We start from the raw sequence: 288,358 nt of genomic DNA, 5'->3' as shown, positions 1-288,358 counted from the left end.
ACATTGGGAAGTAAGAGAATTAAATTACTTACATAAAGTTTGGTTGCTAATTCTTTTGCGCTTAGAATTGAATAATCGAGTTGGGACCCATTAGCTTTTCCTATTTATGACATAATCAATGCTCGTGCCAAATTTCAAGTTTCTATGACATTGGGAAGTGAAGTGAGAGAATTAGATTACGTACGTAAAATTTGGATGCTAATTCTTTGGCGCTTAGAATTGAACAATCGAGTTAGGACCCATTAGCTTTTCCTATTTATGACATAATCAATGTTTGTTCCAAATTTCAAGTTTCTATGACATTGGGAAGTGAGAGAATTAAATTACTTACATAAAATTTGGTTGCTAATTCTTTTGCGCTTAGAATTGAATAATCGAGTTGGCACCCATTATCTTTTCCTATTTATGACATAATCAATGCTTGTGGCAAATTTCATGTTTCCACGACATTGGGAAGTGAGAGAATTATATTACATACGTAAAATTTGGACGCTAATTCTTTTGTGCCTCGAATTAAAAAAATCGAGTTGGGACCCATTAGCTTTTCCTATTTATGACATAATCAATGCTCGTGCCAAATTTCAAGTTTCTACGACATTGGGAATTGAGAGAATTAGATTACGTACGTAAAATTTGGACGCTAATTCTTTTGCGCTTAGAACTGAACAATCGAGTTAGGACCCATTAGCTTTTCCTATTTATGACATAATCAATGCTTGTTCCAAATGTCAAATTTCTGTGACATTGGGAAGTGAGAGAATTAGATTACGTACATAAAATTTGGACGCTAATTCTTTTGCGCTTAGAATTGAATAATTGAGTTGGGACCCATTAACTTTTCCTATTTATGACATAATGAATGCTTGTGCCAAATTTCATGTTTCTACGACATCGGGAAGTGAGAGAATTAGTGGCAATGATGGAAATCGAACGATCTACGTGGGGGGGGGGGGCATAACTGTCGACGACGCTCGCACGCACACCATTTATCATAGGATAGATGTACTATGCCAGTAATCTTCCCAGGAGTGTACTCAACAACTTCGCAAAGTTTCATGGCGATCGGATGAATGGTGTAGTAGCGCATAAAGGACAAACAGGCAGACAGACAGACACACACACAGACAGACACACATACATTCAATTTTATATATATAGATATTAAAAATCTATATAATATAATAAAAACACAAAATACATGCACAGACACGCAAGACAAAACAAGGCAGATAATCTCTCATCCAATATAATAAAGCCTACAGGCTTTTTCTTGCAGCACACTTTGACCCCTATGCGTGACCTTTGGTGGATGACTTTGGTGTCATTAGATTTGTGACATTCTCACCACTGCCGTAAAATTATAACATTTGAGTTTGATACATTGAGTGATAATAAAAACACAAAATACATGCACAGACACGCAAGACAAAACAAGGCAGATAATCTCTCATCCAATATAATAAAGCCTACAGGCTTTTTCTTGCAGCACACTTTGACCCCTATGCGTGACCTTTGGTGGATGACTTTGGTGTCATTAGATTTGTGACATTCTCACCACTGCCGTAAAATTATAACATTTGAGTTTGATACATTGAGTGACCTGTCAGGTTAAAGGTCCTATGTTAAGTCTAGCGGCACGGTTGCGCTTCAGCCAACAGTGCCGCTAGGGGGAGTCAAGCGTTGCTGAGCGACGTTCATATCAAGTGCTTACCAGTTTGACTGTCGCCATGTCCCCACAACGTGGAAGACCGAGCCGTGGACGGTGAACGGTTCAAGCCGAATCCTCGGCTTGACTGTTCTTAAAACATTTACAACCATCCTTCCAAACATTTTATGTCCGCGTAGCAAACATCGGGTCAATCTAGTATATATATATATATATATATATATATATATATATATATATATATATATATAGTACAATCTAATAAATACAATCTGATAGATACCAGAATTTAAACCACCCAAAAGTGCTTCAATCTCAAATATTCATATATCATCATACATACTAAAGTGCCAGTGCTCAAACAATAATCATTATTTTTTCATATAATCATTATTCCCTATCAATACATAAATCTCATAAGCTGCAGGTGCATGTAACATAGTAGACAAAAAGAGGGAAACCCACCGCACCTGACGCACGTAAATTCTTTTCCAAGAATTTCCAACAGCAGGATTCTGAGAGGTTTGTGGTTTAGTCATTGTCAGGACAGCGGGGGTGGACCCACCATGCCAAGAACCAATTTTGCTTGTAGCTGTTTCTGGTATTTACCCTTTAAGACCACCAAGTTCTTCTCTTTGCTGTAGGGATTCCATGCCAGTACCCCAGAAGTTATCTCTGTTTTGTCACAGTTGGCACAAACTGGTCAGGGTAAATGTAGTGCAGTACGGTTGCAGGCAGAGACATGGTCATGAAACAGAGCTGAAGTCAGAACAGGCAGAATTCTTGTATAGCAATACAACAAGCCAAGGGTCGGGACAGGCAGAAGACAGATATAACACGGTGCAGAAATAGGTCAAGGTGAGGAATGGAGTGGAGAAATGGAATGGAGAAGATGGGAAAGCTGAGTAGCACAATTAGAGGTCAGGTGAGACTAGTTACTCAGTTACCCACTAGTGGGGGAGGGCGCTTTAAATAAACAGAAGTTTGTACAGATTGGTCCGGAATGGAAAAGCTGGGTGCTTAGGAAACTAACAATTAGAACATCATCTGCCACAGATGACATGGAGGACACAGTACTGGCTGTGACCAATGGAAGGCAGAGGTAAGGGATGCCATCGACCATGACCAGCCACAATAACAGTAAAAAACCAACAGAAGGAGCAATTATTTAAAATATTTTTGATGTCACTACAATATTTCATGTTCTTTTCATCTGAAACAGATTGATGTAGCTGAATGTTTTATATACTTCTACACTGCTCTTTGTACATAGGTAACCTTATTTTAAATGTATTTTATGCACCATAGTAGAGATTCTACCATTGGGTACATCATTAGTCAGTCCGATCATTGGTGCCAAATTAAATTTTAAAAAAAATGTGGTTTTAGCTTTTAAATATATCTTTACTCTCCTCTGCTCTTCAAGGAAGGGGCCATGGAGGCCAGAAACACGTTGTATATAAAGAGTCAATGAAGTCACCATTGTTCTTTACCAACCAAACTGCACGAATACAAAATGCCCCTAATATTGTGCGCCTCTGACAGTGCTATTTATTCCCCATCTTGTTTGGCATCAGATATGCCACAGATATGATCCAGTGCTGACATGTGGGCACATAGGAGCCACAATCTGTTATTGGTTAATGCCCTCCATAAGTGGTGATGTCCTAACAGACCTGAGGGATAACAGAGATGAGGGGTGTGGTTGGTTCCACATTGGGGTTGTGTCTAATGATACTATATACTAAGTGGACAATCACCTTGGGTTTTTGCTCTTTTAGTTTTATTCTGTTAATAGTTTAATATCATCAATAAAAGTTATGTTTTAATTAAATGGATGCAGCATAATTGGGTTGTTTGAAATAAATTAATAAAATCCTAATGAATACAACATCAAAATACTAACAACAAACTGTCCGTCTGTAAGTGAGTTACATGTTCCGCCCCTGGTCACATGACGGTGACATCATCACAGGTCCTTCATTCCTGTGCCGATTACGGGCTGACTACATCCCCTATAAACCACCACAGCCTAAGTTGCTATGGAAAACTAACAACCACCTAGCCGGACAGCAGCCGCAGTCCTGCTTACAGGACCTGTTATGATGTCACCGTCATGTGATTAGTCACCTGTGTAGGAAGAGTCTGGGGTCGCATGACCAGGGGGTGATCAGTGTGTGCAGGACTCTGCTGTGCTGCTTGTAATCCCTGTTGTATGGAATGAAGAATGTATGTAGCAGAGCAGTATGTGATGTACATGTAGCAGAGTTGTGTGTGTGTGTGTGTGAGTGACGTGCATATAGCAGAACTGTATCTGATGTACATGTATTAGAGCTGTCTGTGTGTGTGTGTGATGTGTACCAGAGCTGTGTATGTGTGACATGCATGTAGCAGAGCTGTGCAGTGCATTGCACCACCAGAAACACTGGTACTATAACTTCCTAATAATTACTAGTCTTTTACCTGGGGGTCTCCAAGGATTGCGATTCCAAGACTCAGCTTCCTCTTCTGTCCTCCGCTCAGTTTGGATGCCTCAACATTCTCAACATCTGTCAACTGCAGATCAGAAATTACCTTCTGGACCTGGAATATGAACCAGATAATGACTGGTTGCCTTAGAAGGTGCGAACACAAAACAATTCTTCATCTACATCATCTAATATTCATATAAAAAACTGGAAGCCTATTGACATGTGACAGGGTTTTCCAAAGCGCATTTCTTACCTCCTGATCCACCGAGCCAGAAGGGGTCCCTTTAATTATAGCAAACACCTTCAAGTTTTCTTTCACAGTCAAAGGATCAAATTTGACATCAAACTGTGGACAGAATCCGATCTTCTTGTGTATCTTCTCCAGGTGACTCATGTTCGAGAGGTCGTAGTTATAGATAAAGGCTGACCCTAGGAAAATTAATGGGTAGCAAATGTGAATGAAGCAAGAAAAAAAATCATACAAGCCCTACCTCAAGATTTTATGCCCCACAAGCCACCATTTTACCAGTTATTATCTCACCAGTCAATATCTCAGTCAATATTTCCCTAGTCATTATCCCACAATATTTCACCACTCACTATCTCACAGTCATCATATTGTAAGATCGGGGCTAAGTGGTAATTTCTCATCTCTATTCAGTGTATATAGCAGCCGTTCAGTATTGAACGGCTACTATGTTAGGTAAATGCAGAGGGGCGGGGGAGTGAGAGGAGAGAAATCTCTTGCAGCCTCCCCGCCCCCTGCTAGCTGCTCTGTGAGCGAGCCAGCGATACTAGCTCCTGTGCAGCAGCACACGAGCGAGGACACACAGGGATGAGTCAATCATCATTAACCAGTCTGCGACATTTTATTATGTTCAGCTTATTTCTACACATCATTTTTTGTCATTGAATTCCTTTCTATCTATTGAATCCTGTGTGAATGTCTGTATCATCACCATCACTGTGATTCTCTATTGTTATCATCTAGCTTGTTCAGACACTTTTTGAGAGGGGGAAGTAGTTACATTGTTTTGCCTTGCAGAGGGCTTTACTAACTCACCCATTCTTACCCAAAGACATCCTGGGTGGGAAGGAGTGCTTATGAAATACGTAAATTTACTTCATATGGATAGTGTGGGCTCAGGAGCTGAGCCCACGCCATCTGCAGCAGGAGCTGGCTGTGACATCAATCTCTGCTTTTAACCTCTTACTTGCCGCTATAAAATCAGAGAGCCCATGGTTTCCATTGCAAAGGGAGGCCTAATAGTGGTCTTCCAGTTTTCCATGACTTGCAGTGTAAATCAATAGCGATAATACACTGCAGTACATACATTGAACTACTGGACTACTTTTCCCAGCAGCCCTTCGTTCAGTGAGATAATCCAACCTGGAAAGAGTGATAGGAGTATGAACTGATTGGCTGAACAGGAATCTGGGGGTGTAAGCTAAGCAAAAAAGGGAAGGGAGAGCGTCAGCTAGCTGTTGGTGCAGAACTGAGAGATCACACGTGCGTCCTGCGCGGAGTGCAACATTTTCTGCAGAAACACCTGCAGCGTCCCAGAGGAAGACCCGGACACCTGACATACGTGGGGAGCTGAGAGGGTAGAGTGCTGACTCACAATGGTGGCACTTATCATGCTCCTTCCCAGAGGGACACACGCAGCTAAGGCCGGAGTAGCACTGCAGTCCACCTCGGACACCCCAAGGATAGGGAATGCCCAACAAACTGGATAACAGGGGGGTATTTGTCACGCATGACGCCACCGTCCCCACCGGTATGATCCCCGGCAAATAAACATAGCCACATACAGTCTTTGCAGTACCACAGGTCTCTGGGAATGGTCAGAACCCAGTAAATAACTTTACTTAGAGAGTAATCACAACAGTCCAAGACAGTTTAATGACAGACTTCTCAGTGCAAGTAAATGAATAAACTTTAGAGATTCTTGACTCATAGTACCTCCACCCGGCGTTAGTGATGCGTGGGTGTGAGAGACAAACAGGGTGTACCTCTACGAGAAGGCTAGGAGAAAAAAAATCTGAGGGGACTCTTTTTAGTCTGTGCCAGAGAGCCTGGAAGCAATGAAAGCTGTGCTAACTCTGGGGAAAAGGTTAAGGATGAATGGTAAGCTGCGTTGAATAGTTTGTTTATGTCATTCCACAGGCGCCTTATTAGGGAACAAGACCACCAAATATGTATAAAGGAGCCTGTACCTGAGGTGCACCTCCAACAGGAGTTTGGTCTGAGGAGACATTTTGGCTAGTCTCATTGGTGTCCTACAACATTGAGTTAACAGCTTATAATTGAGTTCCTAGACCTAGAACCTTTGTGTGTCAGAGTGAAAATTTTGATTGTTCCCAGCAAGAGAAACCACATACTCTTCTAGATATGATACTTTTTAATGGCTGACTAATTTACATGATGTTATAGTGAGCTTGCAAACCTCTCGGGTTCTTCTTCAGGCTGAAATGGAATAGATTCCAAGAGGCATGAATATTTATACAGATTTATGACATACATACTTATGACAAGGCACAGAAACGGATTTGATTGGTTTGCACTTTAAAGGAATACTGCAACAGAGCCATAAACATTTTTAACTAGGCACTGTTAAGGAAGTGAAAGTTTTATGGTCCCTAAATTACTGTTGGGAGGTCGACAGGCCAGGAATACTGCAACTGGTGCACAAACATTCATAATTAGACACTGATGAAAGAGTGAAAGTTTATGGTCCCTTAATTACTGTTGGAGGGGAGGGGGTTTCATGAGGTCCGCAGTCTTGTCTGTGCTATAGATGTCTTATACCTCTCATTCACCCATAAATCCTCGTGAATAATTTAGCCCTCTATTTTGGCTCATTGTTCTTCTGTAAAAGTTTTGCCTAGTGCTTTTTCCCAACCTCACTTAAATGCCAATGAGTCTTTCTGTGTCTCCTCTGCCAACATGATATGGTATACCTGAGAGATCTCTTTTGCAGGTGGTATGGGTGACATACAAAGTTATTCGATCTGGGATAGAGGGGCCACAAGTTGTGCTACAAGACTCAAATATTGTAAATATGTACATAACAGCAGGAACTGAAACCACGCCCCCAGGCGGACCCCCGTCACCCATCAGTTCTCGCAAGGACCTCACATCCACCCATGAGACCATATCACGCACTCGGGGAAAGTATGTTTCCAGATAGATGATGTTACCTCTATATGAGACTGTAATCAATTCCCAGTATGCCCTCTTAATAAATTGTTTGCTATTAATAATAATTTTTTTTACCTTTAAGAGACTTTGCAATTGCCAACTTTGTACCTGCTGTGCTTGTAAATATTAAGCCTTGCACCTCCTGTGGAGTATTTTTTATTTATTTCCTGCCTTATTGTCTCTTCCCTGAACTATCCTTGAATGGGGCTCCCCAATAAGAGTCAAGCGCCACAAGCAGAACTGACCCTCTTACAAGTTGACTGTAATCTCTATCTGATGACATCTTATATCCCCAAGGGGTCATCCTTATAGCTAATGTCTTACCAGATGTCGCACTGCACATTCCACTTAAGATATTCATCAATGTCGTCTTTCCTGCCCCGCTGTGCCCCAGCAAAGCAGTGATCTGTCCCTCGTAGATGTCGAAATCAAGGCCTAGGAGAAAGTAAGAAAAGACCCAGATGTAAGACTCCAGTATGAAGAACTGGAGGCCTCTTGTTGCCCTCTCCCTTATGATGTGTCTAACATGGCCAGCTAAAGTAATCCTAAACCCCACAGCATAATTGTGATGGTTTCCATTTGGTTTCCCCAATGGGATTAAAATTTTTTTGTACAGGTGCAGACAACCTAAATCACGTCTCAATTTTCAAGGAGGACGTATATATGTATCTGTCAGTCAATAGTAAAAAACTGGGAAAAGGCGCAACCGTCTTAGAAAAGCACAAGACATCAGGGGATTAGCTGAAATTCTATGTTTAATTGAAACGAGCATAAGTAGACTTTGCATTGGGGCTATGGCACCCCTTCATTGAAACCACCATAATTGGACAAGTTTCGGGGCTATAGAACCCCTTCAGCCTCCACTCGACTTGTGTTTTTTTTTCTGTGTCTAGTCCTTCAAGAAAAAGGACAGCATACGGACCCATATTATTTTAAGGTGCAACATACACTACCAAATTTTTTGCACAGACACGGAATGCGTGAAACACCTCATCGCAGGCTTTATTTTGATTTATTTTCTGGACGTGACTCACCCATTTAAATCAATGGGAAGAGTAAAAAATGGAAAGCACATGGATGCCATCCACGTACAGTCCGTATGCTGTCCATTTTTTTTAAAAATGCCGAAAAAGGAAGTGGGCTTGTATCAGTTTTTTTTGTGAAAAATGCATAGCATACACAGGAATTAAAACGGACACACAGACCAAATGTGGACTGAATACGGAGGCCACACGAGCCTCACACATGTGAAAAAACTGCCATTTTTTGTGGACATAACACAGACATTTTTTTTACGCAAGTGTGCAGCTAGCCTTAGTCTCAGCGCTGGGCTTCTCCCTCTGTCTCTCCTCCAGCTGCACTCTCAGGCTTTCACTTACTCTCCAGAGTTTGCTACCATGCAAATCAACTTCTCAGGGGTTCTTACCCCGGATTCTCATAAGGCCCTGGCTTTTCCATTATATCAGAGGAGGTGGGTACTTGGCTCCTTTACATCTCGGAGCTGTGTGGTCATTGTACACTATATGAGTGATGGCTCACAGTGCATTCTGGGCATAGCTCACCTCTCAGCGCCTCAACCGCCTGGTCTTCGCCTTTATACGTTTTCCTGACATTATGGATTCTGGAAGAAAAGGGAAGAACTTGAATTACTGAGAAATTATAATTTCCTCTCATTATATACCCTGAAGACTGGCAGGCAACTTTGGATTTTTCTCTATGTTGACTGGTGAAGTTCTGACTGAGTATGATACAAGGATGAAGTTAGCAGCATTGACTGCGGGGTCTTACACTCTCACAGTTTGGACAATCTTGGGTCGATGTCCAGTTTCTGTGTTTCAGTTTATTTTCTTTCCCGTCCAGACATTCAACATATCCAGGCTGCTGGATGTGAATCTTCATCATGAAAAATATGAGCTGATACCAGGAGAGGTTGTATCTGCGATAGAACATTTTACATCTGCTATTGCATTGGTGATGGAGCTGCTGGTGGCACCATCCAAGTCTTTTCCCTTATGGGTGAATGTATGATCCCCATTGAGGTGTAAGGAGGTCACCTGATTTATTGCCCCCCACCCCATGGTAGGGTGGTCCTAGGCATCATGGTTCTCTGCAGACTACATAATATTGGGGTCTGGATGGGCTCCGGACACAGAGAAGAGGTTGGGAATGTGACTCCTTATTAATTTTGTGTCAGGATTAAGTTGCTAATCTCAGAGTTGACAATTTGTAGCTGCCATTTGACTGAAGGATCTCTGCTGCACTTCTACACTTAATTGCTGGAGACTACTGTTTTGCCGTTTACCAAGATGGCCAATGTTGTTGTTCCTGTTCGGGTCGACATAACATCACGTGAAAACCCAAAGACTCCTTAAATATTATGACTTATTTTAGTCTTCTGCCCCCTGAGAACTGTATTTTCTTTTACTTTGCACCCATCCTTCATACTGTTCTTCTGTAGACATTACCAAAGTCTCTGCAGTACTCTGCTCAATTTTTACAGGCCATTGGGGTTCATCAGTGTTTTATTAGTACTGTAACATCCTGATGTGCGTGTTCCTCTTCTTCTGTGGGCTACATATAGCAACCAGGATACTCACAACAGGGCTGTGAACACTTCAGTACTCAAAAGATAGCAATCACATATGCCGGCTCCAATGGATAAGGAGTAAGGATGAGCGAGTATACTCGCTAAGGCACTACTCGTCCGAGTAATGTGCCTTAGACGAGTATCTCCCTGCTCATCCATAAAGATTCGGGGACCGCTGCGGCTGACAGGTGAGTTGCGGCGGGGAGCAGGGGAGAGAGGGAGAGAGAGATCTCCCCTCCGTTCCTCCCCGCTCTCCCCCGCAGCTCCCCGCTCCGTGGCGGCCCCCGAATCTTTAAGGACGAGCAGGGCGATACTCGTCTAAGGCACATTACTCGGACGAGTAGTGCCTTAGCGAGTATACTCGCTCATCCTTATTAAGGAGCAAGGGGCAGTGTATGAGTGAAAGAAGTTGGAAAGGATTTTTAAAACTTTACATGTGATGTCATAAGAACTCTTCCCATGACAAGCCAACTACTTTGTATGTTACTTTGTAAAATGAAAGACAGACAAGTTTACCAATCTGGAGGATTGACTCCTCTTCCCTGGAATATACCTGATGACCTCCCTTCCCTGGAATGTTCTAGGAACTTTCTCAATGTTTTCCCCATAGTCAGATTCTGCTCTTCCACTTGTCTGTGGCCTCGGGGGTGAGATTTTCTCCTTGGACCAGTAGGACGACCTCAGAAAGAACAGAGGCTCGTACCTCATGCTGTTTTTATCTGGGGAAACATAAGAGAAGCGATGGGAAGATGACCAAGTGTTTACCATGAACTTTAAGATGTGAGAAAAAATAGGATCACATACAAAGACTAAGCGTGAATAAAGGTTACTTAAAAGCAAGACAATACATCTGCATCGGGGGTTCCTATTTTCTATTCTGTTTGGGGAGAAGGAAAGGAGAATCCCCTGGCCGAATGGATGTGTCTTATAACGGAACTGAATAGTGCCAAATGGACCAAATTGACTACAATGGGGTCTATCCGATTTCCGCTCAGGTACCCGTTTTTTTTCTATGCCCAAGGTGAACTGAGTGAGGGTTGATGTAATTGAGGATGCAATCCTTGACCAGTTGATTGAAGGTGCATGCTGCTGTACAAATGTCTGCCCGTAGGACGTTTGGAACCACAAATCCTAGGTGTAAATGAGCAACTTGCACCACTGAGATCCATTGATAAGATGGAAAGGAGTCTGCTGTTCATTCTGGGGCAGATGTGAGAGAATGACGAGATGGAGGTGAAGGAAAATGAAGCAGTTAGCTGGGTGATAGAAGGTGGGGATGCAAGGAATAGTTTCGGGGAGGCTAATCCTGATTTACTATACCCCAATAGGTAACAAGTTTGCCAAGATGGAAGATGAGAAAAATATCCGTTCAGGTGTGGGACCACTGCAGCATGACATGCTCTTTGACAGTTGGGGTTTTGTTAAACAGTGTGTTGGCTTCCTAACATTCAAGTTCGAGGTATTGTGGATTGCATTGGTAGATTACTGGAAGCAGCTGATGAGGACCTGGTGGTCATGGTGCACATTGGCACATTGGCAACAATGACAAAGTTCTAGAGGTACGTGTATGGTCCTTAAATATGTTTTTTGAGATTTAAGTCATAAGCTTAGGGCAGGATCTTCAAATATACAGATGGGACAGGTACCAAACAAATGTTTGGTGCACCACCTCTGTTTTTTTTTTAAACTGTATTTTTTTTATTATGTTTTATCTTAATGAAGTACAGAGTGAGCACATTCTATTTGATAAAACAGATGAAGCACATTTGCAAAATAAGAACATGTTGCGTTCTTCAAAAGTACTTGAAAGAGAGCGGAAAAAACCCAGGAGAGTCATAAAATACACATAAGGCCAGGCAGGTTATGCAGGTGTTGCAGATTCAAGCTGTCTATATCTAAAGCTCATGCAGTACAAGAAGGAAGTCACTAGCAGTATCCAACCAATACATAACAAGAAGAAACCGTTTCAAAAGGGAGGAGAACAGGGCTAAGATTGCACAGTCACATGTATAGAGCAGCGCTAAGGAGGGTAGAAAGGTAGCAGCAGAGGTGTAACTAGGCACTTTTGGGTCCTGATGCAAAATTTGTAACAGGGCCCTGTCACGTTACAGCCACCACACCTTGGCTACTGTGGGTTCTATCCTGACTAGCTAGGGTTAATATCTCCTGTGCTTATTAGTTCATGTTAATTATTCCTGCAGCTGCTAGCTAAGCTAGTGGCTTGTGGTTGACAGTTCTGTCAGCCAATCAGTTCCTCCCCTTTCCCCAAAAAAGCAGCTCTTCCTGGTTGGGAGTGCTGGTTATATTTCAGTGTTGCTGATCAAGTAAGCTTGCTCAGTTCTCTTGTCTGTCTCCTGTGTTCTGCTTTGTCCCCTGTGTTTCCCTTTGCCTTGCATTCTGTGTTCTTGTCTTTTATTAATTGTCAGTTTCTGTTTGTCCATGGTTTTCTGTACTGAGGTTCCACTCTGGCCTGGACATGTCCTCGTGGAAGTAGTGGGGTCATCCCTTTTGGGACAGGTGCTCCGCTGCGAGCTGGGTTCTGTTGGAGGGGTTCACAGTACCCCGCTCTGATCGCTACCTCTCATTTTATTCTGCTCCTGCGTCTAGCTACCTGTGTAGCAAACTAAGACGTCAATCCTGACTGCCCCAGTGCTAATTCAATGCCAGCCTAAGACGAGCATAACAGGCCCCTTACCTACCATGTGCTATTTATAATACTGTTGTTTTCTTATGTGATGGAGGGGCCTTTGGGCCCCCTAAGGCTTCAGGGCCTGGTAGTGACTGCTACCTCTCCACCCCCTATAGCTAAAAACATTTTGCCAAGCCTCCTATGCTTTTTCTAAGCCCTACCACTTAGACCGGCTTCACACGGCCGTGACGGGCTCCGGCGCGGAATTCCGCGGCGGAGCCCGTCACGGCACCCCCCAGAGACCCCCAAACTTACCTGCGGTTCCGGCATCCTCGCTCCCGCATGATGCTTCGGCGTGACACGCCGCAGCGTCATGTGACACGCCGGCCACGTCACATGACGCGGCCGGCCGCGTCATATGACGTGGCGGCAGTAGGCGGAGAGGCAATTTCACGCTATCTTCCGCTGTGCTACAGCGGAAGATAGCGTGAACGGACGACTTCCATTGACTGCAATGGAAGCCGTCCGCGCGTACACCCGTGGCAAATAGAGCATGCTGCGAGTGAGGACGGGAGATTTCACGGTGCGTAATTCCGCGGTGGAATTCCGCACCGTGAGCATTGTGCTATTAAGTTCAATAGAACCTAATAGCTGCGGGCAACGCAGCGGATTTCTGCCGCGAATTACTCAGTGGAAATCTGTCCATGGGAAGGAGGCCTTAAGATTCCTAGAACATATTTGTCCTGTATTTGTAAACTAGCCTCGGTCTTTATAAGGGGAGCTCCCAGGCCCCACTTAAAACAAAGTCATCTAATTTGATCTAAAAGAGAAGGAGGCACATCTCTCCCTTATATTTCCTTATACCATAAAGCCATGATATGCAAGTGGGTCTTGGACCCTCTCTGTCAATGCTGTAAAAAACTCTGGGTGGAGACTAAACAGGACCCAGGTTGATTTAGAGCTCAGAGTCTTTTCTGGCTTGCTCTGGGTACCTATCAGTTGATCCCAGGCTTGTCCCCTTTTCTTACAACCAGATAGTGGGCAACACCTATCTGTTTGTATTGTTTGAGGGATCTTCCAATACCTACAAATTTGCAGCTATGTAAATCCCTTCAACCTATTACTGAGCTTGGATCTTCGCTTACTACCTTTGAATAGCTGTGTGCTTCTTCCCACGAGATTACCTTGTTTTACAATATGTTGCTCACAGAGGAGATGAGAGACACTTGCCTGGGTATCCAAAGGAGTTGGGAGAGGGAACTGGATAGAGTTCTAGCCGCAGAGAAGTGGGCAAAATCTTTTGCACTTACTCATGGGTTATCAGTTTCATGTAGGTTCAGGAAGCTACCTACAAATTACTCACTACAAGATTCCCACGCGACTAGTAAAAATGTATCCCTGTCGCTCAGATTTCTGCTGGTGGTGTCAATGGCACCGGGTATGTTCCTTCATATTCAGTGGGTATGCCTCCTAATTGCCTTATTATGGAAAGACATTTCCTCCCTATATAACAGCTTGTTTGATTGATGATTAAGCTCACACCTGATCCCTGGACCAATGACCAAGGTTAAGAGAGGTCTACTTTGTTTCTTTATCTTGACCATGCACCAGATCATTCCAAGACTGTGAAAGTCATCCTCCCCCCCCCCCCCCAAGACTGACATGGATCAATTCCTTAATGCATTTCATATGGCAATTTTTATTCCACATGGAGTCCATGTCTCTTATTTCGCTCTTCCACAAATGTTATCCCCTGGCTAAGCAGTGGAGCTGTACCTCACTGATTTCCCCCTCAGTATGTGAACATACATAAACAATTTATACATGTATGTGCACGTGGGATGCTCGTGGTCAGGTGATGCTACATCTCTTTCTTTCTTCCTCTTTTTCCTCTTCTTCTCTTCTCCCCTTCTTTCTCTCTTCTTTTCCACCCTTATTCTTACTGCTCTTTCCCCTTTTCCTATCTAGATTTTTTCTTTTTTCACTACTGCGGGGGCAGACGCTAGTACGGAAGAGCAGGGGGAGCAGGCAGCCAGTTGAGTGACAGATAGAAAGAGGTGTAGAGGGAAGAGAACCAGGAAGGCTAGTCCTGAACTGGCACAACCCAACAAGGCTACAACGTTGGCAGATGAAGGGGATGCCATTACAGAGCCAGCACGGCTGCAGCACGACATGCCCTCTGAGCGCCAGGGAGATGACTGCTCCAGTGAGACGGGGATGGGAAGCGCAGGGCAGGCTAGACAGGTCCTAGTGGTGGGGGACTCAATTATAAGGGGGACAGATAGGGCAATCTGCCATAAAGACCGGGATCGTCAAACGGTATATTGTCTTCCTGGCGCTCGAGTTCGACACATCGCGGATCGGATTGACAGATTACTGGGAGGGGCTGGTGAGGTTCCGCAGTCATGGTGCACGTTTGCACCAATGAACAAATTAGAGGTCAATGGAGGGCCCTCAAAAATGATTTCAGGCACTTAGGGTCCAAGCTTAGGGCGAGGAGCTCTAGGGTAGTTTTCTCGGAAATACTACCTGCACCTAAGGCCACACTAGAAAGGCAGCAGGAACAATTGGCTCTGGAGTTGGTGTAAGAAGGAGGGATTTGGGTTCCTGGAGAACTGGGCTGACTTTGCTGTCGGCTACAGGCTCTACCGTAGGGACGGGCTGCATCTTAATGGGTAGGGTGCAGCTGTGCTGGGGGAGAAGATGGCTAGAAGGCTGGAGGAGTGTTTAAACTAGGGACTGGGGGGGAGGGCAAAAACAGAAATAGTGGGGTAGTCAGTGTAGCTAGCGACCTGGGTCTAAGCAATAGGAATGGGGGTCGAGCAGGGGGTGGTGTTAGTACAGTTAGAACTGACAGATCAGCCAATAGTATGAATAGCAACAAAACGAATTTAAAGAACAAAAAAAAAACTGTATAAATTGTATGACCACGAATGCAAGAAGTCTGATCGGTAAAGTGGGTGAGCTTGAAGCGAGAATGACTGATGAAAACTATGATATAGTCAGAATAACGGAAACATGGTTTGATGATAAGTGCAGTTGGGCGGTAAATTTACAGGGTTACAATCTCTTCAGAAGAGACCGTGGGAATCAGAAAGGAGGAGGGGTATGTCTGTATGATAAATCGTACTTAAAGCCGAGACTACGGGAGGATATAGGAGAAGGAGATGAACAGGTGGAATCTCTGGGGGTAGAAATACAGGGAGAAAAAAATAACAAAATCCTGATAGGGGTTTTCTATAGACCACCAAAAGCAACAGAAGAAACTGAAGCCTTACTATTAAGGCAGATAGAAGAAGTGTCAAACCGCAACGAAGTAATTATCATGGGGGACTTTAACTATCCAGATATAATATGAGAAAACGAAACCTGCAAATCTCACAAGGGTGATAAGTTCCTGAGAACAATTAAAGATAATTATCTGAACCAACTGGTACAGGAACCAACAAGAGGGAGGGCCATTCTGGACTTAGTACTAACAAACCAGACCGAATAAAGGGGGTACAGGTTGAGGGGCGCTTAGGGAATAGTGACCACAATATAATCAACTTCCAGCTGTCATTCAATAAGAAGCCTTATCAGGGAGCGACAAATAAACTAAACTTTAGTAAAGCAAAATTTGATCAGCTTAGAACTACTATCGGTAACATTAAATGGGACAACATCCTCAAAAAAATCAGTACAGAGGAGAAATGGGAAAAGTTTAAAAGGATCCTAATCACCTCATGTGAGCAGTTCTTTCCCTTTAAAAATAAAAGAACTTCAAGTAAAAGGAAACCAATGTGGCTCGACAAGATGGTAAAGGGGGCAATAAACGAAAAAAAGAAAGCGTTCACACTATGAAAGCAAGAAGGCAACGAAGAAGCGCTAAAATCGTACAGGGAAAAAAACAAAATATGCAAAGATAAGATCAAAATTGCCAAGGAGGAGACGGAAAGACTGATCGCCAAAGAGAGCAAAAACTACCCAAAACTATTTTTCAACTATATTAACAGCAAAAGGATTTGCACCAAGAGCACTGGCCCTTTAACAAATAATGCAGGGGAAATCATTGAAGATGATGGAGGGAAGGCAAATCTATTAAATAGTTTCTTTTCAAGCGTATTCACAAACGAAAAGGAAATGCCACACAAGATGCAGGGGAATAAAATGAACCCCTCACAAAATATCTCATACCTAACGCAGGAGGAAGTGCGGAACCGGTTAAAGATTAAAATCGATAAATCACCAGGCCCAGATGGAATACACCCAAGGGTACTAAGGGAACTAAGTGATGAGATAGCTAGGCCGCTATACCTAATATTTGTGGATACTTTCAAGACCGGGGTTGTACCATTGGATTGGCGCATTGCCAACGTGGTTCCAATTTACAAAAAGGGGACCAAAAGTGAGCCTGGTAACTACAGGCCGGTAAGTCTCACTTCAGTAAAGGGAAAAATATTCAAGGGGTTTCTGAGAGACGCCATCGAAGAGCACCTCAAGGAGAACAACGGAATACCTCCTCACCAGCAAGGGTTCATGGAGAGTCAATTATGTCAAACCAATCTGATCAGCTTCTATGATGAAGTAAGCTCTAGGCTGGATCTGGGAGAATCTATTGATCTTGTATATCTGGAATTCTCTAAAGCATTTGACACCGTGCCGCATAATAGGTTAATATATAAAATGAGACAGCTCGGATTGGGTGAGAACGTGTGTATCTGGGTAAAGAATTGGCTCAATAATAGAACGCAGAGGGTGGTAATAAATGGTTCATACTCTGATTGGGCCACCGTCGCTAGTGGGGGCCACAGGGTTCAGTTTAAGCCCCCATTCTGTTCAATATATTTATTAACGACCTGATAGAGGGGCTGCACAGTAAAATATCAATATTTGCAGATGACACAAAATTATACAATATAATCAATGCAACGGAGGACAATATACGGCTACAAACAGACCGAGATAAGCTGGGGGCTTGGGCAGAAAAATGGCAAATGAAAATTTAATGTTGAAAAATGTAAGGTTCTGCACATAGGCAGGAGAAACGGATGTCACCAATATACACTAAATGGGGTACTGCTAGGGAAAAGTGATATGGAAAGAGACCTGGGGGTACTAGTGGATTGTAGACTAAACTGGAGTAACCAATGCCAGTCAGCTGCTGCAAAAGCAAATAAAGTCTTGGTGGGCATTAAAAGAGGTATAGGGGCGAGGGTTGAGAACATTATCTTCCCAGTATATAAGGCACTTGTCAGGCCGCACATGGAATACTGCGCGCAGTTCTGGTCACTGGTCCTCAGGAAAGATGTTACAGTGCTTGAGGGGGTTCAAAGAAGGGCAACTAAACTAATAAACGTAATGAAGGGACTGGAATACCCAGAGAGGCTATCCAAATTGGGGTTATTTAGTCTAGAAAAAAAACAGCTAAGGGGTGATCAAATAACTATGTACTGTATAAATACACGAGGGGACAATACAAGGATCTCTCCCATGATCTGTTTATACCCAGGACTGCGATGGTAATGAGAGGGTATCCGCTACGTCTAGAGGAAAGCAGGTTTCATCACCAACACAGAAAGGGGTTCTTTACTGTAAGAGCAGTGAGACTGTGGAACTCTCTGCCTGAGGATGTGGTGATGGCAAAATCCATAGAGGAGTGTAAAAGGGGACTTGATGTCTTTCTGTAGAGGAAGTATATTATAGGTTATACATCTTAGGTTAATTGTTAATCCGGGTATACAGGCAGGTAGGAACTATTAGGGGTTGATCCAGGGAACAGTCTGATTGCCATTAGGGAGTCGGGAAGGAATTTTTTACCCAAAAGGGCTAATTGGCTTCTGTTCTTGGGGTTTTTTGCCTTCCTCTGGATCAACAACACAGGAGGATAAGCAGGCTGAACTAGAGGGACATTGTCTTCATTCGGCCTTACAAACTATGTTACTATGTTACTTCTCCGTTTCTCCGTTACTTTCCCTCTCTCTTTTTCTCTCTCTCGATATTTTTCCTTCTTTCCCTATCTCCTACTTCTTTCCTTCCTCCTCCCTCTTTTTCCTTTCCATATGTTCCCCTCTTCTATACCACACTCTAATCTATTTTGTAGTTGGGTCATTACAAGTGCAGAGATACCAATTATATATAGTTTTTTGGCTTTTTTTTCTTTTACTCGGACAGACAACCTATTAGACAATGTATAGGTCAGACCTGGAGGCCATTCATTGGTCTCGGCTGATATAGCAACCCACTGGTTTCCCATGATCAGAAAAGGTTTGGAGGCTGTCACAGTTGCCAAAGATTGTGCAACCAAGTATTAGAGAAGGTGCCCTTAATCCTCGCCATGTTATATATTATTAGGTTTATTCCTTTTTTTAAGAAGTGACTGCACATGTGATGGCAGGTCAATTTTGTTGTTGGGTGTATCTGGATATGCTATTAAAATATTGTAATGATATAAAGGGATTACATATCCAATTATTTCTGAAGATTTCGGTTTTGTTTATATTGAACAATCAAGGCTGCCAATAATGTTGACCACAACTGTATACATATCAGATCATCCTGGAGGTTAATAACAGAAGTGGAGTTCAGATCCCCTTCACTAGAGGGTGATGAGGAAAGAAGCATTCAGCATGTTGGAAACTGAGAGGGACAGCATTCAGCAAAATGAGATCTCAGAAGGGGAGTATGCAGCGGAGGAAGACCTGGGAAGGGGAGCATGCAGTGGAAGAAGAAGACCTGGGAAGAAGAATATGCAGCGGAGGAAGACCTAGGAAGAGGAGTATGCAGCAGAGAAAGACCGGGGAAGGGGAGTATACAGCAGAGAAAGACCTGGGAAGGGGAGTATGCAGCGGAGGAAGACCTGGGAAGGGGAGTGTGCAGCGCAGGAAGACCTGGGAAGAGGAGTATGCAGCAGAGAAAGACCGGGGAAGGGGAGTATGCAGCATAGGAAGACCTAGGAAGAGGAGTATGCAGCAGAGAAAGACCTGGGAAGGGGAGTATGCAGCGGAGGAAGACCTGGGAAGGGGAGTATGCAGCGGAGGAAGATCTGGGAAGGGGAGTATGCAGCGGAGGAAGACCTGGGAAGGGGAGTATGCAGCGGAGGAAGACCTGGGAATGGGAGTATGCAGCACAGGAAGACCTGGGAAGAGGAATATGCAGCAGAGAAAGACCAGGGAAGGGGAGTATACAGCAGAGAAAGACCTGGGAAGGGGAGTATGCAGCAGAGAAAGACCGGGGAAGGGGAGTATACAGCAGAGAAAGACCTGGGAAGGGGAGTATGCAGCATAGAAAGACCTGGGAAGGGGAGTATGCAGCGGAGGAAGACCTGGGAAGGGGAGTATGCAGCGTAGGAAGACCTGGAAAGGGGAGTATGCAGCATTGGGACACATAGGAGGGCAGCATGCAGCAACGGGCAGTGATGAGTATTTCTCAGGGTACAGTACTCACTGCTCCCATCTTCCATCAGTCACTTACCTGGAAGAATCTTACTGAAGTAGAGGGTGAGGAGCGCATAGAGGACAGAGTCCAGGAGAAGGCCGACACAGGAGGTTAAGATGTGTGAGGAGCTGCCTGTCATGTCTGAGAAAAAGACGCCTTCAAGATAGTTTTCCAGATGGATACTCTAAAAATCACACATAAGATACTTTCACTTGCACCTTCACTGTCTCCAGGGAGCACCGTCTTTATCAGAGGGGCAATATGAAGCTCCTGGACCCCAGTGCTAGATTGCTAACAGTCCCACTAACTATAGAGGACTGCACCCTCAAGTTATAGCCTTGGTCTACATGTAGGACATGAGATAAAGGAAGGAATTGTATAACTTTCACCATATGTGCCCTGACACTGTCCCCAGGATGCCCGGATGAAGCATGTACCAGCAACGGCACCCGCACTCACCTCCATCAATCCAACAGAGAAGGCAAAAGGAGGAAAGATGCACAGTATAACTTCCACGGCTTTGGGAAGGTTCTTAAGAAGCAGTAAGAGGCTTAATGCAGACAAGAAGACGGTGATGAAGAATCCTACTATGGCTGTCACCCGGGGGTTCCTGAAGAGGGCGCTCAACATGAAGGTGACACAGATCTGAAGCAAAAAACAGTCACTGTGACCCACAGAAGAAAACTTGTACATCTGAACAGCACGGGCCTCCTATTGCTGGCAGCCAAGGAGTTAAGCACAATGAGGCTATACCACACAGGGCGAAGAGCAGCACTATGGCGTTATGTACCTACCGATGCTATACCATACAGGATGAAAAGCAGGAGAATGACCCCATAGGAGCTCTCAATGAACACATGGAATTTCGTAACCAGGGTCATCAGATTGGCGATGATGAGAATGTAGAAGAGGTAGAGCAATCCCCAGGACAACCTGAGATGTAAAATCAAACAGGAAAAATGGTTACAGGCTGCCCAAAAGATGGAATACTGGTTGTAAAGTGGTGGCACTGGGCAGACCCTACTGGCAGATTCCTGGTGGGCTATTCTTTAGAACGGATGGTCCATCAGTGTTAAATTCTATCACTTGTTTGCAAAGGGGTTCCAACTTCCTCTAAATGTTTTCTGCTCACCCAGACCTTGCATACAAGATCCAGCATCCAGACCTTCTATGCTGAGCTCAATGTTTGGCCCCCTAATAGAGCACTAGCCCTTACTCCCTCTCTTGCTCCCGCTGAGCTATCAGTGACAGCGCCCCCTCCTCCTGCTGGTAGCTCAAGGCAGCCGCTGCCTGCCACTGACACTAGTGGTGACTAGTTTTCACTCCACTCACTGCTCATCTAAAGATTAAGGGATTTGCATAAAATACCCATCACAGAATGAGGGGGTGGGGATTTGTAGTGCGACAAAATGCAGCTTAGCCAGAGTCATATTTGCCGCTAGGTATTGAAGGCCCAGTGCCTAAGGCATCTAGTCACAGAGGCGGGCTGAGCAGCAGAAGAACCTTTATTATTTTACTCTTACCATTTACTTCCTTCCCTGACCCTGCTAATTGTTGGATGGGGAAAGGGGGGTGCCCAACCAGAGTGGGAGGGAAACTAGGCCAACGCTCCTTACACTGGTGGGGCAATTGTTAGTCTGCTGTTCCACCAATCACAGCTATACGGCTTTTGTGTGGTTTTTGACCCAGATTTTTGATGTGCATCTGTAGAAAATTTTACTCCTTCAATTAAGTTTTGCTACTATGTATTTTATCTGGATTTTGCAGCGCATCTGCCCTGTCTAGAGTCGGGTCAAGCTTAACACTTATATCAGATTTTCTTTTTAGATACCTTTTGTCTGGTAGGTATTAGAGATGAGCGAACACCAAAATGTTCGGGTGTTCGTTATTCGTAACGAACTTCCTGTGATGCTCGAGGGTTCGTTTCGAACAACGAACCCCATTGAAGTCAATGGGCGACCAGAACATTTTTGTATTTCGCCGATGCTCGCTAAGGTTTTCATGTGTGAAAATCTGGGCAATTCAGGAAAGTGATGGGAATGACACAGTGACGGATAGGGCAGGCGAGGGGCTACATGTTGGGCTGCATCTCAAGTTCACAGGTCCCACTATTAAGCCACAATAGCGGCAAGAGTGGGCCCCCCCCCCCCCAACAACTTTTACTTCTGAAAAGCCCTCATTAGCATGGCATACCTTTGCTAAGCACCACACTACCTCCAACAAAGCACAATCACTGCCTGCATGACACTCCACTGCCACTTCTCCTGTGTTACATGCTGCCCAACCGCACCCCCTCCCCCCCACAGCGCACACCAAACTGTCCCTGCGCAGCCTTCAGCTGCCCTCATGCCACACCACCCTCATGTCTATTTAGAAGTGCGTCTGCCACGACGAGGGACCGCAGGCACACACTGCACAGGGTTGGCACGGCTAGGTAGCGACCCTCTTTAATAGGGGCGGGGCGATAGCCCACAATGCTGTACAGAAGCAATGAGAAATATAATCCTGTGCCACCGCCATCAGGAGCTGCACACGTGGGCATAGCAATGGGGAACCTATGTGCCACACACTATTCATTCTGTCAAGGTGTCTGCATGCCCCAGTCAGACTGGTTATATGCACCTTAACAGTAACCGCGTTGGTGGTAATGTGGTGGTGACTGCGGACCTAGTACCACGGTTGTATTTTGTTGGTTTTCGGAATGTGGCCAGGATTAAGTGGGCCGTGGCGGGGGGATGGTGGGGGGGCTCTCTTGTAGTGTCGGTAAAGGTGAAATTCTTGGACTGCCACCAGACGAACCAATGCAAAGGCATTTGCCAACAATGTTTTCCCTGTTGGAGGAGGAGGGGGATGTTTTTGAGGCACTACGTGTCCTCTCCACGTGTCCGTGGTTATATGCACCTTAACAGTAACCGCGTTGGTGGTAATGTGGTGGTGACTGCGGACCTAGTACCACGGTTGTATTTTGTTGGTTTTCGGAATGTGGCCAGGATTAAGTGGGCCGTGGCGGGGGGATGGTGGGGGGGCTCTCTTGTAGTGTCGGTAAAGGTGAAATTCTTGGACTGCCACCAGACGAACCAATGCAAAGGCATTTGCCAACAATGTTTTCCCTGTTGGAGGAGGAGGGGGATGTTTTTGAGGCACTACGTGTCCTCTCCACGTGTCCGTTCCATGTCAGCAATAGTAGCACTCAAGACAGGCCCCAGTAACAATTCTGAAGCAGCAGTATAGCGGGAGCGCAGTCTTCGTTCCATGTAAGCAATAGTAGCACTCAAGACAGGCCCCAGTAACAATTCTGAAGCAGCAGTATAGCGGGAGCGCAGTCTTCGTTCCATGTAAGCAATAGTAGCACTCAAGACAGGCCCCAGTAACAATTCTGAAGCAGCAGTATAGCGGGAGCGCAGTCTTCGTTCCATGTAAGCAATAGTAGCACTCAAGACAGGCCCCAGTAACAATTCTGAAGCAGCAGTATAGCGGGAGCGCAGTCTTCGTTCCATGTAAGCAAAAGTAGCACTCAAGACAGGCCCCAGTAACAATTCTGAAGCAGCAGTATAGCGGGAGCGCAGTCTTCGTTCCATGTAAGCAATAGTAGCACTCAAGACAGGCCCCAGTAACAATTCTGAAGCAGCAGTATAGCGGGAGCGCAGTCTTCGTTCCATGTAAGCAATGGTTAATGTGGCTTAAGTGGTAACTAGGCCTGTAGGCAGCCCAGTGTAACGAAAAATTGGTTCAAGTTAAAGTTCCAACGCTTTTAAGCGCATTGAAACTTATAAAAATTGTTAAGAAAAATTATTTGAGTGAGCCTTGTGGCCCTAAGAAAAATTGCCCGTTCAGCGTGATTACGTGAGGTTTCAGGAGGAGGAGCAGGAGGAGGAGGAGGAATATTAGACACAGATTGATGAAGCAGAAATGTCCCCGTTTTGGATGGTGAGAGAGAACGTAGCTTCCATCCGCGGGTGCAGCCTACGTATTGCTTACGTATCGCTGCTGTCCGCTGGTGGAGAACAGAAGTCTGGGGAAATCCAGCATTTGTTCATCTTGATGAGTGTTAGCCTGTCGGCACTGTCGGTTGACAAGCGGCTACGCTTATCTGTGATGATTCCCCCAGCCGCACTAAACACCCTTTCCGACAAGACGCTAGCCGCAGGACAAGCAAGCACCTCCAGGGCATACAGCGCGAGTTCAGGCCACGTGTCCAGCTTCGACACCCAGTAGTTGTAGGGGGCAGAGGCGTCACCAAGGATGGTCGTGCGATCCGCTACGTACTCCCTCACCATCCTTTTACAGTGCTCCCGCCGACTCAGCCGTGACTGGGGAGCGGTGACACAGTCTTGCTGGGGAGCCATAAAGCTGTCAAGGGCCTTAAAGAGTCTTGGCCTGCCTGTGCTGTACATGCTGCCTGATCTCCGCGCCTCCCCTGCTACCTGGCCCTCGGAACTGCGCCTTCGGCCACTAGCACTGTCGGATGGGAATTTTACCATCAGTTTGTCCGCCAGGGTCCTGTGGTATAGCAACACTCTCGAACCCCTTTCCTCTTCGGGTATGAGAGTGGAAAGGTCCTCCTTATACCGTGGGTCGAGCAGTGTGTACACCCAGTAATCCGTAGTGGCCAGAATGCGTGTAACGCGAGGGTCACGAGCAAGGAATCCTGACATGAAGTCCGCCATGTGTGCCAGGGTACCTGTACGCAACACATGGCTGTCCGCACTAGGAAGATCACTTTCAGGATCCTCCTCCTCCTCCTCCTCAGGCCATACACGCTGAAAGGATGACAGGCCAGCAGCATGTCTACCCTCACCAGTGGGCCAAGCAGTGTCTTCCCCCTCCTCCTCATCTTCCTCCTCCTCCTCCTCCTCACCGCGCTGAGATATAGACAGGAGGGTGCTCTGACTATCCAGCGACATACTGTCTTCCCCCGGCTCTGTTTCCGAGTGCAAAGCGTCTGCCTTTATGCTTTGCAGGGAACTTCTCAAGAGGCATAGCAGGAATGGTGACGCTAATGATTGCAGCATCGCCGCTCACCACCTGGGTAGACTCCTCAAAGTTTCGAAGGACCCGGTAGATGTCTGCCAACCAGGCCCACTCTTCTGAAAATAATTGAGGAGGCTGACTCCCACTGCGCCGCCCATGTTGGAGTTGGTATTCCACTATAGCTCTACGCTGCTCATAGAGCCTGGCCAACATGTGGAGCGTAGAGTTCCACCGTGTGGGCACGTCGCACAGCAGTCGGTGCACTGGCAGATTAAACCGATGTTGCAGGGTGCGCAGGGTGGCAGCGTCCGTGTGGGACTTGCGGAAATGTGCGCAGAGCCGGCGCACCTTTCCGAGCAGGTCTGACAAGCGAGGGTAGCTTTTCAGAAAGCGCTGAACCACCAAATTAAAGACGTGGGCCAGGCATGGCACGTGCGTGAGGCTGCCGAGCTGCAGAGCCGCCACTAGGTTACGGCCGTTGTCACACACGACCATGCCCGGTTGGAGGCTCAGCGGCGCAAGCCAGCGGTCGGTCTGCTCTGTCAGACCCTGCAGCAGTTCGTGGGCCGTGTGCCTCTTATCTCCTAAGCTGAGTAGTTTCAGCACGGCCTGCTGACGCTTGCCCACCGCTGTGCTGCCACGCCGCGTGACACCGACTGCTGGCGACGTGCTGCTGCTGCTGACACATCTTGATTGCGAGACAGAGGTTGCGGAGGAGGAGGAGGAGGAGGGTGGTTTAGTGGAGGAAGCATACACCACCGCAGATACCACCACCGAGCTGTGGCCCGCAATTCTGGGGGTGGGTAGGACGTGAGCGGTCCCAGGCTCTTACTCTGTCCCAGCCTCCACTAAATTCACCCAATGTGCCATCAGGGAGATATAGTGGCCCTGCCCGCCTGTGCTTGTCCACGTGTCCGTTGTTAAGTGGACCTTGGCAGTAACCGCGTTGGTGAGGGCGCGTACAATGTTGCGGGAGACGTGGTCGTGCAGGGCTGGGACGGCACATCGGGAAAAGTAGTGGCGACTGGGAACTGAGTAGCGCGGGGCCGCCGCCGCCATCATACTTTTGAAGGACTCCGTTTCCACAACCCTATACGGCAGCATCTCCAGGCTGATAAATTTGGCTACGTGCACGTTTAACGCTTGAGCGTGCGGGTGCGTGGCGGCGTACTTGCGCTTGCGCTCAAACACTTGCGCTAGCGACGGCTGGACGCTGCGCTGACAGACATTGCTGGATGGGGCCAAGGACAGCGGAGGTGAGGGTGTGGGTGCAGGCCAGGAGACGGTCGTGCCTGTGTCCTCAGAGCGGGGTTGGATCTCAGTGGCAGGTTGGGGCACAGGGGGAGAGGCAGCGGTGCAAACCGGAGGCAGTGAACGGCCTTCGTCCCACCTTGTGGGGTGCTTGGCCATCATATGTCTGCGCATGCTGGTGGTGGTGAGGCTGGTAGTGGTGGCTCCCCGGCTGATCTTGGCGCGACAAAGGTTGCACACCACTATTCGTCGGTCGTCTGCACTCTCAGTGAAAAACTGCCAGACCTTTGAGCACCTCGGCCTCTGCAGGGTGGCATGGCGCGAGGGGGCGCTTTGGGAAACAGTTGGTGGATTATGCGGTCTGGCCCTGCCTCTACCCCTGGACACCGCACTGCCTCTTGCAACCTGCCCTGCTGCCCTTGCCTCCCCCTCTAAAGACCTGTCCTCAGTAGGCGTAGCAAACCAGGTGGGGTCAGTCACCTCATCGTCCTCCTGCTGCTCTTCCTCAGAATCCTCGGTGCGCTCCTCCCTCGGACTTTATGCCCTTACTACTACCTCACTGATAGACAACTGTGTCTCATCGTCATCGGCCTCCTCACCCACTGAAAGGTCTTGAGACAGTTGCCGGAAGTCCCCAGCCTCATCCCCCGGACCCTGGGAACTTTGCAATGGTTGGGCATCAGTGACGATAAACTCCTCTGGTGGGAGAGGAACCACTGCTGCCCAATCTGAGCAGGGGCCCGAGAACAGTTCCTGGGAGTCTGCCCGCTCCTCAGAATGTCTCATTTTCATGGAGTAAGGAGGCTGGGAGGAAGGAGGAGCAGCAGCCAGAGGATTCTGAGTTGCAGCAGTGGATGGCGCAGAACTCTGGGTGGACGATAGGTTGCTGGAAGCACTTTCTGCCATCCACGACAGGACCTGCTCACACTGCTCATTTTCTAATAAGGGTCTACCGCGTGGACCCATTAAATGTGCTATCAATGTGGGGACGCCAGAAACGTGCCTCTCTCCTAATCCCGCAGCAGTCGGCTGCGATACACCAGGATCAGGAGCTCGGCCTGTGCCCACACCCGGACTAGGGCCTCCGCGTCCTCGGTCGCGCCCACATCCTCTAGGCCTACCCCTACCCCTCAGCATGCTGTATTACCAGGAATGCAGAAACACAACACTGTAATTAAATGTGCCGCTTATTGGCCTGTGGTTTGAGGCTGAGTTCGCTTACGGAACGCCAGGAAATAATTTGGCGCAAGCCTGCTGTAATACTTAGCTGGCTGCGTATTTATTTGGAGAAATTTTTCCACCAGCACACGGACCAACAACACTGAGCAGAGTGACAGGCAGGCCAAATATTTGTTTTTCTTCAAATATTTTTTTCAAAAGGACCACTGCGTATATTCAATCTATATATGTCTTCTGGCCCTGCCTACGCAATTCTGTCCCTGATGTGTGTGTCACGGAACTGCAGTGTTGCACTGTCTGTTATTAAGTGCAACAGAGCGGTGATTTCAGAGGCAGGAAATCATTTTGCGCAAGCCTGCTGTAACACTTAGCTGGCTGCGTATTTATTTGGAGAACTACAACCCGCAGCAGACACAGACCCAGAACACTGAGCAGAGTGACAGGCAGGCCAAATATTTGTTTTTCAAAGATTTTTTTGCAAAAGGACCACTGCGTATATTCAATCTATAAGATGTCTTCTGGCCCTGCCTACACAATTCTGTCCCTGTAGTATTACTGCAGGGCGCAATGCTCTGCACGGCCGATATAGCAAAAAAAAAAAATGTGCAACACTGCTAAAAGCAGCCTCCACACTACTGCACACTGTTAGATGTGGCCCTAAGAAGGACCGTTGGGGTTCTTGAAGCCTACACTAACTCCTAACGCTCTCCCTACAGCAGCTCCAACACTATAGCACTGTCCCTCAGCTATCTCACAACGCATCTGAGGCGAGCCGCGGGAGGGGCCGATTTTTATACTCGGGTGACACCTGATCTCCCCAGCCACTCACAGCAGGGGGGTGGTATAGGGCTTGAACGACGCAGGGGGAAGTTGTAATGCCTTCCCTGTCTTTCAATTGGCCAGAAAAGCGCGCTAACGTCTCAGAGGGGAAACTGAAAGTAACTCGAACATCGCGTGGTACTCGTTACGAGTAACGAGCATCTCGAACACGCTAATACTCGAACGAGTATCAAGCTCGGACGAGTACGTTCGCTCATCTCTAATCAGCACCCCCTCGTATATGTGTATATATAATTACTCCATGCTCTTCCAATATATTTCACCCTCAAAGATGAAAAAAGAATAAATAGTTTGATACGTAAATTTATCTAAAAGGTCGAAATCGGGTACCCTTTAATGTTTTAGGACAACCGAAACCCAACGGTGGGATAAATCTTCCCAATCTGCGGATATACAACACAACAGAGCTAATGGGAATAAGAACCGGTTGGACGCTACAAACATCTGTATTTGTAGATATGCATATTTAACAAAAGCTAATTCCATGGATCAGTCTCACCAATTTCTTACATCCTTCATACCCAATGATCCCGGAGGAATGCAGGGACAATTCTTACTAATATCAACGTGGAAGGCATGGCAAAAACTGCGGAAAGCAACTACCTTAAACCCCAATTTCTCAATGTAACTAACATTGCTGAAAAACCCAAACTTTCAACGCAACACGCCCCTCAGGGAATTCCATCAATAGCAGACGGGAGGAATAATTAATATTAAATGTCTGCTAAATGGAAACACCCATGAGATGCTATCTCTCCCAGATCTGCAAAACAAATACCCCAAGCCCTCATAACGTTTTTTCCCTATCCACAAGCAAAAAGTTACATAGACAGAATCCTGGCCAACATGCCCCCACATGAATGGTCGAAACGAAACCACATATGCATGACACACTCCTCTAAAATGCGAGGTCATACAACCAGAGCCTACCAACATCTACATACTCCAATAGACTATGCCATGTCCCAAACAGCACTCGTGAAATGGACTACGGATATTCCCGAATTAACTATCCCATGCCTATTGTAGGCCTTGAAGTACAGTTGGTGCTGCCTCATCCCAAGTCGCTACATTGAAATGACTCTACAACTCTATCATAGGGCGTATATAACTCCTCAAAGAGGATTCAAAATGGGAATATACCCAGATGATAGCTTTCCCCGATGTCGGGAGCTGGGGTCAGGTCTTCTCCATTGTCTGTTGGGCTGCCCTGTGATTCAGAATTTCAGGAACAGGATACACAGGTTGATCACCACGCATCTGACCTCGACTAGCCCCCTCAACCCTGTCTGGGCAATCTTTGGTTACATAGACCAAGATGAACAAAGATGTACACCAGCATTAAGTGAGTCTGCAATGCTGGTAGAGAGAGCTGCCAAAGGAGTGAGGAGACAGCTTGGGGAGCCATGGAGGACATGTCCTGCAGAATCTATGCCTATTAGAGAGGGACAGAGGCACAAGAAAGGAGGCAGCTGGTGTTTGAGAAGTGCAGATCCATAACGTGCCAAAACCGATTTCACTGAGAGAACAAAGCTGCAGGGACTACAGCTAGAGAGACTGCTACAAAGGATTCACATTGTCTTGCAGCAGTGCGAATTAGAATACCCCCAACAGACATCCAAAAACGTATCCCCCTACATCACGGTATACAACACGCAGGAGATACGTAAGTGAGGTAGGCCCTCAGGAAAAGGTCCGACGTGCGCACACAGGTAGTGACTTAAAAGCAGGCCTGGCAATTAAAATAGGCGAGCTTGAGCCGACACCAAAGCAACACATATTCATCCGCCAGTTGCAGACAAGTTATTGAACAACACTTACGTTACTTTCGGACTGTGTCTGTTTATTTGTTAAAATAAAAAATATATATTTTTGTAAGCCTGTTGTCCACATCTTACCCCGATTCTTGTGTCGCCTGCCAATACTGCAACACTTTAATCACTGGGTAGAAGGAATTCACTCCGGCCTGTGGTCACTCAGCACATATGGGAGAAGGATGTATGGCAGGAATGAACACTCCAGTTCTATGATCACCATGCACATATAGAAGAAGGGTGGGCAGCAAGAATAAACACTCCTACCACAATGTCAGTAGGCACATGTAGAAGAATGGGCAGCAGGGACGAGTAGATTGATACCTCTTGAGGACAGGAATGATTGAAGTACTGTATAATATACATAGAATCATAGAATGGTAGAGTTGGAAGTGACCTCCAGGGTCATCTGGTCCAATCCCCTGCTCAGTGCAGGATCACTAAATCATCAACAAACATACAGCCTTTGTTTGAACACTTCCATTGAAGGAGAACTCGGCACCTCCTGTGGTAACCTGTTCCACTCATTGATCACCCTAGCTGTCAGAAAGTTTTTTCTAATATCTTATTTGTGTCTCCTCCCTTTCAGTTTCATCCCATTGCTTCTAGTATTTCCTTGTGCAGATGAGAATAGGACTGATCCCTCTGCACTATGACAACCCTTCAGATATTTGTAGACAGCTATAAAGTCTCCTCTTAGCCTTCTTTTTTGCAAGCTAAACATTCCCAGATCCTTTAATTGTTCCTCATAGGACATGATTTGCAGACCGCTCACCCTCTTGGTAACTCCTCTCTGAACTTGCTCCAGGTTGTCTATGTCTTCTTTAAAGTGGAGTGCCTAGAACTGGACACAGTATTCCAGATGAGGTCTGACTAAGGAAGAGTAGAGGGGGATAATTACCTCACGTGATCTAGACTCTATGCTTCTCTTAATACATCCTAGAATTGTGTTTGCCTTTTTGGCTGCTGCATCACTTTGTTGACTTATGTTCAGTCTATGATCTATTAGTATACCCGTCTTTTTCACATGTGCTGCTGCTTAGCCCAATTTCTCCCATTTTGTATGTGCTTTTTTCATTTTTCTTGCCCAGATGTAGGACTTTACATTTCTCCTTTTTAAATACCTTTCTGTTAGTCGCCCACTGTTCAAGCTTCTCTAGATCTTTTTGAATACTCTCTCTCCTCCCTAGTTTTAGCTATCCCTCCTAGCTTTGTGTCATCAGCAAATTTGATCAGTTTCCCATCAATTCCCTCCTCAAGATCATTTATAAAAATTTTGAACAACACTGGGCCTAGGACAGAGCCTTGTGGTACCCCACTTGATAAGTTCTTCCACTTTAGCGTGCAGCCATTTATGACCACTCTTTGAGTACAATCACTCAGCCAGTTGCGAGTCCACCTAACAGTTGCCTTGTCAATTTCATATTTGGTCATTTTTTCAATAAGTATAGTATGAGATGCTTTGTCAAATGCTTTACTGAGGTCAAGATAAACTAAATCCACTGCATTTCCCTGATCAACCCAGTCAGTGATACTATCATAGAAGGAAATTAGATTAGTTTGGCATGACTTGTTTGTTACAAACCCATGCTGGCTCTGGTTAATTACTCCATTTTTATCCAAGTACTTGCACACATGCTGTTTAATAATTTGTTCAAAGATCTTTTTCCGGTATAGAAGTCAGGCTCACAGGCCTGTAGTTTCCTGGATCCACCTTCTTTCCTTTTTTGAAGATAATGACAACATTAGCCCTTTCCCAATCTTCTGGGACTTCTCCGGTTCTCGAGGATTTTTCAAAGATTATGGCGACTGGTTCAGCAATTACCTCCGCTGCTTCCTTTAGTATCCTAGGATGTAATTCTGGACCTTGAGACTTGAATTCATTTAAGTTAGCTACGTATTCTCTCACCATCTCTCTGCTTATAGATAGCCTGCATTCTATTATTTCCCAATAGCACAGTGAAGATCAGTTGATGTTCCATCTATTTTCTGAGAGAAACTCAACTTCATTCTTAACCAATTCACCATTTTCATCCTGTAAGCATCCAATAGCATCTTTGACTTTTCTTTTGCATTTGACATACCACCCAAATCCTTTTTTATTACTTTTGGCCTCTGTTGCAAGCCTCAATTCATTATTAGCTTTAGCTTTTCTGACACTTGCCCTACAGTTTCTGCAGCCCGCATTATATTCTTGTTTAGATATTTCCCCCTCTTTCCATTTGATAAACACATTTTTCTTCCTTTCTAACATGTGTGTAAGTTCTGTGTTCATCCATCCTGGTCCCTTTAAATGCTTCCCATTCTTCCTTCTTTTAGGGATTGTTAACGATTGTGCTTTGAGAATCTCATTTCGCAATATTTCCCAACCTTCTTTGACATTTCTGTCCTTAAGAGCATCCAGCCATTGGATTCTTCCGATCCTCTTTCTGAGTTCATTGTAATCTGCCTTCTGAAATCCAACCTTGATGTCTGAGTTTTCTCAGGTTTTCCTCCCTTTTTATCCAAAATTCAAGTATGATCACTGCCTCCTAAGGTCCCAGCCACCCTTACTTCCTCAACCATTTCCTCCCTGTTGGTAAGAATTAGGTCCAAGATAGCAGATCCCCTTGTTTTCTCTTTGACCTTTTGGAAGATAAAGTTGTCAGCAAGAGCGGATAAGAATTTGTTGAGTCCATTCAGGATTACAGCTATATATAAACCATGGAAGAAAATAGACAACCAGTATTTATTGCTGTCAGTGAATGAAAACATTTTAAGCTGACCTGATCCTGTCACATCTGCGGATTTGTTACAATGTATGACTATAGACAATCATATTCCAGGTAGAATCAGCAGCAGAATAAGTCTTGGACTGTTATCTGCAGTGATACTGTGTATTGTAGCAAATCTCACGGGGGCAGTAGGGTAACTGAATGCAGAGTGTGCAGGTCTACCCCATTTATTATGACTTACCTCGCAGGTCTCCGCTCTCCGCCACTCTCCGCATGATCTCCCCGGCAGTAGGCATGGTGCTGACATATCCCACTGTGAAGTTTGTTGACTTAAATTCATTAACTCGCCCAAGAGCCTTGTAGGGGGAGAGCTGACTGTGCGGTGACATCATAACAGAGAGTGCCACTAAGAACATCAGCAGCACATAGGCCAAGTTCTGGAGGCATTCCTGAAGGATAAACGCAGAGTTTAACAAAGTCTATGATCCACTGGTACCAGTAAATGACCGCTCATGTGAAGAAAGGTGAACTCCAAGGACTGACATAAGCTGCACTATTGTGAGATTCTGATGATATCATGTCCCTTCCTGTGATGAGGACACAATCCTCACCTGTATAGACGTGAGTTGGGAAGGGCATCCTTTCTCCTTAGGGAGAGCACTTAGAAGATATGAGGATTCTTACAAGGCCATGCATGCTCCTCTGGGAAATATGGAAATGGCAAGATGAAACAATACCTTCACAGTGCCACCTTCTAATAGGTGGCAGTGTGGAGGCATTGTTCCATTGTAGGATAGTTATTAGAGATGAGCGAACGTACTCGTTTAGGGCGATTTCGCAATCGAGTAGGTTTTTTTTTGAGTAACTGACTACTCGGGCGAAAAGATTTGGGGGGCGCCAGGGGGCGGCATGGTGGAGCGGGGGGTAGCAGTGGGGAACAGGGGGGAGCTCTCTCTCTCTCCCCCCCCCCACTCCCCTCTGCAACCCCACGCTCACCCCCGGCGCCCTCCGAATCTTTTCGCCCGAGTAGTCAATTACTCGGAAAAAAGCGGTGCTCGAGTGCGAAATCGCCCTAAACGAGTACGTTCGCTCATCTCTAAGGGCTCCCACCCAGTAGCGTTTTTTTCTCCACTGCGCTGCGAGAGTGAGTGAAAACTCTCGCAGAGCAGTGTGAGAAAATCGCTGCGATATCGCTGCGACAGTATTTTCAATGGGGCCAGCGGCAGCAGCGCTAGCCCCATTGAAGAGATATGGAGAATGCCGCGGACTTCTGCCACAGCTGTGACAGCTGTTACAGCTGTGGCAGGAGTTTCCTTCATCCCCGCGGGGACCGCGGGGAAGAAGGAACCCTCTGTCACAGCTGTGACAGCTGTCACAGCTGTGACAGCTGTCACAGCTGTGGCAGAAGTCAGCGGCATGCTATCCCATTGCATTGAAAGCAGTGGTTTCTGACAAGCCCTGCAGAATGATTATCGGAGAAGGGATTGAAATATAAGCCCTTGCCCGATAATCATAAAAAAGTGGTTAAAAAAATAATAAAAAAGTTACTCACCTCTCCTGCTGTCAGCCGCGTCCTCCGGCTGGCTCCCCGGCACTGCTACTGAGCTCTTTCAGCAGACGGGGATTTAAAAATCCCCGCCTCCTGAAAGGGCTGTGCGGATTGGCTGAGGGCTCAGCCAATAGCAGCTAGTGCTTAGCTATTGGCTGAGCGCTCAGCCAATGGCAGATAGCTCTTAGCTATTCATTCATGAATAGCAATATCTTAGCTATTCATGAAAGCAATGGGATAGCATGCCGCTGACTTCTGCCACAGCTGTGACAGAGGATTCCTTCATCCCCACGGTCCCCGCAGGCAGATATCCCAAAATCGCAGGGATATCGCTGCGACATCGCCAGTCTTTTCAATGGGGCCAGTGGCAGCAGTGCTAGCCCCATTGAAAAGATATGGAGAGTGCCGCGGACTTCTGCCACAGCTGTCACAGCTGTGGCAGGAGTTTCCTTCATCCCCGCGGGGACCGCGGGGATAAAGGAATCCTCTGTCACAGCTGTGACAGCTATCACAGCTGTGGCAGAAGTCAGCGGCATGCTATCCCATTGCTTTCATGAATAGCTAAGATATTGCTATTCATGAATGAATAGCTAAGAGCTATCTGCCAACCAAAACCGTCGCCTTATGTGCCCTGTAATCCGAACCCATACATATCATATATCAAAATGTCCGAAACAAAGTGATAAACCCGTTTCCATACTTTATTGTAGCATAAATATACTAATAAAAAAAAGAACTATAAATGTTAAATGAAAAAGTTATTAAACAGAAAAAAACACAGCAAAAATAATTTTGGGAGCTGAACGAAAAAAATAGGACCGTAAAACCACCACATGGGTAAAATCCCTAAAAAGGGATCCTTTAGATACAAAACAGCCTGGTCCTTAAGGGGTTAAGAGGTGACAGAAGCAGTGACTGCGGCTACTCACCAGGACACTGTGCCATTTTCTTCTCCACTTAAGTAGAAGGTTCTTCCACAGGAGAGCGATAGTTTGCTGCCACAGACTGGTCTTCCTCACTGACCCTCCCACCATCTATAACAGAAGACGAGACATTGAAGATAAAGAATGAAGGAATGCAAGATGGAGTAAACAGCGGCAGCCAATGATTCCAGTAGAGCAAAAAACAACTAAAAGAGCATAGAGCCCCACTAGTGAACCAGCCTTCCACTATCAGAATATTAACTCTTTAAATGGGTTTTCCAGTTAAATACTATTGATGACCTATCCTCAGGTCAATAGTTGATCGGCTGGGGTCTGTCGCTCGGGACCCCGATCGATCAACTGAATATTTGGAGCGGAAGTCTCCGTCCGACCTCTGTGTAATGGCCAACGCTTGTTACTGCAAGCATAGCTCACGTTGATTTCAATGAGAGCCATGCCTGCAATTACAAGTACCGGCCACTACATGGGCGGTCAGCGTGAAGGCTTCTGCGTCGACCTCTGTGTTATTGTGGTGCTGATAGCTTGCGATAGCTCAGCTGATTGGCCAGGGCCCTGAGCGGGTGACCCCAGCCGATCAACTATTGATGACCTATCCTGAGGGTAGGTTATCAGTAGTATTTACCTAGAAAACCCCTTTAAGGACCAGGGTGTTTCGATCCAAAGTGACCAGACACTTTTTACAGATCTTACCCATGTCGTGGTTTTATGGCCCTATTTTTTTTCTTTAGCTACCAAAATTAGTTTTGCTGCGTTTTTTTCAGTGATATTTTTTAATATATATTTTTGGCAACTTTTCCCCCCCCATTTTTTAGTTTTATTAGGGGTAGAAAGCTAAAATATATATTTTTTAACTTATTGTTTATTTTTTTTGAAAATTAGTATATTTACTCTAAAATAAAGTACAGGAATGAATTTCTCATTCTGTTTCAGACAGTCTGATACATAACTTGTATAAATTATAGTAGCAGTGTTTCTGGTGGTGCAATGTGCCACACAGCTCTGCTACATGGTACATCGCACACACACACAGCTCTGCTACATGGTACAAGAATTATGATCCCCACACATCACACACACAGCAGCTTGATTACCAAACAAGACAAACACAGCTTGCCTCCTCCCACAGCAGTGACATCACCACAGGTCCTTCAGCCCACCGAATCTCTGTGACGGAGGAAGGTCAGTGTGTTCTGTCAGAACCGCTGAGTTGTGTCTGACATAATAGCAGTTTAGTTGTATATCATTTTTTTTTGTCCTCCCCTTTTCAAGAGCTCTAACTGTGTTGTTCTTCTGTCAGTCAGACTCTGTGTTTTATATATGTTGCAGGACCTTTAATGATGTCATCAGGGGGCGGAGCGATGACATCACCAGGGATGGAGCATAAGAATCACACACGCACATACACACATACATACATACTCACAGACAAGTGGTCATTAGGAGTTTGACTAAGACCTTAACACCACAGCTAGTTTTGGCCTGACCAGGCTCCATTTTTCCCATCTGACATGTCAGTTTATATAGTAATAACCTTGGAATGCTTGTACTTATCCAAGTGATTCTGAGATTGTTTATCTGAGACACATTGTACTTTATGCTAGTGGGGAATTTCCATTGATATGTTTTGCCTTTCTTTGTAAAACAGAATCGAAAATTTAAATAAAATTTTGACAATGTTTCCTAATTTGAAACTTTCTGCTTCACACAAAATAGTTACTAAATTACATTCCTCATTTGTCTACTTTATTGTTGACATCATTTTGCAAGCCTTCTTTTATTTTTTTCAGAATGTGTACAAAGCTTGTGTTCAAATTTTCAAAAACATTTCCATAATCTGTTTTAGGGGCCATTTCGGTACTTCATAGAATAGTAGAGTTGGAAGGGACCTCTGGTCTTTAATTTCAAACCACACATTTCTTCACTCTCGTACCCTTGGGTAGGCATGTGTCTGCAGAAATGCGGAAAAAAACTATAAATCGGGAATATTTGGATATCTGGGCCCTCATCATTCCTGACCACTTAACAGTCTACTGTAAAGAAAGGATATTTGACAAATGTGATGAGAGGAAGGTGAAAGTGGGCAAGACTTTCTGCAATCACACATCACACAGAGAAGGCAGCTGATTTGTATATGTATTTGGATACAATTCACATGACTCAGAAACAGAATGGGGGTACAGCATAGTGGTGATAGGATGAGCAGTTTCGTCACCGCCTTGCTGCATGCCCAGAGATTGGTTGGGCTTCAAAAGCCACAGATGTCTGGATACAGTTCATAATTAGAGATGAGTGAACCTACTCGGCCACGCCCCTTTTTCGCCCGAGCACTGCGATTTTCGAGTACTTCCGTACTTGGGCGAAAAGATTCGGGGTGAGTGGGCGGTTGCAGCTGGGAGTGGGGGGGAGAGGGAGAGAGAGAGGGCTCCCCCCTGTTCCCCGCTGCTACCCCCCGCTCCGCCACGCCTCCCCCCGCCGCCCGGCGCCCCCCGAATCTTTTCACCCGAGTACGGAAATACTCGAAAATCGCGGTGCTCGATCGAGTAATTACTCGAAACGAGTAGGTTCGCTCATCTCTATTCATAATGAATCAGTGGGTGTCATCTTTTCTGCCAGCCGTAGCTGCAGGGTGCTTTTATTGACAGCCTGCTGCAGCAGGCCATAGAACTAGTTGGGCATGCTGGCTCTTCAATAAAGGGTATTGTAGATTTCACACCTCATGCACATTTAAACATGAGTGGTGCTTACTCAGCCTTATGATGGTATAGGAGTTTAGGCCCACAGGCTGTACAGCTACCACAGGGAAACCAGAGGACCACTGTGAGCTTTCAAAAGATGCTTCTGTGGCTCGACAGGTACCGAAGGAATCAGGAAGTCACTCTAATCCATGAAGGTTTTTCAGTTGGTTTCTTTATCCCTCATGCGAGTTCATCAGATATAACTTTCACAAATAATTTATTCACTGATTGGACTATTAAAAATTAACTTTTGATAAATACTCGTTATAAAACTTTGCAAATACCGACTAAACATACAAACATCTAATCCAATCCAATAATTCCTTGCGGAAGTGGAATAATGAATAATAGTGAGGATGAATTGAGGCACATAGAGGATGCCTGACACTTATAGCTACTCCCTGTTAGGTAAATTAGGGGGATGATGCGACATGTGTTAAGGGATCACTTATTTACAATTGTCTGCCTAGAATGATAATAACTATCCCCAGCATCAACAAGGGAAACTGATATAGCTAAATCCGGCTATTCAATCCCTTCAAGATGCTAAGGTGGTATTTGGGAGATTTTATTATAAACCCACTTCGTATGTAGCCCTGTATAGGGTTGATTATAAACCCAGTTTATAAGGAAGGAGATAAAGAGTTTCAATCTTATACAATATATAGGCAATCAGAATATGTCCCATCGGGAAATGCTAGCCTTAAAAAATCTTGAGAAGGATGATAGTATAGTAGTGAAACCCTCCGACAAAGTAGAGAATGTGGTAATAATGGACCGTAACAAGTACATTGAGGTCTGCACGACCTTATTAAAAGACGGTGATACATGCTGCAATATACCTTCGGATCCAACCTAGGCTTTCGTGAAAGAGCTATCTGCAATTGTGAATAAGGCATTTATATCTAGACTGATCAGTAAGGCTGAACATGATTTCTTGACACCACATTGTCCTAAAATTGCAACCTTCTACACATTGCCAAAGGTCCACAAAGGCATTAATCCCTTGTGTGGACGACCCATAGTCTCTGGCATTGAAAATCTTAACCAAAATACAGGTTTATACGTAGACCAAATGTTGAGACCTTTTGTCACAGCTCTTCTGTCACATGTGGAGGATTCCATGGATATGTTGCTGCAGCTTGAGGGTATCCATGTAAACTCTAATACACTGGTGGCAACAATGGATGTGGAGTCTTTATATAGCCCCATACCCCACCAGAGGGGTTTGGAGGCTGTGGATTATTTCCTCAAACAGAGGGGGTCTCAATTTACGGAACATAACTGCTTTATAAGGGAGTTACTATTAGAGATGAGCGAGCACCAAAATGCTCGGGTGCTCGTTACTTGAGTCGAACTTTCCGCGATGCTCGAGGGTTCGTTTCGAGTAACGAACCCCATTGAAGTCAATGGGCGACTCGAGCATTTTTGTATATCACCGATGCTCGCTAAGGTTTTCAATCTGGGAAATTCAAGAAAGTGATGGGAACGACACAGAAACGGATAGGGCAGGCGAGGGGCTACATGTTGGGCTGCATCTCAAGTTCCCAGGTCCCACTATTAAGCCACAATAGCGGCAAGAGTGCCCCCCCCTCCCAACAATTTTTACTTCTGAAAAGCCCTCATTAGCAATGCATACCTTAGCTAAGCACCACACTACCTCCAACAAAGCACAATCACTGCCTGCATGACACTCCGCTGCCACTTCTCCTGGGTTACATGCTGCCCAACCCCCCCGCACGACCCAGTGTCCACAGTGCACACCAAAGTGTCCCTGCGCAGCCTTCAGCTGCCCTGTACAGAAGCAATGAGAAATCCAATCCTGTGCCACCTCCATCAGGAGCTGCACACGTGGGCATAGCAATGGGGAATCCATGTGCCACACAGTATTCATTCTGTCAAGGTGTCGCATAGCTCAATCCACACTGCAAGGGGAAAGCCGTCTGCGCTCTGCCCCCTACCCAAGTCAGTCAGTGTCTTTGTGCCAGACAGGTCAAACACCGTGATGGGAGCTAAGTTTGCACCAACAGCATAGGTGGGTCCTAGGAAACCCAAGACATGAACCAAAAATTGATCTGACTGGCCAAACATGGCAGACTTGCACCACGCCCACGACATCGGCTTCGGCCCACAGCTTCAGCAATCCTAGGCAGGAAGTGGACTTTCACTGCACCCAGGACATAGGCCTCTGCACAAACCCTCAGCAATCGCGGGCCTACAGCGGACTCCAATGCTAGCGTAGCTGTGCACGTCTCATTAGCGCTGTATTGCTTCTGTAGTTTGTCCCAATGCAGTGCCCCGGATAGTAGAGCTAATGTCAGATTTAAAACAGGTGGGCTTCGGCCCACACTGCATGCCCCAGTCAGACCGGGGTTTTTTATAAATAGTCACAGGCAGGTACAACTCCGCAATGGGAATTCAGTGTGCACCCACAGCATGGGTGGCTCCCTGGAACCCACCGGCGGTACATAAACAAATCCCATTGCAGTGCCCAGCACAGCTGAGGTAACGTCAGATTAAATGCAGGTGGGCTTCGGCCCACACTGCATGCCCCAGTCAGACTGGGGTTCTTTATAAGTAGACACATGCAGTTACAACTCCGTGTGGACCGACAGCATAGGTGGGTCCCAGGAAGCCACCGGCGGTACATAAATAAATCCCATTGCATTGCCCAGCACAGCTGAGGTAACATCAGATTAAATGCAGGTGGGCTTCGGCCCACACTGCATGCCCCAGTCAGACTGGGTTTTTTAATAAGTTGACACAGGCAGTTACAACTCTCTAATGTGAAGTCCGTGTGGACCCAAAGCATGAGTGGCTCCCTGGAACCCACCGGCGGTACATAAACAAATCCTATTGCAGTGCCCAGCACAGCTGAGGTAACGTCAGATTAAATGCAGGTGGGCTTAGGCCCACACTGCATGCCCCAGTCAGACTGGGGTTCTTTATAAGTAGACACATGCAGTTACAACTCTGTGTGGACCGACAGCATAGGTGGGTCCCAGGAAGCCACCGGCGGTACATAAATAAATCCCATTGCATTGCCCAGCACAGCTGAGGTAACGTCAGATTAAATGCAGGTGGGCTTCGGCCCACACTGCATGCCCCAGTCAGACTGGGGTTCTTTATAAGTAGACACATGCAGTTACAACTCCGTGTGGACCGACAGCATAGGTGGGTCCCAGGAAGCCACCGGCGGTACATAAATAAATCCCATTGCATTGCCCAGCACAGCTGAGGTAACGTCAGATTAAATGCAGGTGGGCTTCGGCCCACACTGCATGCCCCAGTCAGACTGGGGTTCTTTATAAGTAGACACATGCAGTTACAACTCCGTGTGGACCGACAGCATAGGTGGGTCCCAGGAAGCCACCGGCGGTACATAAATAAATCCCATTGCATTGCTCAGCACAGCTGAGGTAACGTCAGATTAAATGCAGGTGGGTTTCGGCCCACACTGCATGCCCCAGTCTGACCGGGGTTTTTAATACATAGTTACTGGCAGGTACAAATCCCTAATGTGAAGTCCCTGTGGACCCACAGCATGGGTGGCTCCCTGGAGCCCATTGGCGGTACATAAATGTATCCCATTGCAGAGCCTTGCTCAGCAGAGCTAACGTCACATACAATACAGGTGGGCTTCGGCCCGCAGTGCATGCCCCAGTCAGACTGGTAATATGTACCTTAACAGTAACCGCGTTGGTGAGAAATGGCCTCGCCACCATCATGTCTTTGGGAAGCCTCCGTTTCCACACCACAGTGACATAGCATTAGCAGCGGTATAGTCAGAGCCCAGAATTAGTAACATTTCAGCAGTAGCATTAGGGACAGGCCCCAGTAACATATCACTAGCAGCAGTATAGGGGGAGCACAGTCTTAGTTCCATTTCAGTAGTAGTAGCAGTCAAGACAGGCCACAGTAACATTCCCGTTGCAGCAGTTTAGGGAGATAACAGTCTCTTTCGCATTTCAGTAGTTGCAGTATCGACAAGGCCCCAGTAGCAAAAGTGTATGCCAACCCCACACACCTTGCTGTAGCATGAGTGCAGGCGAAGCCCATAAAAATTACTAGGATTACACTGTAGGCGAGGGCCCCACAAAATTGGTGTACCAACAATACTAATGTACCTCAGAAAAATTGCCCATGTCCAACCAAGAGGGCAGGTGAAACCCATTAATCACTTTGGTTAATGTGGCTTAATTTGTAACTAGGCCTGGAGGCAGCCCAGTTAAAACAAAAATTGGTTCAGGTGCAAATTTCAACGCTTTAATGAGAATTGAAATGTATAAACATTGTTTACAAAAGTAATATGACTGAGCCTTGTGGGCCTAAGGGTGCATTCACACGAACGTATATCGGCTCGGTTTTCACGCCGAGCCGATATACGTTGTCCTCGGGTGCAGAGGGGGGAGAATGGAAGAGCCAGGGCCAGGAACTGAGGCTCCCGCCCCCTCTCTGCCTCCTCTCCGCCCCTCTGCACTATTTGCAATGGGGAGAGGCGGGACGGGGGTGGGGCCAATTCCCGGACTTTAGCCCCACCCCCATCCCGCCTCCTCTCATTGCAAATAGTGCAGAGGGGCGGAGAGGAGGCAGAGAGGGGGCGGGAGCCTCAGTTCCTGGCCCTGGCTCTTCCATCCTCCCCCCTCTGCACCCGAGGACAACGTATATCGGCTCGGCGTGAAAACCGAGCCGATAATCGTTCGTGTGAATGCACCCTAAGGAAAATTGCCCATTCGGCGTGATTACGTGAGGTTTCAGGAGGAGGAGCAGGAGGAGGAGGAGGAATATAATACACAGATTGATGAAGCTAAAAGGTCCCCGTTTTTTTATGGTAATAGAGAATGATGCTTCCATCCGCGGGTGCAGCCTACGTATTGTTTAGGTACCGCTGCTGTCCGCTGGTGGAGAAGAGAAGTCAGGGGAAATCGAGGCTTTGTTCATCTTTATGAGTGTAAGCCTGTCGGCACTGTCGGTTGACAGGCGGGTACGCTTATCCGTGATGATTCCCCCAGCCGCACTAAACACCCTCTCTGACAAGACACTAGCCGCAGGACAAGCAAGCACCTCCAGGGCATACAGCGCGAGTTCGGGCCACGTGTCCAGCTTCGACACCCAGTAGTTGTAGGGAGCAGAGGCGTCACGGAAGATGGTCGTGCGATCGGCTACGTACTCCCTCACCATCCTTTTACAGTGCTCCTGCCGACTCAGCCTTGACTGGGGAGCGGTGACACAGTCTTGCTGGGGAGCCATAAAGCTGTCAAAGGCCTTGGAGTGTTCCCCTGCCTGTGCTGTACATGCTGCCTGATCTCCGCGCCTCCCCTGCTACCTGGCCCTCGGAACTGCACCTTCTGCCACTAGTGCTGTTGGATGGGAATTTTACCATCAGTTTGTCCACCAGGGTCCTGTGGTATAGCATCACTCTCGAAACCCTTTCCTCTTCGGGTATGAGAGTGGAAAGGTTCTCCTTATACCATGGGTCGAGCAGTGTGTACACCCAGTAATCTGTAGTGGCCAGAATGCGTGTAACGCGAGGGTCACGAGCAAGGAATCCTGACATGAAGTCCGCCATGTGTGCCAGGGTACCTGTACGCAACACATGGCTGTCATCACTAGGAAGATCACTTTCAGGATCCTCCTCCTCTTCAGGCCATACACGCTGAAAGGATGACAGGCAAGCAGCATGGGTACCCTCAGCAGTGGGCCAAGCTGTCTCTTCCCCCTCCTCCTCATGCTCCTCCCCCTCCTCCTCCTCCTCCAAAACGCGCTGAGATATAGACATGAGGGTGCTCTGACTATCCAGCGACATACTGTCTTCCCACGCCTCCGTTTCCGAGCGCAAAGCGTCTGCCTTTATGCTTTGCAGGGAACTTCTCAAGAGGCATAGCAGAGGAATGGTGACGCTAATAATTGCAGCATCGCCGCTCACCATCAGGGTGGACTCCTCAAAGTTTCCAAGGACCTGGCAGATGTCTGCCAACCAGGCCCACTCTTCTGTAAAGAATTGAGGAGGCTGACTCCCACTACGCCGCCCATGTTGGAGTTGGTATTCCACTATAGCTCTACGCTGCTCATAGAGCCTGGCCAACATGTGGAGCGTAGAGTTCCACCGTGTGGGCACGTCGCACAGCAGTCGGTGCACTGGCAGATTAAACCGATGTTGCAGGGTCCGCAGGGTGGCAGCGTCCGTGTGGGACTTGCGGAAATGTTTGCTGACCCGGCGCACCTTTCCGAGCAAGTCTGACAAGCGTGGGTAGCTTTTCAGAAACCGCTGAACCACCAAATTAAAGACGTGGGCCAGGCATGGCACGTGCGTGAGGCTGCCGAGCTGCAGAGCCGCCACCAGGTTACGGCCGTTGTCACACACGACCATGCCCGGTTGGAGGCTCAGCGGCGAAAGCCAGCGATCGGTCTGCTCTGTCAGACCCTGCAGCAGTTCGTGGGCCATGTGCCTCTTCTCTCCTAAGCTTAGTAGTTTCAGCACGGCCTGCTGACGCTTGCCCACCGCTGTGCTGCCACGCCGCGCGACACCGACTGCTGGCGACGTGCTGCTGCTGACACATCTTGATTGCGAGACAGAGGTTGCGTAGGAGGAGGAGGAGGAGGAGGGTGGTTTAGTGGAGGAAGCATACACCGCCGCAGATACCAGCACCGAGCTGGGGCCCGCAATTCTGGGGGTGGGTAGGACGTGAGCGATCCCAGGCTCTGACTCGGTCCCAGCCTCCACTAAATTCACCCAATGTGCCGTCAGGGAGATATAGTGGCCCTGCCCGCCTGTGCTTGTCCACGTGTCCATTGTTAAGTTGACCTTGGCAGTAACCGCGTTGGTGAGGGCGCATACAATGTTGCGGGAGACGTGGTCGTGCAGGGCTGGGACGGCGCCATCATGTTTTTAAAAGCCTCCGTTTCCACAAGCCTATACGGCAGCATCTCCAGGCTGATCAATTTGGCTATGTGCACGTTTAACGCTTGAGCGTGCGGATGCGTGGAGGCATACTTGTGCTTGTGCTCAAACAGTTGCGCTAGCGACGGCTGGACGCTGCGCTGAGAGACATTGCTGGATGGGGCCGAGGACAGCGGAGGTGAGCGTCTGGGTGCAGGCCGGGAGACGGTCGTGCCTGTGTCCTGAGAGGGGGGTTGGATCTCAGTGGCAAGTTGGGGCACAGGGGGAGAGGCAGTGGTGCAAACCGGAGGCGGTGAACGGCCTTCGTCCCACCTTGTTGGGTGCTTGGCCATCATATGCCTGCGCATGCTGGTGGTGGTGAGGCTGGTGGTGGTGGCTCCCTGGCTGATCTTGGCGCAACAAACCTTGCACACCACAGTTCGTCGGTCGTCTGCACTCTCAGTGAAAAACTGCCACACCTTTGAGCACCTCGGCCTCTGCAGGGTGGCATGGCGCAAGGGGGCGCTTTGGGAAACAGTTGGTGGATTATTCGGTCTGGCCCTGCCTCTACCCCTGGCCACCGCACTGCCTCTTCCAACCTGCCCTGCTGCTGCACTTGCCTCCCCCACTGAAGACCTGTTCTCAGTAGGCTTAGCAAACCAGGTGGGGTCAGTCACCTCATCGTCCACCTGCTCTTCCTCCGAATCCTCTGTGCGCTCCTCCCTCGGACTTACTGCCCTTACTGCTACCTCACTGATAGACAACTGTGTCTCATCGTCATCGTCCTCCTCACCCACTGAAAGCTCTTGAGACAGTTGCCGGAAGTCCCCAGCCTCATCCCCCGGGAACTTTCCAAAGGTTGGGCATCCGTCACAACAACCTCCTCCGGTGGGAGAGGAACCATTGCTGCCCATTCTGGGCAGGGGCCTGAGAACAGTTCCTGGGAGTCTGCCTGCTCCTCAGAATGTGTCATTGTAATGGAGTGAGGAGGCTGGGAGGAAGGAGGAGCAGCAGCCAGAGGATTCAGAGTTGCAGCAGTGGACGGCGTAGAAGACTGGGTGGTCGATAGATTGTTGGATGCACTTTCTGCCATCCACGACAGGACCTGCTCACACTGCTCAGTTTCTAATAAAGGTCTACCGCGTGGACCCATTAATTGTGAGATGAATCTGGGGACACCAGAAACTTGCCTCTCTCCTAATCCCGCAGCAGTCGGCTGCGATACACCTGGACCAGGAGCTCGGTCTGTGCCCACACCCTGACTTGGGCCTCCGCGTCCTCGCCCGCGTCCACGTCCTCTAGGCCTACCGCTACCCCTCAGCATGGTGTATTACGAGTAGAGCAGAAACAGAACACTGTAATTAAATGTGCCGCTTATTGGCCTGTGGTTGGAGGCTGACTTCGCTTACGGAGCGCATAGCAGAGCCAGGAAACAATTATGCGCAAGCCTGTAGTGAGACCTAGGTGCGTATGACTGAGCTACTGTAATTCACAGCGCAGAACCAGTCAAGTGGCCAAAGGGCAGTGGTAGGCCTTAAGTATTTTGCTACAATTTTTCAAAATGGTGAGGTGAAAAAGCAGACAGACACTGTATGCAGCGTATATATGTATACTGTTTCCCTGTGGCGGGATGACAGCGATCATGTAATGGACACAGCAGAGCCAGGAAACAATTATGCGCAAGCCTGTAGTGAGACCTAGGTGCGTATGACTGAGCTACTGGAATTAACAGCGCAGAATCAGTCAAGTGGCCAAAGGCCAGTGGTAGGCCTTAAGTATTTTGCTTCTATTTTTTAAAATGGTGAGGTGAAAAAGCAGATAGACACCGTATGCAGCGTATATTATGTATACTGTTTCCCTGTGGCGGGATGACGGCGATCATGTAACGGACACAGCAGAGCCAGGAAACAATTATGCGCAAGCCTGTAGAGAGACCTAGGTGCGTATGACTGAGCTACTGGAATTCACAGCGAAGAACCAGTCAAGTGGCCAAAGGGCAGTGGTAGGCCTTAAGTATTTTGCTACAATTTTTTAAAATGGTGAGGTGAAAAAGCAGACAGACACCGTATGCAGCGTATATATGTATACTGTTTCCCTGTGGCGGGATGACGGCGATCATGTAACGGACACAGCAGAGCCAGGAAACAATTTTGCACACGCCTGTAGTGAGACCTAGGTGCGTATGACTGAGCTACTGGAATTCACAGCGCAGAACCAGTCAAGTGGCCAAAGGGCAGTGGTAGGCCTTAAGTATTTTGCTACAATTTTTTAAAATGGTGAGGTGAAAAAGCAGACAGACACCGTATGCAGCGTATGTATGTATACTGTTTCCCTGTGGCGGGATGACAGTGATCATGTAACGGACACAGCAGAGCCAGGAAACAATTATGCGCAAGCCTGCTGTAACGCTTAGCTGGGTATTAATTAGCGACTACTACCCCCAGCAGACACGCAGGAAATTTAAGACGGTCACAGGCAGCCCAAATATAGTATTTTCCCCAATTTTTTTGAAAAAGCCCACTGCCTATATAGACAGTATATCTCTTTCACCTTTCCCACTGTCCCTGCCTCACCAGTACTGCCCCTATACTGAGTAAAATGACTGCAGACTGAGGACGCAATGGTCTGCACACCCGATATACAAAAAAAAATAAAATTGTGCAACACTGCTAAAAGCAGCCTCAACAGTACTGCACACTGTCAGATGTGGCCCTAAGAAGGACCGTTGGGGTTCTTGAAGACGAATATAACACCTAACGCTCTCCCTATAGCAGCTACAGCAAGACAGCACTTTCCCTGATCTCTGTCAGCATGCATCTGTGGCGAGCCGCGGGCGGGGCAGATTTAAATACTCAGGTGTCATCTGATCTCCCCAGCCACTCACTGCAGGGGGGTGGGATAGGGCTGGAACTTCACAGGAGGAAGTTGTAATGCCTTCCCTGTGTTTCTATTGGCCAGAAAAGCGCGCAAATTTCTCAGGGAAGGAAATGTAATGGAGTCGAGCACCGCATGGTGCTCGTCTCGAGTAACGAGCATCTTGAACACCCTAATACTCGAACGAGTATCAAGCTCAGACGAGTACGCTCGCTCATCTCTAGTTACTATCCTTCATATTAACTCATAACTATTTTTTGTTCCAAGGTCAATATTTCCACCTGCTCAGGGGCACGGTGATGGGGACGCTATGTGCCCCATCCTACGCCAATGTGTTCCTAGGCTGGTGGGAGGGACGATACGTTTTTGCTGAGGAGAATGCACCTTTGTCTAAAAACATAACATTATGTGCATGCTTTATTGATGACATCTTTATTTTATGGGCAGATGACAAGGAGTCCCTCACACCTTTTGTGAAACAACTTAATGTCAATGATTCGGCGTAATTGCTCCCCAATGGACGATTTTCTTAAAGAAGGGATTCAATAGAGATGAGCGAGCACCAAAATGCTCGGGTGCTCGTTGCTCGAGTCGAACTTTTCGCGATGCTCGAGAGCTCGTTTCGAGTAACGAACCCCATTGAAGTCAATGGGCAACTCGAGCATTTTTGTATATGACTGATGCTCCGCATAGGTCTTCACTTGTGAAACTCTGGAAAACCTCAGAAAGTCATGGAAACACCACAGAAACGGATAGGGAAGGGCAGGGGCAGCATGCAGGGCTGCATCTTAGGCTCTTAGGTCCCACTATAAAGCCACAATAGGGGCTAGAGTCTGCCCTCCCCCTAACAATTTTTACTTCGGACAAACCCTCATTAGCAAGGCACACCTTAGCTAAGCACCACACTACCTGCAACCAAGGACAATCACTGCCTGCAGGACACACCGCTGCCTCTTCTCCTGGGTTACATGCTGCCCAACCCCCTGCACGACCCTGCGTCCACAGCGCACACAAAAGTGTCCCTGCGCAGCCTTCAGCTGCCCTCATGCCACACGCTGGCCTCATAGCCACACCACCCTCATGTCTATTTATAAGTGCGTCTGCGATGAGGAGGAACCAGAGGCACACACTGCAGAGGGTTGGCAGGGCCAGACAATGACCCTCTTTGAAAGGGGGTGCGATAGCCCACAATGCTGTTGAGAATCGATGATAAATTGACGTACAATCATCATTCCAATCCCATGGCACCTCGTTCAAAAATTGTCAGAAGCCACAAATGTGGGCATAAAGGGAACTCAGGTGCCAGCCCAGAACTTCTACACATCTCCACAATGCAGCAATACTCTGTGTGGGAAGCACGTGAGCGGGCCCAGGGTCAGGCTTGGTCCCAGCAAACACCTTTTGTGGCCCAATGTGCTGCGAGTCACATAGCAATGGGGAATCCATGTGTCCACACACTACTCATTCTGTTTGTGTGCCGGATACCTCATCGACAGCGCAAGGGAAAAGACTTCTGCACTCTGCACCCTACCCAAGTCAGTCAGTGACTTTGTGCCAGGCAGGTCAAACTCCGCGATGGGAACTAAGTGTGCACCAACAGCATAGGTGGGTCCTAGGCAACCCAAGACATGAACAATAAATAAATCAGAGCGGCCAAACATGGCAGACTTGCACTGCGCTGACAACATAGGCCTCGGCCCACAGCTTCAGCAATCGTAGGCATGTAGCGGACTTCGATGCTAGTTCATCTGCGAGGGGCTCATTAAATCAGTTACCTTTCCCACCGCTATGGGAAATCTGTGTGCACCTACAGCATAGGTGGGTCATAGGCAACCCAAGACATGAACCATGAAGAAATCAGAATGCCCAAACATGACAGACTTTACTGCGCCGAGGACATAGGCCTCTGCACAAACCCTCAGCAATCGCGGGCCTACAGCGGACTCCAATGCTAGCGTAGCTGTGCACGTCTCATTTCTGCAGTATCGCTCCTCTTGTTTGACCCAGACCAGTGCCCCAGATAACTGTGGTAACGCGAGAGAAAATACGTGTTGGCCTCGGCCCACAATTCATGCCCTAGTCAGTCAGTGTTTATGGCCCAGATAGGTAAAACACCGTGATGGGAAGTCTGTGCGCACCCATAGTATAAACAGACCCCTGTAACATTCCAGTAGCAAAGGTATAAACAGACCCCAGTAACATTTCTGTAGCAGCAATATAGGCAGACTCCAGTACCATTTCTGTAGCAGAAGTATAGGCAGACCCCTGTAACATTCCTGTAGCAGAAGTATAGGCAGACCCCTGTAACATTTCTGTAGCAGAAGTATAGGCAGACACCAGTACCATTTCTGTAGTAGAAGTATAGGCAGACCCCTGTAACATTTCTGTAGCAGAAGTATAGGCAGACCCCTGTATCATTTCTGTAGCAGAAGTATAGGCAGACCCCAGTACCATTTCTGTAGCAGAAGTATAGGCAGACCCCTGTAACATTTCTGTAGCAGCAGTATAGGCAGACCCCTGTAACATTTCTGTAGCAGAAGTATAGGAAGACCCCTGTAACATTTCTGTAGCAGAAGTATAGGCAGACCCCTGTAACATTTCTGTAGCAGCAGTATAGGCAGACCCCAGTACCATTTCTGTAGCAGAAGTATAGGCAGGCCCCTGTAACATTTCTGTAGCAGCAGTATAGGCAGACCCCTGTAACATTTCTGTAGCAGAAGTATAGGCAGACACCAGTAACATTTCTGTAGTAGAAGTACAGGCAGACCCCTGTAACATTTCTGTAGCAGAAGTATAGGCAGACCCCTGTAACATTTCTGTAGCAGAAGTATAGGCAGACCCCAGTAACATTTCTGTAGCTGAAGTATAGGCAGACCCCAGTAACATTTCTGTAGCAGAAGTATGGGCAGACCCCAGCACCATCTCTGTAGTAGAAGTATAGGCAGACCCCTGTAACATTTCTGTAGCAGAAGTATAGGCAGACACCAGTACTATTTTTGTAGTAGAAGTATAGGCAGACCCCTGTAACATTCCTGTAGCAGAAGTATAGGCAGACCCCAGTAACATTTCTGTAGCAGAAGTATAGGCAGAAACCAGTAACATTTCTGTAGCAAAGTATGGGCAGACCCCAGCACCATCTCTGTAGCAGAAGTATAGGCAGACCCCTGTAACATTTCTGTAGCAGAAGTATAGGCAGACCCCAGTACCATTTCTGTAGTAGAAGTATAGGCAGACCCCTGTAACATTTCTGTAGCAAGAGTATAGGTGAGCCCCTGAAACATTGGTGTACCATTAGTGTAGGCGAAGTCCGGAAAAATTTGTTAGATAACAGTATAGGCGAGGGCCAGAAAAATTAGTCTACCAAGAGTACAAGTGTACCTCTGAAAAATTGCTCAACCGAGAGGGCAGGTGAAACCCAGAAATATTTTTTAAAGATACAGCTCGCTGTTGCTTAATTTGCAACAGCGAGCTGGAGGCAGCTCAGTGAAAAAAATTGGTTTCTGGTAAAGTATCAATACTTTTGAAATTTTGAAAAATTGTAAAAAAATTGTAAGCAGAGCCTTTTGGGCCGCAGAAAAATTGGCAGTTCAGCATGATGACATGTTGCTTCAGGAGGAGGAGTAAGACTAATATCCGAGAGTGATTCACAAAGGTAATTCCCCCTTTTTTACCGGTGATAGAGAATGTTTATTTATCCGGTTGCAGCAAAAAGAATCTTTAGGTACTGCTGCTTTCCGCCGGTGGAGAAGAGAAGTCTGGGGAAATCCAGGCTTTGTTTATCTTTATGTGTGTAAGCATGTCGGCACTGGCAGTTGACAGGCGGGTACGCTTATCCTTGATGATTCCCCCAGCTGCACTAAACACCCCCTCTGACAAGACGCTAGTGGCAGGGCAAGCCAGCACCTCCAGGGTGTACAGCGCAAGTTCGTGCCACGTGTCCAGCTTTGACACCCAATAGTTGTATGGAGCAGAAGCATCACAGAGGACGGTGGTACGATCGGCTACGTACTCCTTCACTATCTTTTTACAGTGCTCCCTCTAACTCAGCCTTGACTGGGGAGTGGTGACACAGTCTTGCTGGGAAGCCAAAAAGCTGGCAAAGGCCTTGGAGAGTGTTCCCCTGCCTGCGTTGTACATGCTGCCTGATCTCCGTGCCTTTCCTCCTACTTGGCCCTCAGAACTGCACCTTCTGCCGCTAGCGCTGTCAGATGGGAAATTTAGCATCACTTTTTCCACCAGGACCCTGTGGTATTGCTTCACTCTCGTACCCCTTTCATCTTTGGGAATGAGAGTGGAAAGGTTCTCCTTGTACCGTGGGTCGAGAAGGGTGTACACCCAGTAATCCGTGTTGGCTAGAGTGCGTCTAACGCGAGAGTCACGAGAAAGGCAGCCTAACATGAATTCAGCCATGTGTGCCAGGGTGCCAGTATGCAAGACATGGCTGTCCTCACCAAGAAGATGACTTTCAGGATCCTCCTCCTCCTCCACAGCCTATACACGCTGAACAGATGAGAGGCAAGCAGCATAGGTACCCTCTGCAGTGTGCCCAGCTGTCTCTTCCCCCTCCTCCTCCTCCAAAACGCGCTGAGATATAGACATGAGGGTGGTCTGGCTATCAAGTGACATACTGTCTTCCCACGCCTCCTGTTCCAACCGCAAAGCGTCGGCCTTTATGCTTTGCAGCGAACTTCTCAACAGGCATAGCAGTGGGATGGTAACGCTAATGATTGCAGCATCTCCGCTCACCATCTGGGTAGACTCCTCAAAGTTTCCGAGGACCTGGCAGATGTCTGCCATCCATGCCCATGCCCTCGGTAAAGAAGTGGGGAGCTACCACTACACCGCCCATGTTGGAGTTGGTATTCCACTATTGCTCTACGCTGCTCATAGAGCCTGGCCAACATGTGCAGCGTAGAATTCCACTGTGTGGGCACGGCGCACAGCAGTCGGTGCTCTGGCAGATTAAACCAAGGGTCCTTAGGGTGGCAGCGTCCGTGGTGGACTTGCGGAAATGTGCGCAGACGCGGCGCACCTTGCCGAGCAGGCCAGACAAGTGCGGGTAGTTTTTCAGAAACCGCTGAACCACCAGATTGAAGATGTAGGCCAGACATGGCACGTATGTGAGGCTACCGAGCTGCAGGGCCGCCACCAGGTTACGGCCATTGTCACACACGGCCATGCCCGGTTGGAGGCTCAGCGGCGAAAGCCAGAGGTCAGTCTGCTCTGTCAGACCCTGCAACAGTTCGGGGGCCATGTGTTAACTAAGCTGAGTAGTTTCAGCACGGCCTGCTGACGCTTGCCCACCGCTGTGCTGCCGCGCCACACGACTGCTGGTGACGTACTGCTTACACTTTTTAGTTGAGAGGTAGAGGTTGCGTAGGAGGATGAGGGGGAGGGTTTAGAGGAGGTGGCATAGACCGCCGCAGATACCAGCACCGACGTAGGACCAGCTATTCTGGGTGTGGGTAGGACGTGAGCGGTCCCAGGCTCTGACTTGGTCCCAGCCTCCACCAAATTCACCCAATGTGCCATCAGGGAGCTATAGTACTTGTCCACGTATCCGTGGTTAAGTGGACCTTCCCAGTAACCGCGTTGGTGAGGGCACAATTTATGTTGCGGGTGCTGGTGCAGGGCTGGGACGGCACACCGGGAAAAATAGTGGCGACTAGGGACCGATTAGCGCGGGACCACTGCCGCCATCATGTTTTTGAAAACCTCTGTTTCCACAAGCCTGTACGGCAGCATCTCCAGGCTGATTAATTTGGCAATGTGCACGTTTAACACTTGTGTGTGGCGGCGTATTTGCGCTTTCGCTCCAACGCTTGTGCTAGCAACAGCTGAATGCTGCGCTGAGAGACATGGTGGATGGGGTCGAGGACAGTGGAGGTGAGGGTGTGGGTGCAGGCCGGAAGGTGCTCGTGCCTGTGTCCTGAGTGGGGGTTTGGATCTGAGTGGCAGGTTGGGGCACAGGGGAAGAGGCAATGGTGTGACTCGGAGGGGTGAACTGCCTTCGTCCCACCTTGTGGGGTGCTTGGCCATCATATGCCTACGCATGCTGGTGGTGGTGAGGCAGGTAGTGGTGGCTCCCCGTCTGATCTTGGTGCAACACAGGTTGCACACCACTGTTCGTCGGTCGTCCGCGCTCTCACTGAAAAACATCCACACCGTTGAACACCTAGCCCTCTGCACGGAGGCTTGTTGCGAGCGGGTGATTTGGGAAACAGTTGGGGGATTCTTGGCTCTGGCCCTGCCTCTACCCCTGGCCACCCCACTGCCTCTTCCAACCTGTCCTGCTGCTGAAATTGCCTCCCCCACTGAAGACCTGTCCTCAGTAGGCTTAGCAAACCAGGTGGGGTCAGTCACCTCATCGTCCAGCTGCTCTTCCTCCGAATCCTCTGTGCGCTCCTCCCTCGGACTTACTGCCCTTACTACTACCTCACTGATAGACAACTGTGTCTCATCATCATCAGCCTCCTCACCCACTGAAAGCTCTTAAGACAGTTGCTGGAAGTCCCCAGCCTCATCACCCGGAACTTTCCAAAGGTTGGGCATCGGTCACGACAAACTCCTCAGATGAGAGAGGAATAGAGATGAGCGAACGCGTTCGTCCGAGCTTGATATTCGTGCGAATATTAGGGTGTTCGGGATGTTCGTTATTCGTAACGAACACCATGCGGTGTTCTGGTTACTTTCACTTACTTCCCTGAGACGTTTGCGCGCTTTTCTGGCCAATTGAAAGACAGGGAAGGCATTACAACTTCCCCCTGTGACGTTCAAGCCCTATACCACCCCCCTGCTGTGAGTGGCTGGGAAGATCAGGTGTTCGCCTAATATAAAAGTCGGCCCCTCCCGCGGCTCGCCTCAGATGCGGTGTGAGTTAGATGAGGGACAGTGCTGTTTGTACCGGAGCTGCTGTAGGGAAAGAATTGGTAGTTAGTGTAGGCTTCAAGACCCCCCAAAGGTCCTTATTAGGGCCACTGATAGCTGTGTGTTGGCTGCTGTTAGCAGTGGGATTTTTTTTTTCTCAAAATCGCCTCTGCAGACCGTTGCACCTGGCATTAGGGACAGAAGTGCTGCATAGGCAGGGAGAGTGTTAGGAGTGAGTGTAGCCTTCAAGAACCTCAACGGTCCTTTCTAGGGCCATATTTATCCGTGTGCAGTACTGTCCAGGCTGCTGTTGGCTGTGCTGCATTTTTTTTGGGCTTCTCAAAATCGCCTCTGCAGAGCATTCCACCCTCCATTGATACTGCAGGGAAAGAATTGTATAGGCAGGGCCACAACACAGTTATTATTCATAGAATATACGCAGTGCTGCCTGTTGGTGGGAAAAAACTGAAAAGAAATCTATTTGTCCAGCCTGTGTCCGTCCTTACGGGCGGTGGAGACGTGTGAGCTGCGTGAAATACATTGCTAAATCATACGCACCCAGCTACGCTTTACTGCTGGCTTCGCCATTTGCTTTCCTTAATTGGGAAAAAAAATACCTGCTCTCCAAGAGTTATAATAACTCTGCTACCCTCACGTTCTGTGACACATAAGCAGGGACACAGCACAGTTATTAAACTTCGCAGGTTCATTGAATATACGCAGTGCTGCCTGTTGGTGGGAAAAAACTGAAAAGAAATCTATTTGTCCAGCCTCTGTCCGTCCTAACGCCTGTGGAGACGTGTGAGCTGCGTGAAATACATTGCTAAATCATACGCACCCAGCTACGCTTTACTGCTGGCTTCGCCATTTGCTTTCCTTAATTGTGAAAAAAAATACCTGCTCTCCAAGAGTTATAATAACTCTGCTACCCTCACGTTCTGTGACACATAAGCAGGGACACAGCACAGTTATTAAACTTCGCAGGTTCATTGAATATACGCAGTGCTGCCTGTTGGTGGGAAAAAACTGAAAAGAAATCTATTTGTCCAGCCTGTGTCCGTCCTTACGGGCGGTGGAGACGTGTGAGCTGCGTGAAATACATTGCTAAATCATACGCACCCAGCTACGCTTTACTGCTGGCTTCGCCATTTGCTTTCCTTAATTGGGAAAAAAAATACCTGCTCTCCAAGAGTTATAATAACTCTGCTACCCTCACGTTCTGTGACACATAAGCAGGGACACAGCACAGTTATTAAACTTCGCAGGTTCATTGAATATACGCAGTGCTGCCTGTTGGTGGGAAAAAACTGAAAAGAAATCTATTTGTCCAGCCTGTGTCCGTCCTTACGGGCGGTGGAGACGTGTGAGCTGCGTGAAATACATTGCTAAATCATACGCACCCAGCTACGCTTTACTGCTGGCTTCGCCATTTGCTTTCCTTAATTGGGAAAAAAAATACCTGCTCTCCAAGAGTTATAATAACTCTGCTACCCTCACGTTCTGTGACACATAAGCAGGGACACAGCACAGTTATTAAACTTCGCAGGTTCATTGAATATACGCAGTGCTGCCTGTTGGTGGGAAAAAACTGAAAAGAAATCTATTTGTCCAGCCTCTGTCCGTCCTAACGCCTGTGGAGACGTGTGAGCTGCGTGAAATACATTGCTAAATCATACGCACCCAGCTACGCTTTACTGCTGGCTTCGCCATTTGCTTTCCTTAATTGGGAAAAAAAATACCTGCTCTCCAAGAGTTATAATAACTCTGCTACCCTCACGTTCTGTGACACATAAGCAGGGACACAGCACAGTTATTAAACTTCGCAGGTTCATTGAATATACGCAGTGCTGCCTGTTGGTGGGAAAAAACTGAAAAGAAATCTATTTGTCCAGCCTCTGTCCGTCCTAACGCCTGTGGAGACGTGTGAGCTGCGTGAAATACATTGCTAAATCATACGCACCCAGCTACGCTTTACTGCTGGCTTCGCCATTTGCTTTCCTTAATTGGGAAAAAAAATACCTGCTCTCCAAGAGTTATAATAACTCTGCTACCCTCACGTTCTGTGACACATAAGCAGGGACACAGCACAGTTATTAAACTTCGCAGGTTCATTGAATATACGCAGTGCTGCCTGTTGGTGGGAAAAAACTGAAAAGAAATCTATTTGTCCAGCCTCTGTCCGTCCTAACGCCTGTGGAGACGTGTGAGCTGCGTGAAATACATTGCTAAATCATACGCACCCAGCTACGCTTTACTGCTGGCTTCGCCATTTGCTTTCCTTAATTGGGAAAAAAAATACCTGCTCTCCAAGAGTTATAATAACTCTGCTACCCTCACGTTCTGTGACACATAAGCAGGGACACAGCACAGTTATTAAACTTAGATAATTCATTCACTAGAGGCAGTGGGGCCTTTCGTTTTCCAAAAAGGGCAAAAATTATATTTGGCCTGCAGTCTTGCGCCAATTTATTTCCTGCCTGGGAAATCTAATCACTGGTAATACAGCATGCTGAGGGGTAGGGGTAAGCCTAGAGGACGTGGACGTGGACGTGGCCGAGGACGCGGAGGGCCAAGTGAGGGTGTGGGCACAGGCCAAGCTCCTGATCCAGGTGTGTCGCAGCTGTCTGCTGCGCGATTAGGAGAGAGGCACGTTTCTGGCGTCCCCACATTCATCGCCCAATTAATGGGTCCACGCGGGAGACGGTTATTAGAAAATGAGCAGTGTGAGCAGGTCCTGTCCTGGATGGCAGAAAGTGCTTCGAGCAACCTATCGTCTACCCGCAGTTCTGCGCCGTCCACTGCTGCCAATCCGAATCCTCTGTCTGCTGCTCCTCCTTCCTCCCAGCCTCCTCACTCCACTACAATGACACCTGCTCAGGAGCGGGAACACTCCCAGGAACTGTTCTCGGGCCCCTGCTCAGATTGGGCAGCAGCGGTTCCTCTCCCACCAGAGGAGTTTATAGTCACTGATGCCCAACCATTCGAAAGTTCCCGGGGTCCGGGGGATGAGGCTGGGGACTTCCGCCAACTGTCTCAACAACTTTCTGTGGGTGAGGAGGACGATGACGATCATACACAGTTGTCTTGCAGTGAGGTAGTAGTAAGGGCAGTAAGTCCGAGGGAGCAGCGCACAGAGGATTCGGAGGAAGAGCAGCAGGACGATGAGGTGACTGACCCCACCTGGTGTGCAACGCTTACTCAGGAGGACAGGTCTTCAGAGGGGGAGTCAAGGGCATCAGCAGGGCAGGTTGCAAGAGGCAGTGCGGTGGCCAGGGCCAGGGGTAGAGGCAGGGCCAGACCGAATAATCCACCAAGTGTTTCCCAAAGCGCCCCCTCGCGCCATGCCACCCTGCGGAGGCCGAGGTGCTCTAAGGTCTGGCAGTTTTTCACAGAGACGCCTGACGACCGACGAACAGTGGTGTGCAACCTTTGTCGCGCAAAGCTCAGCCGGGGAGCCAACACCAACAGCCTCACCACCACCACCATGCGCAGACATATGATGGCCAAGCACCCCGCAAGGTGGGACAAAGGCCGTTCACCGCCTCCGGTTTGCACCCCTGCCTCTCCCCCTGTGCCCCAACCTGCCACTGAGATGCAACCCCCCTCTCAGGACACAGGCACTACCGCCTCATGGCCTGCACCCACACCCTCATCTCCGCTGTCCTCGGCCCCATCCAGCAGTGTAGTTCAGCGCACCGTTCAGCCGTCGCTTGCGCAAGTGTTCGAGCGCAAGCGCAAGTACGCCGCCACGCACCCGCACGCTCAAACGTTAACCGTCCGCATAGCAAAATTCATCAGCCTTGAGATGCTGCCGTATAGGGTTGTGGAAACGGAGTCCTTCAAAAGTATCATGGAGGCGGCGGCCCCGCGCTACTCAGTTCCCAGTCGCCACTACTTTTCCCGATGTGCCGTCCCAGCCCTGCACGACCACGTCTCCCGCAACATTGTGCGCGCCCTCACCAACGCGGTTACTGCCACGGTCCACTTAACTACGGACACGTGGACAAGCACAGGCGGGCAGGGCCACTACATCTCCCTGACGGCACATTGGGTGAATTTAGTGGAGGCTGGGACAGAGTCAGAGCCTGGGACCGCTCACGTCCTACCCACCCCCAGAATTGCGGGCCCCAGCTCGGTGGTGGTATCTGCGGAGGTGTATGCTTCCTCCACTAAAGCACCCTCCTCCTCCTCCTCCTCCTCTGTCTCACAATCAAGATGTGTTAGCAGCAGCATGTCGCCAGCAGTCGGTGTCGCGCGGTGTGGCAGCACAGCGGTGGGCAAGCGTCAGCAGGCCGTGCTGAAACTACTCAGCTTAGGCGATAAGAGGCACACGGCCCACGAACTGCTGCAGGGTCTGACACAGCAGACCGACCGCTGGCTTGCGCCGCTGAGCCTCCAACCGGGCATGGTCGTGTGTGACAACGGCCGTAACCTGGTGGCGGCTCTGCAGCTCGGCAGCCTCACGCACGTGCCATGCCTGGCCCACGTCTTTAATTTGGTGGTTCAGCGCTTTCTGAAAAGCTACCCACGCTTGTCAGACCTGCTCGTAAAGGCGCGCCGGCTCTGCGCACATTTCCGCAAGTCCCACACGGACGCTGCCACCCTGCGCACCCTGCAACATCACTTTAAGCTGCCAGTGCACCGACTGCTGTGCGACGTGCCCACACGGTGGAACTCTACGCTCCACATGTTGGCCAGGCTCTATGAACAGCGTAGAGCTATAGTCGAATACCAACTCCAACATGGGCGGCGCAGTGGGAGTCAGCCTCCTCAATTCCTTTCAGAAGAGTGGGCCTGGTTGGCAGACATCTGCCATGTCCTTGGTAATTTTGAGGAGTCTACCCAGGTGGTGAGCGGCGATGCTACAATCATTAGCGTCACCATTCCTCTGCTATGCATCTTGAGAAATTCCCTGCAAACCATAAAGGCAGCTGCTTTGCGCTCGGAAACGGGGGCGGGGGAAGACAGTATGCCGCTGGATAGTCAGGGCACCCTCCTGTCTATTTCTCAGCGCGTACAGGAGGAGGAGGAGGAGCATGAGGAGGATGAGGAGGAGGGGGAAGAGACAGCTTGGCCCGCTGCTGACGGTACACCGGCTGATTGCCTGTCATCCTTTCAGCGTGTATGGCCTGAGGAGGAGGAGGAGGAGGAGGAGGATCCTGAAAGTGATCTTCCTAGTGAAGACAGCCATGTGTTGCGTACAGGTACCCTGGCACACATGGCTGACTTCATGTTAGGATGCCTTTCTCGTGACCCTCGCGTTGCACGCATTCTGGCCACTACGGATTACTGGGTGTACACACTGCTCGATCCACGGTATAAGGAGAACCTGCCCACTCTGATTCCCGAAGAGGAAAGGGGTTCGAGAGTGTTGCTATACCACAGGACCCTTGCGGACAAGCTGATGGTAAAATTCCCAGCCGACAGCGCTAGTGGCAGAAGGCGCAGTTCCGAGGGCCATGTTGCAGGGGATGTGCGTAGATCGAGCAGCATGTACATCCCAGGCAGTGCAACAGTCTTTAAGGGCCTGGCCAGCTTTATGGCTCCCCACCAAGACTGTGTCACCGCTCCCCAGTCACGGCTGAGTCGGCGGGAGCACTGCAAAAGGATGGTGAGGGAGTACGTAGCGGATCGCACGACCATCCTTGGTGACGCCTCTGCCCCCTACAACTACTGGGTGTCGAAGCTGGACACGTGGCCTGAACTAGCCCTGTATGCCCTTGAGGTGCTTGCTTGTCCTGCGGCTAGCGTGTTGTCGGAGAGGGTGTTTAGTGCGGCTGGGGGAATCATCACCGATAAGCGTAGCCGCTTGTCAACCGACAGTGCCGACAGGCTAACACTCATCAAGATGAACAAAGGCTGGATTTCCCCAGACTTCTGTTCTCCACCAGCGGACAGCAGCGATACGTAAGCAATACGTAGGCTGCACCCGCGGATGGAAGCTACGTTCTCTCTCACCATCCAAAACGGGGACATTTCTGCTTCATCAATCTGTGTCTAATATTCCTCCTCCTCCTCCTCCTGCTCCTCCTCCTGAAACCTCACGTAATCACGCTGAACGGGCAATTTTTCTTAGGGCCACAAGGCTCAGTCAAATAATTTTTCAGAACAATTTTTATAAGTTTCAATGCGCTTAAAAGCATTGGAACTTTAACTTGAACCAATTTTTCGTTACACTGGGCTGCCTCCAGGCCTAGTTACCACTTAAGCCACATTAACCAAAGCGATTAATGGGTTTCACCTGCCCTCTTGGCTGGCCATGGCCAATTTTTGGGATGTACATTAGTACTGTTGATACAGCAATTTTTGTGGGCCCTCGCCTACAGTGTAATCAAATTAATTTTTAGCCCACCTGCATTACAGCTGACGTAACCTCAGCTGTGTTGGGCAATGCAATGGGATATTTTTATGTACCGCCGGTGGGTTCCAGGGAGCCACCCATGCTGTAGGTGCACACGGAGTTTTTAATACATCTGTACACTTCTAAAGAACCCCAGTCTGACTGGGGCATGCAGTGTGGGCCGAAGCCCACCTGTATTACGCACGACATTACTACCTCAGCTGTGTTGGGCAATGCAATGGGATATTTCTATGTACCGCCGGTGGCTTCCTGGCACCCACCCAGGCAGTGGGTCCACAGGGAATTATAAATGCATCTGTTTCCACTTATAAAGAAACCCAGTCTGACTGGGGCATGCAGTGTGGGCCAAAGCCCACCTGCATTAAGCACGACATTACTACCTCAGCTGTGTTGGGCAATGCAATGGGATATTTTTATGTACCGCCGGTGGGTTCCAGGGAGCCACCCATGCTGTAGGTGCACACGGAGTTTTTAATACATCTGTACACTTCTAAAGAACCCCAGTCTGACTGGGGCATGCAGTGTGGGCCGAAGCCCACCTGTATTACGCACGACATTACTACCTCAGCTGTGTTGGGCAATGCAATGGGATATTTCTATGTACCGCCGGTGGCTTCCTGGCACCCACCCATGCTGTGGGTCCACAGGGAATTATAAATGCATGTGTTTCCACTTGTAAAGAACCCCAGTCTGACTGGGGCATGCAGTGTGGGCCGAAGCCCACCTCTATTACGCACGACATTACTACCTCAGCTGTGTTGGGCAATGCAATGGGATATTTCTATGTACCGCCGGTGGGTTCCAGGGAGCCACCCATGCTGTAGGTGCACACGGAGTGTAACCTACATGTGTCCACTTGTAAAGAACCCCAGTCTGACTGGGGCATGCAGTGTGGGCCGAAGCCCACCTGTATTACGCACGACATTACTACCTCAGCTGTGTTGGGCAATGCAATGGGATATTTCTATGTACCGCCGGTGGCTTCCTGGCACCCACCCAGGCAGTGGGTCCACAGGGAGTGTAACCTACATGTGTCCACTTCTAAAGAACCCCAGTCAGACTGGGGCATGCAGTGTGGGCCGAAGCCCACCTCTATTACGCACGACATTACTACCTCAGCTGTGTTGGGCAATGCAATGGGATATTTTTGTGTACCGCCGGTGGGTTCCAGGGAGCCACCCATGCTGTCGGTCGACAGGGACTTCACAATAGGGAGTTGTACCTGCCTGTGTCTATGAATTAAAAAGCCCGGTCTGACTGGGGCATGCAGACACCTTGACAGAATGAATAGTGTGTGGCACATAGGTTCCCCATTGCTATGCCCACGTGTGCAGCTCCTGATGGCAGTGGCACAGGATTCTATTTCTCATTGCTTCTGTACAGCATTGTGGGCTATCGCTCCGCCACTTTTAAAGAGGGTCGCTGCCTAGCCGTGCCAACCCTCTGCAGTGTGTGCCTGCGGTTCCTCCTCATGGCAGACGCACTTCTAAATAGACATGAGTGTGGCGTGGCATGAGGGCAGCTGAAGGCTGCGCAGGGGCACTTTGGTGTGCTCTGTGGGGGGGAGGGGGGGCGGTTGGTCAGCATGTAAGCCAGGAGAAGTGGCAGCGGAGTGTCATGCAGGCAGTGATTGTGCTTTGTTGTAGCTAGTGTGGTGCTTAGCAAAGGTATGCCATGCTAATGAGGGCTTTTCAGAAGTAAAAGTTGTTGGGAGGGGGGGGGGCCCACTCTTGCCGGTATTGTGGCTTAATAGTGGGACCTGTGAACTTGAGATGCAGCCCAACATGTAGCCCCTCGCCTGCCCTATCCGTCACTGTGTCATTCCCATCACTTTCCTGAATTGCCCAGATTTTCACACATGAAAACCTTAGCGAGCATCGGCGAAATACAAAAATGTTCTGGTCGCCCATTGACTTCAATGGGGTTCGTTGTTCGAAACGAACCCTCGAGCATCACGGGAAGTTCGTTACGAATAACGAACACCCGAACATTTTGGTGTTCGCTCATCTCTAGAGAGGAACCATTTTTTCCCAATCAAGGCAGGGACCCGAGAACAGTTCCTGGGAGTCTGCCTGCTCATCAGAATATGTCATTTTCATGGAGTGAGGAGGCTGGGAGGAAGGAGGAGCAGCAGCCAGAGGATTCGGAGTTGCAGTCCCTAGTCCAGGAGTAGCGGACTGCGTAGAAGACTGGGTGGCCGATACATTGCTGGATGCACTTTCTGCCATCCACGACAGGACCTGCTCACACTGCTCTGTTTGTAATAAAGGTCTACCACGTGGACCCATAAATTGTGATATGAAGCTGGGGACCCCAGAAACTTGCCTCTCTCCTAATCCCGCAGCAGACGGCTGTGATTCACCTGGACCAGGAACTCGGCCTGTGCCCACACCCTCACTTGGACGTCCGCGTCCACATCCACGTCCTCAACCCCTACCCCTCATCATGGCGGATAACGAATAGAGCAGGGGCCAAATAAATTACCCCACTGTACAGCACTGACAACTGTGGCTTAATTCACCACACACAGAGACTTGTAGATAGCAGAGGCTCTATGCTGTGACTAGGAAAAAGTAACCCACTGTCTCGTGCTGATTCCTAGGGGTAATTTACTGCTCACAGACACTTGTAGATAATAGAGGCTGTGTGGAGTAGGAGAAGACTGTAAATCCAGTGGATAGTGCTGGTAACTGCGGCGATCTCAACCCCACCAACGGAAATGGTATTGTGAGACGCTCTGCACAGCGGCTGAGCTGAAATACTTAGCAGTGGCCCCGGTAATATTACAGTACTGTTTAGCGGTGAGACCGCTGTCTAATTCACTGCAGACAGAGAGCTTTATAAATAATTATGGAATCCTTTGCGTCCACTTTCACGCTGACAGCAGTATTGTAACGCTAACTCCAGCCAGAAAAAAAAAATTACAGAAGGCTGCAAACAGACCTAGCTGCGCAGTAGTATAATGGAAGCACTACAACTCCCAGCAGCCACCCAGTAAAATGCACACGGTCAGAGGTAGCCCTAAGAAGGACCGTTGGGGTTCTTGTAGACAGGATCCTACACTACCACTGTCCCTATCTCAGCAGCACTTTCCCTATACTCTGTTTAATAGACTGCAGACTGAGAACGCTATAGCTGTAATGGCCTGCACAGCTCGAGATGAAAAAAAAAATTGTGCAAAACTGCTCCCCACCAAGCCACAACAGTACTGCACAAGGTCAGATGTGGCTCTAAGAAGGACCGTTGGGGTCTTGAAGACAGGATCCTACACTAACACTTTCCCTATAGTAGCAGCAGCACTTTCCCTATACTCTCCCAGTGTGTGTCTGAGGCGAGCCGCGGAGCCAATATGATTGAAGAGAAGCAGCATCCACGGATATTTATCTCAACACTTTAATTCATCCAGCATGTTTTATGCTGGATGAATTAAAGTGTTGAGATAAATATCCGTGGATGCTGCTTCTCTTCAATCATATTGGCTCCTATCACTCTCCGGTCCGAGTGGATCCAGGACTGGTAAAGAAGCGCGCAGTTTCTCGCCCAGTGGTCTCCTCTTTCTCTATATAGAGGTTTGGCGTGTGCTGTCGTCTTTTGTCTGCTGGTGGCGTTATCTGAGGCGAGCCGCGGGCGGGACCGCTTTAAGTACTCAGCAGTCACTTGATCTCGCCAGCCACTCACTGCAGGGGGGAGGGATAGGGCTGGCACGTCACCGGAGGAAGTGGTAATACCTTTCCTGTATGTCTATTGGCTAGAAAATGGCGCTAAACATGCGGGGAAGGAAATGGAATTGACTCGAGTACCGCGTGGTGCTCGCCTCGAGTAACGAGCATCTCGACCACCCTAATGCTCAAACGAGCATCAAGCTCGGATGAGTGTGCTCGCTCATCTCTAGGATTAAATTATCACAGAGATTTCAGGCAAGAGGCTACCCTGAAAAGATAGTGAAAGAGGCGCAAAAGTTTTCATTTGAGCAGGATAGAACCAAATTATTGTGGACTAAAGAGAGACAATAATCCGACAACATCCGTTTCATCAGTACGTTTGATACTGGTGTCCCTGCAATACGTAAGATTTTGTGCCAGTTTTGGGACATTGTAAAGGATGACAGTGATATTAAAGGGGTTGTCCCGCGAAACAAAGTGGGGGTATACACTTCTGTATGGCCATATTAATGCACTTTGTAATGTACATTGTGCATTAATTATGAGCCATACAGAAGTTATTCACTTACCTGTTCCGTTGCTAGCGTCCTCGTCTCCATGGTGCCGTCTAATTTTCAGCATCTAATCACCCGATTAGACGCGCTTGCGCAGTCTGGTCTTCTTCCTTTCTGAATGGGGCAGCTCGTGCCGGAGAGCGGCTCCTCGTAGCTCCGCCCCGTCACGTGTGCCGATTCCAGCCAATCAGGAGGCTGGAATCGGCAATGGACCGCACGGTGCACCGCATGGTGCACCGTGGGTGAAGATCCCGGCGGCCATCTTACTTAGGTAAGTAAGAAGTCGCCGGAGCGCGGGGATTCGGGTAAGTACTGACCGTTTTTTTTTTTTATTCCTGCATCAGGTTTGTCTCGCGCCGAACGGGGGGGCTATTGAAAAAAAAACAAACCCGTTTCGGCGCGGGACAACCCCTTTAAAGATTTGTTGCCCGACTACCCAGCCATTACATTTCAAGCTTGAAAAAGACCTGAATATTTAGGTTGAAACGTTGCTGCTGTTAGTGACTTTTTATGGAGGAATAAGGTCTTTTTGTATTTTTTACTCTTTTGCATCTTTCATTGTTGCCATAATTTTGCTATTTGTTAATTTTGCTATTAACCTAAAAGATAGAGGCCCTCTAGATGCACAGGGAGGAGATAAAAGACTGACTCAATATCTGATCAGGCAAACAAGGCATTTGGTATGTGTACTCTTTTGCATCTTCCATTGCCGCCATAATTTTGCTATTTCATTTACCTATGGGTTGCAGTCCAAACCCTCTTTGTGGCGTGCATTGGCTACTCTTATTTAACTATTAAAGTGTGTAGCTTCTCCACTGTTCTTTTGCTGCTGACCATTACTTTATTTTTGATCTATCTTTTAGGTTGTCAGCTAGATGGTTCAATTTATGTAGACATGTGCCTCGTGATGGGTTGCTCAATATTTTTCTGGTGGTTTGAGATACTCACCTTGGATTAAACCATGTAGATGTTTTATTTGAGGGCTCAAGTGGCTGCAAGTTCTTCCAGAGTTGGTGGTGATTAGTAGAACGGTATGTGGTCCTCGAAGACTGGTCCTACATTTGCTCCCCATAGCCCTGCCTCTGAGCTACCTCTCATAGCCTGGTCTATCATCTGCTCCCCACAGCCCTGCCTCTGAGCTGCTCCTCATTGCCTGGTCCTTCATCTAATCCCGACAGCTCTGCCTTTGAACTGCTCCTCATAGCCTGGTCCTTCATCTGCTTCCCACTGCCCAGCCTTTGAGCTTCTCCTCATAGTCTAGTCTTTCATTTACTCTCCATAGCCCAGCCTCTGAGCTGCCCCTCATAGCCTGAACCTACATCTGCTCCCCAAAGCCCTGCCTCTAAGCTGCTCCTCTTAGCTTGGTCCTTTATCTGCTCCCCCTAGCCCTACCTCCGAGTCGCTCCTCACTGCCCTGTCTCTGAGTTGCTCTTCATAGCCTATTCATTCATCTGTTCCCCATAGCCCTGCCTCTGAGGTGCTCCTCATAGCCTGGTCCTTCATCTGCCCCACATATCCCTGCCTCTGAGCTGCTTCTCATAGCCTGGTCCTTCATCTGCTCCCCATAGCCCTGCCTCTGAGCTGCTCCTCATAGCCTGGTCTTTCATCTGCTCCCCACAGCCCTGCCTCTGAGCTACTCCTCAAAGCTGTGTCCTTCATCAGCCCCCTTCCCCCCCCTAGCCCTGCCTCTAAGCTGCTCCTCATAGCCTGGTCCTTCATTTGTCTCCCATAGCCCTGCTTCTGAGCTGCTTTTCATAGCCGGGTCCTTCATCTGCTCCCCACAGCCCGGCCTCTGAGCTGCTCCTCATAGCCTGATTAACCTTATAATAATCTATTAGTCATCTAGAGTCATACAGCATGGACCTGGGGGATGACCAGCAGTAGAGATATCCTACATTACAGCCAAAACACAGAAAAGATGATGAGAGCTGCAGGATCCCCGTCACCCCCTTAAAATGTCCCCAACTCATGGTGCAGTCAGTCATTGAAAAATTCGCTGTAACCCTTTTCTGCCCACCCTGAAGTCAGTACACATAGTCCCGATACAAGAGTCACAAAAAGTTGCAACACATAAAAGAATAAGGCAGCCTCCTCTTCCTTCCCCTCCCTGAATCACTATAGCTACTTACCCTGAGATGAGTGGGGGACCTGCAGAGAAGTGGGGGTCCTGTGCAGTGTGTGGGTCTTGCGTTGTGTGCAGTTGTAGTAGGAGGGGAAGCCTCCTGCTCCTGGCCCCCTCCGCTCTGCGTTCTGTGTTGTGTGTGGATCTACTGTGCTCATGTGGGTCAGAGGCGGATGTGAGGGGTTTGTATTTTTGGGTCTCTGTCCAAACTTCTCTCTGTTGTATTGAGTAAGGCCCCCTTCCTAAACTTTGCCCAGATTCCCAGTTAGTTGCTATTTGTAAAGATCTGACACAAAAAATCAGGAGTAAAGCAGATCACACAACTTAGAGTGATACTCTGTATTTATCAGCACTTCATTCAAGACACATTATTAGTATGGGAGGGCTTATTCATGCGGGTGATTTTGAAGTCCAAGTTCCACCCGAGTCGAAGCTCGGACCCATTAGGGCTCCCTCACATGGACATATTAATGCGCGTTTTTGTGTTTTATTCAAGCATGATCCATTTTTCATGTGCATAAGAAAAGCGGAAGGTGGTCAAATTGATACGGTTTAAAATTCCCCTTGAAGTCAGTGGGTGCGTGAAAAAAACGGCAAGTGCATGCTCTTTTTTTTCACACAGCAATGTGCAATTTGGGTATGTAAAAACGCCCCAAGATAGCAAATTCTATATTTTTTTTCTACATAACCTATCAATCCATGAAAAAAGTTCATGTACGAATGACTGCTTTCTAGAGATGAGCGAGCGCACTCGTCCGAGCTTGATGCTCGTTCGAGTATTAGGGTGTTCGAGATGCTCGTTACTCGAGACGAGCACCACGTGGCACTTGACTCCATTACATTTCCTTCCCTGAGAAATTTGCGCCCTTTTCTGGCCAATAGAAAGACAGGGAAGGCATTACAACTTTCTCCTGTGACGTTCAAGCCCTATCCCACCCCCTGCAGTGAGTGGCTGGCGAGATCAAGTGACCCCCGAGTATTTAAATCTGCCCTGCCCGCGGCTCGCCACAGACACACGCTAAGAGAGATGAGGGACAGTGCTGCTGCTGCTGTTGCTGGTTTAGGGAGAGTGTTAGCGTCTACAAGAACCCCAACGGTCCTTCTTAGGGCCACAGCTCACCTAGTGCACTACTGTTGTGGGTGCTGGGAGCAGTTTGCCTTTTTTTATTTTTATCGGGCGTGCAACCCCATTACAGCTATAGCGTTCTCAGGCTGCAGTCTGTACTAAGTAGTATAGGGGAAGTATTGGTGAGGCAGGGACAGTGGTAGTGTGGAATCCTGTCTACCTGTGCATTTAACTCCGTGGTTTCTGGGAGTTGTAGTACCTCAGCATTGCACTGCAAGGCCTCAGTTCAGCCTTCAGTGTCATTTTTTGCTGGGGGCAGTTAGTGTAACGTAAGCGCTCTCTGCATCCAAGTGCACGTTTAAAAAGCACTAATATTTTTCTCCGCTCTGTGTTACCAGACAGCTGCCGGCGCAGTGTACGGTGCCAGACAGCCATAGAGGGAGAGTCCAATACACGTTCCATTGCCTGCATTGCATTGGAAAAAAACTAATTTTAAAAAAGGACTCCTTTTTTACATCTGCTTGTAACCCAGTGCACATTACTGCGTGGCCTGTGGGACAGGAGGTGAATCTCAACTGCATAGTGCACTGCTAGTCCTGCTTGCATCCTTCCTTATAATTTAGCTCAGGCTTCTTTTTGCGTTGCATAACCGCTGGCAGCCACCAACTGCGCGGCAAGAATTCAAAACAATTTTTACACCGCTCAGTGTCTGCTCAATTCTTAATCCACCATGCTGAAGGGTAGGGGTAGGGGTGGACGCGGGCGAGTACGCGGAGTTGCAAGTGAGGGTTTGGGTATAGGCCGAGTTCCTGGTCCAGGCGAATCACAGCCGGCTGCTGCGGGAGTAGGAGAGAGGACAGTTTCTGGGGTCCCCCGCTTCATATCACAATTTTTGGGTCCACGTCGTAGACCTTTATTAAAAACCGAGCAGTGTGAGCAGGTCCTGTCGTGGATGGCAGAAAGTGCATCCAGCAATCTATCGACCACCCAGTCTTCTACGCAGTCCACTGCTGCAACTCTGAATCCTCTGGCTGCTGCTCCTCCCTCCTCCCAGCCTCCTCACTCCATGAAAATGACACATTCTGAGGAGCAGGCAGACTCCCAGGAACTGTTCTCGGGCCCCTGCCCAGATTGGGCAGCAATGGTTCCTCTCCCACCGGAGGAGTTTGTCGTGACTGATTCCCAACCTTTGGAAAGTTCCCGGGGTCTGGAGGATGAGGCTGGGGACTTCCGGCAACTGTCTCAAGAGCTTTCAGTGGGTGAGGAGGACGATGACGATGAGACGCAGTTGTCTATCAGTGAGGTACTAGTAAGGGCAGTAAGTCCGAGGGAGGAGCGCACAGAGGATTCGGAGGAAGAGCCGCTGGACAATGAGGTGACTGACCCCACCTGGTGTGATAAGCCAACTGAAAACCGGTCTTCAGAGGGGGAGGCAATTTCAGCCACAGGACAGGTTGGAAGAGGCAGTGAGGTGGCCAGGGGTAGAGGCAGGGCACGAGCGAATAATCCACCAGCAGTTTCCCAAAGCACCCCCTCGTCCCAAGCCACCATGCAGAGGCCAAGGTGCTCTAAGGTGTGGCAGTTTTTCACCGAGACGCCGGACGACTGACGAACAGTGGTGTGCAACCTTTGTCGCGCCAAGATCAGCCGGGGAGCCACCACCACCAGCCTCACCACTACCAGCATGCGCAGGCATCTGATGGACAAGCACCCCACAAGGTGGGACGAAGGCCGTTCACCGCCTCCATCTTGCGCCACTGCCTCTCCCCCTGGGCCCCAACCTGCCACTGAGATCCAACCCCCCTCTCAGGACACAGGCACGACCATCTCCTGGCCTGGACCCACACCCTCACCTTCGCTGTCCTCGGCCCCATCCAGCAATATCTCTCAACGCAGCATCCAGCTGTCGCTAAGAGAATTGTTGGAGAGAAAGCGGAAATACGCCGCCACGCACCCACACGCTCAAGCTTTAAATGTCCACATAGCCAAATTGATTAGCCTGGAGATGCTCCCCTACAGGCTGGTGGAAACTGAGCCATTCAAAAACATGATGGAGGCGGCAGCCCCATGCTACTCAGTCCCCAGCCGCCACTATTTTTCACGGTGTGCCGTCCCAGCCCTGCACGACCACGTCTCACGCAACATCGTACGCGCCCTCACCAACTCGGTTACTGCCAAGGTCCACTTAACAACGGACACGTGGACAAGCACAGGCGGGCAGGGCCACTATATCTCCCTGACGGCACATTGGGTGAATTTAGTGGAGGCTGGGACCAAGTCAGAGCCTTGGACCGCTCATGTACTACCCACCCCCAGAATTGGGGGCCCCAGCTCGGTGCTGGTATCTGCGGCGGTGTATGCCACCTCCAATAAGCCTTCCTCCTCCTCCTCCAACGTAACCTCTACCTCGCAATCAAGACTTGTCAGCGGCAGCACGTCGCCAGCAGTCGGTGTCGCGCGACGCGGCAGCACAGCGGTGGGCAAGCGTCAGCAGGCCGTGCTGAAGCTACTCAGCTTAGGAGAGAAGAGGCACACAGCCCACGAACTGTTGCATGGTCTGACAGAGCAGACTGACCACTGGCTTTCGCCACTGAGCCTCCAACCGGGCATGGTCGTGTGTGACAATGGCCGTAACCTGGTGGCGGCTCTGCAGCTCGGCAGCCTCACGCACGTGCCATGCCTGGCCCACATCTTTAATTTGGTGGTTCAGCGGTTTCTGAAAGGCTACCCACACTTGTCAGACCTCCTCGGCAAGGTACGCCAGGTCAGCGCACATTTCCGCAAGTCCAACACGGACGCTGCCACCCTGCAACATCGGTTTAATCTGCCAGTGCACCGACTGCTTTGCGACGTGCCCACACGGTGGAACTCTACGCTTCACATGTTGTCCCGGCTCTATGAGCAGCGTAGAGCTATAGTGGAATACCAACTCCAACAGGAAGTGGGAGTCAGCCTCCTCAATTCTTTACAGAGGAGTGGGCCTGGATGGCAGATATCTGCCAGGTCCTTGGAAACTTTGAGGAGTGCACCCTGATGATGAGCGGCGATGCTGCAATCATTAGTGTCACCATTCCCCTGCTATGCCTGTTGAGAAGTTTCCTGCAAAGCATAAAGGCAGACGCTTTGCGGGCGGAAACGGAGGCGGGGGAAGACAGTATGTCGCTGGATAGTCAGAGCACCCTCATGTCTATATCTCAGCGCGTGGAGGAGGAGGAGGAGGAGGAGGGGGAGGAGCCTGAGGAGGAAGAGACAGCTGGGCCCACTGCAGAGGGTACCCATGCTGCTTGCCTCTCATCCATTCAGCGTGTATGGCCTGAGGAGGAGGAGGAGGAGGAGGAGGAGGATACTCAAAGTGATCGTCCTAGTGAGGACAGCCATATGTTGCGTCCAGGTACCCTGGCACACATGGCTGACTTTATGTTAGCATGCCTTTCTAGTGACCCTCGTGTTAGACGCATTCTGGCCACTATGGATTACTGGGTGTACACACTGCTTGACCCACGGTATAAGGAGAACCTTTCCACTCTTATTCCCGAAGAGGAAAGGGGTTTGAGAGTGATGCAATACCACAGGACCCTGGTGGACAAACTGATGGTAAACTTCCCATCTGACAGCGCTAGTGGCCGAAGGCGCAGTTCCGAGGGCCACGTAGAAGGGGAGGCGCGGAGATCAGGCAGCATGTACAGAGCAGGCAGGGGAACACTCTCCAAGGCATTTGACAGCTTTATGGCTCCCCAGCAAGACTGTCTCACACCTCCCCAGTCCAGGCTGAGTCAGAGGGAGCACTGTAAGAAGATGGTGATGGAGTACGCAGCCGATCGTACCACTGTCCTCTGTGACGCCTCTGTTCCGTACAACTACTGGGTGTCAAAGCTGGACACGTGGCCCGAACTCGCGCTGTATGCCCTGGAGGTGTTGGCGTGCCCTGCGGCTAGCGTCTTGTCAGAGAGGGTGTTTAGTGCAGCTGGGGGAATCATCATGGTCAAGCGTACCCGCCTGTCAACTGACAGCGCCGACAGGCTTACACTCGTATAGATTAACAAAGCCTGGATTTCCCCAGACTTCTCTTCTCCACCAGCGGATAGCAGCGCTACCTAAAGAACTTTGTCAATCTGTGTATGGTATTCGTCCTCCTCCTCCAGCTCCTCCTCCTGAAACCTCTCGTAATCACCGTGAATGGGCAATTTTTCTGTAGGCCAAAAGGCTCATATAACTTTTCTAAATAATATTTATCTGTTTCAATTCTCATTAAAGCATTGAAACTTCCACCTGAACCTATTGTTTTTTTAGACTGGGCTGCCTCCAGGCCTAGTTAAAAATTAAGCCACAGTACGCTAAGCGATTAATGGGTTTCACCTGCCCTCAGGGTTGGGCATGGGCAATTTTTCTGAGGTACATTTGTACTGTCAGTACAACAATTTTTCGGGCCCTCGCCTACAATGTAATCCAAGTAATTTTTATGGGCTTCGCCTGCACTCATGGTACACCACTGTGTCTGGGGTTGGCCTACACATTTGCTACAGAAATGTAACTCTGTTCTGCCTACCTATACTTCTGCCACAGTAATGCTACAGGGGTCTGACTATACTTCAGCAACAGAAATGTTACTTCAGTCTGCCGATACTTCTGCTCCTGAAATGTTACCTTGGTTGGTGTATACTGTTACTACTGTAATTGTACTAATACTGGGCTCTGCCCATAATGCTTCAACGAAAATGTTACTGGGGCAGGTCTATACTGCTATAACAGAAATGTAACTAATAGTGGGCTTTGCCCATACTGCTTCTACGTTACTGTTGCTGGGGCCTGTCTATACTCCTACTACTGAAATCTTACCAATACAACGCTCTCCCTACACTGCTGCCAGGGAAATGTGAATCTGCTGCTTTTCCCAGACTGCTTCTACGTTACTGTTGCTGGGGCCTGTCTATACTCCTACTACTGAAATCGTACCAATACTACGCTCTCCCTACACTGCTGCCAGGGAAATGTGAATCTGCTGCTTTGTCTCTACTGCTTCTATGTTACTGTTGCTGGGGCCTGACTATACTCTTACTACTGAAATCTTACCAATACTACGCTCTCCCTACACTGCTGCCAGGGAAATGTGAATCTGCTGCTTTGTCTCTACTGCTTCAACGTTACTGTTGCTGGGGCCTGACTATACTCCTACTACTTAAATCTTACCAATACTATGCTCTCCCTACACTGCTGGCAGGGAAATGTGAATCTGCTGCTTTGCCCATACTGCTTCTACATTACTGTTGCTGGGGCCTGTCTATACTCCTACTACTGAAATCTTACCAATACTCCGCTCTCCCTACACTGCTGCCAGGGAAATGTGAATCTGCTGCTTTGCCCATACTGCTTCTACGTTACTGTTACTGGGGTCTGTCTATACTGATACTACTGAAATGTTACTGGGGTCTGTGTATACTGCTGCAAATGAAATGTTAGTGGGGTCTGTCCTCACTGCTGCCAATGAAATGTTACATTGTGCATACTCTTACAGCTGAAATGTTACTAATTCTCGGCTCTGCCTATACTGCTGCTACTGCAATTTTACAGGGTAGTGGAACCGGAGGCTTCCCAAAGACATGATGGTGGCGAGGCCACGCTAATAGGTTCCACAGGCGCGACAACTTTTCAGCAACGCGGTCACTGGGAAGGTGCATATAACCACGGAGACAGGACACGTACTGCCTCAAAAACTTCCCCGTCCTCCTCCTCCAATAATGAAAACATTCTTGGCCGAAGCCCACCTGCATTTAATCTGACGTTAGCTCTGCTGTCCAGGGCACTGCAATGGGATATATTTATGTACCGCCGGTGGGTTCCAGGGAGCCACCCATGCTGTCGGTCCACATGGACTTCACATTAGGGAGATGTACCTGCCTGTGTATACTCATAAAAAACTGTAGTCTGGCTGGGGCATGCAGTGTGGGCCGAAGCTCACCTGCATTTAATCTGACGTTACCTCAGCTGTGCTGGGCAATGCAATGGGATTTATTTATGTAACGCCGGTGGCTTCCTGGGACCCACCCATGCTGTCGGTCCACACGGAGTTGTACCTGCCTGTGTCTACTTATAAAGAACCCCAGTCTGACTGGGGCATGCAGTGTGGGCCGAAGCCCACCTGTATTTAATATGACGTTAGCTCTACTATCCGAGGCACTGCATTGGGACAAACTACAGGAGCAATACAGCGCTAATGAGACGTGCACAGCTACGCTAGCATTGGAGTCCGCTGTAGGCACGCGATTGCTGAGGGTTTGTGCAGAGGCCTATGTCCTGGGTGCAGTGAAAGTCCGCTTCCTGCCTAGGATTGCTAAATCTGTGGGCCGAGGCCTATGCCGTGGGTGCAGTGCAAGTCTGCCATGTTTGGCCGTTCAGATCCATTTTTTGTTCATGTCTTGGGCTTCCTAGGACCCACCCATGCTGTTGGTCCACACGGACTTCACATTACGGAGATGTACCTGCCTGTGTCTACTTATAAAGAACCCCAGTCTGACTGAGGCATGCAGTGTGGGCCGAAGCCCACCTGCATTTAATCTGACGTTAGCTCTGCTGTCCAGGGCACTGCCATGGGATATATTTAAGTACCGCCGGTGGGTTCCAGGGAGCCACCCATGCTGTCGGTCCACAGGGACTTCACGTAGGGGATTTGTACCTGCCTGTGTCTAAGAATTAAAAACCCCGGTCAGGTTGGGGCATGCAGTGTGGGCCGAAGCCCACCTGCATTTAATCTGACGTTACCTCAGCTGTGCTGGGCAATGCAATGGGATATATTTATGTACCGCCGGTGGCTTCCTGGGACCCAACCATGCTGTTGGTCCACACGGACTTCCCATTACGGAGATGTACCTGCCTGTGTCTAAATTGCTCCACTCCATCTGCATTTGATTGCTCCGCCTTCCTTCCACTGAATCTGCTGTGATACCTTTAAATTTGTCATAATCTGTGCGCAATGGTATGTCCCATTGCTTCATAAAAATTGAATTTACTCTATTTGTACTATATGTATTTTCCTCATCACCTCCCCCAAATAGTTTTCTCTCTGTCTCATCTTAGTGTTGCTGGACACAGTTTGTTTTTGTAAGAGGGCAATAAACCCCCCCATCTTGTTCATTAGCCATCTAAAGATGGGTCAGCTGGTTGACTAGTGAAATGTAACAAGCCACTCCCAGCTGAAGTCCTGGAGCCAGAACTTTAAAGTCAGTTCTATCCTCTATGCCTCACCAGAGGCTGCCTCACCTGATGTCTCCAGCACTAATTGTCCAGCAACAAGTGTTTGATGCTGTTGAATGATGCAGTTATACAGCGCAGTTCGACAGAGCAGGAGACAGGTAACATGCACAACTGTCCAAAGCCTGGAGGGAAATGCTCTCCTCATCGCACTAATCTCCTTCACTATCCTCTTTTCAAGCCTTAACACTTTCCTTCAACGCCCAGCCCCAACACACTCTATCCACATCAGCCCCTCCCTCCTCTCCTCACCTATGTATGGCTCCCATGCACTGTTCAACTTCCTAAGACGCCTTCAACCCCCCAATACTGCAGAGAAACACCTCAGACACCCACACAAATCCCCGAGCCATGTGCTCACCCTTGCTACTCTGCTACTCCTAGCTGCAGGGGACATCTCCCCCAACCCAGGCCCACCCCGTACTGTTCTCTACCAAAATGCCCCCCCTGCCCCATTCAAATGCGCCCTATGGAACTTCCAATCTGCGTGTAACAAACTCCCAACTATCCATGACCTTTTCACCAGTAAACACTTGAACTTGCTCACCCTCATGGAAACCTGGATACAGCAGTCCGATTCTACCTCCCCCGCTGCATTGTCCTATGATGGCCTGCAGTTCTCCCACACCCCCAGATCGGATGACAGACGTGGTGGAGGAGTAGGCATCATCCTCTCCCCAAACTGTACCTTCCAGGTCATTCCCTCAGCTCCCTCGCTTACCTTCCACTCCTTCGAAGTCCACACCCTGCGACTCTTCCGCCCACTGCCTCTGCGTGTCGCAGTTATTTACCGCCCCCCAGGTCCTACCCACCTGTTCCTAGACCACTTTTCTGCCTGGCTCCCCCACTTCCTATCCTGTGAAATCCCAACCCTCATCCTTGGTGATTTCAACATTCCTACTAACGACTCTAGCTCCTCATCTGCCTCCCGGCTTTTAACACTTACCTCCTCCCTTGGCTTATCGCTAATCTCTGACTCCCCCACTCATAGAGATGGTAACACTCTCGATTTAGTTTTCCTCCGTCTCTGCTCTGCTTCTCACTTTACTAACTCCCCACTTCCACTCTCAGATCACAACCTTCTCTCTTTCTCCATCAAATCAAATCAAATCATGGTATTTGTATAGCGCCAACTTATTCCGCAGCGCTTTCAGGTACTTATTACCCCACCAAGCTGGGTTCTCATTTTACCGACCTCAGAAGGATGGAAGGCTGAGTCAACCTTGAGCCGGCTACCTGATTCATGCGAGGATCGAACTTGCAACCTTCAGGTCGTAGGCGAAAGCTTACACTCTGCACCACACGAGGCAGGATGCTATCAGGCACCCTAGCATCTCTCCTGACCCTCCTATCTATCGCACCTCTAGGAACCTCCAGTCTGTCCGCACTAAACAGTTTGCCGAAACTATTCAGTCCTCCCTATCGCCTATCTCTCGCCTCCCCTGCCCTAACCTGGCAGCCGAATATTACCACACCACCCTCAGCTGTGCCCTGGATGAAGTGGCACCGCCCGTGACGCGAGCTGTCAAACGCAGACCACGGCAACCCTGGCTCACGTCCCAAACGCGCTTCATCCGGCGGTGCTCTAGGTGCACCGAGCGGTTGTAGAGAAAGTCAACGCTGCCAGCAGACTTCCTCCACTTCAAATTCATGCTTAAAACGTATAACCTAGCCCTTCACCATGCCAAACAAGTTTATTTCACCTCCCTTGTCTCCTCACTATCCCACAACCCCAAACAACTCTTTGAGACCTTTCACTCCCTCCTCCGCCCCAAAGAACAGGCCCCTGCGACAGACCTGACTGCTGGAGAACTAGCTGCCTATTTCAAAGAAAAAATCGACCACATTCGAAAAGAAATCTCTGAAAGCTGCATGGTTATCCCTGATCCCAGTTTCATCAGCACTGCACCCAGCACCTACTCACTATCTATGCTAGAACCAACGACAGAGGAAGAAGTCTCCAGGCTCCTTTCCGCTGCCCGCCCCACCACCTGCGCTAGCGACTCTCTCCCCTCTCACCTCCTCCGCTCCCTTTCCCCAGCTCTCATTACTCACCTTACCACAATCTGCAACCTCTCCCTAACCTCTGGCACTTTTCCCTCCTCATTCAAACACTCCATTATATCCCCTCTGCTTAAAAAACAAACCCTGGACCCGACTAATGTTGCCAACTACCGACCCGTCTCAAACCTCCCCTTTATCTCCAAATTACTGGAATGCCTGGTCTACTCCCGCCTTACTCGCTTTCTCTCTGACACCTTGCTCCTCGACCCCCTCCAGTCTGGTGTCCACTCTCTACACTCGACCGAAACTGCCCTTACAAAACTAACAAATGACCTGATGACTGCAAAGTCAAGAGGTGATTACTCCCTACTAATCCTCCTTGACCTGTCTGCTGCATTTTACATTGTCGACCATAATCTCCTTCTCACTATGCTCCACTCTATTGGTCTAAAGGATACTGCTCTCTCCTGGTTCTCTTCCTACCTCTCTGACCGCTCTTTCAGTGTCTCCTTTGCTGGTTCTATCTCTGCTCCACTTCCTCTCGCTGTCGGGGTAGCCCAGGGCTCGGTCCTTGGTCCCCTTCACTTCTCTATCTATACTGCCCCAATTGGACAAACCATCCACAGATTTGGCCTCCAATACCATCTCTACGCTGATGACACCCAACTATACACCTCCTCTCGTGAGATCTCTGGACCATTCCTCCAAAATATCACTGACTGTCTGTCCGCTGTCTCTAACACTATGTCCTCCCTTTTTCTCAAACTAAACCTCTCTAAAACTGACCTCCTTGTCTTTCCACCTTCTAACCGACCTCCCCTCAACATCTCCATTCCAGTGTCTGGCACCATCATAACCCCCAGACGGCATGCCCGATGCCTTGGGGTCACACTAGACACTGACCTCTCCTTTGCCCCCCATATCCAATCTCTGGCCCAAACATGCCACATGCACCTCAGAAATATTGCTAAAATACGTCCGTTCCTAACCACGGGCACGCTAAAGACACTCGTGGTTGCGCTCATCCACTCCCGGCTTGACTACTGCAACTCGCCACTCATCGGCCTCCCCCGCACTAGACTCGCTCCACTCCAATCCATACTAAATGCAGCAACTAGACTCATGTTTCTATCCAGTCGTTATTCAGACGCCTCTGCATTATGCCAGTCGCTGCATTGGCTGCCCATCAACTGCAGAACTAAATTTAAACTCCTCTACCTCACTCACAAAGCTCTGCATGGCGCTGCGCACCATACATCGCCTCCCTACTGTCAGTATACCACCCAGCCCGCCCACTCCGATCGGCTAACACACTCAGACTAAACACCCCTGTAATACGAACCTCACATGCTCGCCTACAGGACTTCACCAGAGCAGCACCCATCCTCTGGAATGCTCTACCCCAAGGCATCCGGACAATTCCCGATACACGAAATTTCAGACGTGCCCTAAAAACGCACCTCTTTAGGGAAGCATACCAAATCTCCTGACCTAGTCCCTCGCCCCTCCCTATGGTGCTCCACCCTGTTTGCCTTCTGATAAATGATCTGTACATAAAATTTCCTATTGCCCGTGTTCCCCAACCCCTGCACCTACTGTACCACCCTCAACCCATTTGTGTCTAACCCAATGTACCTCACATTGTAATTGTTGCAATTGTTGTATTGTTTTGCATTTATCCATGCCTGAAAGCGCTGCAGAATAAGTTGGCGCTATACAAATAAAGATTATTATTATTATTATTTATTACTTATAAAGAACCCCAGCCTGACTGGGGCATGCAGTGTGGGCCGAAGCCCACCTGCATTTAATCTGACGTTACTTCAGCTGTGCAGGGCACTGCAATGGGATTTATTTATGTACCGCCGGTGGGTTCCAGGGAGCCACCCATGCTGTTGGTCCACAGGGACTTCACATAGGGGATTTGTACCTGCCTGTGTCTATGAATTAAAAACCTCGGTCAGGTTGGGGCATGCAGTGTGGGCCGAAGCCCACCTGCATTTAATCTGACGTTAGCTCTGCTGTCCGGGGCACTGCAATGGGATATATTTATATACCGCCGGTGGGTTCCAGGGAGCCACCCATGCTGTGGGTGCACACGGAATTCCCATTGCGGAGTTGTACCTGCCTGTGACTATTTATAAAAAACCCCGGTCAGACTGGGGCATGCAGTGTGGTCCGAAGCCCACCTGTATTTAATCTGACGTTAGCTCTACTATCCGTAACACTGCATTGGGACAAACTACAGGAGCAATACAGCGCTAATGAGACCTGCACAGCTACGCTAGCATAGGAGTCCGCTGTAGGCCCGCGATTGCTGAGGGTTTGTGCAGAGGCCTATGTCCTGGCCGCAGTGAAAGTCCGCTTCCTGCCTAGGATTGCTGAAGCTGTGGGCCGAGGCCTATGCTGTGGGCGCGGTGCAAGTCTGCCATGTTTGGCCACTCAGATCAATTTTTTGTTCATGTCTTGGGTTGCCTAGGACCCACCTATGCTGTTGGTGCAAACTTAGTTCCCATCGCGGTGTTTGACCTGTCTGGCACAAAGGCACTGACTGACTTGGGTAGGGGGCAGGGCGCAGATGGCTTTCCCCTTGCAGTGTGGATTGAGCTGTGCGACACCTTGACAGAATGAATACTGTGTGGCACATGGATTCCCCATTGCTATGTAACTCATGCCCACGTTTGCAGCTCCTGACGAAGGTGGCACAGGGTTGGAATGAAGATCGAACGTCAATTTCTCATCGACTCTCTACAGCATTGTGGGCTATCGCCCCACCCCTTTTAAAGAGGGTCGCTGCCTGGCCCTGCCAACCCTCTGCAGTGTGTGCCTCCGGTTCCTCCTCATGGCAGACGCACTTATAAATAGACATGAGGGTGGTGTGGCTATGAGGCCAGCGTGTGGCATGAGGGCAGCTGAAGGCTGCGCAGGGACACTTTTGTGTGCGCTGCGGACGCAGGGTCGTGCGGGGGAGGGGGGGTTGGGCAGCATGTACACAGGTGAAGAGGCTTGTTTGGAGGTAGTGTGGTGCTTAGCTAAGGCGTGCCTTGCTAATGAGGGTTTGTCCGAAGTAAAAATTGTTAGGGGGGGGTCCACTCTTGCCGCTATTGTGGCTTAATAGTGGGACCTGGGAACCTGAAATGCAGGCCAGCATGTTGCCCCTTGCCTGCCCTATCCGTTTCTGTGTCGTTCCCATCACTTTCTTGGGTTTTGCAGATTTTCACAAATGAAAACCTTAGCGGAGCATGGCTGATATACAAAAATGCTCGAGTCGCCCATTGACTTCAATGGGGTTCGTTACTCGAAACGAACCCTCGAGCATCGCGGAAAGTTCGACTCGAGCACCCGAGCATTTTGGTGCTCGCTCATCTCTACTGCTTTCACTTTAATGCATCTAAGTTCTGTATGAGATCTCAGTTGCAAACTCGTATGGAACTCAGGGCATCTTCACACAACTGTATTTGTGTGGGCATTTGCACATGCAAAATCTGTGTGCGCTAAACACACAGAATAGATCCCATTGATTTCAATGAGTTTATTCCCGTGAACGTGTTTTGCACATGCATTTTAAATGCACATAAAAAAATAGACCCGCTCTATCTATCTGCATATTGCACAGCAAAGGCCCCCATAGAAGTCTATGGGAGGTGTGCGAATACCCAATAGGATGCGTGAAACACTGCACAGAACTGCCGGGAAAAGAACACATCCAGACCTCGTTAGGCTAAGGGCTTCTGCACACAAGCGTATGTGTATGTAGGTTTACGAGAGCAAGACTTGAATAAGCTGTGAATGGAGAGCTATCACATATCAGCATATTCGAGCTGCTTACTGTACTTTCTGCACACACAGGGCAGGTTTCTTCGCATACGGGACATAACCACGCCCCCATTTAAATGGTTATTTAGCTAAATGAGGTCCAGATATTTTCTTTTTTTCACAGAATTGCGCAGCGTATTGTGAATTTCTGTTTGCATTTGTGCACCTCTCATAGACTTCTATGAGGACAGTGCTAAACGTTAATCTCAAAAGAAAGGAACATCTACTAACATAGGGAGAGTAAAAGTTAAAGGGACTCTGTCAGCTCCTTTTAGCCCAATGAGCTGAAAGTAGGTGACCCGCTGAGTCCGGGGATGTAAGTGTAAGGCTGCTTATACATGGGCGACAGCTATATTGCCACAAAAAAATCGCAGCAGTATCGCATCGTGTTCTGTATGATATCACTGCGTTTTTTCACAGCCATGTTGCAATTTTGTGTTGCTACAAAGTCGTGCAATTTTCAGGGGGAGGCCTTGAAATATAAGCCCTACCCCAAAAATAAGGCCTACCTGCTTTAAAAAATGAAATACATCACCTAGCAGGCATTGTCTGCTCCGCTGCACTTCTCTGCCACTTCAGCAGACTTGCTTGTAGTTTTCCCCCAGCGCTTCCTGCTTTGGAGGTTCAAAATCTCTACCTCCAGGAAGTGCTGGCTGTGATTGGTTCTTGGGCGCTGCAGTGATTGGCTGAGGCACAGCGCTTCTTGGAGGCGGGGATTTTAACCCCTTAACGACGGCCCCATCGGGAAACTACGTCCTCCGAAAGTGGGCTTTAATCCTAGAGGACGTAGTTTTATGCGTCCTCTTAGGATTAATGCCCACTTGCCTGAGGACGTGACAGCTCCGTGCGGTCGGTGCCCGCAGGTAGCCGACAGCATGGAACTGTCATCCCAGGATGCGGGCAGTCACCCCCGGCATTGCAATAAAGTAAATAAAAGTGTGAAAAAATGTAGATATTCAGCTGCCCTGATGGATTGGATCCATCAGGACAGCTGAAATAACTCACCCAGCTTGTCCGCAGTGTCCCCCGGAGATCGGGTCCTTCCGGACCCGCCGCCGGCCTTCTGCACATGCGCGCCAGACGATGACGTCACGCGCATGCGTAGAAGCCCGAGAGCCCCCGGCAAATTTAGAAACTCCTGACTCCCGGTTCCTGAAGGTAGCCGGGAACCAGGAGGTCCATTGGATAGCAGCGATCGCGAAAAAGTTTAAAAAGTTTTTAAAAAAGTAAAGTTTCACCTCCCCTCATGGATCGGATCCATGAGGGGGGGTGAAAATACTCACCCCCAGTCCTCAGGGGTGTCCCGGTCTTCTGGGACCGGAGTCCCCTTCTGCGCATGCGCGCCCGATTATTGACATCAGGCGCATGCACAGAGGGGCTCGAGCCCCGGGAAATTTAAAATCCCTCTGCTCCTGGCTACACATGGGGACATGATCACTGTCATCCAATAGATGACAGTGATCATGTATAGTAAAAAAAAAAAGTGTAAAGAGTAAAAAAAAAAAAAAAAAAAGGGTAAAACGTAAAAAAAAAAGTTTAAAAAAGTTAAAAAAGCTTGCGTTTCATCTTCCCCCACGGATCATATCTGTGAGAGAGGATGAAATGACGTACCTAAGGCCCGCGGATTTATCCGCGGACCTTACCCCAGCTTCTGCGCACGCGCATGTCGCCAAAATGGCAGGCGCATGCGCAAAAGCTGTGGTAATTTAAAATCTCCCTGCTCCTGGCTACAAAACTTAGCCGAGAGCCTGGAGATTTCACGGGGGCGGGGGCTGCGGTGAGCGATTCCTGATCACGTGTTCGCCATTATCCAATGGATAATGACGATCACGTAAAAGTTAAAAAAAGGTGAAGGTTCATCTCCCCTCACCGATGCGGTAATGCGCAGATCAATCACATTGGATTACACAATTCCGCTCACATTAGTGGGTTAGAATTGTGTAATCCATTTGCAGAAAAGAGAACGCAGCAGGTTCCATTTTACTGCGGATATCCGCAACATAGAGCCCATTGTGCCCATACGCAACTACCTTGTATACGAGCTGCGGGTACCAGCGTCACCGCTAAGCGACGGTGCGGGAAATACAAACAAAAAATATATATATACTGCGCATGACCGCCTGTGTGAGTAGGCAGTTATGCGCAGTACATTACGCGGCCATATGCAGGGTCACAGCCGGGCTCACAGCTGGGATCCGCTGCGGGCCTCCGCAAGCGGATTCCGCCTACGGCTGCATGAGCCCAGCGTTATTCAGACCGCTACCTCTAATACGTAATTTACAAGAAGCCCCGGGAACGTTCGCCTTCATGCAGTTCCAGGAGCAGCTTGTTGAGCGCCTTCTGTGTGAGACCGCTGCACCTCAGCAAGCTTATGGAGACTCACAGAGCGCCACTTTTTACACCCCATACCCGCTACTGAGGTCACAAAATACCCCCAAAAAGCATGAGAGGAGGGGGGATACACGGTTTTATTGCCCCATGTGCCCATTTCAACCAGCCTCTGTAATTACCCCTGTCTTTGGAAATACTACACAGTTCACATTATTACTTTTATCTAAGATTTGGGGAACGCTGAAAAGGGTGCGGAGTGTGTGGGGGAGGGGGAGGGGATTTTTTTAAGGTGTCAATTTTTATTCCGTACAAGTGGGCAATGGGTCATGGAATTTATTCAGTTGTGCCCTGCAATCCAACGGGTGTTTCCTCCATTATAGGCCTTGCCATGTTTCCTGTAAGTAGATTAGGGCCACAATGGGTATGTTTTTGAACACGAGACAAACGGGGGTATCCATTTTGGGGTGAACGTCTTCATTTCTATGTACAATGTACAAAAAAAACAGTTTTTAAATTGACAAAATTGCTAAAAAATGAAAATCGTAATTTTTTCCTTCTGCTTTGCTTAGATTTATTCAAATACTGTGGGGTCAAAATACGCAGAACACCCCTAGATGAATTCGTTAAGGGGTCTAGTTTTTAAAATGGGGTCATTTGTGGGGGTTCTTTATCGTTTTGAACGCTCAATGGCTCTATTAGTGGGCAATGGGGCCTGGAATTTATTCCGCTGTACCCTAAAATCCAACGGGTGCTCCTTCCATTATAGGCCTAGCCATGTGTCCTTTAAGTAGATTAGGGCCACTAGGGATATGTTTCTGAACACGGGACAAACAGGGGTATCCATTTTGGGGTGAAAGTCTTCATTCCTATGTGTGCTGTACAAAAAAAACAGTTTTTAAATTGATACAACTGCCAAAAAAATGAAAATTGTAATTTTTTTCCTACTGCTTTGCTTAGATTTATTCAAAAATTGTAGTGTAAAAATACACAGTACACCCCTATATAAATTCGTTAGGGGGTCTAGTTTTCAAAATGGGGTCATTTGTGGGGGTTCTCTGTCGTTTTGGCCACTCAAGGGCTCTACAAGTGGGCAATGGGGCCTAAATCACCTTCATGCTAAATTTCTGTTCTGAAAACCACCTGTCCTTTAAGTAGATTAGGGCCACAATGGGTATGTCTCTGAACATGGGACAAACAGGGGTATCTATTTTGGGGTGCAAGTCTTCATTCATGTGTGCTGTACAAAAAAAGCTGTTTTTAAAATGACAGAATTGCCAAAAAAACGAAAATCACATTTTTTTCCTTTTGCTTTGCTTGAATTCATTCAAAAACTGTGGGGTCAAAATGGGCAGTACACCCCTAGATAAATTCATTAAGGGGTCTAGTTTTCAAAATGAGGTCATTTGTGGGGGTTCTCTTTGGTTTTGGCCGCTCAAGAGCTCTACAAAAGTGCTATGGGGCCTAAATCACCTTCAAGGAAAATTTATGTTCTGAAAACCACCGACTACTCCTTTCGTTTTGGGCCCCGTTGTGCATCCAGACATAAGATTAGGGCCACAATGGGTATGTCTCTGAACACGGGAGAAACAGGGGTATCCGGGGTATCCATTTTGGGGTGCAAGGCTTCATTCATGTGTGTGCTGTACAAAAAAAGCTGTTTTTAAAATGACAGAATTGACAAAAAAACGAAAATCACATTTTTTTCCTTTTGCTTTGCTTGACTTCATTCAAAAACTGTGGGGTCAAAATGGGCAGTACACCCCTAGATAAATTCGTTAAGGGGTCTAGTTTTCAAAATGGGGTCATTTGTGGGGGTTCTGTTTGGTTTTGGCCGCTCAAGAGCTCTATAAAAGTGCTATGGGGCCTAAAACGCCTTCAAGCAAAATTTATGTTCTGAAAGACACCAACTACTCCTTTCATTTTGGGTCCCGTTGTGCATCCAGACATAAGATTAGGGCCACAATGGGTATGTTTCTGAACACGGGAGAAACAGGGGTATCCATTTTGGGGTTTAAATCCTCATTTTCATGGGCACTATAGGAAAAAATATGTCTTTAAAATGACATATTTGCAAAAATATGAAATTTTATTTTTTCTCCTCTAAATTGAATTAATTCCTGAAAAAAACTGGTTGGGTCAAAATACTCCTGACCCCCCTCAGTGAATACATTAAGGGGTGTAGTTTTTAAAATGGGGTTATTTGTGGGGGTATCTATTATTCTGACACTCATGAGCCTTTGCAAACTTGGCTTGGTGCAGGAAAAGAAAGTGCTCCTCAAAATGCTGAAAAGTAATGTTAAATTTGTACGTCCTCTAAATGGTTAAAAAAAACACAAAAGCTTTTCAAGTGTGCATTCAGAATAAAGTAAACAGATGGAAATACATATCTTATCAAAAATTTGTATAGTATGTTTGAACATACACTACCGTTCAAAAGTTTGGGGTCACCCAAACAATTTTGTGTTTTCCATGAAAAGTCACACTTATTCACCACCATGCGTTGTGAAATGAATAGAAAATAGAGTCAAGACATTGACAAGGTTAGAAATAATGATTTGTATTTGAAATAACATTGTTTTTACATCAAACTTTGCTTTCGTCAAAGAATCCTCCTTTTGCAGCAATTACAGCATTGCACACCTTTGACATTCTAGCTGTTAATTTGTTGAGGTAAGCTTGTGAAATTGCACCCCACGCTTCTAGAAGCATCTCCCACAAGTTGGATTGGTTGGATGGGCACTTCTGGCGTACCATACGGTCAAGCTGCTCCCACAACAGCTCAACGGGGTTCAGATCTGGTGACTGCGCTGGCCACTCCATTACCGATAGAATACCAGCTGCCTGCTTCTGCTGTAAATAGTTCTTGCACAATTTGGAGGTGTGTTTAGGGTCATTGTCCTGTTGTATGATGAAATTGGTTCCAATCAAGCGCTGTCCACTGGGTATGGCATGGCGTTGCAAAATGGAGTGATAGCCTTCCTTATTCAGAATCCCTTTTACCCTGTACAAATCTCCCACCTTACCAGCACCAAAACAACCCCAGACCATCACATTACCTCCACCATGCTTAACAGATGGCGTCAGGCATTCTTCCAGCATCTTTTCATTTGTTCTGCGTCTCACAAACGTTCTTCTTTGTGATCCAAACACCTCAAACTTGGATTCATCCGTCCACAACACTTTTTTCCAGTCTTCCTCTGTCCAATGTCTGTGTTCTTTTGCCCATCTTAATCTTTTTCTTTTATTGGCCAGTCTCAGATATGGCTTTTTCTTTGCCACTCTGCCCTGAAGCCCAAAATCCCGCAGCCGCCTCTTCAGTGTAGATGTTGACACTGGTGTTTTGCGGGTACTATTTAATGAAGATGCCAGTTGGGTACCTGTGAGGCGTCTGTTTCTCAAACTAGAGACTCTAATGTGCTTATCTTCTTGCTTAGTTGTGCAACGCGGCCTCCCACTTCTTTTTCTACTCTGGTTAGAGCCTGTTTGTGCTGTCCTCTGAAGGGAGTAGTACACACCGTTGTAGGAAATCTTCAATTTCTTAGCAATTTCTCGCATGGAATAGCCTTCATTTCTAAGAACAAGAATAGACTGTCGAGTTTCAGATGAAAGTTCTCTTTTTCTGGCCATTTTGAGCGTTTAATTGACCCCACAAATGTGATGCTCCAGAAACTCAATCTGCTCACAGGAAGGTCCGTTTTGTAGCTTCTGTAACGAGCTAGACTGTTTTAAGATGTGTGAACATGATTGCACAAGGGTTTTCTAATCATCAATTAGCCTTCTGAGCCAATGAGCAAACACATTGTACCATTAGAACACTGGAGTGATAGTTGCTGGAAATGGGCCTCTATTCACCTTTGTAGATTTTCCACAAAAAAACAGGCATTTGCAGCTAGAATAGTCATTTACCACATTAGCAATGTATAGAGTGCATTTGTTTAAAGTTAGGACTAGTTTAAAGTTATCTTCATTGAAAAGTACAGTGCTTTTCCTTCAAAAATAAGGACATTTCAATGTGACCCCAAACTTTTGAACGGTAGTGTATTTGAGATATTACGGTTGAAATGTGAAAAAATGACAATTTTTTCAAAATTTTTCCAATATTGGTACTTTTAATAAATATACACAAATTATATCGGTCTCTTTTTACCACCTAAATGAAGTACAACATGTGGTGAAAAAACAATGTCAGAATCACTTGGATATGTAAAGTCTTTACGGAGTTATGCTACGTTAAACGACGCATGTCAGATTTCCAAAATTTGGCTCCGTCACTAAGGTGCAAACAGGCTTCGTCACTAAGGAGTTAAACCTCCAAACCAGGAAGAGCTGGGGAAAAACTACAAGCAAGTCTCCTGGAGCTGCAGTGGAGCCAACAGTGCCTGTTAGGTGATGTGTTTTTTTTAATGCAGATAGGCCTAATTTTAGGGATTTTACAGTAGGACTTCCTACTGTAAAAGTTGCATCGCACCACACGAAAACTGCATTTTTGTGTTATGCAATGCAACACATAGGAAGGCTCCATAGGAAAACATGGGCTACAAAACATCACAAATTGCGGCAATATTCAGCAACCCGCACTTTTTTATCTCGCAATGTAGATGTGAAGGAACCCATTGAAAAGCATGGGCTTCATATACTTGTGATTTGTAACGCTGTCACATCACAAGAAAATCACGCAATTTTGCCGCCTGTGTGAAACCGGCACAAGGCTTCTTGACACCGGCGAGCGCGATGTCGCCCCAAGAAAATTAGTATCACATATGTGCTGAGCATCAGCAATGCTTTTTCCAGGAAAAAAAAAAAACTCGCATCACATCACTCTTAAGGCCTCGGTCACACGGGCGTTTTTTTCCGCGATTTGTGGATCGCATGACGGATGCGCACCCGCAAATCGCGTGACCGGGGCTGAAAAATCGCCCGAAAAATCTGCTCCTAGCCACGTTTCATTAGAAACGGGCCGGAGCAGTGCAGCGCTGTCCAGTGCATTGAATTCAATGGAGCCGGCAATACAGCCGGCACCATTGAAAGCAATGGGCTGCGGGCGATCTCACGATTAATTTTCAGGAAGGGCTTAAAAATATAAGCCCTTCCCTGAAAAGCATCCAGAAATGTGTAAAAAGTAAAAAAAAAAAATACTCACCTTGTCCCGGCAGACGGAGTTCAGCCGCGGCTGGCCGGCAGTTCTCCTGAACTGCTGTGAGCAGTATTCAGCAGCCGGGGATTTAAAATCCCCGCCTGCTGAATGAGCTGCCTCTGATTGGTCACAGCCCTCACCAATCAGAGGCAGCTCTCACTCACCCATTCATGAATTCATGAATGGGTGAGTGAGAGCTGCCTCTGATTGGCTCAGCGCAGGGACCAATCAGGGGCAGCTCTCAGCTGTCATTCATGAATTCATGAATGGCTGAGTGAGAGCTGCCTCTGATTGGTGAGGGCTGTGACCAATCTGAGGCAGCTCATTCAGCAGGCGGGGATTTCAATGCGCTGGACAGCGCTGCACTGCTGCAGCCCATTTCTAATGAAACGCGGCTAGGAGCAGATTTTTCGGGCGATTTTTCGGCCCCAGTCACGCGATTTGCGGATGCGCATCCGTCATGCCAAAAACTGGGGCGGTGTCGAACTCGGCTTGATGCTCATTCGAGTAACGAGCACCATCGAGTACGCTAATACTCGAACCAGCATCAAGCTCGGCAGAGTATGTTCGCTCAACTCTACTCAAGAGCATTGGCTGTCAACGTAGTCTTCATGCTCTGCATATTTGGCGACCTCAGTGCATTGACGTAGATGTGCACTTTATGCAGAAGGTTAAGTAGCAGCTCCAGTATCATGGTAGTCACATCTGGGCTGCAATCTCGGATAGCATTGAGATACTCTCCAGAGACCCAGATGTTTTCCTCTTGTAATGTAATAGTTGTATGAATCATAGAACAGATGTTCCCAGAGAAAGTTCTGCAGGTTCTGACAAGCAAGAACCTGAAATGAGCACAGCTATAGGAAGGGTCTAGGACATGAGCTGCAATGAGCAGGGGTCTAAGTAATACCCCCACCCAGGGACATAAAGACTACATAAGAGGAGGCTGTGTATAAATGCATATTGTAGTTAGAGCCCTGGTATCAGTAAATCAATGGACCTCCAGAGATCAGATCACATTTGCATTTCTTTACTGATTGCAAATACAATGTGGTCTGATTGTTATCTAAGTCACATGTATAGACAAAAACAGTCTAACTAAACTAAAGACCCATTTAGACGGGACAAATGTCGGGCAAACGATGCCTGACACTCATCCCCCCATATATGCGCTCTCATGCTGCTGCATGGGAGCTAGTATCACTGGCTCACAGTGGGGCGGCTAGAGGAGATTTCTCTCCTCGCGCTCCCCGCCCCTCTCTATTGACTTAATATAGCGTCCGTTCAGTACTGAAGGCTGCTATTTACATTGAACGATGAGTAGGGATGAGCGAGTATACTCACTAAGGCACTACTCGTTCGAGTAATGTGCCTTTGACGAGTATCTCCCTGCTCGTCCTTAAAGATTCGGGGGCCGCCGCGGGGTGGGGAGCTGCAGGGGAGAGCGGGGAGGAACGGGGGGGGGGGGGGGAGATCTCTCTCTCCCTCTCTCCCGCCCGCTCTCCCCTGCTCCCCGCCGCGACTCACCTGTCAGCTGCAGCGGTCCCTGAATCTTTATAGACGAGCAGGGAGATACTCGTCTAAGGCACATTACTCAAACGAGTAGTGCCTTAGCGAGTATACTCGCTCATCCTTAACGATGAGCCATCAGCTCATCGTCCATCGCTTATGCTGCATAAACGATGGACAATGAGCTGAACGATCATTGTTTAGTGTAAATAGCAGCTGTACACTGCTGAACAGCTGCTATGTTAAGTTAATAGAGAGGGGGAGAGCGAGGAGTGAAATCTCCTGCAGCCTCCCTGACCCCTGCTGGCCGCGATACTAGCTCCCGTGCAACAGCACGGGAGCAAGTGTATGTGAGACCGAGTGTCGGGCATTGTTTGCCCAACATTTGTCCTGAATAAATGGGCCTTAAAACAGCTTTACCACTAAGTAAACATCCGCAGTGCAGAAAGAAAAAGTATGTGAACCTTTGAATTTAATAACCTGTAGATCCGCATTTACCAACAATTGCCTCCACCATTTTTTAGTTAAACTACTTGTGTGCTTTAAGTCATTGCCTTGTTGCATCACCCAACATCTCTTCAGGTTGAGGTCATGGACAGCTGCCCTTACACTATTCTTTAAAATATTTTGATACACCTTAGAATTAATTGTCGCCTCAATGGTTGTGTAGTACCCGAGAGTTGGGGACCCACAGCACTGCTGCAGCCACTCTGTAAATGTATGTGTATATGTTTGTGAATGTGCATAATTATGTGTATATCACTTTAAATGGTCAAGAAAGTGTTAATTTCTAGTGTTCCTACTACCTAACCCCACATGACTTAGCAGGATACACCCCAACTTCCTCTCAAACCTGCCAGTCACCCCCTAGCTAGCCTGGGATTGGATAATGAGTTTTGCCCTAGCTCAAGATTGGTGGAGAAGAAAGTTATATAGAATAAAAGATAGAGAGTGGGCAGGCTTAGGGAGTGTACTCCTGGAGGTCATGGAGAGAAAACAGACCAGAGATAGAGATCTGAGAAGAACAAGGTGAATATCTTCAACAAAGTCTTCTGAGGAGAGTGTAGTCCTGGAGGTTGTCTAGTCAAGAGGTACCAGAGATAGAGACCGGGGAGGAACAAGGAGAACATCTACAATAGCCAGTGCAGTGGGGAGCAACATCTAAGTGTGAGTATGAAACTAAGTTATGCTGGAAAGTTAGCAGAGAGAGAAAAAAGAAAACAGAGAAGAGAAGGAAAGAATGTAAATCAAGTCAGCAAGGTTTATTCAAAGCAATAGTCAAAGCCAGGGGAAGAAAGCAGGAGATTTAACGGAAGGAGGATAGACCTTTGAATGTGAATGGTACGCATTATGTGTTCCACTGATGAAGAAACTTTGGTATAAGGACCTGAGCCACATGACTGGATCATGTGATCGAATCTCCTCTCGAGGGAGGAGGGGCTCTGGAATGGCGTCTGCAGTGAACACCAACATGTGTGAGTTTAATTGTTGTATATAAGATGGCTGTAATTGTATTTTGTATATGTATTTTGCTTGAAAAAGGCGTAACTTTAAACGTAGAAATGCATAGAAATAAATAGTTTTTAAAAAACCTACGGACCCTCGGTCTGTATTTATATTTTAACCCTTGGAGCGCAGGGAAGATTTTTCTTTCTTTTTTTCCTGGAGATTTACCTGTTAGGGCTTGCTGCTGGGTTCTGTGGTTCTACAGGTTTTCCCAGCAGCTCAGCTTCACAGGTGTGGTTGATTGTGCTAGCTAGGTGTGGTTTGCTCCAGTGAGCCAATCTCTCAGGTCTGTTGCTTATATATACCAGCTCCTTTGTCAGTGTCTGCTGGTTTTCCTCTGTGCTGGGTCTGTTGTAGGCCTTCTGATCTATCTACGCTGGCATGTCGCCAGTTCTGTTTCCGTATCTGTATATCTGTCCGTGTGTGGCTCTGTGCTGGGTCTGTTTTTAGGCATTCTGATCTGTCTGTGCTGGCATTGTTGCCAGTTCTGACTCTGTATCTGTATATCTGTTCTGTGTTTGTGTGGGGCTGTCCCTCCTGGGTGATCGCCCTGCTTGCAGGCAGGTATCCTGGGGTTAGTTGAGTTGTCTCATTAGAGTAGGGACTGTGAGACAATGAGGACGCTTGAAGTGGACAATGAGGACGCGAACTTGACAAAGACCACAGCCATTAGGTGGTCGAAACGTTGTATGTGCTGGGTGGATTAAAGCTTTTCCTTGAAGTAATTTCCCTGGATGCTGCTTCACTTTCATCACTTTCTGGTCTACGTTTATTCCGGGACTCTGGATCCAGAACCGGCTGTAGAAGCGTGCATATCCTGCCTTGCGGTTTCCTCTCTCCTACTGACAGAGGTACTGTGTGTGCTGTTGTCAATCCAATTGTCTGCAGGACGCTTGAAGTGGGTGCACAGCTTAAGTGACTTGGCCAATCCACAAACTAATTCCTCATACTTATTATAACAATTCCATCTGTTTATTCAGGCGGGTATGCTGGTGAGTGTTTTGGGTGTTTGGCAGTCTGTCTGTGAGTTTGTATCCGTCTCTTTGTTCTGAGTGCTGTCTGCATTCCTGAGTCTGAGTTCTGTCTATGTTGCTCAGGTCTGTTCCGCTCTGAGTTATGTTTATGTAGTCTGAGTTCTGTCTGTATTCCTGTATTTGTTCCGTAATTCTGTCTGTATTTCTGTATTTGTTCCGTAATTCTGTCAGTATCCCTGTATCTGAGTTTGCTCCGAATTCCTGGCTACAGTCCTTTATCTGATGAGTCAGTTGCCAACCACACCAGGACAAGTCTCAGCTTGGTTGATTGGTCCAAGTGGATCCACAATCTGTAATCAGTAAAAGTATTCTGAGGCAATGGATCCCGCTGATTTCCTCAGGTTAGAGAGACATAACATTACCAATGCAATGTTTTGTGTTGCTTTCCAGAGAAAAGTACAGAATCAATCAATGTCACCTAAAGTTTATCATCTGCCTTAAGTATTTGTTACGTAACTGTTGCAAATCCTATGGTCCTCTCTCTCCCTCCAATAAATTGATTATTCATCTGAAGTCTGTTGCCTGGAGTCTCTTCCCATCATCAACACACTGCACTGAGGTACCACACTTAACGCTTTAGGAGCAAGGACTACTACCCTCATTTTTTAGTTTATTTCTCCAATTTTTGTATTTATTATTTCTGTCCTGAATGGGTCCCTGCTCATATATGGACTGGCGTCACAACAATTAACACCTTCCCTACCTGACTCTGCTGGTAGCTGCCTATTATTTATTTAATTTATTATTTTTACCACTGGTGTAGTTCAGCCCAATAGACCACTATTTTTACCATCTACCAGGAGGAGCAGTAGAGCCACCATGACTACTATTTCATTTCTGCCCTGCTGCCTAAATGCCTCCTAGGTCTGGGTCACTACAGTAAAGCAGCTCCAAACCATGATCCTCTCACAATCATGCTTCACAGCCTCCAAAACCGCATTGTGTATTTCTGCTCAAAAGTTCAACTTTTGTCTCATTTGATCAAAATACACTTTTCCTGAAGCTTTGGGGAATTTTCAGCTGGTCTTGGGCAAAGGTGGGACTGGTCACAATGTTTTTTGGACAGGAGTAGCTTTATTCACATTGTTCTTCCATGAACACCATTATCGTTCAGCATTTATAATGAACACATGAACAGGGGTTTGTGCAGTTTGTAGTCTTCTGCAGGTCTTTTGCTGTTACTCTTGGGTTGTTTCTCACCTCTTTAAGGAGTGTCAGTTATGCTCTCACAGTGATGCCTACTCCTAGGGAGAGTATCAAAAGTTCTAAATCTTTTCCATCTGTAGATACAGTAATTTATCTAACCATGGTGTTATATGCACTCAGGTCCTTATCAATGCTTTTATAGTCTTTTCTAGCCTAATGCTTCTCTATACTGTATTATGTCTTCTGAGGTTGTCTGAAAACTGATAGCACCAAGGCATGATTCACTCTTTTGATAAAACCAGATTTGTCAGTAACCAGGCTTTGTGTTCCTTTCTGTAGTGGACAAACTCACACTTCCAATTTCATCACCTTGAAACTTGCAGACGACCTTCTACGATTGCACCAAATTCTGGACCACGAGGCCCTACTTCTTTGGTGTCTGTAAGGCCTGGCAGTGAAGAGCTTCCATCCCGCCCTGAGAGTTATTGAGGCTGGCACTGCTGCTTCATGGCCTAATTCCATTCCCATGACTTTCTTGCTAGTAAAGGGTTTACCATGAGATCAAGAGACCACCACACCAGGAGGCCTGAATCTGTTGGTGGAAAGGGAAGGGCGGGAGCCTGCTGCCAGAGCTAAGCTGCACAGGGTCCATTGGTACCACGCATCTCCTAGAAGCCCAGGCGGGAGTACTAGGACTGAGATGTATTGGTGGGTGGGAGAGGCAGTATGGCCTACCTCTCTCCTGCCTGGTACCTGGGGCGGGCATAAGCAGAACAGCCCTTGCTGTCCTGTACCTATTAAGCATGGTCTCAAGCCAGCCATCACCACCTTCTGCCACCTAAGCTATATCAGGCAGAGAAATTCAGCTTGACGTCGCGTTCCGCAGCATAGGTTTTACCTGTGGATGTAAGGCAATTTTCAGGCAAAAATGCCCCGCATCGCTTCTGTGAAATTCCGATCCTCTCCCACGAGTTTATCCCATAGATTTCAATGGGAAACCTCGCATCACACTCGCATACACATCATATATGCAATGTATTTAAGGTCCCATTGAAATCAATGGGTGATGCGTTCTGAGTAGAGATGAGTGAACGTACTCGGTAAGGGCGATTTCGCAATCGAGCACCGCGATTTTCGATTACTTCACTACTCGGGTGAAAAGTACTCGGGGGGCGCTGTGGGTGAGCAGGGGGTTGCAGCGGGGAGTGGGGGGGAGAGGGAGAGAAAGAGGGCTCCCCCCTGTTACCCCCCACTCCCCCCTGCAACCCCCCACCCCACAGCGCACCCGAGTACTTTTCACCCGAGTAGTGAAGTACTCGAAAATCGCGGCGCTCGATTGCGAAATCGCCCTTACTGAGTACGTTCGCTCATCTCTAGTTCCGAGTAATGCGAAAAAATAGAACATGCTACGATTTATTTCCTTGCAGCATCTCTGTGACGGAAAACATCGCTCATGTGTATGACTCCATTCAAAAAATGGAGTTTACATTCGTGGGAGTTTTGTGCATCTCGCAACGCCCCAAACTCACAAGAGATTCTCACCCATGTGAAACCAGCCTTACTGCAGAATCAAGTACTCCACAGGTTCCACTACGGTGAGCCGCAGGATGAGAACTGTGCTGTTGCTTTCACCTAAGCCAAAAAGTAAGCCTCCAGCCCCTCATCCCTCTCTTTATAACTTATAACCCCCCCCCCTTAAAGTAAAACCACCCCTAAAGTTCTGCATTAACCACCTTCTCTCACATTAACCACCGCCAGTCCCTCACCCATTTGGTATACACTAAAGGGTTCTCTAATATATCGCACATTGCTATGCCTGTTGCATTGCTATATTGTTTCTGCAAAATTATCAGTAAAGATATTGTCTAACAACCTTGCCTCAGTCATCTTATGAAGAGGCCTACATAGCCCTGAAAACTTGCTGTAACATAATTTCTCTGGGTTAGCCAATAAAAGGCCTCATATCAATAGAAGATGGACAGCACATGGACCAATGTCAGAGTTAGGGCGCCCACCCACTGGCGATTTTTTTCCCTGCGAAATTCGCAGCATTTTTTTCTCTGCAGGGGTCTATGGGACTTGTATTGTTAAAATCGCGATCGCGCAAAATCGCGATTTCGCGGTAAATTGCGATTTTGCGCGATCGCGATTTTAACATTACAAGTCCCATAGACCACTGCAGAGAAAAAAATGCTGCGAATTTCGCAGGGAAAAAAATCGCCAGTGGGTGGGCGCCCTTAGTTTTATGTATACCCTGTATCCAAAAACACATTATAAAAAGCATTCAAAAAGTCATCTGTGTCCCAAAATGAAAGTTCCTCCCACAAAAAGAAACCCCCACACAACTCCTTAGATAAAAAATGAAAATGTTATGGCTCTGTGAATATGGGGATTAAAAATGTTTTTTTTGTGCAAAAATGAATACATAAATTTGTAGATATGATACCTTTTATTGGCTAACAAAAATACATGATGTTATAGCGAGCTTTCATACCTCTTCACCTCTTATGCCTGACAAAGGACCCTGTGCAGGTCTGAAAGCTCGCTATAACATCATGTATTTTTGTTTGCCATTAGAAGGTATCATATCGAGGAGCTCCAGCGTGGTGGAGGCTTTGCAGGGAATTCCTGCTTTCCTGGGAGCACCCCTGGAGCTGAGGACCCTACCGCTGACACCAGCGGACCGGGAGCTACAGACTGAGACTTTCCATGGGTCTTTTGGTGGAGGTGAAGTTGCTCCGCCTACCTTGTCAGGTGCATCCTCGTGCTGGAGTTTGGGGCATAGCCAGCCATGTCCGGGTCCCGTGACAGTTTACAGCGAGCTCCAGCTGGGAGGAAGAAGAGGAGGAGATGCAGCTGCCGGAGGTTGAAGGTCAGGTGGAAAGGAGACAACAGCGAAGGGGAGGTGAGAGGGTCCTAGGCCTGCCTGCAGGCACCTGTAGGGTAGAGACCACTGCAAGTAGCGGGACAGGAGCTGAGGAAGCGGGAGGCTGCATCTGGACTGAGGGCCTGCAATGCGTGTGCTGTCCAGGAGGCTTCAGAGGCAGAGGAGGGGGGCCATTCCCTACTCTGGGACAGTTACATGCTGGGATCAGTAGCAAGTCACATATACACAGTCTTCAGAGAAAGGGGGTTGCAATACACAGAACATTAATAACCTGTGCAGCGTCCTGTAGGGTGACCCCGGACACATGGCATACGCTGGGGAGCTGGGAGGGCAAGATGCTGGCTTGTCACAGCAGCACTTACCACACTTCCTCCCAGAGGGACGCATGCAGCCAAGGCCAGGACAGCGCTGGGCCTCTTCCAGACACCACCAGCATGGAGATGCCTAATAAACAGTAGAACAGGTCAAGGGGTTGTCAAGGGTGACGCCACTGTTCTGACACCCATTGGCATGAACATCGACAGCAAAATAAATGAGCCAAAGACCGGAGTATAGTACCTCATGACCCTGGGAACGATCAGGGTCTGAAAATAACTTTACTTGGTAACAGCTCCATCGATACAAGGCAAAAATAGACAGTATTCGACGTGCAGGTAGAATTAGGAATATATACAGACAAACTTGAAGACGAGTATCTCCACACAGCAATCCCAGACTTCAGGACGCCTGTGTGTACCTCCACCCAATGGTCCCAGACTTCAGGACGCTTAGGCGTTAACAATTGAAAACAGAACGAGTACCTCTGCACTGGGCCTTGTGTTGAAAAGACTTATCTCTCTCTCTCGCGTCTCTCTCTCTCTCTTGTGTCTCTCTCTCTCGTGTCTCTCTCTCTCTTGTGTCTCTCTCTCTCTTGTGTCTCTCTCTCTCGTGTCTCTGTGCTAGGTGGAAGCCAAGATGGAACTCAGCTGCTCTTCCCGTTCTCAAGCACTCACATTTATACCCTCTCTCATACCACGTGACAGGGTAGAATTGTTACATTTACAGACAGTCAGCTCACACTTTGCAGACATTAACCTCTCATTTGCTGCAGCTGTGCAATACACATACCAGAATGAAAAGAGAGTTTTGCACAGAGCATCTACATAAGACATACATGTATGGCATTATGGAGGGGGCCAGGAAAGCATGTACTGGGCCACTACACCTGCTGCAGCTACTCAAGCACCACAGCATACCACAAGGGCTGTAGGTGGACTGTGTTATAAAACCCCACTGGAAGATCCTGGCTCTATTTTTTATGGGATCTCAGTCCTGAGATCTGGACAATGTAAATCAAAACCTCAGCAGGAGAAAGGTGCTGCCTGTTTCCCAACATCATTTGTGTACTGGACATTTAGAAGTCTGCGGTTTGCTCTACTTTTACGAGTATATCATGTTCTCCCCTGGTGTTCCGCTGCCACCTACTGTCAAAACAAGGAATGATGGCAGCTCTGACTTTCTATTAGCAACATAGGCCCTCACTTGACACTTGCACAGAGCAAGTCACAATGAAGAATGTGTCCTTAAAGGGGTTGTCCCGCGGCAGCAAGTGGGTCTATACACTTCTGTATGGCCATATTAATGCACTTTGTAATGTACATTGTGCATTAATTATGAGCCATACAGAAGTTATCAAAAGTTTTTCACTTACCTGCTCCGTTGCTGGCGTCCCCGTCTCCATGGTTGCCGTCTAATTTTCGCCGTCTAATGGCCAAATTAGATGCGCTTGCGCAGTCCGGGTCTTCTTATCTTCTCAATGGGGCTCCGTGTAGCTCCGTGTAGCTCCGCCCCGTCACATGCCGATTCCAACCAATCAGGAGGCTGGAATCGGCAATGGACCGCACAGAAGAGCTGCGGTCCACGGAGGGAGAAGATCCCGGCGGCCATCTTTTGCAGGTAAGTAAGAAGTCACCGGAGCGCGGGGATTCAGGTAAGCACTCTCCGGTGTTCTTTTTTAACCCCTGCATCGGGGTTGTCTCGCGCCGAACGGGGGGGGGGGGTTGAAAAAAAAAACACGTTTCGGCGCGGGACAACCCCTTTAAGCTCTGCTCCACCAGGACGTATGCACTATGTCATGATCTAATATACCACTCAACAGAGATCAGCACCCTTTGACTCGCTTTCAGATTCTGTAGGAATTATGAATAACACCAAAGGCAAAATACCGAAAACCTCATCTAGAGGCACTCTGCCAAATATGTTTGCATCTCAATCTCAAACAGACCCTCCTCCTCGACGGGCTCCCAGATCCCACTGAACCCTGAGGTTAGAGATGGGACCAATGAAGCTAGACATATTTCTACTGATCATTCTGCTTTGCTGAAGCAGATGAAGAAGATCTGTTAAACCGAACTGTCCGCCGCAGTGAGAGAATTCTCTGATCAAGTCGATCTACGTCAAAGAACGGACAAGTTGGGGAAAAAAGGCAGATATTATTGTAGTGGCCCAGTACATGCTTTCCTGGCCCCCTCCATAATGTCATACATGTATGTCTTATATAGATGCTCTGTGCAAAACTGTCTTGTCATTCTGTTATGCGTATTGCACAGCTGCAGCAAGTGAAAGGTAAGTGTTTGCAAAGCCTGGAGACTGCCTGAAAATGTATCAATTTATGTCCTGTCACGTGGGATGAGAGACGATATAAAAGCAAGAGTTTGGGAGCGGGAAAGGGGCCATGTCTTCTGGAGTCGTAGTCAAGAGGTCCATTGTCTAGAGCTGAGAAAGAAAGTACAGAGCTGTATGGGGGTACCTTCAACCTTCATGCAGCAAAGATGGAAGAAGAAGAGAGGTTCCACCGAATGTGTGTTCCTTGAATAAGAAGAGAGCGAGAGTAAGCAGCAAGTGAGTGCATCTTTCCAAGGCCTGAGTGTCCTGTAGTCTGGGACTGCCAGGTGGAGGTACTCTACTTTAATTGTTCACACTCCTGAAGTCTAGGTCTTGCTGAGTGGAGGTACTCTGTCTTATCCAATTCCTGCACTTTCCAAACCTGTCATTTGTGCCTTGTGTATTGCTGAAGCTATCAAGTAAAGTTATTCCAGGCCCTGACTGTTCCCGGGGACCTGAGGTACTATACTACTGTCTGTGACTCAGTTATTTCCCTACCAATGTTCATGCCGGTGGGTACCGAAACAGTGCCGTGACCCATGACAAACTCCGCACCTGTTCTACGATCTATTTGGTATCCCTATCCTAGGGGTGTCTGAAAGAGGCCCAGCACTGCCCTGGCCTCGGCTGCGTGCATCCCTCCGGGAGGGGCGCGTGGTAAGTGCTGCTGTGACATGCCAGCATCTTGCACTCCCAGCTCCTCAGTGTATGCCATGTGTCCGGGGTCACCCTACGGAACGCTGCATTATAGATACTATGGAGGCAAACTATAGTCATGTGGCAGATCTGGAAACTAAAATTGAGCTGTTAGAGGCCAAATATGAGGCCTTCGAGAATGGGTCTCAATGCTTCAATATCCGGATACGGGGGCTCCGGGAGTCCATTACGGCCTTGAAAGATACTGCAATTAACCTATTCTCAGTGCTACTACCGCAAATGCTCTCAGTGCTCTACCCAGGGCTTTGGAGCTGGTTAGCCCAGTTCATTAGAGAGGACAATGATATTCAGTTCTTCTCTTGATCAGGAGTAGGGGTTTGGGGGAATGTGGGGAGATGGGATGGGGGTTTTCCAAGGTTATAGCCATTCTATTGATGTTAAATGTGATCGGGGTGGGGGTGTGGTGCGTCCTGTAGATTATTCTGTGGAAACCCACCGCCATGCTGATTATGAGTATTTGAATATGTTAGTTAATGTGACATTAAAGGGGTTGTCTCGCAGCAAACCTCAAAATTTTACCTTACCCCATTCCCCCTGTCACCCCCCTGGCATAAAATAACAAATTAAAGCGGTTTTTAAACCGCTTGCTACTTACCGATCCGACGAAATAAGGACTTTAAAAAATCTTCTCCCTAAGATGGCCGCCGGTCCTTTCCCAGGGATGCACTGGATTTTTCTCCCATGGTGCACCACGGGTCTTCTCCCATGTTGCACCATGGGCTCTGTGCGTTCCATTGCCGATTCCAGCCTCCTGGTTGGCTGGAATCGGCACACGTGATGGGGCGGAGCTACGCAATGATGCGTAGAAGGGGGCGGAGCCAGAACGCCGCTCGTGCCTGGACCGAGCAGAAGGGGAGAAGACCGCACAGCGCAAGCGCGTCTAAAAAAGCAAGAAGACATCAGAATTAGACGGCTCCATGGCGACGGGGACGCTAGCAACGGAGCAGGTAAGTGAATAACTTCTGTATGGCTCATATTTATTGTGCGATGTATATTACAAAGTGCATTAATATGGCCATACAGAAGTGTATAACCCCACTTGCTTTCGCGAGACAACCCCTTTAAGTGCTAGTTCAATGGTGGATGATAGTTGCCGGTAGTTCAATGATGGTCGGCTCCCTGATAGGAAAGACCAATTTCATTCTTGTTCAGTTTATTGTAGTTTTTGTTCCGGGTACGATATCTCCCTGCATTAGGCGAAGGGGAGTTGCATCATTTTCTATTTGTATGTTATTTTCTTTTTACTAAGGTTACAGGTCGCCAGGTACTCGACAGGTCAGGTTAGAGGACAACTACGGGGAAGGCTGGAAGTATTGGGAGGAGAAGCTAAAGCGCGCCAGAGTCAGGCCATCTTATGGTATGTTTAATCACACATAATCTGAGGGGGTTTAACTCCCCAAGTAAAAGGAAAAAGGCTTTCTGACATATGCAAAACACAAGCCCGATGTAATCCAGGAGACCCATCTTTCTCACAATTCTGCCCCCAGATATTTTAATCAACACTATTCTAGATACTTTATGGCCATTGCCCCTAAAAACATAGAGGTGTTATGAGTTAGCCTGGGGGAAGAGGAATACAAACTAAGCCTTTTTGCCGATGATGATCTGCTCACATTCACCCAGCTGCTGACATCTTTGCCAAATTTGATGAGACTGCTTGATAAATGGGCAGCTCCCACAGGATTAAGGCCTCATGTCCACGGGCTTGAAATCCGCAGCGTTTCTCCCGCACGCGGATCCTCGCCCCATAGGGATGCATTGGACACCCGCAGGTAGTTAAATACCTGCGGATGTCATTTTTCCCGTCAGGCGCGGATCCGCGTGCGGGAAAAAAAATGGACATGCTCCATTTTCATGTGGGTCTCCCGTGGGGACGGCTCCCACAGGCTTCTATTGAAGCCTATGGAAGCCGTCCAGATCCGCGGGAGACCCGTACCAGAATTAAACTCACCTGCTCCGGACGATGCGGTTCTTCCCTTCTTCGCGGGCGGATCTTCTTTCTGCGGCCCGGCGCCGGGAGCGGCGCTGACAGGAAGGAAGAGGTAAATATATGGATTGAGGGGGTGCTGCTTTTTACTGGGTGGGCTGCTTATTACTGAGGGGTGGGGGCTGCTTATTACTGAGGGGGGGGCTGCTTATTTCTCTGGGGGGTGCTGCTTATTACTCTGGGGGGGGGCTACTTATTACTGGGGAGGGCTGCCTATTACTGGGGGTGGGGGCTGCTTATTACTGGGGGTGGTGCTTATTACTGGGGGCGGGGGTGCTGCTTATTACTGGGGAGGAGGGGCTACTTATTACTGGGGAGGAGGGGCTGCTTATTACTGAGGGGGGGCTGCTTATTACTGGGGCGGTGGGATGCTTATTACTGGTGGGCTGCTTATTACGGGGGGGCAGCTGCTTATTACCGTGGGGGGGGGGCTACTTATTACTGGGGGGAGGCTGCTTATTACTGGGGGGGCTGCTTATTATTATTACTGAGGTGGGGGCTTATAATTATAACGTTGCTATGGGGGTTAGTATTACTAATTGGGCCACTGTGGGGGTCGTTATTTTACTGGGGCCACTATCAGGGTCACTATTAGGGCTCGTTCACACGGGTGTAATTGTATTTTGGTTGCACAAATACGCTGCATATTTGCGCAATTGAAAATCGCTTATGCCTGTATATTTGCGTACCTAAAAAGGAATGCAGATGGGCCCACTGAAATGGTGACCAAATATGCAGTGAATACATAGGTTTCCTGCACATTCACCACATATTTGCGCGGCCCATTCACTCCAATGGCCTATCGTGGTGCGCAGTACGCAACAAAATAGGTCATGCTGTGTGAAAATATCCATCATGTGAATGAACTCACTGACATCAATGGCTTCTATTCACTGCATATTATGTACGCAAATACGCTTGTGTGAAGGAGCCCTGACTGTACTGTCTTAGGCCCCCTGTCCATGGGCGGAAATTCCGCGGCGGGATTTCCCGCAGAATTTTCGCCCGTGGAAGCTGCCATAGGATTGCATTAGAAAACGCAATCCTATGCAGACGGCTGCGACTTGTCTGCGCGAAATCTTGCACAGAAAACAAATCACGGCATGTTCTATTACTGTGCGGGGCAGCCGGCACATCACAGAGCTGGAGCCGCGGGAGCAGGTGAGTGCCGCTCTGGTTCCTGCAGGGGCTCGGGTCGGGTCCTGCCACGAGAATTCTCACAGCAGGATCCGACCCGGCCGTCTGCAGGCGGCCTTACAATCGGCCCTTTGAAGGTCACCATAAGTCTGATGTGGCCCTCAGTGAAAATGAGTTTGACACCCCTGCCCTACATGATGCAGTTACGTATGTGTGTGCTACAGAGAGCAGAATCTGTTTCTTTCATGTGCAGTGTATAAAAGATAGCATAACATCTAAACTGGCTGGACTGCAGATGCAAAAATCTAACACTTAAAAACCCAGCACTTATTAAGAAGCACAGGAGAATTTTAACTTTTAATGCTTGAGAGCGGCTACAGCTTTTAGTTAATTCTACATAGAGGGACCTTGTGAGACTTAAAGGGGTTGTCCTATTCCTATCTGTTTTGCTGCACGAAGAAGACAGCTCTATACATTGTGCAGTGGCCCCGGTGGGTACTGCAGACTGATTCTTATTGAGACCCAGTCTGCAGGACCAACTCAGGCCATTGCGTGATGTACGGAGCTGTCTGCTTACAGCAACAAAACAGCTAGAAGTGTGACAACCCCTTTAAGCACTAATATAGGGATGAACAGGTCACCAGCATGCCTACATCACCACTCTTTCCAGTTGCCAGGCTCGGTCTCACCACCACGAGAAGAAACTGAACCCACATCCATCGTCAAACTGAACAGGTGTATTAAAGTTTATGCAGAGCTTGTTTTTTTCCCCTGGCCGCTGGGGTGATACAATTGGTGGACCTCAGTGACACTTCCCTGCTTCGCTAACTTTTGGGCTTAGCACATCAAAAAAATTGTCTGTATACTTTCAATGTCTTTATCCTGACTCACACTGCCAGGTGGTGAGAGACGCCCTCCAATATATATCACATCCTGGTTGGTAGGCCGATGGGGATCATGGCCATTGTTTTTCCATTTTAAAATTCACGCCATTTACTATGCACCATAAATACAATATTATTGTTATTCTATGGGTTAGTGTAATTACAACAATACAAAATATACCGTATTTTTCGCTTTATAAGACGCACTTTTTCCGCCTCCAAAGCGGGAAGGGAAAGTTCCTGCGTCTTATAGAGGGAATGTGCCGAAAATTCGTTCCGATCGCCATTTTTAGCGTGATCGTGAATTTAACGCGCGAACGCAATTTATTTAGCGCGAATGCGCGTTAAACTCGTGATCGCACAAACAAATGTGCGACCAGTCTCCTCCCCACTGCCGCCCATACATACCTCTGATTGGTCGTGAGCGCCAGCTAGTACTACTGCAGCTCCCCGCCTCCACCAAACGGCTTCCTTCCTCCTGCTGCACACACGCACCGTTGTGACATGGAGCGCCGGTTTTTCAGACCTCTGCTGCTCCCTCTGCTCCGTCGCCTGGCACTAACCCTGCGCTGTCCCTGGGTAAGTTCAAATTTTTTTCCCCCTATTTTCCCGATCTAAAACAGGGGTGCGTCTTATAGACCGGTGCGTCTTATAAAGCGAAAAATATGGTATATATTTTTATTGTTTTACTACTTTAACACAATTATAGCAGGTCTCATGCAAAAAAAAAAAATTATTCTGCAAGCGTAATAATATTTATTTAATGCCTTTAAGGACACGGCTCTTTTTTTTCCACTTTTGCGTTCGTTTTTTCCTACCAATTTTCAAAAAAGTCCTAACTCTTTTATTTATCCATTGATCTAGTTGCCTGAAGACTTGCTGATTGTGGGGCAAGTTGTATTTTTCTATGTTACTATTTACTGTACCATAAAATGTACTGAAAAATGTTTAAAAATTTCTGAGTGGAATGAAATGGAAAAAACTAAATGACGCCGTCTTTCTGGGAAGGGGGCCTTGTTTTTATGGCTTTTATGGCTAAGGAAGAACATAATGCGGTCTGCAGAAACTGTAGGGCAAGTGTCAGAGAAGCTAAACCTAATAATGAATTTAGGCTTGCAACAGAGGACAAAAACAATAAAAAGGATTTTGGGGGTATGTCAAAAGCAAAAGAAAAGTCAAAGATGCTATTGGATGGTTAAAAGATGAAAATGGTGAATTGGTTAAGAATGATGTTGAGAAGGACAAACTTTTAAATTCCTATTTTGTATCTGTTTTCTCTCAAAGTAGATGGAACAACAACTGATCTTCCCTGTGCTATTGGGGGAATAAAAGAATGTAGGCTATCTATAGGCAGAGGTGGTGAGAGAACACTTAGCTGACTTATATGAATTCAAGTCTCAAGGTCCAGATGAATAATATTCTAGGATACTAAAGGAAGCAGTGGAGGTAATTGCTGAACCACTCGCCATAATCTTTGAAAATTCCTGGAGAACAGCAGAAGTTCCAGAAGATTGCAAAAGGGCAAATATTGTCCCTTTCTTCAAAAAAGGGAAGAAGGTCTGTGAGCCTGACTTCTATACTGTGGAAGATCTTTGAACAAATTATTACACAGCATGTATGCAAGTACTTGGATAAAAATGGAGTAATTAACCAGAGCCAGCATGGGTTTGTAACAAACAAGTTATGCCAGACTAATCTAATTTCCTTCTATGACAGAATCACCGACTGGGTTGATCAGGGATATGCGGTGGATATAGTATATCTTGACTCTAGTAAAGCATTAGACAAAGTATCTTATACCATACTTATTGAAAAAATTACCAAATATGGGATTAACAAGGCAACTGTTAGGTGGATTCACAACTGGCTGAGTGATCGTACTCAAAGAGTGGTCATAAATGGCTGCACATCCAAGTCGAAGAATGTATCAAGTGGGACCACAAGGCTCTGTCCTAGGCCCAATGTTGTTAAACATTCTTATAAATGATCAGTAGGAGGGAATTGATGGGAAACTGATCAAATTTGCTGATGACTCAAAGCTAGGAGGGGTAGCTAATAGGGATGAGCGAGCATACTCGTTAAGGACAAATACTTGAAGGAGTATCGTCCCTTTTCGAGTACCTGCTCGTCCGCAAAGATTCGGGTGCCGGCGGGGGTGAGCGATGGGTTGCGGGAGTGAGCAGGGGGGAGCCGGGACCCGAATCTTTGCGGGCGAGCAGACGGATACTCGAAAAGTACGAACGTCGCTCGAGTATTTGTCCTTAACGAGTATACTCGCTCATCTCTAATAGCTAACACTAGGGAAGTGAGAGAGTATTCAAAAAGATCTATAAAAGCTTGCACAGTGGGTGACAACTAACGGAATGGTATTTAACAAGGAGAAATGCAAAGTCCTACATCTGCGCAAGAAAAATGAAAATAGCACATATAGAATGGGAGGAATTGGGCTAATCGATCAACAATGTGATGCGGCAGCCAAAAAGGCAAACTAAATTCTGGGATGTAATAAGAGAAGCATTGAGTCCAGATCACATGAGGTTATTATCCCCCTCTACTCTTCCTTAGTCAGACCTCATGTGGAATACTCTGTCCAGTTCTGGGCACCCCACTTTAAAATAGACATAGACGAACTGAAGCAATTTCAGAGAAGAGTTACCAAGAGGGTGAGCAGTCTGCAAATCATGTCCTATGAAGAACAGTTAAAGGATCTGGGAATGTTTAGCTTGCAAAAAAGAAGGCAGTGAGGATGATGAATGAGTGGAACAGGTTGCCACGGGAGGCGGTGAGTTCTCGTTCAATGGAAATGCTCAAACAAAGGCTGAACAAATATCTGTCTGGGATGATTTAGTGAATCCTGCATTGAGCAGGGGGTTCGAACCAATGACCCTGGAGATCCATTCCAACTCTAACATTCTATTATTCTATGCTTACACACTGCTGCAAAAATGACATAACTTTATTCTATGAGTCATTACAATTGCGATAATACCAAATTTACATATATTTTTTGCTGTACTATTTTTAACAAATAAAATATCTTAGAAAAACAATTTAATGATTTTCTCCCACCACCTTCTGACAGCTATAACTTTATTTTTCTACATAGTTGTGTGAGGGCTTGTTTTTTTTGTAATTTCTGTTGGTACCATGTTGGAGTACATATGACTTCTGATCGCTTTTAATAACTTTTTTTTTTTAGATAGGATTACCAAAGGGGGGCAGTTCTGGCATTCTGTATATTTTTTTTACAAGTCAGTTTTCACCGCACAGGATAAATAATGTGTTACTTTGATAAAATCGGACTCTTACAGCGATACCAAATATTTATCTTTATATGTTATTATAAGTATGTGAATTTCTTTTTCAGTTTTAATACCTTGTAGTTTTTCCTAATAATAAAACTTTTTATATCTCCACTTTACATTTATATTTAGCCCCCATAAGGAGCTTGAACTTGCGTTCATTTGATTGCTTCCGCAGTATTATGTAATCACAATGATAGTGATTACAGCACAGCGATCACAGGTGACATCTCCTCTGATTCGTGACATCGGTTTACATTTTTGCCCTTTATTGGGGTTGAGACCATCCCGATTCCTTATTCTAGTCACGATTCATCTCTGCACTCTCTGCCAATCCTGCTGCAACCCCCAATGAACCTCTCTCACTACCCCTCCATAGTGCAGGCATCTCTCTCTGTAGCCCCCATAGTGCAGGAGTCCTCATTATGGCACCCCTATAGACCAGGCATCCCTTTCCCCTGTTCTTCTGAGGTCTGTAAGGGCCCGCTGCACAAACAGTTTGGATCTGAGATCAAGAAGAGTTGGTATAGGTTCAGGTCAAAGAACATTGCACCACCATGGTTTAGCCCGTGAGCTTGGTACAAATCTAGGTTTTATTTTTATCAACCGATTTTGGCGGATCAAACTAGTTAAATTGCTTTAGTAGCCGAAATCCAAGATGGCGGATTCAGCTGAAAGTCTGATAGGACTTCCTGAGGGCTGAAATTACACCCACATTTGCTGCTGGTAGCGGCCATAGTTTAACTCTTGCGATGAATGCTGGGAGGATTGCTGTGAATGCTGGGAATATCACCTGACTACAGTCACCAATCACTGTGCTCAATTTTTCTAGGTTTAACCTTTGATCACAGATCGAGTGATGTTAGTTTTGCAAATTTTAGATGAAAACGTCATGAATCCTTCTTCCAGCCATGACTTGTCTCTGCGCTCTCTGCTCATCGTGCTGCTTCCCCCAATGAACCTCTCACTATGCCTCCATAGTGCAGATGTGCCCCCCATGGTACCCCCCCGTGCAGGCATAGTCCCCCCTTTAGCCCGCCCCCATAGTGCAGGCATCCCCTCCATGGCCCCCCATAGTCCAGGCATACTCCACCAATTGTGGTTTCCGCCGATGAATGAAAAATTGCAGCATTTTACTGTGGTTCCTGCATGGACAGCTTCCATTGAAGTCACACATATGTGCAGTGCACTATGCAGGCTTACAGTCTATTCATTACACCTATACTATTAGATCAGATAGGCTGCCCCACACCATTGAAATGCACCATACACCCTGGGCTTCTCAATGCCAAACTGCTTCTGTAAATGAATACAAGGTATTGGCTGATATTTTTGCTAAAATATGCAAGCTCGCAACCCAACGTTAAGGGTCCTCATGTACTGTGAGTCCCTGCACTAACATTTGACTGGAAGGAATCAAATCCATACAAAAATCACTGAAAAGCGGCCTTACTTACTGATACAAGGGGTAAGTAGCTTAGTTGAAAAATACTGATGAACAAACACTCTGAGGATCCCTGTTACTACTGGAGCCACTATGGAGGGGGGGGGGGGGGGGCACTATTACTACTGGGGGCCACTATGGGTGGTTACTATTACTACTGGTGCCACTATGGAGGTCCCTGTTATTACTGCAGCAATATTGGGATAACTGTTACTACTGGGTTCGCTATGGGGGGGGTCACTATTTCTACTGGGGCCACTATGGGAGTCCTGCTACTACCGGGGCCAATATGGGGGTCACTATTACTACTGGGGCCACTATGGAAGTCACTATTACTACTAGGGCCACTATGGGGGTCACAATTAGTACTAGGGACACTATGGAGGTCACTATTAGTACTGGGGCCACTATGGGAGTCCTTGTTACTACTGGTGCCAATATGGGGTCACTGTTACTACTGGGGCTGCTATGATGGTAAGTATTACTACTTAGGTCACTACAGGGGGCACTATTACTACTGCAGCCACTATGGGGTCCATTATTAGGACACTTTTATACCCTAGTGTTATTTAGAAGCTGTGTGAATAAGTCATGGAGTTGCATGTGCAGCATCCGAGGAGCGGGCTCTCAGACTAGGAGACAGCGGGTAGAGATTTGGGCTTTGTCATGGGGCTGTACCATCTCCCACCCTGAGGGTAGCACGGGATCTGTCCAAGGAACCAATAGCAGGCTATTAAATGAGGCGTAACCCAACTGTGGTTTACCTTCAGTCTTCTTTCATGGGCGACGTCACTGTCCCATCCTCTGCAGTGAATTCCAGCAGGTGTAATAAACAATACACACACACAGAGTTGACTTTTCGAGGCTGAATCGGGAACAGTCGGTAAAGCCTGTTTTCTTGAAGAATAAACTTGTAAAACAGTCCAACTACAATTTACTTCCACAGTCAGGACACTGGTGCTGGAGGGTTCGTGGTGTGACAGGGAGGAATCATGGAATGACAGAGGAGTTCCACAGGCCAATTATCTGTGGCTTTATGGTGTTAGTGAAATTTAGATTGGTTCAAAGAAATGGTTCATTCTGATGATCCCTTTAAGGCTATCATGACCCATTCATGAACTATGAAACAATTGTAACTTTGTAGTTTTCCCAGTTTGTCTTAGAAATGGTATCAGGATTCACCTAAAAATTTTAGGTGTGGAGGGGTTATCTTTTAATTGTTCTGTTTGCAAAACATCAGCAAATACCAATGTGTTAACGCCAAAAGTGATATTTTACCCTGGGAACATGGTTTTGTAGCCAAAAATGTATGTAATCATTAGAGATGAGCGAGCACCAAAATGCTCGGGTGCTCGTTACTCGGGACGAACTTTTCGCGATGCTCGAGGGTTCGTTCCGAGTAACGAACCCCATTGAAGTCAATGGGCGACCCGAGCATTTTTGTATTTCGACGATGCTCGCTAAGGTTTCCTTGTGTGAAAATCTGAGCAATTCAAGAAAGTGATGGGAACGACACAGCAACGGATAGGGCAGGCGAGGGGCTACATGTTGGGCTGCATCTCAAGTTCACAGGTCCCACTATTAAGCCACAATAGCGGCAAGAGTGGGGCCCCCCCCCCTCCCAAAAACTTTTACTTCTGAAAAGCCCTCATTAGCATGGCATACCTTTGCTAAGCACCATACTACCTCCAACAAAGCACAATCACTGCCTGCATGACACTCCACTGCCACTTCTCCTGGGTTACATGCTGCCCAACCGCCCCCCCCTCCCCCCCACAGCGCACACCAAAGTGTCCCTGCGCAGCCTTCAGCTGCCCTCATGCCACACCACCCTCATGTCTATTTAGAAGTGCGTCTGCCATGAGGAGGAACCGCAGGCACACACTGCAGAGGGTTGGCACGGCTAGGCAGCGACCCTCTGTAAAAGGGGCGGGGCGATAGCCCACAATGCTGTACAGAAGCAATGAGAAATAGAATCCTGTGCCACCGCCATCAGGAGCTGCACACGTGGGCATAGCAATGGGGAACCTATGTGCCACACACTATTCATTCTGTCAAGGTGTCTCTGCATGCCCCAGTCAGACCGGGCTTTTTAATTCATAGACACAGGCATGTCCAACTCCCTATTGTGAAGTCCCTGTCGACCGACAGCATGGGTGGCTCCCTGGAACCCACCGGCGATACACAAAAATATCCCATTGCATTGCCCAACACAGCTGAGGTAGTAATGTCGTGCTTAATGCAGGTGGGCTTTGGCCCACACTGCATGCCCCAGTCTGACTGGGGTTCTTTATAAGTGGAAACGGATGCATTTATAATTCCCTGTGGACCCACAGCATGGGTGGGTGCCAGGAAGCCACCGGCGGTACATAGAAATATCCCATTGCATTGCCCAACACAGCTGAGGTAGTAATGTCGTGCTTAATGCAGGTGGGCTTCGGCCCACACTGCATGCCCCAGTCAGACTGGGGTTCTTTACAAGTGGACACATGTAGGTTAAACTCCGTGTGCACCTACAGCATGGGTGGCTCCCTGGAACCCACCGGCGATACACAAAAATATCCCATTGCATTGCCCAACACAGCTGAGGTAGTAATGTCGTGCTTAATGCAGGTGGGCTCCGGCCAACACTGCATGCCCCAGTCAGACTGGTAATATGTACCTTAACAGTAACCGCGTTGGTGGTAATGTGGTGGTGACTGCGGACCTAGTAGCGCGGTTTTATTTTGTTGGTTTTCGGAATGTGGCCAGGATTAAGTGGGCCGTGGCGGGGGATGTTTTGGAGGCACTACGTGTCCTCTCCACGTGTCCGTGGTTATATGCACCTTAACAGTAACAGCGTTGGTGGGAAATGGCCTCGCCGCCATCATGTCTTTGGGAAGCCTCTGTTTCCACACCCCAGAGACATACCATTAGCAGCGGTATAGGCAGAGCCCAGAATTAGTAACATTTCAGCCGTAGCATTAGCGACAACCCCACTAACATATCACTAGCAGCATTATAGGGGGAGCACAGTCTTAATTCCATTTCAGTAATAGTAGCAGCCTACACAGGCCCCAGTAACAATTCCGAAGCAGCAGTATAGTGGGAGCGCAGTCTTCGTTCCATTTCAGTAATAGTAGCAGCCTACACAGGCCCCAGGAACAATTCCGAAGCAGCAGTATAGGAGGAGCATAGTCTTAGTTCCATTTAAGTCATTGTAGCAGCCTACACAGGCCCCAGGAACAATTCCGAAGCAGCAGTATAGGAGGAGCATAGTCTTAGTTCCATTTAAGTCATTGTAGCAGCCTACACAGGCCCCAGGAACAATTCCGAAGCAGCAGTATAGTGGGAGCGCAGTCTTAGTTCCATTTCAGTAGCTGCAGTATAGCCAAGGCCCAAGTTACATTTATGTAGCTAAAGTGTAGGCCAACCCCACACACACTTCTGTACCATGAGTGCAGGCGAAGAACATACAAATTGCTATGATTACACTGTAGGTGAGGGCCCCAAAACATTGGTGTACCAACAGTACTAATGTACCTCAGTAAAAATTGGACATGCCCAACCAAGATGGCAGGTGAAACCCATTAATCGCTTTGGTTAATGTGGCTTAAGTGGTAACTAGGCCTGGAGGCAGCCCAGTTTAACTAAAAATTGGTTCAAGTTAAAGTTTCAACGCTGAAACATATAAAAATTGTTTAGACAAATTAGATGAGTGAGCCTTGTGGCCCTAAGAAAAATTGCCCGTTCAGCGTGATTACGTGAGGTTTCAGGAGGAGGAGCAGGAGGAGGAATATAAGACACAGATTGATGAAGCAGAAATGTCCCCGTTTTGGATGGTGAGAGAGAACGTAGCTTCCATCCGCGGGTGCAGCCTACGTATTGCTTACGTATCGCTGCTGTCCGCTGGTGGAGAAGAGAAGTCTGGGGAAATCCAGGCTTTGTTCAGCTTGATGAGTGTTAGCCTGTCGGCACTGTCGGTTGACAGGCGGGTACGCTTATCTGTGATGATTCCCCCAGCCGCACTAAACACCCTTTCCGACAAGACGCTAGCCGCAGGACAAGCAAGCACCTCCAGGGCATACAGCGCTAGTTCAGGCCACGTGTCCAGCTTCGACACCCAGTAGTTGTAGGTGGCAGAGGCGTCACGGAGGACGGTCGTGCGATCGGCTACGTACTCCCTCACCATCCTTTTACAGTGCTCCCGCCGACTCAGCCTTGACTGGGGAGCAGTGACACAGTCTTGCTGGGGAGCCATAAAGCTGTCCAGGCCCTTAAAGACTGTTGCACTGCCTGGGCTGTACATGCTGCTCGATCTCCGCACCTCCCCTGCTACCTGGCCCTCGGAACTGCGCCTTCTGCCACTAGCGCTGTCGGATGGGAATTTTACCATCAGCTTGTCCGCCAGGGTCCTGTGGTATAGCAACACTCTCGAACCCCTTTCCTCTTCGGGAATGAGAGTGGGAAGGTTCTCCTTATAGCGTGGGTCGAGCAGTGTGTACACCCAGTAATCCGTAGTGGCCAGAATGCGTGTAACGCGAGGGTCACGAGAAAGGCATCCTAACATGAAGTCAGCCATGTGTGCCAGGGTACCTGTACGCAACACATGGCTGTCCGCACTAGGAAGATCACTTTCAGGATCCTCCTCCTCCTCCTCCTCCTCCTCCTCAGGCCATACACGCTGAAATGATGACAGGCAAGCAGCATGGGTACCGTCAGCAGTGGGCCAAGCTGTCTCTTCCCCCTCCTCCTCATCCTCCTCATGCTCCTCCTCCTCCTCCTGAACGCGCTGAGATATAGACAGGAGGGTGCTCTGACTATCCAGCGACATACTGTCTTCCCCCGGCTCTGTTTCCGAGCGCAAAGCGGCTGCCTTTATGGTTTGCAGGGAACTTCTCAAGATGCATAGCAGAGGAATGGTGACGCTAATGATTGCAGCATCGCCGCTCACCACCTGGGTAGACTGCTCAAAGTTTCGAAGGACCTGGCAGATGTCTGCCAACCAGGGCCACTCTTCTGAAAATAATTGAGGAGGCTGACTCCCACTGCGCGCGCCCATGTTGGAGTTGGTATTCCACTATAGCTCTACGCTGCTCATAGAGCCTAGCCAACATGTGGAGCGTAGAGTTCCACCGTGTGGGCACGTCGCACAGCAGTCGGTGCACTGGCAGATGAAACCGATGTTGCAGGGTGCGCAGGGTGGCAGCGTCCGTGTGGGACTTGCGGAAATGTGCGCAGAGCCGGCGCACCTTTACGAGCAGGTCTGACAAGCGTGGGTAGCTTTTCAGAAAGCGCTGAACCACCAAATTAAAGACGTGGGCCAGGCATGGCACGTGCGTGAGGCTGCCGAGCTGCAGAGCCGCCACCAGGTTACGGCCGTTGTCACACACGACCATGCCCGGTTGGAGGCTCAGCGGCGCAAGCCAACGGTCGGTCTGCTCTGTCAGACCCTGCAGCAGTTCGTGGGCCGTGTGCCTCCTATCTCCTAAGCTCCTAAATTCACCCAATGTGCCGTCAGGGAGATGTAGTGGCCCTGCCCGCCTGTGCTTGTCCACGTGTCCGTAGTTAAGTGGACCTTGCCACTAACCGCATTGGTGAGGGCAAGGAACTTGACAAAGACCTTTATAAGGTTGAAACGTTGTTTTATGCTGGATAATTAAAGTATTGAGATAAAGATCCGTGGATGCTGCTTCTCTTCTATTATATTGAATTCTGCTCCTTCCGGTTCAAGTGGATCCAGGACTGGCAAAGAAGCGCGCATTTTGTTTGCCCGGTTATTTCCTCCCTCTCTATATTGAGGTTTGGCGTGTGCTGTCGTCTCCCGTTCTCTGGTGAGGTGAGGGCGCGTACAATGTTGCGGGAGACGTGGTCGTGCAGGGCTGGGACGGCACATCGGGAAAAGTAGTGGCGACTGGGAACTGAGTAGCGCGGGGCCGCCGCCGCCATCATAGCTTTGAAAGCCTCCGTTTCCACAACCCTATACGGCAGCATCTCAAGGCTGATAAATTTCGCTATGTGGACGGTTAACGATTGAGCGTGCGGGTGCGTGGCGGCGTACTTGCGCTTGCGCTCCAACACTTGCGCTAGCGACGGCTGGACTGTGCGGTGCGATACATTGGTGGATGGGGCCGAGGACAGCGGAGGTGAGGGTGTGGGTGCAGGCCAGGAGACGGTAGTGCCTGTGTCCTGAGAGGGGGGTTGGATCTCAGTGGCAGGTTGGGGCACAGGGGGAGAGGCAGCGGTGCAAACCGGAGGCGGTGAACGGCCTTCGTCCCACCTTGTGGGGTGCTTGGCCATCATATGTCTGCGCATGCTGGTGGTGGTGAGGCTGTTGGTGGTGGCTCCCCGGCTGATCTTGGCGCGACAAAGGTTGCACACCACTGTTCGTCGGTCGTCAGGCGTCTCTGTGAAAAACTGCCAGACCTTAGAGCACCTCGGCCTCTGCAGGGTGGCATGGCGCGAGGGTGCGCTTTGGGAAACAGTTGGTGGATTATTCGGTCTGGCCCTGCCTCTACCCCTGGACACCGCACTGCCTCTTGCAACCTGCCCTGCTGCTGCCCTTGCCTCCCCCTCTGAAGACCTGTCCTGAGTAGGCGTTGCACACCAGGTGGGGTCAGTCACCTCATCGTCCTGCTGCTCTTCCTCCGAATCCTCTGTGCGCTCCTCCCTCGCACTTACTGCCCTTACTACTACCTCACTGCAAGACAACTGTGTCTCATCGTCATCGTCCTCCTCACCCACTGAAAGGTCTTGAGACAGTTGCCGGAAGTCCCCAGCCTCATCCCCCGGGCCCCGGGAACTTTCCAATGGTTGTGCATCAGTGACGATAAACTCCTCTGGTGGGAGAGGAACCACTGCTGCCCAATCTGAGCAGGGGCCCGAGAACAGTTCCTGGGAGTGTTCCCGCTCCTGAGCATGTGTCATTGTAGTGGAGTGAGGAGGCTGGGAGGAAGAAGGAGCAGCAGACAGAGGATTCGGATTTGCAGTACTGGACGGCGCAGAACTCTGGGTGGATGATAGCTTGCTCGAAGCACTTTCTGCCATCCACGACAGGACCTGCTCACACTGCTCATTTTCTAATAAAGGTCTCCCGCGTGGACCCATTAATTGGGCGATGAATGTGGGGACGCCAGAAACGTGCCTCTCTCCTAATCGCGCAGCAGTCGGCTGCGACACACCTGGATCAGGAGCTCGGCCTGTGCCCACACCCTCACTTGGGCCTACGCGTCCTCGGCCGCATCCACGTCCTCTAGGCCTACCCCTACCCCTCAGCATGCTGTATTACCAGTGATTTCCAAGCCAGGAAAGAAATTGGCGCAAGCCTGCAGCCAAAATAGAATTTTTTCACTTGTTTTTCAAAGGACAAGCCACACTGCGTGTATTCAATGAATACTACTAAGTTTAATAACTGTGTTGTGGCCCTGCAAATGTGTCAGAGGACTGCAGTGATGCAAAGTTATTCGCTACAGCAGATCAGGGATTTCCCATGCAGGAAAAAAATTGGCGCAAGCCTGCAGTAAAACGTAGCTGGCTGCGTCTGATTTTTTTTAACGTTCTGCACGCAGCACACACGTACCTAGAGCCCTGAGGACTGTCAGAGGCAGGCGAAATAGAATTTTTTCCCTTGTTTTTCAAAGGACAAGCCACACTGCGTGTATTCAAGAATACTACTAAGTTTAATAACTGTGTTGTGGCCCTGCAAATGTGTCAGAGAACTGCAGTGATGCAAAGTTATTCGCTCCAGCAGATCAGGGATTTCCCATGCAGGAAAGAAATTGGCGCAAGCCTGCAGCCAAAATAGAATTTTTTCCCTTGTTTTTCAAAGGACAAGCCACACTGCGTGTATTCAATGAATACTACTAAGTTTAATAACTGTGTTGTGGCCCTGCAAATGTGTCAGAGAACTGCAGTGATGCAAAGTTATTCGCTACAGCAGATCAGGGATTTCCCATGCAGGAAAAAAATTGGCGCAAGCCTGCAGTAAAACGTAGCTGGCTGCGTCTGATTTTTTTTAACGTTCTGCACGCAGCACACACGTACCCAGAGCCCTGAGGACTGTCAGAGGCAGGCGAAATAGAATTTTTTCCCTTGTTTTTCAAAGGACAAGCCACACTGCGTGTATTCAATGAATACTACTAAGTTTAATAACTGTGTTGTGGCCCTGCAAATGTGTCAGAGAACTGCAGTGATGCAAAGTTATTCGCTCCAGCAGATCAGGGATTTCCCATGCAGGAAAGAAATTGGCGCAAGCCTGCAGCCAAAATAGAATTTTTTCCCTTGTTTTTCAAAGGACAAGCCACACTGCGTGTATTCAATGAATACTACTAAGTTTAATAACTGTGTTGTGGCCCTGCAAATGTGTCAGAGAACTGCAGTGATGCAAAGTTATTCGCTACAGCAGATCAGGGATTTCCCATGCAGGAAAAAAATTGGCGCAAGCCTGCAGTAAAACGTAGCTGGCTGCGTCTGATTTTTTTTAACGTTCTGCACGCAGCACACACGTACCCAGAGCCCTGAGGACTGTCAGAGGCAGGCGAAATAGAATTTTTTCCCTTGTTTTTCAAAGGACAAGCCACACTGCGTGTATTCAATGAATACTACTAAGTTTAATAACTGTGTTGTGGCCCTGCAAATGTGTCAGAGAACTGCAGTGATGCAAAGTTATTCGCTCCAGCAGATCAGGGATTTCCCATGCAGGAAAGAAATTGGCGCAAGCCTGCAGCCAAAATAGAATTTTTTCCCTTGTTTTTCAAAGGACAAGCCACGCTGCGTGTATACAATGAATACTACTGAGTTTAATAACTGTGTTGTGGCCCTGCAAATGTGTCACAGAACTGCAGTGATGCAAAGTTATTCGCTACAGCAGATCAGGGATTTCCCATGCAGGAAAAAAATTGGCGCAAGCCTGCAGTAAAACGTAGCTGGCTGCGTCTGATTTTTTTTTAACGTTCTGCACGCAGCACACACGTACCCAGAGCCCTGAGGACTGTCAGAGGCAGGCGAAATAGAATTTTTTCCCTTGTTTTTCAAAGGAAAAGCCACACTGCGTCTATTCAATGAATAATGTATGTCTTCTGGCCCTGCCTACACAATTCTATCCCTGTAGTATTAATGCCGGGTGCAATGGTCTGCACAGCCGGTTTTGAGAAAAAAAAATAAAAATGCAACACTGCTAACAGCAGCCTGGACAGTACTGCACACGGATAGATGTAACATAGTAACATAGTATGTAAGGCCGAATGAAGACATTGTCCATCTAGTCCAGCCTGCCTATCCTACTGTGTTGATCCAGAGGAAGGCAAAAAACCCCAAGGCCAGAAGCCAATTAGCCCTTTTGGGGGAAAAATTCCTTCCCGACTCCCTAATGGCAATCAGACTGTTCCCTGGATCAACCCCTAATAGTTCCTACCTGCCTATATACCAGGATTGACACTTAACCTAATATTTATATCCTGTAATATCCTTCTCCAGAAAGACATCAAGTCCCCTTTTAAACTCCTCTATGGATTTTGCCATCACCACTTCCTCCGGTAGAGAGTTCCACAGTCTCGCTGCTCTTACAGTAAAGAACCCCTTTCTGTGTTGGTGATGAAACCTACTTTCCTCTAATCGTAGCGGATGTCCTCTTGTTACCGTCGTGGTCCTGGGTGTAAACAGATCGCGGGAGAGATCCATGTGTTGTCCCCTCATGTACTTATACATGGTTATTTGGTCGCCTCTTAACCTTCTTTTTTCTAGAGTAAACAGTCCCAATTTGGATAGCTGCTCTGGGTATTCCAGTCCCGTCATTCCATGTATTAGTTTAGTTGCCCTTCTTTGAACCCCCTCAAGCACTGTGACATCTTTCCTGAGCACCGGTGTCCAGAATTGTACGCAGTATTCCATGTGAGGTCTGACAAGTGCCTTATATAATGGAAGGATAATGTTCTCGTCCTTCGCCCCTATACCTCTTTTGATGCACCCCAGGACTTTATTTGCCTTTGCAGCGGCTGACTGGCATTGGTTACTCCAATTTAGTCTATTATCCACTAATACCCCCAGATCCTTTTCCATATCACTTTTCCCTAGTGGTACCCCATTAAGTGAATATTGGTGACATCCGTTTCTCCTGCCCATGTGCATAGTCTTACATTTTTCAACATTGAACTTCATTTGCCATTTTTCTGCCCAAGCCCCCATCTTATCCAGGTCCGTTTGTAGCCGCACATTGTCCTCCGTTGCATTAATTATATTGTATAATTTTGTGTCATCTGCAAATATTGATATTTTGCTGTGCAGCCCCTCTATCAGGTCATTGATAAATATGTTGAACAGAGTGGGGCCTAATACTGAACCCTGTGGCACCCCGCTAGCGACTGTGGTCCAATCAGAGTACAAACCATTTATTACCACCCTCTGCTTTCTATCGTTGAGCCAATTTTTTACCCACTTACACACGTTTTCGCCCAGTCCGAGCTGTCTCATTTTGTATATTAGCCTATTATGTGGCACGGTGTCAAAGGCTTTAGAGAAGTCCAGATATACGAGATCAATAGATTCTCCCTGGTCCAGCTTAGAGCTTACTTCATCGTAGAAACTGATCAGATTTGTCTGACATGAGCGACCCTTCATGAATCCATGCTGGTGAGGAGTTATTCCCTTAATCTCCTTGAGGTACTCATCGATGGCGTCTCTCAGAATCCCCTCGAAAATTTTTCCCGTTACTGAAGTGAGACTTACTGGCCTGTAGTTACCAGGCTCACTTTTGCTCCCTTTTTTGTAAATTGGAACCACGTTGGCAATGCGCCAGTCCAATGGTACTACTCCGGTCTTGATAGTGTCTAGAAATATTAGGTATAGCGGCCTGGCTATCTCGTCACTTAGTTCCTTTAGTATCCTTGGGTGTAATCCATCTGGGCCCGGTGATTTATCAATTTTAGTTTTCTTTAGACGCTTCCGCACCTCCTCCTGTGTTAGGTATGAGATATTTTGTGAGGGGTTCGTTTTATTCCCCTGCATCTCGTGTGGCATTTCCTTTTCTTTGGTGAACACACTTGTGGCCCTAGAAAGGACTGTTGGGGTTCTTGAAGCCTACACTCACTGCTAACACTCTCCCTGCCTAACCACCATTTCTGTCCCTATTGCAGGGCGCAATGCTCTGCAGATCCAATTTTGAAAAAAAAAATAAAAATACAGTGCTAACACAGTACTGCACACTATTAGATGTGGCCCTGAGAAGGACCGTTGGGGTTCTTGAAGCCTACACTAACTCCTAACGCTCTCCCTACAGCAGCTCCGGCACCAGCATCACTGTCCCTCAGCTAACTCACAAGGCATCTGAGCCGAGCCGCGGGAGGGGCCGATTTTTATACTCGGGTGACATCTGATCGCCCCAGCCACTCACAGCAGGGGGGTGGTATAGGGCTTGAACGTCACAGGGGGAAGTTGTAATGCCTTCCCTGTCTTTCAATTGGCCAGAAAAGCGCGCTAACGTCTCAGAGAGGAAACTGAAAGTAACCGGAACACCGCGTGGTACTCGTTACGAGTAACGAGCATCCCGAACACCCTAATATTCGCACGAATATCAAGCTCGGACGAGTACGTTCGCTCATCTCTAGTAATCATATATCGTGCATATGTGACATTTGTATAATCCATCTCATATTTATATGATGGTTACGCCTTTTCTTCCCTTTTAACAAAATCACGGTGTTGGGTGGTTTAGAGCCAGAACCCATTACCATTGACTGAATTTAGATCTCTTGTTCTGAGTTTTTGTTAACGGCATAGTCACTTGTGACTCATACTTATCAATTTTACCTGAATAAGGTGTACTTCTTTAAAAATTCTTCAACAATCGTCCCGGCCACTCTTCTTCTAATTTAAAAACAATGGTAAAATTGATGCTTGGTGATATCTTAAGATCGGGAAGGCCCAGGCCTCCTTCTGATTTAGGTCTCGCAAGATGGAATGGGCTATGCGAGTTAGTATGACTGCCCAGATGAATTTGTCCATCATGGAGTTAAGGTGTCTAAGAAATTGGGATGGCAATGCAATTGGAAGGGCCTGAAAGAAGTACAAGAATCTTGGTAAAATGTTCATTTTAAAAATCACACATCTTCCCAGCCAGGAGAATAAACCTTCTGTCCATTTGCTTAGATCCGTTCTTATTTAATTTAGAAAAACTGGATAATTTGCTGAATAGAGGTCCTTAGTGTCCGTGTCTGCCTAGTTAGAAAGTTTTGCGTATCTCTTGAAGTTTTGCTATTAGGTTAGGGAGAGAGACTTGTGGCATAGAGATCATAAATAAGAGGTCATCCGTATATGCCGTTACTTTATGCGTGGTTCCTCTCGATTGTATCCCCGAGATATCTGGGTTAGCTCGCACGTGTCCCAGAAGGGGCTTCAAGCATAGGACAAAAAGAAGGGGTGAAAGGGGGCATCCCTGTCTTGTGCCATTTGAGATGTCGAATGTGGGGGATATGTGGCCATTTGCTTTCACTGAGGCTCAGGGGGATGAGTAAATGCTTGAGACCTATGACATCATATGAGACCCCAGTCCAATGTGTCTTAGGATTTCATGCATGAACTCCCCATTTACTCTATCAAACACTTTGTCCGCGTCCATTGAGAGCAGGCACACTGGGTGGAACCCCTGTTTTACCAGATGGATGAGGTTGATTGCTCTAATAGTATTGTCTCTTGCTTCTCACATGGGAATGAAGCCTACCTGGTCCCCGTGAATGATCTGTTGAAGAAGTGTGGACAAATCTGTTCGACAATATTTGAGTAGACAGTTTTAGGTGAACATATGTTAGCCAATGTGACCAGGGTGTTGGCAAGCTTACCCTTTACGATCAGATATCTCCCTGTGCCGTCCTGTCACGTCTCAAGGTGTTCCCAAGCAATTGAGCTGGTGATCAGAATTGAGGCCCCCTTTGTTTTGGAGTCTGAGCACACACTGTGATAACCATCTGGGAAACGAGCATCTGCGAGCCTCGGGATGGAGTCCTGTGGAACTATGTTTCTTGTATAAAGACAATATGGGCCCTTTTCTGCCAAAGAAGACGAAGAAGGGAGGACCTTTTTTCAGGTACGTTCAGACGCTGTACATTGAGGCAGACAAAAAGAATGTTACGCTTACTGGATGACATCTCCTCTCTGAAATTGAAAGTGGACTATTGGTGAGGAAGGATCTTATTCTGACTGTTCTTACTCAAAAGGTAGGATAGGAACTCACGAGAGAACTGGGATAAAAATAAATAATATAGTGATTTTTCATGTTCTTGTTTTTCTTTTGCTTCTGCCTGTTTTTTTCCATAGACACTGGACTAGGGTACCACACGGTTGACTCTGATGTTTTGGTCTGTATGCCCCTTCACCGGACGACTTGTTCTCACTTCTTTCAGAAATGTGGTAATTCAGAAGGTTTGCAAGCTTGGACTTGATACTGTCATGTTGCATGTTTTCCCTTTTAGGTTGTTTTCATGCATGTAGACTTCCAAAGGACTTGTGAATTCTGTATGTTGTCTGTTAACCCCGTCAATTCCATCCCTTCCAGGTTTTCTACTTTACAGTACATGTTAAGATGTTATTTTATACATTAATTTGATTTATGCAATTTTCTGAATGTGGGGAGAAGAATAATGTAGGGGCCCCATAGCTGGCTGGGACCTAGGATTCAGTCGTAGCTCAACCTGTTCATCTAAAACTTTATACTTGCAAGTACTTTATTCCTTAATATTAATATACTGTCATAAACTCAGGTAGGCAAACTGCTTCATCCTTTTGATTTAGTTTCACACCAAAGATGGCTGTGTTTCAAATAAGGGGGAATTGTAGTGACCCAGAGGGCACTACAGGGTAGTCAAACAACCAGCAAAGCCTTAAATACCTTGCTGTGAGCTCCTGTAGAGACATAGAAGGTATCATACTGTTGAAAGACACTGTCTTTCTCAGAAATCGGGGTGAGATTAGTCTGCCCGGCAACCAGTCTTTTCTGATTGGCTGTTTGTCAGTAAAATCTCTGATTGGTGACTCAAGTCTGGGAACGTGAGTAGGGTAAGATGGAAGTCAGTGGGGGAGAAGGGAAAAAGTGCAGGAAAAAAGGAAGGTTAAGGAGGAGTTGGGGTGGTGGTTTGTTGGAGGTGGAGGAGAGAGGAGGCAGAGTGCAGAGCTTCGGCAGACTAAAATTACAGAAGGAAAGACTTCATAACAGTTTGTGTAACTTGTCCCTGGGTAATCAAGCATCAGAGGAAGTACAGGCGGCTTTGCCGTAGTCACACCGTTCGTCTGCCAATAACGTTCCATAGAAGATCACCCCCAGATAACTGAGATTGGCGGGCTCATCTTTTCAAACAGGAAAATAGGAGGAGAGAAAGTTGAGAAATTGCTGTGTAATATTCATGTGCTTGGTCAAACTGTTAAAGTAATTGTTAACTTGCAAAACTGCAAAGATAGAACAGTTAATGAACTATTTTGCAAGTGTGGCGTAAACTGTGTACCTTTGGTTTATGTTATCAAAGCTGGTGTGGACTCGTTATTTCACCCTGACCAGATCTCTTTCACTCAAAGGTACTGGCATCACAAGAACATTTCAATTTCATCCGTCATTAACACTGTAATTCCTATTGCCACTGTATTCAGCCGGGCCCGGCTGCATCTAGACATCACAGAGAGGGATGGCAGAGCCACTGTTGATAAAACTTCTCTCCACTAAAGGTCTGCGCTCGGTTGCCACACTTTTTCTACATGTCACTCTACAGGGCTTGGCTGCAGCTTCTGGGCCCATGTCTTTAGCAGGACCCCTTCATTTTACATAACATTTACAGCACGTCTGTTCTCCAATGTAGAAGAGAGGCTGTAGGGTTGGTCTAAGAGGGTCAGGTATCAGGGTTGGGTTGTGACAGCTGACTCTGTCACCCATAAAGGACTCAGGGGTGTGGGCATAGGTGGTGCAGATGTAGTAATCACACCAAGGTCTTGGTGCTGGAGGGGTCTCAAAGCCCCCTCTACCCCAAAATACACCAGTATTACATTGTAAATGGCCCATAGTAGATGGGGTCTGTTACAGATTTTGTTTGAGGCCCATGAGCTTCATGTTATCCCTCTGTTCTCACCCACTCATTATGAGACCCAGGGAGAGACATGGAGACAAAGAACACAGGGAATCATGGAGAAGAGGTTCAATGTTGTATATTTTTATATAAAGCTTCTGATACATCAGATATAACACTGGGAGAGAACTAGGAGAGGATCAAAAACATGTATTCAGCTGTATGTAGAGCCCCAGTCACCCCTGAACCCCATTATACACATCACATATACACTCATTATCAAAAACAATCGCTCCCCTAGAAGTTGTCGGAATGGAATGAAACTTTCTCTGTGTGATTGTAACATTGGTATAAGTAAGTAATTACAATATCAGAGCAAAAGCATCATTTAATGTGGAGAACTAAACACTAGAAGGGAGGCTCTAGTACCCTGTTGTACCACCTCTAGCTTGGGTACAAGATGTGATACAGGTGGGCATTGAGGCTCTAGTACACTGTTGGGCCGCCCCTAGTTTGGATACAAGATGTAATACTGGCAGGCATGGAGGCTCCAGTACCCTCTTGTACCCCTCTAGCTTGGATGCAAGATGTGATATGGGCGGGCATGGAGGCTCTAGTACCCTGTTTTACTGCCTCTAGCTTGGATACAAGATGTGATACAGGTGGGCATGGAGGCTCTGGTACCCTGTTGTACCACCTCTAGCTTGGATACAAGATGTGATATGGAGGGGCATGGAGGCTCTAGTACCCTGTTGTACTGCCTCTAGCTTGGATACAAGATGTGATACGGACAAACATGAAGGCTCTAATACCCTGTTGTACTGTCTCTAGCTTAGATGCTAGATGTGATACGGGTGGCCATGGAGGCTCTAGTCATGTCTCAGGCTGGGATACAAGATGTGATACGGAGGGGCATTGAGGCTCTAGTACCCTGTTGTACCACCTCTAGCTTGGATGCAAGATGTGATATGGACAGACATGGAGGCTCTAGCACTCTGTTGTACTGTATCTGGTTTGGAAGCAAGATGTGATACGGGCTGGCAACTTGGTTGTAACTTGGCCTCTAGATCGTGCAAAATCGGAGGCTGTCGAAGTTGGCATCCCAGATGGTCCCATACATGTATTGGTGATAAATCTTGTGGAGGCTCCTGTGACCCCCTTGTGTGTGCGGCCGAGCATTATCCTTCTGGAAAATTCCTTTTAGAAGCTTCCATGAGAGGAACACGTGTGACTGCAGGATGTCCTGAACATATCGCTGAATAGCCATTGTCTCTCGTACCACTACTAGGGGGGGACCGACTGTCGTATGCGATGTCCCCCCAGACCATCACACCAGCAGGGGGCAGTGTGATGCTCCACAGCAAAGGCAGGATTGAGGCGCTCACCCCGAGGTCTCCAGACACAAACATGGCCGTCGTCAGCACCCAAACTAAACCTGGATTCATCAGAGGCTTCTTATTCTCCTGGCTGCAGTTGGACAGGACAGGAGTCTTGGTTTTCTAGCTGTAAGATGACAGGAGTCTTGGTCTTCTAGCTGTAAGGCGACGGGAGTCTTGGGCTTCTAGCTGTTAGGCGACAGGAGTCTTGGTCTTAAGGTTGCAGGTGGACAGGACAAACATCTTGTTTTACTGGACGAAGAGGAGACAGTACAGATTTCTTGTTCTGGCTTCTGGGGAAACCAGGGCAGGCATGTCTCCTGCCAGCAGGGGAACAGGTGAGACATTTTAATCTTCTAGCCGCAAGGAGGACAGATTCCTTAATCTTCTAACCACAAGGAGGACAGGACAGGCATTTTCGTTATAGGATGGATAGGAAAGACGTCTTGTTCTTTTGGTTGCATGGGGATATGATAGGTGACAAATGTCTACTTCTTCTGGCTGCCCGAGGGACAGGACATGACAGTCATCTTATTCTTCTGGTTGTGGAGGGTAGGACATGGACTGGCATCTTGTTCCTTTGGCTGCAGGAGGGACAGAACAAACATCTTGTTCTTCTAACTGCAGGTAGGACAGGACAGGTGTCTTATTCTTCTGGTTACAAGGGACCCAGATTTCCTTACCTTGTATATAGATATTCTGTGCTTTATGTGATAAATGTTTAAAGGGCCATCCAGGGATTTTTTTAAATTCATTATGGAACTAGCCTTCCAGTATATATAAGTCGGCTAGTGTGGCCTTGGTTAGTTATTCCTTTCTATTTGAAGCTCCTGACTTCTTTCTCCTTAAGTGGTCATGTGATCTCAATTCTGACCAGCTCAGATTTACTTGGGTTTATGCTGTTTGAAACTAGTCAATTTCTACATCTGTGTGATGCTATTATGTGGACCCTACTACAGAAAATGCCTAGAGGGGGACACAGAAAGTCCTTTCATAGTTAATGATTATGATTACACAGGTATAATAGAGGCGATCACAGCTCATCCTCCTGATTGCATACTTATGGTCTGTAGCTTATTTAGGTGAATGTAGAAGGCATTGATAATTAAACTGTCCACCCAGCAGACAGAAATGGTACAGCCTCTAGCTAATGCTGGGCTGATGCATTATGGGACTAATGTGAAAGTGACACCAAAAAAACTTGCCATCAAAATGGTGCCTGGTAACTATCAGACAGAAAACTTCACTGCATGGAAGTGACTGCAATATACAGAGGAGATAGTCAGAGTGTGGCAGGCAATCTGGTGATGAATGCGGGGATGGAAAAATATGTTTTAAGCAGAGTGACCCTTTAAGGTATATATAATAATATAGACAGATAGACAATAATATCCATATTACAAGTACAGTATGGAGAGATGGCACATGGAGTGGAGATCTCAACACGCAGGGAACACGTGTGGAACGTGATGACTTCAGCGATCCAATGAGGTAAGCAACATTTAGTTTACTGAATCCTCAGATGCTTTCTGTGCGCAGCTTTTTTCAGGGGAACGTGGCGTCCAGTTCACAGTCCTCCTTCTCTTGTTCCCTCACCAACTCAAGGAACACCTGCAGGAGACACACCGACACTTAGGCCTCATGTCCACGGGCAAAAGAAGAATTAAAATCCGCAGAGGATTTTAACTCTTCTCCTGCCCGCGGATCCGCATCCCATAGGGATGCATTGACTACCCGTGGGTAGATAAATACCTGCGGATGGTCAATAAAAGTGATTTTTTTAAAAATGGAGCATGAAAAAATCTGGACCATGCTCCATTTTCGTGTGGGTCTCCCGCGGGGAAGGCTCCCGCGGGCTTCTATTGAAGCCTATGGAAGCTGTCCGGAGACAAAAATCGGAATTTACTCACCTGCTCCGGATCTTCCCTTTGCCGCGGCTTCATCTTCTCTCCGTCGCGGCCGGACCTTTTTTCTTCGGGCCAGCGCATGCGTGGGGCACGCAACCGACGTGCCCTGCGCATCAGCCGGGCCGAAGAAAAAAGATCCGGCCGCGACGGAGAGAAGATGAAGCCGCAGCGAAGGGAAGATCCGGAGCGGGCGAGAGGTGAGTTAATTCTTATTTTTATGCCTCATGTCCGCGGGGCAGGAGGGACCCGCTACGGATTCTCCATGGAGAATCCGTAGCGGGCCTGATTTTCCCCGTGGATATGAGGCCTTAGGCCTCGTGTCCATGGGCATAATTCATTTAGCAAATCCGCACGTGAAATACGCAGATCAATTTACCCATATGGAATCACTGACCATCCGCGGCTAATTTAACAGCCGCGGATGTGATTTATTTTGATTTTCGTATTTCACGCGCAGGAAAAAAAATGCAGCATGCTCCATTTTAACGCGCGCAGAGGGGCCACATTGATCTTTATGGGTGCGGGAGATCGGCAGTGCATCCGCAAATACATTTGCAGATGCACTGCAGATTTGAAGGTTAAGGCCTCATGCACCCTGTGGGCGGATTTTATTTGCGGAACCTGGGAGATCCGCAAATCAAGCCACCGATAGGGAGACATGGGCGTCCGCAGAGCAGCTGAAAGCATGCAGATGTGATTTTTTCCCCCCCGGTGTTTGTATCTCACACGCAGGAAGAAATCGCAGCATGCTCCATATTCCTGCGGATTCCACAGGCACGGCCTCCATTGAAGTCAATGGAAACTGTCCGGTCCATGGGAAACCAGGAGATTTAAAAAAAGAGGCACTACACATGCGCCGGACGTGTCAGCTGGCATCCATGGACGCATCCACCGTGCTGAAGAAAGAAGATCCGTCCGCGACGGCTTAGACCCGCACTGGATTCGGAGAGGTAAGGAAATGTCTTTTAATGCCCATGTCTGCAGGCAACAGCTGGATTTCAGCCTTTTCCTCACCTTTGAATTGAATTTAGGCCTAATGCACATGGCCGTATTTGCACTGCGGGATACGTTTTCTCTTCCACGCCCACGCCCTTTATTTGCATGAATGGATGTTCTTCTGCGCTCATGGCCAGCGTTTTCTCGTCCAATCACATGATCGGGAGCAACGTTTTTATTGAAAAAATTACGCCACATCCGGGAAAACATTCGCTCTGCCAAAATCCTCGGGATGCCTTCCACTGCCTACATAGAGGCACCTGTAAGCTTTTTGCAGCATTGGATGCTGCTAAAATGCCCTCCTCCCTCTCTTTTTTCCCCAGCTCCCATAGGAGTCTATGGGAGCCGCCAGCATATATCGGTCGGAAGATAGCTCCAGAACTAATCTTTTTGCCTGCCGTATATGCATCGGCACGTATTTCGGTTGCGTATGTTCCATTTTTCACATTGCAACATTTTTACGTGCTATATATTCGCCCATGTTAACGGATGCATTGGAAACCAATGCTTCAGATGGTCGTGTATATCGATCGAACGTAAAAACGCGCCGTTTATGTACTCGTGTGAAAGCGGCCTTAGAATGAGAGAGTGCTCTACTGACTGCCCAACATCCATTCACCCCCAGACAGTCCGTCACCCCAATCCTGCCCACGGTATGGGGGTACCTGCTCCAGGGTGGGCTGCGAGAAGCTGTACTCCTCAATGTTGTAGAGATGCTTTGCTGCGGGGAGAGAAAGCAGATATCAGAGCGTCGCCTGAAGACTTCTAGGATCCTGTAGATTCTGTAAGGTTTATGATGGGAATCCCTTCCCCCATTACAGGTACAGTGGTATATCCCCACCTCTTCAGCAGATCCTTACCTTCCTCAAGGTGTAAGAACGCCTGGGATAAGGACTTCACATTAGTCATAGGGATCTTGTAGACCAGCAGCACGGAGAACCTGGGGAAAAAGCAGACCGCTCATGTACTGCAAGGTCTTAGGGGGCTTTCACACGAGCGGAATAAATCTGCAAGACGCACCTACAGAACTTTCCATATCAAAATCCGCATGTATACACGTGGGCTAGGATGATGACCGCTAGGGAGGAGCACAAAGTAACATGGGGGAAATGGAATTAAATGTATCAACCCAGATGCAAGAAGAGTTTCACAGAGGGGGCAGAAAGAGTCTAGCTAGAAATTTGAATCCTATTCACAGGAAAGACTTAAGCTAAAATGTTAAACTTTATTAGAAAATATTTAAAAGAGACAGTAGACTCAGGATACAACACAAAACAAAAAAATGGGGAAGGATGCTGTAACCACTTATGGCTGATTTGGTCACTAAGTGGTAACGCAACCCACCCACCTAGGACTACAGATCGTGAGCTTACAATAATAGAAATGCTGTTTGTGTAAATTGGTTCCAGATGTGCCAATTTAAGCTAGAACGGCAAATATATTTGATGCAACCGTATAGAGTTGGTGTAATTCTACATATGGTAATATAATGGAAACTCTATCATATGTTTCGGTCTGACGTTATTGTTGGTATTAAACAGACGTGAGAATTACACCAACTCTATACGGTTACATCAAATATATTTGCCGTTCTAGCTTAAATTGGCACATCTGGAACCAATTTACACAAACAGCATTTCTATTATTGTAAGCTCACGACCTGTAGTCCTAGGTGGGTGGGTTGCGTTACCACTTAGTGACCAAATCATCCATAAGTGGTTACAGCATCCTTCCCCATTTTTTTGTTTTGTGTTGTATCCTGAGTCTACTGTCTCTTTTAAATATTTTCTAATAAAGTTTAACATTTTAGTTTAAGTCTTTCCTGTGAATCAGATGCAAGAAGAGTGAAGCGTCCCTCAATGGTCTGGAAGAAATGCCGAAGCCTTCTGACCATTATTGTCAGTACAGGCCTGGCTTTCAATAACCTGTCTTGTCTATTATGTTTGATTGGCACCTGTTACACCTGTAAATCACCTGTCCGGCCTCTCATTAAAATGTCCTGCCTGTCAATTAACAAATCACCTGTCCTGCCTGTCAATCACCTGTCCTGCCTTTAAGTTACCTGTCCTGCTTATTAATTACCTGTTGTGCCTATAAGGTCAATGATCTGTCCTGCCTGTCAATAACCCATCCTGACAATCAACAGTCCTGCATGTAATTCACCTGTCCTGTCTGTCAGCCAACCGGCCAGTCTTTCAGTCATTTGTCTTGCAATCACCTGTCCTGCACCTCCACCACCTATGCTGCCTGTCAGTCACCTATCCACACATCAATCACCTGTGGTGCCTATCAACCCCTTGTCTGTCAGTCACCGGTCCTGCCAACAGCCTGTAATGTCTTCCATTCACCTGTCCCACCTATCAGTTACCTGTCTTCCATTTCAATCATCTATACTGCCTGTTATTTACCAGTCCTGCAAGTCGATCACCTGTTCTACATGTCAGTATCCTGCTTGTTCATCACCTGTGTTGCTTGTCAGGTCAATCACTTGTCCTATCTGTCAATTAGCATTCCTGTGTCTCAATCACAGTCCTAACTGTCCAGTCTTTTAGCCACTGACCTGCCTATTAGTTACCTGTCTTGCCTGTTAGTCACCTGTTACATCATAAGGCTGCTCACAGCTCACCATTCTGACGCCATCCTCCTATGTTTCTGCGGAGGTTGCGCCATTTCACTATGCCTACCATGCATGCACTTGGGGTCTCAGCCAGCACACCGTGTGATCCTACAAGTATGGTTTAATTGTGGCAGTCCAGTAGTTAATTCTTTCTGGTTTTTAGTTTCTGTTGCCACAGTGATTTTCAGTTAACTAATTAACTACCTTATTTATAACTTAGGACTTTAGGCCGGCTTCACGGGGGTCATATTTGCGCATGCAACACACAAAGAATAGAACGCATTGATTTAAAAGGGTTTGTTCAGATTTCTGTATGTGGGCGCAGTTCGGTCGCACCAAAAAAATAAATAAAACATGTTCTAGTTTTTTTGTGTATTTGCACACCAAAGGTCCCCTTAGAAGTCAATGCGTGCATAATATGCAAGGAGACATGTGAAACACTGTATAATTCCAATGGAAGAAGAACACAACGGTACGTTTGTTTGCCGCGTGCATGTGAACAGGCAAAAAACAGAGTAAAATACAACGATGCACGTGCAAAAAAACATCATTCATTCCACAAAAACACAGAGCTGCAGAGTTTGCAAAAACTGTGCGGGTAATAGGCAGTGAGCCGCTGTGAGCCGCATCCACAACATGCAGACTCAAAAGCTTCATGACATGCCTGATAAGAGGGGCTGATATGGCCTCTTTAGGGGGCACAACCAGTAACGAGTATATGTAAATTATGTTTTTAAAATCAGTTACGGAGGGACTAGAACCGGCGGCCCACTGTATTATCAAGCACTGCAGCCCACCAGTAATAGTCCGGGCTTGATGACCTGTGTTAATGACCTTGCTATTAATCACCTGTCCTGCCTAGCTGCGTCTGGGAAGAGCCGGGTTACCGCTTGATGAATTTCATCGACATTTTGAGAATCCTTCACTTTAATCTCCAAGAGATATCCTTTACCAAACTTGCTCTTCAGCTGCTGGATGGATCCAATGCACCTGCAAGTCAGAGAGAAGATTTAGAAAGCCTGAGAAGATCTACAAAGATCTCACAAAAATTCTGAAGACCTGAGAAGACTTAAAAAGATCTCAGAAGACCTGTGAAGACTTCAGAAATCTTGAAAAAATCTCAAAAGAGCTGAGAAGGATACGCAATCCATGTGTACTACGGTCGGACTCCATAAATCAGCACTGTGAGGAAATGGAGTCTGGTGGACATCAGTCTTCTGAATGTCTTCAACAGAAAACCAGGAGATGTCCTTTGTGTCTTTACCTGAGTTTCCCAGACACCATGATTGCCACGCGGTCACACACTGCCTCGGCCTCCTCCATGTAATGTGTGGTCAGAATGGCTCCCCTCTCATTGTTCTTGAAGGCTGCACGGATGGCTCTCCTTAGAAGTATTTATATCACAATAATGAGACATTTCTCAGATTCCGACTAATTTTGTAATGGTTATACAATGGGAGGATGTGCTTGACGTCAGAAGGATACTCACCACATACGCTGTTGACCTTTGGGGTCCAGACCAGTGGAAGGTTCATCCAGGAGGACAATGGGTGGGTTCCCTAACATGCTGATTGCAAAGCACACCTTACATAAAGGAAATAAATATTCTTGAAATCTTGGGAGTTATGCACAGGATATAGGATAAAGGTCTAATTGTTGTGGGTCTGACTTCTGGAACCTCCACTGATCATGAGAACTGGAGTCCAAAGCCAAGCATGCATGCTGGCGCTCCATTAGTGGGGTAAAATAGGACCCCCATTCATGTGATGGGTTGGGGTCCCAGCAGTCAGACCTTTACTTATCAGACATTTATTCCCTGTCCTTTGAATAGGTAATTGTCATGTCTGTGTCCTGGGATTTGTGGTACTACAGGTGATCTGGAGCTCTCCTGCTCAGGTGTGGGGGATTGTGCTGGCTGGGTGTGTGTGTCTCCAGTAAGCCAATCGCTCTAGGTCAGTACACATAAGAGCTGTGTTCCCAGGTGTGGGTGTGGTCAGCTGTGTTCCCAGGTGTGGGTGTGGTCAGCTGTGTTCCTAGGTGTGGGTGTGGTCAGTTGTCTTCCCAGGTGTGGGTGTGGTCAACTTTCTCTGTTCTCATTCTCTCTCTGTGTGGTGTGAGCAGGTTCTATGTGTGGTGGCTGCAAAAAAAGTTTGTGTTTTGGGTTTTGTTTGGTTATGTCACTGGATGCCTGGTTAGTGTAGGGACTAGTGGTATAGCCAAGAGGCGTGACATGGCCCGCTAGCTTCCATATTTTGATCAAAATGTCAACTAATACCTGGCATTTATAGTGTTGACATCTGCTACTAGTGTTTGTGTATTGGTTGCTGTATGGTGTGATTATGGCTCTGTGTGTCTTCTTACACTATCCAGTTGTCCCTGTCGGTGGTGGCATGTATATGTGTCCTAGCCTGGGTGCATGGGTTCCTATTAGCAGCTAGGGCCCAGATCTGAAGACTGCTGGGCCACCCCTTATTTGGGTGATGTCACCACTCATCTACGTACTTAGTGGATAGGGGCTTCAGCAGCTCCTGACAAAAGCGAGAAACAAACTTCAGATATGTATAAGCGGTGACTTGAGACTGCAGTTGACGAAGAAAGAACCAGATATCACGAAATTGGTGTCTGCTCATCAGGCCCAAGGAAGCCATTAATGACACAGATTGATTCTGGCAAACATTATTTTTATTATTAGTCAAATTTCATTGTTCTTGCACTTTAATTAGTCTTCTGACCATTAAGGATTAAGGTGCATCTTGCATTTTCTTTATATGTTGTACGTTTCTATCAAATGATAATTGGAGATAGTATTATTGCTTGCTTCCACCCAAAAATTATCTTCTGCAATAAAACCTATTTATCATTGTATCCACAATTAACCTGTTTTTAAATATTTAGCACCTACATTTTAGCAGCTAAACTAGTAAAGGCCCATTTACAACAGCCGATAATTGCTAAAAAAAAATAAATCGCTAATCGGCGATAATCGGTGCGTGTAAATGTGCGCCCACTGCTCGCTTTTCAGGCACTGCTGACTGTCCAACGTAAAAATCGACCATCACTTTTATCAGAAGTTCTCCACGGGGAGCGCTGATAGCATTGCTTTCCCATGGAGAACAAAGGATCTGAGCGCAGATAAGAGCCCTGGGCTATTCACTGCATTCAGCTAAGGCTTCATTTGCACGCCTAATTGGTACTTAAGTAGCTGAGTAGCTACTTAATACTTTATGCAAAATGATCGCTCAAAGCTGTCACTCAGGGTGCGTTCACACGAACGTATATCGGCTCGGTTTTCACGCCGAGCCGATATACGTTGTCCTCATGTGCAGGGGGGGGAGGCTGGAAGAGCCCAGGAGCAGGAACTGAGCTCCCGCCCCCTCTCTGCCTCCTCTCCGCCCCTCTGCACTATTTGCAATGAGAGGAGGCGAAACGGGGGCGGGGCTAAGTTCCGTGAATTAGCCCCGCCCCCGTTCCGCCTCTCCCCATTGCAAATAGTGCAGAGGGGCGGAGAGGAGGCAGAGAGGGGGCGGGAGGTGAGTTTCTGCTCCTGGGCTCTTCCAGCCTCCCCCCTCTGCACACGAGGACAACGTATATCGGCTCGGCGTGAAAACCGAGCCGATATACGTTCGTGGGAACGCACCCTCAAACTGTCGTTTGAGCGATCTTTGAGCGATCATTTGCTGGTGTAAATGGGCCTTACGGCTCAGGGGGCGCTGGCCACCATCCCAATACCTAAAGGGGGTGCTGGCCTGAAAAAGGTTGAAAGCCACTGATTTAGACTATAACCCACTATGTGACATAGTTCATAAGTTGAATTGTAATCTTTGTCTTGCATTTATTTAAGGCCTAATTAGTTGAAATAAATGTGAATATTTAAAGGTGACTCATCCAAGAATAGCAACTACTTATATTTTGCCCAAAATGCAGAAAAATGTGAGAACACCACTGGGTTGCCAGATGGTTTTTAGGGATTAATGGTCCAACAGATAGGACTGGAAAATACATAGATCTAAAATCTCAAATGTGGTAACAAAGTTCAAACTCAAACATTCATGGCCCGTTGTACCAACGTTTTGATCAACAAGAGGTGATCGCTGATCGAGTAGAAAAACATTGCACCAACGTGGTTTAACCCATAATCAGGGTTCAAATCTCAAATCAATTTGATCCCCCAATTTTGGTGGACCAAACTCGTTGATTGAAGTTCAACTGGAGAAATTCAAGATAGCGGACTAAACTGATAGGCTTTTTGGGTGTTGAAATAACACACATGTTTGCCACAGGTAGCAGCCATTGGTTTCATTATGCTGGAAAGGTTTATATGACAGCTGGGAAGATCACCTGACTAGAGCCACCAATCCCTGTCCGAGATTTCTTTTAGGTTCAACTTTTGATCACAAATTACTTGTACTTTGTTTCGCAAATCTTAGATCAAAAAGTGATGGTGCAACGCATTCTGCCTAAAACTAACGCAACAGCTGATTAGAGTTTACTAGAACTAGGGTCAACATAATGGCTGGTGCAACCAGCCTTAAGAAAACCAATAGTGGGTGCCTATTGTTAGCTCAGAGTCATCATCTCTGCCCTTAGTACATAGAATTCCAGTTGGGTAGTTCCTTCATCTTTGAAGGAACTGCTCCCACCAGACTTGAAAAAAAAAGTGAATGAGTTAACCAGACTTTTCATCAATGTGGATTAAAATAGGTTGTAATACAGCTTTAAGAACTGATTGGCCATTTTTAATTACAAAGAACTAAGAAAAAAGTGAGAAAAAGGTGACTGGCTCTGTAGCAATTAGAACTAAGGGTAGGTTTTTTGTTACTGCTCCCATCTAGATGTAAATTTAGATGGTGGAAATGTTCTATGTGTAAATATGCTAAATGTTTCAAGGTCTTTTCCAACTGCTAGGAGTTAGAGAAGTACATTATAGTATACAAAGTCATCTTAAAGCGTACCTAACAACTCCTCCCCTACAACTAAGGACATATCCTAACATCCTAAGGAAGCTGAGTGCCTAACAACAAGTAGTATATTGTAGAGGGGCTGCACTTTAGCCTCAATTTTCTGTGCTAAAACAAAATCTTTTTTAATGAAAGCCTATTCAGAATTGATGAGACACACAGGCTATTATATGTGCATAAATTGTCTGAGAAGTTAGCTATGCTTTAATTGTCATTCTAAAGTGGGGTTTATTTGATTTGTTTCCCTTACAACAAATTGCATGTTGATAAAATGATTAGAGAGATACAGATAAGGAAAGGGGACAAAGACTAAATACCCTGTTGCATCACACTTCATGGAACACCATGCACAACAACGACTGTTTATCATTTTTGGTGATTTATCAACTACCTAAGGACTCTTCGTGGAAGGGGAGTGTAGAGGGTGGTATCATGACCATTTTCTCCTTCTGAGGACAGGAGCTGTCATCAGCAGACAAGGGAGGAAGTCAATAGGAGCGTCACGGACAGGATCGGATGTCTGGTCCTATCATTAACAGGAGCAGAAAGTGCAATAGCAACACGGTGCTCCCATTGATTTTAATATGAGTGAAGCTACAGCTACCACTTCCTGCAGTGGTCGCTGATAATGTCGTCTGTCTTACTGCACTGGACAGCGGGCCTGACGATCAGCTGGTGCATATGGAGCCTAAGCAGCAGACCCCCATTTATCAACTACTGAGGACCTAACCAGAGAACAGGCCTCAGTTGAAAAAAAGCACAGAATATCCCTTTAAATCATTTTTTAATTAACATTTTATTTTTAATTTCCTTTTTTTATTTGAGCTCACATTAGCTTTTCTGGAGCAAGAAGAGTAGGGCTGCAGACAGAGCTATCAGACAACTAGGGACAGAACAGGATGGATTGGCTTGTACTCTACTGCTTTACACACAATCTCCAGATGCCAGATGAAAATATTTTCAAATAAAAACTGTATCAAATAATTTTTTTTTGTAAAAGTACATGCAATGCAATAAAGAAAAGTGTTCAAAGGTGTCCATAGAGGAAATAACCACTGAGTATAAATTAAAAGGGACACAGAAGATCACCCAACCTTTCTGGAAACTCCTGCTGACAACTTCTTGGCCGGTTTATTAAGATGTTCCTTCAGCTCTAGAGCCTCAGACACTCTGGAAAATACCATGAGATGAGTTATTGACAGGAGGTCTCTAATTCGTATAAGATAGGGTGAATCTATACCTCCACCCTCCCAGCAGATCAGTATATGATGGGACTTTTAGACTGGAACCTTGACACATATTGAGAGGTCTTTCGATTCTCTGTATCCTGCTCCTCACCTAACTTTAACAACACAATCCCAGGATAAAGATTTTACCTCCTGATGGCCAGGGCACCATCTTCCTTCTTCATTCCCTTCACGGCAGCATATATCTCCAGATGTTGCTTCACAGTCATGTCTGACCACAATGGATTGTCTTGACAGCAGAATCCCAGGAATGTGTTGGAGCCATCAGAGCATTGAGCACCATGCAGCACTATCTGTAGGGCAAGACAGCAAGGGAAGCAATTAATACGGCCCTTCTGACAATAACTGAGATGATAACTGACCAGAAACGATGAATGCTGAGATCCTGACTACAAAAATGAAGATGGCTATGATATAGATATAATGACAACATTTTGTACTGCAGCAACGACATGCTCACCTCCCCTGCCGTCGGTTTAATCTCCCCCGCCAGCATGTAGATTGAGGTGCTTTTTCCTGCACCATTGGGGCCCAGCAAACCTAAAACTTCACCTGGAAAATCACAAAAGATAAATGGGCAACACGTGATATATATGACAGAAAGACCTGGAAACCCATCAATGATCAGATCACCTATGGCTATCACCCAGTTGTGTAATCAAAAACACCCTACCTACAAAAAAGCACTCAGCTGTGAGATTAAAAAAAAATCCTGGAAATAAGAACTAAAAAGTTCCTAGTATGTGAGTGGATAAAAGAAAAAGTGGGCAGGGTAACTTTAAAAAAATAAAAAAATCTATTTTCCTACCCGCTTGTTCTTTTATCTACTCACATACCAGGAGTGCAGGAAGTTTTTATCATTTCTTATTTTCCGTGTCTACGACTGAGGCATCGGCGTGCCCTGGACCCTATCCTGTGACCTTCTCTTTGTGTACTTGGCCTTTCATATGGATAGCAGATCGAAACCGCACCATTTTGAAGGCGAACTAGGACCAGGATTTTCTCACGTGCTTGAATGCACCCTAAGGGTGCTTTCACACAGGGGCGAGAAAATCACGCGATTTTCGCCTAATGCGATAGTCAGTAAAAAAGCAGATTATGAAACCAATGATTTACAATGCTTTCTTTCCCATTTGCGATGTCTTCACTGACGCAATGTTGAGAAGTTAAAAAATTGTAGTATGCTCTATCTTTCTGCGATGTACGATTTTTTTCATCTCCCATGTTTCCCTTTGGAGGCTTCTTTTTATTGCATCGCAACTAGAGATGAGCGAACGTACTCGTCCGAGCTTGATACTCGTTCGAGTATTAGCGTGTTCGAGATGCTCGTTACTAGAGGTGAGCACCACGCGATGTTCGAGTTACTTTCACTTTCATCTCTGAGATGTTAGCGCGCTTTTCTGGCCAATAGAAAGACAGGGAAGGCATTACAACTTCCCCCTGCGACGTTCAAGCCCTATACCACCCCCCTGCAGTGAGTGGCTGGCGAGATCAGGTGTCACCCGAGTATATAAATCGGCCCCTCCCGCGGCTCGCCACAGATGCATTCTGACAGAGATCAGGGAAAGTGCTGCTGATGCCGGAGCTGCTATAGGGAGAGTGTTAGGATTGATTTTAGGCTTCAAGAACCCCAACGGTCCTTCTTAGGGCCACATCTAACCGTGTGCAGTACTGTGGAGGCTGCTTTTTGCAGTGTTGGAAATTTTTTTTTTTTTGTATATCGGCCGTGCAGAGCATTGCGTCCAGAGCATTGTGTCCTGCAGTAATTTTACATAGTCCACGGCCAGTAGTGGTGGTGAGGCAGGGACAGTGAAAGACATATCCAGTCTATATAGGCAGTGGGCTTTTCCAAAAAAATTTGGGAAAAAAAATCTATTTGGGCTGCCTGTGACCGTCTTGACTGTACTGCGTCTCTGCTGTGGGTAGTTGTCCTAATTCATACGCAGCCAGCTAAGTGTTACACTAGGCTTGCACAAAATTCTTTCCTGCCTCTGCTGTGCGTTCCATAAGCGAAGTCAGCCTCCAACCACAGGCCAATAAGCGGCACATTTAATTACAGCGTTCTGTTTCTGCACTACTGGTAATACAGCATGCTGAGGGGTAGGGGTAGGCCTTGAGGACGTGGGCGAGGACGCGGAGGCCCAAGTCAGGGTGTGGGCACAGGCCGAGCTCCTGATCCAGGTGTATCGCAGCCGACTGCTGCGGGATTAGGAGAGAGGCACGTTTCTGGCGTCCCCACATTCATCTCACAATTAATGGGTCCACGCGGTAGACCTTTATTAGAAAATGAGCAGTGTGAGCAGGTCCTGTCGTGGATGGCAGAAAGTGCATCCAGCAATCTATCGACCACCCAGAATTCTGCGCCGTCCACTGCTGCAACTCTGAATCCTCTGGCTGCTGCTCCTCCTTCCTCCCAGCCTTCTCACTCCATTACAATGACACATTCTGAGGAGCAGGCAGACTCCCAGGAACTGTTCTCGGGCCCCTGCCCAGAATGGGCAGCAATGGTTCCGAATCCTCTCCCACTGGAGGAGTTTTTCGTGACCGATGCCCAACCTTTGGAAAGTTCCCGGGGTCCGGGGGATGAGGCTGGGGACTTCCGGCAACTGTCTCAAGAGCTTTCAGTGGGTGAGGAGGACGATGACGATGAGACACAGTTGTCTATCACTCAGGTAGTAGTAATTGGAGTAAGTCCGAGGGAGGAGCGCACAGAGGATTCGGAGGAAGAGCAGCAGGACGATGAGGTGACTGACCCCACCTGGTTTGCTACGCCTACTGAGGACAGGTCTTCACAGGGGGAGGCAAGTGCAGCAGCAGGGCAGGTTGGAAGAGGCAGTGCGGTGGCCAGGGGTAGAGGCAGGGCCAGACGGAATAATTCACCAACTGTTTCCCAAAGCGCCCCCTCGCGCCCCCTCGCGCCATGCCACCCTGCAGAGGCCGAGGTGCTCTAAGGTCTGGCAGTTTTTCACTGAGAGTGCAGATGACCGACGAACAGTGGTGTGCAACCTTTGTCGCGCCAAGATCAGCCGGGGAGCCACCACCACCAGCCTCACCACCACCAGCATGCGCAGACATATGATGGCCAAGCACCCCACAAGGTGGGACGAAGGCCGTTCACCGCCTCCGGTTTGCACCGCTGCCTCTCCCCCTGTGCCCCAACCTGCCACTGAGATCCAACCCCCCTCTCAGGACACACACACTACCGTCTCCTGGCCTGCACCCACACCCTCACCTCCGCTGTCCTCGGCCCCATCCACCAATGTCTCTCAGCGCACCGTCCAGCCGTCGCTAGCGCAAGTGTTGGAGCGCAAGCGCAAGTACGCCGCCACGCACCCGCACGCTCAAGCGTTAAACATGCACATAGCCAAATTTATCAGCCTGGAGATGCTGCCGTATAGGGTTGTGGAAACGGAGGCTTTCAAAGGTATGATGGCGGCGGCGGCCCCGCGCTACTCAGTTCCCAGTCGACACTACTTTTCCCGATGTGCCGTCCCAGCCCTGCATGACCACGTCTCCCGCAACATTGTACGCGCCCTCACCAACGCGGTTACTGCCAAGGTCCACTTAACAATGGACACGTGGACAAGCACAGGCGGGCAGGGCCACTATATCTCCCTAACGGCACATTGGGTGAATTTAGTGGAGGCTGGGACAGAGTCAGAGCCTGGGACCGCTCACGTCCTACCCACCCCCAGAATTGCGGGCCCCAGCTCGGTGGTGGTATCTGCGGCGGTGTATGCTTCCTCCACTAAACCACCCTCCTCCTCCTCCTACGCAACCTCTGTCTCGCAATCAAGATGTGTCAGCAGCAGCAGCACGTCGCCAGCAGTCAGTGTCGCGCGGCTCGGCAGCACAGCGGTGGGCAAGCGTCAGCAGGCCGTGCTGAAACTACTCAGCTTAGGAGAGAAGAGGCACACGGCCCACGAACTGCTGCAGGGTCTGACAGAGCAGACCGACCGCTGGCTTGCGCCGCTGAGCCTCCAACCGGGCATGGTCATGTGTGACAACGGCCGTAACCTGGTGGCGGCTCTGCAGCTCGGCAGCCTCACGCACGTGCTATGCCTGGCCCACGTCTTTAATTTGGTGGTTCAGCGCTTTCTGAAAAGCTACCCACGCTTGTCAGACCTGCTCGGAAAGGTGCGCCGGCTCTGCGCACATTTCCGCAAGTCCCACACGGACGCTGCCACCCTGCGCACCCTGCAACATCGGTTTAATCTGCCAGTGCACCGACTGCTGTGCGACGTGCCCACACGGTGGAACTCTACGCTCCACATGTTGGCCAGGCTCTATGAGCAGCGTAGAGCTTTAGTGGAATACCAACTCCAACATGGGCGGCGCAGTGGGAGTCAGCCTCCTCAATTCTTTACAGAAGAGTGGGCCTGGTTGGCAGACATCTGCCAGGTCCTTGGAAACTTTGAGGAGTCTACCCAGATGGTGAGCGGCAATGCTGCAATCATTAGCGTCACCATTCCTCTGCTATGCCTCTTGAGAAGTTCCCTGCAAAGCATAAAGGCAGACGCTTTGCGCTCGGAAACGGAGGCGGGGGAAGACAGTATGTCGCTGGATAGTCAGAGCACCCTCCTGTCTATATCTCAGCGCGTTGAGGAGGAGGAGCATGAGGACGATGAGGAGGAGGGGGAAGAGACAGCTTGGCCCACTGCTGAGGGTACCCATGCTGCTTGCCTGTCATCCTTTCAGCGTGTATGGCCTGAGGAGGAGGAGGAAGAGGAGGAGGATCCTGAAAGTGATCTTCCTAGTGAGGACAGCCATGTGTTGCATACAGGTACCCTGGCACACATGGCTGACTTCATGTTAGGATGCCTTTCTCGTGACCCTCGCGTTGCACGCATTCTGGCCAGTACGGATTACTGGGTGTACACACTGCTCGACCCACGGTATAAGGAGAACCTTTCCACTCTCATACCCAAAGAGGAAAGGGGTTCGAGAGTGATGCTATACCACAGGACCCTGGCGGACAAACTGATGGTAAAATTCCCATCCGACAGCGCTAGTGGCCGAAGGCGCAGTTCCGAGGGCCAGGTAGCAGGGGAGGCGCGGAGATCAGGCAGCATGTACAGCACAGGCAGGGGAACACTCTCTAAGGCCTTTGACAGCTTTCTGGCTCCCCAGCAAGACTGTGTCACCGCTCCCCAGTCAAGGCTGAGTTGGCGGGAGCACTGTAAAAGGATGGTGAGGGAGTACGTAGCCGATCTCACGACCGTCCTCCGTGACGCCTCTGCCCCCTACAACTACTGTGTGTCGAAGCTGGACGCGTGGCCTGAACTCGCGCTGTATGCCATGGAGGAGCTTGCTTGTCCTGCGGCTAGCGTCTTGTCAGAGAGGGTGTTTAGTGCGGCTGGGGGAATCATCACGGATAAGCGTACCCGCCTGTCAACCAACAGTGCCGACAGGCTTACACTCATCAAGATGAACAAAGCCTGGATTTCCCCAGAGTTCTCTTCTCCACCAGCGGACAGCAGCGATACCTAAACAATACGTAGGCTGCACCCGCGGATGGAAGCATCATTCTCTATCACCATCAAAAACGGGGACCTTTTAGCTTCATCAATCTGTGTATTCTATTCATCCTCCTCCTCCTGCTCCTCCTCCTAAAACCTCACGTAATCACGCCGAATGGGAAATTTTTCTTAGGCCCACAAGGCTCAGTCATATCATTTTTGTAAACAATTTTTATATGTTTCAATGCTCATTAAAGCAGTGAAACTTGCACCTGAACCAATTTTTATTTTAACTGGGCTGCCTCCAGGCCTAGTTACAAATTAAGCCACATTAACCAAAGCGATTAATGGGTTTCACCTGCCCTCTTGGTTGGGCATGGGCAATTTTTCTGAGGTACATTAGTACTGTTGGTACACCAATTTTTGGGGGCCCTCGCCTACAGTGTAATCCAATAAATTTTTTGCCCACCTGCATTAAAGCTGATGTTACATCAGCTGTGCTGGGCACTGCAATGGGATATATTTATGTACCGCTGGTGGCTTCCTGGGACCCACCCATGCTGTCGGTCCACATGGACTTCCCATTAGGGAGATGTACGTGCCTGTGTATACTTATAAAAAATTCGAGCCTGTCTGGGGCATGCAGTTTGGGCCGAAGCCCACCTGTATTTAATCAGACGTTAGCTCTGCTGTCCAGGGCACTGCAATGGGATATATTTTTGTACCGCCAGTGGGTTCCAGGGAGCCACCCATGCTGTCGGTCCATACGGACCTCACATTAGGGAGTTGTACCTGCCTGTGTCTATGTATTAAAAACCCCGGTCTGACTGGGGCATGCAGTGTGGGCCGAAGCCCACCTGTATTTTATCTGACATTACCTCAGCTGTGCAGGGCAATGCAATGGGATATATTTATGTACAGCCGGTGGGTTCCAGGGAGCCACCCATGCTGTGGGTGCACACGGAATTCCCATTGCGGAGTTGTACCTGCCTGTGACTATTTATAAAAAACCGCGGTCTGACTGGGGCATGCAGACACCTTGACAGAATGAATAGTGTGTGGCACATAGGTTCCCCATTGCTATGCCCACGTGTGCAGCTCCAGATGGAGGTGGCACAGGATTGGATTTCTCATTGCTTCTGTACAGCATTGTGGGCTATCGCCCCACCCCTTTTAAAGAGGGTCGCTGCCTATCCGTGCCAACCCTCTGCAGTGTGTGCCTGCGGTTCCTCCTCATGGCAGACGCACTTATAAATAGACATGAGGGTGGTCTGGCATGAGGGCAGCTGAAGGCTGCGCAGGGGCAATTTGGTGTGCGCTGTGGACACTGGGTCGTGCAGGGGGGGGGGGGAGGGGGGGCAGCATGTAACCCAGGAGAAGTGGCAGCGGAGTGTCATGCAGGCAGTGATTGTGCTTTGTTGGAGGTAGTGTGGTGCTTAGCTAAGGTATGCAGTGCTAATGAGGGCTTTTCAGAAGTAAAAATTGTTGGGAGGGGGGGCACTCTTGACGCTATTGTGGCTTAATAGTGGGACCTGGGAACTTGAGATGCAGCCCAACATGTAGCCCCTCGCCTGCCCTATCCGTTGCTGTGTCGTTCCCATCACTTTCTTGAATTGCCCAGATTTTCACAAATGGAAACCTTAGCGAGCATCGGCGATATACAAAAATGCTCGGGTCGCCTATTGACTTTAATGGGGTTCGTTACTCGAAACGAACCCTCGAGCATCGCGAAAATTTCGTCCCGAGTAACGAGCACCCGAGCATTTTGGTGCTCGCTCATCTCTAATCGCAACACATTGATTTCAAAGGGTTTGTTTACATGCGCATACTTTTCTGTGCATTTTGGTCGTAAAAAAAAAACGCAGCTCCAACGAACAGAAGTGACAGAATAACAGAGGTGCAGGTCGGAGGGTACCTGGGAAATAGTGACCATAATATAATAAATTATCATTGCAAAAGAGGGTAAAACTAACCCTAAACTGTTCTTTAATTATATAAATAGTAAAAAGATTAATAGTGTTGGCCCTTTATTAAATAATATAGGAGAAACTGTAGAGGTTGATGAGGAGAAAGCAAATCTATTAAATTGTTTTTTCTTCATTGCATTCACAGAGCAAAATGAAATGCTGGATGAGATGCAGAGTGATAAAGTAAACTCTCCACTAAATGTCACCAGTCTAACCCAGGAAGAAGTGCCTAATGTCACTACAGGGTGATGTTTTCCACAGTAACTAGGGCTCCTATGGATGTTGCTCCTGTGGATGCCCCAGCTACAGTGGAAAAGTGTGAACTTTAAAAAAAAAAAAAAAAAAAAAAATGTGAATGACCCCAGAGGTCTAATATGATGTCATGGTGGACATAGTCATTGATGTGGCACAGTATCAAATACTTTGGAAAAATTAAGATATAGAAGATCCAATGACTCTCCCCGGTCCAATCTAGAATTTACCTCCTCGTAGAAGCCGATCAGATTAGTTTGTCAAGATTCCTTATAAATAGAGATGAGCGAGCATACTCGCTAAGGCAAACTATCCGAGCGAGTAGTGCCTTATGCGAGTATCTGCCCGCTCTTCTCTAAAGATTCGGGTGCCGTCAGGGAAGAGCGGTGAGTTGGGGGAGTGAGCAGGGAGGAGCGGGGGGGAGAGAGTGAGAGAGAGATCTCTCCCCCCCCCCCCGTTCCTCCCCGCTCTCCCCCGCCGCTCCCTGCCCCTCGCCGGCACCCGAATCTTTAGAGACAAGTGGGCAGTTACTCGCATAAGGCATTACTCGCTCAAGTAGTTTGCCTTAGCGAGTATGCTCGCTCACACAAGAATGACTTTTAAAGGCTGAACCGGGAATGGACGGTAAAGCCCATTTACTTGAATAATAACTGGAACAACTTGGGATGACAGCTGAATCCATAGGCCAAGTTATCTGCGAAGTTCTGTCCCCGGCCACTCTTCTTCTCTCTTTCTCAAACTCTCTACCAGTACATACTCATGCTCTGGGATAGACATTCAGTGCTGCACGGTGGGCTCTTGCAGACTTGTGGGTTCTCCTAGCCTTTAGCATAGAGGTCTGGGTGGACTAGGCCCAGGACACATGCATAGCATTCACTCTGCTTCTTCCATTTTCACTATGTAGTGGCCCAGCACACCATCCTGCTCCCTTCCATAAATGTCATACATGTTTGCCTTCTGTAGATGCACTGTGCCAAGCTTGTCCTGTCATATCCAGTGTGTGTGTTGCACAGCTGCGGCGCTTGAAAGGTTAACTTCAATAAACTCCTTGCTTGCATGTAAATGTATTAGTCTGTCATGTCATGTGGCATAAGTGAGAATATAAATAGGAGTGCTTGAGAGCGGAAAGAGGTCTTCAATCTGTGTTCAGAACCCATCTTCTGAGAGTACCACAAAAACACAGAGCCACATGGAAGCACCTTCAGCTTCCTTGTGGTGAATATGGAGGAGAGAAAGAGATGTCCCGTAGCGACTGATATCTGGATGTGAGTGGTGTGAGCCCCAAAACATCAGAGAGAGAGAGCCTTCGTAAGTAATTCTGTATAGAGACACCCAGTGCAGTGGTACTAATTCACACCCACAAGTTTTTCTTATACGGCCATCCAAAGCCAGGATCACCATGTAGAAGTACGCTACTAATTCACACCCAAGCATCTCCAGCACGGGGTGCTAATCTTTAAAATAATTACTAACACAGTGTCTGTGGAGTGACCCCCTACCCCCTTTTCTCCTCCGGAGTACTGCCCGTCCAGGAGCAGTACCTGATAGATAACACAGACTGTAGGACCGGTTTCATTCTGTGTATCCTCCCTGACCTCTGGCCTTCTTTCCTTACCTGTACTGTGAAGAATTGTACCTAAATTGCTGTAAATAATTGTTTTGCCAAAGTTATATCAAGTAAAGTTATACCGGGCCCTAACCGTTCCTGGGACCCGAGGTACTATACACAAGTGTCTGTGTTTATTCTCCGCCATGTAACATACCGGTGTGTGGGAACGGTGAGGTCACCCGTGGCAACTCCTACTCCCATGATCCTGTTTATGGGCATTCCCTATCGTAGGGGTGTCAAACGGTGGCCTGCAATCCTGCTCTGGTCTTGGCTACGTGTCATCCCTCTGGGAAGAGAGCCTCGTAAGTGCTGGCATGACAAGCCAACACCTAAGCTCTCCACGCTGTCAAGTGTCTGGGGTACCCCTCTAGGATGTTGCAACTACACACAGACTGAAGGTGTCTGTGTGCAGACAGGCTCTCCAACTCACATTGAATGCAAAAGACCTCTCTCATACACCTTGCAAACACATATATAAAACAAGGTCACACGACATACAAGGAGATACATTTTCCAGTCATAACCCAGACAGTAACCTATTCAGTGCTGCAGAGGTGCAATACATATCAAATTCACTCACATAAAAGACACTGACAAAACATAAGCACAAGACATACATAGGTCATTCAGAAACGTCTAGAAACTTCTATGCACTAACTTCTGTACACTACAGTGGGAGCACGGGCCCGCATTTATCATTGTGCTTGCACTTATTTGAAGCATTTTACTTCATGTTATCTGCCGTGTGATATATGTAATAACTATTTCTACCACGTAGATTGCTTGTAAAGTCAGAGTGAAAAGTGGGCATAACTTACTGCTTGGCCAGGATTTAGTCAAACTTATGAAATATGACTTTTTATTGTCACCAAATAGATTCTGGCATAGAAGTGGCGCCAGTGTGAAGGTAAATGGAGGTGATATGTGTGGGGGTAAAGTTATCAGAAGGCTTCTGCCATCATAAATCTGTCATATTATATGTCAATACATGAGATGAGCTGTAACTGACACACTGGCTGAAATGATGCCACTTGTGGTGAATGTCAGCGTTATATGCCAAGCATGGGTGGGGTCTGCTGCAGCTCACCTCTCTTCACACAGAAGGAAATGTTCTTGGTGGCAACTCTTTTCTTCTTCTTAAAGCCACAAAAACCTGACTTGACTTTGAACTCCTTACGTAGATTGTCCACAATGATGGCTGGTGCCTAGAAGGAGAAGAAGAGGAAGGAGAAGAAGAATACAAAGGAAAGAAAGAAGTAGGAGAAAGAAGCAAAAAAGATAAAGAAGTAAGAAGAATTAGAAGAGGAGGAAAAATAATAAGAGGAAGATGAAGGAGAAGTAGGAACAAGGTGAGGAAGAAAGAGAAGAAGAATACAAAGGAGAGACAGAAGATGAAAAAGGGGGAAGAAACAAAAAAAGATAAGGAAGATGAATTAGAAGAGGAAGAGGAGGAAAAATAATTAGAAGAGGAAAAGAAAGAAGAAGAAAGAGGAGGCAAAAAGTGGAAATAAGGAGCGAGAATAAAATGAAGGAGAAGAGGAAGATAAATTAGAAGAGGAAGAAGAGGACAAAATAGAGTAAGAGAAGAAGATGATAAAGAGGATGGAGAAGAGGGAGTAAAAAGAATTGATTGTACGTAAAATGGTGAAGCAAAGGAATAGGAAAATAAAGATGGAGAATCAGATAAAAAAAAGGACAAGAAGAAGAGGAAAAATAAAAAGGTGAAGGAAGCAGAAAAGAAAAGGAAGCTGCAGAGACTAAGAGATCTTCTGACATGCGGTTCTATACAGTGAGGGTGTCCAGTGGATCCTACTCATCTCTGAATGCAATGAACCAGTTGTGGGGATGCCGAAGGGGCAGAGATCCTTAATGCTAGACTACTGATGATGATAATCTCCGGATAACCGACAGGGTTATGTGATTTTAATTTCCCTTTCACCTCCTATTTGCGGCTTGGCAGAGTGGCATCCCCAGGGACTGGCGTAACACAGATAACAGGATGACGCCCCTGGTTTTGGCAGCTTACCTCCTCCAGATGTTTGCTGGCTTTGGCTTGTTTCACTGTTTCTCTTTCGGCCACAACTTCTTCCTCCGCATCATCAATGTTTTCAGGATTCAGTTTTACACTCACTTTCCTCCGTGTTGTTCTGAGAAGAAAATAAAGTGATACAACCAATATGTATGTGTGCAATACACACACATTATATATATATATATATATTATATATATATCCCCATAACCATGCAAAGTTGTTTTGAATTAAAAACGCCTCGCACCCGTGATTCACGGCCCCATAATGCGCTCATCTATGTGAAGTCAGGCTAAGGGTCGACGAAAAGTGAATGATTATCGTTCGTTGTTTCATTGTTGGCGTGCTCTTAGACTAAATGATTATAATTGGTCACTTTCTCTCATTTGAACGATAGTCGGTTTGTCTAAAAGGCTCATAAGTAAAAAATCCTGCTAATGTTTATTTAGATCCCAGGCGGGTCAGGTACTTATTTTCTATTTGCATGTGTTAAATGCTCAGAGTCTGTTCATGCGTGTGCCTATACAGTATACGTGTGTGCATGCATGTGTATATGTATGTGTGAGATGAAGCTGGGCTATGTTATAGTGATTAGTGGAGTTGGGGGTTTAGGTTGGTTGTTGGGTTAGGGTCCATGGCATTAGTGTCTGGGCTAGGATGAGGGTAAGTTAAAGTCATACTACAACAATGTCGGCAGCTCTGTCAGCAGTGGTCATACCTCTTCAGGGGTGATATAATTATGTAGTAATTTCGGTGAAAGGACAGGCAACTAAGCGGAAACCAAATGGATTCCATTGTAGTCAGTGGGGTTCCATCAGAAGACAGATCCGTTCGGCCAGGGGATTTTTCTTTCCTGATCCTCGAATGGAGCAGGAAAACGGAACCCCCGACGCAGATGTGAAATCAGTCTAAGAAAAGCTCTGCTGGTTTCCATTTGTAAAGAGCGAGCGAGCAGAACAGAGTCTAATGGAGGCAGCTGAAGATGAGTTTTGGGCTTCCTTCACACATTATTTTTGTATTTCAGCTTTTTTAGCTTTTAAGAAATGCCATGGACGTCATGGGTGATTTTTACAGGTATTTTCATGCAGTTTCTGGTCACAGTTTTTTTTTCTTTTTGGAATTTTATTTCCTATAGAAAAACCTATGAAAAAATGCCAAAAAAAGCCATAACTTGAGCAGGCTGTGATTATGAAAAACTCTGTGGACCCCCCAAAACACTAACCACAACCAAGAAAAAAAGCTACAAAAATATATCTAATTCTCTATTAATCTACAGCTTACATTTGGATGTTAAAAAACATGGCAAAAGATATTGACTTCAAAACCACAAAGAACACAGCATTTCAGAAACTACGCTTTGCCCTTCTTTTCTCTTCCTCTTTTACTTTAAATAGATCTCATTTATTCTTCTTCTACCTTTTTCTTTCTCTATTATTATATAAACTGATTCTTCCTTCTTTCCTCTGTCTATCTTTGAGGTAACTCACTTTGTGTACTCACACCTCTTTCTTCTTACCGCACTGGCTCTTCTCTCTCCTGCTCTTGTTTTGGCTCTTTTTAACTCCTTCTTCTTCTGCTCCCAAACCCCAACTGCCACTCTCTCTGACTGACTTCTCACAAACAACCCATGCGGAGGGCTAATCCTCCAATCACAGGCCTTCTATGTTCTCCCTCCCTGGCTAGTCAATCCCTGAGTTTTTGCTGGAGGATGGATTGCTCAATGGGGATGAGAGCCATGTCAGCCAATATGGTACAGAGTGGATTGTCAGGCGGAATATGAGTGACAAGCATGAGTTTTATGCATTAAAGTCGTACACATTTATTTAATTAAAAGTGACTACATTGCTTATGTAACGTCTAACTCTGGACCACTACACTTCCCTTATTCACACTGTAGATGATATGGTATAGAAAAAGGAATGGAACTACTTTAGTAGAGATCAGGTGCCATGGCGGTTAGTAAAACCTTGTCAGTTAGGTATCTTGAAGATGAAGTAGCAAGAGATCTATATGTATGGGGTGTCAAGTTAGACAACCTAGAAAAGTCTCAACCCATGCATAGATATATGTAGAACAGAATGTTATGGTATAAAAGGCTGGGAATAGGGCACAACCCTTTAATACCGTATACATGCACATACACAGATGTTGTCATTAAATCCTTAAGGACATGGCCTATTCCGGCCATAGGGAAAAACAACTTTTTGAGAATTTTCATCTCCACTCTTTAAAAGTCAGCTTTTTTTATTTTCGTGCTGACATGGCCAAATATGGGCTTGTTTTTTACATTGCAAACTGTAGTTTTTATTGTTACCATTTTTAGGTATATAAAAAAAAATTGTGTAAAACTTTATTTTTTTTTTAGGGCAGGGAGAGAAAACATATACATTTGGCCCCCCAGTCAGGGGGTCAACTTATGTCCTGTGGCATTAAGGGGCTAAAGTTTCTCAGTTTTTATTTGGTAGAACCAGTTTAATAGCGGGGCGGGGGCTGAGCATCTTAATCCATGTGCCCAGCCCCTGTCCTGCTAATAACTAGCGTAAGTCCCTAGCAATACTAAAGAAGCAGCATTGTTTTGCTTCGAAACATGTTTTTTAAGCTGATTTCTACCAAATAAAAACATACATTTTAATGACATTCTTATTCGCACTGTGTCTGGAAGTGAAGTAAGGAGGATGAGTCTAACCAGGATGGTGACCTTCATCAATACTGCTGGGAAGCATCATCCACCAACCTGAACACTGGGTCTCTGGTCAGACCTCTTGTCCCATATCTCCACTCTAGAGCCCACAAGATCCCCGGAAATAAGATGATGTGCACAAAGGTCTGGAAGAAAGACAACAGTGTTACTATGATGCAGAAACTCTTCCAGACATTATACAGATAAGGAAACTAAACAGGAACAGAGAGTGAAGTCCTGCAGTAAGATGACAATGACAAAAACACAGACTTCCGAAGATTGCAGTCCAATCTGGTTTAATAAAACTTACCTATACAAAGCATTTCAGGTGTTAAAGTTATCACTTAAGTTAGGTGATACTTAAAGGGGTTGTCTCGCGAAAGCAAGTGGGTCTATACACTTCTGTATGGCCATATTAATGCACTTTGTAATATACATCGTGCATTAAATATGAGCCATACAGAAGTTATTCACTTACCTGCTCCGTTGCAAGCGTCCCCGTTGCCATGGTTCCGTCTAACTTCGGTGTCTTCTTGCTTTTTTAGACGCGCTTGCGCAGATGCATCTTCTCCCTTCGGCTGGTCTAGGAAGCATCGGCGTTTTGGCTCCGCCCCCTTGTACGCGTCATCGCGTAGCTCCGCCCCCGTCATGTGCCGATTCCAGCCAATCAGGAGGCTGGAACCGGCACACGTCATGGGGCGGAGCTACGCGATGATGCGTACAAGGGGGTGGAGCCAAAACGCCAATGCTTCCTAGACCAGCCGAAGGGAGAAGATGCATCTGCGCAAGCGCGTCTAAAAATGCAAGAAGACACCGAAGTTAGACGGAACCATGGCAACGGGGACGCTAGCAACGGAGCAGGTAAGTGAATAACTTCTGTATGGCTCATATTTAATGCACGATGTATATTACAAAGTGCATTAATATGGCCATACAGAAGTGTATAGACCCACTTGCTGCCGCGAGACCACCCCTTTAAGGGGTATTGTACACATATCAATCAGGTATGCCTAATTATTATTTGATGCATCAGAGAAGTGAACAATGACAATGTTGCGTCCAACCTGACATGCAATATGCAAAACAAACGAAAAGGCACACCTGTGCAAAAGAAACATAAAACTACGGGAAAACCTCTACCTATAAACCCCTAACCCAGGAGGGGGGCCCTGCCTACTCGGCGGGCCGATCGCTCTGATGGGTGCGGACCCGCACTCGTGCCTGGGCCACTGACAAGTCCCTATCAGGGAGCCCTAGAACCAAAAGAAAGGGAAACAGAAAACCAAACAAAACAGATATCGGAACTTAGCTAGCACGAAGGAGCTTCAAGCAGGATGTGTTCCTCAGCAGCTATCCAGCGGCAACAGAAACATTGACCAGCACAGGGGCCAATACTAGCACTGCTTAAATAGGAGCAGAGCTACTCAGCACCAGGTGATGACTGACATCACTGTTGCAGCTACCACACCCCTCAGCTCCAGGAAAGGTAGGAATACTGCTAAACCCTGGTCTGGCCTGAAAGCAAGGTGGGAACCTCCGAACGGCTGCAACAGACAAACAGTTAAGTGATGTTTACAAGCGCTTCTATTTTATTGTTGCAATGCAAGAGGTTATATAGTGCGGCATTCCCCACAAATTCAACAATTTAAAGTCTACAGCATGTGTGATACTTCTCTCTTAGTAAACCATTACAAAAGTTACTTATGACAAAGCTGCATGCTCTGTGTCTTAGAAACTGTTAGTAAAACAACAACATACGTCTTACTATGTATATGGCACAAATATTATGTGGATGCAATACGCAGATAATAGAACCCGTTGATTTCAATAAGTTCATTCACATGCGAATTTTTTCCTGTGCATTTTGGTCTCGCAAAAAAAATGCAGCATGTTCTATTTTCCTGTGCACTTGTGCACCAAAAGTCCCCATATAAGTCAATGAGGGGGGGGGGGGAGGGGGCGCACATGCGCACAAAATATGCTAGGAGATGCGTTAAACACTGTGTAATTGCCCAGGAAAAAGAACACATGTGGACCACATTAAACTAGCTAGTCATTTCAATTGGTGCATATTTTTTTTTGCCACGCTCAAATGCACATGCTTTGCACATAGAAATAAGGGAGATGGAATAAATCCTCCACAGTGCCACCTATTGAAAAGCAGCATTCCTTCAAGTCAAAGTCAGACTTTTTATACAAGCCTTATTACAATGACTGGGAATTAAAAGCCAAGTCACGCCGTGCGTGTGCGCTTCAGGGTTATTGCCCTTCATTAGTGTACAGTAGGAGTCTGGCTTTTTGCTAGTGAGGGGCCTGGGACGGGGGTCAGAAACACTCTTTTCTCCTTAGGGAGAGCAACTATATACTATAAACTAAGTGAGGAGACTCAAATGGCCAAGCACGCTCCTCTGGGTAATATGCAAATAAGGGAGATGGAATAAATCCTCCACAGTACCACCGTGCAGGGGACAGCAGGAGAAGATACGGCTGTGCCCCGGCAGCTGAAGGGAGGTGAGTATCTATTTTTTTTGTTTTTTAAATCACTTTTAATTCATTTCCAGGGAATGGCTTATATGTAAAGCCCTTCCCTGGAAAAGAATTCAGGTGTGCCAGCGGACCATTGTCTTCAATGGAGTCGCCGGCAGCAGCAGCGGCTCCATTGAAGAGAATGCCTGCATTTTTATTCTTTTTTACACTAAAATCTTTCTTTTTCAGGTAAGGGCTTATATTTTTAAGCCCTTCCCGAAAATTCATCCCGCGCTCGCCGGCAGCCCATTGCTTTCAATGGAGCCGGCTGTATTGCCGGCTCCATTAAATTCAATGGGCTAACATCGTTCTGCCGGGACAAGGTGAGTATATATTTTTTTTATTTTTACACATTTCTGGATGAATTGCAGGGAAGGGCTTAATTCATCCAGAAATGTGTAAAAATAGAAAATATATATATACTCACCTGGTCCCGGCAGACGGAGTTCAGCTGCGGCCAGCAGCAGTCCTCCTGAACTGCTCTGAACAGCTGTGAGTAGTATTCAGCAGCCGGGGATTTAAAATCCCTGCCTGCTGAATGAGCTGCCTCTAATTGGTCACAGCCTGACCAATCAGAGGCAGATTCCACTCACACACCCATTCATGAATTTATGAATGGGTGAGTGACTGCTGCCTCTCATCTGATTGGTCCCGCTGAGCCAATCAGAGGCAGCAGTCACACACCCATTCATAAATTCATGAATGGGTGTGTGAGTGGAATCTGCCTCTGATTGGTCAGGCTGTGACCAATTAGAGGCAGCTCATTCAGCAGGCGGGGATTTTAAATCCCCGGCTGCTGAATACTACTCACAGCTGTTCAGAGCAGTTCAGGAGGACTGCTGCTGGCCGCGCTGAACTCCGTCTGCCGGGACCAGGTGAGTATATATATATATATTTTTTTTTACACATTTCTGGATGAATTGCAGGGAAGGGCTTATATATTTAACCCCTTCCCGACAATTCATCACGCGATCGCCGGCAGCCCATTGCTTTTAATGGAGCCGGCTGTATTGCCGGCTCCATTGAATTCAATGGGCTAACATCGTTCTGCCGGGACAAGGTGAGTAGATATATATATATATATTTTTTACACATTTCTGGATGAATTGCAGGGAAGGGCTTATATATTTAAGCCCTTCCCGACAATTCATCCCGCGCTCGCCGGCAGGCCATTGCTTTCAATGGAGCCGGCTGTATTGCCGGCTCCATTGAATTCAATGGTCAGTGCTCGTTTAATCGAGACGAGTACCGCGTGGTGCTCGTCCCGAGTAACGAGCATCTCGAGCACCCTAATACTCGAATGAGCATCAAGCTCGGACGAGTATGCTCGCTCATCTCTAGTATTCACCCTTTGTAGTACCTTTTTGTTTCCCCCCTTTTTCAATACACTTCATCCTTTAATTGTATAGAGGAGGTGCCATGATATCGCACTCGCCAGACTGCTTCATCTGTTAATTATAAGAGGTCGCCAAAGCCGCACCCCATGTTACTTGTTTGTATGATATACATCAAACATTTCTGATAAAATGTGGATGACAACCATCTGGTTATCTAAAGAAAGACAAAACCATGGTCATTTACTGTCCATTGGGATTACTAACACCAGCCACAAGGTAGCATAGTATGTTAGGCTGAAGGGAGACAATGTCTATCTAGTTCAGCCTGGTTCAATCCCCCCTTGTTGGTCCAGAAGGAGGCAAAAAAGACCCAATGAGGCAGAAGCCAATTTAGCCCATTTCGGGGGGAAAATCCTTCCTGACAACGAAATGGCAGCTAGAATAATCCCTGGATCAATGTTTTGAAAGTTCCCACCTGACTCCAAGATCCAGATCAACAACCCGCTGGTTATTTAGTGTCTATATCCTAAAATATCATAGCGCTCTGGAAAGGCATGTAGTGTCCTCTTAAACTCCTCTATGGATTTTGCCATCACCACATCCTCAGGCAGAGAGTTCCACAGTCTCACTGCTCTTACAGTAAAGAACCCCCTGTGTGTTGGTGATTAACCATGCAGGATGCCCTCTTATTACCGTTGCAGTCCTGGGTATAAACAGATCATGGGAGAGATCCTTGTATTGTCCCCTCATGTATATATACAAAGGTATTTGATCGCCCCTTAACGGCTCCTTCCCACGGACGGATTTCTGCCGCGTAGCTATTAGGTTCTATTGAACCTAATAGTACAATGCGGGTGAGGACGGGTGATTTTACGGTGCGGAATTCCGCGGTGGAATTCCGCACCGTAAAATCGCCCATCCTCACCCGCGGCATGCTCTATTTGCCACGGGTGTACGCGCGGACAGCTTCCATTGCAGTCAATGGAAGCCGTCCATCACGCTATCTTCCGCTGTAGCACAGCGAAAGATAGCGTGAAACCGCTTCCCCGCCTATCGTTAGCCGCGTCATATGACTCGGCCGGCGCGTCATGTGACGCTGCGGCGCGTCACGCGCTCTATTGCGCATGCGCACTGAAGTGTCATGCGGGATGTAGGACTCCGGATCCGGAGGTAAGTATTGGGGACTCTGGGGGGCGCCGTGACAGGCTCTTCTGCGGAATTCTGCGGCGGAGCCCGTCACGGCCGTGTGAAGCCAGCCTAACTGTCTTAAAGTGCATGTTGTTCAGACAGTTTTTATCATGTTATGAGGCAGGGTCTCTGCCTAGAACTTTAACTGGGGCAACCCTTCTGCCTTAATCTGTGACCTGGTTGGGGCTTCTTCTGCTATATGACCTGTGTAGGCTTATTCCGTATGACCTCAGTGGGCTTTTGCCCTGCTCAGTGACCAGAGTGGGACTTCTGCTTCTGCTTTGCTCTGTAACGCTGGTGGGGCTTCTACCCTGATCTTGGATGGACTCCTACTAAAAAGGTGTCATTTGCCATAAATGACTTTCCAGGTTTCACCAACCACTGCCACAACAAGGTCTTTTGGATCACAGAAAATGCAAACAGGGCTCAAAATCTATTTATGATCTAACAACTGACTAATGTATGACTAAGGGCTCCCACCCACTGGCGATATTTTCTTTCTTGCGCTGCGAGAGCACGAGAAAAATCTCACATCGCAGCGCAAGAAAGAGGCCGGTATAGAACCGGCATATCGCAAATGGTTTCAATGGGGCTAGCGACAGCCGCACTAGCCCCATTGAAAGCATAGGGAGAATGCCGCGGACTTCTGCCACAGCTGTGGGACCGCGGGGATGAAGGAATCCTCTGCCACAGCTGTCACAGCTGTCACAGCTATGGCAGAAGTCCACGGCATTCTATTCTATTGCTTTCAATGGGATCGGCACTGCTGCCGATCCCATTGAAATCAATGGTTTCACGAGCCCTGCGGAATGATTATCGGGGAAGGGCTTGAAATATAAACCCTTCCCCAATAATCATCAATAAGTGTTTAAAAAAAAAAAAATTATACTCACCTCTCCTGCTCTCAGCCGCATCCTTCTGCTGGCTCCCCGGCACTGCTACTGAGCTCTTTCTGCAGTCGGGGATTTAAAAATCCCCGCCTCCTGAAAGGGCTGTGCAGATTGGCTGAGGGCTCAGCCAATAGCTAAGCAGCAGCTGCTATTGGCTGAGCCCTCAGCCAATCTGCACAGCCCTTTCAGGAGGAGGGGATTTTTAAATCCCCGACTGCTGAAAGAGCTCAGTAGCAGTGCCGGGGAGCCAGCAGGAGGATGCGGCTGAGAGCAGGAGAGGTGAGTATAATTTTTAAAAAAAATTTTTCACACTTATTCATGATTATTGGGGAAGGGCTTATATTTCAAGCCCTTCCCCAATAATCATTCCATGGGGCTTGCCAAAGCAGTGCTTTCAATGACATCGGCAGCTGTGCCGATCCCATTGAAAGCACTGCTTTGGCAAGCCCCGTGAAATGATTATCGGGGAAGGGCTTGAAATATAAGCCCTTCCTCGATAATCATTCCACAGGGCTTGCCAAACCAGTGCTTTCAATGGGATCGGCAGCTGTGCCGATCCCATTGAAAGCAACAGAATAGAATGCCGGGGACTCCTGCCACAGCTGTCACAGCTGTGGCAGAAGTCCCCGGCATTCTCCATGTCTTTTCAATGGGGCTGGCGCTGCTGCCGCTGGCCCCATTGAAAAGACTGGCGATATGTCGGCGTGATGCCGATATCCCCGGCGTCATGCCGATTTTTAACTTTAGAATCGCATCGCAGTGGAGAAAATATCGCCAGTGGGTGGGAGTCCTAACTGAAATGCCTGAAGTCTGATTTTACATGTCACTACTTGACTGGACACCAGTGTCCATCTAAGAGTTCATGTATTATTGATCAAGTCAAGTGGCAGAAAAGCAGAGTCCAATACAGAAATGAAGAGTAGAAAAGCAGCTACTCACAACTAGGATGCACTGGTAAAAGGAGCTTTGTGCTGGTGATTCATAGAATTCATACAATTTATCTTCTTCAATAGAAGCCTGTAGAAAACATAAGGTTACTTGAGTGTCAACTCCTGGCCAGAAACACATCAGCAGAAGACAGTTGACAAGCTACAATCTGATGAGGGACAATGTACAGGAGGACCCAGAGGCTCTACGTATGCCATTGTCTGCCGCAGAGGTCCTTATCTTTGGTCCCCAGGAAATTACTGAGGCATTGAACCTAATGAAGATACCTGCAGTCCTCAATGCATGACTTGTGGAAGACTGGAGATGAGAAAAACTGGTCTTCAAGATCTCCGAACCAAGAAGCTCCAATGACTTTAATAACCGAGTGTCGGAGATCTTGTGATCATAGCTATATGTTCATCTAGAGGATAACATATGTAAAGAGGGGTATGTCACCCAGTTCATGCTGTATATCCCCAAACTGTACCAGTTCTGTTCGCCATGTATGCTCTGACCTCTGTCATTACATAATTGGTGGTCTAGTTAGCCTACTAAGACTGAAAAAGGATAAAATCAGCGCCCCAAGGAAAGGGAAGATAACTATATTTGCACAGTTTTTATCTATCTATCTATCTATCTATCTATCACAGCAGCTTCTTTACAGTATTATAAATGACCACATACAGACAGAGGGTCCTACTTACAACAGTCATCAACATGCCAATGAGTGCGCTGGGTGGTAAGAGGAACATGTACAAGAAGGCAAATGAAGTGTAATAAACCATAGCTTCCAACATGATCACGGGGATGAAACTTGCCTGTAGGAAAATAACACAAAAGAATGTTCTGTGAAGACGTAGAGCAGCCAGGAAAACGAACACAAGTCACACAACAGCGTCTCACCATGACAAAGAAGAATGACCAACGATCGTGATGTCTCTTCCCTCTTCTGAATAGAAAGGAGATGACATAGACATACAGGACAATGGCGGCACCATACTGCAGGACGTCAATGATCTAGGAGAGATTGTAGGGGATTACTGAGGGGTATTCCAAGAATACCAAACACCATCATCTACAGTAATGGGAACATGATGATAAGGACAGCAGAGCTAAGGAGGAGCTGAAGATAGTGACAAAATCTAAAGGTGACATCAAGTCATAGTGAAGAGCTTCTCAATCCGTAGGTCAGGATTGATGTTGTAGTCTGGAATCTTCTCTCCTGGCAATGACATTTGGGTTACAAGACAGTGACACACTTACACTTAGGGATAAAAGATTATGACACTCAGAAGGAGAGTGTATAGAGTCTTGTGTGGCACAGAGTGTTAAGACAGCAGAAATGCAGTCCTAAGCTCTTGCTTGTAACCTGAAGGTTGTAGGTTCAATACCTGCTTGGTTCAGGTACCTGGCTCAAGGTTGACTCATCCTTCTGAGATTAGTAAATTGAGTACCCAGCCTGGTGGGGGGTAATAAATTACCTGAATGCGCTATACAAATACCAAGGTTTTTTTTACATGACAATGAGACACCAACACTTAGGGGACAGGACCACAACACACTGGCACATGGGAGTAAAAGACTATTACACATTGACACTGAGGGGACAGAACTATGGCGCACTGGCACTGGAGGACAGGACAATGACATACTGACAGGGCAATTCTAATGGTGATAGGCAAAAGTGAAAGAAAACATAGCTTCTCGACACAATCCTTACTCTTTGTGTCTGGAGTCTAATGACATTTAGCTATTTAGGAGTAATTACATAACTAATATTTCAAGAGTTTGTAATGAATTGTATAATGCATAAATAGATCTTTACTACCATGTCCAACAGAAGCATGGACAAAGTGAAGATTATGTCCCCCCTGATTGCATTAGTGAAGACTATGTCCCTCTGCTTCCTCAGCGACATTGGGGGAGATTTATCAAGCTGTCTTGATAAGAATGTCCTTTGTTGCCCATAGCAACCATTCAGAGCTCAGCTTTCATATATTAATGAGGTCAAGTAAAATGAAAGCTGAGCTCTGATGGGTTGATATGGGCAACAAAGGACAATCCTATTATAACCTCAAATTAAAATGGACTGACACTTCTTTGAGAAGACATTGCCGCCTATTATAGCTGGTACGAATAACACTGATGTCATCAAGTTCATGAAGCAGTGCTATTTACTTGCAAACAAGCTGGACTGTGAGAACTGCCGTCAACCTCTGTGTTGGATCGCTCGTCGCCAATGAACTAATGGATGTTTTTGTTGTATAAGTGTATTAACAAGAACTGTGCATCGTCATGGGGGTTCTTCAGATCTTGCACATCTCTCTAAAGGAGTGACTACACATTGCTGACCCCCGGAATTTGGAAACTTCTAAAAAACAAGCTGCACAACTGACTGGAATATCCAAAGCGCCAAAGTTGTTAACTTTTATCGTGAAGCATGAAGTGTCTATGTTTGTACTAACCCTGTTTTGGGCGATGGTCCCGGTCATTATGTTCAAGTTGACAACTCATGTTTTAATCATAAAGTACCATTGCGGGGGAGCCCCGGATTGTGAAATATGGGTCTTTGGGATTGTGAACATGGCATATAGAAATTGTTCCTGACCGAAGTGCCGGAACCCTCCTTCCTATTATTCGACATGCGGTGCTTCCAGGTTCTACGATGCACCGCGATTGCTAGGTTGCCTACAACAATATTCAACTGGCACTGAATTTCAGTCATGAACGTGTCAATCATAGGGATCCAAAATGTAAATTTGTTTCTCCAACTGGTATTCACACGCAAAATCTTCACGTGATCCAGAAGCACAGAGTACACCATGGCAGTCAGTAATGTTACATTTAGCCTTAGTGAGTAGTCATAATGTAAGAGAGTGATACTTCTCCCTTATGAAGAAACACTATTACTATGAACAAAGCACCACCTACTTGATGACACAGCTACTCATTACCTGCAAAGCCCCGCCTCTTTGGTGAAATGGTTAGCGTATTACCAAGTGATGGAAGAGGAGGCCCTGTAATAAAAGCATTGGTGAGTGCTCACCCTTCATGCTGGGTGGAGGACTAAAGTATGCCTAGTAGTTCATGCAGGACCAAGGTGGAGTACGGACAGCCAAAGAGACATCAGGGCCGATAGTTATTAATGTGTGGTAGAATAAATAGGACAGTTTGTGTAGGTTGGGCCAAGGTTAGTGGCGTGTCAAATATGTCTGTTTTGCAAATTTTGTAGAGACAAGTTGTGGCTGGAAGAAGACATCATGGTAGTCTGGGCTGGATGAGAAACACAGAAAAGTGAACATCTCCAGTCAGAAAGGATGTCACCTGTAAGTCATTAATTTTTACTGTATTGTAATCATTTAGTATTAGAGATGAGTGAGCATACTCATTAAGGGCAATTGCTCGAGCGAGCATTGGCCTTAGCGAGTAAGCGAGTACCTGCCCGCTCGAGAGACAAGGTTCGGGTGCCGGCGCGGGGGAGCGGTGAGTTGCGGCAGTCAGTAGGGGGGAGGGGAGAGAGAGATCGGCGGGCAGGGAGCTGTGGGGAGAGCGGGGAGGAACGGAGGGGAGATCTCTTTCTCCCTCTCCCCCCCCCCCCCCCCCCGCTCCCCCCTGCTGACTGCCGCAACTCACCGCTCCCCCGACTGGCACCTGAACCTTGTCTCTCGAGCGGGCAGGTACTCGCTAAGGGCAATGCTCGCTCGAGCAATTGCCCTTAGCGAGTATGCTCGCTCATCACTATTTAGTATATATTTATTGCAATATGGGCGTAACTCGCATGGGAAAAGAACCAATTATTTTCAATGGGTTTATACTCATGGGTGTTTTTTCTCTCGGACCGAGAGTCCAAGGTAGAAAGGTCACAGCAAGTCTTATTTTTTGTCAGTTCTCATTCAAGAATCACCCATTATTTCTTATGGGTCCATAAACAAAATCGCATTATACTCATATGCACTTTTTTTTTTCATTTTAACTATTGGAACAACATGCATTTTTTTCATGTGCGTGAAAAACGGAACAGTGATGTAATGCGATGTGTTTTTAAACGCATCGCATAAAGAGCGAGTATAATGTAGGTCTTATATCACTTTCACTTGTGTAAATATAAGCCTTATGTGGTCTGCAGAATGCCTGTGAAGAACTGGTATCAACCACTATATGATCACTGTATGCTGGTAATATCGATACGATCTTTGTATAACTACTATAATTAGGATGCGCCTCTACAGTCAGCTGAATAGAAATCCACTAAGGATTTTTTTCCCCCTGCGTTGAACCTCTTTCTTTGCCTTTGAGTACAAGATTATGACGCACTGACATGTGAAGTACAGAAGAAACAGGAACACTATCTTTTCTCCTTAGGGAGGGCACCTAGAAAGTGAGTGAGGAGACTTATAAGGCCATTCATGCTCCTCTGGGTAATATGCAAATAAGGAAGATGGAACAATACCTCTGAAGTGCCACCTATTGAAATTCTAATAGGTGGCACTACAGAGGTATTGTACAGAAGAATGACACACTGACATGTGAGGTACATGACAAGGACACACTGACATTCAGGGTACAGGTCTATGATGGATATGTCACCAGTAATAACCCAGCAGCTATGGGTCATGACCCTCTCTCACCAGCAGTGATACCACCCAATAGTCCAGAAGAATCATATAGTTGAATACGAATACAATGGCGAGCATGAGAAAGAGCAGCAACCAGTAAAAGGGTATGTCCACCAGTGCCTGTCCACACCAGTATGCAGAGGGGAAGAGGCCGGAGATCTGTAGCTGAGAGCGAGCCTTGATCTACACAAAAACAGAGAAGAATGAGTGGTAAGAACCATTTATATATTTGTATCCCGCACTGCAAGCCACCCTAAGGTGCAAGACACTCACCCTAAGGTCCTCAATGCTGCTCATTGCAAAGTGGGGTGCCATGCCTGTCGCAAAGGTCATGAATAACAGACTTCCATAAAATACATAGACATCTTGTACATAAATCTACAGGAGATAAGAGAAGAATGACACACATCCACCTCTGTTCGCCAAAACCTGTCCCTTACTAATATGTTCATCTAGGACTGGAAACACGACTATGCTGGACTAAAGAACTATAGAAGGATCCCATCAATGATATGACTACACTGGACCTAAAGAGGGTTCATATTAATGACATTACACTAGATTCATATAGCTACAGAAGGGTCATTTCAATGATTGATCTATGCTGGACCTACAGTATAGAAGGATCATTCAATGTTGTGTCTACAGTGGACCTATAGTTTTATATCAATGACAGGACTAGACTATGCCTATAGAAGGATACCAATGACAGAACTGCACTGGACTTCTAGAAGGGTCATTTACTTACAAGATAACAATAAAGTGTTGGATCTAGTGGTTCAGAAGGGGTGTCGTGTCTTCTTAAGGAGAGTACCCAGAAAGTATGTGGAGACACCTAGGTGGTGAGTGAGTTAGGGGATGGTATTGTCTCTCCCCAAGAAAAGCATTCAAAAGGGAGGTGGGGACAACTAGAAGGTAAGTAAGGAGACTTATAAGGCCATGCAAGCCCCTCTGGGCAATTGCAGATAAGGAAGAAGGAAAAATACCTCTTCAACGCCACCAATTGGATGGAAGCATTCCTGCAAATTAATGTGACTTTTTAATAAGTCTTAACAGTGATTGGAAATAGGAAACCAAGCTAGAAAACAATACACAGACAGCTATTTTGGGGTGATTGTCCCTCATCAGTGTGCAGTAGGTTACTGGCTTAGCTGGTGAGAGGCCTGTGACATGGGTCAGGAGGGGTGTTGTATCTCCTTAAGGAGAGCACCCAAAAAGTTTGTGGAGACACGTAGGGGGTGAGTGGGTCAGGAGATGGTATAGTCTCTCCCCAACAGAGCACCGAAAAGGGATCTAGTGGCAGCATACATTTCAGACTCACTTATCTGTATAGGAGATCATAATGCATAGAATATGTTGTAGTACTCACCGGTAGGACAGGGTTACTCCATGTTTGGATTTGTTCATTGCGTTGGAAACTTTTTAGAAGAGAGTTACTGATGATGTTCACAAGCACTGGCAATGCGTTTTTGGATCGAGGATTTCCTACAATGGTGTATCTATAGTCCTGCGTTAAGAAATATGTCAATGTTTGAATGTTGATAGCTGGAGAAGTGAAAGCCTTTATTTAGAGTCCCTATTCATGGAGGGGTGGGGGGCAATAAAAGCTGGGAACTTCCTGGATGTCCTGTCCAGGGACTGATCATACCTAATGTACAGACCAACACATCACCACTATAGGATGTCCTCAGCAGAACTTGTGCTGGATGCTTCCCAGGGATGTTGGGGGATACTGTCCCATGCAAATATTCAGTCAGGAGAGCTTCACTGAATATTCTGAGCGATGAGTTCTGTAATTTAGACCATGGTGGTGCTTTCTTCACTTATATCTCAGAGATCGTGGTGACTTTTAGTGCATGTGTAGTAGCTATCTTATATAATCCCTCCCCTAGAAGAAGTTGTCGGAATCGAATGAAACTTTTGTGATTGTAACATTGATATTAGTAAGGGATTACACTATCAGAGCAAAAGGAGAATTTATTGCTGAAAATTGACACCTTGATGGGAGGCTCTAGTACCCTGTTGTATCACCTCTAGCTTGGATACAATATGTGATACAGGGGGCATGGAGGCTCTAGTACCCTGTTGTACCGCCTCTAGGTTGGATATAAGATGTGATACAAGCCAGAATGGAGTCATACAGGTTCTTTTTGGTATCCGGCGACATAGTTCTCTGCATTTGCTGTAATTGGGCCTCTAGATCGTGCAGACAAGTAGGCTGTGAAAGTTGCATCCCAGATGGTCCCCTACATGTTCTATTTGCATTACATCTGGTGACCGGACAGCCACAGAAGTGTGACAACATTGTGGGGGCTCCTGTTACCCCCTTGTGTGTGCGGCCGAGCATTATCCTGCTGGAAGCCGCCATGAGAGGAGCACATGTGGCTGCAGAATGCCCTGAACATATCACTGAGCTGTCATTGTCCCTCATATCACTACTAGGGGGGAATGACTGTTGTATGCGATAGCCCCCCAGGCCATCACATCAGCAGTGGGGGAGTGCGCCACTCCACAGCAAAGGCAGGATTGAGGCGCACACCTTTTGGTCTTCAGACATGAAAACGGCCATCATTAGTGCCCACACAAAACCTAAATTCATCACTGAAGATAATCTGAGTGTCAAAGTCAGTACATGTAATGAGTGCCTTGAGACCAAATGTTCTTCAGTCGAGCACCTAGAAATGGTTCAGTCAGAGACACAGGCCTATATAGATAGCGCCACCTGCCTCTGGATGGCGGATAACGAAACAGTTGGAGCTGATCATGCTTGTTGGACTGTCAGACGCTCCTCTCTACTGGTGGTCTGTAGGGGGCATCCAGAGCCCGGTCACCTTGTGTGCCCTCACACATCCACTGGTCCCAATACCCCTTAACCCTTTCCAATCCAATTTGTATCCTGGTTTTCCTAGGGGGCTTACTCTTTTTCTGCCATTATACAACGGCGCTATCTGCTGGCTAAAGCCAGTACTGCATGAGGTGATTCGTTGGATAGGCTCCGACAGCAGAGAGGCTGGCAATATACAGTAAGAGAACCCCGACAGACGTCTTCCGACATCGAAGCTGTACAGCCTTAAATCATAATGTCTTCAGACGTCAGACAGTGGATTGGAAAGGGTTAATCGTCTGGTCAGAATGGTCCAGATGGTGGACAGTTCGTTGATGCGACTATCCAGCTTCTCGCATTCCAATAATCCGACCCCTCTCAGGCTTTGGTAACGGGGTGAAATCTCTTCTCTGCGTCGTAGAGGCGTCTAGTGGTAAACAAGCTCTACACAAGTGGAAGAAGAGGTCACTACACAGAAGGAGCCTCCGAGAGCCTCTTATAGGCCAAGGGGGGAACCACTTTTAGGCTGTCAAGTGGCAAGACAGTTTATCTTATCACTCCACAGCTCTCATCATTTACCTATCGTACTGAGATGGAATCGCATGCCAAGTTTTGCAGCAAAATGATAAATCCTACTAGGTGCTTGATTTTTTTTTTTTGACAACTAGTGTATAATAGAATGAACAGTGACCCAGGTTATCATCGGTCCTCCACACTCAGTTCCTTACCTCATCTTTTCCAGAAACCTCTATAACTCCCTTGTAAGCTGTGGTGTTTGGGTCATATGGACCATTGATTACTTCCGTTACAATGTTCTGGGCTTTCACCGCGTTAATGAAGTCTTCTATAGGTGAACCTGGAAACATGTATGTGAAATACAAGAAAGTGCTGACAGTGGGAACTATTGTACAAACAGTTTAGTTTGGGGCCCCAGGACACTGAAGTCAGAGGTGAAGCTGCCCCCGTTGTTTTCTGTATGTACTACCACATCCCCTCCTTGTGAACCATATGTGGGCTGTGGAGGATGCTGGGCTTGTATGGGCTAAAGCACATATAGAAATATGCAAACTCACTGGTTGGACCAAAAGACTAATAATATGAGTAAAATATAACCTTTATTAAATAGTTTAAAATATGTCTATGAACAAACAAACATACACTTATATGATGATCTCACAGTGAATAACGGATTTTATGATCTAGAGATGTAATATAGGTTAATCCCAAGATGAAGATTAATTTTGTACGTGTCTCTTCAAAATAGTAGATCAATAGTGATAATTATGCGTCCTAACTAAAAAGTTAGGATTGTGAGGGTATATGTATATATTGCCATATGTTTTTATGCTTTTATACCTGTATGCAAGTTCTATTCAATTCTAAAATGAGAAAAACTTATATGTCGCCTTACATCAGATATTCCAAAAGTTTGCAAGGCCGAGAGAGATGTTTCCAGAAATTCAGAGATGATACAGAACCGAACACGAAGGCCGTGTGCTTGGCTGTTTTCCCAGAAGCGCCATATCAAGATAACGACTGTTCAACTACGTATATAACTTTCACTGTCTCAGGCCGGAAATCCGGACTTCCCATATATGGTTATGCGGTGAATTTGAGCCAATGAGCCCATCACCCATTCCTAGTGATGAGACCAAAGGGTATAAGATCCCATGTAATCTGTAATAAAGTGCGCAGTCATGTCCCCGTGTGAGGAACTATACCAGACCTCCGTGTGTGGTGTCTCTTCTTTACCGCCGGCAGCGGGGCATTGGGGTGGGCCTGATTGGTGCTGTACGCAGAAATTACCCTGACATTGGCGCAACCAACTGGGGCGACAAAACCAGAGCCTGCAGCGCAGTCCACCCGGATCCACGCCACGGGGAAGCCGTCCTGCTGCAAACCGAGCCTGATCAACTCACAGAACTCCAGGTAAGACCGGCATATATTTATGTTGTGTTTTACGCTGAGAGTCTTGCAGCAGGAGGGACTATCTGTGTTTTGTGACCGGACGGGTTGGGTTAAGAGTTCTACACGGTAGCTCGTGTGGGCTTTGGGTTTGCCGTCACGGACCACTGACCGTGATATGCGCACAAATCTCTCACCCAGGAACTAGTCTGTAGTCTATTTGTACTCTGAAGTCCGTAGCGTTTTAACGATAGTGGAGATTGTTTGTTGTATCTGCAGAATTTTTTTTTTCTTTTTCTTTTCATTTGGTCTCACAGAAGAAGTGAACCCTCGGTTTTAGGTTAGTTAGTTGTTGATGGTTTAGCTGAGGAGAGGGATGCACTCTGTGAGACAGGTCCTATAGACGAAGGAACCCTCCATTTTAGTTTTAGTTAGTTGTTGATGGTTTAGCTGAGAGGGATGCACTCTATGGGACTGGTTCCATAGAAGAAGATGCCTTCGGTTGTTTTGCCATATATAAGGGGCTGACAATTCGGGTCAGAAGGAAGCACTCTATGGAGCGTGTTATTATTGTTGTTGTTGTTGTTCCAATATGCGTAAGATCTTATTAAAGAAGACAGAGCCCCTCAAGGGCCGCCGCCGTGCGGATCAATTGGTGGAGGAGAGGAGTTCCAATCTGTAAAATGTAAGAAAACTTATGAAAATGTGTAACAAGGACCCGCACGGTAGATTACAGTATGGATGGTGACTGGGAGGAGGTCCTTAGGACCAAGAAGGGCGCCTTGAAAGACCAAGGGTTGCTAGAAAGTGTTGAAGTGAGGAGGAGAGAGACAGTCAGAGAAAGTTAAGTATGTACACATTATTTGTTTAAGAAAGTATCCGTAAGTGAAATGTTGGAAAGTACAGTAAGTGATCAAGAGAGTGTCGGGAGAGTGTCTATTGAAGGTTACATTGGCAGTTAGGTAGGGAGAGAAATATGGGAAACAAGCAAAGTCGAGAAGAATGTTACAAGACGTGATTTGTTGGCAAAGAGAGAGGAAAAGGTGTATAATATGTATAATCCATACTAGGTGGATATATATGTGTGTATATATGTATATATATATATGTGTGCAAATGGTTAACTGAGCTTGCTTTTAGAGGAGAAGGATTGTTTACTTAAAGCTGCAGTCTGTGTAGCTTTTCAAGGTCAAGCGATAACAAAGCAGAGAGAATGAAATACTGAACCTGAAAAATATCTGCTTGCTTAAATGGAATGGAGGCTTGAAATGAATTTAATTAATTATACTGTCTTACAAGGCAGGAAATATAGCAATTTCTAAGGTATATTCTTACTTATACAGGGGTTGAAAATGAAGAACATGTTGCAAGGTCCCAGGATATGTGTTATTTATGAGTTCAAATGCAGGAAATAGTTAAACTAAAACAACTCTATTCAGTCTGTGTGTCATATTCGTAAACAGTTATTTTGCAAAGGTGGGGGCTTTCAGACTTCACTTTTTGTTCAGGGTTACAGACCGAGAAGGAAAAGACAAGGGGGGCTGAAAGATACCCACGCATTCTAAAATACTTCAGCGTTTAATACAGCATATAATAGCTTCAGTAGATAAGAAAGACAGAATGTCTCAGTCACTCAGCAAATTTTTTTCACATAATTTGTCAAAAATAGCACTCATTCACAATCTCATCTCAATAGAATCATGTACTTTATAACATTATAGCACTCACCTAAATGTTTTTCAACTGATGTATGTTTGTTTGTCACACTTTTTGTCTGTGCATCTGTATATACTGGTACACCTTCAATGGGGGGTGACGGGGCAGACTTGAGCGAATGGATGGATGAGAGTTAATGACCCATGTTCAGGCTGTGATGAATGTAAAATATGTGATGCGGATATTGACTGGGGATAAAAGTTCCCACCCATGCATAAGATTTTACTTGTTTAAGATGTGGATGCTTAGACTGTTAAGCTTAAATGAAGCTGTGAAAAAAGACGCAAGCGACCAGTATCGAAGGGGTGGAGCTAGATGATGTAAAGGACGTAATGTTTCATCCCTCTTGTCCACAAGGGAGGGGGTGAGGATCTTGAGCAGCTAGTAAAAGTTTTTTTTTTTTTTTTTTTCTCTCTCAAATTTGATAAGACATTGTAGGCAGGAACAGATTAATAATGAATTTGCTTAAAGGATATCACATTTCAAATATTAATAGGTGTTTGTAGATTATTCTGCCCCGATGTAACTCATGTCTCTGTTATTGGTGCTAACATTTTACAGGCCTTATCTGCATCCATCAAATCTTTTTACAATGTTATACTACCTTGAACTCAGTTACTCTTCTTACAATTGAGTACCCTGGTTCAAAGGGGGGGAGGAGAAGGCATAGGTGATCTAGGTATTGCAAATCAGCCATTTTTAAAATTTGTTTGCAACAAGATTCTGATCTTTTTGAAATAGAATATCAGCCTGATTGTCTAGCAGTGATGCAACAAGAAAATTTAAGTTTTAAAAAGTTACTGAAAGCCCTTGTTAACAATGCATATTTTGAGTTGTTTTTTATAGATGGCCCCAGGGTGATTGACGACTCCACACTGGATATGCAGTGGTCACACAACAAGATGTCCTAAAAGCAGAATGCCTCCGCATGTCGCAGCACAAGAAGCGGAACTGAAAGCCATCACTGAGGCGTGTAGAGTGGAAGAAGGTAAGACGGCAAACATTTACACTGACTCCCGGTATGCATTTGGCATAGCTCATGATTACGGCCCAACAGGGAAGGCCAGACAGTTTTTTACCTCAGCAGGACAGCCAATTAATGATGCAGCGGTGCAGTCTCATGGAGACCCTACTTCTACCTGACAAAGTGAAAAGCTCACACCAATTCCTACACCGAAGAAACAAGAGGCAACGCCATCACAGACCACACAGCAAAGGCAGCGGCCCTCAAGCCGTGGAAGAAAAGAAGAATTTAACAAAAACTTGGACTTTGATAAAAACTTGGACTTTGATAAAAACTTGGACTTTGATAAAAACTTTGGACTTTGATATGCTAAAGACTTTACAGTTACAAGCCAGCAAGAAAGAAAAAGACAAATGGACTAAATATGGGAGCAGCAGAAACAGGACGGTTTATGGTGAACAGTCAACAGCACTTGCCCACCATGATCCCTGTGCCCCATGATGGCCCAGCTGACACACGGAAAGACGCACCTCTCAAAGCAGCAATAAAGTCGACGCTTGAACAAGGACGGGTGGCTCCTGGGTTTTCTGTAGCTGCTGCATCATCATTTGTCCAATTTTGCATGATCTTTGCCGTAAAGCAACAGGGCAGAAGTAGATTTGCCACATCACACTTGCCTAGACCACTCTACCCATTTCAGGGATTGCAAATTGGCTACACTCAGCTCCCACTTGTTGGGAAGTATGAATATGTGCTTGTTGTTGTTGATGTTTTTCAGGTTGGAGAGACCTACCCTTTTACCAAAGTAAAAAAGCAGGTAACCGCACAGAAGCTCATGAATAAGGTAATCTGCAGATATGGGGCATCGGAAGTGATTGAGTCAAACAAAGGTACATACTTCACAGGTGAAATAGTGCAACACATCATGTCTGCTTTGGGTATATTTCAGGCTTTTCACACACCCTACCATCCACAGAGTAGGGGGAAAGTAGATACAAAAGGCAATGAAGAAAATGGGCAAATCTTGAATTGAGTGTCTCCTATTAGTTTTTCTTTTTCTCCGGAGGATACATGTCACAGTAGCAGAGTTTGGGGAATGATTATCTTGTTAATTTTGTCATAGGCCTCTCCAAGGAATTGTCAATAATGCATTCTGTAGTCTCTGCTTTTCTCCCAGGTCCTACAGATGAGTGTCACAATCTGAAACCGTGTGACAGGGTCTATGTAAAAAAGTTTGAGAGAGAGACCCGGTTTAAAGGTCCTTACCAGATGTTGCTCACCACCCCAACTGCAGTCAAGCTCGAAGGAAAGTCCACTTGGATCCACACTTTGCACTGAAAAAAACTCATGATCCTGCATATCCTTTACATGCTATGGGCAGGGTTGGAGACCTTGGCGGAAGTGGCTGTCACGGTGACATTGTGGTACAATTTCTCTAACACACACATAGCCACACACACCTTTTACTACTGTACACTAGCCATCCACATGTATACATAGATGCAAGAGGAGTGTCAAGGGGGGTGCCAGATGAATTTAATTCTAGAGATCAGGTTAAAGCAGGTTTTGAGTCATTATTTGTTATTGTCACTGTTAATAATAATGTAGATTGGATGAATTATATCTATTACAATCAGCAGAGGTTTGTAAACTACACCAGAGATGCTTTGCAAGGGTTAGCGGACCAGTTAGGGCCCACTGCATCCATGACGTTCCAAAATAGAGTGGCCCTGGATATGATTTTAGCAGAAAGAGGTGGGGTATGTAACTTCCTGTATGTGTATTATCCCTTTGATCAAAAAGAGTATGAGTAAGGGACTGGATAATGTGACCAAAATTTCCCTTGTTTGAAAAAAGATGAAGAGCCAGTTCCGATAATGCCAACCACATACGTTACCAGAAGAATGGAGAAATGTACTAGTACTGCGCCTGTCCCGATCTCCTAAGATGAATTGTCAGTGGACTTCCCATTTGCCTAGGGATAGTGCAGAAGACCTTAGGTTCGAGCGAGGGCACACCCTGTGGGGTGTTAACTTGTACAGATAGAGGGTATGGATGCCCGAAAATAAGCCCAGGGAATCCATGGCCTCCTTCTGAGGTGAGGTAGGGATCCCCCCCTCCTAGGAGTAGGGCCTTACGGGCAGTGGAGAAACCCTGACGCAAGGGAGAGGCGACCGAGGAAGAGTGCAAGGCCTGGTGCTTGATCTCCATATAAGTTTTTAGGGGGGGTTGTGAGGGTATATGTATATATTGCCATATGTTTTTTATGCTTTTATACCTGTATGCAAGTTCTATTCAATTCTAAAATGAGAAAAACTTCTATGTCGCCTTACATCAGATATTCCAAAAGTTTGCAAGGCCGAGAGAGATGTTTCCAGAAATTCAGAGATGATACAGAACCAAACACGAAGGCCGCGTACTTGGCTGTTTTCCCAGAAGCGCCATATCAAGATAACGACTGTTCAACTACGTATATAACTTTCACTGTCTCAGGCTGGAAATCCGGACTTCCCATATATGGTTATGCGGTGAATTTGAGCCAATGAGCCCATCACCCATTCCTAGTGATGAGACCAAAGGGTATAAGATCCCATGTAATCTGTAATAAAGTGCGCAGTCATGTCCCCGTGTGAGGAAATATACCAGACCTCCGTGTGTGGTGTCTCTTCTTTACCGCCGGCAGCGGGGCATTGGGGTGGGCCTGATTGGTGCTGTACGCAGAAATTTTCCCTGACAGGATAAACTTAGTTTTAATGATGGGGCGACAAGGTATCGATAGCCACGCCCCTTAGAGGCGTTGACAACTAGTGCTATGGATACTTACAAATTAGGGCTTTTCACCTCCTTCTAACCTGCGGCAGATAGATCGGACGCTTTACATCCTTTCAACAGACCGATCGGAATCGTGGGTCTATTCTGCACTGAGCATCGACTTGGTTTCGGTGCGCGTAACTATACATGTGTATTCCGGTAACTATAGCAACCAACGGGCTGTCACATTACACATTCTAATTTTGATGAGGTTACTAATAAGATCTGATGTATGATTGGTGCACAGCACCATACGCCCATAATGGGTGGACTTGATTGCTCTCTAGAAAAAAGCCACAAGTTGAACTAGTCCAGTTGCACCGTCACTCTACCATCCAGACTGACGGCTGATCTGTTTGTTATTTTGGTATGTATATCTATCCTTCTACTTGAGGGCTCCTTTAGCTAGTCTCTTCACTATAGCCAAGTTCTTATCATATGCAGCTTTATATCAGACTGAAGACTATCTGTTTCTAAGGGCTATTAGTATATTTTAGCATTAGACCTAGCTTTAGACGAGGGTGTAACAAAAGATACATCAGATTAAGGACAGCCATTAGTAAAAGGAATCAGAAGGAAAGAGACTGGTGAATTTTCACCTTATGAATATAGGATTAAAATAGGTTAACAGACGGCTAGTCCTCAAAAATTATTGAGGACTGACACTAATTGTCGTCTGGTACTATATCTGGGTCGCTTGACACATATGTTACATACTGTCTCAAGCCCCTGTTAATCAAAACTAGGCTATAATACATCTAAGTATCCCATAAGTGTTTCTAATACTCTAGCCACTATAACACATTCTATGTATGAGGATCATTGGAGACCATCCTGGCCCCTGATGAGCTTACTCCAAGCGAAACGCGTTGAGATATGAAGCAGATGAACCATCATAATTAGAACACATGTCATCACAGGATAGGGATGACATATTCCTTTACAACATTAGTGGTATTTGAAACATCATTAAAACTAAGTTTATCCTAACTTTTTAGTTAGGACGCATAATTATCACTATTGATCTACTACTTTGAAGAGACACATACAAAATTAATCTTCATCTTGGGATTAACCTATATTACATCTCTAGATCATAAAATCCGTTATTCACTGTGAGATCATCATATAAGTGTATGTTTGTTTGTTCATAGACATATTTTAAACTATTTAATGAAGGTTATATTTTACTTATATTATTAGTTTTTTGGTCCAACCAGTGAGTTGACAATTGCATTTTGGACTAAGTCTGCCCCCGTGATATAACATATAGAAATATGGGTGCAGGTTTGTTTGATGCATCTTGTAGATTCAGTCATTACTCATTACCTGTATTGTTGTTGATGAGGAGGGAGGAATAATATGTGTGATTTCTATCTCCTGCTCCCAGGAAATACAAGTCTGGCCGCAGCTCCCACATGTGAGACATCTTAATGTTGAAGATTGCATAAACCACAATTACTGAGATAAGGAAGAGGAAGACCAGCAGCAATCTGAAGAGGTAACAGGATGTATATAATTAACAGAGGCCAAGAAACTACTTCAGTCTCCTCTGCAAAATGTAACTTAGGTTCCATTGTATCTTGTCTCCACCAGAAGAATGGGCGGAGACATGCTGTACGCCCACAACCAACGCCAACAACTTCATTGGCTTGGCCAATGGTCTGTGCTCCTAGCTGTCATAAATCCCCCGGTGACCTTCTTCCCTTCCAGCTTCGGCAGTGTAAGTTTGCCCCTCTTCTTCCTCATCTATTGCATTTCTGCTGTCAATATTCCCGGGTGGCAACCCCTCAAGCTGGCACCACTGTTGGCTCGTAGGTCCGCAGTGATACTCTCCCCGGCGACTTTCCCTGTTGGTGTCGGCGCTGTAATTCCCCTTTCCCCCTCCATTGCTTTCAGCCCGTTATCACTGTCCCCGGCGCTCTACCTTCTCCCGTCCCTACACTGGCGATGTTGGTGACCCGCTGTCAGTCTCTTCGCCGGCGTTGCATAATGCTTGCAATATGTGATGGCACCGAGGAGACTGACAGCACAGGAGCCAGGAAGGGGACAAGGGAGAGCGGCGGAGTGTCACTGGCCCCTGGTGCTCTTCTTCTCCGATCCCTGCTTCGACGCAGTCTAGTGCAACAGCCGGAACAGGGATGAGCGGCCATTGGGTCAGTGGCATGAAGAGATGGGAGGGGACATATTGGAAACCCCTTTTCCGGCCCAGCCAATCAAAATGTGGGCATTGCTTGCGGGCGTGCAGCTTGTCTCTACCCATTCGTCTGATGGAGACAAGATACAACAGTACCTGTAACTTATATATGCTGATGATATCCTATGTTGTGACCACTCACAGAGCTCGGAAGCCTTTCATGTTGTGCCTTAATTTCAGGAAGCGAATGCGTGCGATGGCCATCACCTGCTGCCTCCATAATGCCATCTCACTGACTGTAGAGTTTCCCACGTCTGACATCAGCTGCACAGAATCCTCCATCTCTGAGCTAAGAATGTCTTTCTCTTCTTCACTCATCATTTCTTGACTGAAGACAGCATAATCTGTGTGGGATATACTATGTAAGATGTGAGCATGTGAAACATGGAAGGGTCTCACACTGGCATGACTCCCACCCTTTCAGCCCCCCCAATCCAGAACACATTACCTCCTCCTTCAATCTCTGCTTCACCTTCCAACTTCAGGAAGACATCATTCAATGTCGTGACGGAGACACCGTAACTTGAGATGTCTTGTCCCACCAGCCCATCCAGGTGTAAGAAGAGATCTGCACATTGTTATGGTAAGAGATGATATGCCATTATAACAATGTATATGATGTGAGATCAATAAAGAAAAGACATTGTCCCCAAAAGTACAAGAGAATACGCTGAAGACTTAATTATGAGATGACAATAAAGACCCAACCACAAGACGGGGCAGAAAAGACCCAATCAAAAGACAAGGCAGAGAAGACCCAATCACAAGACAGGGCGGACAAGACCCAATCACAAGACAGGGCAGAGAAGACCCAATCACAGGGCAGGGCAAAAAAGACCCAATCACAAGACAGGGCAGAGAAGCCCCATGTACAATACCAGGCAATAAAGACTGAAATACAAGAATGGATAATGAAAACCCAACTACAAGATAGTGTAGTGAAGATCTAATCGCAAGACAAGACAATAAAGACCCAACCACAGGGTAAAGCAAAAAAATACCCAACCATAGGGCTAAGCAGAAAATACCCAACCACAGGTTAAGGGGCGACCAAATAACTATGTATAAATACATTAGGGGACAATACAAGGATCTCTTCCATGATCTGTTTATACACAGGACTGCGATGGTAACGAGAGGGCATCCGCTACGTCTAGAAGAAAGCAGGTTTCATCACCAACACAGAAGAGGGTTCTTTACTGTAAGAGCAGTGAGACTGTAGAACTCTCTGCCTGAGGACGTGGTGATTGGAAAATCGATAGAGGAGTTTAAAAGGGGACTAGACATCTTTTTAAAGCACTACGATATTACAGGACATTATAGACATCAAATAACTAGAAGAGTTGTTGATCTAAAAAATTGATCTAGGTCATAGGGGCAGTATAATTCTCTTAATTGTCATTGTGCTCACAGGAAAAGAATTCTTTTTCCTTTTAGAATTCTTTTCCTGTGAACACAAATGTTGATCCAGGGATTATTCTGACAGCCATCATGAAGTCGGGAGGGAATTTTTCCTCCCAAAATGGGGGTAAATTGGCTTCTGCCTCACTGTTTTTTTTTTCCTTCCTCTGGATCAACAAGGGTGGGGGGAAGAAAGAGGCTGAACTGGATAGACATTTTTCTTTTTTCAGTCTAGCTTACTATGTTACGTTACAGGGCAGAGAAAACCCAACTAGTGCTATCTTTAAGGATATGCAACCTGTGCAACCGCACACTCTCAATAAGAAAAAGCAATAACTTCCATGTGTCAGCAGTACAGCTGAAGATCAGCATCCAGCAAGCTGTAGAGAGATCGGACTTCTCTAAGATGCTTCTGGGTGCTATTATCAGTGTAAATCCCTATAGCTCTTATTTCTCTTGTGCCTGGCACTCTGGGGAAGGTCAAGGGGCCCCTATATGTATGAGAGTCATCCAGTCCTGTCAAAATTAGTGGGTTTGGATGACATTTATATATAGGGCCTTTAGCCCCTTAAAGGAGTGTTTCCATCTTGGCCAAACATGGCCCTTATGGGAATATCGCTGTGTATGAGGTGGTCAGAAGAATGGAAACAACCAAGAGTGGCTAAAGTAAGCTGTTTCTGTAACTCCCATAGACGCCAATGGTAGTTATGCAAACAGCGTAGTACAGCAACGTATGCTGTTTTCACAACTCGTGAGTTCCCATTAACGTCTATAGGAGTTACAGAAACAGTGTAGTGCAGCGCACTTGAGTGTTTCCATATACAGTTGGGCTACGTGATGTGGGGGCACAACTTCAGATAGCTACAGGCCCCAGACTTGGCACCCAAACCTTTATTATATTCTGTGGATATGCTATAATAGTCAAGGTGGGTATTCCTCTTTAATGTAAGTTCACATAAATCTACAGAGATCCAACCACAATACAAGACAATGAAGACCTAAGAGACTGGACAATAAAGATCCAACCACAAGACAATGAATCCCAATCATGAGACTGGGCTAATGAACAATAGAGGATAGTGAAGACCATACCACAAAACTAGACAGTGATAACCTAGCCTAAAGACAGTCCAACAAAGATCTGTGCACAAGACTGGACGATGAAGATCCAAACACAAGACAGGAACTATCACGTTCTAACCACAAGACAGAAGAGTGAAGACAAGACAATGAAAGACTAGATAAACATTCAACCACAAGACTGAAAAACAAAAATGTAACCACATAACTGGCCAATTATGACACAACAATAAAACAGAACAATGAAAACTAACCATAACACTGGACAAAAAAAGGCACAGCCACAAAAGATGACATAGAAGACCCAACCATAAATGTGGATAATGAAGAAACAACCACAAGACAAAATAATGACGACCAAACCAAAAGACAGGACAGTGAAGACCGAGCCACCAGACTGACCCAACCACACGGCAAACTATGAAAACAGGACATTTGGGTGGCTTGTTATAATGTTACCTGGGAAGGCTTCCATATTCTGCAAGGGCAGAGTAAAGGTCAACTCATTCTCACTCTTGACAGAGAGTTTAGCATTGGAGACGTGTTGTTGTATCAGGCACGTAATGACTTCAGGGTCACATGACTGAGTCACCACCATTCTGATATGGAGAGATAGGAGGACTTTACTGGCCATATCCCATGATCACAAAGATTCCAGCACAATAAAGACTCCTCAGTCTTTTACTGATAATATAACTATTCCTGGTTACCTTAAGTGATAACCAACTCCCCATTTTCTCTTGAGGAACAATGATGATCCCATACATTTCAATCTCCCGTTAGAGATCACAGCCTTCCGATCTGCAGATGAGAGGGGGTTAGCAGAATGTATGGGACAGATGCTGGGATCTGCAGTGTTACAGTAGAATGACTTTTATAGGACACTCTTCATGACTATCTTAACTGAAGAAATATACAGATAGTGAAAAACAAAATGTAGCAGGAATGCACAACTTCATTCAACCAGATATGAAAAGCTCATAACACAAAACCCTTGTTAGAAGAAATCCTCCTTCGGCCAAGGAACTACGAGTGATATGAATGGAGTTCTGCCCCAGTGTTGGATGTCATGCATCAAGTTTGAGTGTCCCACCAAAGGAACCAACTCAACTTGTGTGAGAACCTCTGGTAAACTGATACAGGAGTGTATTAAAATCAGGAGCCAAAGAGATGTGGATGGAACATAGTCAGGTGTACATGGAGCTGTCACCTTTTTAATTCAGCTTGTGAAGGGAACAAGTCTAATAAGGATATGGTAGATCCACCAGAAGTGACCATAACCATGCCCTACTCATAAAGCCGGTAGTAGTACTGGGCATGGGAAGAATACCAGTTCTATAGATTTGGAAAGGTAGGAAGGCAAATGTGAACTAGAGCTATTAGGATCAGTGACACGGGCCTGGGATGCAGACAGGATTGTTACTGTGGATATCAGGAGTCACTGGTTCATAGTCCACTTTGTATATCCAGTCATGTAATAACTGTGTCTTTTAGAATTATCACTCACCAGCCAAGATGTCAGCCTCATCCATGAACTGGGTGCTGAGTAGTGTGGCCCGATCTACCTTCCTCTCTTTCAGCATGGCCCAGACATAGTGTCTAGAACATGGGTCAAGAGCAGCAGTCGGTTCATCAAGTAGCAGAACCTAGAGGATAGACAGATAGACATCATACCAAGAGGACTGTACATTATCGTTTAGATGTCTTATGTTTCCACCATTACTTCTAAAGTCTCTTGGATCCAGTACTTCCTTGCTATATCCCAGATGGAGTGCAATGAGCTGGAGGCCTAACTCAGCAGAGTGGAGCTATCACACTTGTGTCATATTCTAGGAGGGGGAAACCGGTTGTGTCTTCTTTGTCAAGTCATTCACCGTGCATGCAAAAATTGCTGAGAAAAAAAACCATTGATTTCAATGGGTTCATCACATTCCCTTTTTTTTGCGTGCACATTTGTAGAGAAGTCTATGGGGATGTTCGCAAATGTGCACGCAATATGTAAGGGTATGCGTGAAAAACTCTATAAAACTGCATGGAAATGGACACATCTAGACCTCATTAGGCTACAGTAAATAGCCTTTTAATTAGGGTGGGAGGCCTTCGCCTATGTGAACATGCCCTGCACGCACAAAAAAGTACAGCAAAATGTATGAACAAGATCCGCGAGAAAGCAGGAGATTAAAAAAAAAATTGCACTGCGCATACGTCCAGCACGTAGCCAGAGCGTCCGGACGCATCCGCCGTGCTGAAGAAAAAAGATCCGGGCCGCACAGAGGAGAACCACGCTGGATCTGAGCAGGTAAGAAAATGTATTTTCCTGTCCGTGTCCGCGGGCACGGATGGATTCCACTGCATGCCATGGACGTTGGGCCTAACTTACATATTACGTTGCTATTGGTAAACAGCCAAAAAATGTTACATCACCCCATTAACAGTAATGTTTGTTGAGAATAATAAACTAGTAACAAAATAAAACAAAATAAACACAATTAAAAGCCAAATTGATTGTGCAGTGAATATATCGTATATAGTATATTGCTGGTCACATTTCTTGAAGTTCCACCCAGAAGTGGAAATGACTAACTAGCTGATTCGGACCTGTGATTGCCCTTTACAGGCTCCTATGGCGATATCCTGTAGATTATGGGCGAAGCGACCTATTTTTGTTAAAATTAGCCATCAGACCATTCTGACATGTTTCACCGCTAACTTGTATCCTCAGGGGTAAGAAGCTGAGTGAGCAAAAAACTGGCATGGCGAGGGGGTTTAAAGCCTTGCCACTGATGTCATTCTGTATGGCACCGCTTAGTAGGAAAGACGGGATTAACATTCATTTGAAAGGATTTACTGGATGTAATGAGAGATAATGGCACGATGTGCCCATCCATCGGCCCGGAGCACTGGCGTAACTTTAGGGGATGCAGGGGATGCAGTTGCACCCGGGCCCAGGAGCTTTGGGGGCCCATAAGGCCTCTCCTCTCCATATAGGGAGCCCAGTGCTATGAATAAAGCATTATAGTTGGGGGCCCTGTTACAGGTTTTGCATTGGGGCCCAGGAGCTTCAAGCTACGCCTCTGGCCCGGAGGATGTGTACGGCATCAAGGATTAAAGCCTCTGCTCCTGCAATCAAGCAGGAGCAAGTCGGGTCTTCGGCTGTCACTTTTAGTGGTCCACAACCTGTGGACATAAATGAGCATACCGGTAGTATTACACTGGTTAACAAATTTTTACAAAAGTCATGTTACTGAAATAAAACTAGTTATTTCTTATCAATTTTCATGTGTTCAACATGAATGTTATAAAATAATGTAAAAAATCAAGTCATAGACTACGGCCTCCTGCACACGGGCAGAAATTCCACGTCGAGATTTCCCGCAGAATTTCCACCCGTACAGGCTGCCATAGGATTGCATTGGTTTATGCAATCCTATGCAGACAGCTGCGATTTGAAAACTCATGCGGTAAACAAATCGTGGCATGTCCTATTTCTGTGCGAGTCTCGCAGAGGCCCGCACAGAAACGTCATGGATGACCCACCTGCTCTGCTCTGCGCATGTGCGGCTGTGCGGCAGCTGGCACATAGCAAAGCACAGACAAGATCTCGGGAGGAAGTGAACCGCGAGTCACTGCAGGGGCACAGGTCGCATTCCGCTGCGAGAATTCTTGCAGCAGGATCCGACGCGGTCGTTTTTATTCACACTAGGTCTTAGATTTCTTTGCTGGTCTCTTGTACAGCTCTTGGAGAGCATCTCTGTGGAGTGTCCAGCAGTAGACAGCCAGCATGGTAGTGGAGTGTCCAGCAGTAGGCGGCCAGCATGGTAGTGGAGTGTCCGGCAGTAGGCGGCCAGCATGGAAGTGGAGTGTCCGGCAGTAGGCGGCCAGCATAGAAGTGGAGTGTCGGGCAGTAGTCAGCCAGCATGGTAGTGGAGTGTCCGGCAGTAGGCGGCCAGCATGGAAGTGGAGTGTCCGGCAGTAGGCGGCCAGCATAGAAGTGGAGTGTCGGGCAGTAGTCAGCCAGCATGGTAGTGGAGTGTCCAGCAGTAGGCGGCCAGCATGGAAGTAGAGTGTCCAGCAGTAGGCGGCCAGCATGGAAGTAGAGTGTCCGGCAGTAGGCGGCCAGCATGGAAGTGGAGTGTCCGGCAGTAGTCGGCCAGCATGGAAGTGGAGTGTCCGGCAGTAGTCGGCCAGCATGGAAGTGGAGTGTCCGGCAGTAGTCGGCCAGCATGGAAGTGGAGTGTCCGGCAGTAGTCGGCCAGCATGAAAGTGGAGTGTCCGGCAGTAGTCGGCCAGCATGGAAGTGGAGTGTCTGGCAGTAGTCGGCCAGCATGGAAGTGGAGTGTCCGGCAGTAGTCGGCCAGCATGGTAGTGGGGTGTCCGGCAGTAGTCGGACAGCATGGTAGTGGAGCGTCCGGCAGTAGTCGGCCAGCATGAAAGTGCAGTTTCCGGCAGTAGTCGGCCAGCATGGAAGTGGAGTGTCTGGCAGTAGTCGGCCAGCATGGAAGTGGAGTGTCCGGCAGTAGTCGGCCAGCATGGTAGTGGGGTGTCCGGCAGTAGTCGGACAGCATGGTAGTGGAGCGTCCGGCAGTAGTCGGCCAGCATGGTAGGGGACCATGTTCCCTGGTGTCTTTGTTCCATTGTTGCGATATTTTGATGAAACGTTGGCCATGTCCATCACTAACCAAACCACAGTTGTCTGGAAAGAAATCCAGATAGGAATGAAGGAAGTGGATCTTTAGAGACATGTTTCAGCCAAGTTTCTGATACTGGCATGTCTTGTGGTTCCTTGTAGTTTTCTGCCCTAACATTCCTGAAAAAAATTGTAGAAACTATGTGAAAAGCATTCCATGCTTGTTTCACATCACCCTGCAGCAAGTTGTTGAACTGGTCATCTTTGAAGAGCTCTCCAATCTGAGGACCCACAAAAACTCCCTTTTTAATCTTTGCCTCGCTGAGTCCGGTCCATGGCTTTCACAAAGTTCTTCATCAAACCTATTTTGATATGATGGAGTGGTAGCGGGATTTTGTGAACCTCGACCAGAGCTGGGTGCTGGATATTCTTCTCTCCAACTGCTACATTTTGTCTGCGAGTCCATTCCTTCCACAAGTAGTGCAATTCCCTTGCTTGGCTATCCCACTCACATAAGAAACACATGTAATTTGTATATCTCTGCTGGAGTCCCATTAAAAGGGCAACTGCCTTCAAATCACCACAGATGTGCCAGCTGTACTTGTTAGACTCAATGGAGTTCAGTAGCTGCTTTAGGTTACTGTAACTGTAAGGATGTTGTTCCAGTCCTACTGGATAAATTTACGCAGTGAAACACAGAAAACGAACTATATGACATATCTTCAAAACGAGAGCTAATAAAAAATTTTCATGGTTATATTCGTGTTCAACACACCTACTACATACTACAGATTAGGACCATTTTAAGTCAGTAACAACTTCAGTGTTGAGCAGAGTTATTTCTGGACCTCTTCATTTTAAAATCAGCACATATATACGAGTTTCGAAGCTAAAACAGCCTCTTCTTCAGTATTTTTGGGGGGCACAAGCCAGGGACTGTAACTGGATTACTGGCATTTTTCCCTTAGAAAATAAGGAGGATGGCAGAATACCTCTGCAGCGCCACTTAATGGATAGCAGCATTACTTCAAGTCAATGCTTGACCCTTTATAAAGCTGTGTAGAGCAATGGAATTTAAAACCAAGCCAGGATCCATACACAGACAGCTGTTTCAGGACTTTTGCCCCTCAGCAGTGTGCAGTAGGATCCTGGCTTGGCTAGTGAGAGGTCTGTGATGTCTGTGATGGGAGAGGTAACATCCCTCCAATAGGTGACACTGCAGAGGTATTGCACCTTCCTTATTTGCCTATTACCTTCTTGATGCTCTCCTTTAGAGACGTTACAGCAATAGAGTTGGCTGCACCTGTTATACAAAGAACGCCCTCCACCCTCCAAAAAAAGACCTTCTTTCTTGATATTTGTGTAGAGGATCTAGCCCTATATTCTGTCATCTGGGTTGCGCCGCCTTTTTTTTCTATATTCTACAATATGCACACACAGAAAACTCACTGGTCATCAGTAACAATAACAAAAAGCCATACTTTATTAATACACTAGCGTACCCGTCGCGCGTTGCTGCGAAGACAGACATACATACATACTTCGTTTTTATATATCTAGATGACGGCAGCAGCGACCACTGAGGTTTTGTAGGCCGCTGCTTCCCCCTTCCAGGCTGAATAAAATAGCCGTTGTGTGAGAATCGCTGGGGGGGGGGGAGACATTCTTACTGCTGGGATAATCGCTGGGGGGGATGGGAGACATTCTGACTGCTGGGAGAATCGCTGGGGGGGGATGGGAGACATTCTGACTGCTGGGAGAATCGCTGGGGGGGGATCGGAGACATTCTGACTGCTGGGAGAATCGCTGGGGGGGGATGGGAGACATTCTGACTGCTGGGAGAATCGCTGGGGGGGGGATGGGAGACATTCTGACTGCTGGGAGAATCGCTGGCGGGGGAGCGGAGGCATGACTGCTGGGAGAATCGTTGGGGGGAGGGGGGCATGGTGACTGCCAAGAAAATCTCTGTGGGTGAAGGGGGGCATGATGACTGCCAGGAGAACCGCTGGGGGGGAGCCATTATGACTGCTGGGGGAACCACTTGGGGGGAGGGGGGCATTATTATTGCTGGCGGACAGCTGAGGGTGGCATTGTGACTGCTGGTGGACCACTGGGGAGGGGGTATTATGACTGCTGGGGGAACCGCTGGGGGGGGGGAGCGGGCATTATTACTGCTGGGGGACAGCTGGGGTATGTCACTCTTATTACTAATGGGGGGAGTGTCACTATTATTACTGCTGTGGAATGTCACTATTATCGCTGGGGTGAAGGTGTCACTATTACCGCTGGGGTATGTGTACATGTGGCAGAAATGGGCAGGGCTCTTTCAGAATAGACCGGGTGCAGATTTTGACTGCTTTTTAGATGCGGAAATGCTGCAGAATTTTCCACAGAAATCTCCGCTGAGGACATTCTGCAGTATTTCCGCGTCCAAAAAGCAGTCAGAATCTGCACCCGGTCTATTCTGAAACAGCCTTGTCCTTTTTAGAACGACGGGGGTAAAATCATACGTTGTGATAAGCCCCGCCCCCTAACGTGTTGGCACTTTGCGATACATAAGTGGGTTTTGGGTTGTAGTTTGGGCACTCGGTCCCTAAAAGGTTCGCCATCACTGGCCAAGTACATGTTTGCCCACTTCCAACTCCAATGGAGACTGACTGTAAATGGCTGGCGTGCTCTAGTATTTATGCTTTCAAGCTGTACGTGTCATTGCATACAGTCTATCTATCTATCTATCTATCTATCTATCTATCTATCTATCTATCTATCTATCTATCAGGGTTATTGCATACAGTCTATCTATCTATCTATCTATCTATCTATCTATCTATCTATCTATCTATCTATCTATCTATCTATGACATCAGGAAATGAGAGAATTAGATTTTGTAGGCCGCTGCTTCCCCCTTGCGGGCTGAATAAAATAGCCGTTGGGTGGAACATACAATTTATCCGGCTGCTGTGGCTTCTTAGGAAGATATCCTAGTACTTGTTTACCCACTTCCAACTCCAATGGTAATTGGCTGGCGTGCTCTAGTGGTTCCAAGCTGTACGTGTCATAATAGAGCCTTAATGACATCACAATGCAGCTTTATAGAACATGTTGGGGCATGTTCAAGGGCGTCCGATGTTGATGACATCAGTGATGACATCACAATAGCAGGTGGCTTACTTATTCGATCTACGTGGGGGGGGGGCGTAACTTTCGACGACGCTCGCGCGCCATTTATCGTAGGATATTTGTACTATGCCTATAATCTTCCCAGGAGTGTACTTAACAACTTCCCAAAGTTTCATGGCGATCGGATGAATGGTGTAGTAGCGCATAAAGGACAAACAGACACGCAGACACGCACGCAGACAGACATACATTCAATTTTATATATATAGATATTAAAAATCCATATGATAGAATACAAACAGAAAATACATGCACAGACACACAAGACACAACAAAGCAGATAACCCCCCATATTTATATTTATATATATAATTAGTAGCAAGCGGGCTGCACTACCCTCGGGATCGCTGACTTCTCATACGTGAAATGGCGCACCACACATGTAAATACGGCTCAGGAGATGTGTATTTCTTTGTTTGGCTCCTGCCAGCCTTTATTCAACAGCACATCACACGACGTCAATATATACAATTCAAATAGGCACCCCCCAACTTGGGTGTGAGCCCAGGGGCGTCATCCCTGTCCGACTCTGGCCTTCGCTAGGCCACCAGCCTGCAGCACCTCCCTCTGCTGCACTGGTCCTCTCTCTCTGATTCTGGCAGGAACTGGCCCTTTTCTAGTTCCTGCTCCACCCCTTTGTGTTAACCCTCGCATCAGAAGTCCTGTCTGCAGCCCTCTACAGGCCCTTCTGTGTACTGCACTACTATATATATATATATATATATATATATATATATATATATATATATAACAATCTGATAGATACCAAAATTTAAACCACTTACAAACGTTTCAATCTCAAATATGAATTCAAGGATCATACATTTATACTGAAATGCCATTGCTCAAACAAACAATAATCATTATTTTATATAACTATTATCCCCTATAAATACATAAATATCATAAGCTGCTGAGAAAACCAACGGCACCCGACGCGTGTACATTTTTTTCCGTCAGCAGAATTCTGAGAGGTTTGTGATTTAGTAATTGTCAGGACAGCCGGGATGGACCCACCATGCCATGAACCAAATTTGCTTGTAGCTGTTTCTGGGGGTAGCATCCGGGGTCCCTTGGTATTCACTCTTTAAAACCACCTATTTAGATCTGGTCTTTGCTATAGGGATTCCATGCCAGTACCCCAGAAGTTGTTTTGGTGTTGTGGCAGTTAACCCAAACTAGTCATGGTAGCCGTAGTGCGGTACAGAACGAGTAGGCAGAGACATAGTCAGGAAACAGAGCTGAGATCAGAACAGGCAGAATTCTTGGGTAACAATATAACAAGCCAAGGGTCAGGACAGATATAACATGGTGTACAAACAAGTAGAGGCCAGGAATGGAGTGGAGAAATAGAATGGAGGAGATGGGAAAGCTGAGTAGCACAAGCACAGGTCAGATGAGACTAATTGCTCAGACATTTACAAGTGGGAGAGGGTGCTTCAAATAAACAGATTAGAAACGGACAACTGCCACAGATGACACTGAGGACACAGTATTGGCTGTGACCAACAGAAGGCGGAGCTAAGGGATGCCATCAACCATGACCAACCACCATAACAGTAAAAAAACAAACAGAAGCAGCAATTTTTAAAAGCTGTTCTTTTCATCTGAAACAGATTGATGTAGCTGAATGTTTTATATACTTATGCACTGCTCTTTGTACATAGGTAACCTTTAGAGTTGAGCGAACGTACTCTTCCGAGCTTGATGCTCGTTCGAGTATTAGCATACTCGATGGTGCTCGCTAGTCGAGCGAGCATCATGCCGTGTTCGACCCCGCCCCAGTTTTGACCCCTCCCCACTGCAACGTGTCAATTTTGACCCCTCTCCGCTGCGACGCTGCGCACGTCAACGGTAGTTTGTTGCTGGCTTCATGGAGGAGAGAGAGAAAGAACAAAAAAAAAAAGCTCGGCAACCGGCGGGTCCCATACAAAAATGCTCGAGTCTCCCATTACAGTCAATGGGGTTCGTTACTCAAATAGAGCTCTCAAATTTTACGACAAGCTCGACTCGAATAACGAGGACCTGAGCATTTGGGTGCTCGCTCATCTCTAGTAACCTTATTTTCATGTATTTTATGCATCATAGTAGAGATTCCACCATTGGGTACATCATTAGTCAGTCCTGATCATTGGTGCCAAATTCTATTTTAAATATTGTGGTTTTAGCTGTCAAATATGTCTTTACTCTCCACTGCTCCTTGGGGAAGGGGCCATGAACGCCAGAAACACGTTGTATATAAAATGCGTCAATAAAATGACCATTGTTCTTTACCAACCAGACTGCACTGATGCAAAATGCCTCTGATATTATGAGCCCCTGTCAGCGTTATCCATTCCCCATGTTGGTGGGCACCAGATATGCCATAGATGATATCCAGTACTGACATGTGGGCACATTGGGGCCATAAACTGTAATTGGTTAATGCTCTCCATTGACATTGTTGCAGCGGTTCTGAAATCTTCACCTTGCTTTCAAGCCGGACCAGGTTTTAGCAGTATCTCTGTCTTTCCTGGGGCTGAGGGGCGTGGTGTTGGGTGAGTGATGTCAGTTCTCATCTGTCTCTAGTTACCCTGCCCCATTTAGTCTAACTCAGAATTGACGTCAGTGTGGGTCAATTCAGTTTGATCCTCGATTGATGGTGAGGGGCATTGCCGGTCTCTGGAGCTCCATTTCCTTACTACAGACTACTACACCAGCTAAGTACCACAGTTTGTTAGCTTGTACTGTTCATTGTTGTGTTCAGGGCTCCCTGGTAGGGATTTGTTAGTGGCCAAAGTACGTGTGTGGGCCTGCACTTATCAGAGCGGTCGGCCTGTTGACTAGGCAGGGGTCTCTCCTGGGGTAGAGGTTTTCAGGGAAAGGTTTTCTTTAGTTTCAGTGCGCCTACCCACTGGCGTTGCCGATTTTCGTGCGTGAAAAACGCAGCATTTTTCGCGCCTTTTCCGTTAATTTCCATTGACATTCATGGGTGCATTAAGAGAAAAAAAAGGACACATATGCAACTGACAGTTCCTATGTGAAAAATTGCAACGGACCGAAAAAAAAAACGCAAATGGACAAGAACACATTCTATACTAATTGCTCTTCAGAAAAAACGCAAAACGCAAAGGAAAAAAAATCGCCAGTGGGTAGGCGCCCTCATTTAGTATTTTACACAGTCGTGTTTTTTTGGTTGTGTTACACACAGTTCTGCTTATTCTTTTGTTTCTGTATGCTGCACATCTGGTCAGGATGCAACAGACATTTAGAGTAATATCCAGTATGTCATTTCAATTGATTGTTAATCATGTCTTTCTTAAGACCCTTTTACACGCAAAGATAATCTTTCAAACGACTGAAAGATTTAGCAATCTTTTTGCATAAAGTATTAATGGCTATTAACACTTTATCATCTTCATTTGCATGTAAAAGGGCCTCCAGGAGCTGTTTGCAGAGCCCAGCGTGGGATTGTTCTCATCGCAGCTGCCGACAGGTTGCAATGTTATCTGCTGGCTCTCCACAGAGATAACAGCCTGCGGTCTACTGAGAGATAAATGTGTTTGCTTTTCTCCAGTAGCTGAAGGATGGATTTTAAGTTCACCTTAAAATCAACATTCAAAAGAAAAGCGCTCAATGCCCGCATTTACATGTAACAATTATTGCTTATTTTCGGTCGTTTGAACGAATTTTGAGTGATAATCGTTACGTGTAATTGGGCCTTTAGTGGTGATGCTCTAACAGAGCTAAGGGATAACAGAGACAAGGGATGTGGTTGGTTACACATTGGGGTTTTGCCTAATGATACTATACACTAAGTGGACAATCACCTTGGGTTTTTACCCTTTTTGTTTTATTCTGTTAATAGTTTAATATCATCAATAAAAGTTATGTTTTAATGAGGCGGATGCAGCATTATTGGATTCTGTTTGCCAATAAAATCCTAATAAAGGATAATACAATAATCTTTTACCTGGGGGTCTCCAAGGATTGCGATTCCAAGACTCAGCTTCCTCTTCTGTCCTCCGCTCAGTTCGGATGCCTCAACATTCTCAACATCTGTCAACTGCAGATCAGAAATTACCTTCTGGACCTGGAATATGAACCAGATAATGAATAGTTGCCTTAGAAGGTGCCAACACAAACAGTTCTTCATCTACATCCCCCTAGTACTCATACAAAGGGGTGCTGATAAGTATTGAGACTTACCCAGAAAAATTGAACTAGGAAGCTCAAAATTGCAGGTTGTACTTGTCTATTTGTCTATATTTAATGACGAAAAAATCAGCTACCTATGATTTTAACTTATCGGTTTTTTTCTGGTCCAAAGTGAACATGGCGGCATCTCCAAAGATGTTCAGTGTGGAAGAACATAGGACCATAATCAAGTTCCTGTTTCTTCAAGGAAAAGGTGCAAAGCAGATCCATGATGAAATGTCACAAACTTTGGGTGACGGCGGCCCTTCATATGCAACAGTTAAATGTTGGCTTGAAAATTTTTAAAACTGGCCATTTCAGTGTTGAAAGTGAGAAACCCAGTGGAAGGTCTGTCTCCTTGCCTGCAAGTGTGAAAGCCATCCATGACATGATGGCTCATTCCAGACCTCATCTGGAATACTGTATCCAGTTCTGGGCAACCCACTTTAAAAAAGACATAGACACACTGGAGCAAGTTCAGAGAAGAGTTACTAGGATGTTGAGCGGTCTGCAAATCATGTCCTATGAGGAACGGTTAAAGCATCTGGGAATGTTTAGCTTGCAAAAAAGAAGGCTGAGAGGAGACGTAATAGCTGTCTACAAATATCGGAAGGGTTGTCATAGTGCAGAGGGATCAGCCCTATTCTCATCTGCACAAAAGAAAGACTAGAAGCAATGGGATGAAACTGAAAGGGAGGAGACACAGATTAGATATTAGACAGTAGGATGAACAATGAGTGGAACAGGTTACCCCGGGAGGTGGGGAGTTTTCCTTCAATGGGAGGTTTTAAATAAAGGCTGTACAGACATCTGTCTGGGATGATTTAGTGAATCCTGCACTGAGCAGGGGGTTGGACCTGATGACCTTGGAGGTCCCTTCCAACTCTACTATTCTATGATTATGGAGGGCCACCGAATGTCAGCAAAAAGTATTGCTACATATCACGGGAGAGAGTTGGTGCCATTATCCATAACGACTGAGGAATGAGAAAGCTTACAGGCAAGCGGATCCCAAAACTTTTGGCAACCAAACAGAAGAGGAGACGTCTAAGGAATGGAGGCACAGTGCTTCCTCCAGGCCAAAGCAATTCCATGGGCAATGGTCACCACAGGAGCAAATGGCAACCATTTTTTGGGATAAGAAGGGAGATCTGCTTGTGGAGTACCTCCCAAAGAGTTCAATCATCAATGCAACATATTACTGTGCGATATTGACAAAGCTGAGGCAAAATATTAAGGGAAAATATCGACGAAAGCTCTGCAAGGGTGTCATCCTGTTGCATGACAATGCCCCACCACACACTGCAGGGGTATTAGTGTATCTTGATGCCACCGGAAGCTAGGGGTTTGATAGGAGGAACGCCCCTCTCAAACCCCTAGTTGCCGATAGGGTGAAGAGACGAAGGTCCTAGCAGCACATTGCACATTATTTCTTGCTGGCTGTGGTGGCTTAGGGTGAGGGTAAATTTTCCATTTAGGCTTATATTATCAGCTGTAACAAGAAAAGGAACCCTTAGGCTTTCAACTGATGCCCCATCCACCCTATTCTCCCCACCTGGCTCCATCTGACTACTATCTGTTCGCCAATCTCAAAAAACACCTAAAGGGACGGTTTGGGAGTGATTTGGAAGCAACTAATGCTGCAAATGAGTGGTTTGACCGGCAGTCCAAAGAATTCTATTTGCAGGAACTTAAAAAGCTGCAAGAGAGATGTCACAAGTGCATTGACATCCTGGGGGAATATGTAGAATAGTGGGGCAGTTTCAGCTTCCTAGCTCAATTTCTTTTTTCTTGGTATTGACATGTGACAGCGTTTTCCAAACCACATTTCTTACCTCCTGATCCACCGAGCCAGAAGGGGTCCCTATAATTTTAGCAAACACCTTCAAGTTTTCTTTCACAGTCAAGGGATCAAATTTGACATCAAACTGTGGACAGAATCCGATGCTCTTGTGTATCTTCTCCAGGTGACTCATGTTCGAGAGGCCGTAATTATAGATAAAGGCTGACCCTAGGAAAATTAATGGGTAGCAAATGTGAATGAAGCAAGAAAAGAAATCATACAAGCCCTACCTTAAGATTTTCTGCCCCACAAGCCACCATTTTACCAGTTGTTATCTAACCAGTCAATATCTTGTGGCTCATTTAGACACAACAAGAATCGCTCAAAAATCACTCAAAGCTGTCTTTTGAGCGATTCTCGTTGCATCTAAATGCAATGACATTGTGCAGTTTTTGTGCACAAGTCGTTCCTTGCTCACTTCAATTTTTCTTGAATTGAGCGATCAGCTGTTATCACAGCCGGCTGCGCTGATAAGATTCTCTGTGCCTGTGTCCTGCTGTGAATTCACAGTGGGGCACCAGCTGTAAGTGTGCAGAATAATACAGCTGTTTGCTTATACAACACAGCTGTTTTGTTCTATTATTTGTCCCACGCCGTCTGCATAACTGTATAGTAGCTACCTAGCTACTATAAGGTATGCAAAGATGATCGCTCAAAACTGTCACTCAAACTGTCGTTTGAGCAACTTTTGAGTGATCATCCGCCAGTGTAAATGGGGTCTTAGTCATTATCTCACCAGTCACATGAGTAGGACAGACTCTAAAAAAGGCTTCTCGTTTTCTGCGTTTATTTAAATAATGAATGCGACCTTCTAGAGACAACTACGTAGATTGATATATTATCATACTGAATGGGCATTTTCATGTAACTGAGCCATCAAGGACCTACAAACAGTATTGTATCGTCAACTATTTGCTCACATTTATGGGTATCAGTTTTGTCAGTGGAAATACCCTTTATACTCACCCTTTGCTGCAAATATTTGGGTAACTAATAGGGAACTTCACTTACCAATAAACCGCCTACAACCATGAATTGCAATGCCTTCTATATATGTGTCTAAACTGAGTACTGTTACATACACTAGACTGACTGCAATTGTTCTAGTGAAGGCGACTTGTAATTATGTTATGTTTTGTTGCATTGTGTGCTGTAACTACTTTTTTTGCAGATGTCGTGTATTTCATTAGTTCACTTCTGGCTATGTTAATTATGCATGGTGGGCATTGGAATCACAGTATTCTCTGGTCATGAGTGTGGATTTTTGAATGTGGCGCTGCATTGGCTTCATCTAGGGGAGTCAGAAATTATAATTGAGGCTACTACAGTATACGTGCCTATGTTGAGGTGTGATGTACTTAGCAATGGACAGAAAGTGGCAGTTGTGGCTGTGACGGCTGCATGAAACTGACTGGAATTTGCAAACATCAGCCTGCCTGGTCTGTGGCAAGTGGAGTTTGTTCCGGCCATAGCACCATAGTAGTGCTATTAATCATGAGATCATGTTGAGTTGTAATCCGCCATCCTGTTGTCTTGACCTGACATGGCTTTACTGGAAGTGTCCCTAGAAAACTGGAATAGCTTTGGACTGCTACCTGGAAAGTTAAACTATTACTATAGAGTAAGAAAAGCCCTTAGGATACTGCTTTTGTTACTATAGACTGTTAGAGTGGAACCCAAAGTGCCCAGCCAAGATTTTTTTTTCACATGAGATGTCATGAGACTCTGCAACTTTGTACCTGTTGTACCTGTAATCATTAAGCCTTGCACCTCCTGTGGAGTATTTTTTTTAAATTTATTTATTGCCTTTTTCCTGAACTATCCTTGAATGGTGCCCTCCAATAAGAGTCAAGTGCCACACACAGAACTGACCCTCTTACAAGTTGACTGTAATCTCTACCTGGCGACATCTTCAGGCCCCAAGGCGTCATCCTTATAACTAATGTCTTACCAGATGTCGCACTGCACACTCCGCTTAAGATATTCATCAACGTCGTCTTTCCTGCCCCACTGTGCCCCAGCAAAGCAGTGATCTGTCCCTCGTAGATGTCGAAATCAAGACCTAGGAGAAAATAAGAAAAGACCCAGATGTAAGAATTGGCATGAAGAGCTGGAGGCCTCTTGTTGCCTTCTCCCTGATGATGTGTCTAATATGGCTGGCTAAAGTCATCATAAGCCCCATAACAAATTGTGATGGTGTCTGACTAGTTTTATCATCATGGCAGCTAGATACTTCGCAAAATCGAAAGTATAAAATACATTTCTTTATGAGCTCTCGGACACTTGTATCTTTTTATACTGCCCCTTAGCCCTCCAGAGAAGCAGTGAAAATGGACGGGTGGAGCAACTCCCAGGAAGAAATTGGCAGGTTTTCCCATCAAAATGACATATATATATATATATATATATATATATATATTATTTCGGTTTCCCCAATGGGGTTAAGATTTTTTGAACAGATGCAGCCAACCCAAATCACATCTCAAATTTCAAGGACGATGTATATATGATTCTGTTGGTCAATAAGGAAAAAACTTAGAATAGGCGCGACCGTCTTCGAGATGCACAAGACATCAGAAGATTAGCCTGCAAAAGTAGACGCATTTCGGGGCTATGGCAGCCCTTCGGCCTCTAGCACACTTGTGTTTTCTTCATCCATACGTAGTACGTTAAAAAAAAAGGACAGCATACGGACCCATATTATTCTATAGTGCAATACACACTACTTCCCCACAGGCAAAGACTGCATGAAATGACTCATTGCATGCACTATTTTGATACGTTTTACAGACAAGACTTGCCCATTCAAGTCAATTGGGAGAGACAAAAACAGGAAGCACATGGATCCATTTTTTAAAAAGATGCAGAAAAAAAGAATGGGGATTGTATCAATTTTTTTCTTTTTGCGGATGTAAAAAACGCATGAAATACAGAGAAAGAACACGGACCAAATTCGGAGGCCATATGAAGCGGTGATGTAGCCGAGACTTGTCCAGAAGTAGTAAAGCAGAGGCGGTTGTATTCCATTATATCAGAAGAGATGGGTACTTGGCTCCTTTACATCTCGGAGCTGTGTGGTCATTGTACACTATGAGTGATGGCTCACCTCTCAGCGCCTCAACCGCCTGGTCTTCGCCTTTATACGTTTTTCTGACATTATGGATCCTGGAAGAAAAGGGAAGCACCTGAATTACTGAGAAGTAATAGTGTAATTTCTTTTCATTCTATACCCTGAGGACTGGCAGGCAGCTTTGGATTTTGCTCTATGTTGACTGGTGAAGTTTTGGCTGAGTATTAGAGATGAGCGAACGTACTCGTCCGAGCTTGATGCTCGGGCGAATATTAGCGTGTTCGGGATGCTCGTTACTCGTAACGAGTACCACACGATGTTCGGGTTACTTTCACTTTCATCTCTGAGACGTTAGCGCGCTTTTCTGGCCAATTGAAAGACAGGGAAGGCATTACAACTTCCCCCTGTGATGTTCCAGCCCTATACCACCCCCCTGCTGTGAGTGGCTGGGGAGATCAGATGTCACCCGAGTATAAAAGTCGGCCCCTCCCGCGGCTCGCCACAGATGCCTTGTGAGATAGCTGAGGGACAGTGCTGTTGGTGCCGGAGCTGCTATAGGGAGAGCGTTAGGAGTTAGTGTAGGCTTCAAGAACCCCAACGGTCCTTCTTAGGGCCACATCTAACCGTGTGCAGTAGTGTGGAGGCTGCTGTTAGCAGTGTTGCACTTTTTTTTTTTTTTCCAAATCGGCCGTGCAGAGCATTGCGCCCTGCAGTAATACTACAGGGACAGAAGTGGTGGTTAGGCAGGGAGAGTGTTAGGAGTTAGTGTAGGCTTCAAGAACCCCAACGGTCCTTCTTAGGGCCACATCTAACAGTGTGCAGTACTGTGGAGGCTGCTGTTAGCAGTGTTGCACATTTTTTTTTTTTTCCAAATTGGCTGTGCAGAGCATTGCGCCCTGCAGTAATACTCCAGGGACAGAATTGTGTAGGCAGGGCCAGAAGACATATTTTATTGATTGAATATACGCAGTGGGCCTTTCCTTTAAAAAAAAAGGGCAAAAATTCTATTTGGCCTGCAGGCTTGCGCCAATTTATTTCCTGGCTGGGAAATCACCGCTCTGCTGTAGTTAATAACTGTGCAACACTGCAGTTCTGTGACACACTGCAGGGCCACAACACATTTATTATTGATTGAATATACGCAGTGGGCCTTTCCTTTAAAAAAAAAGGGCAACTATTCTATTTGGCCTGCCTCTGACAGTCCTCAGCGTTCTGGGTACGTGTGTGCTGGGTGGAGAACGTAAAAAAAATCATACGCAGCCAGCTAAGTTTAACAGCAGGCTTGTGCCAATTTATTTCCGGGCTGGGAAATCACCGCTCTGCTGTAGTTAATAACTGTGCAACACTGCAGTTCTGTGACACACTGCAGGGCCACAACACATTTATTATTGATTGAATATACGCAGTGGGCCTTTCCTTAAAAAAAAAAAGGCAACTATTCTATTTGGCCTGCCTCTGACAGTCCTCAGCGTTCTGGGTACGTGTGTGCTGGGTGGAGAACGTAAAAAAAATCATACGCAGCCAGCTAAGTTTAACAGCAGGCTTGCGCCAATTTATTTCCTGGCTGGGAAATCACCGCTCTGCTGCAGTTAATAACAGTGCAAGACTGCAGTTCTGTGACACACTGCAGGGCCACAACACATTTATTATTGATTGAATATACGCAGTGGGCCTTTCCTTTAAAAAAAAAAAAGGAAAAAATTCTATTTGGCCTGCCTCTGACAGTCCTCAGCGTTCTGGGTACGTGTGTGTTGGGTTGAGAACTTAAACAAAAATCATACGCAGCCAGCTAAGTTTAACAGCAGGCTTGCGCCAATTTATTTCCTGGCTGGGAAATCAAATCACTGGTAATACAGCATGCTGAGGGGTAGGGGTAGGCCTAGAGGACGTGGACGCGGCCGAGGACGCGGAGGGCCAAGTGAGGGTGTGGGCACAGGCCGAACTCCTGATCCAGGTGTATCGCAGCCGACTGCTGCGCGATTAGGAGAGAGGCACGTTTCTGGCGTCCCCACAATTATCGCACAATTAATGGGTCCACGCGGGAGACCTTTATTAGAAAATGAGCAGTGTGAGCAGGTCCTGTCGTGGATGGCAGAAAGTGCTTCGAGCAACCTATCGTCCACCCACAGTTCTGCGCCGTCCACTGCTGCAAATCCGAATCCTCTGTCTGCTGCTCCTCCTTCCTCCCAACCTCCTCACTCCACTACAATGACACATGCTCAGGAGCGGGAAGACTCCCAGGAACTGTTCTCGGGCCCCTGCTCAGATTGGGCAGCAGTGGTTCCTCTCCCACCAGAGGAGTTTATCGTCACTGATGCCCAACCATTGGAAAGTTCCTGGGGTCCGGGGGATGAGGCTGGGGACTTCCGGCAACTGTCTCAAGACCTTTCAGTGGGTGAGGAGGACGATGACGATGAGACACAGTTGTCTATCGGTGAGGTAGTAGTAAGGGCAGTAAGTCCGAGGGAGGAGCGCACAGAGGATTCTGAGGAAGAGCAGCAGGACGATAAGGTGACTGACCCCAACTGGTTTGCAATGCCTACTCAGGACAGGTCTTCAGAGGGGGAGGCAAGGGCAGCAGCAGGGCAGGTTGCAAGAGGCAGTGCGGTGGCCAGGGGTAGAGGCAGGGCCAGACCGAATAATCCACCAACTGTTTCCCAAAGCGCACCCTCGCGCCATGCCACCCTGCAGAGGCCAAGGTGCTCTAAGGTCTGGCAGTTTTTCACAGAGACGCCTGACGACCGACGAACAGTGGTGTGCAACCTTTGTCGCGCCAAGATCAGCCGGGGAGCCACCACCACCAGCCTCACCACCACCAGCATGCGCAGACATATGATGGCCAAGCACCCAACAAGGTGGGACGAAGGCCGTTCACCGCCTCCGGTTTGCACCGCTGCCTCTCCCCCTGTGCCCCAACCTGCCACTGAGATCCAACCCCGCTCTGAGGACACAGGCACTACCGTCTCCTGGCCTGCACCCACACCCTCACCTCCGCTGTCCTCGGCCCAATCCACCAATGTCTCGCACCGCACCGTCCAGCCGTCGCTAGCGCAAGTGTTTGAGCGCAAGCGCAAGTACGCCGCCACGCACCCGCACGCTCAAGCGTTAACCGTCCACATAGCCAAATTTATCAGCCTTGAGATGCTGCCGTATAGGGTTGTGGAAACGGAGTCCTTCAAAAGTATGATGGCGGCGGCGGCGGCCCCGCGCTACTCAGTTCCCAGTCGCCACTACTTTTCCCGATGTGCCGTCCCAGCCCTGCACGACCACGTCTCCTGCAACATTGTACGCGCCCTCACCAACGCGGTTACTGCCAAGGTCCACTTAACAACGGACACGTGGACAAGCACAGGCGGGCAGGGCCACTACATCTCCCTGACGGCACATTGGGTGAATTTAGTGGAGGCTGGGACAGAGTCAGAGCCTGGGACCGCTCATGTCCTACCCACCCCCAGAATTGCGGGCCCCAGCTCGGTGGTGGTATCTGCGGCGGTGTATGCTTCCTCCACTAAAGCACCCTCCTCCTCTTCCTCCTCCAACGCAACCTCTGTCTCGCAATCAAGATGTGTCAGCAGCAGCACGTCGCCAGCAGTCGGTGTCGCGCGGCGTGGCAGCACAGCGGTGGGCAAGCGTCAGCAGGCCGTGCTGAAACTACTCAGCTTAGGAGATAAGAGGCACACGGCCCACGAACTGCTGCAGGGTCTGACAGAGCAGACCTACCGCTGGCTTGCGCCGCTGAGCCTCCAACCGGGCATGGTCGTGTGTGACAACGGCCGTAACCTGGTGGCGGCTCTGCAGCTCAGCAGCCTCATGCACGTGCCATGCCTGGCCCACGTCTTTAATTTGGTGGTTCAGCGCTTTCTGAAAAGATACCCACGCTTGTCAGACCTGCTCGGAAAGGTGCGCCGGCTCTGCGCACATTTCCGCAAGTCCCACACGGACGCTGCCACCCTGCGGACCCTGCAACATCGGTTTAATCTGCCAGTGCACCGACTGCTGTGCGACGTGCCCACACGGTGGAACTCTACGCTCCACATGTTGGCCAGGCTCTATGAGCAGCGTAGAGCTATAGTGGAATACCAACTCCAACATGGGCGGCGCAGTGGGAGTCAGCCTCCTCAATTATTTTCAGAAGAGTGGGCCTGGTTGGCAGACATCTGCCAGGTCCTTTGAAACTTTGAGGAGTCTACCCAGGTGGTGAGCGGCGATGCTGCAATCATTAGCGTCACCATCCTCTGCTATGCATCTTGAGAAGTTCCCTGCAAAGTATAAAGGCAGATGCTTTGCGCTCGGAAACGGAGGCGGGGGAAGACAGTATGTCGCTGGATAGTCAGAGCACCCTCCTGTCTATATCTCAGCGCGTTCAGGAGGAGGAGGAGGAGCATGAGGAGGATGAGGAGGAGGGGGAAGAGACAGCTTGGCCCACTGCTGAGGGTACCCATGCTGCTTGCCTGTCATCCTTTCAGCGTGTATGGCCTGAGGAGGAGGAGGAGGAGGAGGAGGATCCTGAAAGTGATCTTCCTAGTGAAGACAGCCATGTGTTGCGTACAGGTACCCTGGCACACATGGCTGACTTCATGTTAGGATGCCTTTCTCGTGACCCTCGCGTTACACGCATTCTGGCCACTACGGATTACTGGGTGTACACACTGCTCGACCCACGGTATAAGGAGAACCTTTCCGCTCTCATACCCGAAGAGGAAAGGGGTTCGAGAGTGATGCTATACCGCAGGACCCGGGCGGACAAACTGATGGTAAAATTCCCAGCCAACAGCGCTAGTGGCAGAAGGCGCAGTTCCGAGGGCCAGGTAGCAGGGGAGGTGCGGAGATCGAGCAGCATGTACAGCACAGGCAGTGCAACAGTCTTTAAGGCCCTGGACAGCTTTATGGCTCCCCAGCAAGACTGTGTCACCGCTCCCCAGTCAAGGCTGAGTCGGCGGGAGCACTGTAAAAGGATGGTGAGGGAGTACGTAGCCGATCGCACGACCGTCCTCCGTGACGCCTCTGCCACCTACAACTACTGGGTGTCGAAGCTGGACACGTGGCCTGAACTCGCGCTGTATGCCCTGGAGGTGCTTGCTTGTCCTGCGGCTAGCGTCTTGTCAGAGAGGGTGTTTAGTGCGGCTGGGGGAATCATCACAGATAAGCGTACCCGCCTGTCAACCGACAGTGCCGACAGGCTTACACTCATCAAGATGAACAAAGCCTGGATTTCCCCAGACTTCTCTTCTCCACCAGCGGACAGCAGCGATACCTAAGCAATACGTAGGCTGCACCCGCGGATGGAAGCATCGTTCTCTCTCACTATCCAAAACGGGGACATTTCTGCTTCATCAATCTGTGTATAATATTCCTCCTCCTCCTCCTGCTCCTCCTCCTGAAACCTCACGTAATCACGCCGAACGGGCAATTTTTCTTAGGGCCACAAGGCTCACTCATATAATTTTTCTAAACAATTTTTATACGTTTCAATGCTCTTAAAAGCGTTGAAACTTTAACTTGAACCAATTTTTCGTTAAACTGGGCTGCCTCCAGGCCTAGTTACCACTTAAGCCACATTAACCAAAGCGATTAATGGGTTTCACCTGTCATCTTGGTTGGGCATGGCCAATTTTTTCTGAGGTACATTACTACTGTTGGTACACCAATTTTTTTGGGCCCTCACCTACAGTGTAATCATAGTAATTTCTATGTTCTTCGCCTGCACTCATGGTACAGAAAGGTGTGTGGGGTTGGCCTACACTTTAGCTACATAAATGTAACTGGGGCCTTGTCTATACTGCAGCTACTGAAATGTGAAAGAGACTGTTATCTCCCTAAACTGCTGCAATGGGAATGTTACTGGGGCCTGTCTTGAGTGCTACTATTACTGAAATGGAACTAAGACTGCGCACCCCCTATACTGCTGCTAGTGATATGTTAGTGGGGCCTGTCCCTAATGCTACCGCTGAAATGTTAATAATTCTGGGCTCTGCCTATACCGCTGCTAATGGTATGTCACTGGGGTGTGGAAACAGAGGCTTCACAAAGACATGATGGCGGCGAGGCCATTTCCCACCAACGCTGTTACTGTTAAGGTGCATATAACCACGGACAAGTGTAGAGGACACATAGTGCCTCCAAAACATCCCCCTCCTCCTCCAACAATGAAAACATTCTTGGCAAATACCTTTGCATTGGTCCGTCTGGTGGCAGTCCAAGAATTCCACCTTTAACGACACAACAAGAGAGCACCACCACCATCCCCCCGCCACGGCCCACTTAATCCTGGCCACATTCCGAAAACCAACTACATAAAACCGCGCTACCAGGTCCGCAGTCACCACCACATTACCACCAACGAGGTTACTGTTAAGGTACATATTACCAGTCTGACTGGGGCATGCAGTGTGGGCCGAAGCCCACCTGCATTAAGCACGACATTACTACCTCAGCTGTGTTGGGCAATGCAATGGGATATTTTTATGTACCGCCGGTGGCTTCCTGGCACCCACCCATGCTGTGGGTCCACAGGGAGTTGTTACTACATCTGTCCACTTGTAAAGAACCCCAGTCTGACTGGGGCATGCAGTGTGGGCCGAAGCCCACCTGCATTAACCACGACATTACCTCAGCTGTGATGGGCAATGCAATGGGATATTTTTATGTACTACCGGTGGGTTCCAGGGAGCCACCCATGCTGTAGGTGCACACGGAGTTTAACCTACATCTGTCCACTTGTAAAGAACCCCAGTCAGACTGGGGCATGCAGTGTGGGCCGAAGCCCACCTGTATTAAGCACAACATTACTACCTCAGCTGTGTTGGGCAATGCAATGGGATATTTTTATGTACCACCGGTGGCTTCCTGGCACCCACCCATGCTGTGGGTCCACAGGGAGTTGTTACTACATCTGTCCACTTGTAAAGAACCCCAGTCTGACTGGGGCATGCAGAGTGGGCCGAAGCCCACCTGTATTAAGCACGACATTACTACCTCAGCTGTGTTGGGCAATGCAATGGGATATTTTTATGTACCGCCGGTGGCTTCCTGGCACCCACCCATGCTGTGGGTCCACAGGGAGTTGTTACTACATCTGTCCACTTGTAAAGAACCCCAGTCTGACTGGGGCATGCAGTGTGGGCCGAAGCCCACCTGCATTAACCACGACATTACCTCAGCTGTGATGGGCACTGCAATGGGATACATTTATGTACAGCGGGTGGGTTCCAGGGAGCCACCCATGCTGTGGGTGCACACGGAATGCCCATTGCGGAGTTGTACCTGCCTGTGACTATTTATAAAAAACCGCGGTCTGACTGGGGCATGCAACACCTTGACAGAATGAATAGTGTGTGGCACATAGGTTCCCCATTGCTATGTCCACGTGTGCAGCTCCAGATGGAGGTGGCACAGGATTGGATTTCTCATTGCTTCTGTACAGCATTGTGGACTATCGCCCCGCCCCTTTTATGGGGGGGTCGCTGCCTAGCCATGCCAACCCTCTGCAGTGTGTGCCTGCTTTTCCTGTGGCAGACGCACTTATAAATAGACATGAGTGTGGCGTGGCATGAGGGCAGCTGAAGGCTGGGCAGGGACAGTTTGGTGTGCGCTGTGGACACTGGGTCGTGCGGGGGGGGGGGGGGGGGGGTTGGGCAGCATGTAACCCAGGAGAAGTGGCAGTGGAGTGTCATGCAGGCAGTGATTGTGCTTTGTTGGAGGTAGTGTGGTGCTTAGCTAAGGTATGCATTGCTAATGAGGGCTTTTCAGAAGTAAAAGTTGTTGGGAGGTGGGAGGGGGGGGGCACTCTTGCCGCTATTGTGGCTTAATAGTGGGACCTGTGAACTTGAGATGCAGCCCAACATGTAGCCCCTCGCCTGCCCTATCCGTTGCTGTGTCGTTCCCATCACTTTCTTGAATTGCCCAGATTTTCACACATGAAAACCTTAGCGAGCATCGGCGAAATACAAAAATGCTCGGGTCGCCCATTGACTTCAATGGGGTTCGTTACTCGAAATGAACCCTCGAGCATCGCGATAATTTCGTCCCGAGTAACGAGCACCCGAGCATTTTGGTGCTCGCTCATCTCTACTGAGTATGATACAATCTATCAGCATTGACTGTGGGGTCCTAAACTCTCAGGACAGCTTCAGACCACTGTAGGCGCAGCTACGCTCGCCTCTACGGACCACAGTGCGCCTGAACAAGGTTTTTCTTTAGCTGTTCAAACTGCAAGCCATAAGGCAGGAGTTTGAAAAAAAACGTAGGAAGATAAGTCCTGCCCTATCTTTACCGTATGAATTATTCACTATGTGCGGGAAAGATGGGGCATGTCCTATCTCTTCTCAGCTGTAGTATCAAGAACCGAGAAAAGAGCTAATGAAAACGAAACCACTGAAATCCATTGACATGTGGATTCATTTTGGCCATTATAAGGTTAGAAAATCACATTTGTCTGAAACTGCCCTCACGGTCTGGACTCTCTTGGGTTGATGTTCAGTTTTTGTGTTTCAATTTATTTTCTTTCTCGTCTAGATGCTCAACACAATTATCATTAGAGCTCAGGCTACTGGATGCGAATCTTCAGTATGGAGAATGTGAGCTGATATCAGGAGGGATTGTATCTGCAATAGGAAATTTGATATCTACCATTGCATCGGTGATGGACCTGCTGGTGGCACCATCCAAGTCTTTTACCCTATGGGTGAATGTATGAAGGCCACCTGATTTATCCCCTCCTTCCCAGTAGGTTGGTCCTAAACATAATGGTTCCCTGTGTACTGCATGATACTGGGCCCTGGGTCGGCTCTGGGGTTGGGAATGTGACTCCTTATTAATTCTGTGTCAATATTTAAGTTGCTCTTCTCAGAGTTGACAATTCGTGGCTGCCGTTTGACCGACTTAAGATTATGTGAAAACCCAAAGACTGCTTAAATATTATGACTCATTTTAGTCTTGTGCCCCCTGAGTGGTGGCATAGCAAGGTCAGGTGGTACACGCTGTGTAAATTTTTTGTCACCCCCCCCCCCCCGTCCCCTTCCAATTTTGAAATTATTGTATTTTTGTGGTTATAATACAGTAAATGTATCACTTCTAACCACGAGTCACAGATGACGGAACCGGAGGTTTGGTTTACCGACTGCACCGCCTGGGTTTATATTTCACCATCGGGGCTCCGCACGAGGATTACCCCCATCCTCCACGTTTCCACCCGATATACAACGAGCACGCTACTTATTTTTGCAATTGATCCTTTTTTTTCCCACATCAGCCCCAAAAATCCACCCTGATAATTTCTGTTACATTTAAGCGCAATTACAGAAACCTATGGGTCAATTTGTGGATTTGTATATGCAAATCCAACGAGTGTGAACAGCCTCATGTCACTCTATAGCCGTATGGTATCACGTCTGCAAACGCCTATTCACACTCCATTACAAGCACTTTCACACTGGAAGAAACATTCCGCAGTAACGCGGCGCGATATCTCGTCATGCAGAAGAATACGCACTAAAATCCAGTTGTCCAACATGAAGATTGTGATGTGGAACTAAAAATGGCAGAATTGCGCCCCTATTCCGTGCCGACATCCGCTTTCAGACCTCTAAATATTGACAGTGGAATACTCCGCCCTGCGTGACGCCTACATCCAGGGATCCCCTCAGAGTTCCCATCAGAATCCCAAAAGCAGCACCCCGAATCCCTCTCGGCCTTTAGGGGAAACTGTTGAAACAGACCAACAGATCACCATCTCAGCAGGTTTCTGTTTGAAACAATAACATGGTGGACTGCGCCATTTTTTTTCAGAATTTTAAGTGGAACCTCTGATGGAACGGCAGGATGGAGGCCATGTTGAAGTGCGAACAGGTTTTAAGGCGAAGCGAACGTTACCTTTCAGCCTACATCCATACCGTTCTGCTAGAAAACCACATCTAGACATTTTGAGCACGTTTCCATTCAGTTTTGCCATTTTTGCATAGTCGAACGCTCATAAGAAACGGAAAGCAGCTCAGAGAGCTTATTGTTTTCGCAAGCAAAGGACGCCTAAGCCTGCACGCATATTCACTTAGTATTTACGGTTTATTCACATGGCAGTATTCATTATGGCTAGTTCAGCCTCTAAAAAGTGCATCAAAATCAGCGGCGTTCTGCTACAGCTTTTGGCGCTGATCCGCATGCGGATTCAATTCTGTCAATGGGCAAAATCCGCGTGCGGAATTCAACATAAAAAAGACACGACACGTCTTGATAATGAAATGCTGTTTTCCACGTACGAATTTCACACGCGGATCTTACCAGTTCACAAAGCCAAATACTTGTACCAAAAACTGCAGCAAAAAGCCATGAATTTTGCCTCGGCTTTTAGGGCTTCTACAGACGAGCGTATGCGCATATGCATTCGCTACAGTGTGACATAATAGTACTATGAAGGAAGTGCTCTCGCCGACTATCCGCGTATATCCGCATTCTACTGTACTTTTCTGCACTGTCGTAATTAATAATACAGACTGCCATTAGTGACCAGCCTATAGTGTTTTTACATCCTGCAGCTGCAAACTATGTATGAAGAGAGATCGCGCGGCGATCTCCCTCCATACATTGTGGCTGTTGTCTGTTTCCTACAACTGACACCCAGCGGCAACAGCTCCAATAAGCCGTGCGGCTCATCGGAGCTGTTAACCTTTTAAATGCTGTTGTCAATTCTGACAACGGCATTAAAATCCCTCGAACGATGAGATTGCAGTAAACCGTGCGGGTGGCATGGCTGCCGGGGAACTTCTGAAAGGCCCCAGGGCTGCCATTGCAGAGTGCCTATCAAGCCGTCCTCATGGGGTGACTTGATAGACTGCCTATAAGATCACAGTATGATTTAATGCTATGGTACTACATAATACTGCAAGGGCGATCAAAGCATTGCAAGTTGTTGTCTCCTTTGGGGATTAAAAAAAAACATCAATAAAATTTTGGTAATTATAAAAAAAAAAAAGAAAAGTAATAAAAGTTTGAAAAAACCCTTTTGCCATATTTATACTAAAAGAATCTAAATAATAAAACAAAAATACATATTCGGTATCGCTGCGTCCGTAAACGGCCGATCTATCAAAGTAATGCATTATTTACTTGAATGTCGTTAGAGGAAAAAATAAAGATCGCCAGAAATACACTTTTTTAGTTACCCCGTCTCTTTAGAAAAAATGCAATAAAAAAAGTGATCAAAAAGCAGTATGTATTCCAAAATGCGACCAATGGAAACAAAAAAATAACTATATGTTTGGTATCGCAGTAATCGTACTGACCCGTAGAATAAAGTTATCAGGTCATTTTTGTTGTAGTTTGTGCACCGTAGAAACAAGACCCACCGAAAGATGGCGGAATTTTGTCCTTTTTCTCATTTTACTCCACTTTGAATTTTTCTATACGTTTTTCAGTACATTATATGGTACATTAAATAGTACCATTGAAAAATACAACTCGTCACACAAAAAACGTCCTGCGCAACTGACGTCCTTTTCTTGGCGGAGCGTTTTTAGGGAGCAGCTAAAATTTCTTTGTCTACATGTTTCCATAGGAAACTGTTAGGTTGTGCTGCTGGGATCTGTTGTACCATGTAGATTTCCAGCAGCACAGCCCCAGAGGTGAGGCATGATTGAGCTGGCTGGGTGTGGTGATCTCCTGCTAGCCAATCTCCCGGGTCTTTGCTCACATATATACCCAGCTCCTGTCAGTGTCTGTTTGGTGTTCAGAGTGAGCAGTCATGTATCCTTGTCTGCTGCAGCTTGCTGTGTGTTCGGTGTCTTGTTGTTTCATGTTCGTTCTTACGTTTATTTTCTGTCGGTTTTATGTCAGTTTGTTTCTGCTTTGTCCTGAGTTATTTGCCATTTCTGGGCTAGGGTAGCCCTTAGGGTCCTCTAGTAGATGTGTCTTGCTAGTGTAGGGACCGCAAGACATGAGAAGCCTTGTTGTGGCCTTTCGGATTAAGTTGATTGGCAAATGTACAAACCAATACCTCATACTTTTATAGCTATATCATCTGCTTATGTGTACAGGTATGCAAGGTGAGTATCTGGGTCATTTGTCAGTCCCTATGTTATGTCTGTTTTACAGTCCAGCTCGCAATATGCAGTTCTCTGTCCACTTGATGTTTCCGTCACCATGTCCAGTCTGAATTCCATTTAGGTTTCCTTGTTTGTGGTCAATATCCCTGTCTTTGGGTATGTTCGTGTGGGCCCTGTGCTTATTTTACCACACGAACGTAACAGATACCATTGGTTCTAATAGGCACAGTTTTTTGGCGGGCCTACATCGTGTCAAAAGGATGCTTGTGGGGGGCGTGACCTAGCCAGCGGAGGTAGCAGACGTGCAGGAACCTCGCTCCTGCTACTGGGACAGAAATAATCTACTTACCGGCTCTTCTGTCGCCAGGGAAGTCTGCCGAACATCAGCGGAGGCTGCTCCGCAGGCTGAGGAGCGGAAAGAGACCCTCCGGCCAACTCTCCGACGTTGCAAGCCGGAGAGGCCTAGCTCCGGTGGAGAAGCACAGACCTCGATTTCCGCGCCGGGGAGTGCGCTGCAGGTGGCAACCCCCGGATTGATAGAAGAAGAGAAGAGCAAGAAGGGAAACAGCTGCGGCCCGGAAGCCAGGAGAGGGCCGCCCGAGCAGGGTGACGGGAGGAGGAGCGGGTCGGACGGAGAAGCGAAGCGGCAGCAGCGGCGGACCCCCCTCTCACCCCCCCCCCCCCCTCTCCACCTTCGCGCCGAGCCTGGGGCGTGCTGACGGCGGAGTCCTCCGGCGGTGCGGGGAGACAGCGGTGGCCTGACAGCTTGGTGCAGATCACCCGGACGGAGTAGGACCGGAGGGAGCGGGCTGAACCCGAGCGCCGTAGCGGAGGCGCCCCCCACCCCTCCCCCCCCTGCATTTTCGCGCCGATTTGAAGGAGGGCTGCCGGCTGAGATCCCCGGAGAAGCAGGAAGACAGTGGTGGTCTGGCAGCCCGGAGAGGGCCTCCCGGACAAGGTTTGAAAAGGGAGTAGGGAGAACAAGCCAGACCGGAGCGGCGCAGTAACGGTGCCCCCCCCCCTTTCCCGGAGGGAGAAACAGAAGGTGTGGAGGGAGGCTGAAGACACAGTTGCAGGTCCGCCCGTAGCCCTGTAAAGCCCCATATAGAGAACAGGATTATTGGTGTCTGTTCCCACTTGCAGGCTCTATATAATAGAGCTGTGTTCAACCATACCACCCAGAGCTCCAAGTCCCCCCTCCCCTAGGGGGATCTCCAAGAACTGTATACAGGCACACCCTGAAGTTTGCCAGAGGGTACTGATTGAGAGCCCCCACGACCTACACCTAACATACAGGGGGATCTTGCTGCCCTTGAAAAGCCACCTAGGACCCATAAAAGAGACTGACTATCCCCCATCTATACTATATACCCAGAGAGGGTAGATCAGTGGCCCCCTGAAAGGTGACAACAACTACCTAAACTTCATACTGGGTGAGGCCACAAGGTCACAACCGTCCAATGGCTAAATAAAAAGACACGCCAGGAGACGAGCCCCATCGTATGACTTAAGCCGGAAACCAACTCAAACGCATAATGGGGAAAAACAATAGAGATAGAAGCAACGATTCTCTAAGCACACCCCGTACAGTAAAAAGCCAACCTGATATGCAAAAATTCTTCAAAGAAAGGATATCCAGATCCCCGCATCTATCCAGCAAAAAGTCCTTAAACCTAGCAGCTTCTGCACCATCCAGCACTGAAAGGGGGTAGGAGGTGTCCTCGGAAGGTGAGGAAACTGAACAGGTATCCAGAAGCTTTATGAGATCACTAATACAGCCGATTGTATCAGACCTTTCAGAGATCAAAGAGGAGATTAAATCCACTAGCAGAAGAGTTGAGGCTCTAGAAACGACCACAGCCGGCTTAATCTCACATTCTACAGAGTTAGAGCAAGTTGTCCGAGTGCAGCACCAACAATTAAACCAAGCTCTGACCCTACAAGAGGACCTAGAAAACCGCAATAGGCGGAACAATATTAGAATTAAAGGACTCCCGGAAATGTGGGCCGCAGAGACTCTAACCAAAATAGCGCAAGAATTGTTCGTCCTTCTCCTTGGCCAGGAAAGAGCCTCACAAATCTCTATAGAGCGCATTCACAGGTCCCTAAGACCCCCACCCACTGGGCAGGACCCGCCACGAGATGTGATCTGTAAGCTCCTGGCGTTCTCTGACGCGCACGCGTTACTGATGGCCTCAAGAAATAACAAAGAGCTCCAGTACGATGGAACACCAATCCAAATATTTCAAGATCTGGCTCTGACGACTCTAGCGAAACGTTGCCTAATGAGACCCCTACTTGAGGCTCTAAGGGCCAGGGACATTAGATATTCCTGGCTCTTTCCTTTCGGGTTGGGGATAAATTTCAAGGGCCGCCGAGTCAACATTCGCACGCCAGAGGATCTGCAAAAGTGTTGGCATGTCTTAGAAATGGAGCCCATCGAGATCCCTTCATGGCTTCCGCTACCGGACTTCCCCACGCTCCCCACACTAGCATCAACAGAAGGGGAGCTGATCTTGGAGAACGCCAGATCCCCAAGAGAAAAGAGAAAGAAAAACAGAGCTGGATCCCAGCAAGAGAACACTTGAAAATTAAAGGGTTAACATTCGCTTGAGTACCAAGAACTGTAACCCTGCATGAAGGACTCAAAGGTTTATTTAGCTCGCCCACCGAGTTGGCAACCTTATCTGACGCAACGATAATACTAAGTTGAATAGTCTTTGTGATGGGGCTCGTCCCTCTGGGACCTGGCTCATTCAAATTGTTATTAACCGGTTTTTGTTAATGAGTATTCTTTCCCCCGCTTCATTATATTGAGGAGCCGAGAGAGAGTCTTGATTCGACAAGCGTTGCCCTAGGGTCCCATTGACGGTCCTAAGCGCCTTGTGACCTCTTTAACGGCACCTCAATAGACTTGACGCACAGACATCCTCTCCCCCCGTCTAACCTAATTCCTACTTTTCACTCGGACCCCTTCTCTAACCCCGCTTACCCTTCCGTCCCGGCCCCCACGTTGACTGAGGCCCGACTCACTAGAGAAAGGTCGGGGCTTCTGCGGGTTCACGACCTCTCCTCATTCTCCTTCTCCTTGTTTGCACCCACAGGTTTAGTGCTTGGATCGAAGAATCGGAATGGAAATGACCCCTATGCGCATCACGTCGTTCAACGTCCGAGGCCTCAACTCTCCGGGTAAGAGACACAATGTAGCACAACTACTCAAAAAATGCAAGACGAAAATTTTAATGCTACAGGAAACACATTACAAAAAGGAAAAACATTTCCTTCTCCCGGGAATGGGTCTCCAGCAACAATTCCACAACACCCACCCACATTCCGCTTCTAAAGGGGTGGCCATAATGTTCCACAAATCTATTCCCTTTAAATTGGAATCAACACTTAGGGATGGGGAGGGGAGAGCACTTTTCCTCAAAGGCTCAATCAATAATACAAAACTAACACTAGCAAACTTGTATGCGCCAAATTCTGATCAAATCCCCTGGCTAATCCAACAGCTGGAGACCCTTAAACAATTCGCTGTTGGACATGTTATACTGGGGGGTGACTGGAATGTGACCCTAAATCCATTGCTTGACTCGACAACAGGGCGTTCACAGATCTCGCAGACAAAGCTAAAAAGATTGCACAAAGCTATGCAGGAGCTAGGAGTCCTGGACGTTTGGCGACTCTTACACCCCACATCTAAAGACTACTCTTTCTTCTCCCAAGTGCACTCCTCTTTCCAGAGACTCGACTATCTGTGTACCTCGCCGGATCTTCTAATATGTATCAAAAAGGCTAGCATAGACTCTGTCACTGTTTCGGATCATGCCCCCATACACATCGACATGTGCCTACCGCAACCCACTCCTCGCGAGTGGAGGTGGCGCCTAAATGACTCCCTCCTAGACCCCCTTGAGGAAAGAATTAATATAGGAAACCTACTGGAAGAATACTTCAACAACAACCTGGAGGGAAGCATTGAAACACCCATGGTATGGGAGGCTCATAAAGCCTACGTGAGAGGCCTCTTAATAGCACTCGGCTCGAGAGTCAAAAAACAGAACCAGGAAAAAATAGACTTAATTCTTGCCCAGATAGCAAATCTGGAACGAGTCACTAAGCTCTCGCAAAAGAGAAACAACCTAGAGGAACTAGTCTCCCTTAGACACCAGTTGCGTTGTATTCTTACAGATAAGTTTAATAAAAAGCACATGCATCTCAAACAGGCTTATTATGCCCACGTCAACCGAGGCAGTAGGCTTATGACAACATTGCTTAAGAAAGCCAAGGTCAGGAACGCGATCCTCTCTATAAAAACACAGACGGGGAATACGGTTTCCTCCACTGATGAAATTGCCAAGGAGTTTCAATCCTTTTATTCAAAATTATACAACCTGGAGGAGAGCGGCAACCCCCTAACCCGACAGAGCACTGTTGGGAAGATAGACGGATTCTTGAAATCCCTAAACCTACCAGCACTTGACGAGGCAGGGGCGTTGGATTTGCTGTCCCCGATTACAGAAAAAGAGATAGCGGAAGTTCTAAACTCCTTCCCACAGGGTAAAAGCCCAGGACCGGATGGCCTCCCGTTGTCATACTACAAGGCTTTTAAGGCGCAATTAGTTCCCAGACTAACAGAATTATTTAACGCCCTCTTAAGCGGGGCGAAACTCCCCAAACAAGCGCAAGAGGCGCATATTACTCTCATCCTGAAAGAGGGCAAAGATCCGGAACAGTGCAGTAGCTATAGGCCGATATCACTTATAAATCAAGATATCAAAATCTGGGCTAAACTCCTGGCTGGGAGAATAGGAGCATTTATCCCGGCATTGATAAACCCGGAACAAGCGGGATTCGTTAGAGGCAGAGAGGGTAGGGAGAACAGCGTAAGATTACTACATGCCGCAAAATATGCCCAAACTCGTAAAATCCCAATGGCCTTCGTTAGCACCGACGCGGAAAAAGCGTTTGATAGGGTGAGCTGGACCTTCATGGAAAGAGTGCTTCACAGATTCAATTTTCCCACACCCCTGATTACAGCTATCTTTTCTCTCTACACAAAACCACATGCGAGACTAAAAGTAAATGAAGCGCTCTCGCCGCCATTCGATATACGTAATGGAACACGGCAGGGTTGTCCTCTTTCCCCTTTGCTTTTTATTCTCACCATAGAACCCCTTCTTCAATGGGTTAGGCAGGACCCTGACATCAGAGGCCTAAGCGTATACTCCCATACATTGACGACGGCGGCATTTGCAGATGATATAATGTTTGTAATCACTAAACCAGAAAAAAGCCTTCCCAGACTCACTACGATTCTGGAGGACTTTGGCTCACTCTCTAACTTTAAAGTTAATTTCTCCAAGTCCACGATTCTTAATATCTCAATCCCAAAGGCGCAAGGTGCGCCGTTGAGGTCCAGCTCACCCTTCACGTGGTCCGAGACAGCGATAGACTATCTGGGGGTCAAGCTCACTAAAAAAACGGAAGACTTATATCAGCACAACTTTCAACCGCTGATTCCCCAAATAAAATCCCTCCTGCGCTCATACGATCTCCCACTCTTGTCGTGGTTTGGGAGGAAGAATATTCTAAAATCATACGTGCTCTCTATAATTATATACAGACTGCGTATGATTCCTATCCACCTACCACTCTCCTTCTTCAAATCCTTGAGAATTCTGTTCACGAGCTTTGTTTGGAAACAAAAAAAACCCAGACTTGCTTATAGCTTGATGACAAAAAGAAGGGCAGAGGGGGGGGTGGACTTGCCGAACGTCCAGGACTACTACCAGGCTACCCAGCTTAGCTACTGGATGGAGTTGACTCACCCACCCAGAGATCTCCTGCTACAGAAGCTGGCGATGGCCTCACATGGCAACACACTGCTGGAAGACCTTTGGTTTCCAGTTAAAAATCAATATAGAGCGAAAAATTTCAACCCCCTACTGAGAGGCCCCTGCGAGATCTGGGATAGACTCAAAAAATCGCTAGCTCCAGATCCCTCCCCGATGACACCAATCTGTGGCTTAAACAGGATACTGGGGATCCATTCCGACCCAGGATCATCCAGTATATGGAAACAATTCGAAAATCATAAGATAGAGGATGTTCAAAATCAAGCCCACAAACCCCCAGAAACTATATTATTTGAGCTGGCGCCCAACAACTCGCTCACCCCTCTACATGCAGCACATGTTAAAGGAGTTCTGCAGGAATTCCTGCGCACACACAAGTCAACCAGACCCAAACAAGTTTTGAAAACAGCCTGGGTGCATCTACCCCTAATGTCAGGAAAATATCCACCATAAGAAAAAGTTTTATAGCCCCCCCATATTTACCAAACCTAATTTCCTAACCTCTTGGGAAAAGGAACTGGGGATCTCCCTGACAACGGAGGACACTAAATTGATCCTGGATTTGGCCTACGGACTTTCACCTTGCGTATTGATGCAAGAAAGCCATTATAAATTATTAGTCAGGTGGTATAAAACCCCCCAATGGCTTTACAATTACAAACTAGCCCCACATAACAGATGCTGGAGATGCGATGTTGAAATAGGGTCCTTCCTACACATATGGTGGGAATGCCCAGGTATTACTGCATTCTGGAAGGAAGTGGAAAAGGACCTCAAGGTCCTCTGCCCAGCACTAACAATCACACCAGATATGGTCTTCCTGTGGAAACCATCCAAGTTATTCCATCCTCGCAAAAACAAATTAATAGCCCATTTATTAGATGCTGCAAAAGCATTAATACCACTACACTGGCTGCAACAAACCCCACCATCCCCAAAACAGTGGAAAGAAAAAGCAGATATGATCTGCAGCCTAGAGGAGCTCACAAGCTGGAAGAGGGGCACACATGAGGACTTTATCTTGACCTGGTTCCCCTGGAGCGAGTTGAGAAGGAATGCCAGGGATCAGCAACAGCTGAGCCCTAACGAGACACGAGGGTCCAGGAGTGAACACTAAAATTTTGGTAGCACTGACCTCACCCACCAACTGAAAGAGGAAGAGGTAGATCTCGGGCGGGCGGAGACGGGGAGAAGATGTTGGGCCTCGGACGTTGAACGCAGATGCAGCATCAATTCCAAAGACAGGCAATGATCCAGAGGAGGTAAGGGGGCGTTTGACCCGCATGGAGCCTATGCAAAACCCCCACCCCCGGCTAGCCTACCTCACCTCCCCTCTTTACCCCCCCCCCCCCCCCCCCCGTCCATCAGTCAAGCCCCCCCCCCTTTTTTTTTTTTTCCTTTCTTTTCTTTTCTCTTCTCTCTCTCTCTTTGTTTGGAGTTTGTAATGTCTCATTCGAGCTTAATTTAATCCTACTCCTTTTATCCCATTCCCTTCCTTATCCAGTTGTTATTGTACCGTATCTAATAGGCACCTTGCAAGTTAGTTCATGCATTGCTATGTTTTACTGAAAGATGTTTTCTGGAGGTCCCCATTCTCCAACACGTCAATAAGAATAGACCAATTAATATCAGAGGGGCTCTCCCGAACTAGGATCCCCAAGTCATTATCTGTGCAGGGGGACACCCAAATCTAATTTCAAACCAGACTCCCCCGGTTGAGAGCTCATGGACTTCTGAGAGATGGGAAGACTGGCGTGTGGAGGATTGGGATATATTCTATGGGACAAGTGGCCCATTCTACTGAAAATGTTATATATTCTTATATTCTTACGTTCTATAATATGCTGATTGAAGTGTTAAAAATTTCAAAAAATGTTAATAAAAATTGGATTTAAAAAAAAAAAAAAAAAAAAAAAAAGGATGCTTGTGTGAAAGAGTCCTAAGGGAGAGAAAAGTACTATGGATGTAAAGAGTAGTGCTATTGCTAGCAGAATACCATTATTATTCCCTCAGTCCCTAATTAGGACAAATCATGATATATTTTGTGATTAGCCATCTGGCTGCAGTGCGTATTGTCCCAACAGGGCCATGAATACTTTACTATTCAAAAGATAGCAATCACATCTGCCGGCTCCAACGGATAAAGAGCAAGGGGCAGTGTATGAGTGCAAGAAGTTGGAAAGGCTTTTTAAAACTTCATTATGTGATATAAGAAACTCTTCCTATTAAAAGCCAATTACTTTGCATATAGAGGGTCATGTTACTTTGTAAACTGAGAGACAGACAAGTTTACCAATCTGGAGGATTGACTCCTCTTCCCTGGAATATACCTGATGACCTCCCTTCCCTGGAATGCTCTGGGAACTTTCTCAATGTTTTCCCCATAGTCAGACTCTGCTCTTCCACTTGTCTGTGGCCTCGGGGGTGAGATTTTCTCCTTGGACCAGTAAGACGACCTCAGAAAGAACAGAGGCTCGTACCTCATGCCGTTTTTATCTGGGGAAACATAAGAGAAGCGATGGGAAGATGACCAAGTGTTTACCCTGAACTTTAAGATGTGAGAATAAATAGGATCACGTACAAAGACTGAACGTGACTAAAGGTTACTTAAAAGAATGATAGTATTGTTGTTCTTAGTCATTTACGACCCTCGGCGACCCTAAAGGCAAGCTCCCTCCATGTTTTTTAATTGTGTGATATGCAAGCAGAGTTGTGTTATCTGTGTAACAGAGATTGTTGATGTTTCTATCACCTATTCTCACCTCGGGTTTCCAATTCATCTCGGTCCATTTTCCGCATAATCACTTCTACATATAGGTTAAACAAGAAGGGTGAGAGGATGCAGTCCTGTCGGATGCCTTTGCCGATCCCAAACCAATCTGTGTCCCCATACTGTGTTCTCACAGTGGCTTCTTGGTTGGTATAAAGTGATTTTATCAGCTTGACTAGATTCAAGCTGTCTATATCTAAAGCTCATGCAGTACAAGAATCAAGTCACAAGCAGTATCCAACAAATACATAACAAGAAGAAACCATTTCAAAAGGGAGGAGAACAGGGCTAAGATTGCACAGTCACATGTATAGAGCAGCGCTAAGGAGGGTAGAAAGGTAGTAGCAGAGGTGTAACTAGGCACTTTTGGGTCCTGAAGCAAACTCTGTAACAGGGCCCTCTGCTATTAATAATAATAGTGTTTTCTTATGTAATAGAGGTGCTTTTGGGCCCCCTAAGGCTCCAGAGCCCGGTAGTGACTGCTACGTCTGTGTAATGGCCCGGAACAACGAGGCCCCTCTATAATGCATTAATGAAATTGTGTTGTGCCTATATGTTGTCAGTGTCTTTTATGTCGCTTGAATATGATGTGTATTGCATTTGTGCAGCACTGAATAGCTTAACTGTCTAAGTCATGTCTGAAAATGTATCTTGTTTTGTCACGTGATGGTGTGTTAATATATATGTGGAGTGAGTGGAGGAGAGAGAGAGAGACCCGTTTGGATACCTTCAGTCAGTGTGGAAGTGATTGGAGAGAGTGAAAGGTGACCCCCAACTTTCCCTTGGCCTGTTTATGCCCAGGAGTTGACAGTTGTTTTCCATCCATGTACTAGAGTTCAGGAAGACAATGATCCGCCATTGCAGAGTGGATAGCGTGTTTAACGTGAGTGCTGACTGGTAGAGAGCTGGTGAGATAGAAGAGAAGCTGTGCTGGGCCCAGAGTCATACAGATAACTAAGACTGTGGACTACTTGGTGTACCCGTGATTTTGCTCCCTGTCGCACCAATTGGTGAAGTTGTACTGAATATCCTGCTGGCGTGGATTGTTTCTTATTTTGGACTGTAAATAAGTGTATTCAAGTAAAATGGCATTGCCGACCATTCCAGGCTTTGCTAATTCAAACTACCCCGTGAGTGTGGAGCAGTCCTTTCATCGCTTGGATTCACCACCGAGGTGGCCTAACACGTGACAACTTAAAGCTCAGGTAAATTTCATCGTGGGTACCCTATTTGTAGGCCGTCCCTCAGCTACCTGGATGGGCCCTGAGCTACCTTCTGGGTGGGAAATGTTAGAGCCCCTTGACAAGGTCCAAACTCTACCTTGATGTCCTCAGACGCTGCATCTGCACCCTTATAGCTATGCCCCTGGGTAGCAGCCATTACAAACACATAGCATTTACATAAGAGTCCCAAGGAAACCAAATAGAGTCAAAGTTGTCTATGGTGTTACGGATGGAGGCTTTAAGGTATTTCACAGAATGTATGTCTTCTGCATCTGTTATTGACTATTGCAAATAGCATAGGCGTTCTATGATAGCTATGTAGTGAGCCATAACATGACTCCCAGGGTTTGCTACATCCGGAGTATTTTCTGAAATACTTCCAGTACCACATGCCATACCAGAGAGGCAACAAGAGATTAGGAGGACAAACAAATGACTCAGGAATTGGTGTAGGAAAGAGGAATTTGGGTTCTTGGAGAGATTGGATGACTTCTGTGTTGGCTACTGGCTCAATGGTAGGAGTGGGCTGCATCTCAATGGTGTGGGTGCAGCTGTGTGTTGGGGGAGATGGCCTGAAGTTTTCAGGAGTATATAAACCAGGGACTGGGGGAGGACCATTGCAAGATAGGAGAACATAGTGTAGTTAGTAACCTGGGGATAGGTAATGAAACTGGGGGTGGAATGGAGGAAGGGCTTGGAACAGTTTAAGAGATTTCCTAGTCCTTATTACTTGATTACCAATCCAAAGGCCAGGTCTTCAATAGCTGATCAGCATGGGTCTGCAGCCCAGGACCCTGACCGATCAGCTGTTTGCTGAGCCGCTGTCATGGTGTACAGAGCAGGAAGCAGATGGCTTCATACATTGTGCAGTGGTCTGGTGTGGTATTGCAGGCACATCTTCCGCTGATCAGCAATTGGTGACCAATCCTGTGAAAGTTTTCAGTACAACTTGTAATTTATTCATTCAATCTCTATTTGTTCTGGTCTTAGGAGTCCAGTAGGTGATCCTACTTGGTAACTGGCAGCCTTCCCTGTATCAGAGATAACTGTGAATGAGTGTATAGGACCACCCACTGGACTCCTAAGCCCAGAATGAGCAGAGGTTTAAATGAATACATTAGTAATTCTACTTAATCTTTTACTACAGAAGTGTATATCAATTTGTTCAGCTCATGTTGCTCTACAACAGAAAACCCAGAACTCAGAAGTATGATAGAAATAGAAATATTTTTATTGTTGGTCATCCATAAACTATGGTGACATTTCAGTCCCAATATGGGCCTTCCTCAAACAATTTGTCAAAAATACATAGAAATAGAAGTCAGTAATAGTCCCAGAAAAAATAATGATGACCTTAATCATGTAAAATGCTCCCTTTCTGACTATTTTCAGATCTGGAAAGAAACATGACAGTAATGCCCCAGTGTCCCTTTCTGTATATTTTAGTCATGGAGTCCTTGGCAGATGCCCACCAACAAAACTCTGCATTAGGGCATGGAGATTGGCACTGTACAACACAAGCTCTTGCTTTTTGCGGATGACCTGTTGATTTATATGACATCACCTAAAATAGGACTTCAAACAATTTGGGGGTATTGGCAACTTCAAGATCAATGTGCAAAAGTCAGAAATTCTTAATGTGACCTTTCCAGTCTTCACCTCAAGCTGGAGTTCCCTTCCGTTGGCAGGAGACCGCAATTAAATACTCGAGGACTCTCATCTTGGCAGATCCCACAAACCAGTTGAATTTAAACTACAAACCTTTAATTAACAGACTGGAAGCTGACCTCCAACGCTGGCACTCTCTTCCCCTCTCTTGGTTTGGCAGGATAAATGTCTTAAAACTGATATTTTGCCAAGGCTCCTATACTTTTTCTAAACCGTACCACTTAGGGACATATTTGTCCTGTATTCGTAATCTAGCCTCAGTCTTTGTATAGAGAACGTCCAAACCCTGCTTGAGACATAGTCTCCTGATTTAAACTATAAGAGAAGGAGGCACAGGTCTCCCTGATTTTTCCTTATATCATAAAGCTGTGATATGCAAGTGGGTCTAGGACCCTCTCCATCATTGCTCTTAGAGACTCTGGGTGGAGACTAAACAGGACCCGGGCCGGTTTCGAGCTCACAGTCTTTTCTGGCCTCCTATGGGTACCTATTAGTTGATCCCGGGCTTGTCCCCTTTTCTCACAATGTTTATGAAATTCTGGGAGGGCTTCCTAACTCATACCTGCCTGGTTACATTTCCGGGCTCACTAAACCCGTTAGTGGGCAGCTCCCAACTACAAGTATTGTTTGGGGGATCTTTCCCTACTTTCCTGTTTGGGTGGCCCTCTGGCTTTAATCACAGACATGGTGATGGGGAAGGGGTAGGGGGGGGGTCGCTGACCAGGCATGGCTCCAATACCTACAAATTTGCAGCTTTATAAATTCCCTAGGATCTATTACTGAGCTTGGATCTTCGCTTACTACCTTTGAATAGCTGTGTGTAGCTTCTTCCCACGAGATTACCTTGTTTTACAATATGTTGCTCACAGAGGAGATGAGAGACACTTGCCTGGGTATCCAAAGGAGTTGGGAGAGGGAACTGGATAGAGTTCTACCCACAGACAAGTGGGCAAATTTTTTTTGCACTTACTCATGGGTTATCAGTTTCATGTAGGTTACAAGAAGTTACCTACAAATTACTCTTGCAGTACAAATGTATCCCCACCTCTCGAATCTTAGCTGGAGTTGCTTAATGGCCCCGGGTATGTTCCTTCATATTCTGTGGGAACACCTCCCAACTGCCATTGCTCCCTATATAACAGCTTGTTTGATTGATGATTAAGCTCACATCTGATCCCTGGACCAATGACCAAAGTTAGGAGCAGTTTACTTTGTTTCTTTATCTTGACCATGCGCCAGATTATTCAGAGATTGTGGAAATCATCCCCCTCTCCTCAAGACTGACACGGATGGAGGTCCTCAATTCCTTAATGCATATAGAGCAAATCAGTTCAGAGAACAACTCGCATGACAATTTTTATTTCAAATGGAGTCAGTGGCTCTTATTTCATTCCTTTCGCTCTTTTTCCTTCCTCCTCCCTCTTCTTCCTTTCCGTTATCATCCCCTCTTCATTTTGGTGATTTTTATTTTTTTAGATTTTATATACGATTGTATCACATCATGTGTAATGAGGAGTGAGTGGCGTCCTCCACAGGCAGCATTCATTTATTCACCTTCTAATACTGTACATAGGAGGTGAACCGATAACCAAGAAGCCAGCGTGCCGCCGGCTGGACTTTCAGTTTGCATGCTCTGCACGAGCGCTGAGGACCTAAGTGATGAGCTTAACCCTTTCAAATCCAATTTGTATCCTAGTTTTCCTAGGGGGCTTACTCTTTTTCTGCCATTATACAATGACGCTATCTGCTGGCTAAAGCCAGTACTGCATGAGGTGACATGTTGGATAGGCTCCAGCAGCAGAGAGGCTGGCAATATACAGTAAGAGAACCCCGACGAACGTCTTCCAACATCGGAGCTGTATAGCTTTAAATCATAACGTCTTCAGACGTCAGACAGTGGATTGGAAAGGGTTAATAGACTTTCGGTCCGTGCAAAAGAGCCTTAAGATATGAATGTCTGAAACATGTCAGTTATAGGCGGTTTTATTTTGAGGCACATGCATGTATCTTTAAAGGTGAAGTCCGAGTATAAATAAATATTTTTCAATGGCCGGGCATGTTATATAATTTAATTAAAAAATTGATACTTACCACTTCTCAGTGTGACCTTTAAATGATAAAGTGAGGGAAAGAACATAGATCTTTTTTATAGGGTTGATTTTAAAATTTTAACTATTTGTGTCACTTGTTTGAAGCACATGGCAGGGACAAATCCTGCATATGTATGTGCTGGTATTTGAATTTCCTACGCTTCTACTCTTTCGTGTAGTCCAGTCTGTTGTATAGTTGGGTCATTACAAGTGCAGAGACACCAATTATGTAGAATTTTTTTGGCTTTTTTTTTCTTTTACTCGGACAGACAACCTATTAGACTTTGTGCAGGTCAGACTTGGAGGCCATTGATTGGTCTCTGGCTGATAGCAACCCATTGGTTTCCCATGATAAGGCAACGTTTGGAGGCTGTCATGGTTGCCAAAGGTTGTGTAAGCAAGTATTAGAGAAGGTGCTTTTAATTCTCTCTATGTTATATATTATATTTAGTCCTTATTTCTTTTAGAAGTGACTGCACATGTGATGGCAGGTCAATTTTGTGTTGGGTGTATCAGGATATGCTATTAAAATATTGTAATGATATAAAGGGATTACATATCCAATTATTTATGAAGATATCGGCTTTGTTTATACTGAACAATCAAGGCTGCCAATAATGTTGACCATAACTGTATACATATCAGATCATCCTGGAGGTTAATGACAGAAGTGGAGCTCAGATCCCTTTCACTAGAGGGAGATCTGGAAGGAAGCATTTAGCAGAATGAAAACTAAGAGGCACATCATTCAGCAGAATGTAGCAGAAGGCTTGGAAAGGGGAGCATGCAGCAGAGAAAGACTTGGGAAGGGGAGCAGACAGCAGAGGAAGACCTGAGAAGGAGAGCATGTAGCAGAAGACTTGGGAAAATGAGCATGCAGCAGAGGAAGACTTGGGAAAAGGAGCATGCAGCAGAAGAAGACTTGGGAAGGGGAGCATGTAGCAGAGGAAGACCTAGGAAGGGGAGCATGCAGCAGAGGAAGACCTGGGAAGGAGAGCATGTAGCAGAAGACTTGGGGAAAGGAGCATGCAGCAGAGGAAGACTTGGGAAAAGGAGCATGCAGCAGAAGAAGACTTGGGAAGGGGAGCATGTAGCAGAAGACCTGGAAAGGGGAGCATGCAGCAGAGGAAGACCTGGGAAGGGGAGCATGCAGCAAAGGAAGACCTGGGAGGGGGAGCATGCAGTGGAGGAAGACCTGGGGAGGGGAGCATGTAGCAGAAGACGACTTTGAAAGGGAAGCATGCAACAGCGGAAGACTTGGGAAGGAGAGCATGCAGCAGCGGGACACATGGGAGGGCAGCATGCAGCAGAGGGCAGTGATGAGTATTTCTCAGGGTACAGTACTCGCTGCTCCCATCTTCCATCAGTCACTTACCTGGTAGAATCTTACTGAAGTAGAGGGTGAGGAGCGCATAGAGCACAGAGTCCATGAGAAGGCTGACACAGGAGGTTAAGATGTGTGAGGAGCTGCCTGTCATGTCTGAGAAGAAGACGCCTTCAAGATCGTTTTCCAGATGGATACTCTAAAAATCACACATAAGATACTTTCACTTGCACCTTCACTGTCTCCAGGGAGCACCGTCTTTATCAGAGGGGCAATATGAAGCTTCTGGACCCCAGTGCTAGATTGCTAACAGTCCCACTAACTATAGAGGACAGCACCCTCAAGTTATACCCTTGGTCTACATGTAGGAGATGAGATAGAGGAAGGAATTGTATAACTTTCACCATATGTGCCCTGACACTGTCCCAAGGATGCCTGGATGAAGCATGTACCAGCAACAGCACCCGCACTCACCTCCATCAATCCAACAGAGAAGGCAAAAGGAGGAAAGATGCACAGTATAACTTCCACGGCTTTGGGAAGGTTCTTCAGAAGCAGTAAGAGGCTTAACGCAGACAAAAAGACGGTGATGAAGAATCCTACTATGGCTGTCACCCGGGGGTTCCTGAAGAGGGCGCTCAACATGAAGGTGACACAGATCTGAAGCAAAAAACAGTCACTGTGACCCACAGAAGAAAACTTGTACATCTGACCAGCATGGACCTCCTACTGCTGGCAGCCAAGGAGTTAAGCACACTGAGGCTATACCACACAGGGCGAAGAGCAGCACTATGACCTTATGTACCTACCGATGCTATACCATACAGGATGAAAAGCAGGAGAATGACCCCATAGGAGCTCTCAATGAACACATGGAATTTCGTAACCAGGGTCATCAGATTGGCAATGATGAGAATGTAGAAGAGGTAGAGCAATCCCCAGGACAACCTGAGATGTAAAGTCAAACAGGAAAAAATGGTTACAGGCTGCCCAAAGGATGGAATACTGGTTGTAAAGTGGTGGCACTGGGCAGACCCTACTGGCAGATTCTTGGTGGGCTATTCTTAAGCACAGGTGACCCACCTATGTTAAATTCTATCACTTTTTTACAAAGGGGTTCCAACTTCCTCTAAATGTTTCCTGCTCACCCAGACCTTGCATTCAAGATCCACCATCTGGACCTTCTATACTCAGCTCAATGTTTGGCCCCCTAATAGAGTACTAGCCCTTACTCCCTCTCAGCTATCAGTGACAGTGCCTCCTCCTCCTGCTGGTAGCTCAAGGCAGCCGCTGCCTCCCGCTGATGCTGGTGGTGACTAGTCTTTAGTCCACTCACTGCTCATTTGGAGAGCAAAAGATAAAGAGATTTGCATAAAATACCTGTCACAGAATGAGGGGGTGGGGATTTGTAGTGCGACAAGATACAGCTTAGCCAGAGTCGTATTTGCTGCTAGGTATTGAAGGGCCAGGGCCTAAGGCATCTAGTCACAGACGCGGGTTGAGCAACAGAAGAACTTTTATTATTTTATGCTTAGCACAACTTCATACTCCTGACCCTGTTTGTCATTGGATGGGGAATGGGGGGTGCCCAATCTGCAAAGCAACCAGAGAGGGAGGCAAACTAGGCCAACGTTGCTTAGCTTGATGGAGCGGCTGTCAGTCTGCTGCTCTACCAATTACAGCTATACAGCTTTTGTGTGGATTTTAACTTAGATTTTGGTGTGCATCCACAGCAGTTTTAACTGTTTCAATTACATTGTGCCATGGATTTTCTGTGGATTTTACAGCACATCTGCCCTGCTAAAATGGTACAGATTTTGATGTCAATTTTGGTTTGGAATCCACAATCAAATCGGGTACAAAGTTCCACCGAGTTAATGAGACTGTTACATGTTTAAATACACACATGACACGAAGTAACCAATAGTAGGACAGGATGAATCACGAATTAATTGGAACAATCAATGCCCAACTCTTACATTGAAGGATTTGTTAACCCTATAAGTGCAAAAGTTTTAGGGTGAAGTCACACGAACGTATATCGGCTCGGTTTTCATGCCGAGCCGATATACTTTGTCCTTGTGTGCGGGGGGGGGGGGGGGGAGGATGGAAGAGCCAAGTGCAGGAACTGAGCTCCCGCCCCCTCTCTGCCTCCTCTCCGCCCCTCTGCACTATTTGCAATGGGGAAAGATGGGGCGGGGCTAATTCACAGAACTTAGCCCCACCGCCGCCCCGCCTCTTCCCATTACAAATAGTGCAGAGGGGCGGAAAGGAGGCGGAGAGGGGGCCGGGAGCTCAGTTCCTGCTCCTGGCTCTTCCATCCCCCCCTTGCACACGAGGACAACGTATATCGGCTCGGCGTAAAAACCAAGCCGATATACGTTCGTGTGACTTCACCCTTAGGGTATAGAAACAACTACTTATGCCGGCATAATAGGGAATAAATCTAATGAGTTTAAAACATTGAATAAAAATGTGGAGTAATAGGTCCTCAATGCTGTGGAACTGAAGGATATGTCTTTGGCTGCAAAAATGCAGTCGATACCGAGGACACAAAAAAAGAAAGGGGATGACCAATTAATAATGATGTATTAAAGGGGTTGTCCCGCGCCGAAACGGGTTTTTTTTTTTTTCAACCCCCCCCCCCCCCCGTTCGGCGCGAGACAACCCCGATGCAGGGACGTACAGAAAGCTTACCGGAGCGCTTACCTTAATCCCCGCGCTCTGGTGACTTCTATACTTACCTGTGAAGATGGCCTCCGGATTCCTCTTCCTCCGTGGACCGCAGCTCTTCTGTGCGGTCCATTGCCGATTCCAGCCTCCTGATTGGCTGGAATCGGCACGTGACGGGGCGGAGCTACACGGAGCCTGCATTCTGCACGAGCGGCTCCATTGAAGAGAGCAGAAGACCAGGACTGCGCAAGCGCGGCTAATTTGGCCATCGGAGGGCGAAAATTAGTCGGCACCATGGAGACGAGGACGCCAGCAACGGAGCAGGTAAGTAAAAAACTTTTTATAACTTCTGTATGGCTCATAATTAATGCACAATGTATATTAAAAAGTGCATTAATATGGCCATACAGAAGTGTATAGACCCACTTGCTGCCGCGGGACAACCCCTTTAAGTCTGAGGCTTCATAGTTTGGCCAAAGGGGTCTGGCCAAAGTATGAATCTAGAAGGCCTCTGTATTAGCTTGTGCCTGCGATCACCTCACCATGGTGGTCTAAATATCTTCTCAATACCACGGAATTTAAAACCAGAGAGATTGAGTTCTGGCAAATGTTTACACCTTCGGACCTTAGATCATGGCACTACAATTACTAGGATAAATAACTCCTATAACTCAGCCCAATGGGGTTGGCAGTTTTACTTACGTATAGACTTGGAGACAATGACTAAGAATAGGAGCCTTACGTAAAACACATCTGACCCCATGTTTGAGAAGCCAACTTAAAGCCTCGTCCTGGAACTGTACTGTAATAACTTATGAATAATAGTGATGTGGCAGGCCAGATTCGTCAACGGGCCTTGAGTTTGACACACGTGATCTAATGTGTATGGGCAATCTTACTGTCTGATGTCTGCTGTTGGGGGAACAGGGTTCACTAAGAGATAAGTGGAGCAAGGGTATCTATCACTCTCACCATATGGCAAGAGTGTAAATGTGATTCCTGAAATTCATGTGCCACCTGGCTGAGGGAGAACCTGGACAATTGTTCTTTTTGCTCACTGCAAGATTTGGCTATATTAGAAGTAGCCCTACCCCCATGGTTACGTAGCCCATCTCCCAAAACCCACCAGAAGGCTCGTTCCTTCAACATCATGGTCTTCATGATGACGCTCATCTCCATGCGTTCCCGGGTGACGTACAGCGACAGGAGATATGTCATGGACACATATGACAAGCACATCCCGAAGACAAACATTCCAATAATAGGGACTAATCTAATGAAGTGTTCCGAGGTACTCATCTTTGCCACCATGATGGACGTCAGCTTCTCCTGCACTGTATGATTGGTGGTCATCTGCAGAGACATGTGATCAGTGTTGACTACAGGGGCAAAGGGTTTTATGTGTGCCCCCAGCACAGAGAGGGCAATTCTGGGGAGCAACAGTGATCACCCTAACCCCAGGGAACACCACCAAGGAGGAGGGAAACAACATGACAACTGACACTGTGAGGACTCATGCACATGATCATACAAGCTGCATGCAAAATGTAGTAGGGCTATAAGCTTAAAGTGGGGCAATGATGGGGGAGCACTATGGATGTCACCAAAAGGGGGTCTGGCTAAATGTAAAAGAGGCAGGTCGGTGGTTGGATTTGACCCTTGGCTAAATTATACTTCACCCACTGTTAGAAATTTTGTTCCCTGTACGCACCTCAATTATAACGGAGTCGATCCTCGCCTGAAGGAAAAGGAAACCTTTTGACCAATAATAAGTGGGGATACAGTCCTTCGAGCTATTGGAGCACTCGCCTACAGTGAGAAAATATGCATGTTTAGATACACCAGATTTACATAATCAGACCTAGTTACAGTAGACTAAGATATACCAGACTTAGATACACCAATATTAGATACCGCTGTAAGGGTACAAAATGTTTAATTACAATGCTGTGTTCACTTTATATGTTGGGTTACAACCGATGTATTTCTGTTTATATATACAGTACTGTGCTAAAGTTTTAGGCAGGGGTGAAAAAAATGCTGCAAAGTAAGAATGTTTTCAAAAACGGAAGTGTTAATAATAGTTTATTTTTGTCAATTAACAAAATGCAAAGTGAATGAAGAGAAGAGAAATCTAAATCAAATTCATATTTGGTGTCGACTGCTGTCTGTGCTGGCTTGCATCAGGAGCCGGACGGCTGACAGCGGGGCACGTACAATGAGCGGAGCTGGAACAGTACAGCCACCGGGGTCAGTCATAGTGGACCAGCTAAAGGGGACCGCAGCTGGGAGAGTGGAGCCGAGGGGGAGAGTGACAGCAGGGCAGCTAAGGGAAGATGGTAAGGGGAGATGGGAGGCCACTGTCACAGCACTACTGCTGGGAGGGCGCCGGCAACAGTCCAAGCGGGAGGGGAGATAGCAGAGGCACACTCACAGCAGGAGACCTCAGTGCCAGGACCTATGGAGAGCCAATGGTGCAGCCAATCATAAACAGTGGTCGTGACCAGCCAGTCAAGCAGCCTGTCTCTTGTCTCCAGCCCTACTTCATGTGGTGACAAGATACAATAATACCGGTAGTTATAATGCATCATCGATGTCTCTCCCAGGCAAAGATTTCAAAGCAGACTGGGGTTTCAAGATGTGCTGTTCAAGCTCTTTGGAAGAAATGAAGTGCAGCAGATGAAAGACACATCATGCTTACATCCCTCCAGAATCTGAAGATGTCCAGCAGTGCCATCAGCTCAAAACTGGCAGAAATTAGTGGGACCCAGGTATACCCATCTACTGTCCGGAGAAGTCTGGCCAGAAGTGGTCTTCATGGAAGAATTGCAGCCAAAAAGCCATACCTTCAACACAGAAAGAAGGCCTAGCGACTCAACTATGTGCGAAAACATAAAAACTGGGGTGCAGAAAAATGGCAGCAGGTGATCAGCGTTGATAAGTAAAAATCTGATTTGGCTGTAACAGAAGGCAGTTTGTTCACTGCAATGGCTGAAGATCGGTACAATGATGAGTGTCTGCAGGCAACAGTGAAGCATGATGAAGAGCGGTACAATAATAAGTGTCTGCAGGTGGTGCAGTACGCCGAACTAGAGCCAGGTGTGGGAGCAGCAGCTTTTTTTGCCACAGTGGTGCAGCTGCTCTCTTCCCTGGAAACTAAGCGTTTCTGGTGCGGTTTCCACAGGAGAAAAAGGGCAATTGTCAAGTTCATGACGCTAGGCCTTATACAGACTAAGGTCTGTGCCGGACAAAACAAAAATATAAAAAAGGAAAAAAATAAAAGAAAACATTTCTTTCTCCTGAAGTGAAGTGCTGATGGTGAATAGTGGGAGAGACTCCAAAAGATAGAATGAAAACAATAACCATTTGAATCATGCCTGTAAGCTAGGCTGTACCTTGTGAGGGATAAAGTGTGGTTGAACAACATCACATTAGCATATTACAGTGAGATATACAAGATCACATCACCTAGAAGTCCACAGCCTTTTATGGAGTGTACAATCCTGTACACTACAGTGGCAGTGAAGCACTGTGGACAGCAGTACAATAATGAGTGTCTGCAGGCAGCAGTGAAACATGGTGAGAGCGGTACAATAATAAGCATCTGCAGGCAGCAGTGAAGCATGGTGGAGAGCGATACAATAATGAGCGTCTGCAGGCAGCAGTGAAGCATGGTGGAGAGTGGTACAATAATGAGTGTCTGCAGGCAGCAGTGAAGCATGGGGAGAGCCATACAATAATGAGCGTCTGCAGGCAGCAGGGAAGCATGGTGGAGAGCGATACAATAATGAGTGTCTGCAGTCAGCAGGGAAGCATGGTGGAGAGCGGTACAATAATGAGTGTCTGCAGGCAGCAGTGAAGCATGGTGGAGAGTGGTACAATAATGAGTGTCTGCAGGCAGCAGTGAAGCATGGTGGAGAGCGGTACAATAATGAGTGTCTGCAGATGACAGTGAAGCATGGTGGAGAGCAGTACAATAATGAGTGTCTGCAGGAGGCAGTGAAGCATGGTGGAGAGTGGTACAATAATGAGCGTCTGTAGGTAAGTAAAGCATGGGGAGAGCTATACAATAATGAGTGTCTGCAGGAGGCAGTGAAGCATGGTGGAGAACTGTATAATAATGAGTGTCTGTAGGTAACAGTGAAGCATGGTGGAGAGCGGTACAATAATGAGTGTTTGCAGGCAGCAGTGAAGCATGGTGGAGAGCCGTACAATAATGAGTGTCTGCAGATGACAGTGAAGCATGGTGGAGAGCAGTACAATAATGAGTGTCTGCGGGTTGCAGTGAAGCATGATGGAGAGCAATACAATAATGAATGTCTGCAGGCAGCAGTGAAGCATGGTGGAGAGCAATACAATAATGAGTGTCTGCAGGCAGCAGTAAAGCATGTGGAGAGCAGTACAATAATGAGTGTCTGCAGGCAGCAGTGAAGCATGGTGGAGCTTGGTACAATAATGAGTGTCTGCAGATGACAGTGAAGCATGGTGGAGAGCAGTACAATAATGAGTGTCTGCAGGAGGCAGTGAAGCATGGTGGAGATTGGTACAATAATGAGCGTCTGTAGGTAAGTGAAGCATGGGGAGAGCTATACAATAATGCGTGTCTGCAGGAGGCAGTGAAGCATGGTGGAGAACTGTATAATAATGAGTGTCTGTAGGTAACAGTGAAGCATGGTGGAAAGCGGTACAATAATGAGTGTTTGCAGGCAGCAGTGAAGCATGGTGGAGCTCGGTACAATAATGAGTGTCTGCAGATGACAGTGAAGCATGGTGGAGAGCAGTACAATAATGAGTGTCTGCAGGAGGCAGTGAAGCATGGTGGAGATCTGTATAATAATGAGTGTCTGCAGGCAGCAGTGAAGCATGGTGGAGAGCCATACAATAATGAGTGTCTGCGGGTTGCAGTGAAGCATGGTGGAGAGCAATACAATAATGAGGGTCTGCAGGTAGCAGTGAAGCATGGTGGAGAGCAATACAATAATGAGTGTCTTCAGGCAGCAGTAAAGCATGTGTAGAGCGGTACAATAATGAGTGTCTGCAGGCAGTAGTGAAGCATGGTGGTGGTTCCTTGCAAGTTTGGGGCTGCACATCAGGAAGTGGAGTTTGGGATTTGCTCAGGATTAATGGTGCCCTCAATTCTGAGAGATACAGGTAGATACTTGTCCATCATGTAATACCATTAGGGAGGAGTCTGATTGGCTCCAATTTTATTCTGCAGCAGGTCAACAACCCCAAACATCCAGCCAATGTCATTAAGAACTGTCTTCAGTGTAAAGAACAACAGGGGGTCCTGGAAGTGATGATATGGCTTCATAGAGCCCTGATCTCAACATCCTCAAGTGTCCGGGATTACATGAAGAGCCAGAAGGATTAGAGGAAGCCGACATCCACAGAAGATCTGTGCTTAGTTCTCCAAGATGTTTGGAACAACCTTCTTGCCGAGTACCTTCCAAAAAACTGTGTGCAAGTGTGCCGAGAAGAATTGATGCTGTTTTGAAGGTAAAGGGCGCTCACACCAAATATTGATTTGATTTACATTTCTCTTTTGTTCATTCACTTTGTATTTTGTTAATTGACAACAAATAAATTAACACTTCCTACTTTTGAAAGCTTTCTTACTTTGCAGGAGGAAGGAGCTGATGACGTCATCACCAGCTCATTCATGCTTGTGCTGTCTGTCTAGACAAGTAGATCATCGTTGAGAATCAGCGACTTCTCGTTCAGAGTTTCACATTCATATATATAACACTGAGCTGGGAGCGTTTAAACGCATCAAGAAGTGAATGAGCTGCCATTGATTTATATGCCAGCTGAAACTGAACGGCACTGAAAAGTGCATGATTTTTGTTCGTCAGTCGGTCATTGACTCGCATTTAAACCAAACGATTATCGTTCACTTTAGTTCTTTTTAACAATTGTGAATAGGGGAGCACGCACACAGCCGACTGAAAAGAGTCACACTGTGTGCGCGTGCAACTTTGCGGGTACACAGAGCAGGAACAGGGTACCCGGTGAGTATGAAACACTGCTCCCCGTTCCCTCACGTTTGAGCCCCATAATGTAGTTTATGGGGCTCAAACGTGATGGCAGGTTCCCTTCAAACAATTTTTCCAGGCAATTTTTAATGATGGCCAATACTCAAGATAGGTCATCAATAGACGATCAACTGGAGTCTGCCACGCGGCACCCCTACCAATCAGCTGTTTCGGCTCCTGCTATCAATGGCAAAATATGCAGGGTACATGGCAGAAGCTGATGCTTCGACCCCTATTTAGTGGCCAGCACTGGTAATTGCAGGTGCAACTCATTAAAATCAATGAGACTTGCCCCTGCAATTAATTACCAGTGTCGGCCATAGGGGTTGGAGCATGAGCTTCTGCTACGTACCCTATATATTTTGCCGTTGACAGTGTGCAGCGAAACAGCTGACCGGTCGGGGACTCGAGCAGCAAACCCCAGCCAATTGATTATGTCCAGATACTTCAAGGCTAATTTTAGAATAGCACCACCTGCTGTTTTTATTGTGTATGCAGCTCAGTTATTAGTCCAAGGTGGTCGCACATGCTCAGTCTCGCTTCTCCCTGTGGAGCGATCCCTGGTGGTGAGCGGCTGCTTTTGAAGTTGCATTATATTTTCTGATGTCAGAAGAGATGCTGATCAAGTAATGAGTTTTAGACAGCGTTACTGAAGAGAAACGATACTCAGTAGGTGTGACCAGCTTGGAACATTTACTGAGCACAATAAAGCTCTTCAATAGAAACAGCAGGTGGCGCTATTCCAAAATTAGTCCTGGAATATCTGGGGATAGAAACATTGATTTAATAAGTGTAATTCCAAAAAATGTGCTGGATTTAACTATAACCATTTTCTCTTGGGCAGCCCGTTTAAGGTATCACTTTGATGACTGTTGTACCCCTCTCTTCAGTAAAGTTCCGTAGATAAGCATTCCGCTTTTCAGTGTCCTGATGCTGCCCCCGAAAGACTACAGTTATTTCTTCAGCCACGCCATCTTACACAATAGCCTTAGCTACATCATACTTAAGCTGCATTCCCACCACATTTCTGCACACGCTGTGGGTTTCCGTTGCGGAGTTCCGTCTCAAATGCCAAAAACAGCATTGAGACTAAGCCAAGGGATGGATGCTTTAGACTTTAGAATTAGACTTAGATATACCAGAGATGGATACATCAGACTTAGATATAACAGGCTTATGGCTCTCTTACATGAGGGACCTATGCGTGCCCAAATGCACCACGTCAAAAAAACGCGGCTAACTACGCACAAAAACATGCGAATAAACGAATTTTGTGTTCACAAGTCCCGAGCCAAATTATCACTAAAATCACCTATTTATATGATTGGGAGCTGTATGATGCAGAAAAACAGCATTTCTGCTTCCTCGTGTGGCACAGAGTGTTAAGGCAGCAGTAATGCAGTCCTAAGCTCTCACTCATGACCTGAAGGTTGAGAGTTCAATCCCTGCAAGGTTCAGGTAGCTGTCCACCTTTCTGAGGTTGGTAAAATGAGTACCCAGCTGGCTGGGTGGTAATAAAAAAATTACCTGACAGTGCTGCGTAATAAGTTGGTGCTATACGAGATTTTTAAATTTTTTTGCTGTTCTGGAGTTCAGGGACAAGACAGAGAAAGAGATTGCGGCAGCAGCCCAGAAGTGTCGAACAGCAAGTTTTAAATATCCCGCTGTAGGCTCCTGTTAGTACCCGCCGGGCTAGAGGGTACACCCCAAGAGAATCCCGCATAGCAGGGAGGGAAAGAGGGTAGGGCTATTAGGAACTCCCCAAGGGAAGCCTCGTGTGGCACAGAGTGTTAAAGGGGTTGTCCCGCGCCGAAACGTTTTTTGTTTTTTTTCAATAGCCCCCCCGTTCGGCGCGAGACAAACCCGATGCAGGGGTTAAAAAAGAAAACCGGATAGTGCTTACCTGAATCCCCGCGCTCCGGTGACTTCTTACTTACCTTGTGAAGATGGCCGCCGGGATCTTCACCCTCGGTGGACCGCAGGTCTTCTGTGCGGTCCATTGCCGATTCCAGACTCCTGATTGGCTGGAATCGTCACGTGACGGGGCGGAGCTACGAGGAGCCGCTCTCCGGCACGAGCGGCCCCATTCAGAAAAGAAGAAGACCGGACTGCGCAAGCGCGTCTAATCCGGCGATTGGACACTGAAAATTAGACGGCACCATGGAGACGAGGACGCCAGCAACGGAACAGGTAAGTGAATAACTTCTGTATGGCTCATAATTAAAGGGGTTGTCCCGCGCCGAAACGGGTTTTTTTTTTTTTCAACCCCCCCCCCCCCCCCCCGTTCGGCGCGAGACAACCCCAATGCAGGGACTGAAAAAAAGAACAGCACAGCGCTTACCTGAATCCCCGCGCTCCGGTGACTTCTATACTTACCGGTTGAAGATGGCCGCTGGTATCCTCTCCCTCCGTGGACCGCAGCTCTTCTGTGCGGTCCATTGCCGATTCCAGCCTCCTGATTGGCTGGAATCGGCACGTGACGGGGCGGAGCTACACGGAGCTACACGGAGCCCCATTGAGAAGATAAGAAGACCCGGACTGCGCAAGCGCGTCTAATTTGGCCATTCGACCATTTTAGACGGCGAAAATTAGACGGCAACCATGGAGACGGGGACGCCAGCAACGGAGCAGGTAAGTGAAAAACTTTTTATAACTTCTGTATGGCTCATAATTAATGCACAATGTACATTACAAAGTGCATTATTATGGCCATACAGAAGTGTATAGACCCACTTGCTGCCGCGGGACAACCCCTTTAATGCACAATGTACATTACAAAGTGCATTAATATGGCCATACAGAAGTGTATACCCCCACTTTGTTTCGCGGGACAACCCCTTTAAGGCAGCAGAAATGCAGTTCTAAGCTCCCACTCATGACCTGAAATCCCATAGTTCAGGTAACCAGATCAAGGTTGACTCAGCCTTCCATTATTCCGAGGTCAGGAAAATGAGTACCCAGCGTGAAGGAAGGGGGGGGTAATAAAGTAAATTACTGCGAAGTACGTTGGCACTATACAAATAACAAGGGCGTGGCTAGAGGTTTGCCCCATCCCCTCTCTCCTTACCAGGGCGGAATCCCTTGGAGAGTCCCCTCTAGCTCTGTGCCCTCTCTCTTTCTAGCCCCACCCTCTCTTTCCCTGCTATGGGGGATTCCAATAGGGAACCTCTCCAGCCCCGCTCTCTCTCTTTCCCCGATAACTCTGCCCTTTCTCTAGCACCGCCCCCTCTCCTTGTTATGGGGGAACCCCTCCAGCCCCGTTCTTTCTTACTACCCCTGCCCTCTCTAGTCCCCTCTCTCTGCTATGGGGGATTCCCTCGGGGAACCCCTCCAGCCCTGCTCTCTCTCTCCCAGCTGTAGGAGAATTCCCCTGTAGCAGCAAGAGAAGGATCAATATGCAGGCCATAATTACACTGACTGTCATTTTGCCTTTTAGTCTTTATACTACCCATTAACGCCTGTGCCGCTAACGGGTAGTTTAAGGGCTAAAAGGCATAATGACAGTCAGTGTAATTTTGTCTAGCAGGTTAACCCTTCTCTCTCCGCTACAGGGAATCCCCGGTTCTCCATTTGCCAGCTGGCTTGCATAGTCTCTCATAGGAGTCTATGGACACTACTGCGCCTAGCGCTCCAAAGATAGGTCAGGTCCTTTTTCTTCCCACAGCAGGGATTTAGAATTGCTAAATTTCAGTCGCTGAGGTCCTTTTCTGTGGTGGAGCGCTATTTGTTCCATTGTTCAAATGTTTCCATAGAAAACCATTGGTGCTAATAGCCACGATTTTTTGGCACTCCTACATCACGTCAAAAGGATGCTCATCTGAATAAGCCCTTAGCTACCACAGATGTAGATACACAAGTTAAATACAGCGGAGTTAGATGCAATGCTGATTAATTCTATGTATCACTGTCCACCCTGCCACTCTCTGCCTTCTCCAACCTATCCCTGACCCAACATCTACACTCCATGCACAAAGCTGAGACATCCTCACTATTGAGAGATATGGACCAGTATCTTGTGGCACTGGATGATACTTGTCTTGTACACCTGACACACCTGGCAACATGGACTGTAACCTGGCACCCCTCTTGCTGGTGTCCTAGCATTGCCCCTTACTGAGTGTTACCTGGGGGTGATATGTGGTCATTGGGGCTGGAGATGTTGTCGAATGGGAATTGAATGTGATACTGGAACGGTTGATGGAACACAACAGCCACGGCTGTATTATTCTTTACATCATTCAGAAGTGTATTCTCATCCTCGTATTCCTTGACTGTTAACCCTGCAGGCACAAAAAGGGTCCGTAATGCATAATGTCAACCAGCTGCCAAGACCTTCAGAGCTGTGATATCGGGACTTCTCAATGATGGGGGTTACTGGTGACCGGCATCTCAATACATAAAGGACTTGTTTTTTGAAAATATCCAGCGTTCTCTCGCCCTTTGATAAAATATCTTTATTAGACTTTAGGTGTATAAAACAAATGACACCTAATGCATTTCATCCTGTGGCATAAAGACAAAAGACTAGAGATGAGCGAGCACCAAAATGCTCGGGTGCTCGTTACTCGGGACGAAATTTTTGCGATGCTCGAGGGTTCGTTTCGAGTAACGAACCCCATTGAAGTCAATGGGCGACTCGAGCATTTTTGTATATCGCCGATGCTCGCTAAGGTTTCCATTTGTGAAAATCGGAGCAATTCAAGAAAGTCATGGGAACGACACAGCAACGGATAGGGCAGGCGAGGGGCTACATGTTGGGCTGCATCTCAAGTTCCCAGGTCCCACTATTAAGCCACAATAGCGGCAAGAGTGGGCGCTCCCCCCTCCAAACAACTTTTACTTCTGAAAAGCCCTCATTAGCAATGCATACCTTAGCTAAGCACCACACTACCTCCAACAAAGCACAATCACTGCCTGCATGACACTCCGCTGCCACTTCTCCTGGGTTACATGCTGCCCAACCCCCCCCCCCCCCCCCGCACGACGCAGTGTCCACAGCGCACACCAAAGTGTCCCTGCGCAGCCTTCAGCTGCCCTCATGCCACACCACACTCATGTCTATTTATAAGTGCGTCTGCCATGAGGAGGAACCGCAGGCACACACTGCAGAGGGTTGGCACGGCCAGGCAGTGACTATCTTTAAAAGGGGCGGGGCGATAGCCCACAATGCTATACAGAAGCAATGAGAAATATAATCCTGTGCCACCGCCATCAGGAGCTGCACACGTGGGCATAGCAATGGGGAACCTATGTGCCACACACTATTCATTCTGTCAAGGTGTCTGCATGCCCCAGTCAGACCGCGGTTTTTTATAAATAGTCACAGGCAGGTACAACTCCGCAATGGGAATTCCGTGTGCACCCACAGCATGGGTGGCTCCCTGGAACCCACCGGCTGTACATAAATGTATCCCATTATCCCATTGCAGTGCCCATCACAGCTGAGGTAACGTCCGATTAAATGCAGGTGGGCTTCGGCCCACACTGCATGCCCCAGTCAAACTGGGGTTCTTTAGAAGTGGACACATGCAGTTACAACTCCGTGTGGACCGAGAGTATGGGTGGGTGCCAGGAAGCCACCGGCGGTACATAAATATATCCCATTGCAGTGCCCAGCACAGCTGATGTAACGTCAGCTTTAATGCAGGTGGGCAAAAAATTAATTGGATTACACTGTAGGTGAGGGCCCCAAAAAATTGGTGTACCAACAGTACTAATGTACGTCAGAAAAATTGCCCATGCCCAACCAAGAGGGCAGGTGAAACCCATTAATCGCTTTGGTTAATGTGGCTTAATTTGTAACTAGGCCTGGAGGCAGCCCAGTTAAAATAAAAATTGGTTCAGGTGCAAGTTTCAACGCTTTAATGAGCATTGAAACGTATAAAAATTTACAAAAATTATATGACTGAGCCTTGTGGGCCTAAGAAAAATTGCCCACTCGGCGTGATTACGTCAGGTTTCAGGAGGAGGAGCAGGAGGAGGAGGATGAATATTATACACAGATTGATGAAGCTAAAAGGTCCCCGTTTTTGATGGTGATAGAGAACGATGCTTCCATCCGCGGGTGCAGCCTACGTATTGTTTAGGTATCGCTGCTGTCCGCTGGTGGAGAAGAGAAGTCTGGGGAAATCCAGGCTTTGTTCATCTTGATGAGTGTAAGCCTGTCGGCACTGTCGGTTGACAGGCGGGTACGCTTATCTGTGATGATTCCCCCAGCCGCACTAAACACCCTCTCCGACAAGGCGCTAGCCGCAGGACAAGCAAGCACCTCCAGGGCATACAGCGCGAGTTCAGGCCACGTGTCCAGCTTCGACACCCAGTAGTTGTAGGGGGCAGAGGCGTCACGGAGGACGGTCGTGCGATCGGCTACGTACTCCCTCACCATCCTTTTACAGTGCTCCCGCCGACTCAGCCTTGACTGGGGAGCGGTGACACAGTCTTGCTGGGGAGCCAGAAAGCTGTCAAAGGCCTTAGAGAGTGTTCCCCTGCCTGTGCTGTACATGCTGCCTGATCTCTGCGCCTCCCCTGCTACCTGGCCCTCGGAACTGCGCCTTCGGCCACTAGCGCTGTCGGCTGGGAATTTTACCATCAGTTTGTCCGCCAGGGTCCTGCGGTATAGCATCACTCTCGAACCCCTTTCCTCTTCGGGTATGAGAGTGGAAAGGTTCTCCTTATACCGTGGGTCGAGCAGTGTGTACACCCAGTAATCCGTAGTGGCCAGAATGCGTGTAACGCGAGGGTCACGAGAAAGGCATCCTAACATGAAGTCAGCCATGTGTGCCAGGGTACCTGTACGCAACACATGGCTGTCCTCACTAGGAAGATCACTTTCAGGATCCTCCTCCTCCTCCTCCTCAGGCCATACACGCTGAAAGGATGACAGGCAAGCAGCATGGGTACCCTCAGCAGTGGGCCAAGCTGTCTCTTCCCCCTCCTCCTCATCCTCCTCATGCTCCTCCTCCTCCTCCTCAACACACTGAGATATAGACAGGAGGGTGCTCTGACTATCCAGCGACATACTGTCTTCCCCCGCCTCTGTTTCCGAGCGCAAAACGCCTGCCTTTATGCTTTGCAGGGAACTTCTCAAGAGGCATAGCAGAGGAATGGTGCCGCTAATGATTGCAGCATTGCCGCTCACCATCTGGGTAGACTCCTCAAAGTTTCCAAGGACCTGGCAAATGTTTGCCAACCAGGCCCACTCTTCTGTAAAGAATTGAGGAGGCTGACTCCCACTGCGCCGCCCATGTTGGAGTTGGTATTCCACTATAGCTCTACGCTGCTCATAGAGCCTGGCCAACATGTGGAGCGTAGAGTTCCACCGTGTGGGCACGTCGCACAGCAGTTGGTGCACTGGCAGATGAAACCGATGTTGCAGGGTGCGCAGGGTGGCAGCGTCCGTGTGGGACTTGTGGAAATGTAGCTTTTCAGAAAGCGCTGAACCACCAAATTAAAGACGTGGGCCAGGCATGGCACGTGCGTGAGGCTGCCGAGCTGCAGAGCCGCCACCAGGTTACGGCCGTTGTCACACACGACCATGCCCGGTTGGAGGCTCAGCGGCGCAAGCCAGCGGTCGGTCTGCTCTGTCAGACCCTGCAGCAGTTCGTGGGCTGTGGGCCTCTTATCTCCTAAGCTGAGTAGTTTCAGCACGGCCTGCTGACGCTTGCCCACCGCTGTGCTGCCATGCCGTGCGACACCGACTGCTGGCGACGTGCTGCTGCTGCTGACACATCTTGATTGCGAGACAGAGGTTGCGTAGGAGGAGGACGAGGAGGAGGAGGGTGGTTTAGTGGAGGAAGCATACACCGCCGCAGATACCACCACCGAGCTGGGGCCCGCAATTCTGGGGGTGGGTAGGACGTGAGCGGTCCCAGGCTCTGACTCTGTCCCAGCCTCCACTAAATTCACCCAATGTGCCGTCAGGGAGATATAGTGGCCCTGCCCGCCTGTGCTTGTCCACGTGTCCGTTGTTAAGTGGACCTTGCCAGTAACCACATTGGTGAGGGCGCGTACAATGTTGCGGGAGACGTGGTCGTGCAGGGCTGGGACAGCACATCGGGAAAAGTAGTGGCAACTGGGAACTGAGTAGCGCGGGGCCGCCGCCGCCATCATACTTTTGAAAGACTCCGTTTCCACAACCCTATACGGCAGCATCTCCAGGCTGATAAATTTGGCTATGTGCACGTTTAACGCTTGAGCGTGCGGGTGCGTGGCGGCGTACTTGCGCTCCAACACCTGCACTAGCGACGGCTGGACGGTGCGCTGACAGACATTGGTGGATGGGGCCGAGGACAGCGGAGGTGAGGGTGTGGGTGCAGGCCAGGAGACGGTAGTGCCTGTGCCCTGAGAGGGGGGTTGGATCTCAGTGGCAGGTTGGGGCACAGGGGGAGAGGCAGCGGTGCAAACCGGAGGCGGTGAACGGCCTTCGTCCCACCTTGTGGGGTGCTTGGCCATCATATGTCTGCGCATGCTGGTGGTGGTGAGGCTGGTGGTGGTGGCTCCCCGGCTGATCTTGGCACGACAAAGGTTGCACAACACTGTTTGTCAGTCGTCTGCACTCTCAGTGAAAAACTGCCAGACCTTTGAGCACCTCGGCCTCTGCAGGGTGGCATGGCGCGAGGGGGCGCTTTGGGAAACAGTTGGTGGATTATTCGGTCTGGCCCTGCCTCTACCCCTGGACACCGCACTGCCTCTTGCAACCTGCCCTGCTGCTGCCCTTGCCTCCCCCTCTGAAGACCTGTCCTCAGTAGGCGTAGCAAACCAGGTGGGGTCAGTCACCTCATCGTCCTGCTGCTCTTCCTCCGAATCCTCTGTGCGCTCCTCCCTCGGACTTACTGCCCTTACTACTACCTCACTGATAGACAACTGTGTCTCATCGTCATCGTCCTCCTCACCCACTGAAAGGTCTTGAGACAGTTGCCGGAAGTCCCCAGCCTCATCCCCCGGACCCCGGGAACTTTCCAAAGGTTGGGCATCGGTCACGACAAACTCCTCCAGTGGGAGAGGATTCGGAACCCTTGCTGCCCATTCTGGGCAGGGCCCAGGGAACAGTTCCTGGGAGTCTGCCTGCTCCTCAGAATGTGTCATTGTAATGGAGTGAGGAGGCTGGGAGGAAGGAGGAGCAGCAGCCAGAGGATTCAGAGTTGCAGCAGTGGACGGCGCAGAACTCTGGCTGTTCGATAGATTGCTGGATGCACTTTCTGCCATCCACGACAGGACCTGCTCACACTGCTCATTTTCTAATAAAGGTCTACCGCGTGGACGCATTAATTGTGAGATGAATGTGGGGACGCCAGAAACGTGCCTCTCTCCTAATCCCGCAGCAGTCGGCTGCGATACACCTGGATCAGGAGCTCGGCCTGTGCCCACACCCTGACTTGGGCCTCCGCGTCCTCGCCCGCGTCCACGTTCTCTAGGCCTACCCCTACCCCTCAGCATGGTGTATTACCAGTAGTGCAGAAACAGAACGCTGTAATTAAATGTGCCGCTTATTGGCCTGTGGTTGGAGGCTGACTTCGCTTACCGAACGCACAGCAGAGCCAGGAAATAATTTTGCGCAAGCCTGCTGTAACACTTAGCTGGCTGCGTATGAATTAGGAGGACAACTACACCCAGCACAGACCCAGAACACTGAGGACAGTCACAGGCAGCCCAAACAGATTTTTTCCCCAAATGTTTTTGCAAAGGCCCACTGCCTATATACACTGTATATGTCTTCTGTCCCTGCGTCACCGCTACTGGCCCTGGAGTATGTAAAATAACTGCAGACTGTTGCACTGTGGACTGGAATGTGATGTAACAGCCAACACAGAGCCAGGAAATAATTTTGCGCAAGCCTGCTGTAACACTTAGCTGGCTGCGTATGAATTAGGAGGACAACTACACCCAGCACAGACCCAGAACACTGAGGACAGTCACAGGCAGCCCAAATAGATTTTTTTCCCCAAATGTTTTTGCAAAGGCCCACTGCCTATATTCAATAAATATATGTCTTCTGTCCCTGCCTCACAATATATGTCTTCTGTCCCTGCCTCACAATATATGTCTTCTGTCCCTGCCTCACAATATATGTCTTCTGTCCCTGCCTCACAATATATGTCTTCTGTCCCTGCCTCACCACTACTGGCCCTGGACTATGTATAATTACTGCAGGGCGCAATGCTCTGCACGGCCGATATACAAAAAAAAAAAAAAATGTGCAACACTGCAAAAAGCAGCCTCCACACTACTGCACACGGTTAGATGTGGCCCTAAGAAGGACCGTTGGGGTTCTTGAAGCCAAAAATACTCCTAACACTCTCCCTATAGCAGCTCCGGCACCAACAGCACTTTCCCTCCTCTATGTCAGAACGCATCTGTGGCGAGCCGCGGGAGGGGCCGATTTATATACTCGGGTGACACCTGATCTCGCCAGCCACTCACTGCAGGGGGTGGTATAGGGCTTGAACGTCGCAGGGGGAAGTTGTAATGCCTTCCCTGTCTTTCTATTGGCCAGAAAAGCGCGCTCACGTCTCAGAGATGAAAGTGAAAGTAACTCGAACATCGCGTGGTACTCGTCTCGAGTAACGAGCATCGTGAACACGCTAATACTCGAACGAGTATCAAGCTCGGACGAGTACGTTCGCTCATCTCTACAAAAGACACATTTTTTCATTTGCTCATTACTGCTTGCTTAAAAAACTTTTAGGTTCTACGGTTGATATAGCCGTATGAGGGCTGAAATACTGATGACATACAGTTGCAATGCCATCTGTAACATGACTGTATTACGAACGCGTTACAATATGCTCGTCTAAAACTGGACTTAGGGGATATACTGCAGTGGCACAATTTTTATACAGCGATGGATCCCTGGTGTTTTTTAATTCTTTTTAATGGCCCAGGGATTTTTGTGTTTTTACTATTACTCTCATTATGGGTGTGATTGTTTGCCTAATTTATTCTGTGGTTCACTATATTCTGTATGATTGCTCTTATATGCCTAAAGTCCAATAACAAAAAATGGGCAGTGACTTAAAAGCAAGCCTGCCAGTTAAAATACACAAGCTTGAGCCAATACCAAAGCAACACATATTCATTTCAGTTAAACACATCAGCTGAACAAGACCTGGTTACCATGTTTCCCTGAAAATAAGACCTTGTTTTATATACATTTTTGCCTCAAAGAGGTGCTAGGTCTTATTTTCAGGTATGTCTTTTTATACTTACCTCCCGCTGCTCTACGGAGCTTAAACACACTTCTTGCAGTCTTTGACCGCCCACAGAAGATCACTTCCTGGTTATGGGATATATAAATCCCACCTCCAGGAAGTGATGGCTCTGATTGGTTCTCGAGTCCTGCATTGATTGGTTGAGCATTAGTCGAAGAACCAATCACAGCCATCGGGTTGTGGAGCCAGGATTTATAAATTGGCTGAGCAGTGGTATTATTGGCCAATTCATAAATCCCGCCTCCCCAGCACAATGGTTGTGATTGGCTGAGCAGCAGTTGAAGAACCAATCAATGCAGCACTCAATGAACCAATCACATCCATCACATTGGTTCATCAAGTGCTGCATTGATAGGCTGAGCAGCTCTCGAAAACCAATCATAGCTATCGCTTCAAGGAAGTGGGATTTATAAATCCCGTAAACAGGAAGTGATCTTTTGTCGGCGGTCGAGGACTACAAGAAGCATATCGTAGCTCTGGAGAGCAGCGAAAGGGACCTAGACCGAGCCTGCAAAGTAATGTATTCCTTTTTTTAAATGTAATGCAGTTGTGGCTTATTTTCAAGGGAAGGCTTATATTTCAAGCCTCCCCAAAAATCCAGAAAAATCAGGGCAGGGCTTATTTTCAGGGGAAGGCTTATTTTCAGGGAAACCTGTTGTCGGCAATGATACTGTGTTTTGTAACAAACACACGCAGGCAGTTGTATGCAATCAGTAACTGAATACAGAGTGTGCAGGTTTCCCCCATTCATTGTGACTTACCTCGCAGGTCTCCGCTCTCCGCCACTCTCCGCATGATCTCCCCGTTAGTAGGCATGGTGCTGACATATCCCACTGTGAAGTTTGTTGACTTAAATTCATTAACTCGCCCAAGAGCCTCATATGGGGAGAGCTGACTGTGCGGTGACATCCGTGCCATGGCTGCCACGATGAACATCAGCAGCACATAGGCCAAGTTCTGGAGCCATTCCTGAAGGGTAAACACAGAGCTTAACACAGCCCATAATCTACTGGTACCAGCAAGTGGTAGAGCTTAACATGTTCAAGAAGAAGGCATCCTTTACCCACTCCGTACCCATGGGTTGACATATCTGGCATGTGGAATACAGATTTAAGTTCCTGAAGCTGCACTACTGTGAGATTCTGATGATATCATGTCTCTTCCTGTCATGAGCATACAATACTCACGAGTGTGAAAGATTAGATGTGGGTTGGGACGGGTATCTTTTTTCCTTAGGGAGAGCACTTAGGTATCAGGAGACTTATAAGGCCATGCATGCTCCTCTGGGAAATATGCAAATGGAAGATAGAACAATGCCTCCACAACGTCATTTTCTAATACCGTGCTTCCCCAAAAATAAGACCCTGTCTTATATTAATTTTTGTCCCAAAAGAGAACTAGGGCTTATTTTCAGGGGATGTCTTACTGCACTTACCTAGCAGGCTCGGGTCCAGGTCCCTCCCGTTGCTCTTCTCGCAGTCATCGGCCACTCATATAAGATCACTTCCTGATTACAGTGTTCATAAATCCTGCCTCCAGGAAGCAACGGCTTTGGTTAGCTGCTAAGGCCAAACAATGCAGCGCTGGATGAACCAATGCAATGGCTGTGATTGGTTTATTCAGCACTACATTGATTGGTTGAGCAGCAGTGGAAGAACCAATCAACAACAATTGCGCTGTAGAGGTGGGATATATGAATTGGCTGAGCCGCGGCCAATCACAGCCATTGCATTGGTTCATCCAGCGCTGCATTGAGTGGCTGAGAAGCAGTCAAAGAACCAATAACAGCCATCGCTTCTTAGAGGTGGGATTTATGAATCCTGTAACTAGGAAGTGATGTTGTACGGGTATCTGTGGACTATGGGAACTGCACTGATCCTCTGGAGAGCAGCGGCAGAGACCTGGACCTGCTAGGTAATGTATTCTTTTTTTAGTTTCAAATAGATTTATTAATTTTTCTCAAATTATTACAATATAGTAACTATATATATACCCCTTGCAGGGGGATTTCAATATAAAAAGGTTTATAAAACAAAACATAACAAAAGCAAGCTCAGTCAAGTATCCAGGCAACAACTTCCGCAAACCATGTAATGTATTTTTGGGGTTAGTTCTGCTGCTATCTATGCTTTCCGTAGGGCTACTTTATATCTCTCTCCCCTCCCCAACTTATTGCTCGAGGGCCTCTGTGAGACCTGGAACTCCTAAGTAGTCGGACCACGGTTGCCATGTTTTCAAGAACAGCTCCCTCCTGTCTTCTCTGATAGCCGAAAGCTTCTCATATGCCATCATCAGCGAGATTCTAGCTTTGACAGGGCCTATCTGCAATACGGGCGATAACCATTGTGAGGCTATGTATACTCTGGTTGCCATACAGATATTTTCTGTCAAGAGGCGGTTGGTTCCCCCCCCCCCCAGGTCTGATATTCCTCTGTCTGGTGAAGTTAGCTTCAATAGAGCACTCACTACATCCTTCCCAGCCGACTCCACTGGAATGGCGATGGGACCGCATTGACTTAGCGATATCTCCAAATAGCAAACAAGAAAAGCCAATAGCTGACCTTACTCTACTTCACACAGCAAACATAACCTTAAAACAACATATACTGGGAGCCGATCTGGTACATTAGCTCTACGTCATCTCGCATCCGCAGACCCTGGACATGACTAACTCCCCCCCTGCCGAACCATGACTCTCCGGTGCGTCCGAGGCTGCATCACTCCGAGGAGCAATAAGTGGAGCACCACCTGGACAGCTGTCTCTCTGCAATCCCCCGACAGAGACACGGCCACCTGCCCCTGAGCGATCACGCTTGGACAGGATGCTATTAAAATTCGAAGAAAAAGAAGGAAGGCGTTATATATTTGTGTATATAAATATATAAAAGAGGGGACACCTTCGGAGGCACCGGAGCTATGAGTTACAAACAACAAAGTGGAGTAAGCTGCAGAATAAAAGATTGAAGTCTAGTCCTCCCCCCGTATCCCCCTTCCACTCCCTTCCTACCCTTTTCCCCTCCTCCCTCTCCACCCCGGTTATTACTCTTTTAACAACTTATAAAGTTAAAATAAGTTCAGGTGCATGAACGCGTTCAGGGAGTGGTCGCCGCCGCCCACCCTGGCCCAGTAAATAAAGCCTTTAAGCCTGAGTGACTGGGCCGGAGAGAGCGACTGGAACCAGAGATTAGTTATTAGATATAATCAGTAAACATTGTAATGTATGTATATATCTTGTAAGAACCCGCCTGAACCATTCGATGTCATGCTTTGGTCAAACAAAGCGCACCTATGCAATGCTGTTTGCTCTGTATAAGAAAAATTTTCAATAAAAAGCGAATTACCAAAAAAAAAAGACATCAAGCCGCCCCCGGATCAGGACGGACCTGTAGTTGGTCACCGACAAGATATTTTCATACTTCCCCAGTGTCTCTCTGTTGGATGGACAGTCCCTCTTCTGACCCAAGTCCCTCTGTCCCTCTTTGGCCCTTAAATGTGTTTTTTTGACCTTGGTAATAGATTTGCATTAAACTTCCCATATTGCTCCATTAAAAAAAAAAAAAGAGGTGATTGCTTCATAGATACATATAGACAGGAGATGGTCCTCGGTTGGAGGGGGGTCCATAGGCATATCCTTTCAAATGTGGTGTTATTGGGTATAGATGTCGACCTAGGCAGCAATGCTCTAACAAAACTGTGGGTTCTGGTAAAGTTTGAGCCATCGATTGTTGGGGATGTCAAAATCAGTGATCTGGAGCCTTTGGAACTGTAAGAATCGGTGTAGGTGTGTTATACTCTTGTCTCTCCACCACTGGAAAGCCCCCTGTTGGGTACTCAAAGGGAAATCCTGGTTAGGGATAATGGGTAAAAGGGGCGGGAAATCTGTCATCAAGGAATATTTGAATCTAGTTTTTCTCCAGATGTCAAAAAGATGAGCTGTCAATGGGGACAGTAGTCATAAGGTCAGGCCCTTGAAGCCCCTATTCCAGAAGACTGTATGGAGGTCCACTGGGGCTATCATAGAGGCCTCTAGTTCTGCCCAGATTGGTGCTCCCGACCCTGCGAATATTGGAGGAATCTGAGACAATTGGGCCGCCGTAAAATATTTTTGAAAGTTGGGTACAGATAGTCCGCCCACCCGTCTGTGGTAGTGCATAACGTTTTGCCTGATTCTTGGTATCTTTCCCCTCCAGATAAATTGGGAGACTGCCTTTTGGATCTCTATCAAATCTGCCGCCGGAATGTTTATGGGGAATCATCTGAAGAGATAGAGAAGTTGTGATAGTATTGTCATTTTGATAGCATTTATGTGTCCAATCCAGGACAGGGTGGGCTGGTCCCATCTCCTCAGATCTGCCTTAACGGATTTAAATAAGGGGGGATAGTTCCATCTGTATAACAAGGCTAGATTGGGGGTTAGTTTTATACCTAAGTATGTAAGGAAGTGTGAGGGAGTGTGGAACCCAAAATTGAGGTCTATCAGCTTTTTCATCTGGTTGGAGATATTAATATAGAGAGCCTCAGTCTTGTCCATATTGACCATTAAGCCTGACACCTCCGCAAAGGAGTCAAGAGCTCTAATCAGGTTGGGTAATGAGGTTAGGGGTCTAGTAAGAGACAATAAAATATCATCTGCAAAGAGACTCAGTTTAGATTCCCTTTCCCCACATCTAAGGCCCGATATGTTTGGATTTTGTCTAATTAGGCAGGCCAAAGGTTCCATCGCGAGTGCAAATAGGGCCGGTGATAGTTGGCAGCCTTGTCTTGTCCCTCTCTGAATAGGAATCGAGTCGTTTTCTGAAACTGAAGCTTTGGTTTCGCAGACGGACGGGAGTACAGGGATCTCAAGGCCGCCACATATGGGCCTCTTATACCCATCCTATCTAAGACCGCAAATAGATATTCCCATGACAAGCTATCGAATGCTTTTTCTATGTCAAGTGCTAGGAGGAGCAGTGGGGACTTTTGAGTTTGTGATATGTGGACTAGGTTTAACATTTTTCTGACGTTATCTGGGGCTTGATGCGTGTGTATAAAACCAACTTGGTCCTTGTGGATTAGGGTGAGGAGGAATTTATTTAGCCGGGTGGCAAGGATGCTAGTGAATATTTTATAGATAAGGTTTAGGAGAGAGATGGGGCGGTAATTCTTCGGGGTGGTGTGATCTTTATTGGGTTTAGGAATTACTACTACATGAGCGTCTAAGAATTCTTTGGGTATGTGTTTTCCAGATAGGATGTCGTTGTACAGGCGTGCTAGGGGGTTGGAAAGGGATTCGGCAAATTTTTATAGTAGAGGGCGGTCAACCCGTCCGGCCCCAGGGCCTTGCCCAGTTTTAGTTTTTTTATGGTTTCTTCCACCTCCTCTGTCGCAACGGGCTGGTTTAGATCAGATTGTTGATTAGGGCCTAGTTGAGGTAGGGATATTCCTATCAAGAAGGATTGTGGTGTTGATGGATGTCTTTGTGGTTTATGTTTATAAAGGGAGCTGTAGAACTCCCGGAATGTCTGGGCTATTGTGCGGGGGTTTGAGGTGCACGTCCCATTATTGGATCGTATAGAGTAGACTGTGTTAAGCCTCTCTCTTTGCCTGAGCTTGGCAGCTAGTAGTTTATCAGGTTTATTAGCCAGCCGGTAATAGTGGGCCTTCTCCACTGGAGGGCTTTCTCAGCTTGGGAAATGTATTCTTTTTTTAATGTAGTGTAACTAGGGCTTTGGGGGGTAGGGCTTATTTTTGGGGAAACAGGGTAGGTGGCCCTGTGGAGGCATTGTTCCATCTTAGTATAGTTGCCTGAGTGCTGAAAGCACAATTAAGGACAAGGCTTTGTGAAATTAATTCTCTGTGACATGCAAAGAGATAAATCCATGGGTTGAGGGATTTGTTAATTTAGTCGTGACAGAAGCAGTGACTGCGGCTACTCACCAGGACACTGTGCCATTTTCTTCTCCACTTAAGTAGAAGGTTCTTCCACAGGAGAGCGATAGTTTGCTGCCACAGACTGGTCTTCCTCACTGACCCTCCCGCCATCTATAACAGAAGACGAGACATTGAAGATAAAGAATTAAGGAATGCAAGATGGAGTAAACAGCGGCAGCCAATGATTCCAGTAGAGCAAAAAACAACTAAAAGGGCATAGAGCCCCACTAGCGTGAGAGAATGGCGCATGTCCTCTATACTAACTTCATTTTGTCTTTCAGCTTGTGTAAAGATACTACTTAAAAAAAGGACAAACAGCTTACAAGAGATTTTTTTCCCACGCACACAAAAAAATGCATATGATTTCCTTGTTTCAACAGGAAATCACTCTGCACATACTAAACCTCATGTAACAGCAGTCATAGCATTCGTGATAACAGTAGTCTCTGTGAAGCCCATTTAGACACAATGATTATCGCTCAAAATATGTTTTTTAGTGATTTTTGAGCGATAATCGTTGTGTCATTTACAGCGCAAGATGATCGCTCAAACGTTGAGCGATCATCTTGCACTCCGAATGGAGGATGCAGAAGACAAGCGGAGCCGTTTGTCTTCTGCATCCAGCTGTTCCCCGCTTCGAGTGCCCGGCTGTTATACAGCCGAGTGCTCTGAGCAGAAGATGCAGAAGACAAGCGGGATGTCCCCGCTTGTCTTCTGCATCAAGCTGTTCTCTGCTCGGAGCGTCCGGCTGTTATACAGCCGAGCACTCCGAGCGTGGTATGGAGAGCAGAGCTGGACCGCTGTGTTCTTCAACCCCGCCGGTCATCAGGGAGCGGGATACAGCTGAAAAAACAGTATCAGCTGTATCACGCTGTGAATCCCTGATAAGGCTCATCATTGTCTTTTAGCATGCTGAAAGACAACGATGATCGACGGCTTAATGAAAACTGCACAATGTTGGTGCAGTTAGACATTAGTTATCGCTCAAAAGACGGTTTTGAGTGAAATTTGGGCCTAATGTCCCTCTTCAGGCGCCAAATTTCTGTTAGCACTACTGCGCTGCTGTATAATGCTGTATAATGCTGTATAATGTGGGTGCCAAATTGGGTATGAGCTCGAAGAAACAAGATATGTAACACACAGAGTACGAGTGTTCATAGAAATTATTCCGCTTTATTAAACAAGAGCATCAGCTAAAACAGCATTAGAAAAAGAGGATATAGCTTTATGGCTCATAGTCAGGCCCACTCACACGACTATATGCGGAAAACGCTGCATGAATATGCAGCGTTTTACTGCTGTGTGAGCCAGCCTGTTGCTGCGCATGGCAGTTATTTGGACTGTGCATGACAGCATAACTCTTGCACGCTGTCATGCACAGTCTTCCTGGTTTCTTTTTCCGTTTAAATCCCCTACCCTGTCGCTTGGCGACAGCACGTATAAACGCTGCACAAACGCAATATAATTGCGTATGTACAGCGTTTATTACGCCCATAGTGAACAATGAGTTCTATAGCACATAATACAAGTGTAAATGGATCATTGAAAATCAATGTACTTTCATTGGTTCATTCTCCGATGAACCTTATCAGGGATTAACAGCGGGACACAGCTGATACTATTGTTTCAGCCGTATCCCGCTCCCTGATGACAGGCTGGGTATAAAGAAGGAGCGGTCCAGCTTTGTTCTCCATACCCTGTTATATAACAGCTGAGCGCTCGGAGCAGAGAACAGCTGGATGTAGAAGACAAGTGAGGACACCCCACTTGACTTCTGCATCCTCCACTCGGAGTGCAGCGATTCTCCTTGTATTCTGCATCCTCTGCTTGGAGTGTAAGGTGATCGCTCAACGTTTGAGCGATCATCTTGCGCTGTAAATGACACAATGATTATCTTTTGAGCGATAATCGTTGTGTCTAAATGGGCCTTTAGACATCATCTGTATCACTCTCTCCTGAACCTAGATGAGGGGGAGTTCAACTCTGGAACGGACAGACCATACGCAGCTGCATAAAAGGTAAGAAGCCTACTCTTACGATTCAACCCCTGTCCTTCCCTGAGGCAATCATCTGCATGTCTGGGTGAGTTATAAACTTTTCTAAGTCTGAGTCAAAGAACTTGTTAAAAAGATACAATGTGTGGTTTTCTCTGATTGAAAGGAAGAATGGCAGTGTTGGTAATTCTGAGTCTATTGGGTCTGTGAGGGTATATATATATATTGCCAAATGTTTTTTATGCTTTTATACCTGTATGCAAGTTCTATTCAATTCCAAATGAGAGGAAAAACTTATATGTCGCCTTAAATCAGATATTCCTAAGGCCTTGCCAGGCGAAGACAAAAAATGTATCTTAAAACACAGCAAAGAAGAATCGGACGAAGGACGCGTACTTGGCTGTTTTCCCAGAAGCAAGATATCAAGATGTTCAACCATGTACATAATTTTCACTGTCTCAGGCCGGAAATCCGGACTTCCCATATATGGAGAATGCATGCTTGGCCGCTTTCTTAGAATTGAGTGGGTGATTCTTTGCACTGGAGTTAATTGAATACGTGATTTTCTGTACATAAGCCAGAGGCGCCATATCAAGATAACGACTGTTTTCACTGTCTCAGGCCGGAAATCCGGACTTCCCATATATGGTTATGAGCCCATCACCCCTGGCTGGTGATGGGACAAAGGGTATAAGATCTCATGTAATCTGTAATAAAGCACGTCGGCAAAGCGCAGCCATGTCCCGTGTGAGAAACTATACCAGACCTGTGTGTGGTGTCTCTTCTTACCGCCAGCAACGGGGCAAGTGGGGTGGGCCTGATTGGTGCTGTACTTAGAATTTTACCCTGACAAATGGCGCAACCAACTGGGGCGGTAAAACCAGGAGCTTACAGCGCAATTCACCCGGATCCACGCCGCGGAGAAGCCGTCCTGCTGCAAACCGAGCCTGATCAACTCACAGAACTCCAGGTAAGGCCAGCATATATTTATGTTGTGTTTTACACTGCGAGTCTTGCAGCAGGACTGACTATCTGTGTTTTGTGACCGGAAGGGTTGGGTTAAGAGTTCTACACGGTAACTCGTGTGGGCTTCGGGTTTGCCGTCATGGACCACTGACCGCGATATGCGCACCAATAGGTCACCCAGAAACTAGTCTGTAGTCTATTTGTACTTTGAAGTCCATGGTGTTTTAACGATAGTGAAGGTTGTTTGTTGTATTTTGTCTCATAGAAGAAGGGACCCTCCGTTTTAGTTTAGTTTAGTTGTTGATGGTTTAGCTGAGAGGGATGCACTCTTTGGGACTGGTTCCATGGAAGGAGATGCCTTCGGTTGTTTTGCCATATATAAGGGGCTGACAATTCGGGTCAGAAGGATGCACTCTTTGGAGCGTGTTATTTTTATTGTTGTTGTTGTTCTAATATGCGTAAGACCTTATTAAAGAAGACAGAGCCCCTCAAGGGCTGCCGCTGTGTGGATGAATTTGTAGAATGTAAGAAAACTCTAATGAAAATGTGTGACACCGACCCGCACGGCAGATTACAAAATGGTGTCTGGGAGGGAGGTCTTTAGGACCGAGAGGTGCCTTGAAAGATCAAGGTTTTCTAGAAAGTGCTAGAGGAGGAGGAGAGAGAGAGACAGTCAGAGAAAGTTAGGTATGTACACATTATTTGTTTAAGAAAGTATCCGTAAGTGAAATGTTGAAAAGTACAGTAAGTGATCAAGAGGGCGTCAGGAGAGTGTCTATTGAAGGTTATATTGGCAGTTAGGTAGGGGAGAGAAGTATGAGGAACAAGCAAGTCGAGAAGAAAGTTACAATGCATGTGATTTGTTGGCAGAAAGATAAAAATGTGTATAATACAAGATAGATAATAGATATGGATATATATGTGTGTATATATGTATATACTGTATGTGCAAATAGTTAACTGAGCTTGCTTTTAGATGAGAAAGATTGTTGACATGTAGCTGCGAGCTTGTGTTCAGTCTTCAAGGTCAAGAAGATAACCAAGCGAGAGAGAATTCAATAATAACCCTGGATAATATCTCTGCTTGCGTAAATGGAATGGAGGCTTGAAATGAATTTAATTAATTATACTGTCTTAGTAGGCAGGAAATATAGCAATTTATATTCTTACTTATACAGGGGTTGAAAATGAATGTTGCAAGGTCCCAGCATATGTGTTAATTATGAGTTCAAATGCAGGCAATAGTTTAGGCTAAAACAACTCTATTCAGTCTGTGTTTCATATTCGTGGAAAGGTGGGGGCTTTCAGACTTCACGTTTTGTTCAGGGTCAAATACAGAGAAAGAGAGACAAGGGGGGCTGAAAAACACCCACGTATTCTAAAATACTTCAGCGTTTAATACAGCATATAATAGCTTCAGTAGATAAGAAAGATAGAATGTCTCAGTCACTCAGCAAAACTTTTTTCACATAATTTGTCATAAATAGCGCTCATTCACAATCTCATCTCAATAGAATTATGTACTTTATAACATTATAGCACTCACCTCAATGTTTTTCAGCTGATGTATGTATGTTTGTCAAACTTTTTTTTTTGTTGTCTGTGCATCTGCATGGACTGGTACACCCTCAATAGGGGGTGACGGAGCAGACTTGAGAGCATGGATGGATGAGAGTTAGTGACCCGTGTTCGGGCTGTGTGGAATGTGTGATGCAGGTAATGACTGGGGATAAAAGTCCTCCCCATGCATGGGACTTTGCTTGGTTGAGATGTGGACGTGTAGACTGTTAAGCTGAAATTAAGCTGAGAAGACGGACGCACGGAGCCAATATCGAAGGGGTGGAGCTAGATGATGTAATAGTACGTAATGTTTCATCCCTCTTCTCCACAAGGGAGGGGTGAGGATTTTGAGCAGCTAGTAAAAGTTTTTGTTTTGTTTTTTTTTCTCCTGTCTGAAATTTGATAAAGACATTGCAGGCAGGAACAGACTAATAATGAATTCACTTAAAGGGATATCACATTTCAAATATTAATAGGTGTTTGTAGATTATTCTGCCCCGATGTAACTCATGTTTCTGCTATTGGTGCTAACATCTTACAGGCCTTATCTGTATCCATCAAATCTTTTTACAATGTTATACTACCTTGAAACCGGGTACTATTGTTCCAATTGTGTACCCGGGTTCAAAGGGGGATAGGAGAAGGCATAGGTGATCTAGGTATTGCAAGTCAGCCATTTTTAAATTTTTTGCAAGCCATTTTTAAATTTTTAAATTTTTTGCAACAAGATTCTGATCTTTTTGAAATAGAATACCAGCATGATTGTCTAGCATTGATGCAACAAGAAAATTTAAGTTTTAAAAAGTTACTGAAAGCCCTTGTTAATAATGCATATTTTGAGTTGTTTTTTATAGATGGTCCCAGGGTGATTGACGACTCCACACTGGATATACAGTGGTTACACAACAAGATGTCCTAAAAGCAGAACCTCTGCCTCCGCATGTCGCAGTACAAGAAGCGGAACTAAAGGCCCTCACTGAGGCGTGTAGAGTGGCCACAGGTAAGACGGCAATCCTTTACACTGACTCCCGGTATGCATTTGGCATAGCTCATGATTAAGGCCCAACATGGAAGGCCAGACAGTTTTTTACCTCAGCAGGACAGCCAATTGAAAATGGTGCAGCGGTGCAGAGTCTCATGGAGGCTCTACTTCTACCTGACAAGGTGGAAAGCTCACACCAATTCCTACACCGGAGAAGCAAGAGGCAATGCCATCACAGACCACACAGCAAAAGCAGCGGCCCTTAAGCCATGGAAGAAAGAAGAAAAGAAGAATTTGATAAAAATTTGGACTTTGATAAAAACTTGGACTTTGATAAAAACTTGGACTTTGATAAAAACTTGGACTTTGATAAAAACTTAGACTTTGATAAAAATTTGAACTTTGATATGCTAAAGACTTTACAGTTACAAGCCAGCAAGGAAGAAAAGGAAAAATGGACTAAAAAGGGACGGCGTATGGTGAACAGTCAACAGAACTTGCTTACCATAGTCCCTGTGCCCCATGATGGCCCAGCTGATGCACGGAAAGACGCACCTCTCAAAGCAACAATGATGTCAACGCTTGAACAACGACGGGTGGCTCCTTGGTTTTCTGTAGCTGCTGCATCATTTGTCCAATTTTGCATGATCTTTGCCGTAAGCAACAGGGCAGAAGTAAATTTGCCACATCACACTTGCCTAGGCCACTCTACCCATTTCAGGGATTGCAAATTTGTCTACACTCAGCTCCTACTTGTTGGGAAGCATGAATATGTGCTTGTTGTTGATTTCTTTTCAGGTTGGAGGCCTACTCTGTTACCAAAGTAAATAAGCAGGTAATCGCACAGAAGCTCATGAATGAGGTAATCCGCAGATACGGGGCACCGGAAGTGATTGAGTCAAACAAAGGTACACACTTCACAGGTGAAATAATGCAACACATCATGTCTGCTTTGGGTATATTCCAGGCTTTTCACACACCCTACCGTCCGCGGAGTAGTGGGAAAGTAGATACAAAAGGCAATGGAGGAAATGGGTAAATTTTGAATTGAGTGTCTTCTATTAGTTTTTCTTTTTCTTAGGAGGATACATGCCACAGTATCAGAGTTTGGGGAATGATTCTCTTGTTAATTTTGTCATAGGCCTCTCTAAGGAATTGTTAGTAATCCATTCTGCAGTCTCTGCTTTTCTCCCAGGTCCTACAGATGAGTGTCACAATCTAAAACCAGGTGACAGGGTCTGTGTGAAAAAGTTTAAGAGAGAAACCCTGTTTGAATGTCCCTACCAGATGTTGTTCACCACCCCAACTGCAGTCAAGCTTGAAGGAAAGCTCACTTGGATATACACTTCGCACTGAAAGAACTAATGATCCTGTATATCCTTTACATGCTATAATGTGGTACAATTCCTCTAACACACACCTTTGACAACTGTACACTAGCCCCCTGTTTCAGAACAAATTAATACAATCAATAAGACTACACTGAGGGTAAGAATCCAACACTGCATCGTGCTAAGAGAGAAGTTGACACTCCAGGTGGTAACTTTGATCCACATGTATACATAGATGCAATAGGAGTGCCAAGGGGGGTGCGAGATTAATTTAATTCTAGAGATCAGGTTAAAGCAGGTTTTGAGTCCTTATTTGCTATTATCACTGTTAATAATAATGTAGATTGGATGAATTATATCTAATACAATCGGCAGAGGTTTGTAAACTACACCAGAGATGCTTCGCAAGGGTTAGCTGACCAGTTAGGGCCCACTGCATCCATAGCCCTAGAGTGGCCCTGGATATGATTTTAGCAGGAAGAGGTGGGGTATGTAATTTCCTGTATGTGTATTATCCCTTTGATCAAAAAGAGTATGAGTAAGGGACTGGACAATGTGACCAAAATTTCCCTTGTTTGAAAAAGATGAAGAGCCAGTTCCGATAATGCCAACCACGTACGTTACCAGAAGAATGGAGAAATGTACTAGTACTTCGCCTACCCCGGTCTCATAAGATGGACTGTCAGTGGAATTCCCATTTGCCTAGGGAGAGTGCAGAAGACTTTAGGTTCCGGCGAGGGCACACCCTGCGGGGGGTTAACTCGTACAGATAGAGGGTATGGATGCCCGGAAATAAGCCCAGGGAATCCATGGCCTCCTTCTGAGGTGAGGTAGGGATCCCTCCCCTTTTAGGAGTAGGGACTTACGGGCAGTGGAGAAAACCCTGACGCAAGGGAGAGACGACCGAGGAAGAGTGCAAGGCCTGGTGCTTGATCTCCATATTAAGTTTTTTAGGGGGGTTTGTGAGGGTATATATATATATTGCCAAATGTTTTTTATGCTTTTATACCTGTATGCAAGTTCTATTCAATTCCAAATGAGAGAAAAAACTTATATGTCGCCTTAAATCAGATATTCCTAAGGCCTTGCCAGGCGAAGACAAAAAATGTATCTTAAAACACAGCAAAGAAGAATCGGACGAAGGACGCGTACTTGGCTGTTTTCCCAGAAGCAAGATATCAAGATGTTCAACCATGTACATAATTTTCACTGTCTCAGGCCGGAAATCCGGACTTCCCATATATGGAGAATGCATGCTTGGCCGCTTTCTTAGAATTGAGTGGGTGATTCTTTGCACTGGAGTTAATTGAATACGTGATTTTCTGTACATAAGCCAGAGGCGCCATATCAAGATAACGACTGTTTTCACTGTCTCAGGCCGGAAATCCGGACTTCCCATATATGGTTATGAGCCCATCACCCCTGGCTGGTGATGGGACAAAGGGTATAAGATCTCATGTAATCTGTAATAAAGCATGTCGGCAAAGCGCAGCCATGTCCCGTGTGAGAAACTATACCAGACCTGTGTGTGGTGTCTCTTCTTACCGCCGGCAATGGGGCAAGTGGGGTGGGCCTGATTGGTGCTGTACTTAGAATTTTACCCTGACAGGTCTATGTCATATTAACCCTTTAAAGACATGGCCAATTTTGGCCCAAAGGACACAATGAGCTTTTAGAGATTTTCATCTCCTCTTTTCAAAAGCCATAGTGTTTTTCATTCTTACATCGACACGGCCGTATGAGGGCTTGTTTTTAGCATAGCAAACTGTAGTTTTTATTGGTAGCATTTTTGAGTACATATAGTGTACTGTAAAACTTTCTATGTTCTCATCGATCCCTGCTGTTGCAACGGGAGGCCAGCTATTACTCACAGCTGGTTTTTGCTACGTAATGGCATGGGCTCACTTCTGTCCAATTGCGTTAACTACCATCTAGCGGGGATGTAAACTTATGTCCTGTGGCGTTAAGAGGTTAGCACCTTAACACCACAGCCAGTTCTGGCCTTCTTGACCAGATCCCATTTTTCTAATTTGATGTGTTAGTTTATATGGTAATAACTTTGGAATGCTTGTAGTTAGCCAAGTGATTCTGAGATTGTTTATCTGAGACACTTTGTACTTTATGTTAGTGGGGAGTTTCGGTTGATATGTTTTGCATTTATTTGTAAAGCAAAATCCAAAATTAAAGGAGAAAATTTTGAAAAAGTTTTAGAATTTGAATTTTTCTGCTTATAATATAGTCATACCACACAAAATAGTTAGTCAATGACATTCACCATATGTCTGTTTTATGTTTGCATCATTTTGTATGCGCGCTTTCATTTTTCTAGAATGTTTACAAGAAATAGAAGTTTAGAAGCAATTTTTCACATTTTCAAAAACATTTCCAAAATCTGTTTTTAGAGAGCATTTCGGTACTTAAGTGGCTTTGGGGGCATATATATTACAAATTCCCCATAAATTGGCCCATTTTAAAAACTGCATTTCGGAAGTTTGTTAACCCTTTAGATCTTTCACAGGAATTAAGTAAAGTGTAGTAGAAATGTGAAAATTTCAATTTTCTCGCAGATTTAAAATGTTAATTGTTTTTTCTGTGACACAGCTAGAATTAACAGAGAAATAAAACTTAATATTTATTACTCCGATTCTGCAGATGTTGGAAATATCCCATATCTGGCCCTGGTGTACAACATGACTCAAAACAGGCCTTAAGAAAGAGAGAAGCATTTTATTGATTCTGAGGCCTTTCTTTTAGGACTCACTCCAGACCCCATTTCGGGTTTTTAGAAGCTATGAGGTGCCAAAATCTATGAGACCCCCCCCCCCCCCCACACCCAATCACCCCATTTTGGAAACTACATCCCTCAAAGAATTTAAGAAGGGGTATATTAAACATTAGAATCCCACCAGTATTTTGTGGAATTTGTTAACATTGGGCCATGAAAAGGAAAAAAATGACATTTTTCAAATAATATGTAGGTTTAGCCATACATTTTTCCTTTTTACGAGGGACAATAAGAGAGCAAAGACTCCACAATTTGCTAAGCAATTTCTATTAACTATGGAAATGCCCTATATTTGGACATAAGCTACTGTTTGAGCACATAACATGGCTCTGAAGGGACTAAGCACTATTTGGCTGGAATAATGTTCGGACAGCAATTGGCATTTTCAGAACAGTGGACCACTCCAAAAGGGACTCACATTTTGAAAACCAGGCCCCCAGGGGTGTAGTGAACTTTTTTACCCTACAAGGGGAAATTGTTAAAATTGGTCCATGAAAATAAAAAAATTTAATTTCTCCAACAACATGTAGGTTTAGTCCAAAATGTCTCATTTTCATAAGGAAAATAGGTTAAAAAGCGCTCCACAATTTTTTACGCAATTTCTCCCGAGTACCAAAATGTCTCATATATGGTTGTAGACTGTTGCTTGGTAGTGCTCAGAATTTAAGGAGTGCAGGTTGTGCTGGGATAATTTTGGACCCATGTTGCATTTTCCAAGCCCCCTGAAGTAGCAGTACAATGGGAACCCCTTAAACATGACTTTAATTGGAAAATTCACCCCTCAGGGTATTCATTAAAGGGTGTAGTAGGTGTTTTGATCCCACTAGTATTTAGTGAATTTTGTTAACAATAGGCCGTGACAATAATAAATTACAATTTTTCCAATAATACATAGGTTTAACCCCAAAATCTTCATTTTCATGAGGGGTAATAGGAGAAAAAGTGTCACATAATTTGGCTACTCAGTTTGTCATAAATACAGAAATGCCCCACGTGAACACAAACTGCTATTCAGGCACATGGCAGGACTCAGATGGAAAGGAGGTCAGATTTTGCTGGAGTCATTTTTGGATGCCATTTCACATTTGCAGAGCTCCTTAAGGTACCCAATACAGTGGAGCCCTCCTAAAAGCTGACCCCAATTTGGTAACGACACCCCTCAAGGTATTCATCTAGGTGTGTAAAAAGTGGTAGTTTTGTTTGTGGTTTTACTGGTATGTTCATTAATAATACTAGATTGACCCGATGGTCGCTACGCGAACATAAAATGCTTCAGAATTGGTTGTTGTGAACTCCTAAATCTGCTTGGTTAGGTGATTATTTAGAGCGTCACTTTGTATTTGGAGCAGATATCTAATATAAAAAAGCTTACAGGTCTCTCTCTCTGTTTGTCTGTCTTTCTCTGTGTTTGTCTATCTCTCTCTGTCTATCTTTGTCTGTCTCTCAATCTGTCTGTCTTTCTCTGTTTGACTGTCTCTCTGTCTCTCTCTATCTGTCTCTCTATCTGTCTCTGGGTCTCTCTATGGCTCTCTCTCTGTCTTTCTATTGTTCTCTCTGTCTATTGCTCTCATTCTGCTGTCTATCACTATCTCTCTGTCTCTCTATTGCTATCTCTCTTTGTCTCTCTATCACTCTCTCTGTCTGTCTATCGCTCTCTGTCTCTCTATTCTCTTTCTCTGTCTATCGGTCTCTCTCTCTGTCTCTGTCATTCTCTCTTTCTGTCTGACTCTCTATTGCTCTCTCTTTCTATTGCTCTCTCTCTGTTTATCACACTCCCTCTGTCTGTTTCTCTATCGCTCTCTCTCTCTGTCTGTTTCTCTATTGCTCTCTTTCTGTCTGCCTCTCTATCGCTCTCTCTGTCTGCCTCTCTATCACTCTGTCTGTCTCTCTATCGCTCTCTCTGTCTCACTATCTATCTCTCTCTGTCTCTATCTATTGCTCTCATTCTGCTGTTTCTCTATCACTTTCTCTGGGTCACTCTATGGCTCTCTCTCTTTCTATTGCTCTCTCTGTCTATTACTCTCATTCTGCTGTCTATTGCTGTCTCTCTGTCTCTCTATTGCTATGTCTCTTTATTTAGCTATCACTTTCTGTCTATCGCTCTCTCTGTCTCTCTACCCTCTCTCTCTGTGTTACTCTGTTTATCGCTCCCTGCCTGTTTCTCTCTGTCGCTATCTCTGTCCCTCTAATAATGAAAAGAAAACAAGCTGTTTTTGCGCTCGTCGGGATAAAAGGCGAAGGTCATAAATATAATTAAATTTAATTATATTTACAACCTTTGCCTTTTATCCCGACGAGCGCAAAAACAACTTTTTTTCTTTTCATTATTGCAGTTTATCAAGCACCCGCAGGTGCTTGTTTGCTGAATTCCTTTTTGCTGCTCTCCGTCTTGCAGCGGATGTGGGATTAAAAGAACTTGTTCAAAGCCTCTCTGGACATCAGGTTTATCAGGCTGATTTCCCCGTCAGGCACCAGGTGAGTTTACACCGATTGGTTTTATAATATTACATTATTCACCTGGCGCGTCCCTGACCTATTTCTTATCTCTGTCTCTCTGTCGTTCTCTCTTTCTGTCTGACTCTCTATGCTCTCTCTTTCTATTGCTCTCTCTCTGTTTCTCTATCACCCTCCCTCTGTCTGTTTCCTTTTGCTCTCTCTCTCTCTGTCTGTTTCTCTATTGCTCTGTCTGTCAGCCTCTCTATCACTCTGTCTGTCTCTCTATCGCTCTCTCTGTCTCACTATCTATCTCTCTCTTTCTGTCTCTATTGCTCTCATTCTGCTGTTTCTCTATTACTTTCTCTGGGTCTCTCTGTGGCTCTCTGTCTCTTTCTATTGCTCTCTCTGTCTATCACTCTCATTCTGCTGTCTATTGCTCTCTCTCTCTGTCTCTCTATTGCTATGTCTCTTTATTTATCTATCACTCTCTGTCTATCGCTCTCTCTGTCTCTCTACCCTCTCTCTCTCTGTTACTCTGTTTATCGCTCTCTGCCTGTTTCTCTCTGTCGCTATCTCTGTCTCTCTATGCTCTCTTTCTATTGCTCTCTCTCTGTTTCTCTATCACCCTCCCTTTGCCTGTTTTCCTATTGCTCTCTGTCAGCCTCTCTATCACTCTGTACATCTCTCTATCGCTCTCTCTCTCTGTCTCACTATCTATCTCTCTTTCTGTCTATTGCTCTCTCTCTGTCTCTCTATTGCTTTCTCTCTGTGTTAATATCGCTATTTCTCTCACTGTCTTTCTCTCTATCGCTATTTCACTCTGTCTCTCTAATGTTTTCTCTCCCTGTGTCTGTCTCTCTATCATGGTCTGTCTCTCTATCGCTGTCTCTCTACCGCTCCTTCTCTCACTGTCTCTCTTTATCGCTCTCTCACTCTGTCTCTCTATTGCTCTCTCTTACTGTCTCTTTATCATTGTCTTTCTCGCTATCGCTGTTGCTCTCACTGTCTCTCTATCATTATCCCTCTATTGCTCTTTCTCTCACTCTCTCTCTCTATTGCTCTCTCCCTCTGTCTCTCTATTGCTCTCTCTGTCTCTCTATCGCTATTTCTCTCACTGCCTCTCTCTCACTCTGTCTCTCTATTGCTATCTCTGTCTGTATCTTTATCACTGTCTCTCTCGCTGTCTGTCTATCACTCTTTCTTTCACTGCCTCTCTCTATTTCTCTCTCTGCCTCTATCACTATCTCTCTCTGTCTCTCTACTGCTATCTCTCTAACGCTGTCTCTGTCCCTCTATCGCTCTTGGTTGGGCAGTGTATGGTGCAGCTTAGCAGTATATGCTGTGTTGCTTAGCAACGCTTCCTTCATTCCAGCGCATGCCCGAAGCACAGCGCCCATAGACGTAACATTGTAACTGTCGCCCCGCCTGACAGTCCCTGAATGTATTACACTGACGTGATTATTTACAGCAGCGGTAAGCGTGTGTGTCATCTAATGACACCATCATCATACACCAAAGGGGGCAAAGTGTGGTGCAGGAAAACCATGTAGGCTTATTAATATTAGATGGGGACACATGTAAACTGCGTGGAGTACATCAAGGCACAATTTCTTTTTAGAGGGAATTAAAAAAAAACATCAATTCCATCATTGTTGTACAGATATCATTTTTATGACATTCACTGCACAGTATAAATGACTTGTTAATGCAGACTATCTAAATTTGTCACTTCTTGTCTTCCTTGCCCGTTCCATCTAGTTTTACTCATGCAAGCACACAATTTCAATGTCTTTGCGCAATATCAGGAATTAGCCAACATCGTCTCTCAGGTCTTTTTGGGCTGATGGTTTCATCTTACATCTCATTCATGTCGCGCACACTCCATTGGGATGGAGCATGGGAACCGGAGAGGAGGTGAATATAGAAAATGCCTCCTATGGCTCCCCGTCACCTCCCCGAACAGCATGATAACTATATTTTATTGTGTTGTTTGGAGAAAACAGGATCCCTTTAACACCAAAGAGACTTATCTGACAGTGGAATAGGAGAATAGGACGGGAGCTGCAGATTAGATAGGAGACACCTTCAGACTAGAAGCATAACCAGCATCCTCCATAAGGAGGAGCTGGAATAAATGTATCTAGACAAGCGTCAATTGTCAACTAGGACAAACACTTTCCAGCCAACCAATCCAACCACACCAACAGAGAAATGCTCATGTCAGCTTCCAGTGCCAGAGTGACACTAAGTATTCATCGGAGTGTGGATTACGTGGGCTGCGGCTAACACTTTAATGTCACCACAGTGCTAATCTAACACAGCCGGCAAACCATGACAGTCATATTCTTCAAGAGTTGGTGTAAGAAGTCGGCTGACTTCTGAAGTTGGCTACAGCTTTTACCATAGGGATGAGCTGCATCTCAATGGGGAGGATCCAGCTGTGCTGGTGGAGAAGTTGGCTAGGTGGTTGGAGGAGTGTTTAAACTAGGGACTGGGGAAAGGACAACCAGAGAGATAGAGGAAAAGACGGTGTAGACAGTGACGTGGAACTAAGTAATGAGAATGGGGGTAGAGCGGTGGGAGCCATTAGTACAGTTAGAACTGGCAGAATAGTTAATAGGGATACACTTAAAATAAAGAAAACAAAGATCTGGTACCGTGTTAGCCAGTAGAGCAAAATGTGATTGTTCTCAGCAAGAGAAACGACGTAATCTTGTAGATATGATACCTTTTAATGGCTAACAAAAATACATGATGTAATAATAGCGAGCTTGCGAACCAAGCCTGAAGAAGAACCCTGCGTTGGTTCGCAAGCTCGCTATTATTACATCATGTATTTTTGTTAGCCATTAAAAGGTATCATATCTACAAGATTACGTCGTTTCTCTGGCTGAGAACAATCACATTTTACTTAAAATAAAATTACCCCAAACGTTGTAAACTATATGATGACTAAGGCCTCCTTCCCACGAACGGATTTACGCCGCGTAAATTCGCGGCAAAAATCCGCTGCGTTGCACCCTGCTATTAGGTTCTATTGAACCTAATAGCACAATGCTCACGATGCGTAATTCCACCGTGGAATTACGCACCGCGATTTCTCCCGTCCTCACCCGCAGCATGCTCTATTTTCTGCGGGTGAGGATGGGCTGTACGCGCTGACGGCTTCCATTGCAGTCAATGGAAGCCGTCCGTTCACGCTATCTCCCGCTGTAACCAGCGGGAGATAGCGTGAAAAAACGCTTTCCCGCCCACCGCCGCGCGTCATATGACGCCATATGACGCGGCCGGCCGCGTCACGTGACACGGCCGGCCGCGCACGTGACACGGCCGGTGACGCGGCGGCGGTGGGCGGTGATGCGGCGGCGGTGGGCGGGGAAGCGATTTCACGCTATCTCCCGCAGGTAAGTATAGGGGCTCTGGGGGGCGCCGTGACGGGCTTCACTGCGTAATATTACGCGGCGGAGCCCGTCACGCTCGTGGGAAGGAGGCCTAATGCTAAAAGTCTGACCAATAATGTAGACAAACTGGAAGGAATAATGTCTGAGGAAAACTATGACATAGCTGGAATAACTGAGGCCTGGTTGGATGAAAGTTGTGACTGGACGGTGAACTTACAGGGTTACAGTCTGTTCAGACGGGATTGTAAAATCCTGTTTAAAGCCCACATTCTAGGAAGATATATGTGAGAGAGATGAAAATGTGGAGTCGCTATGGGTAGAGATACATGGAGGGAAAAACAATAATAAAATCCTCATAGAGGTTTTCTATAGGCCAACAAACATACCGTATATACCGGCGTATAAGACGACTTTTGAACCACCAAAAATCTGCTCTGAATTTGGGGGTCATCTTATACGCCGGTAATACAAAAAAAAGAAAGTGTCAAAAAAAAAAATCATTACTCACCTCCCCCGGCGTTCTGCGGCGCTGCTGCAGGCTGTTGCTCCCTCCTGGTCCCCGGCAGAGCATTGCTTTCTGAATGCGGGGCTTGAAATCCCCGCCTCCAGAAAGCTAATACTGTGACTGGCTAACACACGCCGTCAGTCAATCATTGAATGGCTGTGATTGGCTGAAGGCGCACGTGTGTTAGTCAATCACAGCCATTCAATGATGTCATTGAATGGCTGTGATTGGGTGAAGGCACGTGTGTTTTAGCCAATCACGGCCATTCAATGATGTCATTGAATGGCTGTGATTGGCTGACGGCGTGTGTTAGCTAATCACAGTATTAGCTTTCTGGAGGCGGGGATTTCAAGCCCCGCGTCCAGAAAGCAATGCTCTGCCGGGGACCAGGAGGGAGCGACGTCCTGCAGCAGCGCCGCAGAACGCCGGGGGAGGTGAGTAATGATTTTTTTTTTTTTGCTCCGCTGTATTCCCGGCGTATAAGGTGACAGTTGGGGGGTCGTCTTATACACCCCGTCGCCTTATACGCCGGAATATACGGTAATAGAAGCCACCACAAATCTATTAAATAGTTTTTTCTCTGGTGTATTCACAGAGAAAAATGAAATGTCAGATGAGATGCTGAGTGATAAAGTAAACTCTTCCCCAAATATCAGCAGTTTAACCCAGGAAGAAGTGCAGAGCCACCTTAAAAAGATTAAGCTAGAAATATCACCAGATTCTGATAGCATAGATTCCCCGGGTTCTAAGGGAATTTAGACTTGTAATAGACAGACCACTGTTTCTTATATTGAAGGACTCTGTAGTGATGGGGTCTATTTCGTTGGATTGGCGTATTGACAATATGGTGCCAATATTCAAAAAAGGGGGCAAAAAATGAACATGAAAACTAGAGACCAGTAAGTCTTACTTGTTGGTAAAATGTTTAAAGAGATGCCCGATGTACCCAGTGTACCTCAATGAGAATAGTTATATAACTGTGTATCAGTACAGGTTTATGAAGGGTCACTCCTGTCATACCAATTTGATCAGCTTCTATGAGGAGGTAAGTTCTAGACTGGACCGGGGACAATCACTGGATCTTGTGTATCTGGACTTTCCAAAGCCTTTGATACTGGGCCAAATCAAAGGTTGGTATATAAGATAAGAATGCTTGGTCTGGGCAAGAATGTGTGTAAGTAAGTAAATAACTGGTCAGTGAGAGAAAGGAGAGGGTGGTTATAAATGGTACATACTCTGGGTCACCATTACTACTGGGGTACCACAGGGGGCAGTATTGGGTTCTATCCTTTTTATTTATATTTATTAATGACCTTGTAGAAGGATTGTACAGTAAAATCTTAATATATTGCAGATGATACAAAATTATGTAACATAATTAAAACAAGAGAGAACGCAAGGCAGTTGCAAGGAGATCTGGATAAGTTGGGGGCAGAAAAGTGGAAAATGAGGTTTAACACTGATAAATGTAAGGCTATGCACATGGGCAGTGGAAGTACATGTCAACTTGAAACAGCTATCTGAGTATGGTTTCTGGCTTGGTTTCCTTTTCACAATCATTGTTTTAAAGACTTGTTTAAAGAGTCGTATATTGATTTGAAGGAATGCTGCTATCCAATAGGTGGCGCTGTTCCATCTTTCTTATTTGCATATATTACCCAGAGGAGCATGCATGGCCTTATAAGTGTCCTCACTCACCTCCTAGGTGTCTCCACACCCCTTCTGAGTGCTCTCCTTGGGGAGAGACGATGCCCCTCCTGACCCACTCACCTCCCAAGTGTCTCCACAAACCTTTTGGGTGCTCTCCTTAAGGAGAGACAACACCCCTCTTGACCCATATCACAGGCCTCTCACCAGCTAAGCCAGAAACCTACTGCACACTGATGAGGAGCAAACACCTGAAACAGCTGTCTGTGTATAGTTTTCTGGCTTCCCAATCATTGTTTTACAAACTTGTTTAAAGAGTCCTACATTGATTTGAAGGAATGCTGCCATCCAATAGGTGGTGCTGCAGAGGAATTGTCCCATCTTCCTTATTAGCACCATTGCACACTAAATCAGGAAACCACTGGGTAAAACTGACATGGAGAAGGACTTGGGGAAAGTAATAAATGTTTCTCTAGTTATTAATGTGTAAAATTGCACAAAAGTTTTAATAAAAGCTAAAGTAATAAACGGAATGGGTGGACTACAATACCCAGTCTAGAACTCATCCTGCAAAAAACAAGCCCTTATAGAGCTCAGTCAATGGAAAAATAAAAATGTTATGGTTCTTGGAATGCAGCGACACAAAAACAAATCTTTAAAAAAGAAAAAAAAAACGTTTTTTGTGTACAAAAAAGCAAAAAAAAAATAAAAAAATTAATGAACATGGTATCGCCGTTATCGTGCTGCTGACCCAGAGAATAATGTAATCATATTATAATGTGTATTTACTTTGCTGACTGAACGCTGTAAAAATGAAATCCAAAAGACAAATGGCAGAACTTCCTTTTTTTTCACCAAACCCCTAAAAAATTCATTTTACAGCACATTATATTTACCCAAAAATTAAGCCATTAAAAAATACTAGTTGTCCCCCAAAATAACCAGCCCTCCTATGGCTATGTCAATGGAAAAATTAAAGCCTTATGGCTTTATACATGCGACAATGAAAAAAACAAAAAAAATTGGTTGGTCATTAAGGTGCAAAGAAGGCTTCGTTACTAAGGGGTTAAGGGGCCAACACGTTCTGTACAATTTGTTTTACTGTTTATATAATTGAAGAACAGTTCAGGGTTAGTTTTACCCTCTTTGGCAATAAGTCTCTCTGTCTCCATCTTTGCTTCTTTTATCTGCTTTTTACCTAATTTTTTTTCTCATAGGTTTTAGTGCTTCTTCAATGCCTTCTTGTTTTTATAGTTTAAATGTGTTCTTTTTGCTGTTTATTGCCCCCTTTACATCTTTATTGGGCTTATTGCCTTGGCACCTCTGTTCCATCATAGAAATCTGCTGATGTAAGAGTTCGCCGTAGTGGTCAATGACAGCCTCAAGATTTTCTGGGAAGAAATGAATGATCCAGGACCAAGCTCTGACTGAGACCACAGTCAGAGCTAGACAGAAGATTCAATGGCAATTCAGTCCAGCCTCAGCCAGACTAAATAGCCATGACAATTACCCTCAAATGCGGCTAAGCATGTTCCACCTAATACCACATCCACCAGGGCCAGAAGATAGAAAACCACCTGCAAAACCTGTTCCAGACTATCAGCACGGCAGCAATCCCAGAACCGCCGCAGCAGGTAATTCATCCAATGGCAAACCATAAGGAACAACTAAATTGAAAAGAAAAAATAAGTAAAAAAAACACTGCCTGATGCAAAAATTCTAACAATGTATTTGACTTCGAGAGGTGAAATACTACTAGAATCACAATTAAATATTCTTGTGAAAAAATTTTTTTTTTTCCAGCAGTGTTCTTAAAATGTCAGAAAAGGCCTTTTTTTCACCTTAAAATAGGACCTGATTACCGAGAAAGTAGTGATGCGTTCAGGGTTGGAGTGATGGAACCTCCACAAACTGTATTATATAGTTGAAAGGCCACTTCCCATAGAGGTTGCAGTAATTGGCAACTCAACCATATATGGCTATATATTCCAATATCAGAAAGGCACCACCAGTAGGAGGTAGCGGCTGTAGAGAACATCTTGTGAAGGGTAGTAGGCATCTATACCAATGAGACAGGGTCTTAAAATTCTTTTCCTGTCACCTCCTAGGGTAGGTAATATATTTTGCCCTTTTTTCTGAAGAGAAGGTTCAGTTAAGTTCAATCCCCCATTTAGAGCCATAAGGAAGATCCCCAGATATAGGAAGACATTCTGAGTGACCACTATTCTGCTCCACATAAACTGAGTTCTCAGAGTTTGAACCCTGAATGACTTCTCACAGACTGACCTCTGAGCTGCTCCTCATAGCCTTGTCTATCATCTGCCCCCATAGCTCTGCCTCTGAGCTGCTCCACTTCATCTGCTCCCCATAGCCCTGCCTATGAGCTGCTTCTCACAGCCTTGTGCTTCATCTGCTTCCCATAGCCCTGCCTCTAAGCTGCTCCTCATAGCCTTGTCCTTCATCTACCCCCCCTAGCTCTGGCTCTGAGTTACTCCTCATAGCCTTGTGCTTCATCTGTTCCCCATAGCCCTGCCTCTGAGTTGCTCCTCATAGTCTGGTCCTTCATCTGCTCCCCATAGCCCTGCCTCTGAGCTGCTCCTCATAGCCTTGTACTTCATCTGTACCCTGTAGCTCTGACTCTGAGCTGCTCCTCATAGCCTTGTCATTCATTTGCACCCCATAGCTCTGCCTCTTAACTCCCCGTCATAGTGTTGTCTTTCATCTACTCCCTATAGCCCTGCTTCTGAGCTACTCCTCATAGCCTGGACCTTTATCTGGTCCTCGTAGCTCTGCCTCTGAGCTGCCCCACATAGCTCTGGCCTTCATCTACTCCCCATAGCTCTGCCTCTAAGCTGCTTCTCATAGCCGTGTCCTTCATCTGCTCCCCATAGCTCTGGCTCTGAGCTGCCCCTCATAGCTTGGTCCTTCATCTGCTCCCCGTAACTTTGCCTCAGAGCTGCTCCTCATAGCCGGGTCCTTCATCTTCTCCCTATAGAGCTGCCTCTGAGCTTCTCTTTATAGCCTGGTCCTTCATCTGCTCCCCATAGCCCTGCCTCTGAGATGCTCCTCTTAGCCTTGTGCTTCATTTGCTCCCCGTAGCTCTGGCTCTGAACTGCTCCTCATAGTTTGATCCTTCATCTGCTCCCCATAGCCTTGCCTCTGAGCTGCTCCTCATAGCCTTGTCCTTCATCTGCTTCCCCTAGCTCTGCCTCTTAGCTGCTCCTCATAGCCTTATCCTTAATCTACTCTCTATAGCCCAGCCTCGGAGCTGCTCCTCATAGCCTGGCCCTTCATCTGCTTCCCATACGCTCGCTCTGAGTTGCTCCTTATACCCTTATCCTTCATCTGCTTCCTATAGCTCTGCCTCTTAGCTGCTCCTCATAGCCTTGGCCTTCATCTACTCTCTATGGCACTGCCTCTGAGCTGCTTCTCATAGCCTTGTCCTTAATCTACTCTCTATAGCCCTGCCTCGGAGCTGCTTCTCATAGCCTAGCCCTTCATCTGCTTCCCATACGCTCCCTCTGAGCTGCTCCTTATACCCTTGTGCTTTATCTGCTTCCCATAGCCCTGCCTCTGAGCTGCTCCTCATAGCCTTGTCCTTCATCTGCTCCCCATAGCCCTGCCTCTGAGCTGCTCCTCATAGCCTTGTACTTCATTTGCTCCCCATAGCCCAGCCTCTGAGCTGCTCCTCATAGCCTTGTCCTTCATCTGCACCCCATAGCACTGCCTCTGAGCTGCCCCTCATAGCGTTGTCTTTCATCTACTCCCTATAGCCCTGCTTCTGAGCTACTCCTCATAGCCTGGACCTTTATCTGGTCCCTGTAGCTCTGCCTCTGAGCTGCTCCTCATAGCCTTGGCCTTCATCTACCCACCATAGCTCTGTCTTTAAGCTGCTTCTCATAGCCGTATCCTTCATCTGCCCCCCATAGCTCTGCCTCTGAGGTGCTCCTCATAGCCTTGTGCTTCATCTGCTCCCCATAGCTCTGTCTCTGAGCTGCCCCTCATAGCCTGGTCCTTCATCTGCTCCCCGTAGCTTTGCCTCTGAGCTGCTTCTCATAGCCGGGTCCTTCATCTGCTCCCTATAGAGCTGCCTCTGAGCTTCTCCTCATAGCCTGGTCCTTCATCTGCTTCCTCATAGCCCTGCCACTGAGATGCTCCTCTTAGCCTTGTGCTTCATCTGGCCCCCGTAGCTCTGGCTCTGAACTGCTCCTCATAGTCTGGTCCTTCATCTGCTCCCCATAGCCTTGCCTCTGAGCTGCTCCTCATAGCCTTGTACTTCATCTGCTCCTCATAGCCTTGTCTCTGAGCTGCTTTTCATAGCCTTGTCCCTCATCTGCTCCCCATAGCCCAGCCTCGGAGCTGCTCCTCATAGCTTGGTCCTTCATCTGCTCCCCATAGCCCTGCCTTTGAGCTGTTCCTCATAGCTTTCTACTTCATCTGCTTCCCATAGCTCTGACTCTTAGCTGCTCCTCATAGCCTTGGCCTTCATCTACTCTCTATAGCACTGCCTCTGAGCTGCTCCTTGTAGCCTGGCCCTTCATCTGCTCCCTATAGCCCTGCCTCTGAGCTGCTCCTCATAGCCTTGTCCTTCATCTACTCTGTATTGTCCTGCCTCTAAGCTGCTCCTCATACCCAGGTTCTTCATCTGCTCCCCCTAGCTTTGCCTCTGAGCTGCTCCTCATAGCCTTGTCCTTCATCTGCTCCGCATAGCTCTGCTTCTGAGTTGCTTCTCATAGCCTTGTCCTTCATCTGCCCCACATAGGCCTGACTCTAAGCTGCCCCTCATAGACTTGTCCTTCATCTGTCCCCCATAGCCCTGATTCTGAGCTGCCCATCATAGACTTGTCCTTCATCTGTCCCCCGTAGCCCTGACTCTGAACTGCCCCTCATAGACTTGTCCTTCATCTGCTCCCTATAGCCCTGCCTCTGAGCTGCCCCTCACAGCCATGTCCTTCATGTACCCCCCATAGCTTTGCCTTTAAGCTGCTCCTCGTAGCATGGTCCTTCATCTGCTCCCCATAGCTCTGCCTCTGAGCTGCTCCTCGTAGCATGGTCCTTCATCTGCACCCTGTAGCTCTGCCTCTGAGCTGCTCTTCATAGCCTTGTCCTTCATCTGCACCCCATAGTTCTGCCTCTGAGCTGCCCCTCATAGCGTTGTTTTACATCTACTCCCTATAGCCCTGCCTCTGAGCTACTCCTCATAGCCTGGTCTTTTATCTGGTCCCCGTAGCTCTGCCTCTGAGCTGCCCCTCATAGCCCTGGCCTTTCTTCTACTCCCCATAGCTCTGCCTCTAAGCTGCTCCTCATAGCCTGGTCCTTCATCTGCTCCCCATAGCCCTGCCTCTGAGCTACTCCTCATAGCCTCTTCCTTCATCTGCATCCCATAGCTCTGGCTCTGAGCTGCCCCTCATAGCGTTGTCTTTCATCTACTCCCTATAGCTCTGCCTCTAAACTGCTCCTCAAAGCCTGAACCAGGTTCTTTTAAAAGCCTGACCCCTGGGCAGCTCTTCACAGCTTGAACGTTGACTTGCTCCTCTTATATTAATATTCACACTCTGTCAAAATGGTGAAAACCTTGACAAACTCCTTTATAATTCAAAGTGTATGCAGAACAGTTATTCTTTGGGCCAGAATTGGGTGTTATGTCTTTGCTGTGGCCCATGTTGTGCCGCCCTGCTTGGCTCTACTACCTAAAATGATCATAGTATAATCAGTAGCATCCAATACTGAATTTGTGTCACACACAAAGCGCAACAGCTGCTCCTTTTACCGGACCCGTCACTGAGGTCAATTGTGTCCTTTACATTTGCTCAATAACCTTATAATAAACTATCATCTACCTATCGTCACATGACATGGACCTATGGGATGACCAGCAGCAGACATGTCCGACATCAGCCAAAATATGGAGAAGGTGATGGGAGCTGCAGGGTCTCTAGTCATCCCCTTCATGGTGCAGTCAATCCTTAGATAATTCATTGTAACCCGTTTCTGCCCACCCTGAAGTCACCCTGAAGTACACACAGTCCTGATACAAGAGTCTCAAAATGTTGCAACACATAAAACAAGAATAAGTGCAGCTTGCTCTTCCTTCCCAGCTCTTAATCCCTGTGGCCACTTACCCTGAGATGAGTGGGGGGCCTGCAGAGAAGTGGGGGTCCTGCAGTGTGTGGGTCTTGCGTTGTGTGCAGTTGTAGTAGGAGGGGAAGCCTCCTGCTCCTGGCCCCCTCCGCTCTGCGTTCTGTGCTGTGTGTGGATCTACTGTGCTCATGTGGGTCAGAGGCAGATGTGAGGGGTTTGTATTTTTGGGCCTCTGTCCAAACTTCTCTCTGTTGTATTGAGTAAGGCCCCCTTCCTAAACTTTGCCCAGATTCTCAGTTAGTTGCTATTTGTGAAGATCTGACACAAAAAATCAGGAGTGAAGCAGATCACACAACTCTGCCCTATAAATAATGACTATGAGTGATACTCTGTACTTACCAGCACTTCATTCAAGACACATTAGTATAGGAGGGCTTATTCATGCGGGTGATTTTAACCCCTTCATGACGCGGCCATTTTTTTCCATTTTCATTTTAACTCCTTTATTTATCCATCGACGTCGCTGTATGAGGTCTTGTTTTTTGCGGGATGAGTTGTATTTTTCAATGGTGCTATTTAATGTACCATATAGCGTACTGAGCAACTTTAAAAAATTCTAAGTGCAGTAAAATGAAAAAAAATGACATTCCGCCATCTTTCGCTGCGTCTTGTTTCTACGGCGCGCAAACTGCAACAAACATGACATGATAACTTTATTCTATGGGTCAGTACGATTACTATGATACCAAACATATGTAGTTTTGTTTTTTTTTACTATACTACTTTTATTTTTTTCAAAGACATTTAATTTTTTTAGATTATTTTTTGCCGCCATCTTCTGCACGCAATAATTTTTTTATTTTTCCATCAACATAGTTGTCCGAGGGGTCATTTTTTTGAGAGACGGCCAGTAGTGTGCGTTGGTATCATTTTGGAATACATACGACTTTTTCATTGCCTTTAATTGCCTTTTTTCTTTGAGACAGGGTGACCAAAAGAGCGCATTTCTGGCATTATCTATTTTTTTTTTGGACTTCGTGGGGGCAAATGATGCATTACTTTGATAAATCGGACTTTGATGGACACAGCGATACCAAATATGTATTTTTGTTTTATTATTTAGATTCTTTAATTGTAAGGCCTTAGTCAGACGGGCGTTTTTAACCGCGATTTGCGCATGCGCATGCGTCCGGCGATTTTATAAAACCATTGCTTTGCAATGGTATCGGACACATGAGCGCTTTTTATGCGCTCATCCGATAAATTATAGAACAAAAAATCGCAGATCGCACCTATCTGCGATCTGCGATTCCTGTTCTCTTCTCTATATGCGCTCAATGGGGCCGGCGGCAGCAGCGCCGACCCCATTGAGAACATATAGAAGACAAATCATTCTTCTCTGCCACAGCTGTAACAGCTGTGGCAGAGAAGAACGATGTTTGTCCATTGAATTCAATGGAGCGGTAATACAGCCGCTCCATTGAAAGCAATGGGCTGCCGGCATGCGCGAGGTGAATTGTCGGGAAGGGGTTAAATATATAAGCCCTTCCCTGCAATTCATCCTAAAATGTGTTAAAATAAAAAAAAATTGTATACTCACCTTTCCGCTGCAGCCGGAGTCCAGCCGCGGCCGCTGTCAGTTCTCCTGAACTGCTTCTTGGCACTATTCAGCCGGCGGGGCTTTAAAATCCCCGCCTGCTGAATGATCTGCCTCTGATTGGTCACAGCCCTGACCAATCAGAGGCTGAAAACACTCACACACCCATTCATGAATTAATGAATGGGTGAGTGACTGCTGCCTCTCAGCGCTGAGCCAATCAGGGGCAGGTCTGACTCACATCCATTCATAAATTCATGAATGGGTGTGAGTGAGGCATGCCTCTGATTGGCTCAGCGCTGAGCCAATCAGGGGGCAGGTCTGACTCACACCCCCTTCACACCCACTGCAGGACGGCCGCACGGAGCTCCGGCTGCCGGAAGAAGGTGAGTATACAATTTTTTTTAATTTTAACACATTTTAGGATGCATTGCAGGGAAGGGCTTATATATTTAAGCCCTTACCGACAATTCATCCCGGGCTCGCCCGCAGCGCATTGCTTTAAATGGAGACAGCTGTATTGCCGTCTCCATTGAATGCAATGCGCTGGACAGCTCCGGCCCGTTTCTAATGAAACGCGGCTAGGAGCAGATTTTCGGGCGATTTGCGGGCGACTTGCGCGCACCGGTCACGCGATTTGCGGATGCGCATCCGTCATGCGATCCGCAAATCGCGCGAAAAATCGCCCGTCTGACTAAGGCCTAAATATGCATTTTGAGGAACACTTTGTTTTCCTATACCAAACCAAGATTGGAAAGGCTCATGAGTGTCAGAATAATAGATACCCCCACAAATGACCCCATTTTAAAAACTACACGCCTTAGTGTATTCACTGAGGGGTGTCATGAGTATTTTGACCCCACAGTTTTTTTTCAGGAATTAATTCAATTTAGAGGAGAAAAAGTAAAATTTCATATTTTTGCAAATCTGTCATTTTAAAGACATATTTTTTTCCTATAGTTTACATGAAAATGAGGATTTACACCCCAAAATGGATACCCCTGTTTCTCCCGTGTTCAGAAATATACCCATTGTGGCCCTAATGTTATATCTGAGTCCACAACGGGGCCCAAAATGAAAGGAGTAGTCAGTGTCTTTCAAAACAGAAATTTTGCTTGAAGTCCTTTTAGGCCCCATAGCACACATGTAGAGTTCTTGAGCGCCCAAAAAAATAGAAAACCCCCACAAATGAACCCCATTTTGAAAACTAGACCCCTTAAGGAATTTATCTAGGGGTGTACTGCATATTTTGACCCCACAGTTTTTTAATGAATTCCAGCCAAGCAAAAGGAAAAAATTGTGATTTTCGTTTTTTTGTCAATTCTGTCATTTTAAAAACAGCTTTTTTTGTACAGCACACATATGAATGAAGACTTGCACCCAAAAATGGATACCCCTGTTTGTCCCGTGTTCAGAGACATACCCATTGTGGCCCTAATCTTATGTCTGAATGCATAACAGGGCCCAAAATGAAAGGAGTAGTCCGTGTCTTTCAGAACATAGATTTTGCTTGAAGTCCTTTTAGGCCCCATTGCCCACTTGTAGAGTTCTTGAGCGCCCAAAACCATATAGAACCCCCACAAATGACCCCATTTTGAAAAATAGACTGCTTAACGAATTTATCTAGGGGTTTACTGTGTATTTTGACCCCACAGTTTTTGAATAAATTCAAGCAAAGCAAAAGGAAAAAATTAGGATTTTCGTTTTTTGGCAATTCTGTAATTTTAAAAACAGCTTTTTTTGTACAGCACACATATGAAGGAAGACTTGCACCCCAAAATGGATACCCCTGTTTGTACTGTTTTCAGAAACATACCCATTGTAGCCTTAATATTATGTCCGCATGCACAACGGGGCCCAAAATGAAAGGAGTAATCGGTGGCCTTCAGAACATAGATTTTGCTTGAAGTCCTTTTAGGCCCCATTGCCCACTTGTAGAGTTCTTGAGCAGCCAAAACCATAGAGAACCCCCACAAATGACCCCATTTTAAAAACTAGACCCCTTAACGAATTTATCTAGGGGTGTACTGTGTATTTTAACCCTACAATTTTTGAATAGATCTAAGCAAAGCAGTAAGAAAAAAAGTACAATTTTCATTTTTTGGGCTATTGCGTCAATTTAAAAACATTTTTTTTGTACAGCACATGTATAAATGAAGACTTACACCCTAAAATGGATACCCTTGTTTGTCCCGTGTTCAGAAACATACCCATTGTGGCCCTAATAGACTTACAGGACACATGGCTAGGCCTACAATGAAAGGAATACCCGTTGGATTTCAGGGTACAACTGAATAAATTCCAGGCCCCATTGCCCACTTAGGCTGGGGTCACACAGGGCGGATTTGCCGCGGTTTTGCCGCGGATTGCCGTTGCATATCCGCACTGCGGCAAAACCGCTGCGTTTGCAGTGCAATGCAGCACAAATGAGATTTGCCAAAAAGCTGTTCTCACAGGACGGATTTTTTCCGCACAGCCGCAGTGCGGAAATGCAACTGCGTCGCGGTTTTAAAAGATGCAGCATGTTCATTCTTTGGTCGTTTCCGCAGCGCTTTTTTGTCCATAGACCTCTATGGACGCAGCCAAAACCGCACCAAATACGCGACAAATACGCGACAAAAGTAAAAAAGCGCTGCGGAAAAATCCGCAGCAAAATCCGCAAGCCCAAATTAACGTTTGAAGCGGTTTTGCCGCAGAAGCAGTTCTTCTGCGTCAAAACCGCAACGGAAAAACCGCAGCAAAACCGCAAAAAATCCGCCCTGTGTGACCCTAGACTTATAGAGCCATTGAGCAGCCAAAACTATAAAGAACCCCCTCAAATGACCCCATTTTGAAAACTAGACCCCTTAACAAATTCATCTAGGGGTGTACTGCGTATTTTGACCCCACAGTATTTGAATGAATCTAAGCAAAGCAGAAGGAAAAAGTTACGATTTTCAATTTTTTGGCAATTTTTTAAATTTAAAAACAGTTTTTTTGTACAGCACACATAGGAAAGAAGACATTCACCCCCAAATGGATACCCCCGTTTGTCCCGTGTTCAGAAATAGAGATGAGCGAACGTACTCGTCCGAGCTTGATACTAGTTCGAGTATTAGCGTGTTCGAGATGCTCGTTACTAGAGGCGAGCACCACGCGATGTTCGAGTTACTTTCACTTTCATCTCTGAGACGTTAGTGCGCTTTTCTGGCCAATAGAAAGACAGGGAAGGCATTACAACTTCCCCCTGCGATGTTCAAGCCCTATACCACCCCCCTGCAGTGAGTGGCTGGCGAGATCAGGTGTCACCCGAGTATAAAAATCGGCCCCTCCCGCGGCTCGCCACAGATGCGTTCTGACAGAGATCAGGGAAAGTGCTGCTGATGGTGGAGCTGCTATAGGGAGAGCGTTAGGAGTATTTTAGGCTTCAAGAACCCCAACGGTCCTTCTTAGGGCCACATCTGACCGTGTGCAGTACTGTTGAGGCTGCTTTTTGCAGTGTTGCACTTTTTTTTTTTTTTTTGTATATCGGCAGTGCAGAGCATTGCGTCCAGAGCATTGCGTCCTGCAGTAATTTTACATAGTCCAGGGCCAGTAGTGGTAGTGAGGCAGGGACAGTGAAAGACATATACAGTCTATATAGGCGTGGGCTTTTCCAAAAAAATTTGGGAAAAAAAATCTATTTGGGCTGCCTGTGACCGTCCTGACTGTACTGCGTCTCTGCTGGGGGTAGTTGTCCTAATTCATACGCAGCCAGCTAAGTGTTACAGCAGGCTTGCGCAAAATTCTTTCCTGGCTCTGCGTTGCCTCTTACATCACCGCTGTCATCCTGTCCAGAGTGAAACAGTCTGCACTAATTTTACATAGTCCAGGGCCAGTAGTGGTGGTGAGGCAGGGACAGTGAAAGACATATACAGTCTATATAGGCAGTGGGCTTTTCCAAAAAAATTTGGGGAAAAAAATCTCTTTGGGCTGCCTGTGACCGTCCTCAGTGTACTGCGTCTCTGCTGGGGGTAGTTGTCCTAATTCATACGCAGCCAGCTAAGTGTTACAGCAGGCTTGCGCAAAATTCTTTGCTGGCTCTGCGTTGCCTCTTACATCACCGCTGTCATCCTGTCCAGAGTGAAACAGTCTGCAGTAATTTTACATAGTCCAGGATCAGTAGTGGTGGTGAGGCAGGGACAGTGAAAGACATATACAGTCTATATAGGCAGTGGGCTTTTCCAAAAAAATTTGGGAAAAAAAATCTATTTGGGCTGCCTGTGACTGTCCTCAGTGTACTGCGTCTCTGCTAGGGGTAGTTGTCCTAATTCATACGCAGCCAGCTAAGTGTTACAGCAGGCTTGCGCAAAATTCTTTCCTGGCTCTGCTGTGCATTCCGTAAGCGAAGTCAGCCTCCAACCACAGGCCAATAAGCGGCACATTTAATTACAGCCTTCTGTTTCTGCACTACTGGTAATACAGCATGCTGCGGGGTAGGGGTAGGCCTAGAGGACGTGGACGCGGGCGAGGACGCGGAGGCCCAAGTCAGGGTGTGGGCACAGGCCGAGCTCCTGATCCAGGTGTATCGCAGCCGACTGCTGCGGGATTAGGAGAGAGGCACGTTTCTGGCGTCCCCACATTCATCTCACAATTAATGGGTCCACGCAGTAGACCTTTATTAGAAAATGAGCAGTGTGAGCAGGTCCTGTCGTGGATGGCAGAAAGTGCATCCAACAATCTATCGACCACCCAGAGTTCTGCGCCGTCCACTGCTGCAACTCTGAATCCTCTGGCTGCTGCTCCTCCTTCCTCCCAGCCTCCTCACTCCATTACAATGACACATTCTGAGGAGCAGGCAGACTCCCAGGAACTGTTCTCGGGCCCCTGCCCAGAATGGGCAGCAATGGTTCTGAATCCTCTCCCACTGGAGGAGTTTGTCGTGACCGATGCCCAACCTTTGGAAAGTTCCCGGGGTCCGGGGGATGAGCCTGGGGACTTCCGGCAACTGTCTCAAGAGCTTTCAGTGGGTGAGGAGGACGATGACGATGAGACACAGTTGTCTATTACTCAGGTAGTAGTAATTGGAGTAAGTCCGAGGGAGGAGCGCACAGAGGATTCGGAGGAAGAGCAGCAGGACGATGAGGTGACTGACCCCACCTGGTTTGCTACGCCTACTGAGGACAGATCTTCAGAGGGGGAGGCAAGTGCAGCAGCAGGGCAGGTTGGAAGAGGCAGTGCGGTGGTCAGGGGTAGAGGCAGGGCCAGACCGAATAATCCACCAACTGTTTCCCAAAGCACGTGGACACGTGGCCTGAACTCGCGCTGTATGCCCTGGAGGTGCTTGCTTGTCCTGCGGCTAGCGTCTTGTCAGAGAGGGTGTTTAGTGCGGCTGGGGGAATCATCACAGATAAGCGTACCCGCCTGTCAACCGACAGTGCCAACAGGCTTACACTCATCAAGATGAACAAAGCCTGGATTTCACCAGACTTCTCTTCTCCACCAGCGGACAGCAGCGATACCTAAACAATACGTAGGCTGCACCCGCGGATGGAAGCATTGTTCTCTATCACCATCAAAAACGTGGACCTTTTAGCTTCATCGATCTGTGTATAATATTCATCCTCCTCCTCCTGCTCCTCCTCCTGAAACCTGACGTAATCACGCCGAACGGGCAATTTTTCTTAGGCCCACAAGGCTCAGTCATATAATTTTTGTAAACAATTTTTATATGTTTCAATGCTCATTAAAGCAGTGAAACTTGCACCTGAACCAATTTTTATTTTAACTGGGCTGCCTCCAGGCCTAGTTACAAATTAAGCCACATTAACCAAAGCGATTAATGGGTTTCACCTGCCCTCTTGGTTGGGCATGGGCAATTTTTCTGACGTACATTAGTACTGTTGGTACACCAATTTTTTGGGGCCCTCGCCTACAGTGTAATCCAATTAATTTTTTGCCCACCTGCATTAAAGCTGACGTTACATCAGCTGTGCTGGGCACTGCAATGGGATATATTTATGTACCGCCGGTGGCTTCCTGGCACCCACGCATGCTGTCGGTCCACACGGAGTTGTAACTGCATGTGTCCAGTTATAAAGAACCCCAGTCTGACTGGGGCATGCAGTGTGGGCCCGAAGCCCACCTGCATTAAACATGACATTACCTCAGCTGTGATGGGCACTGCAATGGGATATATTTATGTACCGCCGGTGGGTTCCAGGGAGCCACCCATGCTGTCGGTCCACACAGAGTTGTAACTGCATGTGTCCAGTTATAAAGAACCCCAGTCTGACTGGGGCATGCAGTGTGGGCCGAAGCCCACCTGCATTAAACATGACATTACCTCAGCTGTGATGGGCAATGCAATGGGATATATTTATGTACCGCCAGTGGCTTCCTGGCACCCACCCATGCTGTCGGTCCACAGGGACTTCACAATAGGGAGTTGTACCTGCCTGTGTCTATGAATTAAAAACCCCTGTCAGGTTGGGGCATGCAGTGTGGGCCGAAGCCCACCTGCATTTAATCTGACGTTAGCTCTGCTGTCCAGGGCACTGCAATGGGATACATTTATGTACAGCCGGTGGGTTCCAGGGAGCCACCCATGCTGTTGGTGCACACGGAATTCCCATTGCGGAGTTGTACCTGCCTGTGACTATTTATAAAAAAACGCGGTCTGACTGGGGCATGCAGACACCTTGACAGAATGAATAGTGTGTGGCACATAGGTTCCCCATTGCTATGCCCACGTGTGCAGCTCCTGATGGCGGTGGCACAGGATTATATTTCTCATTGCTTCTGTACAGCATTGTGGGCTATCGCCCCGCCCCTTTTAAAGGGGGTCGCTGCCTAGCCGTGCCAACCCTCTGCAGTGTGTGCCTGCGGTTCCTCCTCATGGCAGACGCACTTATAAATAGACATGAGGGTGGTGTGGCATGAGGGCAGCTGAAGGCTGCGCAGGGACACTTTGGTGTGCGCTGTGGACACTGGGTCGTGCGGGGGGGGGGGGTTGGGCAGCATGTAACCCAGGAGAAGTGGCAGCGGAGTGTCATGCAGGCAGTGATTGTGCTTTGTTGGAGGTAGTGTGGTGCTTAGCTAAGGTATGTATTGCTAATGAGGGCTTTTCAGAAGTAAAAATTGTTGGGAGCGGGGGGCCCACTCTTGCCACTATTGTGGCTTAATAGTGGGACCTGGGAACTTGAGATGCAGCCCAACATGTAGCCTCTCGCCTGCCCTATCCATTGCTGTGTCGTTCCCATCACTTTCTTGAATTGCCCAGATTTTCACAAATGAAAACCTTAGCGAGCATCGGCGATATACAAAAATGCTCGAGTCGCCCATTGACTTCAATGGGGTTCGTTACTCGAAACGAACCCTCGAGCATCGTGAAAATTTCGTCCCGAGTAACGAGCACCCGAGCATTTTGGTGCTCGCTCATCTCTATTCAGAAACATACCCATTGTGACCCTAATTTACTTACAGGACCCATGGCAAGGTCTATAAAGAAGGGAACACCCGTTGGATTTCAGGGCACAACTGAATAAATTCCAGGCCCCATTGCTTATTTGTACGGAATAAAAATTGACTCCCTAAAAATTCCCCCCCCCCCCCCCACACCTTTTCGGCGTTCCCCAAATCTTAGATAAAAGTAATAATGTGAACTGTGTGGTATTACCGAAGACAGGGGTAATTACGGGGGCCTGTTTGGGATGGGTACATGGGGCAATAAAACCGGGTATTCCCCCTCCTCTCATGCTTTTTTGGGGGTATTTCGTGACCTCAGTGGCAGGTATGGGGTGTAAAAAGTGGCGTTCCGTGAGTCTCCGTAAGCTTGATGAGGTGCGGCGGTCTCACACAGAAGGCGCTCAACAAGCTGCTCCTGGAACTGCATGAAGGCAAGCGTTCCCAGGGCTTCTTGTAAAATACGTATTACAGGTAGCAGTCTGAATAACGCCGGGCTCATGCAGCCGTAGGTGGAATCCGCTTGCGGAGGCCCGCAGTGGATCCCAGCTGTGACCCTGCGTACGGCCGCGTAATATACTGCGCATAACTGCCTACTCACGCAGGTGGTCATGCACAGTACACTTTTTTTTGTTTGCATTTCCCGCATCGTCGCTTAGCGATGATGCGGGTACCCGCTGCCCGTATACAATGTAGTTGCGTATGGGCTGCGGGTATATTCACGACCATGGAGCACAATGGGCTCTATGCTGCAGATAGCCACGGTAAAATAGAACCTGCTGCGTTCTCTTTTCTGCGAGTGGATTACACAATTCTGACCTGCTAATGTGAGCGGAATTGTGTAATCCAATGCGATTGATCTGCGTAATACCGCAGATCAGACGCATGTGGAATCTAATTCCTATTCGGTCATGTGAGACCGACCTATGTTAGAGCGCTACTTTTTTATTACGTGACCGGCGACCGCTCAACGAGGCCACCCGTTACTGCTCCAGGCTCTCAGCGACCGTTGTTCGCTGGGAGCAAGGAGATTTAAAATTTCCTGGGCTCCCCGACTCCTGCGCATGTGTCCGGCTTTTTGACGGCAATCGCATGTGCAGAATCCGGGAAAGTTCACGAAGGATGATTGCGTCGGGGTGCAAATACGGAGGCCTCCGGTAAAAAGTTTCATCTCCTCTCACCGATCGCATTGGTGAGGGGAGATGAAGCTTCAATTTTTTTTTTTACTTTTACGTGATCGCCATTATTGGATAACGGCGAACACGTGACCGGAAACCACTCACCGAGGCCCTCTGTGAAACCTCCAGGCTCTTGGCTACGTTTTGTAGCCAGGAGCAGGGAGAATTTAAATTATCCTGGCAATCCACAGCTTTTGCGCATGCGTCCGCCATTTTGGCGACGGGCGCGTGCGCAGAAGCTGGGGTAAGGTCCGCGGATTAATCCGGGGCTTTATGTACGTTCTTTCATCCTCCCTCACGGATATGATCCGTGAGGGGAGATGAAACGTACGCTTTTTAAACTTTTTTTTACTTTTTTTTCCCTTTTTTTTTTAAAATTTACATGATCACTGTTGTCCATTGGGTAACAGTGATTATGTCCCCGATATAATCTCTCTGCTCCTGGCTACACATGGCAGCCAGGACCAGAGGGATTTTGAATTTCCCGGGGCTCGAGCCCCTCTGTGCACGCGCCCGACGTCAATCATCGGGCGCGCATGCGCAGAAGGGGATTTCGGGTACCGGGACAGCGGGACATCGGGGAGGACTGAGGTGAGTATTTTCACCTCCCCTCATGGATCTGATCCATGAGGGGAGGTGAAACTGACACTTTTTTTTTTACTTTTTCAACTTTTCTGCGATCGCCATTATCCATTGGATAACGGCGATCGCGGTACTCCCCGCTGACATCTCCTGCCTCCCGGCTACCTACAGGAGCCGGGAGCCAGGAGATTTTAAATCCCCTGCGGCTCCGGGCCTTCTGCGCATGCGGCTGACGTAATGCCGCCTGACGCGCATGCGCAGAAGAACGGCTTCGGGGGCCCGGAGCATCGGGAGAGCGGGGAGCAGTGCGGCGGACCCGGGTGAGTATTTTCAGCAGCTGAATCTTTAACTTTTTTGCACTTTTTTAAACTTTTATGCGATCGGCGCTATCGATTGGATAGTGCCGATCGCATTGCCGGGTGGGGGGGGTCCCGCAGCCCGGAATGACAGCTCCATGCTGTCGGCTACCTGCGGGCACCGACAGCATGGAGCTGTCACGTCCAGAGCACGAGGGGCTTTATTCTCTGTAGGATGCATGTTTTTACGTCCTCAGAGAATAAAGCCCACTTCGGGAGGACGTAAAAAGGCTATGGCCCGGTCGTTAAGGGGTTAAGGAAAGAATCACTAAGTAGATTTAAGATCTCTCACAGCTTCTTGCAACATAGTATTTCAAAAATTTTGCTTCAGAACATCAAAGTACCCCTTGGGTTACCATCCGAACAAATCCGTATTTAGGTTTAAACATCTCTGTAAGGGCTTATTCACATGGGCGTATGAGTATGTCGCAGTGTTGTACTCATCGCAGCCCATTCGCTCTGCCAGCAGAGATCGCATACGGGCTGCAATTTTTTTTATTCCCTGGCTCTGTGCAGAGCCAGGCTGCATATTGAAACACCGTCTGCTCGCAATGCCTGCAAATAGACAGCGTTTCATACGCATCCCTTAAAGGGCTGCATATGATACGCGGAGAAATAGAGCATGCTGCAATTTATTTCTCATGCATATTATACACAGTGTCCAAATGCAGGTGTGAATGGAAGAATGAAAGCCCATAGACTTTTATTGCCTCCATTCACCGCGTGTTAGGGCTCCTTCACACGGGCGTACTTGTTATCAGTATTTTGTCAGCCAAAACCAAGAGTGGAACCTACTGAGAGAACGTATAATAGAGCGATTTGCACCCACTCCTAGTTTTGGCTCACAAAATACTGTTGAAAAATACGCCCGTGTGAAGCAGCTTGGTGACCCCCTAACATCAATTTAGAGACCATAAAGCTTTTACATCCCTTATTAGTGGACTAATTAAGTATTTACTTCTCTGCTTATCCTGTTCTGGTATGGTTTTAAGTGCAAATTAATCATACCATGTCTGTGCTATTTCATAAGTGTGTGTGTGTGTGTATATATATATATATATATATATATATATATATATATGTATATATATATACACACACCTCTTCGGATGTATTCCATTACGTAGGTTAGAAAGCTCGCTATTACATCATGTCTTTTTTTAGCCATTAAAAGGTATCATATCTACAAGATTGCTTGGTTTCTCTTGCTGGGAGCAATCACATTAAGCAGCCCTTACGCACGAGAAATACGAGGGTGTCATACACAGTGACAGTACGCTCATATGAATGAGCCTTCAGTGTTCATTCTCACTTGCACTTTTATTTTCAATTGTTCAACTCCGTCGGACCCCAGTGGTGCCGGTCAGAATGTTTTCAGCACTATCTCATGCTAATGATTTTAATAAGTTTTAATTGTGAATTTGTGTGAAATAATGCTTTTAAAGTGCCATTATATGACTTCTGGGGGAATGGAATAGTGACGTGTAGTGATTATGTCAAGGAAGGAGAGGAGAATGATGCCCGGTGGGCATTTAACTGGAGGCTATGTATTGTTGATTATATTCCTGATGAAGTGGCGCGGCCTTGAACCGCGTTGAATGTTTTGAAGGTTTTACTATATTGCTGATCATTTTAGAGCCATATACTATGATCTCGAGGCAGTGACTGAGAACATGCATCTACTGACATCATCCACCATCGGAGTAATTAAAATGGTGACCAGGCTGCTTATAACCCTTTAAGGGCTCCTGTCCACGGGCGTAGCAATATCCTGCGGCAGATCTCCGCCATGGGAGACGCTGTCGGGGAGCAGGGGAGAGCTGACGGCTGTCCGCACTGAGCATATCTGACAAATAGGCTTACTGCGGAGAATCGTGGCAAATCGCAGCATGCTGCGATTTAAATCCCACTAGCGGAGAAGTGCTATGATTCTCCACTCGTGGACAGCGGGGCTGTGCTTTCCATAGTAGTCTATTTGGGCGACCTCAGTGCATTGACGTAGATGTGCACTTTATGCAGAAGGTTAAGTAGCAGTTCCAGTATCATGGTAGTCACTAGAGATGAGCGAGCGTACTCGGAAAAGCACTACTCGCTCGAGTAATTTGCTTTATCCGAGCATCGCTGTGCTCGTCCCTGAAGATTCGGGTGCCGGCACGGAGCGGGGAGCTGCAGGGGGGAGCGGGGAGGAACGGAGGGGAGATCTTTCTCTCCCTCTCTCCCGCCCGCTCTCCCCTGCTCCCCGCTGCGACTCACCTGTCAGCCGCAGCGGCACCCGAATCTTCAGGGACGAGCACAGCGATACTCGGATAAAGCAAATTACTCGAGCGAGTAGTGCTTTTCCGAGTACGCTCGCTCATCTCTAGTAGTCACATCTGGGCTGCAATCTCGGATAGCATTGAGATACTCTCCAGAGACCCAGATGTTTTCCCCCTGTAATGTAATAGTTGTATGAATCATAGAACAGATGTTCCCAGAGAAAGTTCTGCAGCGTCTGACAAGCAACAACCTGAAATGAGCACAGCTATAGGAAGGGTCTAGGACATGAGCTGCAATGAGCAGGGGTCTAAGTAATACCCCCACCCAGGGACATAAGGACTACATAAGAGGAGGTTGTGTATAAATGCATATTGTAGTTAGAGCCCTGGTACCGGTAAATCAGTGGACCTCCGGAGATCAGGTCACATCTCGATTATATACAGCTGCAGGACAAAATGAGTGAACCCTTTAGAATTGCCTTCATTTCTTCACTGATTCTTAAAAAAATGTGGCCCAGTTGTTATCTAAAGGCCCATTTAGACACAACAATTATCACTCAAAATTTGCTCAAAAGCCATCTTTTGAGTGATAATCGTTTTGTCTAAACGCACTGCCATTGTGCACTGTTCATTCATCGGGGATGTCTAGCAAGCTAGAAATGAGCGATGAGCCTTTTCAGCGCTGCACACTAATTTTCACAGCAGGCGGCGCTGATAGTATTCTTTCAGCTGGTATCCTGCTAGCAGTTCTTAGCGGGACACCATCTAAAAACTCAGAGAACAAAGCAGCTGTTTGCAAATACAAAACAGCTGCTTTGTTCTCTGAGCTATCACGACAGTATCCTGCTCCACCTGCATAACTCTTAAGTAGCTAATTAGCTACTTAGAGTTATGCAAAGATGATCACTCAAAACTGTCACTCAAACTGACATTTGAGCGATTTTTGAGCGATTACTTTCAGTATAAATGGGCCTTAAGTCACTTGTATTGACAAATGCAGTCTAACTAAACTAAAGCATCTTTACTATTAAGTAAACATCCACAGTGCAGAAAGAGAAAGTAAGTGAACCCTTGAATTTAATAAACGGTAGTTCCCCACTTTAAGGGCTCAAGCACACGGGCAGATTTGATTTGCAGAATCCGGGGACAGCGACTGCCCCTGGATTCCGCAGTAAATACTGTCCATAGCGTCCTAAAGAGAACTGCTGCTTCCTGCACATCAGAGGAAATTTTCGTCCAGGGCAGGAAAATCGCAGCATACTCCGTTTTGTGTGGATTTCCACCTGGTCGGCTTCCATTGAAGTCAATGGAAGCTTTCTGTCCCGCGGACTGCAGAAGGGTCACAGGATTTGTATCATCGCCTAGTGACGGCACGGCATAATCAAGTACTGCGCATGTGCACTGGCGCAACAGCCGGTGCTACCACAATACAGAAAAAAAAAAAGAATCCGGACAGGTAAGCGGGGTCACTGGCTGGGCACAGGATCGGATCTTGCTGTGGCATCCTGGATGCTGGATCCGACCCTGTCATGTGCAGGAGGCCTAACAGCAATCGCCCACACTATTTTTAGTTAAATTATTTGTGTGCTTTGAGTCATTGTCTTGTTGCATCACCCAACGTCTCTTCAGGTTGAGGTCATGGATGGCTGCCCTTACATTCTTCTTTAAAATATTTTGAATCACCTTAGAGTTCATTGTCCCCTCAATATTTGCAAGGTGCCCAGACCCTAAGGCTGCCTGTCCACGGGCGATTGTTCATTGCATTACCCGCGGCGATAATCCGGCCACGGGTAAAGTAGTGAACGCTTTCCATAGCGTTGCTATGGAAAGCACAGCCGCGGCGTCCACGGGCGGAGAATCATAGCAATATCCCGCTCGCGGGATCTAAATTGCGGCATGCCGCAATTTGCCACGATTCTCCGCAGTGAGCCTATTTGTCAGATAGGCTCACCGCTGAGACCTGGCAGCGCTCCCCCCTCGTCCCACGGGGCGTGATATCGCTGGCAATATTCTGCAACAGCCGTGGCCAGGGGGCCTAAGGCAGTAAAGCAGCCCCAAACCATGATGCTTCATCCATCATGCTTCACAGCCTCCAAACACAGCATTGTGTATTTGCACTCAAAAGTTCTACTTTTGTCTTATCTGATCAAAGCACACTGTTCCTGGAGCATTGTAGAATATTCAGGTGCTCTTGGGCAAAGGTGGCACTGGTCACAATGTTTTTTTGGACAGCGGTAGCTTCCTTTGCAGTGAGCGCAACCGATCAACGATCAGTCACATGGACAAAGCAGCGAGGCAAAAATAATAGGGTAGTCACGGTGGCTCTGCCACTGCCCTCTAACATGGGAAATCACGGTCGGTGAGCCACTTGCAGGTGCTGAAAAATGCTTAACACAAAATAACTATTAAACTATCGTGACGCCAGTACGTATATGGGCCGGAATCCATTCCAAACACAAATAATAAATAAAAGAAAACAAAAACAGAAAAAGTAAAAGCAATAAAGAATTGGGCTAGTAGGCCTTCCATGTCTTGCCGGGTCGTGTGGTACCTCAGTGCACCTGTTATAGATGGCGGAAAGTAATCCAGCAGGCAGACTTTAGATGAAAGCACTTTTCAACTCTTTAGTGCAGGGGCGAGAGGGAATGGTGCAATTTTACAGTATACAATCACAGTTTAGACTTAATTTCTGTTCCTTTTTGGTTTCTGATCCTTCTCAATCTTCTCTTTATATAATTCTCTTGGGCTTGTACTCACACTTTGAGTTCTGCTTTCCACCACACTGATCCAAATTAGATGATCTCCTTTGCTTCCCGGTCTCCTTCAGTCTCTATTGAGCTGGCTAGACTACTAAAATGGACTGACTAACCCCACCCTCTCACTGCCTTTAATACTCACTACACCTACCAATCCTGAGCTAGGATCCACTTAACTAACCAATCTCCAAGCTATCTAAGGATGATTGACAGGGGTGAGAGGGTTAGGCTTGAATTCTACTGAATCACACAGTGTTAGATGATGGGAACATTAGAAATTAACCCCAATAACCAGATACACATTCTATTCCACAATTAACTATACATCACATATAATCTTTCACATTCTACTTTTAACATTGCCATTAATCCTGACAAGCTGGTAGGAGTGCTGTTAAACCCCAACTCTGGGGTACTACACCTTCACATTGTCTTTCCATGAACACCATTATTGTTCAGTGTTTGCAAAAAAACCCTGTTCATGTGTCCACTATTAGGCAGTTTGTAGAGTCTTCTGCAGGTCTGTTCTTGTTACCCTTGGGTAGTTTCTCACCTCTTTCAGGAATCTCGGCTATGCGCTAACAGTGATGCCTACTCCTAGGGAGAGTATCAAAAGTTGTTAATGTTTTCCATCTATTGGTATGGTTGTAACGCCCCAATAAACTTACTGTATGTATGGCCGGAGGCCTATTCCTTGTCACGGTGACACCACACTCTAATTGGAGACTCCAGATGATATGTCGCAGAAATAATGGAGACGAGTCCAGTTTAGGTTAACAATCTGAGAGTGAGCAGATTTACTAACTTTGGTATTTGTAACAACAGGTTAACTTTACAGCTCTCTGAAGATGTATTTATACCAGGTATACAAAGATGCAGTACTAAGCAAGCAAGATACAGTAATACCGAATAGATGATACTCTGACTTCAACGCTCTCTCTCTCTTCTGAAGATAGATGGACTAGACAGTTTTCCCCACTAGTGACTTTAGATGAACTAATTAAGTTAGATTTGACTGTAGAATATTACGAAGCAGAGGGACAAGTGGCTGTACGGCTAATCCTGAGTTTGACTTCACTGGGAAGCTATAACTCACTGTTAGATGAAGATGGACCTCAGAAGGATCTTCTTTTTCCTCTGCGGCTGGATGCCAAGGGAGCGGGTTGGTCACCTCGCTGTCTGACTAACCGTTTTCTGTCCCTCCTTTTTATAACCTCTCTTTCCTTCCCACACTTTCTGAACTCCTCCTGCAAAGGA

The 288,358-nt window shown here is 46.9% G+C and overlaps 1 protein-coding gene and 1 pseudogene across 1 annotated transcript in view; both read right to left on the bottom strand.

The window, feature by feature from the left end:
- The window catches only part of LOC136587427 (ATP-binding cassette sub-family A member 9-like), a 103,257-nt gene extending 67,887 nt beyond the window's left edge, over window positions 1-35,370 (bottom strand). The window contains exons 1-11 of the mRNA XM_066585996.1: window positions 35,219-35,370; window positions 32,982-33,189; window positions 21,304-21,310; window positions 20,766-20,904; window positions 20,431-20,616; window positions 20,008-20,155; window positions 10,480-10,645; window positions 8,902-8,960; window positions 7,664-7,774; window positions 4,391-4,566; window positions 4,130-4,249 (exon numbers count right to left, since the gene is read on the bottom strand). Coding sequence (XP_066442093.1) covers window positions 4,130-4,249; window positions 4,391-4,566; window positions 7,664-7,774; window positions 8,902-8,960; window positions 10,480-10,645; window positions 20,008-20,155; window positions 20,431-20,616; window positions 20,766-20,904; window positions 21,304-21,310; window positions 32,982-33,189; window positions 35,219-35,323 — 1,425 coding nt within the window. The 5' untranslated portion in view covers window positions 35,324-35,370. The remainder of the gene's footprint in view (window positions 1-4,129; window positions 4,250-4,390; window positions 4,567-7,663; window positions 7,775-8,901; window positions 8,961-10,479; window positions 10,646-20,007; window positions 20,156-20,430; window positions 20,617-20,765; window positions 20,905-21,303; window positions 21,311-32,981; window positions 33,190-35,218) is intronic.
- A 90,521-nt stretch (window positions 35,371-125,891) lies between these two features.
- Window positions 125,892-271,114, bottom strand: LOC136588042 (ABC-type organic anion transporter ABCA8-like; annotated as a pseudogene).
- Window positions 271,115-288,358: the final 17,244 nt, after the last annotated feature.

The sequence above is a fragment of the Eleutherodactylus coqui genome, chromosome 13 (assembly GCF_035609145.1).
Source record: "Eleutherodactylus coqui strain aEleCoq1 chromosome 13, aEleCoq1.hap1, whole genome shotgun sequence".
Taxonomy (NCBI): domain Eukaryota; kingdom Metazoa; phylum Chordata; class Amphibia; order Anura; family Eleutherodactylidae; genus Eleutherodactylus; species Eleutherodactylus coqui.
The sequence above is the reverse complement of the archived record's forward strand: the minus strand, read 5'-3'. Positions and strand labels throughout refer to the sequence as shown.